We start from the raw sequence: 274001 nt of genomic DNA, 5'->3' as shown, positions 1-274001 counted from the left end.
GCTATCGATTTAATGGATAGCCCATAAAACCTGGTGAAGGAGGGCCCTAGCGGAGCGGGGACAAGAGAGAGGGATCGCAGCTCAACCATGTTTGGGGGAAGAAGAAGAGAGCAAGAAAGAGAAAGTAAAAGCGGATTGGGAGGATCTCTCAAAGTTTTGGTGTGAAGTTTTAGTGATGCACAGACCCTCAAACATGTCTATTCACACACGCAAAAAAAAGAGGGGGGGGGGGGGGGGGGGTCACAACTTCATCCCAGGAAGTTGTAATGAAAACAGTGGCTCACTGCCTCTTGTTCTTGGATGACCCATTTTAAAGTCGGGGGTTATGAAACCTGCTGGTGCGGAGAGTGAGTTTTAACATGGGCTTGGACAGAATAAACAAAGCCCGTCCGCAGGAGCAATAACAACGCAGGATATGGGGAAATACCAGTATGCCGGGACCAAGACAAGTGGAGAGGCTCAGAGAAGAATGACAGAGAGAGAGACACACAGAACAAGAGGGAGGACTCTGAAGGACTGAATCAGATCTGGTATGGTTCAGGACTCCAGGATTCATTCCAGTCAGCTGATGTCAAAAAAAGGAGGGATGGGGAGAGGGGAAAGGTAGAGTGGTAGGCAGAGAGAGAATGGCATAGAGAGATGGATGAAGAGAGCAGGGCTTAACGGGAGGGAGGAGAGGAGGAAATGAGGAACAGGCACAACATGGTGAGACAACAAAGATAGAGAGACACAAAGAGGAGGATGAGAGGAAGATAGAGAAGAGCACGGGGCAGAGGGGACGGGGGGTAGAAGAGCCTGGGGGCAATTCTGTCCTGCTCTGGAGCAGGTTATAAAATGAAGCCAAGTGGCATGACCCTCCACCATACCACACGCCCACTGACGCAGCATGGCAGGACACAAGGTGTGAGAAAGAGTGATTCAGACAGTTTAATGATGGCTGGGCAGAGAGAGAGAGAATGAATGGAGGAGAGGACCCTATGGAAGTGAGTGAGTAACCAAGGGAGTGAGTCAGAGAGAGAGAGAGAGAGAGAGAGAGAGGGGGGGGGCAGATGAAGAGAGTGGGTGGGTAAAAGATTAATATTGCCATTGCAGCATCTTAAGCAGAACTCCAGTTAATACAAGTGTACAGGTTAGTAGGTGGTCAATGTCGATGCTGAGCCACTGTAGATGGTGATGGTATGATCATTTAAAAGGAACAAGTCAACTTGTTATTAGTTATTAACTGTATTCCCCAGAGTTAGCACGGGTTTCTCCAAGTGGCCGATTCCAATTCCAATAGTGACATAAGAACTCCAACATTTTCCTATTTACTTGCTGAATTGTCTCTAGCTATAATGTCTACGAATAATGTAAATTGAAACAAAGCCGTTTTGTAACAGACTTGGTACTATGTTTTGTCCTTTGACTTGTATGAGATCACTTCGCGTCAGACAAGTTTAGGGGGGCGTGCCGTTGCATAATTTTGCGTAACTTCGGACAAATGGATTGTACCACAATGCCCAAGACAAATCAAAGTCAAAGTGTATACTCGGAGTCCAAGGGCTCTTTTGTTTCCAAATGGTAACGTTTTTTTTGTTTTCTTTTGCTTTTTCTTTTTGTGTGGACGTTGCTGAAGACAAGAGCTAGACTCGAGCTCTACAGCCCTGATCCTGTGCAATTTATTATCCAAGTGTTGGCCCTTAGCCTCACTCCTGTGTAGTGTAACAGTAGAAGCAAGGAGGGGACACTGAGGGCTCTGAGCAGAGCTCTACTGCTCCTCAGCTTCCAGCCAGACACACACCACCTCCTTCAACAATAACAGCACACACACCATCAGCAGCCAAACACGCCACAGGTGTCTGGTTCCCGTGCCAACTCATGAGTTTATTGTGCGCATGTGTGTGTGCGCGCCTGTGTGTATGTGAGAGAGAGAATGAGAAAATGGCAGTGCAAAAACTGTATGCACTTTGTTGTACATCAAATACATCATTTTTGCTTGTGATTTTATCTATTTAGGAGTATTTTATTTCTTTAGCTACAGATGTTGTGATAAATCGTGCATGATTTTCTATAAGTTAGTTTACTGAGTATCACAGAATCACTGTATTGTGATACCATCATCGTGGGCCTGGCATTGTTGTGGTATCGATTGGTGAACTACTCTAATTCCATAGCCTTCAACGCACAGTTTAGTGGGAACACAAACCTGTAGCACAGCTCAACAAGAGACTACCATCATGTATTCAAGCCCACTAGCTCCAAGTCTATACTACACCGTGGTTGCCTCCAGATGGACAGTCAAACATACTAGCATGTAGGAATAAAAAACAGCTAGATGACTAGAAGTTTGCCACCATGCGCCTTTGATAACATGATGGCAAGCAGTGTGCATCTGTGCATATGTAGAAGTTATGTACGAGTTAGCTTTCATGGCATGCTAGCAAACAGTGTGCACACAGGACAGTCTGTTGCGTTAGCTGTTAGCTTTGATATCGTGCTAGCAGGCGTACACTTGAGATGTGGATTGTCCTCCATACATGCTTTGTAGCACATTACAAAGCAGAGAGGCCTTTAAAAGTGTTCCATTTGATTTACGGCCACTGAATATCTTAGTGACTGACAGGCCTGGATGACAACTGATGTAATTACAAATGAAGAGTAATGGGGGGAAAAAACACAATAACTCAATAGACTATTCTCAATCAAACCGTATTGAGCTCAATGGCAGAATTCATCATGGCATATTTTGTTGTTGTGGGCAAAGTAAGCGCGTGACCTGCACCAAGGGAAAGGCCACATTGCTAATTCTGATGACAAAACAGAGGGAATTGAAAAAAAGAGGAGGAGAAAAAACCTGACAGCGAGGAAGATGAAAAGACAGACAGACAAAGCATGAAAGGTAGAGAAACATAAACACATCTCGCCGACAGCTCACGTCACATCAGCAGCCATCCGCTTCTGTGCTTCTCGTCAATCATGCTCACCGAACACCACTGACACGCCACAACATGATGGCAGTAAAACGGTCCAGTTATTACAGCCAGCAGATTGTGAATCTGTAGCACACTCTCATGTTTACAGAGGAAACACACTGTAGCAGTTCCGATGGGAGAGAGGCCATTGACTGACAAATCTGTGGATAACGCCTACACCTCCTTCATTCATTCATTCATTCATTCACTCAGCTGCTGTTTTCATCCCAAGTCAGTTACATGTTCACACTGGATCATTATGTGTGTGCTTGAGGCAGTGAATCGAAATCTGCTTTCAGAGCTAGAAATCGCACTGTACCAGGCTATAGCCTAGTCTTTTGATGACCATAGAACCATAACTACCACCAGCCACTATTGTTGACGCACCACAACCCCCCACGCCCACTTCTCAGACCTCTGGCTCACTCACCCATCACACGCATACAGCTGCATCCAATGACGTCACAAAAGCATCCCTCCGCATACAAAGCCTTGGGTGCAGCTCAATGTTATGCGGATGGCAGAGGCTAATTGTGGGTAACTACAAGGATTACCGCATTTTCATCTCAAGGGGGTCTGCTATAGGCTCTTGCTCTGTATGGGGGCAATAAGCTACGACTTGGGAGTGTGAAACTGCTGTGACAAAAGCAGAGGCATTGTTTTCTTACTCCAATCAAGCAGCAGGATACTGTCGAGAGTAGTTTACATATCCATGGAAGCACAACAGACACAACCTCCAAATTAGCCCAGGGCAACAACACTCAGTATGACGTAGGGCAGCTTACATAAGAGGAGGACCCTGAATGCGAAGCGGGACAATTGGCCGTGGCCAAACTGTGTCCACTGTGATTTATTCACGTAAGGGACAAAACGGGAGAAACAGAGGGACCGCATGGCGGATCCAAACCTGCCGGCGACTCAACAGTAGAACCTCAACACTGTGACGGCAGGGGATCCATTGATTAGCCAGCTAAAGACACCCTCCCTGCCACCTGCATATCTTGCAAAGACCACTTCTTCCCCTCCTCCTCCTCCTCCTCCTCCTCCATGTCCTTCACTTCACCAGCCCAAAAAATGACCCTCCGCAAACGCAGGGGCTGTTGACCCCCCCTGACCCCCTGCTGTCCTTATGACCCATCATTCAGGCACCTTGTCCAATCAGATACGTACAGGGGGACAGGGGGAGGGACCTTGGGCTGAAGGTGGTGAGAGGTGGGCGGGGACATGGCCATTTACTACAAAGGAGGGAGGATGGGGATGGGGGGGCTGGTATGCAAAGGGTTAATCCGTTTGGTGCTCTTTGGGCTGGAACAAAGCAGGGGGACGGCAGACAAAGGTTGATTTGGGGGGGGGGGTGTGTTAGGGACGAGGGGGGGTGTTAGGGACGAGGGGGTTGGGGCGGTCCTTTCCCTTGCCATCTGGGCCCCTTTGTTTGGGGCATAGGGGTGGCAAGCAGGGGTGAGAGGCAGGAGGGGGCGGCTTCGTGCCCCAGGCAGTAGCCATGCCCTGGGAGTAGGGGCTGCGACCTCATGATTTGGCGAGCAGCGTGGGTCAAGCTGCTACCATGCAGTTCTGACTTATGACAGCCACTGAGCAAACGGCTTGGCGTGCTTAGCTAACGTCTGAGCACCAAAGCTAACAGCTGCTCTCTTTGGAATACTTTTATACATAGCCCTGGAGAAGTTAACTCTGGGGATATTTAGGTTTAAAAGAAGAAGAGGAACCTACAATTAGCCACGCATATTCAATACATAAAAAAGCTCTCACACACAGGAGAGCCAGGAGAGAGCTCCTTGAATTTGCACAGTTGGCTGATTATCAACGGGATAAAAATGTCTGATTACCCCAATTATGAGCATTGAAATATTGATTGCCTGGTGAACACACACACATACGGCTCATTTACCTCATCTTTTACACATAAAACAAACAAACACATACACATGCATACGTACACACACACACTCTCTGAGAGGTGTGGAAAAACGTGGAGAGACGCAGGCATGTAATCATGAGCGTAAAAAAATAGTGAAATAAAAGCCTTAAGACTTACCACCACCACGAGTGCAGGAATCCTGGGGGTTCCCCCAGCGTGATGTTTTTCTCCCATCGGATCTGCACAGGGACAAAAGGCACAGTCAGATCCCCACAGACACCTGCCATCAGTGCTAGGACTGCACAGCAGCACAGGGCCGACCAGGGAGAGCTGCCTACTCACTCCCATCTGTGGCCGACCAGCACTCTACTGTAGGCAATTAAGATAGAGATGGTATGAAAACAGCACCAATCTCTAGTATTTGGTCTGCCACATCAGTTTACCGTCTTGAGAGCCGTGTAAACACAAAAAGGTAAAACTTAATTGTGACCATCATCAGACGAACTCTTCTTACCAGTTTGAGGTCTGCCTCTGACTATATTTTTAATATCGCTAATTCGCAATATGACAAATCTTCATCATGGGGAAGAGTTATAGCGGTATAGCAGTTTGATACTGATGGCACATCAGTATTCCACAGAAGACTAAATAAACACAGCCATAGACAGATAACTCACATAGTCTGTCTGTATCAATGTCAGTTTAAACTTATTGCGGACACAACAGACTGGATGTTAGATAAGGTTTTCTGACGCGATTCTACCACCACTGTATTAGCAACTATTTTAATACTGTGTTTAAATACTATGCATCACAATCCAAATCCATTCAAATGAATGCGTCGTAGTAGCACCTGTCCCGGTCATAAGGGCGCTGATATGAGACTTCTAAAGCACCACAGAGAATCAGCAGAAAGGGAGCTGAACTAACCGTAGGCCGAGGGTTAGAAACACAAGGGCGAGAAATTAATCTATTAGAAGAATTATACACGGATGGTTACCCAAGAAAATTTACCGCTGACCAAATAAAGAGGACAGCTTTTGTCTTCACACATCTTTTATTTGAAAGTGGATTATTCAAACCGGTCCGGAGGTTAAGAACACTTTATCAACCAGCTCCATCCTGTCACATTTCTAGCTGCCAAGATAAAAATCAGAGAGAAGGCCTTGCTTGTGAGCTAGTGCTTTTAGAGAGGTATGCATGGGACATGAGAGCTAAGGCCACTACAGTTCCAATGCTAGCAATTGGAACTGTAAAAGGAGAGAGAGAGAGAGAGAGAGAGAAAGAGAGAGAGAAAGAAAGAGAGAGAAAGAGAAAGAGAGAGAGAGGAACAGGACTATGCACAACAATAATGCCCTTTGGGTTCCCCCCCATGTGAAACACTATACACACACATAATCTGTGTGCTTTCATACACTGCAACACAATATTGCACTTTTCTTTTCAGACCGGTTAGATGGATACAAGAGGCCAATTGTTGCGCAGGTCAACTGTTAATTAATTTGACATGACTCAACACCCTTTACTTTATTTCTTTCCATTTTTGTAATGAAAGACAAGTGATCTGTTCAACTACATATCAGGTCTGTGCTCTTTACACAGGCACAGGGGGAGGAGGGGAAAAAGCAAAGGAAAAACATGGAGTAGAGGGCTGTCTGAATTACATAAGTGTTCTTGACCTCTGGGCTCGATTAGAATGTGAATTCCATGCCAGTCCACACTACTCTGGGGGGAGTAATCCGATTCACCCACTTATCACCGGGAAGCGCAGGCGTATCAGTGCACTACGTGAGAGGGGGTGTGGAGGGTGGAGGGTGGAGGGGGGGCTGTGTTTGTGTGTGTGTGTGTGTGTGTGTGTGTGTGTGTGTGTGTGTGTGAGGGGGGGAGCAGGTTCTTACCTCAGATAGGAACGTCTGTGCTGATTTCTGGGCTCCAACATGCAGTAGATACTCATACACGTATAAAGCTAATCTGTGGAGAGCAAACAGAGGGAGAGGGAAGACAGTTAATATACATGAGGTGATGGTCTTTAAATGCAGAGCTAACGCTGGTAAATGAGCGTGGTTAGCAGCATCAGCAATCGCAAACATCGTGGGATCGTGGTGAAAGCAGGCCAATCTGAATATTGCCGTCAGTGTAAGAGCAGAGGAAAGGAATAAAGGCCTTACAGTCACATCACAGACTAATGTACCAGCCGCACACACGCACAGCCAATGTGGCCGTAAAGCCTTCATACTCTGCAGAGAGGCTTGTTGTGCCATAGCTCCATTCAGGGCACCTAACAAAGCTTGGTTTATCTGCTTGAAAGTTAGATAGTGAGCCTTTAACACCGCAAGGAAGCCCTCCCAATCAATGCAGAGAAGGTTGTTAGTACCACAGGGTGCAACATCACCACTGATCAGTTCTACTACTGCACACAAAAGCACCTCCGCAGCCTACACAGTGCCCAACCCCCACCAGACTGCCGATGTTCTGTTCTCTCTTGCTCTGTGTGTGTGTGTGTGTGTGTGTGTGTGTGTGTGTGTGTGTGTGTGTGTGTGTGTGTGTGTGTGTGTGTGTGTGTGTGTGTGTGTGTGTGTGTGTGTGTGTGTGTGTGTGTGTGTGTGTGTGTGATTGAGATGGAAGAGAGAAAAAAAATAAAACACTCAGTAATCGATGCAGGCCAGTGTGGCTGGAGTTGCTATCCCAACCCAACAGCACCAGCGAGCTCGTCATATTTTTGTCATTTTCTGGATATCTCCCCCATACTCCCCCCATATCCCAGTGTCTGTTGCTTAGTCGGCCTCGTAATTACCCAACTCGAAGTACACACACAAACACAAACACCAACACCAGAATGACACACTCACACACACACACACAATAAACCCACACTCACAGAAATCATACACACCAACACAGACACACACACATCTTAACCGAGGCTGGTCCATCTCAGCTCCCTGCTTCTATTAGGCGAGAAAATAGCCTCTCTGCCTCTCCTGGCAAAATTACACCCAGAGATGGGAACCATTTCAGAGACCGACACTGTGCAATTTACTATGCTGGACACATGCTGTGTATGTGTCTTTGTGTTGGTTTGTGTGTGAGTGTCTTTATGTTTGTTTGTTTGTTTGTTTGTTTGTTTGCGTACGTGTATTTGTGTGTTTGTATGTGTGTGTGTGTGTGTGTGTGTGTGTGTGTGTGTGCGTGTTTCTCTATGTTTGTTTGTGTGTGTCTTTCTGTGCCTAGTTTGTGTTTAGGTGTACTTGCAGAACATGTGCATCTGTGTGTTGGTGGGTCATCTGAAGGCCTCGGTTTCCATCTGTCTGTCTGTCCACCTGTCTTCCTACCTGTCTGCATTCACTGCAAATCAGACCATGCCCATCATCTGCCCATCCCCTCATCCCACAGCCCTGTCCCCTCAAAGACTTAGCTGACATCTGTTTAACGGGCAAGTTTGTGAGGCTGCAAGGGTTCAAAATGCTAATAACCTGCAAAATGCAGCACCTGTGATCTATCCTTAAATTAACACCAAAAACGTATCGGTTCAATGGAACGCTTGTTGTAATGGAGTTCCCTTAAGTAAAGTCTGCATAGATGCCGACTTACAAAAAGAGCACATAAAGGTTGTGAGCAAGCACTCCTGCACTTCACTATTGTACAGGGAGACAGCCCTAAGGCCTCATGAAGTTAGCCCCTCAAAGTCTGTGTGTCCTTGAAGGGAGATTGGGATTCAACCTTCCGCTCGAGTATGGTGAGGCCAACTAGGCAGGCAGCAGAAGTACAGACTGGATGACCATCCCATTCCTCTCCTCCAGGTCACATCAACACAACGTTAACATCGCAACTCCCTCCCTCCATGTGCGCTGGGGACTTTAATGCTGAGTGCACGCTCATGAGGGTGATGCTGCTTTCTCTCCCTCCATGAATCTGTCCATGCCAACATGAAGCAAGCTCGCTCCCTTCCATTTGTTGGTGTGTAGATCTAACTGAGGCATTCCAAACCGGTGTTGCCCAAAGCATGTTTAACACAAGGGCATCTTCATGGGGAGGCCTTCATGGGAAAAGCCAAAAGTGTGGAGCACTCTCCACTCCAAACACACACCATATCGGTAGCACAGTATCCATGGGCAGCTGAATCCCACAGATGCCCATGAATCTATTCATGGGCTTTCTCTCTCTCCCTCTCTCGCTCTCTGTCATTCTCTCTCTCTCTCTCTCTCCCTCCATTCTTAAAACGGTGTGGCCCTGAACAGATTGAGAAGCAGCATGTGTTAAGTGGGTCTGTGTGTCTGTCTGTCCCTGTGTGTGTGTGTGTGTGTGTGGGCGAGCGTGGGTAAGCAGGCACACACTGAGCTAGCGATGAACAGTGCTGCCCAGAGCGGCGCGGCAATAAAACGGGGGAGGAGAGCTTCTCTGTGATCACTTAGTCAATCACCCCCACACACAGGGCACTGAGGCCAGACCAGCTGGAGGAGGGCACCAAGGCCCTCACACTCGCGCTCTCTCTCACACACACACACACACAGAGAGACACAGACAGACACACACACACAGAGTCGCGGGAGAGTGACCAGAATGACAACACTTCTTTCACCACAGGCAGGGGAAAAGGAACAATCCCACTGAAACAGAGAGGGAGCGAGAGAAAGAGAGGGGGAAAGAGTGATAGGGAAAAAGAGGACAGAGGGGGAAAGAGAGAGAGAAAGAGAGAGAGAAAGAGAGAGAGAGAGAGAGAGAGAGAGAATATGACAGAGTGGGACCAGAGAGACAGAGGGGAAAAAGTGAGAAAGCGCCATTGTAAGCTCCCCAGCCCCACCCCCTCTGGTGCTATGTAAAGCGGCCGTCATATCAGGGCCTCAGCCCCTGTAATTAGCACGTGCTCGTGAGTGGCTAAAGACTACACTGGAGGAGGTGGAGGCCTCTCTTCCACGCGGCTACTCCCCTCTGACCAGCTCAAGAGAGGGGCTACGACCTCTAGAGCCACTGGAGCTTCTGGGCCAGCTCAATGGCTCCCTGCCTGCGTCTGCCTCCTGTGTCTGCAAACGCAAACACACACAGACACACACACATACACACACGCACGGCCCCCGCTCCATCCCAGGACCTGATAAAAATTTAATGGCGGGGGATCCATGTGATCTGAGGGGAGGGAGAGAATGTACGTGTAGATGTAGGGAGAGAGACAAAGAAAGGGAAGAATGAAATGAACAAAAGAGGAGAGATTGTGAAAAGTGAGACAGGGGAGAACGTGGGGGAGAAGGAACGAGGGAAGACTAGAATGAGCGGAGGAGAGTGAGCGATTGGAGAAAAGAGTGGAGTGAAAAACGGGGGAGAGGGGGGTTGGGTGTAGAGGCGCGCTATCCGTGCTCCAGCGCTGGATAACGGCACCTGGCGGGATGCATTATTTAAAAACACTCATTCAATTGCAAGGGCTTCACGAGGGAAGGAAGCCACTGCTCCCGTTAAGCACAGACCAAGGCAACAGTCATAGGGCTAAAAGCAAAGAACGTTGCCGTGCCTGAAGTGATCAGAAATTTGAAGCCATTATATGTAGCCTAATCATCCACGTTTTAAACCTTTAAAACCCCGTCCCACGCCTGAATTCCAGCACAGTGCCTGAGAACTTTAAGCCCTGCCGTCTGATTGAGCCGGGCCAGGCCAGGAGAGTGTGGTTCAAATACGTGAGGTGTGTGTGGGTGCACACTTCACACAACTGTCAACACCGGTGGATCTCCATCAGCTTGTTTGCGGCTGATCATTCAACATGTTGAATCGGCGCCTGAGCCGGCAGGAGAAGGGCTGCTCTGATTGGCTGTTCAGCTTGCCTACCTGTTACTGAGACACCGTAGAGGTGCTACAATAATCACCCACAGACGTCATTGTGGTGAAATTAAGGCATTAACATAAAGCAGTGTGAAAGCAGGTAAGGAGGTGCAATTCCTGTAGTCAATATTTTGCCTCTGAATTACTAATCGAAGGCTAATAATAGCCCAGGTTTCTTCCTTTTCCCCTTCCTCTCACACACATCAAAATCCAGGGCTAACAATGCACTGCCACTTACAACTTATCAGATAGATTCTTGATTTGCACCGCTTTACTTACACTTAGGCGTCTTTACATTTACTAACCACACAGCACTGGCCAAAGACAAGAGAGAGAGAGAGAGCGAAAGATAAAGGGCCGACATTTGAAAGAGAGAGAAGAGAGGGAGAGGGAGAGGGAGATAAAAGAGGAGCGCGCAGGAGAGAGAAAAGAGTGGATAGAGGGGATACAGGTGGCTCATCCAGGATCAGAGACGGATTAATCAGAGGCGGCTGAAGCTCCGCTGACGGCTCAGGCAGCGCAGTGGACAATACGCCGGTCAGCCTGGCCGGGCGCCCAGCAGCAGGAACAGTCACTGACCAGAGCCCAGGAGAGGCCCGTCCAACGGAGTCTGGGAGGAAAGTGCAGGCCGGGCCACTTTCCCAGGGCCGTTACCAGCAATGATATCAAACTTTAACCTTTTACCCTTTTCAGAGTTATAGAACATAAATTTTTCTTGTTTTAAATTCAGTCGTTTACTCAATTCCAAACAAAGTACACACTCAAGTAACGCTGACACCATCAGTGCAGCCATTGGTTGTGTTAGACAGTGCTGCTATTTGTACTCTACGGTCTTATCATATACAGTCTGCCCCATGGCGGATAAGCAGTTGTGACTGGGTGCTGGATTTATTGGTGATTCGGAAATCGGCTTCAATGGGACAGCCACCAGAGCAACTTCAAATTTGCCATTAAAAGGTTCATCTGGCTTCACCCGAGCTAGTTATTGCTGAACGTGACAAGAAACGTCCAGGACAGAAGGAGAGAGACTGTACGTTTAATGTGGAGTAGCCAAGAGAGACACACTGGCCGGTAGTAAAGTGTGGCTCTCTCATGCCTGTGGGGAAACTCTGACAGAAGCTGCTGGCCTCCAGGAAGAAAGAAGGCTGCTTAGCCTCACTGCACCGAGGGGTCTGTCAGGTGCCCGTTAGTTTTCTGTGTGGCTTGTTTTGTTTGGTCATCACAGACAAACAGAGGGCCAATGGGTCCATCACAGACAGAACAGCTCTTAGTCCACCTCTGCTCGAAGCACGCAAGGAGGGAGTCAGTGGCACAGCAACGGCAAGCCTGGCCCTGACACTCATGCTTAAAAACAACAGCAACAACAGCAACTAAAACAACAACAGCAGCAAACAGCAAATTTGGAGGGAGTAGCCTGTGGAGGGTAGTTTGGTTCGAAAGACACAAAGTATTGCAAACACTCCCAGTGTATCAAATTGGCTATGTTTGTCTCTCTTTTCCTCTCTGGCCGCAGGCAAATACCTGCAGCACGTGCCTGCTCTGTAATATGCAAATGTCTTGAGAAGCCTGTTTAGGCTGAGAAGAACAGGCACAAAAGTTGAGGTGCGTGGGGGGGGGGGGGGGGTTGGGATGGAGTTGGGGACATGGGCAGGTGTTACAGTCTGGTGCTCAGGATGGCTGACAGTCTCTCTGGATTCAAAAAGCCCCCACCCTAAACCACCATCACCACCACTCCTTGTCTTAAAAACCTGAATGGCGGCTAGCTCAGGGGGATGCCTGAGGGGACAAGCCCCTTTCTCACACACACACACACACACACAGAGAGAGAAGAGAGGGAAGAGAGGGAAGAGACAGTGCCTCCCTCTCATTCTCCACCAACTCCACCACTGCTTCTGCCCCTCTCCGCTCCAAGCCACAGGAACAGAGAGAAGCATGAGAGAAAGTTGGGTGAGTATTGAGAGCGTGCATGCCTGTGGTGTGCCTTTGTGAGACAGAGAGAGCGTCAGAGAGGGAGGGATGCTTAGTGCAATCAAACAAAAAATGAGAATAGATGTGTTTGTAGCTAACCAATGCAAAGGCAAAAAAGGGGTAGCACACCAAGCCAGATCCGGACCCTCAGGACCCAGGCATGATGCCTCAGATGACATACACCCCGGTGTGTGTGTGTGTGTGTGTGTGTGTGTATGCGTGTGTGTGCGCGTGTGTGTGCGTGTGTGTGCGTGTGTGTGCGTGTGTGTGCGTGTGTGTGCGTGTGCGTATGAGTGTGCGTGTGTGTGTGGGGAGGGGGTCAGCCAATAAGCAAGACCTAGAGTCCAGGGCATCAGAGGCTGGTCAGAACCAGCAAGACCTGCCGAGGGCCTGAGTTAGAGGCTGGAGCACCCCGCTGGCCATCTCCTGCTGGGTCAGTCCTCCGACCTCCTGTGGACCACAAGCCCCAGGGACACGCACATCACCCTAGACAGGCTGGTCTTGGAGTCGGAGGTGGATTCAACCCCTTGTTCTTGTACTACTTTACATTTACCTCCACAGATTCAAACTCTTTTGCCTTCTATGTGCAAGGAGAGAGAGAGAGAATTAGAATGCTAACTTCACCATCAAGCTAAAGAACAAGATGACAGTTTAAATATGAGCACATGGTCTTCCTCATGACAAAAACATGCACCTCTTTTGTCATGCCCATGTAGGATGACACAGAGTGTTCCTGCAGCCCCCAATCCCCTTCCTCTCTCATCTCATCGCACTCACTCTCGCTCGCTCTCTCTGGCCGTCTCTCTCTCCAGCTCCTCTTTTCAAAGGGATCTCCCAGATGTATGCGTGGAGTACACCTGACATCTCGCCTCGGGCTCGCAGACAAAACCCCATCTTTAAACTTGAATGAAGCCGGGCCACATAAGCGCCAATCATGTCCTCACCCCTGCTCTCTATTATTCATGCCTACAGCACAGGCAAGGGCCAGTGGGGGGGCCACACTGCACACAGCACACGGCTGGCACAGAGGAAGGAGAGGAGGAAACAGGGAGAGAAAGAGTCAGAGACAGGCAGAGAGTGTGTGTGGCACACTTGACATCTACAGGCAACCGTTCTCTCCCTGTATGAAAAAACATCGCTGTTCGAATGTTTACACTGGAAGCCCCCTCTGAATGTTTGATCAGCGCTGGTGCTATGCACTTTGTTGTGGCACATCAGTGTGAAGTTAAACAGAGCCTTGACGTTAGTGCAGAGCTGAGGGTCTGTTCAAACTTCATAAACTGGGCCAAAGTAAAGACTGCAGGAGAGAGAGAGGGAGACAGAGAGAGACACCATGCAACAGGAAGAACTGTTGTCCAGTGCACACATGTGTGCCACTCATAGAGTAATACCTACATCCAGAAAGCGTCAGGTCTTAACTTATTATTTTTCAACTCTAAAATCACCATATGTTTGAGTGATTACAAGTTAAGCATCTCAACATGCTAATGAGTAGTTTAGTGTGATGCACTGAACTTCCAATCAATTTGATCAATAAAGCTTCTACCCGAATTTCCTAGACGTCAGTGGGACCTGGTTCGAGCTCACCACAGTAGCCCAAGCAAATACTGACAAACTCTGAAGTTCGTTTTAAACAGATGAGGAGTCTACTCCACACACCAACTTTACGAAGTCGTTCGCAAGCTGGACAGACTAGCAGCTACTGCTGTCGATGTAATGTACACAAATCGAAATGCAAACAACTTGGGGAATAAACTCACTGGCCTCTGATGTCAAGTCGGCGAACCGGTTTGAAGCAAGATATCTGCCTCCGGCCAGTGATGTTTTTACGGTATGTGTACAGAATTGCTCTGACATTCGGGTATCATTGCAGCGTATTAACTTTTGCACTACCAGCCCAAAACCGTTAAAGACAATTACTGTGTTAAACTGATCTAGAATAAACATATAAGTAGGTAACTCTTCTCAATACAGTGCTTACTGGTGAGAAAAGAGTAGGGTATATCGACGGGAGAGCACACCAGCTATCTCTTACAAGGTCTTGTGGAGTTATCGCTAGCTGATTACACTGGCAAACAGCACTGTTTGTAGATGCACCTCGTCGCAGCTAGCCCTTGCTAGTTCCACGGCCACCTCATCCGCGACACAAACACTCTTATCAGGAAACAATGTGTTACATTTGAGTTGGAATGCAGCCATTTTAACTCAAGCCAATTGGTACATAGAGACGATACTGGGCAGTCATTTAATGTACAATACAATAGATGTAAAAATCTGGCGTACGTTCATCTTCCTCATCCAGATTTCCTTTCAACCTGACTGCATGAGTGCATTGTTTCCTTTCAGCTGGCTAGCTACATGGCTAACCTTACTAACTCAAGAGAGCTCCCAAAAACGATAACGTTTCGTAGCGTTATCATCACTTCCATTCAACGTTCATTGTTATTAAAACGGTGTAGTGCACTGCAAAACATGTGAACTAGTTACCCGGTATCTCTGTTGATAACATTACAGGAATTGCTCAACGTTTACAGATTACCAACACTGTATTTTCATTTAAACAATTATTAGCTCAATTAACTCAGCGCATCAAAAGTCCATAAAGAGCTGAGTTAGCAAGCCACACAAGAAGCTAACGTAGGTTAGCAGAGACTGGTAACAAAAGTCAGACAATCAGGACACAACACCTTGAAAAGAACAAACAAAGCAATAGAAAAATTGCACAAACGCAACAGCCCACAAGCAACAGTCCGTACAATCAACGTGCAACAATATTCAACAAAGCAACAAAAAACACAATGCATTGCAAGACACACAAAGTTAACAGTTAGCTGGCAACACGGTTAGCAAGCCAGCTTCACATGTAGCTACTGGAGAAATTGGTGTCAGCCGTGGTCTCCAGGTAATGTTAGCAGGTTAGGTCTCTCTACCAATGCACAAATATACTTAAACTTACTTCTCTCTCGCTTGGCTATCGGAGGGGACGACTGCTCCTTTACCTTTGGCGTACATGTTGGACACTGTTTTAAGACTTTTACCCACTCAACACATGTCAAAGAAAGCAGCCCGCAAAACGTTCTATCTCCATAGCTACCCGGTTAGTGTTTTTTCCTCCTTTTTTTACATCTCCAACATTGGCCACAAATCGGGCACAGTTTCTACTGGGGGGACTTGAAACAGGCCACTGGTAGATTTTTTTTTTTTCAATCGCTGTTCCAGGATTCTAGCCACACTCCCTCTGCTGCGGAGAGAGTGGGGGTTTCTTAAAGGGAACGCAACATTTTAATGGTAACTTTGGTAGATGTTAGGCCTATGTTGTATTGTGCTAAAATGTCACAAATGCCAGTTATTGTATACAAAGAGTTTGTTGATTTGTGAATGGTGGTTAACGTCCATTGGCTTTATTTGCAATTCAATGCTTTGAATTTACCTCAATGATTAGGGTTATATTTTCCTCTTTCAAACCTTGTTTTCACAGAATTCTGACAGAATCACCAAGCATAGTATCGTAGCCTAGGCTACCAACTCATCTTCTCTCTCACAGCGTGGACTTTCAAAGAATCTTGAGATTCTTCACCTCAAATTGGAGGAGACCAAGCATCCAGTAGCCTAATTCCTTTGAACACAGTGTTACTTGGTTGGGTTTGATGATTGTTGACCCACTCAGGACTGAAGCTCTTGCACATAGTAAATATTTCTTAGAACAACAACATCATATAGCCTAACATAATAAATCAAGGGAGTCCTTCTCTTGTCTTCATGCCAAATTATGCATATCAATATACCTAGGCCTACATTAAGCTTTATCTCCAAGTTCGACTCAATTTTGTAAAAAGACCCATAGAGGTATATGGGTCTGGCTCGGACAGTTTCTAGTCCAAACCCATGCTAGCTGCATTCCAGCGGTTACTACCGCCAGGACAGGGAAGATGGCTTGATCTGGTCAGTGGCATCATGATGAACTCAGCTTCATGTCTGTGGTTGTATGTCTAGAGCCTTCATAGTGAGCAGCTGAGCGATCTTACTGCAGGAGAAAAGACTAATCTCCTGTCCTCCGTGCTCAGGGGCCAGGCTACTGCTCCGTGTGCTTCAAAAGCCAGATGCCATTACACTTATGTAAGGCTCACTCTTTTTTATAAATAAAAAACACATGAGCCTGCATTCGGTGCGGTTTGACAAGGATCGCAATAGAGATATCGACATGCATGGTGTGTTGAGATAGGCTGTAGACTTTCCGAATGATTTAATTCATCCCAGTTAATTCATCCCAGTTAATACCACAGTTATGCACAGAATACGAATTGGAGAAAAAACACGTAAAATGCGCAACCTTTATCCTACAACGGATTAAGTAAACCAAAGACCCTGAGAGTGTCTCTGTGGAACCTAACCACATCACAACAGAGGTGGCTGACCAACTTTAAGTCTGCGTTCTTTTTTCGGCCCGCCATCTAAACAAGCCACATCCTCTTCGTTGAAGTTTTTCTTCTACCACACCACACCCCACACTCACTAACACACACTAACACACACATACTCACACACACACACACACACACACACACACACACACACACACACACACACACACATCTGCACAGCTGGCTGATGCACGTCCTGGGCTGCTGATCTCCCCGGTGGTAGCGTTGAGGTGGTGATGCGGGTGCCTGGGTGCCACTGTGTGTGTGTGGTGTGTCCCTTTAAGGGTCCAGGGGGAGGAGGGTGGGGGTGACGGTGTGAGGGTGTGGAGAGGCAGAGGCTATGTTTTCATGCTGTCTTTCTGTGGGAAGGGCACAGCCACAGCTGACGGTGTGTTTGTCAGAGAAAGAGAGAGAGAGAAAGAGAGAGCACACCTTACCCAGTAAGAGAGACAGAATGCGCGCGTGAGAGAGAGAGAGAGAGAGAGAGAGCGAACTGAGAGAAATGCATGTTGATGACTCTATTCCACAGACATCTCTCGATGAGCCAAAGAAAGAAACAGAATGAGATTGAAAGAGGGAGAGAGAATGATCTGGAAAAAAAGAGAGAGGGATTGACAATAAGAGAGAGAATGGGAGAGAATAAGAGCAAGAGTGGGCCGGAGAGAGGGGAAAATAAGAGACAGAGAGAGAGAGAGAGAGACTTGATGAGACACCCTGAGAATAGCAAATACCTGCCTCTCCAAGCCTCTGCAGTACTGCCTGCCGCACAATAAGCTGAGCACTGTCCCTCCACACCGCCTCCACCACGCCAGCTCCCCCACACATACATTATTAGATTAGGGACATTATCAGATTACAGAGTTATCGGCATGATTTGGTGTTCGCATCGCCACAGAGCCGATTGTTTGGCGGATGGGTGGCGGAAGGGTGGCGGATGGGTGCCAAACGATCCCCGATCCCCATCTGAAGGAAAACTCATCTCGGACGGAGACAACGGCCTGACGAGGGATTCGGTTTAAAGAACAGCAACATCTTTACTTTCTCTCTTCACCACAGCCACCTCATTGGGTTCCGGTTTCGATCCATAGCGGATAAACGGCAGGGCTAACAGGCATCGCTGTGGGTATCAGGGTAAACAATGAGTCACTGAATCCCAGACAAAGAAGGTGGGAGAAGCAGATCTGAACATGAGTGCTGTGGACTGGCTCCATGGTATGGACAGAGGCCAAGATATACATGAATGTAAACCACAGGTGCATGTGGGCAGGGGAAATGTTTATGATACTGTGATGCTGTTACTATCTTAGATGTCTCTTTCTTTGTCTCCATTTCATGTGTTTTTGTGATGAAAGACTAAGTTAGGCCTTTATATGTTTGTAGGTTTTTATTATAATTAATACTTCTTGAAATTGAGAAATAGATCTCTTGCACATCAAACCATATTCTGTCTATTCTTTATGCAGTGGTCACTCAAATTCTGTATGTCTTTCCTCTCTCCTTGTCCTCTCTCTTCCTCTCTTCTCTCTCTCTCTCTCTGTCTCTCTGCAGTATCCGTCTCTACACACTCACTCAGTGCTGAAGAGGCAGTTCATACAACTGTAGAACACTCAGAGCGCACTCAGAGGGCATGGAGGTGTCTGCTTGTGCTCAAACACAGATGCAACAAAAGATGTTAAAGAATTGACACATCTCCTTATAGACATAGTTGTGAATTAGAATTGTATTGACGCAGATAGCACGTCATTGATGTGTTATCAGTAATGGTGACGGAAACCAATTATGAACTCATTCTGAATAAATTGTATGCACTGTCATCAAGAGAAGTCTTTTGTGGTGATGCAGCCACCGTGATGACCAACATGTCTGGGATTTAAACATGCTTCAAACACCTACAGCCACAGTCTCAAACAACAATCAACATCAAGGAAAAGGTCAAAGACCATCACAGATCAGTGGTAATCCATTATGTCAAACATGTAAAATCAGTGGAAAGTGTTGGTTTCGGACAGTGCATTACACGGCTTGGTTTACTAAAAGAACAAATCAGTTATACGAGAAGAAATCCTGGTCGAAACCTCAGAGAACAAAAGCTGTTAACTCAATGGGCTCAAACACCAATTGATTACTCTAAGCCTCCACATCAGTTGAAACAAAACAATAGCATTTCCATACACCAGAATCACAGAAATAAGCCAGTGATGTAGACAGACACGTATGTGATTTCATATGCATGTGGTGGTTTTATAGCCGTCAATGCAGTGCGCCCACAGCATACTGGTGCGCTCTCCCCTGGAAACCTTCTCATTAGGAGGTTCCCTGCATACGAGAGATCTGCTCTGCTCTGCTCTGCTCTGCGTTGAGTGCTGCTGCTGCTGCTGCTGCTGGAGGGGAGGGGGTGGGGGAGGGGGTGGGGGTGGGGGACAGGCTAGGAAGAGGTCTGATGTGTTGTTTCTGTGGTGGAGTGCTCTGCCAGTGTGACATGCAAACCTATTGTACTATAGGAAGACTGTACATGTGCTGTGTCCAGGCAGGAGGTGGTGGGCAGAGAGGAGAGGATGTGTGTGGTCGTATGTAAATCTGGCCTTAGTGCCTTGTCTTCTGGTGGAATTAGAAAAGGGATTTTAACAAGCTGGAGGAAGAGTTTGTTTCAGACTGTACATGAAAGGTTCCTATGTCTACTTTTAAACGCATTGTTTAGGGGTACATTTAATGAGTGCATTGAGACTTGAACATGCTATAGGTTTGAATATTCTATGAAATATTCTATTCTATGAATCCTTGGAATTGTTTGATTAGGAATATACAAGAAATGAATGGTGAAGTCAGCTCTAGCACAGGATGTGACGTTTGTTTATGTCTATGAGAGAAGGAGCTCACCTCTCCCTTCAGTGTTGGGGGACAGGCTGCCCGCTCTTTGGTTCCAGTGTTTTGGAGCCCGGGCTGCCTACTGAGACTTGTTGTTGTTGTTGTTTACAGTGTCCATGGAATAGGCAGCTGGCAGTCTTAAGGACATGACTAAATGTGACAAAAATCACTGACTGCACCTTTAAGATGTCTCCGAGTCATATGCCTGCCAAGCAGAGCCCCAGATGATGAAGATGAGAGAAAGGTGGGAATGCAGGCCGAAGATGAAAGGTGTGTGTGCGCGTGTGTGTGCGTGTGCGTGTGTGTGTGCGTGTGTGTGTGTGTGTGCGTGTGTGCGTCTGCGTATCTGAAGGGGGAAGGGAAGGAGGAGGGGTACATGGATGAGGCGGGATGTGAGGTACAGTACTTGTGAGAGGGGGGTTATGGGATGAAGATATATAAGTGTGTGTGTGTGTGTGTGTGTGTGTGTGTGTGTGGTGTATGTTGTGGTGGGAGGAGGGATGAGGGGTGGAATCGCTTCTTGGGATAATGGGGCTAACGTGACCTACATACCCGCCCATCTCCTCATTAGCATAGCTGCTCAGGTCTGTGACGAGCACGGCAGCAGTGGCTTGAGACTGGAAGGGACAGGGGAGCGCTGGAGACGGCCATGTACGTCAGAGCCTTTGTTTTCTTAATCTATCTTCCTCATCCCACTCCCTCTCAGGCCACCTCAGGCTGCTGCGCCGCGCTGCCTCTCACTCCCTCCACTGGCACATCAGCAGATGCCCTTTGCCTGAGTTATTTATTGGCACTCACACTCAGACTTGCTTAAACTGTGTGTGTGTCTGTGCATCTGTGCGTGTGTGCGTGTGTGTGTGTGTGTGTGTGTGTGTGTGGTGGGGGGGGGGGGGGGGTGCTAGATAAAATGCAAATGTTTTGATGTACAGTATTTTCTTGACATAATTTGTTTTCTACTACATCTACCCTGTATCTTTAACTGTGAGATGTCCTTGTAAGAGGGTTCTGTCTCTATCTGAGGTCAACTTAAAGGAACATGCCGACATTTTGTAAATGAGCCAACTTGCCTTGGATTTGCAGAAGGAACAACAAGGATTTTCAGGTGCTGCGTGCAAATCACTCCGCCTATAGGTTTGCCATCCAATATGCATATACTTAGAAAATCAATGTGTCTCCTTTTACATTCGTATTTTGGACATGTTGTATCTATACAAGTCACAACAACAATCGTTGAATGTTGGATTTGTTTGGTCACTTTGGGGCTAGTTGGTTCCAACTGAGCTATGCTAAGCTAGGCTAACGGTGGGTGCATCAGACTGAGTAACTGAACACAGGGATGAGAAGGTATACTGATATGTCTAATCTGATCTAACTCTGGGGGTGACAGGACAAGTATAAGCTAATTTCCTAAAGTGTTGGCGTATTCCTTTAAATCAATAACATCCCCATCAGTTGATGTAATGGTGGTCAAAATGTTTCCCATCTCACCTCAAACTGCATTTTTGTATTTATTCTTTTTCATCTCAAAGTATGAATTCTGATCTGGCTGGATATTTTCAGTTGCAGGTTGATACTGGTGTAACCAGGATAAGCAAAAATAGCATTTGCTATTTATCTTACTTAGTCACAAAAGCATTTTGGCTGTATTATTGGCTTAAATTCAGTTTTGAGGAAATATGGCAGCCTCCGAAGAAACGCTGCCCTAATCAATGGGCACATGTAAATAAACTTATATATTAAAATAGATATTATATTTGAGATCCAAATCATAGTCAAAAACCCACTGTTGACCTGGAGCTCAACATTCATTGATAGAATACTCACACTAATATCCCTTACGAGAATATAGTGTTGAATTTCTTTCTACGATTTTCATCGAATGAGCAGGTTCTCTGTTATTTGCTAGCATTTCAAGGTTATAGGGGCCAATTAAACACATTAGTAGAGTATGTCTTTATTTCCCGTTTCTCTTAGATGGTTCTCAGAGTCATTCGTTGGTATTTTGAGGCTGGAGCCGGAGTGGGTTTTCTGTGTCTCTGTCTGCTGCTGCCACCGCTGCTCATTTCCTCCCTGGTGTGTTCTAGTTAGCGGTAGCCTCGCTCAGGGCGGCCATTCATCACCCAGCTAAAATGATAGATGTTCCTCACACAATAAGCAAATGCACCATGCATACAAAAATAACCTGTGGGGGCTGAAGAAGATACCAGCTCACCCCCCACCACCCTCTTCCTCCTCCTACACCCCACCCTCCCCCCACTTCACTCGTTTGCTCTCTCTCTCTCTCTCCCTCCCTCTCTCTCTCTCTCGCTCGGTGAGGAATGCATTAAGTGTTGGGCTCAAGAATGACTGCTCTTGTATGATTGCACATTGCCAACTCACTGATTAGACTCCGGGAGGCTGCGCTCAAGTATTGGGTTGGCAAATTGCCTAACGATAGGGTTCTGGTTGGTTTACACACCTGAGAATTCACAGATACACACACGACATGCACACACACACACACACACACACACACACACACACACACACACACACACACATTTAAACACACACACAAACACATATGCCTATACACATGCTCACACACTCACACAAACACGTGTCATTACTGAGCAGCTTATTAAAGCAGAAACACAGTATACACCAGCTTAATCCACATTATTTACCAGCTAAGTGGAATCAATACAGTATTGACCCTGCGAAGATCACCGCATTCCTGGGACCCACAGCAGTGTAACGCTTGATGCCCAACAGCAACAGCCATCGGCCTCACCCCAGAGCTTAACACCGAGGCTCATCGATTCATTCCCAGCTCTTCAGAACAAGCCCAGGCTCACCACACCATCACACACACCACACACACACACACACACACACACACACACACACACACACACGTGTGCGCGCGCACACACACACACACACGCACTACAGATCACTTAAGACGCCAATAGCAACAGGTTTATGATGGAAGCATGGACCCAAGCACAGGGGTCAAAGTCTAGCCTGTCCGTCCCTCAATTCCACTGTCCCCTGTGCTTTATTGTGCTGCCCTCGGTGTTGCGGCCATGAGAATAATGGCACCCTTATCTCCAAGGGTGAACACTATTGCATCCAATTGCAGTGTGGAAGAGAGGGAGAAAAAATGGGGGGGGGGGGGGGCTCACGCAGCATCTGGTGAGAGGTGGTGGCAAGATGATCACACAAACAGCGTATTGTAAGCCACGAGCAAGTGGAGAGATGTGGAGAATAAAATGCATCAGACTTATTCTCTCCCCCCACATTGCGGCACCATTAGAGATTGTGTTATGAGTCAACTGAACGCTATGGCATGATGACACAGTATCCCTGTTATCACCCGATATTTAATGGCTGCCATAGGTAACATGTACATGTAGACTATAACAAGTACAGTCCAGATGTATTGATGTACATACCCTGTGTATGTTTTGATCAATAGGACTAACCGGTCTTAAAGGAGAAGACCAAAATAAAATAATGGGACCAAAATCACGTCAATCGGTGAAGTTTTGAGTAAGGCAGAGGAGACAGAAATGTTCCTACTGGTGTACAATTGGGAGCACTAGCAAGCAGTAGCTGGATATTTGGCTGGCTGAGAACAAGCAAGGTTTTTGGTTGAAATAAAAAAGAAGGCAGAGGTATTATCTTCTCTGGGAATGCATGCACGCACACACACACACACACACACACACACACACACACACACACACACACAAACACACAGGGAGATACACTCACACAGACACACACATACCTCGCTTCAGTCTGTTCTAGATCATCAAGCTGCGTAAACATCAGCCACATTCTTCAGTGGAAATAACAACACTCCGTTTCAAGCCATCATGTGATGGAGGAGAATAAGCAGCAACAGCACAGCAAATATCACTCTCAGTATTACTACTTCATGAGGGATGGGATGGTGTGATGGAGTGTCAAAATGCACTTAAAGATGCTGCTGAACAAATGTGGCATTTAGTCAGATGTATACGTATGTTATGATTATGGCCAGGACAGCTGAACCTTGGAGCAAACCTTAACGGCCATTCCTTCAGTCTAGTGGTCAGAGATTTTTAGCTTATTTAAACCTGTTTTGTTCTGACCATGTTGCATCAAGATCTTCATCACTCCCAAGAACAGATTAATTAGCGCTCATAACTCAGGGGGAGGAGCCACAGTAAACAGGAGATTAAATGGAGGTTGATCTGCAGCTATCCACTCGCTGGCTGTATTTACATATTTACAAAGCTTTAATTACTGCACTCACAGACGCTGCTGAAAAGGAAAGAGGAAAGAGAGAGAGAGAGAGAGAGAGCAACCTGGTGCAGGAGTGTAAAGGTCTCTCCCTGCCACCCAAAACCCAGTGCCGGTCAATTACACAGCCTGGCTCCTCTCCTCCTCCTCTCCTCCTCCTCTCCTCCTCCGCCCCGCTTCTCTCTGCATCTCTTCCTTTCAAAGCGCTTTATTCAAATTTCATGCTAATTGAATGGACTTGTTTGCATGGCAATTAGGCTTATTTGTGAATTTCTTTCTCTGTGTCGATGAAGTTCCGACACATCCAATCAGGGGGAAAATACAGGGGTGAGAGGATCGGATTCGACCTTGAAATTGAGCAACTGAAGATGGTAGCTGCCTGGCGCCTAAGAGAGAGAGAAAGAGAGAGAGGGAGAGGGAGAAAGAGAGAGGGAGAGAGAGAAAGAGAGAGAGGGAGAGAGAACGAGAGAGAGAAAAAGGGGGGGGAGAGAGACAACAATACAATTACACTGCTCTGCACCATGAGACCCTGGATTATGGCTAAACAGTCTCTTCAACATCGTTTATTTCATTTTATACTCTATTGTGCTTGAATTTTTGCAAATATATTGCAACCTATATTTTTGCAAATATATTGCAACCTATATTTGTATAGGTTTTACCTTTACTTTCCATATAATTAACCGTAGCTACAGAAAACGCCTTGTTTTTCATGTTCGTGTTCATTCTTTTGTCCTCCCATGATGACTGACGAGTACGGCCCATATGTAAATGTCCTGGCGTCCTTGCCACCTCTCTCTGTTCAATCCCCCTCCTGCCATTCTGTCCTGTCTGATAGGGCGACCAACATGAACACAACCTCACGGGAAACACATGGAACAATGCCTGCAGCCAAGCCTGTGTTGCATAACAACCGCTTATTGCATGACAGTTTATGACATGTACTGTTGGCCCACTACTAAGGGCCAATGAGATCCTATAGTCTTCATGGCTGGGTTGGAGCTAGTGGGGGGATTCCTGCCTGGTATGAATCATTGTGGTAATTCTGTGGCTGTGTGGTATAACGCTTAGGGTATGCATTGTGTGAAGGTATGGGCTTTATCAATCCTCTCATCTTTTCTTTTCCCGTCGACCCATGGCAGATCTGGGCCAGATTGGGGCCAGGTCTCAGCCAGGTGTGCACCAGACTATCTGGGGAGTCAGGGCAAAGGCGAAGGGGGCATGTTGGTGGTGACTCAGGAAACTGATATAATGACCCATAATCAGGTCCATCTGGGCCTTAGCTGCAGTGGGGCAGCGTGAGCAGCGGCTCATTCCATGTTCCACATTCCAGGTTTTGTGATCTACCAAAACCACACTCTACTAATCTTCGGAAAGGCGATGTGATAATGACTGAGTTTGCTATCGTTTATTAAGGACCGACTCAACACATTACTGTACCTTAAACTCCTGGCTGATGAATTGAACAAATGATGGTATATTTACCATACAACCAGGTTTCTGCCATTTAAATAAATACAGGTCAAATAAATCAAGTAGAAAAGGGAACGGAGAAAGAAATACCAGAAAGAGAAAGGACTAGTGTGCTTGAGAGGGCAGCAGAACATTACACAGGCAGCACACAGTACTGAGCAGGGAGAAAGAGAGTGAGACAGAGTGAGAAAGATGAGGTGGAGGGATGGAGAGAGAGAGAGAGAAAATGGGGTGGAGGAATGGAGAGTGAGATAGAGAGAACAGGGAGGAGAGATGGAGAGGGAGAGAGAGAGAGAGTCGAAAGAGGTCAACCAGAGATTATAAAACAAAGCCTGACCCAACCTGGCCTATTTCTGACAGCAGTCTTTACCCTTTTTTTCAAATCAAGAAATGCTGGAATGAAGAGGGACAAACACTGGAAACAAAGAAAGAATGAATGAATGTACGAAAGAATTTCAGAAAGACTGAGACTCCTTATTCTACTTTTACACTCATTCTCCTCTTCTGCAGATGAGATAAGAGATGCAGAGGACCTGTGAAATTAACTCACTAATTAACCATTAAATGGGCAGAACACACTCAATTACAAAATACTGTATGTCAATACGGCAATGAATTGTGCAAATGCTTGACTGTAGCTTTTTCTAGTGTCATAACACAATGTAAAATATAATCCCATTTTTTTAAAAACAGTGTGAGGTCAGTATGTGTGTGTGCGTTTGTTTGTTTGTTCATGAGTGGGTACATTTACACAATAAAATCTCTCTTGTTTTCCATTACCCTAAATGTAGTGACGTATGCGTGTCTTTGACCAAACATTTCTTGCTAAAAGCCTGTAATCGTGCTCCTTATTTTAAGGACGAGAAGACTCTTCCTCAAGGAAGGCGCTCATACCCAGCTCTGAATGCGCACACATTTGTCTTCTAAATGCGCATGGCTGCAGATCTGACTCGGTGCGATTGTGCCATTATAATTGCCCTCCATGCCTCGTCTTGGTCTGCGGGGGCGATACATATATTGTTGACAGTCTTGCCCAGAGCCGATGCTACGGGGCCCCTTTCTCCCCTTCCGGGGCCCCCTGCTCTCCCCGCCCCCACCCTCTCTTGCAGACACAGCGTGTGTACAAACTACAGACACGCAGAGGTACAAAGGGCCCAGGCTGCAGTCTTTAGCCATTACTGCAGGGAGGCTTGCAGCTGCCAATCCCCCCCTTCACAAACCCAGAAAGGGAAGAAAAAAACACAGCCTTGTGTTCCCTTTTTAAGAAATGGCTGTCTGTGGCTTGTATACACATTCAGAGATTGTTTTCTTTTTTAATTTGCAAGGAGAAAAGCTCCTAAATGTGTTTACTCCCTACGTTTCGATATATTTGTGAGGCTTCCATTTCAGCAGGAGCTGGAGATGTTGAGATCTAGGTAGGCTGGTCGTGACTGCCAAGTGCCATTCTTTGTGAGTGACATCAGGGCTTTTGCGGGACTGAAGGCACTCCTCTCAGTCCGTGCTGGAGAACAGCCCTAAACCTCACAGACCACAACTATACCCCTCTCACCCCTAACACTGCTACACTCATACTCTCTCTCTCTTTCTCTCTCTCTCCCTTTCTCCCTCTCTCTCTCCCTCTTTCTCTCTCCCTCCCTCCCTCTCTCTAACACACACACACACACACACACACACACGCACACGCACATACTCCTGCACTAACTGCCCTGCTAGCTCTCTCTGCTCTTCACTCCCTCTTTTGCACCCTCTTTCTCCTTCTTCTTCCTCTCTTCCTATCCCCCTCTCCTGATTCTATCTCACTTCTCTCACCCTTTCTCTCTCTCTCTCTCTCTCCCTCCCTCTCTCCTCTCTCGCGTACCGCTAACTTTGGGAATTTTTCCATCTTTTTGAGTGCAGCTGCGGGTTCTCTCTCTCTCTCTCTCTCTCTTCCTTGCTCTCCCTCTCCTTCTTTCTCTCTCTCTCTGTCTTCGGCAATGTGGAGTGCCAGAGCTCCACACGGAATCATGCAAAATTTAAGCGCACACCGACAGCACAGCACGAGGAGGTCTCTCCCCAGCTCTCGCAATCAGATTCATTTCTATTCACACCTTCACAGAGGCATCTTCCACACACAACAGAGAACTATGCTTCAGGAACGCCTAAAATATGCACACCAAACACACAAACACACACACCGTACATACGAGCACACACGCACACACACCTCAAACACACAAGCACATACACACACACACATTACAGACATATGCAGAACACACCACACACACACACAGGCACACACACACACCGCCCAGCGCCCACCCACACACACACACACACACACACAAACACACGCAAACCCCACACATACACATACACTGAGGAAATGGCAGAGAAAAAAAGTGGAGAGTGTTGTCTGGTGAGTCCTGTGAGAGGAGAGAGTGGGTAACCTATCCCTCTCTGCTTTCAGTGGCTTTCCCTCAGCGTTAACCACAGCACCCGGGCCAGCTCATCGCTTTAAAGAGCCACGGCTCTCATACCCGTGTCAGCCCCACATGTCCGGGGCGTAAATAATGAGATTTGCCTCAATTAGGAATGTCTAGAGCTGTCAAGCTCAGGGAGGGAGGGAAAATACAAGTAACAGTAACACTTGCATATGTTAACAATAAACATGGATATGCACACACACACACACACACACACACACACACACAAAAGAATACACGTGCATGTACACACCAACACACATAGAAGACACACACAAAGGTCACACAGACACATATTGACCTCTCACTCACGCACGCGCACACACACACACACACACACACACACATTTGCGGTCTCTGTCTGAGATAGCATCTGACTGGGGACGCTTTGACAAAGCACAGGGCTCCTTGTCCTACTCCCCCTCCTATCAACCCCTTAACCTCAACGCGGCCAGACAGATCTGGGCCGAAGGCGGCCTTCCCCTGGCCCATGTCTGGACGTCTGCTCTGTAATGCCACACACCTCGAGTCTCCCCAGATTGCAGCACTGTGCGCTGGCTACTGGATCCAAAGCACATGCACTACGGCAAGTTGTGCAGCGGGGAAATACTTGGACTAGTCTGAGCTCCTGCCATATGCTTGTGATGATGAATATGCATTTGTGTAAAACAGATTTATAATCATTACTTCAGACACTGACATCCCATATTAATTATGTAAAGGGCTACCTGTCTCAAGTAAATAATATCCAGAATAGTAGACTGTCGTGGTTCATCCTTCAAAGGAGTTGTTTTTTTTATTTTGATAATTAGAGCAATTACAGTATGATATTAAGAGGATGATCAAATTAAGTGCTTCCCTGCATTTACTTCAAGAGCTTTCTACCTTAATGTTCTGCAAGCTCAACTTCCACACAGTGTTCTTGCCTGATCTATTCTACTCCACATAGTCCAGTGGCCCCAGGACCATATCTTGGAGACTGGCGAAACTGGTCAGCATGAGGAACACCCACACACACTCACGACACTCACACACACACACACACACACACACACACACACACACACAATCCAGTCCAGTCAAGTAGCTCAGTATCCATCACAAGGACCACTTGCATGAAGGCTTCTGGCCATATCATCACCTTTGTTGAAGATGCTTATTGAAAAGTGAGCTGTGGTGGACATCTCTAGGTGCCTTCTAAATTTAAGACAGTTCCAATCCCTGCACCTGTCAGTTAATGGAGCTTCATAGTTATGGAGCCTTCCTTGTGGAACAGAGTTGTGAGTTCAATCCCAACTGCCACCATCGTGCAACTTTGAACAAGGCACTTCACCTCAAGTTGCTCTCGGGGGACTGTCCTTATAGGTCTGAACAAGAGGGTCAGCCAAATGAGAAATAATGTCCTGTTATGTAATGATTCACTCAAGCATGCTGGTTGAGCTGCCTCTGTCCACAAGGTGAACTTCTTCACAACACCAGATGTTGAAAGTTAGACCCCTGTCCAGATTTACTCTGACCAATCTTGAGTTATTCACTTCAAGATGGGCAGGGTCACTGATGCACACACCTACAGATAAAACAACATAATCAACAGCAGAGATGATCTAGTCTTAAGGTCTACACACACGGCTGACAACGTGACGGTGTTTATGGCCGGCGACCAGCAAAATTTGATAGAATCTATTGAAGTGAATTTTTGATACGTCATAATAGAAAACTGTCTGGTCAGTGTATCTCCACTGAATCGATGGGGGGATCGTGTCGCCAGTAGTGTGTGTAGTAAAGCGATTAACAGAATTCCCCTGTCACATCACCGGCTGTGTGCGGTGTGCTTTAAAATTGTGATAGATGGGCAACTTTTTGAGCTTTAAGCTGGTGATCATAACAATCATAAGCCTACATGGGGCAACTATTTGAGCTTTTCTGGAGGACTTTTATCATCACAAGGCCAATCATTATGATCATCCAATCAGAATAAATGGAACTGGTTATGTGGTTGCCCAGCAACATTGCTCAAAAAGTTGCACCATTAGGCAGGGACCACACTGGCCAGCGGCAAGAGAACCTATTGTTCTCATGGTTCGGCAGCGGAACAGTGGCAACGCTAGCGTTGAACTTGGTTTCAAAGAGCAATGCGAGCGTATTCAATTGTCAGCTTAGGCAAACCATTTGTGTCACTTACTGTAGGAACGAGATAGAATTGCATTGCAGTTTTAATCCACTTAAACATACTGTCTATGTCTATGCAGCTGTTTGCAAGGGACATAAAGTATGAAGAGTCTGTTAGACATAGGCCAGATGTATTCCAATGTGCGTTCCAGTTGTACTTGTAAGTCATATTCTCGGTGGTATTGCACTTACAGAAAGTTGTAATTAGAAAACCCTCTTAATTAAAATCATTTTAAAAGTCTTAATTCCTATTTGTCAGCTCATTTGAATTCTCAAGGTGACTGCAGCCTTTAAAGGTATAGTCAGCGATTGATGATATAATGTACGTACATTATATTTTTTTATCAAGGATTAAACAAATCACACCAGGGAGATAGCTCACCCGTCCCTTCAGTACTACCAGAGAAACTCACACATTGTTTTTGTTTGTGTCCAGTGCTGCCCCCGATTTGTTTGTGTCCAGTATTTGGAGCCTAGGCTGCCTACAGAGAGCATGTTTGTTTACAGTGTCCTCACGGGATGGGCAGCTAGCAGATCGAAAATACTGTGTAATGCATTGTTACGGACTAGTATTTATCGTAATTGCTAACAACATATATTTGCTAAATTGTTAGCATCTTGTTCTCATCTATCTAAACACCATTGTACGTTAAGCTCTACTAGGTGGGATAAATCAATGTGTCCACCAAGGGCAACACTTGCCAGAAAATTAATGTCAAGAGCCGGTGTTCTGATCAAAAAACATTTCTATACATTTTTCAACTGATTATAATGTTGTTTTATATTTAGGGTAGATTAATTATTATGTTAAAATGGATAATAATAATATTTACTTATGTGGAGATTTTTTTTCTGAGAATGAATAATTCCATTTAGGTAGGCTACTTGTTGGCTGCCATCTATCTTGGAATCCTCACAAGATGGTGACAGGAGTGATGGTAAGGTAACTGACTATACTTCCAGTCTCTGCCAGTCGCAAGACCAAGATAGCAGCTTCTACAGAACTGACTGCACAAGCAGTCATTTTTTGTACATTTACAAAATAAAAAATACTACAGTTTGTTTACGGGGATCATTTCCATAGCACAGAGTGTAATGACATATTGAGCGAGTCAGTAGCTTAAAGTTGCAATTTACTTTGACATAGCAAGATAGCCCTCAAGGCTATCATTTGATGCTGTTTCCGTAATGCATATACTCAAAACTACTCTGATTAATGTGATCTTGGCTCCCAATGAAAGTTTACACTTATTATCATCCCAAAATAGTTTTTTCTAAAACCAAACTATTCTGTTCATTTAAATTAAAGAGAAACTATGCAGGATTGGCGATTTCATCTCTGTTTACGGTTTCGCTCGTTTTATGCTTGCATATTTCTCTGCAGAGCTTCCCCTACAGCTTTAGCGTGTATATTCATACATATATAGGCTGTATATATAAATTGCAAGCGTGGTTCTTCTTGTTCCTTACGCGTCTCAGACTTCCAGATGTAAACAAGGAGCGATCGCCTCCTGGACATACTGCAAGGCTGCAATAGCGGATAGGGACACTGGGGGCGGGAGGAAATATTACTGTTTTCGATACAACTGGTCAGTCAAGCAAAACAACGATTTCTAAGCGATTTTATGACTATGAAAAAGTTCCATAGGGTCTCTTTAACCTACAGTAACCTACTGTTTAGCCTCCACATTTTAGGCTAATACAACAACAATTTGTTTGGCCATTCTCATGCATCATCTAGCTTCTATTCTGTAATTGACCTCCATTCATTTGACGCTCTGTCTTGCTCCTATAGTAATATGGCGGCGCTGTATGTCTTGTGAGGCCAATGTGGTATCTTACAACTCTTACAACTTCCCATCTGATTTTTTTTTCTTAAATGTGACGTACCTCCCAGTTACTAGAAACCCCGTACAAGACAACTTGAATAGCATAATCAATAAAACCAACAAAAAAGTAAGCGGCAAACTCCTGAAAGAAGAGCACTTTGTCATCTTTTTGCTAGATATAGGATAACAAACCCCAGTTTGTCACTAGGTTATGTACTTAGAATATATACCCCACTAAGATGTCACCCAAAACAACCCTTTCATTTAGCAGTCTAGAATGAGAGACAAGGAGAGTACTTTTCAGTTGGCTATAATTTTTTGGCATAATAAAGAGGCAGCGAGGTTAAACAAACTTTGATTGCTGCCATGCAAACAAAGATAGGCCTACTGCATTTCTCTGAACAAACTCAGATTTCATTGTCCACTGATAAATGACCATAAAAGAACACTATCCAAACAATTTACATACAACAGAACAACAGGCCGCTGGCTGTTTTCTGGGTACACATCCAGCACTAAGACATGCATGTCCCTTAGGACCTCTGGCAGAAGAGCCCTAAAATTAGAATTGACAATAAAAATCCCTCCACGTTTATAAGAGCATTGTGTGAGCACAAAACATAGAGGAGGTGCTGACAGCCACCTTGTTGTAAAGTCGGCAAAGTTTGAATAATTGATGGTTATGAGCATTTGTCTATAGCTATCTTGACAGAAGAATTGACACTAGAGTGGCTCATCTCCATTGTCAATGTGATCCTACATCTCTAGATGTGTTCCTAAATATAGTATCACCATAAGTTTGTTTACCAATAGTGACTTATACCCCAATTAACAGACTATAAAAGATGCTGAAAACAAGTAGCCTTAAATTGGAAGGCCTAAGTCTAATTCCAGTTGGAAGAGGCGCACTGAAGAATGATTCCTAATTATTAGACTGAACTGATATAGGACATGTTATAGCCTATCGTGCATTTTAACATATTTCTAAAAGTAGGCCTAGGTCTAGGCAAAAAATAAAATCTGAATAAAAAACAACGCATTCAGTCAGTAGCGCTTGTTTTGAATAAAGTTAGGCACTTTTCTTTGTACTTGTTCTCAGTAAGCTTACGTTTTAGTTATCTAATTCAAAATGTACTAATTTCTTATTCTATCGGAGGGAGGGTGAGACGCTGACTTGAACAGCTGCTTCATGACCCAAAAAACTGTCAGTCTTTCCCTGGAATAAATTGTGGAATGTTCCATTTTTTAATGCAGGGATTTCGAATTGTCAAAGCTCTCTTAAACTACAAATAACTCTTAAACAATTCAAAAACTAAGATATGTTTTTAGTGTGTAAACGTAGAAATTATACTGTGCGTAATTTGTTCGAGACAGACTACAATAATCAATACGGTAGAATTAAAGAACATACAGTGTCACCCCCACAGTACAGAGCCTTGTTTCGAGTAGACCATAGTAGAATCAATTCACAGAGTGGGGAGCTTGAAACCGTCAAGTCATGCTTGTGAGCTGAGTTGGGAGAAATAAGTGTTGAACAGTTTGGATTTCATTTCAGTATTCTGCGATGTGGTGTGTGTGTGTGTGTGTGTGTGTGTGTGTGTGTGTGTGTGTGTGTGTGTGTGTGTGTGTGTGTGTGTGTGTGTATGTGTGTGTGTGTGTGTGTGTGTGTGTGTGTGTGTGTGTGTGTGTGTGTGTGTGTGTGTGTGTGTGCGTGTGTGCGTGTGTGCGTGTGTATGCACGCGCTTCCACGGCGCGCGTGCGTGCGTGTGTGTGTGTGTGTGTGTGTGTGTGTGTGTGTGTGTGAGTGAGTGAGAGAGAGAGAGACACACAGAGTTGTTGTATTATTAGCTATTATTATTTAAGCTGCAAATAGATATTGCCATACGAACGGATTGACTATAGTTTGCTCACAAAACCGTATGAAAGAGTTGGCTTACTGAGTTTCTAGCCTGTGATCCACTGGGCTAACGAAAGTTTGAATGTGTTGCCATAGACCCACTGTTCTAGGCTACCCAACACAATTACGTGCGTTGCGGCGGGAATAACATTAGGCCTACAAGTTATTTATCCACAGAAAATTACCAGAAGGCGTTGAACACGTAGACTAATGATGTTACATTATTATATTCCCCTGTCAGTAGTAAGTGGTGATATAGGCCTAGGCTACATGTACAATTACTTGAGTGGACTATACTCCCTAGAACTCAAGGACTATGGATGCTTATAGCCTTCCAAAGTTACTCCCACAGCCAGCTACAGCAGTGACAACCTGTCAATGGCCAGAGCAGACACACTTTCTCCCAGGTACCCATGATGCAGAACGTACAGGGGAATCAACACGTCTAACCACGAATACTTCATACAAATGTAGAAAATAAAGGATTAAGGGTTTCCATATTTTCATTTCCTTGTGGAAAATAAAGATTTTGTGTCCAGATAACACTTAACAGCACTCGTGAAATCTTCCACGGTCAAGTCCACTGCAGCTAGTGCATTGCCCTGGGCATGCCACAATTGCCCAGTGACGGGTCCGTTTCATATCTAGCAGCATAGTGCCCCCTGTGTGCCGATACAAGCAATGACGCTCATCTTTGCACACTTGATCAGCTTGATTACAATTTTAATACAATTTTGTCAAATCACTGAATTGATCCTCATAGTCCTCTCTTATAGCTCCTTTCAAAGTTTGCGGTAAAAAAGAAAAGAAAAAAGAAATGCAGTGTTTGCACAGTCTTGGCTCTGTAAATGGAAGACAAATATTATGAGAGGAACAAGCCAAACAAATCCAGCTAATCAACATGTAGGCCCACTTCAGGAGCACAGGGCCTAGCCATGGAACCTAACCGAGAACCCCACGGGGGCTTGAACCAGTATATGGTTGGGATGCTGCTTGCGCCACAGCTTCCCCTGCGAGGTGCATCTCCAGTGGCCCCCGAAACTCTAGAACTCTACACACTGCAGTCTAGCCTTGACTTGAGGTGGGCTTACTGGGCCAGATCGGGCATGGATCTGAGGGCAGAGTCCAGTGCCCTCATTTTATTGACTGATGACTAAGATACAGCTCTGAGCTAAATGATAATGTCGTCCCCTGAAGGATATGAAGTCCAAATGGTAGTATATCCTCTCAGCGGCTAAGTGGCTGTAGAGCAGTATAATGATCTCTCTATTAGAAACAGGACCTCCATCATTACTGAGGTGAGAGAATGTATTGAAGCTGACTGATATTTGGACAAGATTGTATGTATTATGGTTAAGGCGTATATACTTACAAGGCAAAAATAATGGTTTCAGATAAAAAATGAAAAAACCTGCATTAAGCAATAATAATAATAATAATGATAATAATAATAATAATAATAATGAGTTTTTAATCATAAATGTCAGCAATGGTAATTATAATCTTGGATTTGTTGACTCTGTGTAACATACAGTAACTCAAAGCTCACAGGCAATGATATCATAATACAACATGCAGCAAAGAATGTGTACTCTCCACTACAGGACATCACAACAGGCTCGTCATACAGTCAGCCCTTACATCAACAGCACAAGGACATGGATAGTGTCATCTACGCCACACTACAGTGAGTCTCTGTGTGTCTTACCCCTGAGTCTGAGGATCCCTCGCTCCTCTCCCCTCTTGGCTGCTGTGTGAATGGGGAGGGGGACAGTGAGCGCACGACCATGCGAGCGCCGCAGAGCACATCTTGCCCGCTCGCTCGCTCGCTCAGCATGAGTCATCAGGAGACAGTGGCATGCGTTCAGCTCTTGTCACTCGCTACAGCTCTTGCCTGCAAGTAAATAAATAAATAAATAAAAATAAGGGAATGAAACAGAAGATTGAAACACGCATTCATCGTCAGGACGTGGAAATAACATTTCCTTTGGTAGGGCTTGAGGAGGTAGCGGCTCATCCTCCGGCGTAGTCTCACAGGAGGGCTGGAGGGTTGTTCATGGCTGCCATCTTCCCAATCTAACATCAGCAGCAGTTGCAGTTCCACTGGGGCTCTGGACAGTCGTCTTCCCCCAGATAGAGGAGGGAATCCTGCACCGGTTTGGCTCAGATGTGCTTGTGCATTTACCCATTATCAATCAGTCCACTGCACACTGTCAAAGTGGCAAACAGACAATCTCTCTATGTTAAAGTGTTCTCCCCTTCCCTCAACAGACACCTCATATGTACAGACAGTCAGAGTGGCTTCAGGAAACGCTTCCTTGGTTCCTGTAGTCCCCAGCATTTCCCTTTCTCCAGACCACTGACTGCTGCTTTCTAGCCCAACTCAGGCCCAGAGTCAGCCTCCTCCAGCAGCTTGGCCTCACAGAGAAATCACAGAGAAATTTGTTTTCCAGTTCGTCGACATATCGCAGACGTGAGACAATGTGACATCAAAGTTGTCTGTGAGGTTAGAACTACAGTATTACTGTAATCAATTGACCCCAACACACACACACACACACACACACACACACACACACACACACACTCACACAAAGACACACACACACACACACACACACACACACACACACACACACACACACACACATATTTCCTTGCAGTCCCCCATTGATGAACTGTGCTGTGACATGATGAGATGAGATGGAAGAACACACAGTGACCTTTGGGGACGTCAGTAAACCAATTACCACCACAACTTACAACAAACAAACAGTTAGGCCTGAGCCAGTGGAACTCAGGACTGTGTGGTTAGACACTTGTCAGCCCTCTTATTTTAGGCATTGTTTCCCTGGTCGACATCCTGAAGGAAAAAGAAGCATCACTGTTACTGTGTGTGTGAGAGTTTTCCCTGAGCAAGTGTGTCTTTGTGTCAATAGCAGCTGTATGTATTAAGCAAGAGAGTGGTGTGTGTTGGTATGTGTGTGTGCATGTCTTTACTGTAGTAAGAAGAGTAGTGTGTGGTTGTTGTAGTTATGTGAGTGCATGGTATATTTGTAGTGTGTGTGTGTGTGTGTGTGTGTGTGTGTGCGTGCGTGTGTGTGTGTGTGTGTGTGCGTGTGTGTATGTGTGTTCCCACGTGCAGTTGTATGTCAACTGTCTGTCCTGTTGATGTGAAGCTTTTAGCCGTGGGGCTTCTTGTCTTGGCGCCGACAGATTGCAATTACAATTACAGGTAATTACAAAAGTAGGAGAATGCCCTGCACAAACACAAGGAGCCAACCAGCTTCATGCTTAATAAATAATTGGCTTTCATGACCGTTAAAGGAAAATAATGGCTTTTATGTTTCCATGTCTACAGACTGTCATGTGAAAGTTGCTGGAAACAGATGTCATTATCAGAACTGCACGTGGACCATGAGAACAGGATGATGGAAATAAAAATAAAAAGGCAAACCCAGCTGGGCATGTTACAAATAACCTATACGAGTAGAATGAAATATCTCCACTTTACATGAGCACTACAATATTTTGCTCTACTGTGATACTGGCTTATTATATATTGACCACTTACACCCCTCAATTCATGCGCACAGGTTAGTAAATTGACAGTGTATTCAATTGTGACTCTGTCAGGGAAATGAAGCCAGTAGGTATGACAGTGCTTCTATTCCATTCTATTACTATGTATGAAGAATGCAGTCATTGTCAAACAAAGGCTGATTATGACATTTCACCCTTGACATTTTCTGGCGGAACTATAGTGGCTTTCTGCTGCCCCAGTGCAGGTAATGAACGTCATCGTCCAAACGTGTTTCTTTAGAAGAATAGACGACTCCTTTGTTCTTCTCCCCCAGTGCCTCAACTGGATTCCATGACTGTGACGCGCGGTTTGGAGAAGACAACAGCTTCCCCGACAGACAAAGTTGAACGCCTGCCCGTAGTAGGCCTCCAGCTGTGGCAGGTTTTTATCACTGTAAGTAGACGATCTCCATCTAGTGGTGGCATGCAAATATGCCTGATTTACCTCCACAGGGGCTGCTGGAACAACCAACAGCCTGAAGAAAGCAGCAGTCAATCACACTCAGGGTATATCAACATAAAATATATTTTAGGTATCCAGTCTGATGCAAATACCACAGTTATACTGTAATAACAGGGGTTGCTATAGTATACTATATTATATACTATACTATAAGTATTCTATAGGTCCTCTGGAACACTGATGTGATTCAAAGCAAACTCACCACAGACAACGGCCGCATTTGGAACATTATCAAGCTGTTATACTTGTGTCATGTGCACTAAATCACAAAGACAAGTCTGCAATGTATTCTTTCCTGAAACCTACATTTCCACAATGTGTTTGTGTGTATGTATGTGTCAACCAGTGTGTATGTGTGTGTGAGTGTGTTCATCTTTGTGTCCGATTGAGTATGTGCATGTGTGTGCGCCAATATACTGTACGTGTTTGTGTGTCTGTATACAAATCATCGCTTTGTGCATTGCTAGTGTGACGGTGTGTGTGTGTCTATGCATGCACGTGTGTACTAATCTGTGACATGCACACTGCCATTCTGTACACATTTGCAGTATTTGTCTGTGTGCATACCTGTGTGTGTGTGCATTTGTATGCATGTATGTGTTTCTGAGTGTGTGCATTTGTGTGTGTGTGTGTGTGTGTGTGTGTGTGTGTGTGTGTGTGTAAGTGTACAAAGTCTGCACACTAGATGCTGCTCCAAAACTGATTTAATACACATGTCCACATCCAGACACGGTCATCATAGGGGACCAAGCAGCTATTCAAATGTTGTCAGTCGCAGCGTCCCCCATGATCGTAAACTTTGAACCTTTAAATCACAAGATATTGGCACATGTAAGTCTTGAGATAGTGACATAAGGAAGTTGAGGTGCCCTCTATGGACGGGATTTAGCAAAATTTGGTGTATATCTAAAGAATGTAGTAGCTGCTGAATTCTGATTGGCCGTTGACATTTTGCTGGGTAAGCAAAATGAAACTTGTGCAGAAGTGGCCAAGTGTAACCATACAAAATTGCTTCAGTAGTCCCTCAGAAACAGAGAAGCGTCAATTACAGGGCCCCAACCCTATCAGTAGTGCCGGTCATAAATAATGTTTTTTTTTGTTGATTTGAGAGGAACATGTTAAGTACACTTTAGAGACAAAAGTATTGGGACACCTCATCTTTACACCGCCAACTTCTATGAAATCCCACCCAGGTCCCAACATTTTTGATGTTGGACGAGAAGACATGGCACACAATCTCCATGAATTCATCCCATAGGTGCTTGGTGGGGTTGAGGTCAGGGCTCTGTGTGGGCCAGTCAAGTTCTTCCACACCAAACTCACACCAATCATGTGTCTTTGTGGACTTTGCTTTATGCATCCTATGACAGCACCCACTTGAATTCACTGAGCTCTTCAGAACAACCCATTATTTCACAAATGTGACCCTGCAAGGCAAAACCAGTCGCTTTGTGCTCAATGCTATATTGAGAAAATCCTTGGGCTAAATCCAATCCGGGCTAAAATGGTGAAATTCACGTTTTCGCTTAATTCAACAGTACAGTCTACACTTTATCGTGAACACATTTCACGGAAAAACATAACATAACACTTTTGACTATTAAACCCGGTGAAGATTCAACACATTAGCAGTTATTCTTGTTGTCCACACCGCTTAAAAAGGTGATTTTCTCGTCTTCTGGCATGTTGTGACGGGTGAACCATGCCAACTTTGTATGCGGTTATCTTAGCGATAGTTTGTCAAATACCCTCGACATACATATCGTTGGAAAGCTTTAGTTATGTGAGCATAATAACCTATAAGTTTGGTAAATTTTACCAAAGTGACTGGTTTCGCCAAATGTGAATTGTGAATGCAGACTTCAAGTACTGTATGTTTAACTGAACGAATGAACACATTAATTCAGTGATGAAGACATTCTAAGTGTCCCAATACTTTTGTATACCTAGTGTATGTTCAGATAGATGATACAGCACACCACATTAAAACTCTTCTTCAGATCAACATTTCTGCAATTTCCACAAAAGACAGCAAAAGAGCATCACACAGAGATCCCTCTCCGCTTCCACCTGTTTAATCTGCCTGAGGATTCAGCAATGCAAAGTGCATTCACATGTCAGGCTACAAAGCAGGTGGTGAGAATCAGTCCACATGTTTTTGAGGCAAATGATTTGGCAACTTCTCACCTGTAAGTCCAGACAGTCAAAACATTCTCAGGTGTGCCTGCATGCCAGAAGTTGCTACATGACTCTTTAAAATTTCTTTGATTTATGATTTTGTGGCATTTCCAGGACTGACTGGTTGGGAGCTCAAACCAGTATGTCCCACAGCAGCATGAATATACTTCATTATAACCTTTTGTGCTGACTGATCAGCAGCCTTCACACGTCTATAAAAATAAGAAGAATATGGCAAAACACTGATGCAGTTACGTCATGAAAAGATGTGCAAATAACAAAAAACGTCATTACATTACCATTTACAAAACTGTAAAAACAAAAAGAAAAATATCCCCAAAAGGCACAGCATTCTAGACACTCCAGTGATGTGGTCTTCGGCCCTATGGTCAGAACATCAACAAATTCACTAGATAATGCACTATACAGGGAATAACTTTGTGTTTTTGAATCACTATATAGTGCAGTGAATGAGTGGATGATGCAAACACAGGGCAGGAGATTATTTGATTTGGTCTGTGTGAGGTAATATCATTCAATGTAATTCGTCCTCTTCCTCCTCCGGCAGGTTGCCAGGGCAAGGCTCCATGGTGACGGCGATGCCCATTCCACTCCGTCCCACAGGCATGTCTGTTATGTATGTCCATTCATTGCTCTCCGGACAATAGCACTCCACACTGGACAAGAAGCCAGCCTGGTTAAATCCGCCTGATGAGCATTTAAACACTGGTCAGCATATTTCAAGTGCAAGAAGCCATTCATTTCTAACAGATAGAGTTATCTACAATCCGAATTCCGAAAAGGTTTGTTAAATGTGAATAAAAAAAAATGCTATGATTTACAAATCATGTCAACTCCATATTTAATATTGAGAATACAATTCAAGACAACATGTCAACTGTAGAAGGAGAGAAATGTCACTGTGTTTTGGAATATTCATTTTGAATTTACTACCAGCAACATGTCTCAAAAAAGTTGGAACAGGGGCCTTTTACCACTGTTGCTTCACCTCTTCATTTAACAACATGCTGTAAATGCTTAGGAACTGAGAAGACTTTTGAAAATGAAATGTGGTCTCATGTCTGCCCAGTATAGGATTTCAGCACTGTAGCCTCTGACCAACTTTCAGACTAGGATCATTAGTTGCGTTGTTTAGGAACCACCCGAATTAATCGGCAGATGGAGGAGACCTGTACATTCATCAAGATAACAAGTCAAATAAAATGATGATGTGGGCGTTCTCATAAGATATTAGCCTATAAGGATGGTAATATTACATTGACGTGAAACATTTCCATATTAAGCGTCAAATTCAATAGGTTTACAGGAGCTCTATAATCAATTGTTATATTTTCAACAGCACGCGGAGAGCTTCACTATTTCACAACACTTCCAGTTCCCTCATTGGTTCTGAAAAGTGGTTATTACTCTAGGTTTTTGTTGCCCCTGTCCCACCTTTTTTGAGACCTGCTGCTGGTGGCATCAAATTCAAAATGTGTCCTTTCTTTTCCATGACAAAATACAAATTCTCTCCTTCAACAGATATGTTGCCTTCTCAATAAAATAAAGGGTTGACATGATCTGTAAATCATAGCATTCTTTTTTATTCACATTTTACAAAGCGTCCCAACTTTCGGGATTCGTGTTGTATGGTCAGAAGGGTATTGACATCTTTGGTTGATGTGTGGTTACGACAACTGACAAAAAAGGCAAACAAAGTTCATGCCTGTGGTGTACCTACAGTATAGAGAGTTTTGACATAATGAAATGTGATCCGTAGTTCTGTTTCATGCATCTATGACATCTACTGTATATATCCAAAAATGGTATGGTGTAAAACTTTTCTTTCTAAAAATGCAACAGGAAACTAATTCCGCGCAACAGTGCCACATGACGGAATCCCAATGAAGGATATTTAAACCGATCATGGTGTCAATAAAATAAAAAATATTGAACTTTTCTGACAACCATACAATATGGTCAAACCATAAGCAATGAATCAGGTACTTCAATAAACATATTACCAACATTATTATTATTACGATGTTGAACTAATGTCATAGATATGCGAAACTTTCTTGTATTTACTCTAATGTGCAATTTTTGTCCCCCCTACAAAAATCCCTTCTGCTCATTCATTGGAGACTAGAGATCTGTAATATAGCCTGTTTTAAATCAACATAAGATTGGTTACTTTCATCTTGTATGAACACATATTTGTAGGCAATGGCACTGAGAAATGTTTTGGCAATTGCTAATTGTAACTAGAAATGCAATTCCAAGGAATTACCAGTGCATGAAAATGCAAAAATAGATAGATAATGTAGATATGGTTACTAAGGTGTAGCTAGGGTAAACATGGTAGTTGCATAGTTTACAAAGAGTTGATAGTGTGAAGGTAGACAGTTTAAAGCTGAAACATTCCAGTTCTAATTTAACTAATGATTTCTATTCATGTTAAAATGTTAACTATGGTAACAATGATAACCAGGTTGATTGGTTAACTTAGCTACTGATTTCATGCAGTTATGGTAAAAATGTTAACTATGCTAACTATGCTCACAGTTCTAACCAGGTTGATTAGCTAACTTAGCTAATGATTTCTAGCAGTGATGCTAAAAACGCTAACTATGCTAGCAATGCTAACTATGGTAACAATGCTAACTTAAACTAACATTGCTAACCAGGTTGATTAGCTAACTTAACTGATGATTTCTAGCAATAATGCTAAAAATGCTAATTATGCTAACAATGTTAAAAATGCTAACAATGCTAACCAGGTTGATTAGCTAACTTAGTTGATGATTTTTTGCAGTTATGTTAAAAATGCTAACTATGCTAAACATGCTAACCAGGTTGATTAGCTAACTTAGCCAATCATTTCTAGCAGTTATGCTAAAAATGCTAACTATGCTAACCATGCTAACTAGCTAACTTGCTAGTGCGGACTTTTATTTTTAAACATTTGTTGCAAGGGTATTCATTGTGGCCACTATCAGGAAACAAGAAGTTACTGCAGTGTAATCATGTTGGTTGCTATGGAAACGGTCATAAACGCTTAATTTTAATGGTTGCTATGTTGGTTGCTAGGTACATGGAGGTTTCATGTAGTTGACTGGAGGCATAGTTGATGATAACTGACAGTTGGAATGGTTAAATACAGAATGGTTAAACAGTTAAATAGTTGAGTAGTTTCAATGGTTAAATGATTTAATGGTGTATTATTGCAGTGAGGACTTTTATTTTGAAACAGTTGTGGACAGAGGAAGTAGTGAAACAGGATCTGTAGTCTTAATGAGATTGCATGCTTAAAGCCTGAGACAGAAGGTGCCTCTCATATAGTGTTTACGCGTCCTCTCTCGCTCCTCGATCCTCACTGATCTTTCTTTATGTAGATCATTGAGGATCGAGGAGCGAGGGAGGACATATAAACGCTGCTTGAGAGGCACCCACAGTAAATACTTTAAAAGTTGTATGTACTGTAGATAGTCTAATTCATGTTGATAGACAGACTGTTTAATGGATGTTGATAGGCAGATTGTTTAATAGATATTGATCGACAGTTTAATGGGTGGATGAGTGAATGGTCTGAAGAAGATGAATGGATAGAAGGTTGGATGGAATGTGCCTTATATTCTTGTTAAGAGAGACACTGATACAGCTCTCTGAGAGTAGTTGATACAGGTGTAATCAATTTAACTGGATGAGTGAATGGTTTGAAGAAGATGAATGGATAGAAAGTTGGATGGAATTAGGAAGACTTATGTTGATACAGTTGATACAGGGGAACAGAAAATGTAGTCTCAAGAGAGCCAGTGTAGCCTGAGAGAGAGAGAGAGAGAGCTGCTGCACCTGGACTGGCCACCTGGCGTAACATTCTAATTGCTGCCGTGATGTCATAATGAGCAATATTAAGTCTATGGGGAAATGTTTAATAGTTTTTAATTTACAGTTTAAAAAGTATAAAAGTTACAAAGTTGAAAAATATATTGCACAGGTCTCCTTAGTAAGACCTACGTAGCAAAGTTTGAATCAAGTTTCTACGTCAAACGGTTCAAGCTGAATTGCGAGCGTTAGAAGAAGTTGGAACTAGAAATGCAATTCCAAGGAATTACCAGTGCATGAAAATGCAAAAAAATGTAGATATGGCTACTAAGGTGTAGCTAGGGTAAACATGGTGGTTGCATAGTTTAAAGAGAGTTGATAGTGTTAAGGTAGACATTTTAAAGCTTAAACATTCCTGTTCTAACTTAACTAATAATTTCTAACAGGTATTCTAAAATGTTAACCATGCTAACAATGCTAACCAGGTTGATAAGTTAACTTAGCTGATGATTTCTAGCAGTAATGCTAAAAAATGCTAACTATGCTAACATTGCTAACTATGTTAACAATGCTAACCACGTTGATTAGCTAACTTAGCTAATCATTTTAGCAGTTGTGCTAAAAATGCTAACTATGCTAACAATGCTAACTATGCTAACAATGCTAACCAGGTTGATTAGCTAACTTAGCTAATCATTTTTAGCAGTTATGTTAAAAATGCTAACTATGCTAACAATGCTAACTGTGCTAACCATGCTAACAATGCTAACTTGCTAGTGAGGACTTTTATTTTGAAACAGTAGTTGCTAGGGTATCCATGGTGCCCACTATCAAGAATAAAGAAGTTACTGTAGTATAATCATGTTGATTGCTATGGAAACTGTCAAAAATGCTTAATTTTAATGGTTGCTATGTTGGTTGCTAGGTACATGGAGGATTCATTTAGTTGACTGGAGGCATAGTTGATGATAACTGACAGTTGGAATGGTTGAACAGTTAAATAGTTGAGTAGTTTCAGTGGTTAAATGATTTAATAGTGTATTATTGCAGTGAGGACTTTTATTTTGAAACAGTTGTGGACAGAGGAAACAGTTAACAGGATATGTAGTCTTCACAGAGAGATTGTATGCTTAAAGCCTGAGAGAGAGAGGGCTGCTGCAGGTGGGGCTGGCCACCTGGCATAAGATTCTAATTGCTCAACGACCCGATTGTGATGTCATAGAGGCCAATGTTAAGTCTATGGGGAAATTTTAATAGTTTTTATTTAATAGTTCAAAAAGTATAAAAGTTACAAAGTTGAAAAGTCATAGCAACCCAATCCATTAGAATACCTACGTTACAAAGTTTGAATGAAGTTTCTAAGTAAAACGGTTGAAGAGAAATTGCGGTCAGAAAAAGTGGTAAGCGGAATAATAATAATAAGAAGTCTAGGAAGAACAGTACAGTGCATTTTCATGCACTGTAATAATAAGAAGCCTAGGAAGAACAGTACAGTGCATTTTCATGCACTGTAATAATCAGACAACTGATTACAATCCCTTCTGTTGATACAAATGTGCTATATAAATATAGACCTCCGTGCCCATGATGTGCTCTTCTTACCCAGTGCAAATATGCGGCCCTGGTAAAGGGTGACGCCGTGGGCGCTGCGGCAGTGTCTCATGGATGCCACGGGCTCCCACTCGTCCCTCGCTATGCTGTAGCGCTCCACGCTGCTCAGCTGCGTCCGCCCATCGTAGCCCCCAATCGCATACAGGTGGGAGTCCGCACACACCAGACCTAAAACAGGGCCATGTTTAACACCTAGAGGTCCCAGGGCGAAGCACTTTACACAAGCAAAGATTCTGTCTTTCTATTCTATTTATTACAGAGATCAGTGGAGAGGGCTGACAGGGCTCTCTGCTTTGAATTCTTTTTCAATTATTCATTTGATTGAATTTGTTTCAGTTCTTGTTTTTGACTCTCTATAAAACAATTCATGCCATTTAGATGACTAGTTATGAAGAGATTTTTCAACTGACCTGACAAAAATGTAAAACAAAGAGATAGCTCTGGTAACCTCCGTCAGAGTCAAAATGACTTTGTAAGCTACCTGTCAAACCTGTCTTGCCAAATTTCGTTTCCTTATTGTTAAAAAAACAAACAAGCTTTTGATCAAGAAAAAGAAACAGAAACCCATTCAAAAAAACATCTGAACACATCAAACCATTCAAATCCTCTCCAAACTTGAAAGAGAGCTTGAAAGAAGCAAGATAACTCTTTCTTTAAAGGAGCACTTCACCGTTTTTTTCATATTAAACTATGCTATTCGCTTAATTAAGACGAGTTGATACATACCTCTCACGTTTCAATGCGTGCACTCACTGGCTCCAGCGCGTGGCGCAACTGTGATAGCACTAGTTGCCCAGTTTATTCATTAGGATCCAAACAGAGATGAAGTTAGAAGTGACCAAACACCTCCATGTTTTCCCTATTAAAATAGAGTTACACGAGTAGTCACATGACCAAGTATGGTGAGACAAAATAAAACGTGGTGCATTTATAAGCAGGTAAAAGGGATAACTAAATTGTGTGGCGTACAGTAATTTCCCGCATATAAGCCGCATTGTGTATAAGCCGCAGGACAGTGTTTTATGCACACAAAAAAAAAGACACAAAACCATATTAACACCATATTAACTGTTCCCTTGTATTAACCTCATAGCTGAAGACATTTTGCAAAATCAATGTATAAGCCGCGGCTAATAGTCGGGAAATTACGGTAATAACATTGGGAGCACTTAGACTTGTGCAGTAATATCCTAACTCCAAAGTGAAACTGAAAGTGAGGATATTACTGCGCCACACAATATAGTTATCCCTTTTACCTGCTTAGAAATGCACCACGTTTTATTTTGTCTCACCATACTTGGTCGTGTGACTACTCGTGTAACTGTATTTTAATAGGGAAAACATGGAGGTGTTTGGTCGCTTCTAACTTCATCTCTGTTTGGATCCTAATGAATGCATTGGGTTAGCTAAGTGCTATAAAGTTGCGCCGCGCACCAGAGCCAGTGAGTGCACGCATTGAAACGTGAGAGGTATGTATCAACTCGTCTTAGTTAAGGGAATAACGCAGTTTAATATGAAAAAACAGTGAAGTGTTCCTTTAACATGAGACAACCCATTTCTAATACCTGACACTGTTGCAGTTAAATGATTTGAGTCTTCACATGTGTTGTGAACAAGAACAATCCACATAGCACCCTCAAGGTAATGAGATGTTCCCTACAGCCCCGGGCTAGAACCCGTGAAGGTGCAGCGCCCAGGACTGGGAGGCATGCGATGCGTATTGGCACATCTGGGTGGGAGGGCGGACTACTCACTACACAGCCACTGTGCCCACTGGCCACCATCACAGAGACGCCACCGTCACGAGTCACGAGTCACACTCACCCAGCCCGCTCCGCATCGAGTGCATGGGGGACACTTGTTGCCAGGTGTTGGTGTCCGGGTGGTAGCGCTCCACGGTGTTCCAGCGGTTCACTCCGTCAAATCCCCCCACCACGTACAGAGCGACCCCGCAGGAGGTCACGCCAGCGCCCAGCCGCGCCACGGACATGGGGGCCACAAACGTCCAGCGGTTGGTCTCGGGGTCATACCTGTGACAATGAGGCCATGCACACAGTCAACTGCCTGCTATTGTGCAGCTATAGGCACTTTAAGAGCCTCCTGAAAAATATACGGCAAGTCTGAAGTGGTCAATCATCAAAAACAGTCAAGAATTGACATAACATTAGCTAACACTGCATTTGTCATCATGATTACCATCTTCATCATCACCATCATCCTCATTATATCACCATCATCATCATCCCATCACATCGTATCTTGTCAAGCATAAAAAGTTGTTCCACCGTCTAAAATTGTCTTTTTAAGGCGACCCCCACTAGATAATTCCTCCATTCATTTGAATAAAGGCCTCTCTGTTCCTTGGGATAAGCCTCCATTACACAATCTCATTATGGCGCCTTTGGATTTACACAGACTTGTATTTAATGCTGCACTGAACACAGAGCCCCTGAAGTCAAGGCAACTGACCATAATGGAGCTAATGACTCCATTCAGCATGCAGTACCTATAGGAGGAGTCAGGTAAGGACTTCTTCTGAGGCCTAATGCTAAATGCAGGGGGCAGGTCTGCATGCCAAATTGGCAGTGGTAGCCCACTTAGCAGTTTTAAAGTGTTGGCCTGGGTCTATATCTATAGTCAATAGCTTTAATCACTTTGTCAGTCACCATCAGGAAATACAGCTACCTTGTTTCACCTCTGTCGGCCACATGTGTGGTAACCACGGTAATACATAACCTCCCTGCCCACCTCCTTCAGAGATGTGCTAGTGATAGACACTAGTAGCACCAATGGGATTTGGACAAGACAAATGGAAAACATTGTTTCATAATGGATGATTAATTGATTAATTGTACAGCCATACCTGCCAAATGAACACGGTCTTGTCATGTATAGCACCACCTTGGCATGGTTGTTTGTTCTCCTACTAAACATTAAGATGAATGTAGCACATACGTATCTGTGCCATTGCTCTAAAAGCACTCTGGGACTAGATGTAGACTTTTGTAGAATGTTGCTGAATCACTCTCACATCCTGATCTAAAAATCTGCTTTTATCTTTTCATGTTTTTGGAATCTTGTCATAAGTGCTATCCTGAGGCCAAACTAGGAGTAGTCATTCCACTGAGACATGATCTACCTTTACCCTTACGGCTTACCTCCCCCAAACAACCACCAAGACTGGTACATATAGAGCTAAAACTGATCATGACCATACCATATACACAGCCTAAATGACCATACCATACACACAGCCTAAATTCCTATACAGATTACTGTTTCCCTTTGAACTGTCCACTGAGCAGTTAAAGCATTCTTTACAGGATTCACATTCCTAAGTAGTGTCTGACCTTCACTGCTTGTTCAGAGACCCAGGTTGTTTTGAACACATGCCATGAATCTTGCAATTACAAAGGAAGCCTGTCCTGTGTCTACATGTTGTATTCACTGAGCTGCACAAAACACTATCCAGACGCCTTCCTGGTGAAAAGATAGAGGATCTTAAATCTTAAATACACTCCATGAGACACATGTTATGAAAGCACTGAGCCACTAGTGTCACGGTCACTGGCAAAAGAGAGTGTGACCAAGAGAGAAACAATAGCAGCATAACTCACCTTCCAGTGCTCACCCTCCCCGACAGAATTAGGAGTTCAACTGAGGGGAAAAACAGCTTTTCTCTTTTTTTCCCTCACTCTCTCTCTTTTTTTCCAGGAACACCCTGATGATTCTGACAGGGAGGAGAATAATGCCTGCCTGTGGGTTGTGAAACTAGCCTCGGGCATGTGAGTCAAATGTGCCTTGCCGTGCCACGCAACGGCAGGGGAAACCCATCCTATCTTTATTCTGCTCTCTTGGGGAAGTGCCCACGTCAAAACACTCTCCAGAAGTGATGACAGATGTCACGGTCTTTGCCTCACACCTTATCTTTCACTGGCTACGTCATCGCCACAAGGCCCACCAAAGAAAGGGAGAACTTGCGTTCTGCCATATGAAGGACTAAGTGAGATTGATGTTACGACAAGAACTCTATCTCTCTCTGAGAGTCTGGATACTGGATAGCAAGACAACAGATTAATTCTGAATGGTCTATTAAGGAGTCATCAAATCAGCATGCAAATCAAACTAATTAAAGTTATTTTTGTGTTATGATAAGGCAATTGGATAGTCCAAAGAACAGGCTGTTTGTTCACATATCTTTTGTTGCTTTCTAGGAATTAAAAAAATTAAAGTGATTTAGCAGTTTAGTCACTACTAAAAAGTATAGTAAATATGCTGATAGGAAGTACTGTGTAATTACCGGAACATCCATCTGTCTGTAAAATCGGTATATCGGTAAAAGAAGCACACATTGGTAATACCACTCTAGCCGCTGGCCACTCCCCCTCTCACATAGCACAGTGCAGGACCAGAGAGGGTAGAAGTGCCACCACTGGCACCACTGAATCAGTGCACCACAAAACTGGTCCCCAATTTAAGGAAGTTTGACGTTTCAGAATGGCACACATGAAAGAGTGGCAAACAGAGCGTGGTGTCACTTATAGGCTACCAGAGACTGAGAGTTTTTGAGTCACATTGTTTCTAATTTCATAAATTATGATGATGCATCATTCCACAATTGTTTTGTCTTCTATATCATCAAGTTATTCAAGAGGCTAAACATATGGCCTCAACTCATAACAGCTGTTAGGCTTATGTCATTTTGATCTGTAAAAAATGTCACATGCAGCAGCCATGCTTAAACTGCTCATTGCACATTTAGTATAATGCATTATAGCACAATAATATTCTATATTCATTATTAAATACATAGTAGGTCTATCTGTGGGGATGTAATTGGACTACGGGTTTTCTACAAGAATTTACAATGATTGTCGAAAAACGAATTCAAAGGCAATTCAACCATAGCTGCTGACCTCTCTACTGTGTCGAGATGCCTGGACCCATGAGAGCCTCCCACGGCGTAGATGCCCCCATCGAGGACCCCGATGCCGACGCGGTTCCGCGGCGTGTTGAGCGAGGCGTGCTGGCTCCACTGGTTGGTCATGGGGTTGTAGCAGCAGAGGGTGCCTGACTCCTCGTTGTTCTGCAGCGACAGGTTCCTGCCGCCCACGGTGTAGAGGAGGCCAAACAGCATGCAGGTCCCCAGGCCACTGCCCGGCGCTGGCATGTCGGCCAGCCGCAGCCACTTGCTCCGCGCCGGGTCGAACGCCTCCATAGAGGCCAGCGACTGCTGGCGGTAGCCGCCGGCCACGTAGATGAGCTGGGTGCCGCGGTGCGGCGCGGGGGGGAGCGGCTTGCGCAGGGACATGTCCTGGAAGATCTTGGACAGGAAGTCCTTGCAGGAGTTGGCCTTGCTCAGGATGGGGCAGTGCTGCAGCTGGCGCTTGAGGAACTTGGGCGGCAGCGCGTAGATGTGCACGGCCTTGAGCAGCGCGTGGAAGTACTGCGCCCGGTTCTCCACGTCCCAGTGGACCCACTCGATGCAGGCCTCGTACACCTCCACCTCGCACAGCACCTTCAGGCTGTCCTGGCTGATCAGCTCCAGCAGCTGGCAGTGGCTCAGGCTGAAGAACTCCTCCACCTTGGTCACCTGCAGGGGTGGGTGGGGTGGGGGGGTGGGGGGGGGGGGTGTAGGGGTGGCACACACAGCAGAGTGGACGATTGAGGAGAGGGGCTCTCTTCCAGTTATCGCTGAAGATCATTCCAGTTTTTAGAATAGTAACAGAATGGGGATAGCAGTAATTACTGTAATCAATTACAGTAAAACCCATGGACATCTTAGGTTCATTTTAAAAATGAAGGAATTGAAAGGAACAATTAAATGGATTTAACCCTAAATCAGTTCTGAGTGGACCTGTCCAATATTATGTTTAATGCACATACTGTACATACTCCAAAAGGCACTTACTGCTAGCTTGGCTCCAATTTGAACCTAAAGCCCGGCGGCCACCAGAAGCGGCGTTCAGCGGTGTTCGGCGGTCTGGGCTTGACGCGCAGGATTTTAGAATAGTTTTCGGCTGCTGCGCGGCAGACGTTTCCAGTGAGCATTGCTCCATTGAAAACAATGGAGTTCTTAGTATATTGTCTGTAACGGACTGGTATACTCAGAGATCTATGGTATGTTAATTTAAGTTTGTAGGCACTTTGTTCTTTTCTTTTGTTTGTTTGTTTGTTTGTCTTTATTTTGTGTGTGTGTTGTTGTTTCTATACCTTACTCAAAAAAAGAGGAAAAAAAAGACAGTGTGAGCTGACTATATTTGTCATTTTTACTTGATGTCTATGCTCTGTATGATCATCTGTCTGCCAAAAATACTACTAAAAAAAAAAAAAAAAAAAAAAAGAAAACAATGGAGTTCTAATTTTTTTATTGTCGCGGCGCGCTGCGTACGTGTCCGGTGGGCGATGGCCTTAAGGGTTGATTCATAGTCGAAGCAAGCTAGGTGAATGCATCCAGCTATGCAAGGAGGGTTTGGTGCAGTTGCCAAGCAACATGTGTTTTCTGCAGTACACAAGACACGATGCTCTGGTCACTTTGGTCAGTAACTACTTGTTCATGTCTCGTTTCTTCCTTATCAACTGATACACATTGTAAGGAGCTGTGATGTAAATTCAGGAGGTTCGGAAATATATGACACCAAGGACTGCGTCAGGCGCTTATCTACTTTTCAAAGTAGATTTTGAAAGTTGTTTGCTTATCATATTGAATTGATCAAGTGTTTGTGTGTTATCAGCTGCAATTGAATATTCTGAACTTATCAGTGCCTAGTTGTTTGCTCTTTGATTTGTACAAACTTACATGTTCCAAAGAAACGATTATCTTAGATGCAAGAGGGAGGCCTGTCACTCCTCTAAAGATTTCTGTGTATGACTAGGTCTAAAATCTATATTCGGTAAATGAGATGAAAAAGAGTTATGATGTGTATGTCTATCAAATGACAGCCATTTGTCAGGGAACATTCAGTCACAAAAGTGTGTTGAACACACATCAATATCATGTTTTATTGCTTTATGTGTTTTTAGTCGATGAGCATGCTATTTGCCAGTGGTTAGCAACCTACCAGAGCATGGATAGGCACACACACACACACACACACACACACACACACCCCTACCTCGTTGAAGTGAGTGTTGATGTACTCGCGGCAGTGCTTGTGCAGGTCCATGCAGCCGATCTCCTCAGCGAACCGGGCGATGCCGATGACATTGGACGACTCGAGGTTCTTGACCAGGAAGTTGCAGCAGGCCTTGGCCACGTCCTCCATCTGGTAGCGCATGGCAGCCAAGAGCAAGTGCAGCACGCACTTCTCCCCGACGGTGATGCGCGACGTGTAGGCGAAGTCGATGAGCCGCCCCACCACCTGCGGACACACGTCCCTCAGGGTCACCTCGGACGCGTGGCACTCCCTGAAGTTACTGGTGAACATGGCTTTGAAGTACGGGCTGCAGGAGGCCAGGACCAGCTTATGCACCTGGTGAAGAGAAACGCGAGTGGAGAAATGGTCATGATGCTATGGGAAGACACACAGCAGGACATACAAATCTGGATTCACAACAGGTAGTAAATACCAACGGGATGACAATGACATTGGTCTCTGCCAAAGCTATATCCATAAACCTTTCTGGACAAAGGTACTATAGAACCATCATGCACATCATAACTCAATCATTAAACTACACCATCACAACACATTGTATTGCTTTAGTTAGTCTGTGACAGTATGGCTCCAGATAGCAAAAGAACATGTTATATGTTTATCCTATTAATGTTTATATTTTATTCTGATGAGCAGAAAACACAAAAGCATAAAGAATGTGACCTCTGATAAAATCATAAGAGCATATTATCCAATATTATTTCAGAAGTCACTTGGACATTTTACAGCACAGGACACCTACCTTGAAATCCATAACTTTATCCTTGTAGGTCACATGTAGAACCAAGTCACATAGCATGTCATGTCTGCGAAACTCATCCATGATCTGCATGGCTCTAGTGGGGTGACTCTCAATAGTGTAGTCCAGATAGCCATGGCCTTTCATGGAAGGCACAGCAATGGCTGAGAAATCCTCGTCTTTCGTCGGCCTCTTCTTCCTTGGGCATATCATTCTCAGTGCATACGTGTTTTCCGTGTCTTTTCAAAAATACTTTAAATGGTTCGAGGAGGAAAAGTGTTTTGCAGTGAACAGCTTCTACCCCCAGCTGAAGGTTAGAGCCTTAAAACGACGTGCAGATAGAGAGGAAGCCATGCCTCTCATTGCGGCTCACGAGTCCAGCCAGTCGGGAAGACCCACTGAATCCCTGGTCCATCAGGAAGGCATTCATGACAAAGCCCAGCGATTTAAAGAGCACTCATCCTCTGTCTCTGTGGTGGCAGTGGGAGATACTCCTCATCTCTTTGTCCCCTGCGTTAGGTAGAACTGACAACTTGAGAGTAGTTTAAGGTGGTTTAAACACGTGGGCCGACAATGCAGGCACCGACTTCAAACCGCTCCCAACCGTTCAGACGTACCTCTGCTTTTCCTGTAAGCTGCAGAGGAAGAACTGTTCCATTGGCACTTCCACGTTTGCACGTCGGGGCAGCAAGTTATCTACAAAAAGATTGTGAAACATCAGAGGCACTGCCAATAGAATAGCTTATCTCATACTCAATGACTTCACTGTGCAAGTCCATATTTCACTTTGTGTCAATCGGTGCTCTTGGGCAGTCTCTGTCTGTCTGTCGATACCCCAGAGAGAGCATTTGCTTTCCTGTCAGAGAGTCCTCACCCTCCCTCCACCTCTAAACCAGATGGATGTGTGGGCTTCAGAGGAGGAGGAGAAGGTGTGACAGTGGCTGTGTCTGTGGCTGTGAGAGAGCACCCAATACATTCTTGCTCTTTCACTTCCTCGTGGTGACATTAGCAATAATAAGGTGGCATTTTACAGAACACACACACACACACACACACACACACACACACACACACACACACACACACACACACACACACACACACACAGCAGTCCAAGTTATTTATGAACTTCATTACACTATAACTTGTTTGGTCATCTGTTGCATAACCATAGCTGACCAAGACCCTGTACAATATTTGTGTTGCATAATGCTAACTTCACTGCCACCCCACCCCATCCCCCTCCATATGCCACGAGCAATGATCACAAGACAGAAAATGTCCACTTCCTCTATCAGGGACCCTTTCAGTAGGGCCCCTCTGTTCTCATAATGGTGCATTGTTTTGAGCACCCTTCACAAACTTACTTGCTGATCTGGGCTTACATGCTCCCTTACATATGAACCTAACCCTGAGACTTTCACTATGAATCAGAAATGACACTACAGTAGGCCTATGCGTTGCTATTGCTGTAGATAAGCTGCACATTGATATTGAATGGACATTAAACGTTAAACTTCACCCCTGCAGCAAATGTCAGGGAAACTGCTGATGAATCCAAATAAGTTGGCTGCTCAGTTTGCTTACTTTGGCGTGTGACGTCCTTGCGCATGACATGACCATTTCAGTAAACAGAGTAAGCCATTGAATGCTGACAGTAACATTTTCCAAGCGATGAGCAGGGTGGGACAAAGATTGGTTGGCATACAGTCATGAAAAGAGGGCGGCGATGAGCACGAGATGAATCATTCCAAAAATTGTTAGCAGCGCTGTGATACATACCATGCCATTTACGCATAGGCTACTGGGGTGTGTGAAAGAACAAGACACTTTTTAGACAAGACTTTTAAGTAAAAAAATACATAAATAAATAGTCTAGCCTGCGTGGGACACTGATGTGTGTCATGAAGTGACAAGTGTGCATGAAAGTGTCAGTAATGATGATCGTACAAAAAGAAAAACATCCTTATAGCAGAGCAACACAGATACCCATATCAGTTCAAGGAGTTCCTTCTGTAGCCTACCAATTAAAGAATAGGCTACCATACCTATCTGTCAGATTTAAATAACACCTTTCATCACTATGTCTCTTCACCTCACCTGTAGACAATGTTCTTTACAGACCTGTCTTAAAAAGCAGGCAACCTCCCTCGGCGTGAATAGATCGAAGACGAGTAAAATGCTCGAGCTGTAGGATATATGTCCCGGCAGACCAAAATATTCGACTTCCACAAATGTTTTTGTTCTGAACGTCCGTTGCGCAGAAGTTAAGGACCCAGTGTCATACCGCGTCGCCTTCCGTCTGTCATCTGGAAATGAAGTATGCGCGCGCAGCGTTCGTGCGATTTCGACATCAGCATGACTCTGCAAGTTGGCGTTCCGCTGTTCCTGCGCTGAACCTCCATCACCTCGCCACCGAACGAAGCGGGCGCGGGTGCCCGAGGCAATAACAAACAAACTGAAAGTACTAGGCTAAAGGTAAGGGTTTTTGACAGGTTCCTCAGGTAAATATGACTGCAGCTTAGTAACTTGCTCACCCAAACAGACGCCCACGTACAGGAAACTGCGTGTCCAGCTGCTGAAACTGCTGTCTGCCAGAGAAATAAAGTAGCCTAAGCAAACACGAAACTTAGTGATACGGTGGGAGGGATAATAGTAGGGTTAACCCCGAAGGATAGCCCTATGTTAATAATATATATGGTCAATGGTGTAGGCCTAGGGCCTATAGCCTACTTGTTCTGTTAGGTCTAAAAACATGTTGGTTTATAGGTCAATGTATTCAAATAAATATTGACAATGCATTGGATAAAAAGGCAGTCTGAATACAATTGTTTGGGAAATTTTGTTCAAGGTCTTTCATGAGAAGGTGCAGCTTACTTCTACCTGAGTGAGGAGAGGTGGTGAGAGAGCGTTCCTTAACTTTGCCTTGTCATAGTTTTGAGGAAGTAATAATCATTCTTGGACTCAAGTGCACTCACGAAAAGCACAGGAGGGGCAGCTCTGTTATTAGTGCTTGCCTTAGTGACTCTATCAGGAAACGGGTTATCCCCTCCATTATGTCATGCAAATACTGTACATATCCTTTACATCAAGTAGGCTACAAATGGTTGTGCTAATGAGACATAAAAAAACTAATATGCTATAGTAATTGCAATATTGATCATTTATGAGTTATTCTATAGCCTAATTGAAATATATGTTTATAAACAGATACCTTACACTTATATTTATATTTATATTTATTATATTTATATGTTTATTACAAGATTACTCACTGATTATTCACTGATTAGAAAATGACTTATGGTTAGTGTGATGGTGGTGATTGGGGATATTCTGAAGATTGTGCATGACTCAGGCCCTGTAATCCTAAACTGACACATAGTTCACATAGTTGTACTGCAGATGTATTTTTACAATGACATAGCGATAATGGAAATACAAAAGACCCAATTGACCATATTCAAACTAACTCATGCATTATTCTCTGGCAGTAATACTGTATTGGCACTTCGGTGCAAAGTTGTCATCATGACACAGCAGAAGTCCTGACTGCAGCATGTACAGTACATCACACAGCAGCTGAATAGGGAAGACCTGGCCCTGGTGTGACGGTCACAGTGCAAATTATGCAATGACAATACTGTTGTCATTGCATAATTTGCACTGTGACCGTCACACCATATGTATTTTTACAATGACATAGCGATAATGGAAATACAAAAGACAATATTCAAACTAACTCATGCATTATTCTCTGGCAGTAATAATGGTGTGACCGGCCCATATTATATAGGGACGACCTGGGGTGACCGGGCCATATTATATAGGGACGACCTGCCCCTGGGGTGACCGGCCCATATTATATAGGGACGACCTGGCCCTGGTGTGACCGGGCCATATTATATAGGGACGACCTGCCCCTGGTGTGACCGGCCCATATTATATAGGGACGCCCCGGCCCTGGTGTGACCGGCCCCTGTCCTCTCACCGGTATAATTGGTGTCATGAGTTTGCTTTCGGGCCAAATATGGACCTGGTCTATTCAGGTTAAGATCTGCGGGCTGCCTTTCTGTAATAGATTTTGTAAGATATTCAAGATACCCCCCCCCCCCCACACACACACACACACACACCCCAACACCTTTGTGTGCCTTCTTTTTTCAATGATGATGATCAGAGTCAAACACTGTAAGATGATGTGCAGCAATTCTTTTGTGTAATGCGAATAAATGCGAATAAAAAATAAAACCTTCTTCCTCACAGCAGTGCACATATTTCAGAGGATTCACACTGCATATGTTTGCATAAGATTTTTTTAAATGAATACTTAGATAAACACATTTTCATCCAAATAAACTAGTGTTCTTGAATATTAGCTTTGAGTTGACAATTTAGGTCAGAGATTCTAAACAACTGTATACAAAGTGTTTACGACAGTCAAATAAAATGGAGTAATAAAGAAACATAAACAATGCACACTGACAAAGCAATAAACATATTTATATTTTAAAATGAGTGGTTCAGAGAAGGTAAACCTAAGCCACTTAGTTGTCCACAGAAGAAATGTTGAGAACACATGCTAGCACTGCCCTCTGCTGGTTAGCGTAGAGATTGAAACAGCCCATCAACAGAACATGCAGATAATACAAATTCTGACTTGGGACACTTTTACAGAATCATTAATGTAGTAGTGTACTTCCAGTGCAGAGGGTTTGTGGAAAAAATCTCTCAGAAGAAAAACTTGGGCATTATTGTGGAAGATCTGCGTTTTAGACCACCTGCACTTGACCGAAGAAATCTGTTGATTGACATACAAAATCATGAACCAGTTACAGTATTTCTCTGAGAAAATGAAAACATCTACAACAAATGATTTAAAGGTGTAGGTTTTTTTTAAAAAAAACTCTTTTTATTGAGAAATATAGGTTATAAGCAGAGACACATCAGTACAGTTACATGAGTTTTTCTTTTTCTTTCTTACGCACAAAAACACCCCCCTCCCCATCCCACCCCGACTGGACCAAAAAATATATATATATATATTAACAATACAAACAATTATACTGGAAAAACATACTTGGAATTGAAACATGAATACACAAATATGATATCTGTAAAGGATGGCACGCTTTCACAACTATGTCATTATGGATTAATAGTCAGGTGTTTATAGAGTAGTTTGAATATAACGTGGGGGCAGTCATGGAGGCAGCCAACCAGGATGTCCACTCACTACATGGGTAGGGCTTGGAGGTTACTAAAGTACGACATTAGTGATCCCCACACTGAGATGAATTTGCTAGAACCTCTTATTGTGAATTTAATCTTCTCTAGATGTAAAAACAACATTACATCTTTAAGCCACAGTGTTGCAGTGGGTGGGACGCTTGATTTTCAAATCAGTAAAATTTGCCTACGTGCCAATAAAGTTACAAATGCTACGATGTTGAGTTGTTTTCGTGTCAAATTTGTTTCTTCACCTGGTACACCAAATATGGCAATCATAGCACATGATGCTAAAGTCGTCCCAAGAACTTCAGATAATACATCAAATATTGTTGACCAGTATCCTACTAGTGTATGGCATGACCAAACATATGTGTCAAGTCTAAAGGTGTAGTTTTAGATAGTTAAAAACTATGGACATACATTCTAGCAGTTCCCACGCCATACACTCTTTAAAAAAAGGTGCTATATAGAACCAAAAATGGTTCTATTGCATACTTCATATATGGCATTTAAAGCTTGCATGGTTCTAGCAGAACCCATTTTTTAAAAGAGTGTACTGTAAGACTTTCAGAGTGACAGGATGGCTTCCAAAGGCGATTCCAAACTAACACAGGATCCCCTTAAACCCTGGGCAAGCAGACTGTCAAGTCTGGGGAATCCTAATTGACTTTCTTTGATGTCTGTCACAGGATTGTGTATGTTTTGGGAAAGGTCATAGGACACAACAACTGGTTCTGAGTTTTGGTGACATTTCTCTTGAAGTTTTATTTCAAGACAAAGCAATGCTCTTTATCTGTCTCCTCTGTTCAAAGTAGGTGGTCCCTCACCAAGCGATGTTGCCAAAGGTGCGACTTCCTGATCGCCAAAGATCTGGCTTTTGCGCCTACAGTTATGCATGCTCTCTCATGGCCCAGCAGTGTAATAACCACCGTAAATCAGCCAAATAACCTACAGTATGTACACACATAAAAACTTCCACGAGTCATATTAGTATGATGAAATGACACTAAAAACATACCATAGTGAAAAATATTAAGTGAATAATTGTTAGATGAAGATGACTGAAGCGTTGTGTTTTGTCTTGTAATGCATAATACATCGTTCTGTTATAATATCTACGTTTGCTGTACTTCATTATAAAACAGACATTAATTAGCTGTAACCAGTATAGAAACTGTCAGAGACCCATGTGGACAGAGTAACCATGTTGGCTTGTAAGATGAGAGCACCCAGTGCTAGAAAACCCTAACCCCTTTTAGCCATTTCTTGTTTGATTGTTGATGCTCTGCAACAACACATTGGATCCAGATGGAGAGGGATGAGAGGGTGGAGGACGTGGTGGTGGTGGTTGGGGGTGGGGAAAGTTAACTACTGCAGGTCCTGCAGGAATATTGGCTACACATTTGAGAAATCCTGCCATCACTGAGCGCATGGTTGATATACATCTGTCATGCATTATTGGAGAGAAATGCCAAAGGTGCTTCGCTGACTTTAGAAAGTATGTGAGCAGGGAATCCTTCAAATTAGAATCTGATTTCTGCTCCATGTACAACTCTCTTCATTTTAATGCGCTCCCCCCTTTTTTGCCCAGTAGTGCTTTGGTATACACAGAGTTCAACATGCATTAAAAGCCGGAGAGAATTCAAACATGCCATGAAAGGCAATGACCTCTCTTCAAACAAACATTTCCCCCCAATCAGTGGAAAGTGTACCACCGGGGTCTGTGGCCTGTCTCTTCACATAACGAGGAAACATCTTGATTTAGCTTGATTTCACTCTTGATTTTCCCAGAACCGATAGTCATTATGGGTCTCCTTTTCTTTCTATCTTTTTTCTTCTCTTCCTTTCGTTCTTTCTCTCTTTCTTCCTTTTCCCTTTTTTCTCCTTCTTTTTTTGAGTTTTTGGGGAAACACCTCCTGGATCCAGTGTTCAATACAACATGATACATTTAAAGGTTATCAAAGAGGCTCAACACTGGCCAAAGACTTTCACACTCTTCTACAGAGTTGAGAGCAGCCTGTGCAAGGCAGAATTCCCCACTGAAAAAGAAAAAAAAATCTTTATGGTTGTGTAATTTGTTCCACATGCCAGCCATCATCTACTAAATCACTGAGTCCCTGATCATCAATGCCTTCCCATGTCATTATGTCCTGTTTGGCTGTCTTAAGGGAAGATGAAGCTCCTTCAGAACCTTTTTGCCCATTGTCAGCTTTAATTCAGACATATTACGCCCCACTACCTTGTTGTCCGTTCTGGCAGGACATATGTTAACTTATCCTCCTTGGCCATGTTATCCAGACAGGCTCTTTCATTGCCCTTGTCTTGGAGAGCTGCTTTTCCTGACTGATTGCTGTAGACTCAGATTCCAGTTAAGACTGTGAAGTATTGAGTAACATGATTGTGACCCAGAGTGCCTCACTCAGAGGCCTCAGCATTGCAGTGGCCCACTCATCACGACATGATGCAGACTAAGTTTTATGACTTTTAAATAGCTACTGACGATGCATTCTCTCTTGGCTGAAAACAGAGAATAGCGTATGCATTTTAAATACAGCAGATTAATGGAATATAGTTTATGCGTAAAAAGGCGAAAGGAAATGTGAATTATTGGCCTAGACTTTGGCCATATTTATATCTGTAGCCTACAGGCCAATGGTGATGAAAGAACAAAAAAACATCACGAATGAATGATGTTCTAAAAAGCTAACTGTCTGGTTCAATGAAAGATGCATTATGCATCAATGCCAAACCAGTCCTGCGAAGCGTGGTTAGCTTTCATAACCGGAAAGTGACGAGCGGTAGTAAGTGAGTCTAGTCATCCCACTTACGGGACAAACTCGCCACGAGACGGGCGGTAATGCCCACCAGAACAAGAGCTGGTTCATTAGAATTGATAAAGCGTAGCATTGTGGCATTGTGAGCTTCGACGTACTGACCGTCGTGGTTATTGTAAAAACTCTCAATTTCTCTTGGACAAATGTGACTCACTGGCCCATTCCGCACCTCAGACTTGCCCCTAGTGCTGTTCGTCAAACATTAGTCACAGCAATTACAAAGGCACGTCCAGGAAAGAAGGGATGTTTTGTTTTCTGTCCTGTTGGAAAATCACCATATATGGTCTCCCGTCACTTTATTGTTTCATTCTAAAAAGCGATTTCTGATCAACAGTTGCGCTAAAGTAGCCTAGCTGGTAATACCCCAAGGCCACGGCCTATCTAAAGGCTATTGCACTCTTTCTTGGCCTGCTCACTGAATGGTGCCTCAAACAGCCACATGTAGCCGTCCTGACTGAACGAAGTTTCATGTCTGTATATTGTTCACATTCCTCTCTAGAAGTAGCCTATACAGCCTACTTTGAATTGGCCTATGAGGGGATTATCTCATGAACTTGAAAAAAAGAGAAGAAAACACATTTTATAATAGGACACGTATTGTCTATGTAAATGTTCACTGTGTGGATATTTCCACAGTAAAATAATAAGAAATGCATCGTTTGTGAAGATTTCATCTTCTAGACTTTTGTGTGGGCGCAGAGTTTGTTTTAAATGCTGCAGGGCTTGATGTGTACACCTACATTGTTTTGTAATAGCTGTCAGGCACACAGGCACACAGGTGATCTAATCCTTCAGAATCACTAAAGGCCTACATGAGTCAACTAAGAAGAACGCGAGTGCAAATGTCGGAGTGTGCAGCGTGCGCCGCATTGGTAAAATGGAATGAGACAACGAAAAGACGGAAAGGAACGAAAGAGGCTAAAATGACTTGGCGACTGTGTGGGAAGACAGGGGAGGAGCTTACAAAGTATAAACTTGAATGTGTTCTAGCAGTTCACCGTGGTAAACTATGACAAAAGTGGACATAGGGACGTTATCCACCACAAGTTTACCTAGACGTAGACAAGTAGGTTTTCCAACTCTGTCTGAAATTGAGACCGCTTGATAACATCCACAAAGCCGCCTGCTTGGATACGATAGCCAAACCAACTAAGGACAGGCTCCCACATCAAGAGTTCTGGATCTGGTGTCGTCGGACTGCATGCGTGCGTGAAATATTTACGCTAAGAATAAGAAGATATCGTTTTGTTTTACGCAGAGAGAAGAACATTCCTTGAAATATGATCACGTTATTGTTTCTCGTAATGACCGGTCCTGGTGTGCTGTCTTCCTCGACCCGTAAGTACAGCAGTTGCACATGATACGCGTAGGTTATAACCAGCTAATCACTGCATGGCAATATACCCTAATTTTGACGCATCAAGTGATGTTTAACCAATAGGCCTACCGTGACAGAACCAGGTGAGACCAGCCTTCCATGAGACAAATAGCCTAAATGAAAAGCCTGGGTGGGAAATTGTGGATTGATAAATTGACAGTTTCATTAATGGTGTAGCTACAAGAAACATTTAACAAGTAAACATGAGGAAATTCCTTGCCAAGAGAATAAGTATTTATCAGGCCAACGTTGGCGTTATTTAACATTATGCTTTTTTTCATGTAGACTAATATATCATTATTGAGAAATCTCACAGGCGCTAGAATTTCAGCAGGTCAGGCCATAATTCATTTAACACATGGAGTGTGGTACTTTATGAGCCGCAACAAAACAGTTACTTCATTTCCCCCGCGTTTTAGAGTGTTTTCCCATTCCACAGTTTTTACCTTGTCTGACTAATCAGAGTTAATGTAACGCATCGACCACATACAGGCCTACAATCACACGAGTTCAAAGGATGGTCACTTAGGTCTTACTGTGGTCCTTTCACCTATGCTTTACCTTGCTTTGATATTAAGATTTAGTCATTCAATTGAGTACACATTGTCAGCACTGCCTTTTATTTCTGAAGAATAATTCTGCTGCAAAGCCATGAAAAGTCTTAAATAGTTTTGCATTAGTCAAAATTGGACTGTTTAAACTTTTTAATTACTCCAAATATAACAAAAGAGCCATACCACTTTAAAAACAAAACATTAAAAAAAACAGGATGCATTAAATAATACAATACAATAATTGAAAAGAATGAACAAATAACTTAAAAGCCTGCATCAATTAATGACCAAATATAAGCAGTGAATAACAGCATTTCACCACTTTCCCTATAAAATCACGGAAGACAAGCTTAGTGTACTTTAAAAGCATACTCATGCAGCTGGATCCAAGCCCCTGTTGGACCCTGAGTAGAACATAAACACAGAGCACAGGAGAGAGTAACACCAAGACATTAACAGGCTTTCATGTAACCTTGCCGAATGACACCACTGAGAAGAAGCGCCACAAAACAGGCTCCCATTTTTCATCATCACAATGGGAGCGGTCTAATCCTTGGGCTTAACCACGGGGCGCTGTATATTTGCCTTGGTTTAGAGTGTTGCCTCTGTGATCACAGGACTTTGGGCTTACCTCACGAGACCTTCTAAAAACAAATGATATTTTACAGCCCATTTCCTATGCAGACACTTAAAATAAATAGTGGTAATTGCCACTATCATTAAAATGTTTAAAGGAAAAGGCTTGTTTTGTGTCAGGTCCAAATTTTCCTTCCCCCTCTCCTCTGTGCCTTTGGTGTGACACTGTCATGCTTAAACGTGAACTAACTGAAATTCAGTGGCCAAGCATAACCTAGTAATGAAATAGTGTAGCGTGTGTATACGAAACATGCAGCTTAAGTAACAATACCTCTACACGGATCTCTGCGGTTTATAACTTATTTTCATTTTCTACCCTCAAAATGAAAATGCCTGAACCTCAGTCTGATTTAATTTCTGAAATGGATACATTTATCATCATTCTTAGTAATTTGTATGGAATATATTCTTAATGATTTAATCAGTGATTTTAATAGCATCAGCCCTCTCTTAAGATTCATGTGCCATGAGCTCTACTCTGCTTACATCAACTCTTTTTACGACAGCTTTTTTCTGTCACTTGAATCCTGTTCAGCAGCATTCAACTCTTTGGTGTTAGTTGCTTGTTTGATTATTTCTTTGTTTATTTGAATTTCATCCTCTTTTTCATCCTGCCCATTTCCTCTCTCTCTCTTTTTCCTAGAGCTGGCCGCCATACAGCCCCAGGACCCGGCTGTGCGGATCGGCACCAGCCTGACGGCCACCTGCTCGGTCAGCCCAGAGCTCGGCCTGCACGCCAGTTCGCTCTTCTGGACGCTGAACGGCAAGCGCCTCCCCAGCAGCACCTACGCCGTGCTCAGCCCCACCGTGCTCAGCGTCAGCCTGCCCCCACTGCCGGGCTCACGCCAGCGCTCCGGGGACAACCTGGTGTGCCACAACAACGGGGGCCATGTCCTCGCCGGCACCTGTCTCTACGTGGGCAGTAAGTTTGCGAGGAAGAGCGAGAGAAAGAGAGAGAAAGAGAGAGAGAGAGCATCGGAGGGGACAGTGACAGATAAACACAGAGAGAGAATTCTTTAATTTTGTTCTATTGCAAAAGTCATTAATATAGAACCATATATTAATTGATAACGATAATTACTATATATTACTATAGATCAATAACTGTAATATTAATAGTTATTATTAAATAGTAATAAAGAAATATGACAAATAACTGAAACAAACAAAACAAATATTTTAGCAAAAATAGAGGTTAAAGAATCTCAAGATAGATTAGTTTAAACTTTAGTGTGTGTGTGCGTGTGTGTGTGTGTGTGTGTGTGTGTGTGTGTTAGAGTAAGAGCGTAAGGCCGTGTCTGTTGAGTTCAGGGGAGCAGATGGGGAGTAGGGAGTTCCGAGCTCACAGCATTTAAATTTGACCTCCTGGTCTGTCAAGTTGTTGCAGTTGTTGCAGTATTTAATGCTTTTTTTCTGAACAATGAACTCATACTTATATAAGCCCCTTAAGATAGCCGTGTGTTCTGGTGGCTTACTTTTGGCACCTGTGTGGTCCATTCTACTCTACCCTCTCTCTCTAACTCTCTCTCTTTCACACTCGCTCAACTTTCCCTTTCCCTCACACACTTAACATTGTCACTTTCACACATCAACATGCACACACTCGCTGGCACGTAGACTCACACACATACACACAAATGCATACATTTTGTATGTGCACACATATTTAGGCTCTCTTTCTCTAGCCTTTACATGACCTTTCACACTCATTATTGACTGGTATTTTTTCAACAGAAAAATGTATTACACTTTACAAAGTAATGCTTGCATGGACAGTAAACACATATTTGTGTTTACAAACATACAAACGTACACTCTCTCTTCCTCCCACTCCCCCCCTCTCTCTCTCTCGCTCACACACACACACACACACACACACACACACACACACACACAAAGAGTCATGCAAACACACAAAAACAGACCACTGTGTGTGAGTGAAAAGACAGCTCTTTGCAAACATTTTTTTTTTCACCAAAACTTTCATGTGAAGAAGATGAGCCTGTCTAAAACACTGCGTTCATCCGAGCTAAGCCTCAGCTTCCTCTGAAGTCAGGCCTGAGCGTCACAGTCGACCATAATCGCACGCCGACACTTACTCTCCCTGCTGCCTTTTGTTCGTTGGGAGTTGAATGGAATCTTGGCAGGAGTCCTGAAGTTAAACGAGGAGGACAGCTGAAAACGCTCATCCGTTGTTGAAGATGTGAAAGCCCCCGACGCCGCTGTTTATCCTGCTCAATGGGACAGCCAAGGGGTTTCATTGGCACCTTCACCATCATTCTCACATCCGCTCTGTTCACGCACAGGTTTCTCATGATGTGTTAAGCCGCCTCTTGCTGACTTTTAAGACCAGTCAACTGAATGATCTGTTTTATTGTGTGTGTGTGTGTGTGTGTGTGTGTTTTCCTTGGCCTACTCTCTGACTCCTCGGTCTCTTGTCTGTGCGCAGTGCCCCCGGAGAAGCCAGTGAACCTCACCTGTTGGTCCAGGAACACCAAGGACCTGACCTGCCGCTGGGCCCCGGGGGGACAGGGCGAGACCTTCATCAGGACCAAGTACACCCTCAAGTATAAGCTGAGGTGAGCCACTGTTACAGTCGAGGTAAACTGCCTATCAAATTACCCTACCTATTACCCTGCCTCCCGTGCTTGTTTAAAGGTAGACTCTGTGATTCTAATTCAGCACATTTTGTCGACTTGAGCAAAATGCTTACAATGGTCCTCAAGTTATCTGAGGTGGGTTTAGAGAAACATTCAGTGTTTATACTCAGTCCTGGCTCTTTAGTGGGGAAAAAAGTGAAGTGGCTCAGACTGAGCCTTACACTATCCCAGCCAATCCACACTTTGCTTCAGGAGAATGGAAAGGAATGGTGAAATCTGATTGGCTGTTGAGCTCAAACATCAACAGCCAGAATCCCTGACTCGTCCTTCAGCAGCTTCACAGCATATTATCCAGGCTTTGATGAAGTGTTCTCTTGATGTGCTGCCAGTTGACCAAAGCTCTGATTTAGCAAAGTAATTTAGGCATATAAAATGTCTTAAGCTTGTGTAAAGCCATTGAGTAACCTGAGTCTTCATGCTGGGTGAAATCTCTTGGCTGCTGCTTGAGGATTTAGACAATCACGTTTTTAATTCTAAAAGCCTTAGCACATGTTAGGGGTTCTTCATGCTCTCTTCATGCTCAGGCTATGAAATTGTAAATAAAAACACGACATTCAATTAAATTGAATTTTGCTTTACGCGTGTAAACGTATCTTTGTTTCCATTATGCTTAGAAAAATTAATAGAAAAGGGTGTTCGCTGGAAAGCTCTTGGTTCCAGAAACATGCACTCTCTTTCTCCCTCCCCCCTTTTTTCTGCCTTTTCTTTTCCCCTCCTCTTTATCTTTTCCTCTTTCTCCCTCTCTCTGACTCTCACATATCTCTTTGTGTTGGTGGAGCTCAGGTGGTACGGGCGGGAGAAGGAGTGTGAAGACTACAACACAGGCCAGCCGTACACGTGCTACATCCCCCGCGACCTGGCCCTGTTCACGCCCTACGAAATCTGGGTGGAGGCGTCCAATCAGCTCGGGTCGGCTGTCTCGGACATCATCTACCTGGACATCCTAGACGTGGGTGAGTGATTGACCTTTAACCTTCTGACCTATCCCAGTGGCCAGTGCTTTATTGGATGGGTGTCGTGGGTCACATGGTGAGCAGGGAACTCGAGAGCATCCAGGTCTCTCTTTGCCAACATGAGCCGGGTGGAGCTGTGATGAATTGCTGTGGACTCGCCCTTCCCTTTTGACGAGCTCATACCCCTTTTAAGTTTTAGTCATTGCACCCACACAGACACTTTCACTCTGTCTCTCTCTCTCTCTCTCTCTCTCTCTCTCTCTCTCTCACTCACACACACACACACACACACACACACACTCACATTTTATGCCCTTACATGCACCTTGTTGGCTTACGTCTAGGCCTCCTGTGAGAGTGGAATTTTACAGGCTCTGAAGTAATCCTAATTCTATGAATTCCCCCTCTGGCTGCAATAGTTAAGGGGTTTTGACCAGAGAGGTAAGAGCCAGCCCAGTAAAGCCCTTTAGATTCCCCTATTATCTCCCAATGCTTCTGGCCAAGCCAGGACTCAAGAAGATGTCACACACTCATGGGAAACCCACATGGAAAAATCATTCACAGGAACTTCATAAAAATGGAATTACAGGCTCTAACAGAATAACATCAGAAGGAGTAATGAGAAAACACAACCCCCCCCCCCCCACACACACACACACACACACACACACACACAAACAGACACACACACACACACACACACACACACACACACACACACACAAACACACACACACACACACACACACAAACACACAAACACACACCACCCATTTGCCCTATTCTGGTAATTACCAGCGTTTGTCTCTGAGGACCCACCCTGTGTGAGAGACCAAAGGAAGTGAGGTGAAAGGTGTGGGCTGTGATGAGAGGGTGCTGCTGGAGCTGTGACGCACTGATGCGCACATACACGCACACACACACACACACACACACACACACACACACGCCACACCCAAATGCTTCCTGCCTCCCTGCACACACACAACAGGCCAGATTATTGCTCCCTCAGGCATGGTAAAGGCTATTACAGATTACAGGCATGATTTGCTCAGGTGTTTTACAGGTGCGTGCCAAAGCAGTGCATTTGTTTTACTAGATTCATCAGTGATGAAATGCCTCTGACCCTCGTCCTGTGCTCTGGGATCTCTATGGCGCTTACGGGGAAACTGAAACCTTGTGTGTTGTCAAGGCCTTCTGGTTCCTGGTTAGTTCAACACACCTGATTTGAGTAATTGCTGGCTGGATTACTTCCAAATGAGTTTGGGCGGAAGTGCCAGAGCTCAGGGTTAAAGCATGTTCCACTCTCCGGCTACAGAGAAGTGCAGAATTCCTTTGGTAAACCAGCATCAGATGTTATTATAGACCAAAATTCAGAAATCCATTTGTGGTGGATGTTTGTTCATATGTGACCACATAGAGTAATAGATTAAATGAGCATGATCAGAGGCAGAGGTCCTAACTGGAGCAGAGACTCCAACACAACACAACTGTTGATTGAATCCCTGTTCCTGACTGCACCTCCCCCTCTGGTTCCAGTCACCACCGACCCCCCTGCTAACGTGCACGTGAGCCGTGTGGGGGACCTGGAGGACCAGCTGAGCGTCCGCTGGGGCACTCCGCCCGCCCTCAAGGACTTCCTCTTCCAGGCCAAGTACCAGATCCGTTACCGGCTGGAGGACAGCGTTGAGTGGAAGGTACAGTATATACCTGTTCTCTGTAGCATGATATGCGCCACAGCTGCATTCATAAACAAGGGCTGTGCCGCATGGGTTTTAATGGCTTGTAGTTGTCAAGGCATGTTTTATTACATGCTTCTTCTCCTCTTTTCTGTCTCGTTCAAATGCTTTAATCTTCATTTCAGTTTCTGTAGCTTCGTCAGAGCTGTTTCCTTTCATTTGGTTTTCATTCCGCAGCATGTACGATGTTGATCTGATTTGTCATGTGACATTGAGGCAGAGTAATGAATGCTGCTATATGCCCAGCTGATGGCATTAGGAACTCGGCTCTTAATTTGCCTCTCACATGAAGGCATCGTGCTCCGCCATTCCTGAGTCTGTCATATGGACTCAATCATTAGGCAGGTTTCCTCTTGGACCGGGCAGAGGAAAGGCTTTGGTTACACGAAGTGGAACGTTTTCAAACTGCCCTGAGTTGTCACAGGGCTGTCAAACGTATTGTTTTGCCATTTACAAAACAATCCAGAGCAGCCTGGAGTAAGACTGTAAGTTGGAAGAATTTCAAAAACTCGCATACTCACATAATTGTACCTCGTAAATGTTTGCAATTTCTTGAACTGTAAACAAAGAAATACTTGGCATTTTGGTGGCTCTCATGGTCAGCTCAACCTAATGTGTGGAAATCAAATTGATTCAAGCAGTAATCTCATTATCTCCCATATATTAGCCTCCTAACACTGCCAACAAGATGTCTCTTTTAAAATGTAGGCTTAATGTTTTGTTTGGACATTCATTCACATTAAGTGAAATGTGAGCTCTCGGTGTGTTTATCCCAAGAGGACAGCTCTGATAAGATACAGAACTGAGAATGGTTGTGTTGCAGTGGGTATTAGTATGTCCTCTTTTACTGCACTTGTAGTTCTATTCCACATCTCAGTTGTCCTGTCCCCTCAAAAGACTATCTTTGGTAACACCATTCTCTATGGTATGGTATTCCATTCTCTCTTTGGTATTCTCTGGTATTCCATTCTCTATTCAGTGTTCATTGCTAGGCAGCGCGCTGTAGGAGCGGGTATGGGCCGGATGCAGGCCGGCTCCGCTTTATGGCCAGCTGCGCCCTGGGCTGTGGTATTTCGAGGGGAAATTAGCGAAGGCATAAACAGCCAAACAGCCTGGCCTGCGTCTGCACGTCGTTGGGGCTCTCTTCGCCGGGGCCAATTACTCAATCTGTAATAAGTAATAGATAACAGATTTACTCTGAGGGCTGTGTGGCTCACTGTGTAGACATTGACAGGAAAAGTGTGTGTGTGTGTGTGTGTCTGTTCTCTAGGACGAGTATGAGTGTATGCACAGATGTAGTGTGTGTGTGTGTGTGTGTGTGTGTGTGTGTGTGTGTGTGTGTGTGTGTGTGTTTGTGTGAACATTCTATAATGGCTTGCCAGTAGAGATGGGGTTTTGTGAAGGTGTCATTCATATCCCCGCCCTGCAGCAGTGAGAAGTGTGAAGTTTTTTCTCCACTCATTAAAAGAAATCCCTCCTCCAGTCAGGGAGCGTGTGCAGGCCCGTTCTGGAATCACACGGTGATTCCCTCTCTTTGTCTCGAGTGGCTCCAAGTGTTCTGTGGGTGTCACAACATGAAAGGCATTCGTTTTGATTTGGACGTGGCCTGTTCTCCCTCTCTCTCCCCTCTCTTATACTCTCTCTCTCTCTCTCTCTCTCTCTCTCTCTCTCTCTCCCTCTCTCTATCTACATGTTTATGTGTTCTCCCTCTCGTTCCCTCCCAACAGGTGGTGGATGACGTGGGGAATCAGACCTCCTGCAGGCTGGCAGGCTTGAGGCCGGGCACCGTGTACTTTGTCCAGGTTCGCTGCAACCCGGTGGGCATCCTGGGCTCCAGGAAGGCTGGCATCTGGAGCGACTGGAGCCACCCGACGGCAGCCTCCACTCCACTCAGTGGTGAGTATTCGTGTGTGAGAAAACAACCAAAGAAAGAAACAAACAAAAATGTCTGTTGAAACAAGTAAGAGGGACTATGTGTTCCACAATACACACATCCAGACACTAAGTAAAGTTGGTGTTGACATTCCTGTGTCTTCTTTGGTCAATGACATTACGTTGCTCATGTGCCATTTGGCCTTTAGACAATAGCCTGTCATGTCAGTGTACTGCTCAATACCACAATACGACTGGATCATAATACAACATAGTTCTGTCAGTATTATTCTTCACTATTTCTTAAATAACACCATGGTATGACATGTAGTAGAGATCTGACAAAAATGTATTCCTTTGAAACAAAGAAGGAGGTCAAGTCTGACTATATCTGACACATCAGGATTTATCAGCATGGGGGAGCGCTGGTGCCATGTATCAGCTGAGGAAAAAGACTGGACAAAGTCATGACATAATGACAAGTAAAGCTTGTCGGGTCAAGCAGAAGGGAGATTGGTCTCCTCATTTGAGCTAGGTTCTAAGAACTAGTTCCTTTACTGCATGACTGCTGCCCCTGTGCTCACGTGTTTGTTTCTTTGTCAATGAAGATAAACACTTTGTAGACAATAATTATGTCATTCTACAGACCTTTAAAGAGTTTTAAACGGAAGTTAACAACATCCTCCCTCTCTCAAATGTATGTTTACTTTGTTATAACCACAAAGTTGATTGTTAAAAGTCTGTTTCAAAATCTTTCTTTGTGAAGTGCAATGTAAGTAAGCAATTATAGGAACCCTTGTGTGGAAATGATTTTATAAAAAACAGGTCAAGTTTGTTCGTCTAAAACACATTTTATTACTTTCTACATGGAGTGACAGCTCACTTCATGAAACAAGCAAATTGCCCTAGAGTTGGATCCGTGCTGTGCGATGAAAGAGGTCCTCAAATGGAACACACTGTGGATTCTACTGCGTCTACGCTAATCTTGCTGTGTCATCTCGTAATAAAACACATATTGCCAAGACAATGCAATCAAGTCGCTTGCGGAGCGCTGACACATGAAACGAATTAGCCAAGTTATCCCCATCTCCATTTCGTGGTTCACCGAAAAGCTACAGGGGAACATTAGTTTGATATTTTTCCCCTCAAAAGTTCCCACACGCTCAAGATCTGCAGATTACGTGTGCTCTGCCTCTGCCTTTGCTTCAGCGTTGGCCATCTGGAAGCCTGGGGTCGGATATTTATTGAAAGTGGCTAGGATTTATTTTTACCCGGCTTTTTGTTTGGCGTGCAGTGTAAACTGTGGCCGCACATACAAGATAAGCCTAATGTCCAAGGCAACAATCCATTGACAGATTGTTTAAATGTTGACGTTCACATGCCTCGCTCTCCTCAGAGAGGCTGATGGGTGGCTCCTGCGACTCCAAGTCGGGCCAGCAGAACACCACGCTACGGCGGGACCTCAAGCAGTTCTTCGGCTGGGTGCGCAAACACGCCTACGGCTGCAGCAGCATGTCCATCAAACTCTACGACCAGTGGCGGGTCTGGCTGCAGAAATCCCACAAAACGCGGAACCAGGTAGGTAAGGAGCCTTCCACCTCTTTATTTATCTATTTATTTGACCGTGAGTCTGCACTTCCTTTGCTCTGTTTATGCCTTTGTCTCCTTAGGCAACTGCATCCTCAGCTGTCTACACTGTCTCAGTCTTATTGACTCACTTGTTTGTGCAAATCTGTTGCTTCACACGGTTCAGTTAGATGAATTCCCTTGTTAGAGCACATTTTTTACGACAATCACAGGACCTTCCATCAGACACCACAACACAGACTCTCTGGCATACACATGTAAATATAACTAACAGACCATCTAGCTCTCTCAAGCCCCCTGCCTCCGCATGTGTGATGTGGTTTGAGTTTGTTTCGTTTAATGACGTGCCCCAAATAGTGACTAGAGGGACTAAACCAAGTCCAGTGAAGGAGCCTCTGGAATGGATCTGGGACTGATCTGGCCCCAATATGGCGCTGATTGGTGCCATATTAGATTGATTATTTATTCAAGACATTTTGGCCACATTCATGCGTATAATGATTTTCTTCTTTTGTACATTACTGTCTCCCCTTTTTTCCAGGTTCTTCAAGACGATAAATCCTAGCACCTGCTCTTTCATATAGCATGGCCAAGTCTGAAGAGGGCCATTAATACTTGTAGGAGAGGCTTCACTTTCTCCAGACTGGACTATTGTTTGGTTCTTTCCTACAAACAAAAAAAAAGAGCCTGCTGCAGATGGAACTTTGAAGACTCTTCTGACCGTGGAGTCTTGTGTGGTGTGGAGGAGGTGTGTTCCAGCACAGAGCCGGCCTCATGCCCTGTTTTACACGTGTCTTTCAGTACAGACCAAACACAAACTGTTTAAAAACTGTCTCTCCTATCGTGGTGACATTAGCAAGAGCAACTGTTCACATGTGGAGCGTGTGTGTCTTTTGCCCGGGGGCACAAGGTCAGCAACAGAGGACATTTGCACATTGACATCTCGGAATGATGCACAAGCAATTTACATTAGTCTGATGACTCAGCCTCTATATTTGCTTCAGGGTCATTCTGAAACCACTCCAGCAGCTATCGGCCATCCCAGAGCGCATCTCCCGAAAGAAATCTTCTGAAAGAATGCACGAAAGTCACAACACACCATCAGCAACTACCTTATTTTTGTTGTTGCGAGGTCAACCAACTAATTATTTTGTTCTGTGCTCAGACCAGAACACTGTTGCAGTATTAATGTGTGGTCAGGGGAGGGGAAAGGGGAATTTACTGTAATCATACTGAGAAGGTATACCTCATGCAATACCTCGGTTTTAGAAGCCTACGTGTGTTGGTTAGGGTCATTGTGGCCCACAACCAGAAGTCGACTCTTAAACTACATCAGATTTTGGTATATTGGAACTTTGCCACTATTTATGGATATGATTTGTGGATATGTACACTAGTGCCTTGAGTTCATTACGTTGTATAGCTTTTGTCACCAAAGGCCAAGACCACCCAGTCAAGCATCGGAAAGAAATGAGAAGAAGAGAACTGCAGTGTCTTAACTCCGTGGCAAATTGGTACCCCAAAGGTAAACACCCTCAAACCATGGATTAAGAGCGACGGAATGCTGCCATGGAATCTTTTCTTTGGAGTTTTGACTTGGGAAGGGGCACCCTTCGGCTTTCATGGTCTTCAACATCCCACTTTACTTTGGCATCATAACTTCACTGAAGCTGGATTTAGAGGTGTTAAGGAGGTTTGTAGCAATGAACAGTTTGTGAATAGTTGTGTTTATATTTGAATACATTTCACTGCTTTTATTTTTATACGTAATTGTATCAGCATATTTAAAATTGTGCAAAGCTATGTTTGTTGTCTAAATTATGTATAGTTAGTTATTATATTGATGACTGAAATAAAATAAAAAAAACATAATATTGTTATACAAATCACTCTGAGATAAACCAAAGTTTAAAATGAGTGTGTAATCATTGAATCCAGTTGTAACATGCATGCGCAACTCTCCTGAAATGCATATCTCCTCCTTCAAAAACAACAACAAAAGCCCAGCTGCCCAGAGGCAATAAGGAGACAAGGCTACACAGGCGAGATGATTCATGTGTGCGAGAGCAGTCGCTTTGAGAGATTACCTACGTATCAGGGCCCTCTCCACGGTCAGTAACTCACGCCGCAGCCCGGGTCACACCGATGGGGAGCAGGAGATGAGCGCGTTGCGTATCAAGGGAGTTTCCTTCTTCACACTCACATCGCGCGCCAGACGTGACATGACATTGCAGCAAGATATGACACGTTAAGGTTACATTCCGCACAGTCTGCATTGCTCTAATCATTACGCGCTTGTGGTTCACCAAATGAATGCCCATTTGTTACGCTACATGCAATGTTATGTCTGCACTACTGCATTCTAAGGTAATTTTCTTGGGTGAAAGTTGACCTGCCGTCGGTTCTTGGGTCAGCCCCCTGCGCTGGCCCCTGCGCACTGCTCTCAAGGTCCAGAGTTAGAGTGGTTAATATTTAATGCATGTTTGCTGGTCAGTTTCCATTTACACTTGCCCGCTGGCTCTGTTGTCTCTTTGAGGTTGAGTGCTGGCGTACTACGTGAAAGATCTGTCAGATAATAACTGATAGGCATAGACATGAAAAATATGTAGATCGGTTAGAACAGCACATCAGAAATAAACTGTATTATTTATTTTTAAAAGAAAGAAATAATAATTCATGCATACTCAAATGGAAACTCAATAGCGGCGAAGTGCAGTAATGCTACCTCAGGACACAGGAGAGGTCATTGGAGAGATTGGATTTGATAACAGTGATGGACGGGGGAGATGATGCGAGTGGACGACGGAGTTCTTGAGGATTACTTAACAGATAGTGATACTCAACACCTGAGATCTGCTGTGGTTGCACTGTAATTTAGTCTTGAGAAATGGCCTCCTGACAATATCAGCCAGACAGTGTTTCAAGAATGAACACCCCACTCCCATCACCACGGGAGACCAGCTCCAACTTCTAGGGTGGGATTGTGCAGGTGTTCATGAGCCACAATAAAACTCATCAGATCCAGTAGACCTAGGCTATGGTCATCTCCATTGGGCTATTTCACACTTATTTTGTCCATTATTTATGCCTCTCGTCTGTTTTGACAATGGTACGATTTTCTATGACACTGGGGGGAGTTCAGCTATGTCAGCATCTTCCTGAAATCTGAGGCGTTGCTCAACAACAGACTGTTTTTGGAAACAATTGTTTAACATTATCTCATTATCTCAGCGCGTTATTGTGTAAGGTCATAATTCATCGGTGGATGTGTCTGCCAACAAGTTGCACGTTAAGCAGAAAACTTCCCCCTTAGCTCAAACGAGGATAGAGTTTCTGCATCTCGTAAAAGTCATATATTATTCAGACTGGATAGGAGTGCTCCTTGAAAGTCACAGAGGTGTTGAGTTGGAGTGGAGGGGTTGCACAAACGCTTCTCAATCCACTGCTAGGGTTGACGCAGTTAAGAAGATTGGTGGTCCATGGGGGAGGTTTTGAAGAGGAGGCCCATGATCGCTGGCAGAGAGCGGGGTAAGTGTGGCAGTTTTCTGGAGTGAACTTTGACGGACGTCAGATCCTGCATTTCCTAGAAATAAATCTACCGCTCCTTTGTTTGAGAAAAGAAAGAGACAGCTTGTGGATTTTCAGAGTTACAACTCACAAGCTATTAGCTAACTTGGATAACACATTTGACATTTATAGAGTGACAATCCAGAACATAACACGAACGGCCATGAATTATTCGCTGCGAGTACATTCCAAATGTTTCCAGATGAATCCAATTTAATCCAAGTCAGATTGTATTTTTTTTTTAATCTGGGAAATAGCGACAATAATAAGTTAACAAATGCCTTATGCAATGCCCTTGGGACCTTCTTCTATTTTTACTCGAGAGGTAGTCCTACTTCAGAGACCCGTTTGGTGTTGTGAATCTGTCTTTCTTCAGGGCCAGGGCCAGGACGCTATGCTCTGCCTCCCACTATTGGTTACATCGGCCATGACTACACCAAGCCCAGCAGCCCGGCCTACTCGTTCCACAGCCGCATGAGCAGCAATAGTGAGTGACTTCACCTCCAGTGACATAACAGGCCGGCCGGCCCGGGAGCCTCTTGACTAGAGTGCTATTTATATAAGGGCACGTTCCCAGACAAAGATAATGGGACCTGCCTTCAAAAGGGAATTGAGATTTGTTCTCTTGGCGTATCTGCCTGTCTGATTTAGCCCATTATTTCTAAATATAAATGGGATGGATGCTGAGAAATAGGGGTCTCTAATACAATCGGATCCACTAGAGGTCAGCAGATTTTGCCTATTGAAATACAAATGGCGCACTCGAGTTATATAATTTATTAAGGGCAGGTATACTGCAAAAACCTATCAGCAGGAGTGCAAATGGGGAGAATGAGTGGGATGTGACCTTTTACAATGTAGGTGTCCTAGTGCTGGACAATGGCCCTTGGATATGCATAGTTTGGATTTAGAAAAAGTTTATTTTAGTTCATTTTCAGGGGATATTTCTAGCCAGGGCTCTGACTATCAATAATATATAAATAAGCTACTGTTTACAGTTGAATAACAGTGTGATTTGTACTTTGTAGTGGTGTCTGTGGACTCCAGCCCTGGCCCTCAGTATCACATTGATGCGAAGATGACACGCTTTGGTCGAAGTGCCACGCCTTCCTACTCTATGCTGGGCAGGAAGAAGAGATCAGGTTACTACTAAATGGCTTTCACCAACTATGGCCTCATCATGTTTTATCGAGCATCTGAAAGTTATTTTGTGACACTAGATTAATTAAGGTGTCTTGAGTGCTCGAGTTTGTCGCTCTCACTCTAGGTCTGGTTCACTCCTCGCCTTCCAACTTCATGGAATATTTAGACATCAATCCTTGAAAGCTTATTATTCTATTATGAACTATTATTATATTATTATAGGTGCCATTGCACTTTATCCTTTAAGGGACAATATTACCATTTGGCTTTTAATCATGGCACATGTGGTCAAGCACAGCCTCTGACAGTCCATCTCTTTCTCTGCTGAAGCCGACCTGTTCCAGACTCCAGGCCCAGGAGCCTACAGCCCGGAGAAAGCCCCGCCTGTGAACCTCCATCGCAGACCTCCGTCCTACTCCATTGGCTCACGCACACGCTACCGCGCCTCCGACTCCGTGCCCGCCCCCAACTCCTACACCCTGCCCTCTCTCTTGGGCGCCCAGGCTCCCAACACGCCAGCCAGCCCCTGCTACTCTATATCGAGTCGCAGGAAAACGGGCGCCCCGTCAGAGGACCTCGCCATGACGCCGGGCCCCGGGAAGTACAACAGCACAGACCCCAGCATCTACCTGAAGCGCCAGCCCTCCTTCTCCATGCAGAGCCGCACGTCCATCCCTAACGACGCCACCCGCAAGCCCGGTCCGGGCACGCACCACTCGGAGAAGGTGGTGGCGCACCTGCCACGCCCACCCTCCTTCTCCATGGGCATCCGGCACTCAGAGTTCGTCACCCCTCTGGTGGTAGATGTGTTCGATTGAGATGACTGGGAATAGGAAGGTGTTGGCAAATGAGTCTCATTTATTTGTCAAAGGCAACTTCATAGGGACTTGATGTCTGTGTGTTTACAATGTGTACTACAAAGAAATCTCCCAGAGAACAGTGCCTGTGTGTGCAATAAGACAAGTTGCGACCCCTTAGTTACAGTTACAGTTTTGATTCATTAAACACTTTTTGCAAAACATCACACACAACTGTCTACCTAACTCTTCTTAATTACGTTTTTCAAACAACCTATCAAAATGTCATACTTATTTACCACTTATTCACACTCTTCATTGTACAAACACGCATTACTTTCCTGAACATCATCTAATCATTGCCTGAATATAGACCCTTTCAATCTGTTCCTACAGCATCTCCGGGTTGAGATGTTTGGAACCAATGCAGATACTTTGAAATGAAAATGAATCGGACTTTAGCTTAATGCTCTACAAAAAGTTGACTTGTCTTTTTTATTTTTGTTTGTTCCCACCTTACCATTAGCTCAATGTTGCTTCCGGAAATGCCTTAGGAATGCACGTTTGTTTTTGCAGTTGAAATCCAAAATGTCACAAAAGTGTTTATAATGTGAGGCGATACTTGCTTTAGAGATGTGTTTTTGACATTCTGAATGTTGTTTGTCATTTTGCTGGAGATTTGAGGCATTTTGCATATAGAGGGTTTTGTGTGTGGATTTCTGAAAAATAGGCACAGATTTTGTGTAAGAAAATGTGTGTAATCAGTTGTAAAACACTGTATATTCTGTCTAGGAACAACTGAGGTCAAAAGCTTGAAGAAATATTATCAAGTGGAAAAATCAACACTTTCAATGATTCAATCTATGATCCTTTCACGTCATCAGATTTTGAATGTTATGGGCATTAATGTATTATTGCATTACATTTCTGGATATAACTTAAATAAAGAATGATATTTCTATTATCATAGGACTTCATCATGGTCATGGATAGATCATCTAGAATGTCCACAGAACATTCAATTTGCCCATAGGTACATGAGCTCTAACTAATGTGCCTACCAGAAGTAACCACCCCAAATTGAAATGGCGGGCAAAGAGCAAAGTCTATTCACAAGTCAAGTTCTCTTATGAACTAAAGCCATAGAGTGGCATGTGAAAGCATTGAGTGGACTCATACAATTTTGCAGTTAAGATGCTTCATATGCTCTATATTTATATTGTGGGTTTATTTAATGTAACTATAATAATGATTATGAGTTATCATCATCACCTTCTTCCTCATCATTTTTTTATTGTTATAGTTAGTAATAGCGGCCGTATTTGTCGTGGTATTACGTGACTAGCAAGATTCCAAGCAAACAGTGCCCTCCTTTATGAAACACTGAATTCCTTATGTGCAACGCTGCTCCTGGACTAGCGCACAGTAATGCCTACTGGCGGACTCCATTCACTTCCTGTTCCAGAGCCCAGTTCCTCATGGGCAGACACCTGAAAGTGGTAGGTGCGCCCCTCTACAAGCCTGTCCAGACTGACCGATTTAGTGTCATGTACATCCACCTGCAAACAAGATATTCATTCATCACATCCCAGGATAAAAATGAGCACAAACAGGTATATTCCTTTCATTGACCCAGGTTCCTTACAATAATCATAGCAAATGTGTGAATCCAGAAGGAATACATGTAACAACTGAAACAAACTTAACATAAAATGCTCACATATATGCTTGGCTTTCTGCATTCTGCTCCATATTTAGGTCAGTTCATGTATGCACATGATATCAAGTCAAGACATATTAAGCGTCATAGTTCCTGAGGCATTTTGCTCAGATATAGCAGTATGATAGTGATAATACATCATTTACACTTAAGTTTCAATTAAGCTATGCTAAATTAGTCAAGTTAGAGTTCATAGAGTTCATAGAGTTCAAATTTGTTTGTTTCAATTTGTTGGGGGGGGGGTATCCATATGACAATCTCCACCTAAAAGGTTTACCATTTGCTCTGAGTTAACTTAAATTAAATTAATGGTTGTGTTTTGTCACTAAACCACTTATTTGCAATACCCACTGTAGGTATGATGTGTACTCGCTGTAGATATGACATGTGTACTCACTGTAGGTAAGACGTGTACTCACTCACCTCAATAATGTGGCCTCGTTCTTGATTGTTGCCCCAGTAGTACCTGACTTTGTACATGAGAGGGAAATGCTGGGGCTGTGGCCAGGATGGGGGAGGATTCCAGTCCACCACCACCTTCCTCCCTCGCTTCACTGCCCTCACATTCACTGGAGGATCTGGCTTCACTGCAGTAGGCAACACACAAATACTATCACCAAATGGGGAAGATTACTAACACCACAAGATATAGCCTACAGTGTTGACAAATGACTGACAAAGAAGTTTTGTAAACAAATCATTCTGACGCTATTTCTACTCGTGATTAAAAATGAAAGCCTACCTACACGTGACTGACAGGCATTATCAGACATAAAACAAAGATGATGGGCACTGGCCCCAGCCGTAGCACAACTGGCTGGGGCACGCTGGTGACCTGGGTTCGATTCCCGCCCCGTGGTCCTTTCTGGATCCCACCCCAACTCTCTCTCCCACTCACTCTCCTGTCTCTCTCTACTATCTGATTAGAGGCATAAAAGCCCAAAAATGTATACTTAAAAAAAAAAAAAAAAAATGATGGACATGAACAGAAGAATGAAAATGTTACTACAGAAATGAGTAAGGACATCAAATATAATAAGGACATCAAATATAATGCACTGACCACTGCTCTGGAACCTCTCAAGGACTTGAGGAAATGAAGTATAATAAGCAGCATATCAACAATGGTACTAAACAGCTTTATTAGGCTTCATTTTGAGTTTAACTAGTCTCAAGCAATGACTCTACCTAACCAACCCATCAACCTGGTTTAAGTACTAAGACCATAAATGATTGTTCCAGTAATATCACAAACTCACCATTTTCCTCCAGGTCAAATACCATTGATTTAGTGGCATTGCCAAGAGCATTACTGGCTGTGATATAAACAATGTAGGGTCTGCTGGCGAGAACCTGAAGGTTCTTCATTTCACAGAGAGAGTCAGGAGACTGTGGAATAATGTGGCAGGGGTAGATTACTCCATAGTCCCTATCTCTGAGAAAACAAAAATAAGAAATAAATGTTAGACATACAGAATACCATACCCATCATCAGAGTAAGGTCTCATCTCCTGCTCCGCTTCTACACAGCCATTACTGAAAGCATCCTCACTACATCCATTACAGGTTTAGCAGTCTTCACACACTCCTGGAAGAAACAGCGCATCATCAACAGAGCATCCGAAGTCATTGGCTCACCCCTATCATCCCTTGAATCACTCCACCACAAACAGACACTACGCAGGGCACACAAGACAATCTCTGACGCCTTTTAGCTACTGCCCTCTGGGAGGTGTTACAGGACAATCGCCTCCAGAACAACCCGCCTCAAAAACAGTTTCATTCCCAAAGCAATAAACATTCTAAACTCTAAACTCTAAACACTGTTGTCAGTATGACCCTTATCTATGTATCATGTATGAATGTGTCTGTATGTTCTACTATATGTTTAATGTAATGTTGGAATCTGTACCAAGAGCTGTTCTGAAAACAAATTCCACCAGCCTGGATGTGTTCATTAAATCAAATCAATCAATCACTCAATCAATCAATCAATCACACACACACAAATATAAACTCCATATATTTTGTACACATTCATGCAGCCATTGTGTAACATCACCACATAATTTCAGAAACTGGTATTTCATGTAACTGCTTCTTACTCGTAGGTGATGATATGCTGTGTTGGTATATAGGTTTCGGTTATCTGTGACCATGTGCACAAGGCCTTCATAGGATAACTGGGGGCCCAGCATCTGATGTCTGGAGGAGATGGGGGATCTGCAGGAAACAGATGGGTGACTAATGATTTTCATTTAGATACATGAGAATCTCCGTGGCTAAGAATTTGTCAATGAAAAGACAACATCTGACAAATAAACATTTATCAAAGCAAGCACATCATACACACACACACACACACACACACACACACCCACACACACACACACACACACACACACACAAAACATACACACTCATACATCACACATACACATAGAGATCCCCATGCCGAGCCCTAACTCTCCAAACCATTTCAGGCACTCACAACCAGGCTTGAGGTGGACCTGTTGGATGGCAGCTCCTCTGCTGAGACTGTGGCATGTGTAGACGCCTCGGTCTTCCAGCCGGGTGCTGTTGAGATGGAACAGAGCGCTGGACGCCACCTGCGACCCATTTAGTGTCCACTCCACCGGCTCTCCACCCGCAACGCCTTCACACAGCACTTTCACTTCGGAGCCCACCTCCACATACACATCTGGGAGACACAGTCGACAAAATGGAGGAAAAAGAGTGAGAGCAGAACAGCGAACAGTATTTTTTATTGACGGCATACACACACTGCATTTAAAATGACTGTTTGATAATCAAACGGCAATGAGATAACTGGATTCTTTCACTGAAGTAAGACAAATAGGAAGGAATAAAATTGTGAAACAATGGAGATTTCTCACCCTTCATGGGTCGGTCATTGAGTAGTTGAGTTGATAAATCCTGACAGTGCCCTGTACTAAAAGTAATGAAAGCAATACAAGCACCTACGTAGCACCACCTGTACATACTGGGTTAGAAAAGCTGGGTTTACATATATCTTAGAACATAATAAGAGATGTGGCTCACCGTAACAGAAACAAAAAGTACCCTATGATGATTCCCAGGTTAATCATTAGAAAGTAAATCAATTCTGGTGTCAATGCAACTGATGTCAAACAGCCAACTGAGGTGACTGACAATTTCCTTATAAACAGATAGAGTAAATAGACAGCTCCAAAACATATTTTTGTACTTCTTAAACTAAAAGCCTGGCTGAAACTTTTCTTCATTTGGATTCAACTCCTTTCCTTAATCATGATCTGATGGGACCAATTAAAATAATTTGTGAACATAAGGAGGCTTTTAAAGCTTGGGTTACTTTTGACAATGTTCGCTGTAATGTATGGAGGTGGGTGCTGCTACACAAAAATTGGATGGCCTAACCTACTAAACTGCATGACAAACACGTGCCTTCCTAAGGCTTTTCCAGTGGCACAAAACAACATGGAACTAATGTTTATAGTCTAATTATTTTCATTTCAAAATATCTGCGTTGATTTTGAAAGTTTCAACCCAAAATCCTTTAGGAACTGGTTGAAAGCGTCTGGCAGGACTTGATTCACAGCTGCTGACTGTGCCATTTGCTGTTTATTTCAAATTGTAAATATGAATGATTAATTTGTCATTGATTTCGAATGTACCCGTATGAATAGTCAAAAGTATAAAAAGAAAAAAGGATCACCGCACACCATTGGACTACACTTTTAAGCTTTTATTTCTGAGCAACGCGTTTTGCCATGCGCTTCAGGAGCCTGAGGAAGCACATGACGAAACGCGTTGCTCAGAAATAAAAGTTTAAAAGTGTAGTCCAATGATGTGCGGTGATCCTTTTTTCTTTTTTATTAATCGTAAACCTGATATTTTAAGGAAGAATCCGCACACTTCAAGTCTTTGTGCAAATTTTTTTTGAAACTTTACTGAGTGTTGCAAGCTTTCGGTCTAATCGTGTGATTAATCATAAACCTGCAAGTCACCAGCACCCAACGACCCAACTTTGGCTGTGCAAGGGGATTTGGGATTTTTTTGAGTCAAAAGTGTATGTTTGCATTTGAGTTCTACACATTTCTGCAGTAGCCTACATTTTAGAAAAAGACAGGTTAATTGTGATAACAATAAGAATGTCAACAAATTGTGACATCATCCTTGTAATTTGAATTTGGTAAAATCTGGTAAAAACAGGAGACAAGAGACACCTCCTTGCCACACCACAAGGTACAACAGTGTAAACAAACACTGTAGTCACACGCTATAGGTATACATCACCACGCTTGAAAGCCCCTCAACACCAGTGAGTATGTTTCCATGGTAGCCCATGTGCTATGAAAAGGGCTTTGTGAAACAAACCCCAAGGTGCCTTGTAGTGTGGAGAAGTTGGTGTCCCTTGAGAGGTATCATGAGTTTATTCATCAGGTGTATGGGATGTCTCTCCTTTCTCCTGCTTCTTTCCTCGAGCCTATATAACCTGTTCGCTTGGGTGAACCACACAAATGTGCAAAAGGCTCTGCTGGAGATGCTTCAGTACAATAACAGCAAGGCAATTCCACCGCACCCTGGAGATGAAGACGGCAGGGTCTTCTGGGACGCATGGATGCCCTCCTCACGCTCACAGGAACCAGACGAGCAGATGAACAGGGCCTGGTGGGCACCCATCCTGCAAGTCCTGAGGATCCACAACCTTAAAGGCTGGACAGAGAAGGAGAAAGGGCTGATTGATCATGCCAGGGAGAAATTCTGGATCCTGTTCGGACACACATCCCCTGTACAGGAAATGAAACAGATGACTGAGAGAAAGAAGTCTAAAATCTCACCACCCTCAAAGATATCCCCAGGATTCAGCTGGCATTGGTTTCTTGTATTTGTTATAGCTTATATCTGGAAGGTGAGATAACATAAGGTCAACTGAAGTGTATCATACTTCACTGATTGGGACACATACTCCCACACATTGATGTTACACATCTGACTAAGTGACTACTGTTTACAGTGGTAACTCATGCTAGTTTGGCCCATTGTTTTTTTTTTAATGTTTCCAACAGTGGAGAGGCAGAATCACTAGTAGTGAAATAACAATAGAGAGTCTCTCAGAGCAACTCAACACACAGACACATGACCTGGAGAAGATGCTGGAGATGCTACAGCAGATTCAAGAAAGTCTGGACCACCTGGAGAGTCGCTGTGATGCCATTAGCCAACCCAGAAGGAGGAGGAGCAGGGCACAGCAAGTTACAAGGATTGCCTTTTCTGATTCATCGACATCCTCAGGCTGAGACCTTGCTGGAGTGACTGAGTGCTGCTTGTAATGAGGCACACAGCTGAATGTCTTTTCCTCCTGTCATTAGGCTAGCCTACAATTCAGTCCAGATTCTGACCCTCAGTAAACTGTGGTTAATGCTATAAATAATAATAAAATTATGAAAGAGCACTATCCAGACTTAGTTGCCTTTGTCAACGTTTCTCTCTGGTAATCCACGGTTTACCATTACCAGTGATAAATCTGAACTAACCTGGAGGAGGCCTTATCGGTGGTCGAGGTTTTGCACTTTATGGACGTCATTCTACTGTAGCATGCCATTTCGTCAGTTTAATGAACGGCAGGACAATCTTACCCCTGGTTTTAATGTTGTTGGTATTTATCGCCCTCTAGTGTGAAGTAATAGCTATTACCTCAACTTGAATATAATGGGCTACCATCCAAACGTCACGAGGTTGGTAGTGCATAGACATTTTGATGTAGCCTAGACCTAGCTGTTTTTTAAAGTATTTTTACAATATTATCTTTAAATTAACTAATCTTTAAATTAATTTCCGTAGGTGGGTATATATAGGTAGGTGGCCTTAGGTGGCCTAGCCCACTTAAAACAAAAGCACAAATTACAAAATCACAATAAGATAACAACAATAAGAAGTTAAGAAATCTAATCGATATTACTGCTTGGTTTTTTCCCTTCTTTTTTTTTTGACTGACAATATATTATTCCAAGTTTAGTAGGCTACCTAGAATCTTAGGCCGCACAGGAAACGACACCAGATAGTGGCACACGTCACCTGCTCTGCATGCTTGAGTTGTCAGTCACAATTTTTTCGTCGTTTGCCTCTCAAAGATGGATATTCGGTCAGTATCAAATGTAATTAAATTATTATGTCAATAATCGGCGCAAAGTGATAGCACTGAGAGCCTGCAAAACAGTTCAATTCTACCGACTTATTGCAAAGTAGGCCTATGATAGCCCACTCATCCACTGCATTAGCTGATCATCAGGTTAGCTATCTAGCTGAAACCATACTTTTCAAGAGTACACGCACGTTTGTAAATTGCACTTTTACATAGCTTAACTTATCCACCCAACTCTCTTCAATGTTTTGGAATCACTAAATGTGTGTTTTAGTTGATCAGTTTACTTCATAGCTAGACTAGGCTACTGAATGAACTTGACAGCCTACATTTCTTGACTGGAGATGTTCTGTTTTTTTTTTTTGTCAATATAGCAACTACTTCACTGGGGCTCGCGATTCAAACGATGGAGATCTAGCTAAAGATTACCACTCAATCCACAAGCATCTACGGAGAAGTCTCCACAGCATTCCTCCTCCTCCACCCCGAGCCTCAGGACTGGACTTCCTTCCTGATGTAGGGAATCAACAGTTCACCTACTTGATTGGTCTTGAGGTGATTGTGCAGAAAAGATTGACAGAGACACAGAATGTCTCACCTAAGCAAAGGAAACATAAAGCCAAAGGTATGCACCATTGATTGCATAGGAATAGGTGTGGGGCTAATTTGGAAATGGCATTAGAAACTGACACTAAATAGTGTGTGTCCATCTTTTTGCTGTGCACTGTTAAAATAGTGATGTCCTTGTGACAGGTGCTTTGAGGAAGGAGACGGATCCTCCTCGCTATGACCCATATACCTGTGATCAATGTTTGACTGACTTCACCTGTCAGTGGTGGTGTGTGACGATAAGCACAGCCAGAGGTGGCCAGCTGTGTGATCAGTGTAAGACCTCCAAAGACAAGAAGGCCATAGTGGAGGCCCACACGTCTAAGATGGAGGACGCCTTTGAACACGCCAAGCAGATGAAGCTAGAGGCCAAGCAGCGACTCCTGCAGGGCCGGTTACAGGCCATGCAGCTACCTCAGTGCAGTCAGCGGATATAGATTGGTGTGCTTAAACACAGTAAGCATTACTGTGAGCATAAGTACAGTTTCTTACATGTTACAAAGTCACATTAACTTTGTAAGATTATGTTTATACAGAATGCACTCTCTCTTGTTGAGATATTTCTGATGATGTTCTTGTTAAGATGTGTGTGGTGATGTTATGACGCCACTTCATTGTTATACTGTATGTTGCATACATCCTCATAACCTTAAAGCTACCGTGACTGGGTTGGGTTTTTGCACATTGCACCATATTATCCTTGTGACTGTGTGTTATCTTTGAACATAATTTTGTTAGTAGAGGAAATTATAGCCATAACCCTGGCTGCTTTTTGTTTATTAGATATTATGTATTATTTGTATTATGAACTTAATGAAGTAGCATCTGATGCATTTCATGACATAGGATGGAATAATTTTATAAAAGTTATAGGATGGCTGAGTTTTGTCCCTTTCCCATCTTTGTTGATGTTCTGAAGCTATGGAAATATGTTATTAAATATTTTGTGCATTCAGAAATAGCTGTTATTTGTGATGACTTTTACAGGGAATAAATACCAAGCTATAACAGATTTCAGAATCATGCATTAAAGCAAAGCAGAGCCCATTGGTAAACCAAATGTAGGTAAGAAGAGTTTGATATTTGCGTCTTTACACACTGCTCAGGGATGTATCTGACAGTAGCCAAGTCCTATAGCAAATATAGACCTATGAATAATGTTCCTATTAGTCAAATCAATCAATTTGCAGTATGGCCATGCAACATAATCTTCACATATTTGAAAGAAAATAACACAAAACATATAGAAATAGTAAAATAATGCGGAAAAATTAACAATAAAACAATGCCATTTGATGAAGCTCGATATATGCTCCCATCCTTGGCCCTATTTTTTTCAGAAGCAGTTAACAGTTCATCAAATAAATACTGAGTAATAATATCATTGCATTTTAATATTTATCCTCTTGTAAATACGTGTATTTATGTGTCTGGTTTGAAGAAATGCATACTTATACAGTGATTTTAACACTTTCCTATGTTAAGAGCATTTCAAAGAACCCAATTTACCAAGAAACACTTCGATTGTTATCAGGAAGTGGTGCTGTTTCATTCAGGATGTGACGTTCCACTTCACTGTCAACATGCAAGATGGCGTCCCATCACAGGCAAAACGCAGCTGGTCGGAGAAAAGTTCAGGTAAAATTGGATTACTGTTCATTTCAAATTAGTTCCTGTAAATACGCAAGTACAGGACTTCTACCTCTTGGCGTTTATTCTATTTGGCTGAAGTAGTATTACGATTCCGTTAAATGTATTGAGTAGATGCATGGCAAAGGGATGAGAAAGCTAGAGCAGGTTGTCCACGTTAATCAGTGCAGCTTCGTGCGCAAGGGGCTCATCGGTGCTAATAGGCGAGCTAATGAGCTAGCAGACAACAACTTTAAAGGCATACATCTTAAGTTATTCGTTTGTTTGTTTTTCTGTCAAAACCAGTCTGTCAGCACTCAGTTGGACTGGTTGTCATTGAATGTGAAAACACCATAGCATCCCTTGCCCTAGCAACGAAGAGCTACAGTACCTGCCTGTTGCAGTTATCAAATCAGAATTAGGCATGGTTGTATTGAATTTAGGACAGAGCCGAAATGTTCTGTTATTGAAGAGCGTTTGTTTTAGTAGAGTTCTACACAATTTACGATGTATTGTCAAGGGACCACGCTCCGCACCGCTCTGTGAGTAGTAATGGGAAGTAAATGCATGCTTTATGAATTCCTGCATTATCTGTGCTCTTAGGTGTCGTATGTCATACGAGATGAGGTCGAGAAATACAACCGCAATGGGGTGAATGCACTACAGCTAGACCCCACCCTGAACCGACTTTTCACGGCAGGAAGGGACTCTATCATTAGGATTTGGAGTGTCAATCAGCACAAGGTATGCCTTCCTTTCAGACATAATGCACAATGCCATTACACTATTTTACCATAAGCATTCCAGTCTTGTCGAAGGTCTCGGTCAAAATCACTCTCGTTTCAGCAGGATCCCTACATAGCTTCAATGGAGCACCACACAGATTGGGTCAACGATATCGTTCTCTGTTGTAACGGAAAGACTTGTGAGTAAAGGCATCATCGTTATCTGCCATCACATTGTAAACAGTGTGACTACACGTACAGGTGTTCGTGATACACATGAGAATAGCGCTTGAGATTTAGTCAAACAGGTGCTTGCGGTCATTTCCTGCTCTCATATGCGTGAATGTTGTTTTCATGCAGTGATCTCAGCCTCTTCAGACACCACAGTGAAGGTGTGGAACGCACACAAAGGCTTCTGCATGTCAACGTTACGGACCCACAAGGTTGTATTTCAATGGATGTAACTGCACATATACAGAAATATAGCTGTTGCCTCTTGATGTTATTATTTTCCGATATAAGTCGTAAAAATCCTTACTGAATTCATGGAGATGCTTTTAAAACAGAAAGGAAAAGAACCGTACCTGCATGATCACAGTAATTAGCTCACCTCATGTCCAAAAATGTTCTTCTGTGTGATCCATACAGATGTATATGTGCTGCTATATGATGTGTAATGCATGGTGTTTCATGGCACAGGACTATGTCAAAGCCTTAGCATATGCCAAGGATAAGGAACTGGTGGCTTCAGCTGGGCTGGACCGGCAGATCTTCCTGTGGGACGTCAACACCCTCACAGCGCTCACCGCCTCCAACAACACAGTCACCAGTGAGCAGCTCCTTATCCTGGCCTCGCCTCTCTGCCTGTTACACGCACTTGATCCTTGCACCCATTAAGTGCACCTTAAAATAGCCCTTTTGTGACAGTAGACAGTGCAGTCATTACTGAGCGGTGTTTACAGTTTATCTTCAGCCCTCAAACTCTCTGTCTGTTTGCACTCACTTCTGCCCTCAGTGTTGCTCCCCCTGGTCTTGTAGTAGAGGGATGCACAACAAGACCTCCAATTCAGAATTCATTAGTTCACCCCTAGTACTGACCCTTTGGATACAAATACACATGACTTAAAGTTCTCAGCCACTGAACCAAGATTCAGGTATAGGTCAGGCCATTTCAGATTTCAAAATAGGTTTATTTTAATTGTAATTTCTGGTATCTTCAGTCACATACATTTAGCTTATTTTTTGGCTGTGGCTGGTATTAACAATGTAGAATGGCTTTGTGGTGATGCTCATGTTTCTTGACTTTGCTCTTGATTCAGCCTCTTCCCTAAGTGGAAACAAAGACTCCATCTACAGTCTTGCAATGAATCAGATGGGAACGGTCATTGTGTCTGGCTCCACAGAAAAGGTTTGACTGCTGATTTGTTCTGAAAATAACTCCCTTTGAAGTAATTAAATTAATATAAAGATCCATGCACAACTACAGTATCAATGACAGAATAGCTTTCATTAAATCTGGTGTGTTCAGGTGTTAAGGGTGTGGGATCCCCGTACCTGTGCAAAACTCATGAAGCTGAAGGGACACACAGACAATGTGAAGACATTACTGCTGAACAGAGATGGCACTCAGGCAAGTACTTCAGCAGCACTTTGCTATCAGAGCTCATAGATCGAAAAGCCCACTTTGTTGCTGGTAATAGTGTTATTGAAATTAAGATTTTGCTGTCTTATCTCAGCTCAGGTCTATACCGCTGAACCCATCTTGTCTTGTTTCCCCGTGTTGCGCAGTGTCTTTCTGGTAGTTCGGACGGCACCATCAGACTGTGGTCTCTGGGCCAGCAGAGATGCATCGCCACCTACAGGTTTCACGATGAGGGAGTGTGGGCCTTGCAGGCCAACGAGGCCTTCACACATGTCTATTCTGGTGGCCGCGACCGCAAGATCTACTGCACAGACCTGCGCAACCCTGACCTCCGAGTGCTCATCTGTGAGGAGAAGGCCTCTGTGTTGAGGGTACGTGAGGGGGGACCGAGAGATGGTTTGTTGTCTCAGATACTTATTTGTAATTGAATGACTAGTCGCTGGACTAGGCACATACCAGTTATGAGAAAGATAAAGTAATGCCTCAGAATATTTTGAGCAGTATTAAAAAAAACCTTAGCTGTTTTTTCTCATTAAAATAATCTATAATGCCTCTAATTGGCTAACGTATTTCGGTGTCTTTCAGGTGTATGTCTAGACTGTGAATTTCTATGTCAATATAGCAATGCAATTTATATTAGAATCAGTCAGGACTCAAAGGGGGTGTTTGTAGTTCTCAAGGGCAAGATGATATGAGTTCAATGAAAATGAAACCCCTCCCCTCTCTGCATGCTGTCCCTCTCTAGATGGAGCTGGACAGGTCAGCTGACCCTCCTCCTGCCCTCTGGGTCTGCACCACCAAGTCCTCAGTCAACAAATGGGTAAGCATTCTAGAACCATCTTAACTATGTGCAGCATGTCAGGATACTGTGGAGTCCATTTCTAAGGCAAGAGATGGTGGAAGTAAAAGCAGTGATTCTGCCATGTTCAAATGTCCTTGCCGAGCACCAGTATATGATGCAATGAATATATTCACAATCAACCCGACCATTGTAATCATTGAAAGTTAAGTTCAGTACTGTATGCGTAAAGTAATGTGTCTGTGAGTGTTATGTCTACAAACTTACTACGTCTTCCCCCCCCACCCCATATCAGTCACTGAAGGGAATGCACAACTTCCGCGTATCTGGTGACTATGACAACGACTGCAGTGCCCCCCTGACCCCACTATGCGTGCAGTCTGAGCAGGTCATCAAAGGTAAGGCAGTGGAGTGGGAGGGACCGCATGTTATACCATCAGCCATGGTGACCACCACACAATGGACCACTAATCACTAATCACAATTTCAGATAGAAACTTGAATACTAAATGGCATGTTGTACTATCTCTGTATAAGTATACTCTGATTGGTTTTAAAGCTGCATACATTCAAAAAAGTCCACTCAATCTGCCAGACTGGCCAACTGCAGCCTTAATCAGAATGTGATGTATTTGTGTGTGCCAGGTGGTGCCAGCATTGTTCAGTGTCACATACTGAATGACAAGAGGCACATCCTCACCAAAGACACCAATAACAATGTGGCATACTGGGACGTCCTCAAGGTGAGGAGAGGAGGGGAGGAATTCCCTCTACTTGTCAAAGTGACACACAAAATAGTATTGAAACGGCTGACAATTGCTCTATCTGACGTTTGTGCGATATGTTTGCCAGGCTTGTAAAGGGGAAGACCTTGGTAAAGTGGAGTTTGATGAAGAGGTTAAAAAACGATTTAAGATGGTTTATGTCCCAAACTGGTTCTCAGTTGATCTCAAGACCGGGGTAAGAATGTTTTTGTCATTAAGGTATTTTGTTTGAGTTGTTGCCTTGCTGCTGTTGCACTAGCCTTAATGTAAGTATGCAGTGATAATGTGAAGAGATACATTGATTAGAATGAATGAATGTTTGTTACAGTAGGTAGAGCTGTAGTGGACAATAAAGAGTGGATTTGTCATGTGTGCTAGATGCTGACCATAACACTGGATGAGAGTGACTGCTTTGCTGCCTGGGTCTCTGCCAAGGACGCAGGCTTCTCCAGCTCGGACGGCTCTGACCCAAAATGTAGGTTTACATGCCTGTCACCTTTACCTAAACTTTAGTGTCACAGTCGAAAATGTAAAGTAAGCTTTGCCTGCTTCTTCTCCCCCCCCCCCCCCTCTCTCCCTAGTGAACCTGGGCGGACTGCTGCTGCAGGCCCTGCTGGAGTTCTGGCCCAGGACCCACATCAGCTCCATGGATGAAGAGGACAATGACGTGAACCATGGTAACGCCCCGCCCTGCGCCCTGCACCCTGCACCTGCGCCCTGCCCACCCACACCCAGCTGCTCCGCTCACTCAGGTCAAGAGGTTCCCATTTGAAGCCCATGTGATGAAGACAACACAACATGGCCACATTGGCATCCTTATACTGAACCAACAAAACACTCTGACCCAGATTAAAGCACAGTGAATCATAGTCATTAGGCACTACATGCACAGGAATGGAATTATTTTGTTTTGTTTGAAAACTAAATGTAGGTATCTGTCATTGTTCTGTCCATGATGTGACTGCACTGTGCTAGTTATGAGGGTTTACACTGACACTGAAAGACCTCTTGCAATTGGAAAATGATTCTGAACACTCATTCATCACTGGCAGTAGCGGTCATCTGATCATCATCTGTTCTGTTTTCTCTAGTGAATGGGGAGCCGGAGAGTCGCATGCAGAAAGGCAACGGCTACTTCCAGGTTCCTCCCCACACACCGGTCATCTTCGGAGAGGCAGGGGGGAGGACTCTGTTCAGGTGTGTGGTCCACCTCAGGGTCATTACCCTGTGTCCCTCAGTCATCACTGATGTAGTCTCTGCAGCAGTTTAATGCTAACATTATTTTGTTGTCTTTTCAATTCAGAAAGAAGAGTTAGAATAGGTTAGCTAGAGCATATAGCATGATCTTAAACATGCATGGAGCAGTTGAAATGCATTTCAATGATTTGATTTGACTAGACTCAACCCCTTTACTTCTCTGTGGGCATGCAATCTAAAGTAACCTTTTAGAACAAGAACTAAGCAAAGCATAGCATCTACTATAACTGTATGGTTCCCACGTCATTGGCTATGCCAGACAAGCCTAATCACTAATCAGCCATCTTGCCATTCTTCCTCCCTCAGGTTATTGTGTCGAGACTCAGGGGGAGAGACTGAGTCTATGCTGCTCAACGAGACGGTCCCTCAGTGGGTGATTGACATCACTGTAGATGTAGGTGTCCTTTCACTGCCCGATTAAAACAAACATTATAATCCTTTGCCCTACACTGACCTGAAGACACCAAGCAATTTTTCTTAAATGGTTTGATGTAACAAGACTCATGCTGTGATGACACCACTAACAGGAGTCTGTTGCACGGTTCTTCTCTCCTCTTTCCAGAAAAACATGCCAAAATTCAACAAAATCCCCTTCTACCTCCAGCCACATTCATCCTCAGGCGCAAAAACACTGAAGAAGTGGGTAGAATTCAATTCACTTTCACAACCACTGCTCAGTTTAACTTCATTAATAATAATAATAATAATAATAATAATAATGACTATTATTCATTTTTGGGGGGATAAAATCTTTGGAGACACAGGTGTGATGTGCGTGGCCATTTTGACTAGCTCATGGGTTTTGTGCGTTGTGCTGCAGGGACCGTCTGTCGGCCAGCGACATGCTGCAGGTGAGGAAGGTGATGGAGCACGTCTACGAGAAGATCATCAACCTGGACACGGAGTCCCAGACCACCAGCTCCTCCACCAATGACAAGGCGGGAGAGCAGGAGAAGGAGGAGGACGTGGCCATGCTGGCCGAGGAGAAGATCGAGCTCATGTGCCAGGACCAGGTCTGTGGATGGAGCGCCATCTAGTGTTAGAGCAGAGCTAGTGTTAAGGGCCGTTCACACCAAGAACGATTACGATAACTATAAATAAATATCGCTCTCGTTAATATGAATGACAACGTTCACACATAAACTATAACGATAACGACATGAAGAACGATATCGTTGCTGATCACTTTCAGAGCGACATTCTTTATCTTGATAGTCATCACAGTGGAGGTAAACTGTCTAGTTGGCTTTGCTTATGTCAAGCAAACACATGTGAAAGTGTGCAGTAATTTGAGACATTATGAAGGGAACATGTTTGATGGTTGGTGACAGGATTGTCATTGGTGGCATGTTTCTAGAGGTTGAAGATGAATCTTTTCTTCCATGCGTCTCTTCTCAGGTGCTGGATCCCAGTATGGACCTGCGAACAGTTAAGCATTTCATCTGGAAGAGTGGTGGTGACCTGACTCTTCACTACAAACAGAAGCCCACGTGAGGGGCCCCGGGCCCCAGAGGCCTCAGAGGACATTGAAGGGACCTGCATGGCTTTCCACCTGACACACACACACACACACACACACACCAACACACACACACACACACACACACATACATATGAGGGCCCTGGGGTTGCAAGATGTAAGAGACCAATACTTGCCGCCTCCTGACACACACACAACCCCTCTATGCTTTGCCTTCATCCATGCACTGGCCAATGGGAACGCTTCCTAGAGAGCTTCCTCAGTGATGGAGAAGCTTCTGGAAAGGTGGACTCCTACCTGTTGGCAAGGAGACATTCACTGTGGGGGAACTGAGCCATCGCCATGTTCAGCAGAGAGAATTCTCAGACTGAAATACAAACATCTTTTAACCTCTTGATTTGATCAATTTTTAACCCAACCCCCCTTTTTTTTGCCCTCCCTGTGTTGATATTGTAAGTATTTTCAGTTGGATAGCATTGTTGGTTATTTGCAGGACCATTGCTCACTCCATGTCGTGGACCACTGTGTGCATGGAGGGGTCTACATTTCCACCACATTCCTGGGCCTGGCCCTTGTTTGACCAGATCAGGCCACTGTGGCTTCATTTTAGACCAGTGTATAGTTTGATGGTCATTGTTATGTGGGGCTCTTGGCCTTCTTTCCATTATCAGTGGGCATGGAAGACATTCACAAATCTTTTTTCTGATCTCTCTCTTTTTTTTTGTATGATTGTGTACAGCATACCTTTTCTTTTTTTCTTATGAACATTCTCTAAGTTATTCATTTGTTTTCTGGAATTTATTACTTTTATTACTACAGTATAGTATAAGGAATGGACGTAAAACCTACCAAAAGACAAATGAAGGTAGGAAGAAGGCACTGACTAACAGGCACTACATCACACACATACTGTACACACACACACACACACACACACACAGAAAGTATTTAGCATTAGTGCACTCGAAACACTCCAGTTGGATGACGGGAATGTTGTAGACCAGTTAATCAGTAATCATGATCGGTTGATTGATCGGTGCCTACAGAATGACATTACTGTATATTTGTAAATCAAAGTCAGTTTAAGTGGAAGACAAGGTCTTAAAAGGACTATGTTGAGCCAGTTCCTGAGAGGGACTATATGATGAGCATTAAATTTGTAATAAATAAAGGAGTCTTTTAAATGAACTATTGGTTTTGTATGTTATGTTTTTACGTTTGTCTTAGTCCTAATTTGTTTCTGGTACATACTACTGTCTAAATAGGTTTGGTGTCCAAGGAGATTCAGGTTGGAGTTGAACTTGAGGTGATTTCCCCAACAACCAACTCTTCTCTCTCACTCATTTCTTGTTCTCTCTTCACTGTCTAATAAAGCCAGGGGCTTTCTTTTTTTTTTTGAAAGATTTATTTTTGGGCTTTTTATGCCTTTATTTGGACAGGACAATAGAGAGAATGACAGGAAGTGAGTGGGAGAGAGAGTCGGGGTGGGAACTAAAAAGGACCACGGGGCGGGAATCGAACCCGGGTCGCCAGCATACTGTGCAGGTGCCCCAGCCAGTTGCGCCACTGCCGGGGCCTAAAGCCAGGGACTTTCTAATAAGGAGACGGCACTCAACGAATCTCCCATACATGGCATGACATGGCAGTCGTCTACACACACTCTGCCCCTTCCGTTGCCAAACGCTGATGTGAATACAGCGTGCCAATCATGTGGTATGTTGTGAATACATTGGGCCCATCATGTGTTGTGATTTCGCAGCTGGAGTCAGGTTGGTGTCGGTGGTTGGTGAAGCCCTGTGCACATGCAGTTCTACCCGAAAAAGATACCCGGTAAGTGCCCAAAATGCATTGCAATACAGCCACCGGATGGAGAGACTTGCCTTAAACGTCTGATAAAGCGCCCCCAACCCCCCCCAAAAAATACATTCTTTATGTTGATCTTGATCTTAGCACACATATGGGTGAAGTGTTCTTAACTGGTCAGCCCCAAGGAGCTGTTCATGTAATGTAATGAGGCTCAGGCTTCTTCTAAAGAGCCTTTAATCTTTCTGTTGTGCATTGTAGTGTGCTATGTTTTCGGAGGAAAAACACATTTAGTTCAAAAAAGACACCGGAAATCTTTCTTTCCATAGATCGACTGTATAAGAATGCTACTTATAGATCAGTGTGTCAGAGAGTACTGAACTAAAACACCAAGAAACTGAGGCAAAGTAATGCAGGCACTATTTATTGTTTACATAGATAATGCACACCTATCTAAACATGATACAGAACACAGTATGCCTAATTCCAGTATGCACAATGAGGTTACATCCTTAGTAAACAATAACTCACTCAAAGAACTCAAAGTAACTCCCTTTGAAAGTTGTGCAATGTTTTCAAACTTCTCAAAAGAATTATGGATGTGTATTTCATTTTCAATAAACCTGTGTCCCATGCCGCTGCTAAGCGCTGTAAGGACAGTGCAGGACCCATAGCATGAACTAAATGTTTTACGTCAACGTGTACCGTGTCCTAGAACACAAAAAACGATGACCACTGACCACTTCCTGAATTACACAGTGGAAATTCACACAGCTAGTCTGAAGAGCAAAGAGTTGAACCTGGGAGTACACGTTTATATGCTAAGCTTACAGCTTTCTGATAAGGCACAGATTAATTGGAGTCTACAGTCTGCAGTTCAGTTTTGCAGAGGGTTATTTCAGCTCAACAACAGCCAATCAAATTACATCCCTTTAGTCCATGCTCTGGTAGCTGATTGGCTGAAAATATTAATGGCTTGGTCAAGGTCACTGTATTTGTTTCCCAATTCCAGAGCCTGATGGATATACTATGAGGGGACATTAGTTAGTAGTAGTATGTTGAGCTTTATGCCTGAAGGCAAACATTCATCATAGATTAAATGTTTTAAATTTAATAATATTTTAAATCTGAACGTTGTTGTGTAAAAATGGTCAATGGTCTATATACCACGGAGGCTGTTTCAGCCAGCACTTTTATTACTGGTAGAGCATCAGCATCAACTTCAATCTCTCAGTATTTTAACATGCTCATTCACTAGGTGTAATACCCAACCGCTACGCTAAAACAATACAGGTGATGATCAATCGGAAATGTTTGGTCTGGCTGAAAAGCCTTCCAGGAAGTGTGTGGCATATCAGCAACTGTTCAATTTAAACTGTAAACAAAATGGCAAGCTACAAGGCAACGGACATGAACTGTTGCATCTGTTTGCCGAATCTGAACGCATCTCAGGCTTTAGTTTTATAGTATACCCCTGTCTGGCCTGTCTGCAAGTAACAGAGTTGTTTTAGCACAAGCCCTGAAAGGACAGCTAAGGACTGTAAGGAGTCATTTGAATTAAAAAAAAAGTCCTGAAATGAAGACTGATACGCCCATGATTTTTAGGAGTATCTCTTAAATCCGCCTCTCAGTAGCTATTTCTATCCTAAAAAAGAAAAACCAAACACTTGACTTGTATCAGACAAAAGTAACGTTTAAAACAAGTAAACAAGACAAAGTATGACAAAATGGTCTACAATGCACATTGTGTTTACAGCCCATGGGGATCCATACCTCCATGTATTATGTGTAATAGGATGTCTGACCCGAATTAACTTCAAACTGCTAAAAAGTGTGAGTGGCACCTTCATTAACATGGTGGCATCTTCTTCAAACAAATTGAACATCTTGATTTAATGATAGACATATTCATCTGAGTTAGGCCTCAAAACACAGGGAAATTACAAGATTCACACAGAAAAGTCTCATTTTGTGTTTTCTTAAAAAATAAATTAAATTAAAAAATAATCATCCAGTCGCACATTGAATATTAAATATTAAAGCATGACACTTTCAACATATGTACTTGTTAGCATGATGTTAGGAATTATAGTCTTATAGTAAGTCTGACTTTTAAGGTCATGATAGAGTATGTTACCATGACATTAAATAAATCGTCAGTTTTCCCTCTTTCCCCCCTGCACACATTTGAGGCTACATGGAGAGAACGGTTCTTACGCTTTCCTGTAAGAACCGGGGTGAGGCGCTGGTTCAGCCAACATGGAGGTGAGGTCGGTTGGCTCTCCCCAGCCCAGTGCGGTGCGGTGTGGTCTCGCCCTGCACCCCTGTGAGGGGCGGCTCCCTCAGGCCGTGGCCTGGCTGAGCCTCTGGATGGAGTCTGCCAGCTGCAGGCAGTGGAGGACCCGCTTCTGCTCGGCCTGGAGCTGGGCAGGGGGCAGCTGGCCAGAGAGCTTCTGGCCGAAGAGCACCATGTCCTGCATGAAGAGGCCCACAGGCTCCCTGGGGGCGTTTGGGAGCGCCGTCATGGAACACGAGTCAAAGCGGAAGTTGATGGCCTTGGCCCGCGGGAGGTTCGGTCCACGTTCCTCGACCCAGGTGATGGACCTGTGCCAGGAAGAACCATTACACAGCATTAGAATGAGTGAGTGAGTGAGTGAGTGAGTGAGTGAGTGAGTGAGTGAGTGAGGGAATTATATCAAATTATTGAAGTCCTTCAAGTAAGTCAGTTCTGTGACCGATTTCTCCAATGGGATTATCTAGTCTCACACAATCAATCTATTTCTTCCTTTCAACTCATTTAATGAGACGTATGCTAATATTTTTAATTGGAATTTCCAAACAATGTACCGCACAATTATGTCAATAACTGTGCTAATGGACATCTGCACGACACATTTATTTGTACTTATCTCCCTCAACAATGGAATTCTCTTCTCTGATAACCTGCTACCTTTGAAGTAGTTCCCGTATCACACTCGAATATTAATTCGCCAAACTCGTTGCGAAGTTTACAGTTTTGTTCAATCGCTAACAAGCGTTTGTCCATTCAGTTGACACATTTTCAAAACTCTAAACACAGTTAGCACAGCATCGGTCTTTTGTGGCCATACCATTCACACATGTCATGTTGTTTTCACACAGTATGCAGTCAGTGAATACATTTTCACAATGCTTACATTTTCTTAACAGACAAACTATACCTCCCAACAAAATAATGGATCGTTTTTGTATTATTTTCGAATGTTAACACACAACATCCCACAATAGTTAAAACAATATTCCAAACCTTAGATACAGTATAAAAACCTCTGCTTCTGCAATGTTATCAATTCAAAAGCAATATATCTCAGCTGATAATAAACAAACAATCGAATAATTGACACACAGATGATTTATGTTGGGTAAATTGGGCCAACCACTGATTCCAGTCTATCTTAGATTCAGTGGCAGGGGTTATTGCTCTCTATTTACATTGACACTTTACACAGTAAAAAGAGGAGGTGGTGTTTTTGGAAGCAGAAACAGATGTCTGGAATGTCTGGACGAGGAAGAGTAAGAGTAAGAGGCCCAGGGAGAAGACAGGCCCAGTGAGAGATGCAGTGAGAGGTGCAGGAGCACTGAGAGGAGTAGGTGCAGAGATTAGACACAGTAATTAGGGCCCGAGCACCGAGGTGCGGCCACTGAAAGTGGCTGCACCGGAGGTGCAAGGCCCTATTGTTTTTGCTCAGATTATTCTTATTAGGGCCCGAGCACCGAGGTGCGGCCACTGAAAGTGGCTGCACCGTAGGTGCAAGGCCCTATTGTTTTTGCTCAGATTATTAGGGCCCGAGCACCGAGGTGCGGCCACTGAAAGTGGCTGCACCGTAGGTGCAAGGCCCTATTGTTTTTGCTCAGATTATTCTTCTTATTATTATTATTATAGTATAATTATCTTACCAGTAACATTTTTCACCAATTTGGCATGCTCTAAAACTCTTGCAATTTAGCTGGCATATGTAGAATTGCATTTGATACTCAGACACAGAGCTGTGGCCTAGGGTGTGGCTCAGGGACTCTATAGCGCCACCTAGCGCGCCGTCTACTGTGGTTGACACATACATTCACGGAAATGAACCAAATTTGGTGGACATGTGTGTTGTATTATTCTGAACAAGTTTTACATTCAAACTATATAGTGAATCTTAGAAGAATTTGAATTATGTGAGATTTTCTGATTTTTGCACATCATGTATTTTGAAATACTTCTCCTAGACGGTTTATCGAAATTATGTCATTTAAGCACTAAAATGATCTTGAGGGGTTGCCTGAGAGGAATTGCGACCAGATTTTTGAATTTCAAAAGTATATTGAAATGGCGAAGGTTTGAATCTAGGTGTCTTATAAAAGAAACAAAAAGTTGGTGTTATAGGCAGAAAACAGTGACTAATGTGGATGAAATTTGATGGAGTATTAGTTAGTGTGTTTGTAGTGACAGTCATATACAAAGTTTTGAATTTGGTGTTGTTTGTGTTTTTTAAAAGCGCATTAATGATTGTGGTGGACACAGTTTTAGCTAAAATATTTTGAAGCGAGTTGATGAATAATTATAATCATATCAACCTATGCTGCCATTTTGATTTCAACCATGTTAACAGAAAGTGAGATATTTAGGTTTATTAGGTTTTTATAGGTCTGTGTGCCTAGCCGCGCACGGTCTGGCTCCCTCACTGTTTCCCTCCCCCCACAGTTCTTTCCACCCCTCCCCTCTCTCCCAGCTGGATGTCTCTCTAACCTCCCCCGCTTTCCACATAGAGACTCAGACACAGACACAGACACAGACACACACACACACACACACACACACACACACACACACACACACACACACACACACACACACACACACACACACACACACACACAGACACACATACACACACACAGGTTTGAACCTAGGTGTCTTATAAAAGGAACAATAAGTTGGTGTTATAGGCAGAAAGCAGTGACTAATTTGGATGAAATTTAATGGAGTATTAGATAGTGTGGTTGTAGTGACAGTCACATTCAAGTTTTGATGTTGTTTGGTGTGGTTGTGATTTTGTCACTTATAATAGCATATTAATGATTGTTGACACATAGTTTTACCTAAAGTATTATGAGATGAGTTTACAAATACTAATAGTCATATTAACCTATGCTGCAATTTTGACTTTAAACACATTAACAGAAAGTGAGTTATTTAGGGTTATTTGTTTGATGCCCTAGGGAATGAAACTCAATTGTCTGTAAAAGTCTCTCACTCATTTGACATTCTGTGGTCGAGAGCACTGTCCCCGCCCACTACACCATGTGATTCGTTAGTCAGTGCAGATCCAGGCGACCCCATAGAAGTCTCAGTCAATGTAGCTCTATACTGAGTGTTTTCGTGGATTTATATCGTGGAAACAGTGCAATCATTTTGACTTTTTGTCTACGGAGTTATTCTTGAAAGTAAGGTAACCGTTTTGTTGAAACGCAACTTTGCAAGCTATTTGATGCGGTTCAATAAGTTGGCTAAAGCGCTCGTTTCCTCCATCTAGCTAACTCCAAGTGATGCATGTTAGTGATATGGTGTTTACTAGCTAGTTTATCTCAGCTTACAAATAGAGCCTTAATAGCCTAGGTGACAGCCTAACTAGGCCTACTGAAACATAATCCAAACTTTTGACAGTTGTAAAATGTAACGTGAAGTTCAAATGTGTCACTGTTTGGGAGTAGCCTGCCGTTTGGGAGCTAACGTTATAGCAAGGCAGGTTTTTGTCACGTTCGGTAATTAACAAGTCCCAGTGCGATAACGAACGTCAAATAGCCTACTGTAGTTGGTCTTGTTTGAAAAGGTCTAGCGGAAAACACAACAGGCACCTAGGCCTAGGGCCAGCCGTAGTAAATTCGACCTGGTTTTAAATCTTGGCCTAAGCTAGCTCGCTAAGCTAGCTCGCTAACTCCAATTGATGCACGTTAGCGATATGGTGTTTACTAGTTTATTTTAGCTTACAAATAGAGCATTGATAGCCTAGGTGTCAGTTTAACTCCTGAAACATAATCCAAACTTTTGACAGATGTAAAACGTAATGAGAAGTTCAAATGTGTCACATTTTGGGAGTAGCCTACCGTTTGTGAGTGGAAGCTAGCTAATGCCTTTATTAGTGGAGGACGTAAGTTTGAAACCACAACGAACTTACTCTGCCTAACTGAAGGAGGACGTTTCTCCATGGACATCTAGAAAGCAGGAGAGAAGATGACAGAACTAGAACTGGCCGTCTGCTTAGCTTTCAATCAAGGTAAGAACATTTCCCTGCAGTGCAAGGCAGGTTAATGTTATTCAGTTGTGGTGATTAATTGCCTTTAAATTGAGTGAACCATCTATCTATTCAAAATAATCTAAACGTTTCCCCTATCTGGAAATACGTTAGTTTGGTGCCACCGATTCATATGAGCAGTCGTGCAATGTGTGTGTGATCCAAGTGAAACCATACGAGGCTAGAAACAACCATATTTTTCAAACGATTGATTCCTGCAACTAATACATGCAAACAGCATAGGCAGACTGCCTAATCTTAGTTTTTGAAACGATTGAAGATGGTATGAACATAGTTTATCCCTTTGGATGCGTTTGCAAACATGCTCTGGGTAGACTTCAAAACGTTTTTTTTATTATTTGATCTGCCATCACTAAGCCTAGTTAAATTAGGCTATAGGCCTATGCATTAATAACCTTGCCTATGATGGACTGAGAAATTTGCTGTCGACGTTAGGCATGAAACGGTAGGCTCAAATTATTTATTTAAAAGACGTAATTTATGAAGTTGTTGTTGGCTTTGCCACGCGTTCGCATCCAGTTTGACGTGTCCGGATTTTCCGATAATGACAGCAATCTCGTGATGGCAATATTGACTTTTAATTTCTGCGCGTGTAAACTAGTCTAGGCTACAGTGCCTGAAATTAGCTGTGACAGACTAGCCTACTGGTTTTCAGTTTTAGCCACAAAGCCTGTCTACCCTAGGTCAACTCAATTGTTTAGTTATCACCTTGGCATTTCGCGTTTTTCCAGCCTTATCTCCGTGCGCCCCATGTCATTCAAGACGTCATTCAAAACATATTTCGGGATAGCCATCTCACTATGAGAAAACGTATGACGACAGTGCTAAGAGATTAACACATTGGCATGCTTGGTAAACTTGTCTTGCACATAATATTGAGCTGATTTTTTTAGTGAAAATGGCCTGTAGCATTGTGCTGATAGATGAAAAAAGTCGCCTATTTAAAGGCACAGTTTGAATTTTAATCCTAGCTCTCCATTTAGTGTGTGCACTTGAACAAATGATGTAGCTTATAACAGTAGGGCCAGACATTTGTTTTTAGGAGGAAAGGTGATGGACATATTACTTTGGATAGGAAGGATAGGGAGTGGTGCAATTTGATTTTCTTTGGAACTTAAATATCATCAAGCAACCTCTTCAAACAGCATCAATATATCAATAGGCCTATTCACTATTATATTGTACAGGACTAGAGCTAGAGGACTAAGGGGGTAGGCTATATGTTATCAAGTAGGTCTATATTAAAACATGTAGTCAACATTATAACTTTATGTTGGTTTAAGTGAAAACAAAGCATGTCATGAACTAGGAAAATCCATGGTTCTACATCATTGTTGGCAAAATGATCATGATAGCTGCCCTACATATTTCAGCCATATCTGGTTTAGTCTTGAGTAGGCCTAGGCTACTTTGCTATAAATTAGTCAAAGACTTATTACAATATAGTCTATGTATATCTATATATATCGAGGGCTGAGAACCACAGGGGCGTAAGTGACATTTCACCAACTTTACAATAGAGCCAAAACAAATCTAACTGCTTATGTTCACAGTTAAAGACCTTTGGTTTTTGTTTTAGTCAATCATTTAATATTTATAAATATTTTACTTCTATAATTGTGTCAGCTAAAAAGAGCTCATCAAGAGCTTTCAGGTGATGTATATAACTCAATTTTGACCAAAATGTCACTTACGCAACTGCCCCTTTGGTTCTCAGCCCTCGATATATGTTATAATGTTTATATGTATCACAGTTTATAAACAGTTCTCATAAAAGTCATCTGATGTTATCATTTAAGGGGTCATTTTTGAAAACTTTCTCCTGAGGGTGCTGGGTATATTTTCCTCTTTTTTGTCCTTTGCCAATCACACCCCTGAAATATGGTGTGAATCAATCTCATCGAGTGCTGTCATTAAGAAAAAGAACAAGGAAACTTGATATGACAGGGCAGCAAACACTCATTTTCTATGCCCCATTCAGTTAACCTAATGATAGTTGCTGGTTCAGTATTCGGCTAAGGTTGTATCAAATTTCCTGGTTCTTTATCCTACAGTGACCTCAAACAACAGGGCTTTGAATTTGTTCACACACAATTTCAATACTGGAAAACTGGTCTTGAAAGTCCTTAAAAAGTGCTTGAATTTGGCCATGACAATGGTGTACAAAACCTGTGCATGTAAATTTAACGGTCTATCGTAGCAATAACAGCAACATTTTCTTTTATTTGGACTTCGAAAAGACTTTTTATGAGGAACATTTAAAACCCTTGAACTAATAAAGTAAATTAAGTGAGAGGAAGTGTGTGGACCTTTCACTCTTTTTTTGAACATTTAAAACTCTACAATTTATCTTCGTGGCAGAAGGCGTACTTTAGAAATTTCACAGACAAAATTGTTTTTGCTACCCCTAGTCAGAGACAAAGCTCTGGTCTAGGGTGTGGCTTAGGGACTCTATAGTGCCACCTAGCAGATTGTGTTGTGGTTGACGTGTACATTCACGATAATGAAGCAAATTTGGTGGTTTTACGTGTTATTGGTGTCGCTACTGAAAGATAGAGCTCTGGCCTAGGGTGTGGCTTAAGGACTAAGCGCCACCTAGTTTGTTGTCTGTTGTGGTTGACGTGTACATTCATGAAAATGAACCAAATTTATTGGACTTCTTTCGTATTGCTATCGCTAGTCAGAAAAGGAGCTCAGGCCTAGGGTGTGGCTTAGGGACTCTATAGCGCCACCTAGCGTGTTGTCTGTTGTGGTTGACACATATATTCACGAAAATTAGTCACATTTGGTGGGCATGTGTGTTATTGCTACAGCTAGTCAAGGACAGAGCTCTGGCCTAGGGTTTGGCATAGGGACTCTATAGTGCCACCTAGCACGTTGTCTTTTATGGTTGACACATACATTGACACAATTAGGTAGGCTTGTGTGTTATTGCTACCGCTAGTCAGGGACAGAGCTCTGGCCTAGGGTGTCGCTTAGGTACTCTATAGTGCCACCTAGCATGTTGTCTTTTGTGGTTGACACATATATTCACAAAAATGAACCAAATTTAGTGGGCATGTATGTTGCTCATGCACAGGCACACCAACCCACACATGTTGCTTTGTTAGATTCCGAAATGTCACAGGTCTCCGCACCGCAGGTGCTCGGGCCCGCCATCGCCGCTTGCGGCTATATTTATTATTATTATTATACTTCTATTCCTCTTACCCTTAACTTTTTCGCCCTTTTTCACCAACTTGACATGCACTAAAACTCTTGTAATTTGGCATCTAGATGTGGAATTGTTAACTGTACTTAGAGACAAAGGTTTGGCCAAGGGTGTGGCTCAGGGACTGTATAGCGCCACCTAGCGTGCTGTCTACTGTGGTTGACGCATACATTCACGGAAATGAACCAAATTTGGTGGACATGTGTGTTGTATTATTCTGAACAAGTTTTACATTTAAACTATATAGTGAATCTTAGAAGAATTTGAATTATGTGAGATTTTCTGATTTTTGCACATCATGTATTTTGAAATACTTCTCCTAGACGGTTTATCGAAATTATGTCATTTAAACACTAAAATGATCTTGAGGGGTGGCCTGAGAGGAATTGCGACCAGATTTTTGAATTTCAAAAGTATATTGAAATGGCGAAGGTTTGAATCTAGGTGTCTTATAAAAGAATCAAAAAGTTGGTGTTATAGGCAGAAAACAGTGACTAATTTGGATGACATTTGATGGAGTATTAGTTAGTGTGTTTGTAGTGACAGTCATATACAAAGTTTTGAATTTGGTGTTGTTTGTGTTTTTTAAAAGCGCATTAATGATTGTGGTGGACACAGTTTTAGCTAAAATATTTTTAAGCGAGTTGATGAATAATTATAATCATATCAACCTATGCTGCAATTTTGATTTCAACCATGTTAACAGAAAGTGAGATATTTAGGTTTATTAGGTTTTTATAGGTCTGTTTCCCTAGCCGCGCATGGTCTTGCTCCCTCACTGTGGCTCACCCACTCTCCCCCTTCTTGTCTGTTTCCCTCCCCCCACAGTTCTTCCCACCCCTCCCCTCTCTCCCAGCTGGATGTCTCTCTAACCTCCCCCGCTTTCCACACAGAGACTCAGACACAGACACACACACACAGACACACACACACAGACACACACACACAGACACACACACACACACACACACACACAGACACAGACACACACACACACACACACACACACACACACACACACACACACACACACACACAGAGTCAAGAATGACAGTGTGATGCAAAGTAAAAGGTAAAGAAAAGATCATGTGTATAAAGATTTTACTCAGGTCAAGTCATTTTTGTGATAGAATTGGGGACTGACTAAGTCAGACCCAAGTTCTAATCCTCATAAAAATGCTTGGTTGGAATGGCATGTAATAACCAGAATACAGTAAAGTCATGTATTTTGAAACACTAGTCCTAGACGGTTTATCGAATCAAACCAAGGGTTTATCAAATCATATATCAGCAGTAAAATGATCTTGAGGGGTTGCCCAAGAGGAATTGTGAAGTATATTGAAATGGTGAATGTTTGAATTGGGGTGTCTTTTAAGACAGAAAAAGGCCGCAAGGGGCATGGATGGGCCCAAGCACCTGTAGTCTGTGACCCAAATTTGGTGCGCTTGTGTGTTGCTACCTCTAGACTGAGACAGAGCCCTGGCCTAGGGTGTGGCTTAGGGACTCCTGGTCACTCACTCACTCACTCACTCACACACACACACACACACACACACACACACACACACACACACACACACACACACACACACACACACACACACACACACACACACACACTCTCACTCACACACACACACTCTCCCCCCCCCCCCGTTGAGGCAGCCGTGGCCTACTGGTTAGGGCTTGGGGCTTGTAACAGGAGGGTTGCCGGTTCAATCCCCAACCAGTCCACCACTAAAGTGGTTCTTATCCTCACAAAAATGCTTGGTTGGAATAGCATGTAATAACCAGAATACAGAAAAGTCAAACAATCATGACTTAGTTACGTTTTGTTTACATCAAGACACACACACACACATTAAAAACAGCAACAGGTTTTATGAATTCAATGATCTGAAGCAAAGATATTGATGTAAGCCTTACAGATGCATGATTTACAGTACACCATATCAACACACTGGTTATCATCTCAAATTTGAACTACAAATATGGATACAGAGATAGAGCTCTGGCCTAGGGTGTGGCTTAGGGGCTCTATAGTGCCACGTAGCGCGTTGTGTACTGTGGTTGACTCATATATTCATGAAAATGAACCAAATTTAGTGGGCTTGTGTGTTATTGCTACCACTAGTCAGAGACAGAGCTCTGGCTTAGAGTGTGGCTTAGGGACTCTAGAGCGCCACCTAGCGCATTGTCTGTTGTGGTTGACACATACATTCACGAAAATGAACCAAATTTGGTGGGTATGTGTGTTATTGCTATAGCTATTCAGAGACAGCGCTTCTGGCCAAGGGTGTCTTAGGGACTGTATAACGCCACCTAGCGCATTGTCTGTTGTGGTTGACACACACATTCGCGAAAATGAACCAAATTTGGTGGGCTTGTGCGTTATTGCTATCGATAGTCAGAGATAGAGCTCTGGCCTGGGGTGTGGCTTAGGGACTCTATAGCGCCACCTAGCATGTTGTCTGTTGTGGTTGACACATACATTCAGGAAAATTGACCAAATTTGGTGGGCATGTGTGTTGCTCATGCACATGCCCACCAACACGTACATGTTGCTTTGTTAGATTCCGAAATGTCACAGGTCTCCGCACCGCAGGTGCTCGGGCCCGCCATCGCCGCTTGCGGCTATATTTATAGTATAATTATCTTACCAGTAACATTTTTCACCAACTTGGCATGCTCTAAAACTCTTGCAATTTAGCTGGCATATGTAGAATTGCATTTGATACTCAGACACAGAGCTGTGGCCTAGGGTGTGGCTCAGGGACTCTATAGCGCCACCTAGCGCGCCGTCTACTGTGGTTGACACATACATTCACGGAAATGAACCAAATTTGGTGGACATGTGTGTTGTATTATTCTGAACAAGTTTTACATTTAAACTATATAGTGAATCTTAGAGGAATTTTAGTTATGATTATGATTATGATTTTTGCACATCACGTATTTTGAAATACTTCTCCTAGACGGTTTATCGAAATCATGTCATATCAGCACTAAAATGATCTTGAGGGGTTGCCCGAGAGGAATTGCGACCAGATTTTTGAATTTTTGAAGTATATTGAAATGGCGAAGGTTTGAATTATGGCGTTTTATTAAGAAACAGGAAGTTGGTGTTATAGGCAGAAAAAAGGTTAGGAATTGGATGTAATTTGGCAGCTACATGTGGAATTGCTTCTGCTAGTCAGAGACAGAGCTCTGGCCTAAGGTGTGGCTTTGGGACTCTATAGCGCCACCTAGCAGCATGTTATCTGTTGTGGTTGACACAAACATTCACGAAAATGAACCAAATTTGGTGGACTTGTGTGTTATTGCTACTACTAGTCAGAGACAGAGCTTTGGCCTAGGGTGTGGCTTAGGAACTCTATAGCGCCACCTAGCACATAGTCTGTTGTGGTTGACACATACATTGATGAAAATGAACCAAATTTGGTGTGCTTGTGTGTTATTGCTATCGCTAGTCAGAGACAGAGCTCTGGCCTAAGGTGTGGCTTCGGGACTCTATAGCGCCACCTAGCAGCATGTTATCTGTTGTGGTTGACACAAACATTCACGAAAATGAACCAAATTTGGTGGACTTGTGTCTTATTGCTATGGCTAGTCACAGACAGAGCTTTGGCCTAGGGTGTGGCATAGGGACTATATAGCGCCACCTAGTGCGTTGTCTGTTGTGGTTGACACATACATTCACGAAAATGAACCAAATTTGGTGGACTTGTGTGTTATTGCTATCGGTAGTCAGAGACAGAGCTTTGGCCTAGGGTGTGGCTTAAGGACTCTATAGCGCCACCTAGCGCATTGTCTGTTGTGGTTGACACAAACATTCACGAAAATTAACCAAATTTGGTGGGCTCGTGTGTTATTGTTTTTGCTAGTTAGAGACAGAGCTCTGGACTAGGGTGTGGCTTAAGGACTCTATAGCGCCACCTAGCACATTGTCTGTTGTGGTTGACACAAACATTCACAAAAATGAACCAAATTTGGTGGGCATGTGTTTTGTTATAGCTATTCAGAGACAGAGCTCTGGCCGAGGGTGTGGCTTAGGGACTCTATAGCGCCACCTAGTGTGTTACCTGTTGTGGTTGACATACATTCACGAAAATGCATCAAATTTGGTGAGCTTGTTTGTTATTACTGTCGCTAGTCAGAAACAGAGCTCTGGCCTAGAGTGTGGCTTAGGGACTATAGCGCCACCTAGCAGATTGTGTGTTGTTGTTGACGCATACATTCAGGAAAATGAACCAAATTTGGTGGGCATGTGTGATATTGCTATAGCTATTCAGAGACAGCGCTTTGGCCAAGGGTGTCTTAGAGACTGTATAGCGCCACCTAGCGCATTGTCTGTTGTGGTTGACACACTCATTCACGAAAATGAACCAAATTTGGTGGGCTTGTGCGTTATTGCTATCGATAGTCACAGATAGAGCTCTGGCCTAGGGTGTGGCTCAGGGACTCTATAGCGCCACCTAGCGTGTTGTCTGTTGTGGTTGACACATACATTCAGGAAAATTGACCAAATTTGGTGGGCATGTGTGTTGCTCATGCACATGCCCACCACCACGCACATGTTGCTTTGTTAGATTCCGAAATTTCACAGGTCTCCGCACCGCAGGTGCTCGGGCCCGCCATCGCCGCTTGCGGCTATATTATTGTGTTTTTTTTTGTATCTGGGCTTTTTGCTGTTGTTTTTTGTTCAGGATGCTCTTGTGCTTCATGGATATTTTGTTCACTGCAATGCTTTACAACTTTTTCTGTTCTATCATAGTCTACTGTAAACAATATTTATACTGCACCTCCTGTAGGCCTAGTGAACAGTAAAAAAAAAAAAAAAAGATTTGCTTTTTATTGGAATGCATTTGAATGTGAACATTACATCTGGACATACAGTTCCCAACCAATAAATGTAGGGTAAAAATGCTGGATTGCATGTTTTGCATGCAAATACCTGTAAAACTGAAACATAAAAGTCTATGCAGTTTTTGTAATGTCAACAGTGGCCAGTATTTTGAAACCTAGTGTACTCTGATTGACTGCATGTATCTTGTGAAGTGAAAACAAGCTTCATTCTTTGACAAAATAACTTCATTTTGAGTCAGGTTTCCAGTGTTTTGGTAAAGTTAGTGTGTGCAGAGAAATGACGAGTTAGTGTATATGTAACAAAATGTGGTGTAACAACACGCAATGTGCTTTTGAGAGGAAAATGATCCATTTGGCCAATTGTGTTTTGTAGGTGTGAGTCTGTGTTTAGAGTTTTGAAAATGTGTCAAATGAATGGACAAACGCTTGTTAGCGATTGAAAAAAACTGTAAATGAACTGTCACGTTGCATCCAAGCTGAAATACAGACGTGCAGAACCATAGTAACATTGTAGCATGACGGAGGTGGATTGTAGCTAGTTTATGCCATGTAGGCTATAAAAGTAGCGATCTTTCAAAGTTAAAGTTAATCAGAATCCTGGGATATGCCCGCTTGACAACGGGAGAGATAGAACTAACGACTGGCTTTTGGCCGTAGCAACCAGCCATTTAGAACTAACGACTGGCTTTTGGCCATAGCAACCATCCATTTAGAACTAGTAACGGCAGTTTTGTCCTGCAAGTAGAAAGTTGATATGTGGCAGAAAGTAGTCCCACAGTCAAGACAGTTTTAGCGATGTTAACGGACGCAACGGTGTAATAAAACTATGTTCTAAATATACAGGTTATGAATACAAACGGGAGATAAGCGGGATAACGGCCTTCGAGGTCGACCGGTTCGATGGTTTGCTTCGCACGTCGCCGGAGTTCTAGACCTCCACCTAGCCATTATTTCCATCGAATCGGTCACCTCGTCGGCCGTTATCCCTTACTTAATTTGTGGCTAAGCAATGTCCTCCATTTCTCGGCCTATGCGCTTCTAAGGTCCCTCGTTCCCCGTGTGGGCCACCTACTTGTGCTCCATGGTCTGCAGCTGCGCGGTCATCTTCATGTAGCTCTTCTCCTTGTCCTCCACCAGGCTGGCGGAGCTCACGCTCAGCTCGCCAAACAGGTCCACCAGCCAGGTGAGGCGGGCGATGCCGCTGAAGGCGGCGAAGCCGAAGTCGGCCTTCAGAGGACCCCCTGCAGGAGACCACAGAGAAAGGGGGCGCATCAGCCAGGTGTGTGGTCATCCAGTGTGTGGAGAGTCATATGTGCACACATCAACTGTGCTTAGATGATGCGTAGATGAACTACGGTCTTAAAAAAAATACACATCCTCCTTGGATCTTGGCTATTGGATGTTTGTTCAGTCACAGCATAATTTTCTGCCAACTGATTCGAATCGAGTCACACTTGATTTTTGTTTTATTATTATCTATTTCAGAGCATTTTTTTTTCAGCAGGACAGTGTACTTTGGTGTACCTGTGAAGTGTAGGGAGCCCTCCTCCAGTTTCTTCCCAGCCACATCCTTCTTCAGTTGCTTAAAGTCCGGAGTGAACAGCTCAATATGCTCCTCGTGCAGGATCAAACCTGGCAGGTGCAGTAGAGAACACACACACACACACACACACACACACACACACACACACACACACACATACACACAAATCAGTGACAACATTTACTGTTGACACTGACAACCAGCTTCCTGTTCATGGAACTAAAAAGCTTTTCATTTAGTCTAGGGATACACTTAACTCATATATGGGAAACTAGTCCTGAGAGTATTTTTATTTGGCACACACACACAAACACAAACACACACACACACACAGAGCTGTTTCTATAGTGACCCTTGTCTGACTGACCTTTCTGCTGGGCGAGGTCGTGGAGTTCAGCTGCGGCTTTGTAGTTAAGGGTCATGGGATACTCCACAGCCACGTGCTTCCCTGCCTCCAGAAACCTCCTGCAGCAACAGCACAGGACAACACACATCATTACAAACCACACAGGGAGCGAGTCATGACACACTCCCTCACAACTGACACCGTCTACTTCAGTGGTTCTGGCTTGTTGCGAATTGGCCTTTATTCTCATACACATTCACATACACTTTTACACTGAGAAATGATGCCTCCTAATATCATAAACTAGGATTTAAAGGAGAAATCCAGCTGTCGGTATAAAAAACCTTAAACAATCGGTTTTACGTCGCACTCTGTGAGTATGTAAATGGGAGCTCACGGACATGCCCCAAGAGTGTAGTGCTATAATTACCAGGCTGCCTTAGCTACTGGCTGTAGCAACTTGAGCTAGGTAAAACCACATGTTTTCGCTTTTTTGTTTGTACTGACAGTACTCAGTTAACCTGACTTTCGCCAGATCCTGTAGTTCGCTGTCTGCTTCACACAAGGATCTGGGACTTCTCGATAGGAGATGTATTTATGAAGGCGGGTCCTTGTAAAACATCCTCGCATGTGATTTGATAAACCACTTGCCTGTTATCTTGAATGACGTGCTAGGCTTCTTCAAGCTCTTGCCAAACCCGGTCGGAAGAAGAGTAAAAACATCCTTGCACCAATAAATGTCTTCAAAACTATTCTCTGTTAATCTTTTAAAGAATGAATACTCGATAGATTCGACAAAACGGTTGAAATAGCAGAATCAATGTCAGCACAAGACTCCTCGCTGTGTGCCGCCATTGTTTTTTGAATCAAACACTCGCTTCGGCGCTCCTGATTGGTTGATCATTTTTTGATCACTGGAATGAGTTTGGATTGCCCTCGCGTCCAGACCCTTGAGTGGAGCTCAGCGAAACGCCTCTGGTGGAGCATGGCGGAACTACAAGGGTCTGGCGAGAGTCAGGCTAGTACTCAGTGACTTCGAGAAACAGAGGTCTAAATGAAAACTTGCCAGATTTCTCCTTTAACTATTAATTGAAAGGCTGACATACTGTGCATACTTTGATGGCCATTATAGTGTTACACTTAACAGTGGAGTGGAATTCTAACAGGCATTTTTGTGCATTACTCAGATAATATTATATCATGACTAATGTATAAGGAAACCACATAATATTTCAAAAAAACATTTTGATACTATTTAAATACCCTTTCCTTCCTATTACATGGTACAATAACACACCAATAGCTAAACTGTAACAAAAGTCTTCGGGTGGCTAAAATTGTTCTGCTGTTATAGAACATGTTTTTGTTGACATGCATGGTTGTATAAGAGAGCTTGCAGTTGCATCACCATGGGAAACCCATATCCCATACAAACACTGTTCACGGCCATCCACTGAAAATTAGGCCTCTCCCATTACCTCTGTTAAAGGTCATCTGTGATCCAGAATCAAATGGATCTTAACACATCTACAGTACGAGTCACACAATACTATGTGCCACTGCCTACAGGCCAGTGCAATCATGGAACAATATATCCAGCACCTAACCAAATCCTAATACTAAACCTACTTCCACATCTTTGAACTACATATATATGAGGTATACTGCTCAATAATAACAAGAAGAAATATAGCTGCAAGCGGCAATGGCGGGCCCGAGCACCTGCGGTGAGGACCTGAGACATTTTGGAATCTAACAAAGCAACATGTGCGTGTTGGTAGACATGTGCATGAGCAACACACATGCCCACCAAATTTGTTTAATTTTTGTGAATGTATGTGTCAACTATGTCATGTTTTCAATAAACCGTCTAGGAGAAGTGTTTCAAAATATGTGATGTGCAAAAATCATAATCATAACTCAAAATCTTCTAGATTCACTACATAGTTTAAATGTAAAACTTGTTCAGATTCATACAATACATATGCCCACCAAATCTGGGCCATTTCCGTGAATGTATGTGTGTCAACCACAACAGACAACGTGCTAGGTGGTGCTATAGAGTCCCTGAGCCACACCCTTGGCCAGAGCTCTGTCGCTGAGTAGCGTTACCAATTCCACACATAGCTGCCATATTTCAAGAGTTTTAGAGCATGCCAAGTTGGTGAAAAAAGGCAAAACGTGGCCCGGAAGAAATCTAATCTGAGCAAAAACAATAGGGCCTTGCACCTATGGTGCAGGCGCTTCAGCGGCCGCACCTCGGTGCTCAGGCCCTAATTTAAAAAAAAAAAACAGTGAGCCAAAGCAACGGTCTGCTACATTTCGGTACATTGTGCGCTTGGAAGTGATGTGCCGTTCCTAAACCACAGGGCTGGTATTTAAGTGAGCAAGTGGAACAGGAGCCGGAGGGGAGCCCTCACAGCTGAGTCCATGAACACTGGGCCTTTTGTCTAAAGCTCTCCCCTCCATCAGCTCCCCTATCAGGGCCGAGGAGAGGCTGGCCTGTGTGTTAGGGCTGGCACCATCGCAAACACAGATCACATCCCCATGATCTCCCTGATTCCCTCTTCTGTATTTGCCCATTTTAGAATACCACTTTAAAAGGAAGAGACAGACAGAGAGAAAGAGAGAGACTGGGAGAGAGAAAAAGAGAGATAGACGGAGAGAGCCCTTGCCTGATGTGCTCCTCGTGGGAGGAGTTCTCTGTGCACACCATGGCCACCTGGATGTCCTCTCTTTCAGTCGCCTCCTCCAGGGAGATCTGCTTCACGCCCTGTTCCAGCCCCAGCTCTCTCCTACACATAGGCACAGTGGACAACATCAGTGCTGGGAAAGGATGCTAAAAACACAGTCAGCTACGCCCTTAGTTGGCTTGTGTTTTCCATCTCTGGAGACTGAGCATGAATTGTACAGCTTCAGGACTTTGGCACCATTTACCAACAGACAGATAGAATATGTCGGGAGTAGGGGACAGGGTTGGTTCATCCAAATAGAATATGGAGTTTATGTTACACTAAACATACAGTATGTTAATTTATGATGCCTTTGTCCAAAGTCAACAGGTGTATTTATTTGCCAACTAGCTAGCGTAGATGATGAACGTGGAGAAACGTTTGACTCAGACGATGTTGTCAAGACAAAAAACAGATCAAGTTACACGCTTGCCAAAAAACACTGAATCATATCAGTGAATAACCTCGCCACATCTTCACAGAATACAAATGGCATGTGCATGTGGGGCAAGTTTTATGATCATGAGGGGGTCCTTCACATATTTTCTCCCCCACAGGAGGTCCTTAGAACAAACATTTGAGAACCTCTGATGTAGATAACTGTTCCAGCTAAGATACATTGAACAAACATGAAAAGAAGGATGAAGTGGTTAAGCACTAATTACACAACATTCGATATGCATAGTGGCAGTTCCGGTGTTCAGTCTTTCAAAATCTAAGCAGCAGACAAGTGAATGTAGGCAGTGGTTTCAGACAGATGTCATAAGGAAATAGCTTTGTCCCTCTTTGGCCTGGGCAGTATTTGACCGCTACAGTGCATCAGTTGAACATAACATCTGGCCAAAATTGGTCCGATCTGTCAACAATTGTATTTCACAGCTCAGGCTGGAAACCTGCACATTTATCTCTCCTGCTTCCTATCCACGTTTGCTGGAACCAATCACAACCTGGTTTATCCACCAAAACTGAGCTTAGTCTGGTGATAGCCAGAGTAGTCTCTTAATGCAACATTGGTTTCATCATCTCTTCAGTATGGTTAGTATGTCGTGACTGATTATTGTGAACTGACAACCACAGCAGACTTTGACTGTCAAAAGCATGAACAGAAATGCTGACGGCATCATGTCATATTTCCAGAAATTGTGTGTGGGAAGTGACTAATGTGTAATATGTTTAAGGGCTGTGTTTGTAGACTTTGTACATGTATGTGAGACCATGTTTGAGTTCAGAGTATAGACCAAAGAGCTTAAGGACACCATGAGCACGGGAGTTACCTGGAGACAAATCCCTTCACACTCATCTTCTCTGCCGCACTGGAGGGCAGTGGAGCCAGCAGGTCACGGATTCTCACCCGGCCCGCTATCCCAATGCCCACGACCACTACACCAAACATGTCACCTACGGAACACAGCACCACAGTCACAGGTTACATGTAATCTACAGGACACAGCACCAGTCACAAGTTACACATGTCACCTACAGGACACAGCACCAGTCACAGGTTACATGTCACATACAGGACACAGCACCAGTCACAAGTTACACATGTCACCTACAGGACACAGCACCAGTCACAGGTTACATGTCACATACAGGACACAGCACCAGTCACAGGTTACATGTCACCTACAGGACACAGCACCAGTCACAGGTTACATGTCACCTACAGGACACAGCACCAGTCACAGGTTACATGTCACCTACAGGACAGCACCAGTCACAGGTTACACATGTCGCCTACAGGACACAGCACCACAGTCACAGGTTGCAGGAGAACTCTGTTTAATATGTTGCTTAAATCACACAGCCTCTATTACAGTTTTTCTCAGTCACTTTGGTACATTTCTCAGATCAGAATTGAAATTCTCAAAACCACCTGTTCAATCACCACATCATTGTGTCACTTGTGCACATCAAAAAAGCAGCTTCTCATTTATTTGAGCAAGTTGCAAATGTTTTGGTACATCCATGCAAATTATTATGAACAATTCTCTGCTGAATAGTCTCACCCCCACAACATTTAGGCATCAGTTCATAGCCTAAATCTTTAAATGCAAAATGGTTGATGTGTTGTCATATGAAAATTTGTGGCATAAAAGACAGGAACGTCAGGAGGTGTAGGAAGACTGCACTGTAATTCCTACAGCACTGCATGTACAGTTTACCCTAAGGAGTTTGTCCTATGGTCACATTTCTACTTTCTTTTTAATTTTTTTCCCCTTTCGACTTAGCCTGGGTGTTCCCATCCTACCTTGCACGGTGATTTCAATCTCATTGAGATGTGGTCGCGTCAGCCAGGCTACTTTCGACTATGCAGTGCTGTCTTTTCCTATCTGTATCGCAATGACATGGTCTGTTAACAAATTACAGTAAAAAAAATAGTAAATGTGAATCTTGTCCAGTCTCTTGTGATCAAACTCCCACATACACTAAGGTGTAACCTACAATTTACAAACATTGTCATCAAAACTTAAGCCACAACATCCCTTCAGAGTACACTGCTATACTGACAACATGACTAAGCCATTTGACTGTCTTATCCGTACACAGTAACACAAGGACTTGTCATTTCTGATGCACTGACATGTTCATTGATTTTGAGCAAGGATTTCGAGCAAGAAACTGGCTTTTGCTGGTAATCCATGTTTTGCTATTTGTACAAATTGTTTTGAAAAAATGCACTTACTGTTCAGCAAATCTCAAGGATGATTCGAGAGTTGTACCAAAGCGACTGAGAAAAACTGTAAGCAGACACCTTTTCCAAAGCTACAGTAGGTACAATCCAGGTAGAACCATGTTCCAATAGCAGGAGTCGGCAAGTAACTTTGGCCGCATGCCAGTTTTTTTCTTATAGCAAATAGATGGTGGGCCAAAGGACAGGCTAAACGCCACTCCTGTGGATGACCTGTTAGTCAACACGCATCTACACAGAGAATTAATTTTATTTACCATAGATGGTACAATTGATGATCTACTTTAATAATTAAATGCTCTTGATTTGTTTTATCTCCCCTTTCAATATTGTGAATAGTAAATGTAGGCCAGGCAACAATAATTTTGGCGAGGATGGACTGCTTAACACGGAGCCTGGCTTATTATAATTGCCTACTACTTTGGACAGTCTATCCTCCTTTTATTCTTAAATACTTGGTTGACCCACCTCCTGACATGACAATATTACAATGTTTATTATTTGCCTACAATAAATATTAGCACGCATAGTGATGAGCGAACTACAGTTAAGTTAGCTGGGAGAAAATGTCTTAGTCAAAAAGTCTAAAGAAGGAAGTTTTACTGCGAAAGTAGAGCCTAAAAAGGAACGTCCCAGTATATGAGTGACTCCTGGGGGCGTTTCCCTTATCAGTTGACAGTAGCATTAGTTAATGTTATCACGCAAAGCCAAGAAACTGAGGGGCACACTGTCTGTTACAGCAGTGATGGGGAAATTAGTCCAATTTCATGGTCACAAACTATCTAAACATAGGCTATACATTTATATGCAATGTGGACAGAACAGTCAACAGCTAATTTTCATTTGTTTGTAACAATAATTGTCAAGCTGTATGGTTATTCTTGTAAAAAAAAAGTGTGTAATTGTTGTGTTTTGTATCCTATCTGATGATTACAGGGCTCCGCTCCTATAGTCACAGCTGAGATCGCTACTCAGGGTGTGTGCATACATACTGTATATGAATCTTTTAGACTACTGTGAATCCCTCACTCTGCTAACATGGTTGTGTGTGTATACTATCTTTAGACTCTACAAGAGATTCCTGCCTTGCTAAAGACAGCTGGTTTCCCCCTTTTCAACTCTTTGAGGCGACTGCTCAGTGAAAAAGAGGAAGTATTTATCAGTGTCGTGTATGTTGCAAAGGTCCCTTTTCAATGGGTTTAGGATGCACGAAAGGACTGATACAAGGGAGAGGCTCTCTCCCTTTATGAATCAAAATCCTTATTACCTGCAAACGTGCTTAATTATGTGATTTTCTTCTTATAGGGGGACTTGGCAATTTACTGCATAAACTAATCTGTGACAATGATTCTAAAAGTCTTCCTCCTTTTACAAAGGCTGTCGCCCGTCAGTGGAGAGACAAAGGGGACCTATTCCTCGTGGTCACAGAAAGATTCAACCGTATATAACTTTTCTAGTGGCAAACTTCTATGATATAGAAGACAACTGGTCAATCTTATTTGGGATTGGGAATTCCTCCTCGTGACGAGGGTGAATAGCTGGGGTTAAGGGGGTCCTTGGTTCCTAATTGTAAGTTGTGTAACACGGCTGGGGGAAACAGTTTCTCTTATCCCACCGGAAACATACAACAAACTTAATCTAATTCTAATGACAGGGCCAAGTGATTCAATATGGGCTTTTTCAAGGACAAATCTGTATAGCACTCATGGCATAACAGATCTAATTGATAATTTGTACTCCGTTTTTACATACTTTAGTTACTAAAAACAGATTTCCTTATCTTTGCTTGTATGGTGCAGGTTTCGGACCTTGCAAAGGCCCCCGAACATTAATTTTTTTACAGAACCATGCCCGCTAAATGCAGACCAGTGTAATTTTTCTACAGAACCATGTCCGCTAAATACAGTCCAGTGTAATTTTTCTACAGATACATATCCGCTGAATACAATCTGGTGTTATTTAATTACAGAAACATGTCCGCTAAATACAAACTGGTGTCAATTAATTACAGAAACATGTCCGCTAAATACAGTCCGGTTGGTTTTGTGACCGCGTTGGTGTCTAGGACTTTCCTTCCTAAATACACAGCTGAGTTCGCTACTCCAGTGTATGTCAGTATATTGTGCAGTAAGTGTTTGCCCATTAACAGTGTCTAGATAGTAAGCCCTTCAAACGGACAACTCACCCCGTTCCGGCCTCCTTGCAGGCGTGCGCCTCTCGCAAAAAAAAAATATTCTTGCAAGGAGATCAATATTCTCGTTGACACAGGGGAGGGAAAAGAAAACTCGAAGAAGGACTCTGCTGCCTTTTAACAGAATCCCTAACCAAGGGTTAGGATTCTGACTTTATTTAATAATAAAAAAAATCTTCTTGCTCTCAGTCGGCGAAGTACAGAAGAGGTGATGGAGAGCGTGTGCTCTAGCCCCGGTCCCGGGACCTTTTTATATTTGCCCAGCTGAACCTGAATCTATCACTGGTATCACAGTCAGCTGTTTGTCTATTTCTTGTTCCTCTTTCTGGTGGCTTCCCTCAACTCTTCACACTTAGAATACTGACACAGCACACGGATGTTGCCTATACATGGCTCTACGCTGAAACTAATATATAATAGTCTTAATATAACTGCTTGATTCCAGCTTGCTCTAAACCAAATAAAAATGTGCAAATGCAGCAATGATAGATAACTTGCGAGAAAAGAATATTTTAAAACTCTAACACAGCACTCGGATGTGGCCCATATGGCCCTAAGCAGAAACTACCAAACTTAAAACTCTAACACAGCATTACTTTATAAGCCTGACTAAAACACTTTAAGGGCTAAACAATCGTGCTTTTTAAAGGATTAAGCAAAAACACATTCTAAAGCTAAACAAAACCACACTTTAAGCTTTTTAATAAAAACACACTTCTAGTCTAAGTAAATATTCTTTTCACGCAAGTTATCTATCATTGCTGCATTTGCACATTTTTATTTAATCAAGCAGTTATATTAAGATATATTCTAGTGAACTATCTCATGTAATCTTTCGACTTTTCCACGGTTCACATTTTCTGCCACTTTCAACAAATGTTTTATTATTATTATTATTATTATTATTATTATTATTATTCATTTTACAGTTCAGTAGTAATCAGGAGTAGATGTAATACCAGACTAATATGCACCTGCAGTCAACATTTTACCATAGAGGATACCTTCAGAGATAAAGGAGACTGGTAACAGCAAAGTCCTAATCATACTTTAATATACCAATATATTAAATAAATATTATATATGTAGGCCTATTGCCATACCTGCTCAGTTGGCATCATCATGCCCCCAGCCCCCTCCCTCTTTGGCTGCCCCAGCCATAACCGGCGTCTCGCTATCCGGCAAAAGAATCTTTGGTCACCGCCATTTGTCGCTTTACGGTTCCCATTGACTTCCATTGAAAACATGTTCAAAACGTCAATTATGTGCTTAAAGGAATACGCCACCCAAAAATGAAATTAAGCCAGTCTCGGTCACCCCCAGAGTTAGAACAGTGAAAAAAACCCGGTTAAAATCCATTGTCCTGCTTTGGGAGCAGCGTTTTTAGCTTTAGCTTAGCACAGTTGCTGTAAATGAAGGGTGTCAGTTAGCACGTCCTTCAAAAAAGTGACCGAGACATCTAAATTTTTTTCTAAATATATCTTGGGAGCCATGTGTTAAAAACGAGTACACATCATAATGCAAAATCAAACGAGGCTATTAGGCAGATATTTACTTGGAACTATATTCGGCCTCATCACAGGCGAAGCACTGCTAGATAGGCACAAGGTTCTCATGCAGCAGCACTTGAATCCCATTCCGTGAAGTTCCAGTCGAAGTTAGGAGTTTTCAAGTGCAACGTGAGACTAGCGGTGCTTCACCTGTGATGAGGCTGAATATAGTTCCAAGTAAATATCTGCCCAGGTAATAGCCTCGTTCGATTTTGCATTATGATTTGTACTTGTTCTGAACACACGTCTCCCAAGATATATTTAGAAAAAAAATTAGATGTCTCGGTCACTTTTTTGGAGGACGTGCTAACTGACACCCTTCATTTACAGCAACTGTGCTAAGATAAATAAGCTAAAAACGCTGCTCCAAAAGCAGGACAATGCCCGGACGGATTTTAATCGTTTTTTTTTACTGTTCTAACTCTGGTGGTGACCGAGACTGGCTTAATTTCATTTTTGGGTGGCGTATTCCTTTAAACTAATGCCGCTGACTTATGCCAGTGCACCATTTCACTTTGATAATAAACAACATTTTCGCTCGACACATATACAACAAGAATTACACAATTTGACCATTTCACAACGTGGAGAAACTTAAGAGAGAACAAAAAAACATTACCTCCGTGATCCCATGTCCATTGACATGGCAGCATGACATAGCGCACTTTACTTGCTGTGTCATGGCACTAATGCTAGTGCCCACTAATGCTTGCTGTGTCATGCTGCCATCTAGTGGTTAAGTAATATAACACCCATTATTGTAAAAGCTGCGCTATTGAAAATCGGCATTAAAGTCCTTTGAGTGATCCATGTAATAAAATGTTTTTTTTATTTTCACACTTCTTTCCTTTATGAATGCTGGTGTATTATTAATGTGCGCTTTTGAATGTCATTACTCTGACATTTAAGAAATAACGTGCCGTTTTTCGTGACGCCAGGTCAATGGGATCATGGAGGTAATATTTTTGTTCTCTTTTAAATTTCTCCACATTGCGTTAATCAAATTGTGTTATTCTTGCTGTATATGTGTCAGGCGAAAATGTTTTTATTTTTAAAAAAAACGTTTTGTTTACATCTACATGTGTTCAATGGAAGTCAATGGGAACCGTAAAGCGACAAATGGCGGTGACCGAAGATTCTTTTCCTGATAGCGAGACGCTGGTCCAGCCATAGGGGCTACAACATTATGGTAATTAACAACATACAAAGGCACATAGGCTAAGAAACCGTCCCCAGAAAGCACGCATGTTGCACAACCAATATTTGCTACTTTGACCATAATATCTGGACAACTTCTACATCAATGCACAGATATGCTCCAGGTGCTGCTAACAGCAGCAGCAGAGGAAACGTAAATGTACCTTATCTGCTTGCGCTTGCGCCGCTGCACCCTGAATTCCAGTTTTCTTTAAGAATGATGTTCATTTAGTAAATAACGACATGATAACGATGGCATATGTCATGTTGTTTCTGTGTTAGTTACCATTGAAGCACCCCTCTATTATTCTACTGCAAAATTACCACTGAACGCGAAACTACATTAATTTCCCGAGCTGGCATACACATGATTAAACCCGTTTAACGTTGCTTTGTAAATGTTTATTGCCTCACCTACCTCTTTTTATAAAACGTCAAAGATATCACTTGAAGTAAGGCTCTGTACGTACTCCCCGGTCTTCCAGACAGGCTTGTGCGGCAGTTGAATAATCTGTTGGCAACTTTCATAACTCTCACATGGCTCCATGCGTAGTGAAGATACAGTGAGCGTGACGTAACTTTGTTGAACTGGTCACGTGGATATTTTCTACCGAAGGTTATACCACAACAGTCGGTTTCGTTTACTCACAATGTTTGAACTATTTCATGATTTATAGATGTGTTATTTTATCCCCACTGAATTATTCTTAAAAACCTGCCAAAAAAGTCTGTTTCATTCATTTCGAAGAACCAAGATGGCTGCACCCATGCACTGACTGAAGCAGATATGTAATCGTGAATAGTAGGTCAGTAGGTCTGTATTTCACTGCTGTTATGCGAATGATTATGTTAAGTTTTACCAAAAGGCTTAATATTAAATCAATGTTAATTTGATGTAACGTCTGAGGGGTTTATAGCTAACGATAGTTTGCTAAATGTGCTACTTGTAACGTTAAACGCAGTGTGGTTTTGTATCATTATGCTGTTCTATATCAACTATCGTTTCGAATGTCTTCTGTCATTGATAGCTAGATGTTTCTGAGGGATCCTTTACTGGTTGTATAACTAAACTTTCGTTTTGATATGTAATCCTGAAGCCTGCTGCATAATGCTGCATAATGCCTTGCAGAGCTTCTGATCAATTTGTCCTTGGTTGACACAACTTGAACTTGACACAAGTATTCAGTCGAAGGGTTGGGGAGCGTTGACCCTGTCAAGATGGGAAGATCAGTGAATCTCCTCAACCAGATGGCCATATTCATGACCATGCTGACGGGAGGAGGTTGTGGAATGATGTACTATTTAATGCAGAGTAAGTGTTTACAATGAAATAAATTCAAATAGAAAACAAAGGAAAATCATCTTGAATTGGCTGCAGCCTACACATAATTAAATAAGTTAATTATGAAATATCTGGGGGCATTTATAATAATGAAGGGAATTATTTGGGAGCTTCATGTGATGGTCAGATTATTTTGGCTAGCCTACTTCATCACGGAAGTGCAACTCTGTGTTTATCATTTTAACGCTAAATAGATTGTTGTTGTTGTTGATGTATCTGTGCATGTAGAGAATTTTTCCCAGGCAGAGTATTATCGCTTAGCCCTGGAACAACTGAATGGCCACTCAACAGCCATGGCTGGTCTGGGTGCCCCTCCACTCAAGGTCCACAACCTGCACCTAACTGACCGATACAACCGCATGGACCACAACAGGGCACAGGTCAGTACGGAACTGCCTGACTTGGGTCCTCAAGGCATCACTCAAACGGCCACCATGGTATGAGTGTAGTTTCTTATGTGAACACAGGACTCTTGCAGTGCATGTCAGAATTAACTATATAAGGAAAAGTGAGTGAGTGCTCAAAATGATCTGTCATTTAACCGTGTTCTGCAATATTTTTGGAAACACGTACCCCTGAGGAATGGAATGTGGGCTTTCTGATGATAAGATGGACACAGTGGAAAAACCCTCTGGACTTTTTTACTCATTGACATGTCATGATGTTGTTACAGTAATACTTAATTGATGAGCACAGAGTACTTCTGAAAGTGATTAAGGGTATTTGTAATAATGGCATCCTATCTGTAGTAGTGACACACACTGTTTGCTGTTTCAGATCAAAATTCCAGTGACTGGATCCAAAACGGGTGGCTATCTCTTTGCCACATCTGTCAGAGACCCTTTCAAGAAAAGGTTAGAGTGTGTTGTCTCTTCATCCCCCCGATAAATGTCATCATGTGGTTCGTAATCAGTTAGGGTGCTCTTTCCATGGACTCTTAATCAGTGCTAGTGTTTGGAGCAAAGGTGCTATTACGGTAAACAAACTATTAGTATCTACTGCGTCTGCGTGTGATACCAGGTCTCAGCTAGTTGTCACCAGTTAGTCTATTCTGATCTTGGCCCTAGCACAAATCCCAACACCAAATCGTAAGACCTCTTTATGTTTCTCACTATTGGCAGAAAACAAACAAATGGCTTGTTGCTTATTAATAATAGTCCAAAATGAAGTCCGACATTTCCCCAGTCTATCTCTCCAGTCTATCTCTCCTGTCTTTTCCCCACCAGGTGGAACCTTGAGGAGGTGGTGCTGCAGCTCAGGGAGGGTGAGCGCATCGAGGTGTTCACTGAGCCAAAGAAAAGTGAATAGAGCCGGTGGCCACTGCAGAGACAGAACCAGCTTTCAACAAATCCACACTTCGTCTGTGTCAACCCGTGACTTTCCTGTGTAACTGTGCAGAACTGTGCTGTGCACTGTACACTGGCGTGTCTCAGACTCCTCCAATGGTTCCATATGGTACCAGGTTCAGAGCTTACAGTGAGATGGCATGTCAGCCAATGGAAAGGCTATTGATATGTACAGAACTCTAAGGACCTGGCGGAAAATGAAAAAAGACGCCTGAATGTAAAAGATGATGCAGGCATCCCTCAGCTGAAGTGATGTTTAAAACATTTAAATGATTAAAAAAATCGGAGATACAGTTTTCTGTCTCTTAATTTTACCTTAATTAAAAACGGTTTGGATTTGGATGTCGGGAGTTTAGTCAGAGAAAGAAAGAGACATTAAATTATATATTTTTCACCATCAAGACAAGCATAGTATAATTACGTAACTTTTATGTTTATTTTATGCAATATACTGTAACAGTATCAAATGTTTAGAATAGCTAAATTGTTGGTGGACAGTGATTTAAATTTATGCTCTTCATATTGTTAGAAATTTAATTTAACTGACACAAATACAATACAAGTGAAATATATTAATAACAGTATGTTATAGTGATTCATACTTGAGTAACAACATTAAAAACCCAAAAGCAGTATCTTCAGTAAATAGCATTTTGCATGCTGTGAAATGGCTCACTGAGCCTAAGGCAGGTGGCTGTAGGGTTGGGCTCTTGGCTGAAGGCCTCCGAGTTAGACTGCACTGTCCCAGCGTGTATGCTGCCGTTACGATCAGCTCCTCCACTGCTGGGGCTTTCTCAGGGCTGAGCAGCCGCTTGTCTCCCCAGGAACAGGCTTCTGTTCTGGCCTGCGTCTGCTCCTTTGGCCCTCTGAGCCACCCATGTCTGAGACATTCCTCAGCGGAGAGACGAGACCTAAATACACACACACACATGCATGCACACTAACACAATGTTAGAGAAATCACAAACCTTATTTGTAAAAGCACACGTTGTCCTAGATGCACAACATAGGTCCTGGAGCAGTTACAACCTTTCTGCTGTTGCTTCATTGGCCTTCACTTCAGCATCACACAGTTGAAAATGTGAGTGTCCAGTGGGGCTACTGTTGCTGAACTAATCACGCTAGTAATGCCCTGTCCTGAACTGCAACCTATAGGGAGACCACTGAGCAGTAGAGGGCGCTAGAGCCCTAGTCTCACCGTGGGTCTTTGAGCAAGAGAGCCTGAATGAAGAGGATGGCTGCAGGATGCAGAGCCTCCAGCTCCTCCCCAGCATAGGACACGTCCACTTGGGAGATGTTCAGGAATGTCTCCTGCTTGTCCTCACCCAAGAAGGGAGAAAGTCCGGGCAACATGATGTACGTCAACACGCCGATGCTCCTGTTCAGGACGCATGCATACACACATGCAGGCATACACAGTTTGTTGAGAAGGCATTCTCTATTTCTGCATATTCATTTTGTGCCTTTTTTCTTTTTTAACAAATGGTTGAATTTGTCGAATATTAAAGGTTCAGTGATTTTTTTTACCTGCTGATTAAAAACATACTTATTTATAGAAATAATATTACGTTTTGACATGCTGCTTCATACAATGACAGTAGCCTAGTCTAAAAAAATAAGGCGCAAAAATGACCACATGTCAGTAGCGGTGCTTATGGGCTCATAGTTCAGAACCTCAGGAGCTAAAATGGAATAAGGAATTCAACGTGATTCACTGTGCCTGTGGTTCTGCTTTCATATACAATACAAGGAAGTGTGTGGTTCCAACACAGACAGAAAACAAGCAACTCTGGTCTTCCAAGTAAAACCAGGCATAAACACTGGTGTGAGATGGACCACGTCAGTGTAATGTAGTGTTCCTCAGAAAAGACCACGGCTTTGCAGTTCAGCCAGATTTCGGCTGAATAAGAGTGGCCACGCGCTCACACATACTCTGGAGTTCCCATGATCTCTCTCAGCTCCTGGTGCTGCCTCACCACCTGTGACAGCCCAAAGTCCACGATTCTAATGTCACCCAGAGGTTTCGTGCTCAGGAGGTTCTGAGGCTGGGGATCGAGATGGACACAGAGCAGGCAGTGGGCGGACACAGAACTTAGGAAGGTAGAGGAGTGTGGATTCACACACTCAGTAAACGAGAAGAGAAGTCTTATGAAAATTAAAGACCTTTCAAGCAGACTGCAAAACCTACACTCCTCTGCATTCCTGTCTCTATAAGCTCCACACACTTCTGATGTGATCTCATCTGACCACAATACCTCTGACCTCCCCAGTCTGTCTAATTAACATACTGACATGTGGTCTAACAAAGTCCAACATTGCATCACAGAAGAAAAATCCTATTGTTACTCAACATATTGAAATAATTATTGGCATCACTTACTTCTAACATTTCTTCTTCTCCCAGTTTCAATAACCGTTTTGGTTCAGTTCTATCAGCTCCCTAAATTCCCACCTTACTAGACATGCCAATAAACTGTCTTAGTTAAATGAGTCCTGATTTTAACAACTATGCAGCTAGGAGGAACATAAGCACATTCATGTATACGTTCCCTGCTCCTGTACCTTGAGGTCGAGGTGCACAATGTTGTTGCTACCGAGGAAGGCCACACCCTCCAGGATCTGCCTCAGGAGCAGCTCCGCATCCAGCTCAGAGAAGGCCACACACTGCTCAAAAATCTCTCCTCCCGCAGCACTGGGAACACACACACACACACACACACACACACACACACACACCCACACACACACACACACACACACACACACACACACACACACACACACACACACACACACACACACACACACACACACACACACACACACACACACACACACACACACACACACCACCAATAGACATACACAGATCCACATTTAACACACCCATTCACATGCACAGACCCAGACACACACACACAGAGAGAAAGAGAGAGACCAAAGCCCTTTTAAGTCCCTCCACGGCTTCACGAAACCAACCTGGCCCCAGCTGCGAGATCACAACACATGATTGGCACAATGTATTCACAGCATGTCACATGATTGGCACGATGTTTTCACATGCCAACTGTTGGTGGCAGAATGGGTGGAGTATGTATAGATGACTGCTATGTTGGCGGTTACAAACCAACCCCATACATTTCTATGGGAAATACTTTGAGTGCTGTGTCTCCTCATTAGAAAGCCGCTGGAGAGACCAACTCAGTATTTCAGATCTTTGCTTTAACCAGCACTTACATATACTTCAACCAGTAGGTGTCACTAAGGATGCACCGAAAACACCAATCTCTGGCCTACAGTCTCTGGGAAGTGGATCATCGTTTAGAGACCCTTTGATAAATATGTTGTCAGAAGTCCCCTATGACATATTAATATAATCTTAAATTCACTCAATATTTATATCAATTATAGGCAATGTACTGCAATTATGAATGGTGCTTTAAGTGACAGGTTTTTATTAGAATGTATGGTCAGTTCAGTTGTCTATGCTTATAGCACCATCCTGATACACCGCACTGTCCCTATTGATCCTTAGGGATAAATACAGACATTGTGCTGCCTGTGTCAAGAAGACAACAGTCAGCCTCTCAATGGGGGCTGAATTCTCTCTCATCATCATCGACAAAATTAATCTTCTCTTCTGGGCAAGCTGAACATGGCCTGCTGGATGGATACCAATACATTCCTCTTGGCCTAAAATAGATCATTCAGAGTTGTCCAAACACGTGGCCCACTTGTAGACCCATGTGTTGTCTGCAGGTCTAATTTGTTAATGTGGTGGAAGATCGGGAGAGAGAAACAGAAGGAAAACAAAAGATGGACTAATTGGACATGAAAGGCGTGTGTATGGACAGCATTATGTACATGCAGACACACAGCAGGGTCACCAATCAGCCTGGCCATCATTGTTCAGCTCCAGCTGCACAACCTTACCTCAGATGGCAGCCATCCCTCATGCCAGCCTGGAGTCTGATTGTGTTATGTTATATATGCTTGGGTCTTTTAAACAGTAGAGGTTTTTGGTTAGATTTTGGTTAGCTTTTCAGTACAACTTCCATATAGTCTGGTATGACAAGACAAAAGAACATTAAAGAGACCTTATGCAACTTTTTCATAGTCATAAAATCGCTCAGAAATCGTTGTTTTGCTTGACTGACCAGTTTAATCGAAAACAGTAATATTTCCTCCCGCCCCCAGTGTCCCTATCCGCTCTGCAGGAGACGATCGCTCCTTGTTTACATCTGGAAGTCTGAGACGCGTAAGGAACAAGAAGAACCACGATTGCAATTTATATATTTATATATAGCCTATATATGTATAAATATACACGCTAAAGCTGTCGGGGAAGCTCTGCAGAGAAATATGCAAGCATAAAACGAGCGAAAACGAAACCGAAACCAGAGATGAAATCGCCAATCCTGCATAGTTCCTCTTTAAGTTGAAGGACCTTCGGTAGCACCTGTGTGAATCCAGATAAATCTGTGAGCGCATTTTTATTTTCCTCTGTAAGATCCATCAAGCGAACGTTCCATCCAAGCTCGTTTCCAAACAACCAAAACCACAGAAACCATTCACAACCGCTTATAACCGCGGGCTTTATATGATGATAAGCAGAGGAGTACAGTTAGCTGTGTTGTAGCACTCCACCAATGGCTGCACTGACGGGGTTAGGCGTTTTTTTGGAATTGACTACACAGTTTAGTTTACAAGAAAGATGTGTCTGCAGAGTTTAATGTATACCCATTTTTAAAAACTGTAATCTCACTGCTGGTTACACCCCTTGGGTATTATAGGTGAACAAAGCATCCCCAGACCAAGTCTCCTTGTCAACTGAAATGAGAATCGGTCTGGTGCCAGCCAGGCTAGGTAGCACCTTTTTCTAGATAGTGCCTTTGTTCATAATGGCTCTGTACACACCATAACTTGTCCTTGTGTTGTTGTTAAACTTTGGTGCCAGTGGGGTGGAGGCAGTTCATGCAGAGCTATTTATAGAGGTTGATGGCCAAGCGAGTCATCAGCACCCCTCCTGTGACTTTTAATTGAGAAGGTAAGGGGGGGCATGCAACTGTGTTCATCCTGGGCAGCAACACTAGACCGCCACCGGGAGTAACTGCTACAAAACAGATTAACACAGTAGACTAGGCTATATATGGACACCACAATGCCAGAGTATCTCTTTAGATCTACCATGGAAGAGAAAGTTATCGTGGAAAAAATGATTGAGTACAAAGATAGATTAACAGACCTAGTGGGCCCAAGCGATCAGGAGTTTGTGTGTGTGTGTGTGTGTGTGTGTGTGTGTGTGTGTGTGTGTGTGTGGAGGTAAATGTATGCATTAGTATGTTTTTTGGGCTCTGTGTGGTCCATGAGTGAATATGGTATGTGCAGCATCCATACTAGCCTGTCTAAAATAGCTCACCACTCCAGGAGCAGCACCATCTCACTGGCCGTCTCGTAGACCTTGTGTAGGTTGATGACTCTAGGGCAGGCATTGGTCAGCTCCAACACGGCGATCTCATGGATGACCTCCCCGCGGCAGTCCTGACCCTTCCTCCTCTTCTTCACGAACTTGGCAGCGTACTCCATCCCAGTGTGCTTCTCCACACACCTTCTCACAACTCCAAACCTGCCCCTGGACATGGACAGCACACGGGACAGGATGGGGCAATCAGGCAGAATACGGTGGCCATAACTAGTTAATAAATGGTCCTTCAACTGGACACACATATAGGTCAGGAAAATAATATCCTTTCAGTAATTTGTCACATCTAGTGGAGCGGGACAAAACAAACAAACAAACAAACAACAGCAATAGTTATTGATATCTCAAATATGCAATATAAAAATAAATCTATATTAATTCATTATTCTTCATCTCAAGTATTGAGAAGAATTGCTAAAATGTGCAACTTTTGCTGGACATAAAAATCTAGTACGTGTGTGTGGCTAATTTATTTCTATGCTAATTATCAATTGGAATTCCTTACCTGCCCAACTCCTTGCCAGGACTGTACCGCTCAGTCAAGGTATCGTTTCGGATGCTGATTTTGGTATCAGTCAACAGCGCCGGTCGTTGCGCCTTATTTACCTGAGGATTCTCCAAGATGACGTCCATAACTCAAGAATAGTTTCAACAGGTAACAAAACCTGTGACATCTGGTTAATTTGTTCAGCTTCAGAATTCAGATTCAGAACTGTAGCAGAAACCAAAATGCGCGTCCCAACGACAGGTTGAATGCAGCAGCACACTGCGGACAGATACTCAGATTGCCTAGACAGACACCATTTACATAGCAGAGGCGGAGTCAAAAATGCAGGTAATATTGACAAAAATATTAATTCTTCTCCATCTAATTATGTTATGCACAAACACAACGGACACCACAATGCATCTCCAACTAAAAGATGATATGACAATATACTGAAATGCTCTGTAACTTGGACCAGTGCATGCTGGGACAAATTCAGAGGTGAAACTACAGTCCATTACAAAGTGATTGTTTATTGACATTCGTAACAGTGCTAGGCTTGAAATACAGAGCAGAGCCTGAGAGAGAGAGATAGAATAAATATGAGTGCACCCATGATAAAAAAATCAGCATATTTTCAGGGGAGAGGGGACAATTGGGTAAAGCAATGAAGCAGCAATGGTTCAGTATGTATGCATATCTCTCTCCCTGTGTGTGTGTGTGTGTGTGTGTGTGTGTGTGTGTGTGTGTGTGTGTGTGTGTGTGTGAGAGAGAGAGAGAGAGGAGGGGGTGAGAGGCAGAGAGGAAAAAAGAGAAAGAGAACATGAGTGTATGGACAAGTGTAGTAGCTTCTAATTCTAAATGGACATGAGATACAATTGAAGTGTGAGGCAGATTGAGAACTTTCACTTTACAGTGACATTCCATACAGAAAATCAGTATTAAAACATTTCATAAAGGAGAAAGGAAAAGGCCTCGATAACTGATACCATGAGAAATTGCATTGCTCATTAATCTGACAAAATATGCATAGCATGGTACACTTTTTACAATAAATAATTACACTGGAAACAGTCCATCAAACGACGTGACCATACAATTACTCTATTATAGTTTCTCCAGTCCCGTCCTTTTTAGTCTAATTACACACATTACATATAAATATGTACATAGGTATGTTTACAGTCCAATTCATACATCTTTCACTTTGTGATGTAAGATATAAACACAGTTTATTACATTCTTACAGTGGTCAGGCCAATTACAACTATGTCCATAAACTCTTAACTAATCAAACGCTCTTCTGGCCTAGCTCCGATCTCCTCAGCGAATGGAGAAATGCGTCAGGTGCCAGTTCTATAACTTGTGACAGACCGCCAGATGGTAGGAGCCAAGTGAGGGGGAGGGATCCCCCTAAAATAGTCCTCATATACAGCAGAATGTTTCTAGCGTTGTGGTCGACTACCGCACTCCAAATTCAATCACTAATGTATACTGTTGTGTAATGTTTCCTTTCGCTTTGTTCTTACTCTGGCATTCGTCACGTTCTGTGGGTGCTAAAAGTACCTGACCTCTTGGCTGTTGTATGGCTTTGCACTCTACTTGAAATATTCCACATGCAGGCCTGCAACCAGTAATGTCGTCTTTGTCTGATGATTATGAAAATCTTTGGTGATTCGTCTCTGACAATCCTGTTTTCACTCCAACTGGAAGGTTACTTCATTTTAACCTCAACAATAATATTATTAGGAAAATGCAATATTGTAAATCTATGTAACACAGCCTTTGAACTTGTAAAGGGGACACAAGACGTGTTGCCTGCGTAGTTAAGAGTGCGTAGTTAAGAGTGACTTCCTATGTACTTGGCATGAGTGAAAATGTGCTGTATGGCTACACCATCTAGAGATCTGGGGTCTAAAGCAAAATAAAATGCACCTTTTATCATCCACAGACAGAAGGACAGCATTAAAGGAGAAATCTAGCTTCTATCTGTGCTTGAGCAAAGGTAAGAAAGTCAATTTAGATTTGCACTGGTCAATATTCAGTATCGTCATGTGTTTATGCACAATCATTTAAAAGCAGAGTTCAACAATCTTCTCACAAGCAAACATTCATATCATCCTTACAAATATGAGTATGTTCAAAATGATAAACAAATTGTGTAAACATTCAAACAAGAATAAAAACAAGACAGACAAAGCAGTGGTCATTGCGCTTACATTTGATCTGTGATAATGAATATGCTTTAACATTTGGTCTCGGTAATGCCTTCAGACTGTGTGGAAGCATTCCACATTGACACATTTAAAAAAAACCTTCAAATTATTTTATGACAGAAGTGCTGCAGAAAGCTTTATTCTGGAGCATTTCTGGCAATCCCCGAGACTTTCAGTGACTGTGGCCCTTTTATTGTCTTTTATCTCTACCAAAGCGAGGGTTTTAATGTTTTAAAGGGCAGCATACATATAGAAGTGCAATGTCACTATGTAACTAAATGTCATGTATTGTTTTTCTAAATGTGAAACCAGATTACACCTATAAATGTTTTTTTATATTATATGCAGAGATCAGTAATCTGTACCAACTGGAGCGTCCTCCATTTCTCCGTTCTGAACTTCTGATGAACAAACGACAGAGAGCACAAACAGAACACATACAGTACATGTGAAACCCCGTTCTTTACCACATGGTGACTAGCGAACCCTTTCTGTATTTCATGGTGACAAGTTAACTAACAAGTCATGTTCTTTTCTGGGTTACTCTCTCCTGCAGAGGCCATTTTGAACTGTGGTGATGCTGAGGTGATGGGGTATGACGGCCATTTTGAACTGAGGTGATGGGGTGCGATAGCCATTTTGAACTGAGGTGATGCTGAGGTGATGGGGTTTGATGGCCATTTTGAACTGAGGTGATGCTGTTTGGCCCTGGTGATGTCGCACATAAACACTGCTTGCAATACCCATGTCCATCGGTGTGGCATGATGGTGGTGACACAGTAACAACACATCCAGTGATCGTTGAATTAATGTCGGAGCATTCCTCCTGCCCCGAAAGTCATTACTTCCTGTGTCAACTTCAACGACAGCGGCAGCGCGTGTCTCTCATGAGAAGGAGATGCTGCACCAGAAGTGATGATATGGTGGGGCGCAGGGGGGACACGGCTGGAGGCTTCAGCCCACTCTGGCTGTGGTTGCAGGGGGTCGGGTGGGTGGCTGGGGTGCGGTCAGTCGCAGTAAAGGATTGAGGCCCTGAGAGAAGGAGAAGGCTGAAGCCACACGTTCACTATTGCATACCAGCTTGGATTGTGCAAACCCAATAAAGACTGCACATACAGTATTAACAGGTGAGTTACACATGCATTTCATTTTTGTCTTCAATTTGATCTTGTTTTGTTTTTGTCTGTTTTTTAAGTCACAAAAAATGTTTGTTTTTTCTTTAAAAAAAGAGACGACAGTCCACGGCAAAGTACACATTTGTGAAAAACAACAGTTTTGCAGTTTGTGGGGTCCCCTGGTTGGATGGGGCGGGGCGGGGCGGGGCGGAGCGGGTCGAGGGGTGAGGAGCGGTCACTCCAGGCCAAACGTGCTGGTCTCCTCCACAGCGATGAGCAGCTTCTCATACAGCATGGTGTAGGAGGGGTACGGAGGAAGGTCCAGCCGGTTAAAGCACGTGTGAGCCCTGAAAGACACGGTTCAACCGCAGCTGTAATTCTCAGATGTCATTATTATTTCTTTAACTAACTGATAACTGATAACTGTCAGCTCAGGGAGGAATCTTAATGAGCCTAATTGAGCTCCTTGCCTCCCATGGACCATACTTTCAGATAACGACTTCCAAATCCATTATGTGTATCAATACGAATCAAATCAATACGCACAAAACAGCTTCTATCACAAGTGCTGAAAGATCAGTTGGATTAGCAACTGTTCATAAAACATTCACACGTACAGCTCAGAACAGAGGTATCTATTAATAGTTATACACCAGAACAACAGCATCAATAGATTCTACTTTGAAATCGTATAGTCATAGTATGAATGGTCAACTCAAGTCACTCCAATAGCCCCTACATTTGCTCTTGCTCTCATCCTTTTAAGCTCCCATAATGTTCACCAGCTTCAGTAAACACAGGATCAAAACTCCAGTAAAGCACTGGACTGTAAACCCCAGGACCTTACCCCCCATTAAAAATGTTACAGGGAAAAGATACGATATGAACACTAACTCAACTACAGCAAATGGGACATGACAATATCCCATGCTTCAAACAACACTGTTAAACCAACCTTAGTTCTCTGTCTGCTTTAGTCAGGGAGGGGCGGGGGAGGTGTACTAATGGCATTTAAAATAGCATGCATGTAGGTCAGACTACTTCCTCAGGCTTTCTCAGGCATGACAGAACCAGACACAGACATGATAACATACTACTGTGTGTGTGTGTGTGCGTGTGTGTGTATGGGAAAACTGTGTGTGAGGGAGGGTGTGTGTAAGTGTGTGTGTTTTGTTTGTGTGTGTACTTGGGTAACACAGGAAAAGAAGCCTTTTCTTTGTTAGAGAATTGTAACTCATTCATGTTGGGGCTCAAGTGTCACTTGTGTTTATGTGTGTCCAAACACACAGCTGCATGTGGCCAATTCTTCATTGGACACACAAACAACATGCTTGGAGCACATTGAGAGCTATTGAGGCCGAAACCACTGGACCAGAACTGGCTAGTTAGGATCACAGTAACATATGCAAATAAAGGATACTGTAATATTCAACAAAGACTGGTCAGAATATGCAAATCCATTTAGTGACTCATCCCTATGCATGAAGACATTGACCCTGAACTGCAGAAACAAACACATGTGCAGGACAGTACACATTTCAGATCGGTGGGGGTTCTGAACATGTCTGGAAACTGGAAACCCTTAAGGAACAGGCTGAAAGGGTCTATAACACTCCCCAACATGTCTGTGGTGAAGGGACAGAACAGCCTGGCCATCTGGGGCAATAAGCCTGTCTCCTGACCACAAGAGCCACTCTTGTATTGCGCCTCAGTCAGAGTACAAAGTCACCTGTGCTGATGGAGGTCAACCCCAACACCACAGCATGCCAGCGGGTCCCACTAGCCAGGAGGACAGGGACTCTAAGGGGGCACAGGTGTGCACACCAACACCATACCTGGGCAGTGAGGTGATCTTGCCCCACTTCTCGATGCAGAAGCGGCGGAGGCCGTTGCTGCCCCGCAGTGCGGTGAAGCCCTCGTAGGGCACGCTGGACGTGCCCGTCACAAACTGCAGCAGGCGCAGCCGCTGCTCGTTATTGAAGCGCTCCACGGCCCCCCAGAACCACCGGATCACTATGTGCCCGTCATGGTAGCCTGGAGATGGGACATTATACATACACGGGGTTACATATTACATAGATTATCATATCATGTAATGTCATCTCATGCAATGTCTCAGACCACTGTACCATACTATACAATATCATACCACAGCATATTCAAATAAAAATGCTCATGTGCATAGTAATGTCTGTAATTATAATGCCTTTACATTGCTGTGCAATACAATGCTATTTGTCTATGGGAAATGACTGCGTGGTCTGTGTGGTCTGTGTGGTCAGTACAATATGCGCTGGCTGGTTCTGACCTCCTCTGTACTCGGTGTTGTTCCTCCAGTCGTTCAGGTCGATCTCTGCGGTGCCTGCAATGACCAGCTCCAGCTCCCTGGCATCAAACACGGACACCAGCCGAGAGTCCACCACCTGCACACACACACGTTCACAGAGCTCAGGACACATCTGACAACTCACCGCCCAACACATAGCCCATATGGATACTCACAGAGGAGGAGGAGGAGAGAGAGAGAGAGAGAGAGAGAGGAAAGAGGCTGTGTTTGAATGTGCATGTGTGTGTGTGTGTGTGTGTGTGTGTGTGTGTGTGTGTGTGTGTCCGTGGGTGCATGCGTGCATGTGTGTATGTGTGTGTGTGTGTACATGAACGATAAATACAACAGGGTGTGCATTCTGTGCAAATATACAGAAGGTCCAAACGATGTGCCTTGACCCGTCCTGGCGTACCTCGTAGAAGCCTCTGACCATGGCCTGTGTCTGCTGAACAACCCCTCGCTCCACCCTCCACTTCACCATGCGGTCAATGTACTCCTTCTTGTTCTTCTCCGTCACCTGGATGTTTGCTCCGCCCGATTTCAGCTCTCGCTCTGTCACCTGTCACCACAACAGACCACGACAAGTTCATTTCACTGTTGTAGCCTACATTCAGTAAAACCCCCTTGACTGTTCTAAAATCAGTGCAAACGACTAACTTGAGTGGCTAATTGCCTTTCTAAAACTGTTACTAAGTCTATTCCGCAAGATTTCATGAAACGAAGGCACAGCAACTAAAAATGCAATGATGTATTCATAGATAATCATTGCATTATATATTTCCTCTATCTGAGTGGTTGGTTGCCATGTAACATCAACACGAGCTACTCTAACTTTGTATAAGTTGTGTTAGCGCATTACTATAGAACGAAAGGTGAAATCAAGGTGCATGTTTGTGTTGGGTTTTACACTGGTATCGAATATGATTCAGCCAATCATAATCAATGACTGGAACTATCAGTTTTAGAATGTGCAGGATGAGCCCAGGTAATCCATGTCATGGTGTTGGTGTTAGTGGCAATAAAGAGCAACAGCACACTGATATATACAGTATATAATGATACATATTATAATTACATGATTATAACCTTAATTTGTGTTTCCAGTGCTGTACGTAAACAATGTTACCATAAAACACTGGCTATGTATTTGTTACTGTTGAATGTAGGGGTGTCTGTTTGCCCAGGGGTGTCTCTCACCTGACCGAAGACCTCCTCGTTGACGGTGAAGGTGAGGTCCAGAACGTCGGTGATGTCGTTGTCCTTCATCCACTGTAAACTCTGGTGGAACTCCTCATCCAGGTACTCCAGGTCACTGAGATCAGTTGATCTGTCAATGAAAAGCAGTGCTCATGAAACAGAGCCTTCATGTACTGTACGGCTGACCTTATAGGCTATTTCCTGTGCATATGGAATGTGAGTATTTGGATTCATAATCATAAGATCTCAAAACAGCTCTTCTACTAGCAGTAGTCTTTAGACTTTTCATATATCTGTGAATATCAATTGATTATACGCCTTGTCCTTTTGTAGTTTTATTGACATTATTCCCATAAAGTAATCAGTGTACAGGACTAAGTGAATGTAAAGATGCACTCACAGCCTGAGGAGGGCTTTGTAGAATGGCCGTGTGAAGAAGGCATCCAGCAGGTATTGGTGAATCAGGGCCAGACCAAGGATACGCCCGCTAAACCGGAACCTGAATACACACACATACACATGAACAAAACACCACAAAGACAAACCCACACCTGCGCACACATTATGCTTAAGTTGCTACCCTTCTCTTATAAAACTGTCAGAAAATCAAAGCCATTAATTGTAGTAAATAGTTCAAACAGGAGACGATGGACCCATGCAAATAGCCCCCGTCCCCCAAAACAACAGCATAAACTACATTGACTAGTTTTAACAATAGTCTATACTTCCGGGAAGGGCTTTCTCAAGCTCCACTGTCTATTTATGGAGTGTGAGGGTCATATCACTCTAGACTCTTGTGTCCAGAATAGGAACCCATCCAATGACAACAGCAAGCCTTGCCTACTGTATCCTCCTTCAACACACAGGGCACTCTTAGCACTCTTAGCACAACAGTATTCGGAAGCCCATTTATTTCCTGATCTTCTCACCCAGTGCTTAACGCACCACCAGCTAATATATCACTGTGGGAAAAACTGCCTCTCGTTCCTCCAAACAGGAAGTGTACAGTATGTGTTTATGGGAGGCGGGTGTGAGGGACCTCACCATTCCAGATGGTTCTCCACGAAGGCAGACATGGGGCTGATCTGGACGGTGTAGGTGTCGTTGGCGGAGTACTCAAACAGGCCGTAGTACGGGTTGAACAGCTCCTGGGAGAGCAGGAAGAAGAACTCACGAGACGGCCCACTGTAGTCCAAGCTGAGGGAGACACAGACAGCAGCAGGCAGGAACCACACACACGCACGCACGCACACACACACACAGTCGAGATGAGACTTACAACATCAGTGACATACAGTGGGCCCATTTTACAGACAATCTTAGGTAGATATAGTGAATTCTGAGTGGAAATTAAACCCCAGAAAATCTAAGTTATCCATGTCTTGTATACTGTATACCGTATACTGATTTCAGTGAGTCTGATCTACAGTAAGCCTGATAAGATGCCCATAACTGAGACAAGAAGAAAATGGTCAGAGGCGGACATTCCTGGTTCCAGAGGTTCCAGACAGCTAATAAGGATGAGCTGGTTTACTAAATGGTTGGATCAAATACTTGGCAGGACTTTTACTTTCTGAACCCGGGGTGTTCGCCTCTGAAAATGGTGTCCCTCTCAGGGTCAAAAGCAGTGAACTTGAGTAAAGGAGAGGTTGTAGAACACTGAAGAAGAGTGTGTATTTCCTACCCTTCCTCTCCCACAAACGTGATGTAGAGCTTGTTCCTCTGCAGCTCCTTGCGTGAGTAGGCCATCACCTGGTTAAAGGTGCCCTCCAGCAGGTGATCTCGCCGCACTATCAGCCTGGAGCACAACGAGGATGGAGTGAGTCACATACAGCATACACACACACACACACACACACACAATCTCTCTCTCTCTCTCTCTCTCTCTCTCTCTCTCTCTCTCACACACACACACACACACACACACATGTAAGGATCTAAGTTCCCAGGCTGATGACATTCCTTTCAATCATATATGGACTCTTGATTAGCTACTGAGTGTAGGCCTATTGTGGACCTCCTGTCACACGTTTGTCCAAAGTCCTCAGAAGTTAACTTGGACCAGGATGTAACCAAATGTATTGTCATGTCTTGATTGATTTACTCAAGTGGTTTCACTACAACAATGGTCTCAGTTTCACCTACAGTACTCATCATGTGATCTCCATTCATGTAACCCCTGTCACTGTGTGAACCAATCACAAACTTTGTAGCCTATAAAAGCGTAGACAAAACATTATTCATGGAGTCTCTTAGCCATGAGCTCCCACACTTCGGTGTGTAGTCATCTTCCTCTGAGCTGGTAAAGTATGTTTCATTCTCTGTCTGTTTTTGTATCTTAGCCTAAGTATTTCTTGAACCTGTTTAAGTAACTTTCACGCTTTGCATTTAGATGTACTTCTGTAATGTGTTGGATGACTAGCTTGTACCTGTCCAATAAATTTGTTATGCTGATCCGCGTAGCCATTATGTACTTATGCGGCTGTGTCCGGTCCCAGGTAACGTGCTAGCGTTATGGATGGCTAGGGTCTAACTACCGCCGCCGTAGGAGTTAACCATCTGGAAAGGGCAAACTGTCTTCGAAATTGACTAATATTATGAAGCGATGGGCCGTTTTGTTTTACGGGGGCTGCCATAGAAATGTCTATGGTGATCTGTATCGAGTAATCGCGTCCTAGCACAGCCAGAACCCTCTGTGCTAGTATGTGGTTGTGGAGCAGCACGTATCACAGTATTAATAGTCCAGGTCACCGGGGCAGACCCTGAATCCTTTCTGGAAACTAGTAACAATGATAACGTATGGGAACCGCCCGAATTAATCGGCAGTGGAGGAGAATAGGACCCTCAGCATATTCCTGACGATACGGGGTCGGTAAGAATGACTGGTGGCATTGCACAGTAAATAGTTGATCAGACGCTTATGGCTCACATAAGCCTGATCCCGGAGAATTCACAATGTTACTTTCGAAGGCACCACCAGGCTCACCAGCCTGACCCCTGAGAATAATGTTACTTTGAACTAGACCTTCTTATATTTGGCGGAGTCAGCTTTATTAGGATTCAACAGGGGTTATCATTTAATGTCTCAAACAGCGCGCGGCTGCTTCACGGATTTTCCTTCGACCACTTCCTGTTCCCTCATTGGTTCAGAAAAGTGACGTCTTACACACACACACACATACACACACACACACACACCAAGATATTGTATACATTTCTACTGTACACATATCAATACATCTAACTTAAAACAATGCTCATTAGTAAATAAATAAACTGGCAAATAACTTCACTAAGTAGCCTGTACGGTTTTAGGACAAAGTGCTTTCTCAGTGTGTCTGTTATTGTCTATGTGTGTGTGTGTTAGACATAGGTGTCCCTAGCATGGGTGTCTCACTTGATTTTCCCAGGGCCCTGGCCATATCCTTTGGCTTCCAGCTTCCTGTAGAAGTTGCGCAGTTTGGCCTCAAAGTCTCTACGGTAGGGGGCTGGTGCTCGGGCCCGTTGTGTCCCTGAGCAACAAAGACACAAAAACACCACAACATATTCAGAGACTCAGAGGATTGACTATAACTCTGCCCTATGCATTCATCATAACACAAGAGTCAAGCTGACCACACAATCACATGAGGTCGGTATTAGACCAAGGGTCAACAGAGGGATCAGCACTCTGAGATTACAATAGCATTTCCTGTAGAGGAAATTGGGCTTTCCCAGATAACTCCAGGGCAGACCTGCCCCTGATATGATGCAGATCTGTCAAATCCACCTCACATCAGGTCAGCATCCATCTGACTTCAAAATACCGGATGAAAAATACTGGGGGGACAAAAGTGACCATCAGGAGAGGTAAACAACTGACACCACATTGAGGACAACTGACACCACGTTGAGAAATAAACAGTAGGAGAGACAAGGTATTCAACACCATGTTGCCCCAGGCAACAGGGACACACCAGGAGAACGAGAATCTTGTCATAGATCCAAGATTAGGGAACGGGAATAATAGGCTCCAGAGGAGATCAGCACGGCGGACTCATGACGGAAAGGCTGGAGGATCAGGTGGGTTAGTCGGAGGGGTGGATTAGACAGAGCAGATGAAAGTGACCCCTGACCTGGAGAGCTATCGCTAGGCAGACAGCAGGCAGGGAGCAGTGGCAGCCGCTCCTGAATGCCTTGTGCCCCGGGCAACAGCATGGAGTCAGTAAAGACAGTTACACATGCAGGGCAACACCTCTGGATATGTTGTACTATACGCCAAGCCCAAAATAGGGCTATTCAAGTATTACATGTGAAATAAATGTCTCATATTAAATCTCTCAAAAAATGATTTGTCTCTAACAACAACACTGCTACTATTTTCATAGATTGCAAAATGATAAGTCAACAGTGGCATTCCACTGACCTGGGGAGTTCTGGGGCGAGGAGCCTGGGGAGCAGCGGGGGGAGAAGCTGAAGCCGGGGTGGAACGTGCTCACGGGGACGTGCGACATGATCTCCTCCTCAAACAGACTGTGGGGGTGAGTGAGGACACAGAGAGATAAAAACAGGGTTAACATTTTTTGGAATTCCTAAAATGACAGTCAACATGTTTCCCCTGAAGTGATCTACTTCCCAGTCATTCACAAAGCAGTGAAAAGTCTAGGCTGGACCAGCCCTCTGTGCACTGTTCTCTATGGGAGCCTACAGTACCTCAGCAGCATGACCAGATCAGCATCACACGACAGCTTCTCCAGTCTCTGGGTCCCCTCTGTGCGGATGTGGTGGACTTTCTCTCTGAGAATACACACACACACACACACACACACACACACACACACACACACACACACACAAATTTATCAAAATACTTAAAGTTAAAGTTAAACACGTGTAGCTTTTCTGCTTGTTCACAGCAATTGTCTTTAAAATGAATGAACAACACTGCTCAATAAATTGTGATAACGCAGGCAGGAGAACATATTCCATAAGTATTTATGCACTGCTGAAATATTCAACCAAACCAGCATCAACCAAGGCTGTGCATACTTGAGCGAGTGATTCCGGGCAAAACTCGGCTGCCGCTCCTGCAACACCTCAAAGATGTTGGGTTGCCGTAGAAACGCCACAATCTTATCATTGTAGGCTGTAGAGGAAAAGACAAGCACACAGTCAGGTGTGAGTGATACTGTACATGTGACTACAGAGTCAACAGACTGCCTGGAAACAAAGGTCATAGGTCACACAGTTAGATCAATAAAAGTGCCTTCAGTACATATAGGTATCTGTTGTACATTACAGTAGGTTATAAGATAGGAGTATTTGCACCCTCTATACATTCGCCAGGTGTGCACATGCATGCAACCTGTGGGATTTAAAAATGGCTAGATCTCTGTCCGTCATAACTTTACATTTACACTTGGACACAACGTCTGCTCTCTACTAATGTGAGATGCTCCGCGCTCTGACACGCCACAGGCTACGATAATGAGTGTGTTAGCCTGCTAAGTGTGCCCCCAGCATGTGAGAGGAGAGGGTGTGGTGTGATGTGGTGTGCGGTACCTAATGGCACGGGCTCCTGCTGGCCTTGGCTGCGTATGGCGGCCACGAGACTGTTCCCCGGCCGCGTGAGCAGAGACGCCCCTCGACTGCGGGACACATCAGACGCCTGTGGAGAGATGAGGAGACAACGCCGGGACACATTTAGACATGCTGAGATCAAAAATATATTGAGGTCAAAACTTGTAAGCACTAAGAGACAACCAACAATAATGATCTACACACACACATTCTCCCTCTCTCTCTCTCTCTCTCTCTCTCTCTCTCTCTCTCTCTCTCTCTCAAATCAAATCAAATCAAATCAAATCTAATAATGCTTTATTGGTATGAATGGGTAAAGTCATTGTTGCTCTCTCTCTCTCTCTCAGACAATTCCAGACACGGGTGAGCACTGACTGATTGAGTGGCACAGATAGGAGGAGATTGGGGCTGGAGTGGGGCTGGAGCTGGCCCTGGGATGGAGCCCAGATACAGGAGATCTGTGCCAGATCTGCACTAGACTCAGCCCAATCCCCCACTGATTGGGGAGTCAAATAAATACCTGCAGTGGTACAGTACAGTACATGATTCCTTTTCAGTACAAACGTTTTATAAATGGCCTGAGGTTCTCAAAGTAATACTGTATTGTCATCCAGCTCAAATGTATATCTCCTGTATTTTTCAGCTGTGCTGTGATGCTTATTCATATGTGCAGATATTATGCTTCTACTGTCTTCTTAGTTTAAGGGCATGGTCACCCAAGAATACACAAGAACACACACACACACACACACACACACAAACACACACACACACACACCTCTCCTGCGCTGTAGCTGCGTAGTCTCTGCAGATGCTGGCGGTGTGTGAGATGGTTGGGTAGGCGTCCATTCTGCAGTGGGATCCGAGGATCTATGAAGGTGGTGGCACGACTGTTGTGGTCCACAAAGAATGACTGCAGACACAGAAACAACCTTTTACATCTCACATAATCACACCATTCCCAAGAACAACACATTTCTATTCAAAGACCCTTCACTTCGGCATCTTTTTATGCTTTTATTTTGACATGACACTTCCCTATCCAGTACATTCATTACATTAAAAGCAGCTGGCACGGGACACACATCACCCCAGCATAATACTTCCATTTCCGCTTCATCAGACGGGATAGCTATTAAGAATTTAAACTACATGGCATTGCGCAATGTTTAAATATTCATGCTAAGTGATCTCCTCTAGTACAAGTGTGATTATTAATAGGCTCACAGCGGGCTCCTTGTTCCTAAATGAACGCTCTGGGGGAGTTCATCAACCTGCGTCCTGCAGACTTCACACGGTCAGTCTGTGGGTCAGAGCCTCTCTCTGTGGGTGGGACCCTAAGGCCCTGGCATGAGAGAGCTCCGAGTTGGGATGATTCCCTGTGGGCCCATAACGTAACAGGCCTTAAAAGAACACGCCAACTCAAGTTCTTAGCTGCCTACCTCGGAGTGAGAACCCTTTACTGTAGGTGTCTTTAAGACAGCTTGAAGACTGAACGTTTGAACCTCTGCATCAGCACCCTGGCTGTGTGGCAGGAACTGTACTGGAGGTGTCCAAATGAACTCAGAGACTAAAATGATGTGTTGGGTGAGTAGGTTTCCTTGGGTGGACATGTCACTAGGAGCAACCAATTATGTGGGTGGATCCAACTCATGTCCTGCCTTGATGGATTTAGCTTCCCTTTCTCCACCACTCTCTGAGTGTGCATGAGAGAGTAAAATACCGTCCTTCTGACAACAAGACACCACCGCTCAGATGGAGAGGTGCTGGTGTTCTGAGCGAGTCGTACCTTTCCCTGCGGGTCGGTTTTGATCTCCCACCCTCGGGGCAGCTCCAGCTGGGCGTCGGCGAACCTGTTGAGGAAGGTGACCAGGTCGCGGTTGTGCTGGTAGCGCTCAAAGTTGCGCGCGTCTCGTCGAATCTTCAGGATCATGTGTTTGAGGCAGGAGCTGTTGGTGAACATCCGGTAAGCACCCTGACACACACAAGAGAGGGGCACGGACAGAGAAGGAGAGGAAGAGAGAGAGAGAGAGAGAGAGAGAGATCACTTTAACATGATGAACAAAGAAAGGTGAAAGTAAAATAATCAATCACATTAGTCCTATCAATTACACATGACAGTTCATTACATATACCGTATATATACTCTCACGACCAGACAAGCATGCCCACAGCGGGCGAAAGGGCACTCACATAGTTGGCATGGAGGACGGTGAAGAACTCGGGGTGGGTGATGAACTTGACCGCCGGGCTCTGGAGCAGCTGGGTGATCTTCTGACAGTGGCCCGGGGAACAGGGCGTGTCCCTCCTCAACTCCGCTACGGACATCACAGAGACACATGCGTGAGTGTGTGTACATATCTCACATCTCTCTCTTAGCACAAACACGCACACACACACAAACACACACACACACACATGCACACGCACAAACACACAGAGAGAGGAAAGAGCTGGCTTACCATTGGCGAGTGGTGGCGAGTCTGCGGTCTCACTGCTGCCCGCTCTCTCTCCTCTGGAGCTGCCTCCCTCCTCCTCTCTCCTCTCCGTTGCCATGGTTCTCTGTATCGTTTGGTACCTGGCAACATCAGATTTGTCAGCAGAAATAGAACTTGATGCATCCTACTGCATCCATCACACTGGTTCAGAGCAAGACGTGATTTAGTTTGAGGTGCACTAGGCTATTCTTTCTCTTGTGAATTTCCAGCATGAAAGACACACATATTTATTTATCTGCTCATCTTCATCCACGAGGACTCCTGTGACTGTAGACCACTGCGCTTGATAGAGCAAGTGATACTGATGATAAAATCAATGACCTGAGATAGCCACCAAGCACAATTCATCTGAGGGCTGGGATTAGAACTGGCATTTATTGACCATCAAGCAGATGAAATCATATGCTTTATGTTGCAGAACAAAGCGCACGCACACACACACACACACACACACACACACACACACACACACAAACACACAAACACACACACACACACACACACATGCACACACACACACACACACACACACACACACACACACACACACACACACACACACACACACACACACACACACACACGCACACACACACGCACACACACAAACAAACAATTTCAGATAAGCGTGAGTGCTGATTGACGGAGTGCCACAGATAAGATGAGACAGGGCTGGGGCTGAGAGGGATTAAAGCTGGCCCTGGTGTTGCCTGGATACGAGGCTACACCATTCCACTTTCAACACACAAACTCATTCAGAATCTCATACCTCTCTCTAACTGTACACACATGCTATACACACAGTACATAGTAGAGCTGGGACACAGTACAGACACACACACACACACAGAGAAGGAGGGAGAGTGAGGGAGGGAGAGAGAGAGGGAGAGAGAGGGAGGGAGAGGGAGAGAGAGAGGGAGAAAGAGTCATAAGAGAGAGCACCCCGCCCTTGGCTGCCACAGACACAGACCACAGACAGGGCTTTCACAGAGGCCCTTACAGTACGTAGCGTTGCCACCGCCTCATCTTCATCTTCCTCTTCCTCACTGCTCTGTCTAGCCCCCAGCCCCCCCCCCCCCCCCCCCCTTTCCACTGAAGCAGCAATTACACGCCTCTATAAAGCAGAAATGATTCTCTTGTGAATACGTAACCCACAAACCAGCGGTTATAGACCACTTCCTGCAGTCAGGGTGGAGGACAACAACTACTGAGAAACATAAGCCAGCCCTGATTAACCATAAAAGTGCCTATCACCTTGCCTTGCTTTTTCTTTCCTGTTCACACATATATGTCTTGACAAAATACAGTGCAGTATGACCTCAATAGTAGTTGAATGATCCCCCCCCCCCTTTTTTTTTCTAAAATAAATAAATAAAGCATTTTCTCTTCTCTCCAGCAGGGGGTGTGAGAGGGCATGTTTGTGTGTGTGCTGAGTAGGCCCAGCATTAAGCATGAGTAAGTCACACTCACACTTGCGCTCCGGAAACATGTGTGGGCCGTGAGTCATCAGCATATGGCACTTCATCACTCTATTGGGCAGAGAGTGCCCAGCACGTCCAGCTAGCTCGCTTGCCCTCAGGACCTGCCCCCTGCAGTGGCCCACTGCTGCATCTGATGGACATGCATGTGCTGAAGAACAGACCTTCAGCATGAACTGCCATCCTTGCACATAAGCGTTCCCTCACTAAACTAATGACACACAACTTTCCTCATTACAGTAAGTTGTGGACAATTTAGCCTTACTGAAACAATGAATGCAGAACTAGAGTTCTATCCAGATCCAATCCCCTCCCCTATACACATAAGCCCTAATGTTGTAATGAGGGGGGAGAGAAATGGCACCTTCCAGGCCAGAGGCAGGACAGAATGATGGATACATGCACAGACAGGCAGACAGGCAGACAGACGGACAAACAGGCTATTACGTCCATATGTGTTTTCCTTTGTTCTTTTTCTTTTTGCGGTTTCCTGGTTGTTTTCGACGTCCTGTATGCAGATGATGCTTTATTGTTTGCCCCTCTTGCGGATGTCTGGCTCTGCCTAATACATAGTTGGGTCTCCACCAAATACAGGGGCATAGTTCGGCGTTGTAGCGGTGGACGCTACATTTGGGGCTATGCTTCGGTTTACTGGGCTAAGCTGCACTTGGGTAGTCCTAGAGATATGAAGGTCTGCCACAGCAGGGGCCTGGTTTTGGTCTGCCCACCGCTGCCCTTAAATGTACCATACATGGTCTTGTCATGTTTTCCTGGCATTCACCACTTCTAAGCTGTTGATTATGTTCCTGACCCCTACACAGTGATAGAACAAGACAGACAAACAGTTTGCCTCTGCCAGTCCATCCACTCATCTCTAGAGAGCCTTTCCACCTGTTCATCCTACACCTGTCTGCCTCTGCTGGAGATGGCACTACTTCTGCGAAAGCAACCCACACAAGAATGCAAGAACAAGAATGCTAGAACAGACTCATGTTGTTGAGCGAGAGAGACAGAGGGACAGGAAGAGAGAGAGACACAGGGAGGAAGAGACTGATAGAAAACAACGGAAAGAGACCACAGTAGGAAGAGATATGAATAATAGCAATACAGAATGCATGAGAAAGAGTGAGAGGGGAAAGTACACAATTAAATAAAGCATGAGAGAAGTCCCCCTACGCTTCTTCACACCCCACCCCCCCAAAACACACACACACACACACACACACACACACACACACACACAGGCACACACACCTCCTGTTGAGCTGCTCCATCTGCTGGACGGAGCCGGAGCGGCGCAGGCCGTCTGGAGTGGCGGCGGTGGTGGGCCTCTGCCAGGTGGTGGTGCGGTTGATGTGGTCCACATAGAAGACCCGGCCGTGGCTGTCAATACGGGCCTCCCAGTCTACACACACACACACACACACACAGAGCAAACATACACATGCAGTAACAGAATGAGTTAATAACATCTATACACTTGCAATGTACTGTATGTACATATTATATTGTTTCTTTTTCTTTGATCTTTTACAACAAAAGTCTTCCAGTGAGACGACAGGGCATATAAAAACAATAGTGGGTAGGGTGTATTTGGGCCTGTGAGAGAGTGAGTGAGGGAGAGAGAGAGTGAGAGACAGTGAGAGATAGAGAGAGAGAGAGAAAGAGAGGGAGAGGGAGAAGAGAGGACTGAGGTCTTACTGGGAGGAAGAGGCTCATCGATGGTTGGGTAATGGTGAGGGTCGGGCCGCAGAGCTGGAAGCTGACTGACTGGAGGGTGACTACCGGGCAGAGGACAGTCACCTGTGTGTGTGAGAGAGAGAGAGAGAGGATTTTCTGTCTTGTCTATTGAAGTAGTACTCTCAAGATATGATATAATGGATATATATGTTGTCTATGTAAGGAGATCGACAGTATATTTCAGGTTAAGGTCATCTATGTTGAAGATAATCTCATGCATTGCATTTTAAGGATGCAGCCAAAGAGAGGAAGTAATGAGTCATAGATAGGCACATAATTTACTGGAAAACTGGGTTGCAAAACTGAGTTGCAAAATGTGCAAGTGTTGATATGACGTACGTACGTTTTATACTTTTAAAAAAAAAATATTTCCTCAGACAATCCTAGCCCTTTGAATGACCTTACATACATGATCAAATGTATGTCAGATATCAAAACTTGGATGGCTCAAAACAAGTCGATTAGACTACTGTAACGCTCTTTTAGGTGGACTAACAAAGCAAATATTACACAAACTCCAGTTAATTCAAAATGCAGCTTCCAGAGTAAAACAAAGAATTGATCAAGCTGTCATTCGCCAGCAGACAGGGTGTACATTCAGATGAGAACTTCATCACATGATGCAACAGATGTCACTTTGTGTGTATAGCTACAAACATGTAAACGTTAGCCATTGCTGTGAGCACTTATTGTCCGCCAGTAGTCACGTGATCATGCCAAAGTATGAATCAGCCTTCCCAACAGCAACAGAACTACGGTGTGCTATGAGGGTCATCCTGCGGCTACTCACGTCCAGTCCTGCCGCTGGACCCTGCGGCGGGCGCCGGTCCGTTTCCCACGCTGCTCTGGGGGCTCTGCACGTGTGTGGGCGGAGCCTCCTCCCACTGCGGCCGCCCGTCGCCGGGCTCTCTGCGCTGGGACGCCGGGCCGTGGTCCGGCTCGGAGGAGCCCAGCACGCCGTTGACCTGCCGAGCCCCGTCCCTGCCGTCCTCCTCCTCCTCCTCTTCCTCCTCTTCGTCGTCCTCCTGGGAGGAGAAGACGCCGGCGTGGGTGTGGCGGGCGCTGTCCAGCGACAGGGCTCTCCCGTGGGGGCCGGTCAGCGCGGTGCGGCTGCAGCAGGGCACGGGGCTCAGCTCTTCCTCACTCTCCCCTCCTCCTCCTCCTCCTCCTCCTCCTCCTCCCGCCGCCCCGCCACTGCTGCCCTGAGCGTCCAGCGGCCGGCCGTCTCCGTCCAGCTGGTAGATGAGGTCGGACAGGCGCTCCACGGACCGGCTGCGGGGCAGTGCCCGGCGTGGGCACGGCGTGCCGTTGGGCGAGAGCGGGGCGTGGGGCTCCAGCACCACATCTTCGTCCTCCTCCTCCTCCTCGTCCTCCTCCTCCTCCTGGCTGACCGACGGCTTCTGCTGGCCGCAGGCGGGGTGGTCGGCGTGGCGGTCTGCCTCGTGGGCGGAGGGCAGGCTGTGGAGCAGGCGGTGGATGCGGATGTAGTGCGTGCGCGGCGTCTCGGGCTCGCCGCCCGCCGAGGCGATGACCGTCTCCAGCTCGGACACGGGGAGCGAGCAGGGCCGCGCCTTCCGCCGCGGGGTGGTGCGCACGCGCAGCAGAGAGCAGCCCTCCTCCAGCTCGCCCTCCACCTCCTCCACCACCTCCAGCATCTCCTCCTCCTCCTCCTCCTCCTCCTCCTCCTCCACTGCCCCACGCTCCTCCGGCTCTCCCGCGGTCCCAGCGCTGCAGGCCGTGTCCAGCTCTTCGCACTCCTCGGCCACTGGCGTCATGGCACTGGACGTCATGGCACTGGACGTCATGGCACTGGACGCCACCGCTCCGTTCCGGCTGTCCCACTCTGCGCCTCCTCCGAGCTCCATGGGCTCCACGGGACCCGGCTCTCCTCCGCGCTCCTGCTGCCCCGAGGGCCGCCCAGTGGCCTGGCCGTGGGCCTGCGCGTCCTCCTCCCCCCTGGGCTGTCTCCTCTCCTCCTCCACCTCCTCCTCCTCCTCCTCCTGCGCCTCCCTCTCCCCTTGCTGGCTCTGTAGCTCCTCCTGGGGCCCTGTGGATGCGGCCGTGTCCATGGGGAGGTCCAGCGGCAGCTCTGGCGCCCCCTGGTCCAGGCTCATGGCGTCCTCCGCCTGGGTGGGGCGGCACCGCGCGCCCTCATGCCCCTCCCCCTCCTCATGCCCGTCATGCCCGTCCGTCTCCTCCCGCTCCTGCACCGTGGCACACTCCGGCTCCGTGCTCAGAGACATGTCCTCATCATCTGTGGACACACACGCACACACGCACATACGCACGCACGCACACACACACACACACACACACACACGTACACACACACACACACACACACGTACACACACACGCACACACACACGATTATTGCTGAAACTTAGAAAATTACAGGAAGGTTGCTCATGGGGCAAAGTTGCAAAACAGTCAAAATCAGTGCAAATACCAGTGAGCTGGGAGCACATTGTGAAATTAGACAGTTCTGTCTCTTCCTTTGAGAGAAGAGAGGAATAGACAGACAGAGACGGATAAACAGAGAGAAACAGCCACAGACAGAAAGAGAGACGCAAAAGAGGCTTGAAAAAGTTGCTTGAACCTGGATGAATGGAGGAGGTGATCTCAAATCTGAACTGCAGTTGACCGCTGACATACTCTGTGGGTAACCTTCGGCCCAGGGAGTAACTGACCACCCGATCCCTTCACGGTGGGAAGACGGCATAGCGGCAGGAAGAACAGGAGCAGGGTGGAGTAATGTAAGAGAAAAGACAAGAGAGGAGAAGAGAGGAGACGAGAGAGGAGAAGAGAGGAGACGAGACGAGAAAAGAATAGAATAGAAGACAAGAGAAGAGCAGAGAAAATAAGAAAAGAGAGAAGAAAGGAGAAGGGAAAAGCAGAGAAGAGAGGAGAGGAGAAGAGAAGAGCAGAGAAGAGAGAAGAAGAGAAGAGAAGAGGAGAGGAGAAGAGAAGAGCAGAGAAGAGAGGAGAAGAGGAGAAAGGAGAGGAGAAGAGAAGAGAAGAGAGGAGAAGAGGAGAGAAGAGGAGAGAGGAGGAGTTGAGGTGAACAGAAGGCAGATTAGGTGTGACATTAAGCATGGTGAGATCATTGTAGCAGCAAAGCCCTTCTCCCTCTCCTCCCTGTTCAATTAGCATTCAGGCCAGATGTGGGTGACCCCTGGGCTCCAGTGAGTCATTAGTAGGCATTAGCAGGCACAGAGCAGCCCTAATATCCAGCATGGCATTACAGCACCGGGGGAGCTCACATACAACAGATACTATCACATCTCATATTACCCCCTTATAAATCACACCACACTGCTGGGCTCTCTCTCCTCTCTCCTCTCTCCCTACCATGTCTTTTTCTTGAGATACGGTAAGCCTTGTGGATTGATGAATGATATTATCTATGAAAAGTATGTGATATATCGGTGTAATCATGTCAGAAGACGAGAGAGTGGTCCCCCCCGCCTTAAGGTGCTCTTTAAAACTACAATTACTGTTTGGTGGTATTATAATGGATTTTGCAATTATATTATAATATGAGTGTATAAACTGAATAAAGCCTCTGGTTTAAGTCAAATATATAATCTCTCTCTGTATACCCGATCGCATGCTTCTCCAGCAATCTCTGTACAGGCATGGACAGCTTGCCCAGGAAGCGCTTGATGATGGGCCGACTTTTGGCAAATTTGTCCTTCACCTCGATCTCCAGGACATCCGTGGGCAGAGAAACAAAATTAAACCGCTGCAACACAGAGAGAGAGAGAGAGAGATAGAGAGAGAGAGGGAGAGAGAGAGAGAGAGAGGGAGAGAGAGGGGCGGAGGGGGGAGAGAGGGGCGGAGGGGGGATAGAGAAAAAACAAACAAGTCAATATCATTATTAATACAACAGAGATGAGAGAGAGAGGGGGGGGGAGAGAGAGAGAGAGAGGGGGGGGGGGGGAGAGAGGGAAAGAGAGGAATAGTAGTATACAGGGTGAGAGCAAGGGCCTGAGGAGAAAACAGCAAATAGAAAACAATAAAGTTGAGAGTATTAAAGGGATCAGAGAGGCTGGAGAAAATCCTAACACCAGGGTGATATGAGGCTTATTACTATGGAGAGTAGTGTGACTCTGGCCTCATCACGCCCACCCTGCTGTACACAGCTGTAGTGCTGTACACAATCACAGCACAAGACCCTAGGGCCGCTGTCCAGGGTGCTGAGCCTGCATTCTCTACATGTGTGTTTGGGTGTAAGAGGGAGATTTGTAACTGAGGACCCTCATTTCAAAGGCAACATGCAAAGTCTGTCAACAAGCAGAGTTTTCCAGTATGAGCTATAGTTATTGTCTGGCAAACTCTACACTGTGATCTCTGGATGAAAAGACCTTGCTCTGAAAATATGAGTGTGTGTGCATCTGGGTGCTGACTTTCAGCTAGCTGAGTATTCATAAAAGCTTGACAGCCAATATGCAATGACAGGTAGAACACTACATTTGTACGCTACTTGGTCAATACAGGGCTCAAAATAAACATACACTATCTGCTTCTCAAAAGGGGCATGCTTATCAGCCTACATAACTCCATTTGAATAGATCAGTTACACGTGTGAAATCAGTAACACTTATAAAAGTCTTAAATAAGAACTCGAGGGCAGAGAAAGGCCTGAGTCTGGCAGAGATTGTAAACACACACTTGAATCAGTGTGTTTGTGTAATCTGAGGAGCATTAGAATGCTGTGAAGTGCGATATTTGGATGATGAACGCCTGAAATAAGTGGCCAGTATTACCGTGAAGCAGCAGGAAGGCTTACGGCTACAGCCATGAGTCATGCAAAGCCTCTCAGGCAAAAGACTGTATCGGTGGACCCTGCTCACTCTCACTGCCTGCTCAGGGCTCCACTACACTGCCGCGGCAGAGCCTCCAGAAGGGAGTGTGCTGAGGATATGCTGTGGAACTTAAGTCTGCAGCTACTTAAGTCTGCCTCAGCTTCCCTGCAAAGGAGCCATCTAAGTACGGGTCTCTCCAACATGCAAAGAGGAGGGAGAGGAAGAGAGAGAGGGAGAGGAAGAGAGAGAGGGAGAGAGAGAGAGAGGGAGAGACAGAGAGAAAGAGATGAAGTGGGAGTGATCCATTATTGAAATTTCTTTGCCGAGAATAGAACTGTGAGTGTGTGTGTCTGTATCTGTGAGTTGCTGACTGTGTGTGTGCATCTTTGAGTTTGGCTTTGTATAACTGCATGTGTAACTACAGTATGGGCGCAAGTGTGTATACATACTGTATAGTATGTGTATGTGTATGTGTATGTGTAGTCTATGTGTATGTGTACAGTATGTGTATGTTTGTACTTCTGGTTTCATCCCTGACTCCCATGCCTCTGAGAACTGAGAGGAGAAAGGCTGTTGTCCCTGTGTGAAGGGCAAACCTGCTCTGAATTTGAAACAGCACCAGAAAAAAAAGACAAAAAAGAACATCCACCCACCCACCCATGCACCCACCCACCCACCCACCCATGCACCCACCCACCCAGCCACGCTCCACCTCTGAGCCCCAGTCATCCTGCATAGCTGGAGGGGCACAGAGGGGCACTGGACGCCACGCTGCCTCCTGCCTTTGCTGATCTCCCCCCCCCCTACACACACACACACACACCCACACGTACACACTCCCCCCCCCCACACACACACAGGCTCCCACACATTCACACTCCCACACACTCCCACTCTCTCCTGCCCCTCCATTCAGCAGCTCTGTCATATCTGCACCACCAGTCGCCAAGGTTCTGTATCCACAGCAACCCTCTGGGCTCCCCTGCTGTGCAGATAACGCGGGTCATGTGACTCTTCTCTCTCTTTCTCTCTCTCCTTTCCTCCCTCCCTCCCTCCCTCCCTCTCTCTCTCTCTCTCTCTCTCTCTCTCTCTCTCTCTCTTCCTCTCTCTGCTGGTAGTGAGCTTCATAAACATACACATGCACACACACACACACACACACACACACACACACACACACACACTACTTGCCTTGAGTGTCTTTTATGTGTAGCCACATGTACACTACACACTAGCCATAACCAATCTTTACCCATAGACAAAAGCTTTTGTGTTTCTGTGTGTATGTTTGTCTATTTGTGTGTGCTTTGTTTGTGTTTTGAGCAGGAGTGTGTGGCTGCATATGTTACCAGGCAGGCTGTTAACCTTGCTCCCATCACAGGGGATATGGCACTGGGACTGGGACAAGGCTAATGACAGGCAGGCAGTGGAGAGGGAGAGGGAGGGGAGATGGAGGGAGAGAGAGAAAGAGAGGACAGAGAAAGAGATGAAGGAGAGGGAGCTGAAGGAGAGGGAGCTGAAGATGAGGAAGAGATGGAGGGAGAGAGAGAGAACCTGGAGAAGACGAGTGAGGGAGTCACTAACGGCTGCCTGAGTCACTAGGCCAGCTCTTGGTCCTGCTGTAAGAGGCAGATGAAAGGGCCATTCCTCTCAGCTCTCGCTCTCTCTCTTCTCTCTTCTCTACTCCACCACCCTCTCATTCTCGTTCTTTATCTCTGTCACATTCATTCACCTATCCATTTATCTATCAATCCACCCAGAGAGTCATCCACCCACCCACCCATTCATCCATTCATGCACCCATCCATCCATTCATCCATCCACCCATTCATTCATTCACCCACCCATTCATTAATTCATTCATCCAGCTATTCATTCCTTCCTCCCCTCCCTCTGTCTATCATTCCCTCTCTCTCTCTAAAGGCAGCGTGTCAGAAGTGGTGTAAGCCAGACCTATCCGCTTGACTCCCATCAGTAGGAGATGAAAGGAAATGAGCAGCATCTCTCTATCATTCTCACTGTCTTTGTTCATCCTCTCTTCCTTTCCCTGTTCTTTTTAATCTCATTTTCCTATTCAGTCCTTCTCTTTTGCCTTTCTCATTCATCTCTTATTCAGTCTCTCACATGCTCTCTCTCTTTCAGCCATTTTTCTTTTTGTCTTTTTATTTGTCCTGTCTTACAGAATCTCTCTCTCTCGTTCTACTCCCTCCTCCTTCTATCTTCTGTATCTATCTCTTTCTCTCTCTCTGTCTCCGTCTCCATGTCTGTCACTTTCTCCAGGACTTGACCTATATTCAGTGCTCTGCAGCCAGGCCATCTCGCTCTCCTCTCACTCACATGATCCTGATCTGACTGATTCACTCAGCCCCCATCAGCTCAAGTCCCAGGCCAGGAGATACACACAGAGCCACCCTACACCATGTTGAATATACGCGTGCGCACACACACACACACACACACACACACACACACACACACACACACACACACACACACACACACACACACACACACACACACACACACACACACACACACACACACACACACACACACACATACACATATACCCACACATGCATGTACACACACACACACACACACATATATACCCACACATGCATGTACACACACACACACACACACACACACACACACACACAGATATATGTGCTCACCCACACTAAAGCTACATGGGTTGATACATACAGTAAACTGAGTTGCATGGCAACCATGGTGATACGCGTACACTCTCCTCATGCTCACATCCGTACTGCGTATAGAGCAGAGCAGAGAAAACATGTCACAACAACAAGCTCTGTGGAAGTGAGAACACAGGGGCTGAATCAGCTAAATTTAAGGCCCTCTCAACCACATCCTGTACACCGACACACCAAAGTAAAAAAGAAAATTCTGTTTCGCTGAAAACCACAGGTGTGACAACACAATCTCACAAGTACATCTGGACAACCTGACAACCACAAGGAGCTACTCACATACAGTAACTTCCAATTTGATCTCAATGCCTTAATTTAAAACAAATTGTAAATATCCAACCTTTAAGGAAACCAATTGTCTTTGTTAATGAACAATGTATCGTAAATAAATAAATGGTCTTCCTTCAAATACAGGGGGCATACGTATTTGACCCCTATATTAAAATCCCATAGAAGCAGGACGATTTTGTATTTTATTTTTAAAGGCCACTTTCTGGTCACTTAATGGATCCAGGATATTATGCATCCTTATACATTCCCCTTGGCCTTTGGAATTAAAATAGCCCCACATCATTACATATCCTTCACCATATTGGCATGGTGTTTTTTTCCATTAATTGATTAAATGAAATCAAATTAATTACGATACATTCTTCATTCAAAAATAAAATTGGTGTCCTTAAGGGTTGGATTTTTACTCTTTTTGTTATTTTTAAGGCATTAAGATCAATTTCTAAAATACGATTTTATATTCCTCTTTTTAGGCAACATTAGCATGGGTTCAAATACTTATTCTGCCCACTGTATCTCTGCCTCATTGAGAATTGCATCATATCAGAGAAAACTAGAGACACCAAGCAACCACTACAAAACAGCAACTTCAGCTAGTGTTACAACATATTTAAAAGAAATATGTGATGATGACATGTTTCACACTTCAAAGAAACATGTCATGATGTTTCCCACGCTTGTCTCACTGCCTCTTTTGAACCTCCTCACACCCACAACAGGCATCAGTTGATGGGTTTGCAAAGCTGCCTTAGCAATGCAATGCAAAGCTGATGGTGATCACTGACTGAAAGAGATGTCAGAAGTGGCCACTGAATGCATTTTGGAATGCAAAGCACATTCCACACAACGTTTGCTTCACAAGTGGTTTTATTTGTGTGGTGTATTTTGAAAGAGTAAACTGTAAACCAAATGTACAGTATTCTGAGACTGAATGGTTTTGCATTGATATCGGAAAATCTGTTGTATATCTGCATGTACAGTACTTGTGCATTAATCTTGTCTACTGTATATGTGTGTGTGTGTGTGTGTGTGTGTGTGTGTGTGTGTGTGTGTGTGCTCACTTTTATCATGTTGTAAAAGTGCACTGGCATGTAAGAGCACATACTGTACCAGTAACCTAAAGGGATCATGGTACAGTTTAGAGGGCACTGCTCTCGTGGGCTACACTGTGGCCGCTCCTCACCTCTCTCTGCCAGACGGGGTTGACCGTGTTGCAGACGATGCCCGAGCGCTTCTCCTGGCCGTGGTGAGGCAGTGCAGGGAAGATGCTGTGCTTGCCCGGGTGGATGGCGATCTTCAGGTACGGGTCCGGGTTGAAGAACATGCCCTTCTTAAGCCCCGTGGCCTGGAAGTCTGCAACACCCCATGGACAAACAGCACATGGTGTTACACAAAGGATTGTTCTTCCACAATAACACAGGGAGCTACAAAAGAAAGGACTCTCCTTTCGACTGCTTTTACATAACTGCACAGAGCACACCATCAAACAATTTGGGCTTCTTACTTATCTTCACTCCAACTTTACAGAGTGCAACATCACTTCATCGAAAGGAATTTTTCAACAATAAACTGAAATTGAATATGGTTTAAAAAAACACTGGAAATCCTTTACTAGAAATGCTGTACCTCTAGTAAATGGCACTCTGCATTTGCACAACAGAAAGCCACCACACCACACGGTGGTGAAACAGGCCTATCATTACACATGGCACACCATCTTACCACAAGATGTGGCCGTAAGGTTACCGTAAGGTCTTACCTCACTCTACTACAATTCATAGACTCTGAATATAACAATGGCAAATAGCACTTCACTTTATTTCTACATAGCTGTGCGTGATAAAGCATTGGAGAAGACAAAGAGTATACTGTATGGCCTTCTAAAACCCACTCATCCTTTTGTATACACTAGGCCTAGTACTTTTATGCTACAGGTTTGTAATAGTTGCCAAGGGAACTGTGTGAAATTAAGAAAACTAGCACAATAACCCATTGGTGAAGTAAAAAGGTTAAGAAATGATGCCACAATTAAAAACGGCTTCTACACTCACAGTAATGATAGCCGGGGGGTTTATACACTACAATGGACACAATCACTCCAGCACCTCAGGGAAATCAGAAATAGTCTGACAAGGGGTTTACCAAAGCTCCAAAGCCCATCGCCATGGTAACAACACCATGTTCTAAATTCCTCTTCCTGTTCCAGCACAAGTCTCTGGCACACATTCGTTGAGGCGGGTGGCTACAGGTTTGTTTACAAACACAGTGTTAGGGTTCACCTGAGAGTGAGAAGCTGATAAGTCTTCTGCTGCCCTGGCTCTGCGGAACATCCTCTGCAGATGGAGGCTTGAACACCTGCAGAGAGGAAGACAAGAGAGGGCAAGGAGGTTTGAATGAATGCTGAATCTGGTACACAAACACACACACACACACACACACACACACACACACACACACACACACACACACACACACACACACACACAGAGTTCTAAAGACGTACACCATAATGATAAGAATGTGAAACGCTACCATCAGTATTGCATTAGCCACAACAACAGTGACCTGGCTGACTTCACCTACTGAGAGCGTCTCACTGAAGTTGACATCCGTGACCTCGCTAACCCCCAACCTCAGCCCCTCCCCCTCCACAGTCTCCAAATCAGCCCAAACCACGACTCAGCGTCGAAATCACTTAATCCCTTTTCTACATGGAGTCCACTCAGTCCACTCAGACCTAGATAAGCTCCGAGTCTTTTCACTCAAACACACACACACACACACACAAAACACACACACACACACACACACACACACAATGACTGTCATCTCTCTTCCTCTCTCTCTCTTTCTCTCTCTCTCTCTTTCCTCTCTCGCAAGAGAGCAGTTAAAAATAACAGAAAAGTTATACACACACACACACACACACACACACACACACACACACACAAGCATTCATACTACGACTACGCCCACCTCTCCCTCTCTCTCCCTTTCTGTCTCCCTCACACACACTCACTATACTATACCATAAATCTATCCCTCTTTTTAGTTTACATACACACATACTCACAAACACATGCCTACACATCAAAGCACACATACTACTCTCGCTCTCTCTCTCCTCCTTCACACAGACACTCTCTACTGTACTGAATGTATATCTTCTGTCGGTGTCTCTCACCTCTCTCTCTCTCTCTCTATCTCTCTCTCCTTCTCTCTCTCTCTCTCTCTCTCTCCTCCTTCACACAGACACTCTCCACTGTACTGAATGTTTATCTTCTGTCGGTGTCTCTCACCTCTCTCTATCTCTCTCTCCTTCTCTCTCCCTCTCTCTCTCCTCCTTCACACAGACACTCTCCACTGTACTGAATGTTTACCTTCTGTCGGTGTCTCTCACCTCTCTCTCTCTCTCTCTCTTTCTCTCTTTCCTTCACACAGACACTCTCTACTGTATGTATAGCTTCTGTGGGTGTCTCACACCTCTCTCTCACCATTGTAGGCCGACGGCTCCTTGAGTGTGTTGGTCATGTAGAGTCTAACTCTGCCTGCTGCTCAGGCTCCTCCATGGCAGGGAGAGACGGACACCAGCTTTGGTGTGTGCGGTCACCTGACGCGTGCATGTCACACACTGCACTGGCCAACAAACGCCACGGGCACCAGACGCAGAGAGAGATTTGGACCGTAGTGAGGGAGAGAGAGAGAGAGAGAGAGAGAGAGAGAAGTAGAGAGATATAGAGAAAGGAGGAAGAGAGTGAGGGAGAGACTGAAGGAGAGAGAAGGAAAGGTAGTGAGAGAATGAAAGAGAGGGAATATACTAGAGAGAGAGAGAGAGAGAGAGAGAGAGAGAGGGTGGAAGTGGGGGGGTGGTGGTGGTGGAGGTAAGCCAGACTTAAGCCATCAGAAATGATAACCTGCGCTGGCCCTGGGGCCGTGTCTGATATTAATAGACTCAAGATTATCGCCATCTCTGCCAGCGCCCGCTCTCATCAGCGCAGCCACGAAGGAGCCGCACAGATGGCAGTGCCCCGGCCGTACCCTACCCTACCCTACCCTACCCTACCCTACCCTACCCTACCCTACCCTACCCTACCCTACCCTACCCTACCCTACCCTACCCTACCCTACCCTACCCTACCGTACCCTACCCTACCGTACCGTACCACAGCGCAGCGTACCGCAGCGCAGCGTACTGCCTGACCACTCATCAGCGCAGATAAACCTCTGTGCTCTATTCTTATCCCCCGGAGGCCATGTGCTGGCTAATGTGTGTGTGTGTGTGTGTGTGTGTGTGTGTTTTTCTGTTTTATTTGCGTTTGTGTTTTTAATACAGCTTGGTCACATGATATGTGGGGGATTAAAGGAGAAGGGTTGGCAGAGCGGAGAGCACCAGCTCCTGATGGGACTGACCATGTGTGTGTGTCGGCAGGAGGGAGGTGCAGGCGCAGCACACACACACACACACACACACACACACACACACACACACACAGACACAATCACATATCTACACACACACAAACCTACCGGTGCGGAGGGGTTCTTCACGGTCACACTGGGGGTGGTGGCTCTCAGTCCGCCGCTCACTCCGTGGTAATACTTGAAGCAGATCTTAGTCTCCGCTGATTGGTCCACGCCACACCAAGGTAGTAGAGACAGCAGGAGTCAGAGAGAGAGAGGGAGAGAGAGAGGGAGAGAGAGAGGGAGAGCAAAGATTAGGGTCAAATCCATTAGCCCGTGACCTAATGTCTACTACTAACCACTACTATTAAGCATTTCTGACAAGCAGGTAAACAATGTGGCGCCTAACAGGAACAATCTCTTCAGGTGCAAATGAAGGAGGCTGTACGGGCTTGGACTCTTCTAGAATCAGCCAGTACTAGAACTGTTCTAAAAAGAGTGCAAATAAAGAAATTGAATTAGATAGAGCTGTTCTAGAATCAGGGAGAACTGATGAGACAATATCAGGCAAAGCTGTTCTGGAACCAGTGATAAGTACAGACACCGGATACAGATTCAGATACACACACTTGAGATATATGATTTCAGTATCCACCATCATCTTGAGAGGGGAGAGGTGACATAATATTACACATCAGGGTCACATTTCAACAGAGTAACCCTGATAAGAGTTGCATAACAGCCTCAATGGAGCTAGAAACCACCACTTTAGCCAAGCCACAAATGGCCATAAATGCACTTAAATGCATTGGAGCTCCGATGACCCAAATAGTATTAAATGATGAAAAAGCTAACAGAGATACTTGCAACATGGGGCTAGTAGGCCTCCTGAAATAATCCCAAAGCTAATATGATTAAATTCGAATTATGTGTTGACTGACTCTTAAGTTGCTATTTTGGCCTTCAATGCTCAGTGTTCAGTTGAGTTGAATGGGACCATCTTAATGACCATTGCCGCTGACAATGGGCTTTGTAAAGAATGACCCTCAAGCTGGGATTCCCCATGCAGCATCTGACAAGAGGGGGCACCCATGCAGAGTCCCTGCACTTCAGAAACAGTCTCTAGAGTCTAGAGGCTCCTGACTGCAACTTATGCGCCAAACAGCAATCATTTGAAACAGACCTGGCCCTGATCTGGCCTTCAAAGGGACCCGATCTGGCCTAGGATTGGTCAAGCCTGTCCCTGAGTGGACTGCTGTGTGTGTATGTGTGTCAGTGTGTGTGTGAGAGAGAGAGAACCAGAGAGGAACTGCACCATCCAACAGAGCAGAAACCACAGAGCCGATTGGGATGAAATGAAGGAGGAGGAAGGGGAGGACAAAGAGGAGGACAGAAAAGTAGGAAGAGGAGGAGGAGGAGGAGGAGGATACAAAAATAGGAAGAGGAGAAGGAGGAAAAAGAGGAGGAGGTAGGAAGAGGAGGAGGAAGAGAAGGTATGGAGGGGGAGATGAGATGTAAGAGAAGGAGAACGAGGTGTTAAAGGGAGGGATGGGTGCAAGAGGGGAGTAGAAGGGCAAGGAGGAGGTGGAGGAGGGGGAGGAGGTGGAGGAGGGGGAGGAGGGACAGCGGCATTCTCTCACTTCTCCTTTCGCCCCTGACCACCACTGAGACCAGGCTACAGGAACAAGTTTAGATTAACCACACCAACACAAAGGAAGCTTAATACCCTCATACTTCCCTTTTCAACAGAAATGGGCACAGGTTGCCTGGGTGCTGTTCATTTCTAAGGCTACGTCTACCTAGAAATGACCTTCTAATGGGGCTTTCCCATTGCATGGTATCAGCTCAACTCGACAATACTCAATTTTGGTACAGGGTGTTCATTTTCCACTGCAACAAAGTACCCCCAAAAGCTAGCCGATTGCCATAGCAACGCTGAAGAAAACTGTAATGTCATTAACATCACCTTTCAGTACCAGTTCAGCTTACTTGGAACCTCAACGGAGGTGATACCAATAATAGAACCAGGTACCAGTTTTTGCTAATGGAACCCCCCCCCCCCCCCCCAAAAAAAAAAAAACCACTAGAGAGGTGTCAATTCAATTTCACACTATCTACAGCAAATGATAGCTCTAAGCATGAACCCAGCCTACCTGACACAAGGAGGTGTCATACAGTAAGTAGTCTTAATATGGATCTGCGTAAAACCACTTTGCCAGGATGGAGCTATATTTGCTCAGTTTCTGGGTCTTTCTGTGGGTCTTTAAGTTTAAGAGTGGGTGGCGCATCCTGTAGGTAGGTGATGCTTGAAGAGAAGTACTGTACTTACGCTCCACAAAGTAGGAGCTGGCCTCAATCTTCCACACTATTTGGCCTTTGTGGGAGCCATTCACACCACGGTTCTTGTAGTCCAGGAAGTTCTCCGACAGGACTTCATCTGAAACAGGAACAAAATGAAAATGCATAATTTATCATTTACAAAATGATAAATCAAATATATGCATCTTACATACGTAGCCATGAGAGATTGTATCAGAAAATGTTCTGATAGAGAGAGAGAGAGAGAAAGAAAGTGAGAGAGTTACATGTGCATCTACTGTAGTGTTTCTCTTAATGCATATGTAGGCAAGTCTACAGTATGTTGAATATGCCTTATGTCTGTGTGCATAACACACTGCATACTTTTTGTGTGTATATATGTGTGGATGTGTCTCTCAGCGTGTGTGTGTGTGTGTGTGTGTGTGTGTGTGTATGTGTGTGTGTGTGTTTGATGAGCGTGGTGTGCCAGAGAGTGTGTGAGAGAAGGCAGATTTGGAGAGGAAGAGATGATCAAGGAGAACAGACAGAAGCAGACAGCTTCACAGCCCCTTTCCATGTCTACACACACACCCCTCACCTTCCCCTCCTGTCTACACACACTCCACACACTCCCCTCCTGTTGACATGTTCCTCCCCTGTGCTCTCCTGTGTACACACACCCCTCACATCCTCTCTTGCCTTCACACACACACACACACACACACCTCTATGACTGCCTCTCTGCCTCTTTTTCATCTTCATCATCCTCTTGCTCCTCGTCTCTCTCTTTCTCCCTTCCTCATTCTATCCCCTTTTCCCCTGTTACAGCCCATCCTCTTCCTTTGTCTTTCCCTTTCTCGAGCATTTAGTCCCTACTCTCCCCTCTCCTCCTTCTCTCTGTCCTCCTCTCTCTCTCTCTTCCTTGGCTCTCCCGAGACTTCCCGCTCTCATCCACTCTGTCTTCTCCTCTTTGTGCTTTCCTTCACTTCTTCTTTCTCTCTTTTCTCTCTCTCTCTTTAGACAGTCACCCATACTGAGCACTGCCTCTGTCTCTACCCCCCCCACCCAGCTGCACTCTAAATCACTTTATCTGTGTGTGCATGTTCATTTCTGAGGGTTTCTCACTGGATCTTATCTCTCACTCTCACACTCATTCTCTTCACAGCTTCATGCTCATCACCATGGCGATTCGGGGCCATAATCTGGCACGTCAGGACACTGTGCCACAACGAGGCACTCCAGTCTCTCTGATGAGGATGCGCTTACACCGACAACTCTTTCTATGATTACATTTTAGTCTACTCAGTTTCCTTCATTTATACAATGCCCTCAATAGAGTGATATGCTGAGCCCAAGGCCTGAGCCCCTTATAGGAAGCACAAGGAGACAGCGGTGAGGAAAACGCCCTCTTAAAGGTACACTATGCAGATATTCACCTTAACCAAGCCAATGTGATGGTACACAAACTAGTAACAGGCAGTTAGCTCATCTAGCATAGCTACACAGCATAGGTGTAGCGAGTCGTAACAGACATAACCAACCATGCCACTTCAGGAACGGAGGCCTTCAAAAAATCATGCAATTTCAAGAAATCTTGTGAGAATCGTGAAACATTACTTTGCCAGTAGATATAGCTCTTTGGAGATTTTTGCCGTTTGTTAATCCTTCACTGCCACAACAAAAGCATTTTCATAAGATATCAATTTAAGATATAATACATCAACTGCCTGAACACTCAAGCAGACTCAATATGAATGGCTAAACATTGTTAGTGCCACTACATACCGATGAGGTACATCCCGATCCAGTCCCCAGCGTCCACCTCCTCCTTAATGTCCCAGCTGAGGGTGATGTCCTGCGACTGGCCAATGGTGTACTGGGCGGTGCTGACGGCCAGGGTGGAGCGGCTGTGCGAGGTCACCAGGTCCGTGTCGCTGGTGGAGCGCGGCAGGCTGGCCAGGTCCTCGGGAACGCCATTCTGGAAGTCCACGTGGGGGAACTGCTCCGGATTGAAGCTGTGCCGGATCGGGTCCTTGGAACGCCGGCGGTTCTGGGAGACGCGAGACGGGGAGGCCATGATGGCCAGCCCGAGAATCCGGTTCTGGTACAAGTTCTGCCCGTGGAAACAAAGAACAGAGTGTGACTAGACAGCCACTGACCCAACATGGTCCTTCAGCTCGTGAAGCGCCAGATAAACTCTGCAGTGACACTTCACACTTGATACAGGTATACAGCAGGTGCAACTATCTCACAAAGAACAACTTATACGAAAAAACAGCACTTGTAATGAACAGCAACTGGTTTATTCATAGTAAGGGGGGATTAATATAAACACTCCAACTATCTGACATAAAGTAGAAAGACATGGTTTACATAGGTCTACAAGAATGCTTTTTTGTATTGGGTAGCATGCACAGTGAATCTCTCTATAAGATGCAAGTGTCATCTAACTGTGAGATACGTGAGGACAGGCTTCCAGATCCAGACACAAGCAGAGCCAATAGATCTGCAACTCCTTCATTATCATTCACAGTTGGGACACAGTGTGTGAGTGAAACATTATCATTCACAGTTGGGACACACACAGTGTGTGAGTGATAGGCAATGGGGTTTTCAATATCCGATAAAGCAGTGGGTCTACTGTAACAAGTGGTGGAATTAACAGCAAACACATATCATTGTGAAAAAACCACAGACTATTCGGATGCATAGCAGGTTTTCTTTCACTTTTGGGGGAGCAAGCACAGTAGGTCTGCAAAATGAAGATGACATATTCATCTTATTGGGGGAGGGCAGTGTGGACAGAACTCCAGATCTATCACATGATTCCATGTGATGTCATATCTGCCAGTTACAATGATCAGAGCACCATGTTGTGCACCCTATTGTAGAACTTCTGGGTGCACACAAGGGCAATGAAAGAATCAACACACAATAATAGTAGTTCCCTCTTTTCTCTGCTGAATCTGAATCATTACAAAAAGACCATATCATCACAGAGGATAATGCTCTATGACAACGCACACATCTGTGATTCAAGCTACTTCCTCTCAATACCAACATCTGCTTCCTGTGTGCTGAAAGTCGGGAATTCATACTCTCATGCCTAACAGAGACAGAGCGTTCTTCTCAGCCGTCTGTATCAGGAAGTTGATCTCCCTCCCTCGGGGGGGCTCAAGGATGCTGTGCGTCAGTGGTGTCACAATCGACAGAGTCATGGTGCCCAAGTGGCAGGCTCCACTGCTCTGCCTTTTGCTGTGCTGTGCCGTGTCATGTGTCCTATGCTGTGTTGTGGTATGACAGGTGTGCTGTGTTGTATTGTGGTATGTGTGCTTTGTTATGTGCTGTGTTGTGGCATGAGTACTGTGTTGTGTTGTGTTGTGTTGTGTTGTTGTGGTATGCTGTGTTGTGGTATGCGTGCTGTGTTGTGTTGTGCGTGCCTTGTTAGGTGTGTTGTGTTGTGGTATGTGTGCTGTGTTGTGTTTTGCTGTGTTGTGGTATGCATGCTGTGTTGTGCTATGCATGCTGTGTTGTGCTATATGTGCTGTGCTATATTGTGCTGTGTTGTGGTATGCGTGCTGTGTCAGGTGTGCTGTGTGAGGCGTGTGTGTGACGTGGCAGCATGGCACGTGGGGCATTATGGTAATGACATGCCCTCTGGGAGCCATGCTGGAGGGGGGGGGGGGGCAGGAGCAAGAGAGGAAAGTGAGTTGGAAAAGAGGAATAAGAACGTAGAGAATAGAGAAAGAGAAATAATAATAGACTGACAAGAGGAAGAGAAAGAGAGAAATAAACTCCCCTCCCTCTTTTTCCCTTTGCTCTATATCCTCCCAGCTGAATATAGCATGCACGCCACATACACACACAAACCACCTTGTGGTGTCTAGAAATCTCTATGGGCCACAGCACACTAATGTACCTTCCTTATTTCAGCAGCACTGCAGTTTGTGCGTCAGCAAAGACAACAAGAGAAATGCAAATGATCACATGCACCAATCCTTTGTCAGGCACTTGAGGCATAATGGTTTGGTTACACCAATACCTTTCCACCTTTAAATACACTACTGAACACAGCTGTCAGTGCTCCCACACCGTCCAAGGCTACTCTACACACAATGATGCCCTGAGCAAAAGGAGCTGAGCTATAATACACGGATTCTTCAGGGCTGTCCAATGGATCAATGGTATCACTAACCCACTGCACTCTCAGGGGCCAATAGACAGAGTGTGTGTGTGCGTGTGTGTGTGTGTGTGTGTGTGTGCTTGTGTGTGTGTGTGTCCTTGGGTGTCCCTGAGTTTATTCCAGGTCATAACTGCAACAAGGAATCTGAGCCAACATGGAAATGAGAAAAACAAGCATGGATCAGACCAATGCAAGGGAGCGACGTGCAGAGAGGAGAGGAGAGGAGAGGAGAGGAGAGAGGGAGAGTTTGTGTGGCGGGAGGGGAGGGGTGTTTGGGTTTGGTGGACTCTTTCATCTCATTACAGAAAAACAGAGATACTTGCAATAGTACCTACAGCACTGAAGCACCCACTCAGAGCGTAGGCAGGGCTCTACCGGGGCAATGCATCATGGGTAGGCACAGCACGTGGGCCGAGGACTCTGATAAGGTGAAATGGTGTAACGTTAGCCCTCGGGAGACACACACAACACTCTTGACTCGTGAGTAAAACACACACACGCACACACACACACACACACTTACTGCCCTTGACCAGCACTTGTGGAGATCAGAGGAGGGTCAGCCGCAGCTGTGGTCAAAGTTCAAAGTTCAGACGGCTTCAAGCAATTACAGGGGTGCCCCCCCCCACCCCCGTTACATAGACACACAAATGTCACAATACTTCACAATTTCACAATACACAGAATAGACTTCACAATACACAGAATACAATTAAGGATTTAGGACAAAAGGTGCAAGATATCAAACAAATAACATCTTGGTTTGTCACAGACAAATATTTGATTATGTGGTCACATAATCAAATTCTCTTGAATTCACTCCTCACATAAATCATATCACATCAACCATTTATAAAACATTGTTTTAGAAGTGTTACAGTCTAATTCCTCCAACTTTAAGACTAACCTGATTCAGAAAATAAAAAAACATTACGAAATGCCTTGTGCACAAACACAACATCAGTGTTCTTGTAGCCGTTGTAAAAATAATGGGGGTAATCCTTCATCAGTGTGCCCAGCTCTGGAGCTCACCCAGTCTTTGTTTTAATCTAAGGTCATGAGAGTTTGCCTAAAAGTGCTCTGCGATTAGCAGGAGGCGGCACGGGAAGTGAAAATGCAGGCCTTCAGATTAGAGTTGTAGTCAGTTATGAGGCTACCTAAGCGATAATCTGATCTGGAATGGATATAGGCTAGACGATGCCCAGATCTGGCCCTGTCTTAGTCACTATCTGGATGTGTGTATGACAAGGTCCCCCTCGACCCCCACCAGCCCCCAACTGGACTACATAGATGCTGATATAGAACTGTAGAACTGTAGAATGGATCTAGGCTGAAAGTGGATATCATACCTCCTGCATGTCTGCTCGATATGCACATTCTCGTTGCTTTATGGAGCATTACAAAGTGGTATATTACCCCAAACATCCAATGGGTAAGGAACCCTGAGGCCTTTCATTATTTGAGCCAGAGCATGTCAATAAAGAGACTTGGATAAATATAAGACACACAGCCAAAATCCAGGCCACATCCAGGCTAGATCTGGGCCAAATCTGGGGCGGAGCAGTGCCAGACCCAAGCCAGATCAGGGCTAGATCTCTCTCGGTCAGCTGCTTCATGGAGTGGGAGGGCCTGTGGGTTGCAGACGATGCTCCGGCTATCACAGTCTCTGTGCCAATATCATCATCTCCTCTCGCTGACAAAGTGAATTATAACCATATAAAAGCTGTCAGAACATTAGATTAAATAGCAACGCAGCATGGAACGGCAGTCTCCTCTTCTCCCTGTCTCAGCTCAGCTCCCCCCGGGCAATCAATCAGAATGAAATGGCTTGGCTAAGGGCCCTTACTGGCGTCCACTGATATGCATGCAGGGGCAAGAAAGGAGGAAACTTAATGCACTTATGTTACTGAGGAGATAAGCTCCTCCCTGTCCTCCTTCACCGCCTGAGGTTTGAGATGGACTGGACTGACTGCACTGCTGTCCTAAACAAAGAAAAAACAGTTAGCTCAGTATCCAAATTAGCGCATGCTAGCACTTCATCTGACTAGCTCTCTCTATTCTCTCTCTCTTCCCAGAATCAGCCGGAAGAAAGCTATTTCTCTCTTTTTACTCTACTTTGAGTTGTGTGTGTAGGAACTTCCAAGCTATCTGGTGTGAAGGAGACGAGGTGGTGTCCTTTTTTTGGATCAGGTTTTTCCCCCGAAAGGCAGTGGGCAGTCTCTGACAGTCAGTGACCAATTCAAAACAGAATGGGCGATCTCTGAGAGAGAATTGAACATGAAGAAATTGACGCACTGGCTAGTTGGCTGGATTTGTGGGAGGGACTAGACCATTTTCCCCGGAAACCGTTTATTTTTGGTCCAAAATATATAATTCTTTCTATTTTTATATAAAGCTTTTTGGTCAAGCACAGATAGCAGTGTGGTTTTATGGAGAAATTGGATGGAAGGGTCTGAAATAACAGAGGTGTCCTTAATGGCACAGTGAATGTGGTGGATTGAACTAGGTGAATTAAGAGAGTGTTACAGCTACTGTACTATGAATCTGGCTTCTGTTCTGCTTGGCTTTTGATACTTTTTTCTCCAGTTGTTCATTTGTGTTGTTATTGTCTTGTTTAAGTCTGTTCTATTTTACTGGCGATAAAGGAGACCTAAAAATGAAAGCCACTGTCACACACTCACTAGTTTCTTTGTCTTGATCTCCCTCCGCGCTGCATCAACCTGACATCACATGAGGAGGGCTCGCCGCTCGGCCATCCCACGACCGTCTCCCGTGACGGCCCCTGCTCCCTGCTCTCCGCTCCGGCTGGATGACTCATGACTCCATGCATTTTTTACACTGCTGGGAGGCAGCCTCAGCATTTTCAGCCCCACTCCCACTCCCACTCCCGCTCTCCTCAGGCCCAGCCCACTCAGATGATTCCCTGCACCCGCCATGCTGCCAGACCATAACAGCACTGCTCGCCTTCATTAAACTAGCCCAGTTTTATTACATTCAGGTCACTGCAGTGGAGTGAAATGTAATTAAATCAGGTTGAATTCAATGTATAATATTTGGAAAAGCCTGCATAAATTCAACTAAGTTGAATTAAATTCCGTTCCAACATTGAATTCTATTTAAGTAAATTAGGCTTAATTCTATTAAGGCCAATGTATTCAATTCTATTTAAGACTATTTAGATGTTATTTCTTTACAGGCAATGGTGGCTAGCATAAGGTCTGCTGTTCCTGGAGATAGCAGGTGATGAGATGGAATGTGCCCATGATATGAGGTACAGTAGAGAAGACCTGCCAGCTGTGATCTGGGCTGTCTGTGGTGATCAGCCCGTGTGGACTGGAGCTGTGGATGGATTGGATACAAATGTCACATTCCTCTCAGCATAATGTTGTGCTGAATGCAAATATGCTATCTAAAATCGGAACTAAATAGTTAAAAATATACAGTAGTAATAAAATCTGGATAAACAATCGAGTCATGGTAAAAAAGGAAGAAATAGAAAATGGAAAAGCATAGGTCAGTTGCTCTGATGCAGCTCAGCCATTGTAATGGGCCCAGTGCTCTCTTTAGTGTCAGTCAGTATGAGGCTGAGGCGATGACAACAACAACAACAGAATCCCGGGCTAATTTCATTTCCTGTGCTTCCCCCTCTTCTGATGAAGGGCACACAGAGACATGGGAAACCTCAGCCTCCTTGGCCTCAGCCACCCATCCCACTAGCCACAGCAAGCCCATGTAAGTGGTGTAACAGGGATATCTATCCAGGCTTTATCAAATCACCGAGACATTCAGCTGCCAATTGTCATTCTCTGGACTGCTGGGCTGAGATGGATCACGACTCCTATCATCAGAGCGACTAGCGGGACTAGCTGCACCATCCAAACGGGCTCGGTAAGAAAGCTCTCCGCTCTGACACTGACAGCCATGCACGTCAGTGATTCTGGTGAAAAGCTGATGATATCTGAGGTTGACACATTATACCCCACGTGCCTTGTTCCTGAAGCAATGTGTTGAAGGGCTGAAATTGTGCTTATTTTCCATGAGCAGAGCCAGATCAGTGCATGACCAATAGATTCACTGTCCACACACACAGAATGGACAGCTACAGAACAGTTCACTGAATTAAAAAAAAAATAATAATATATATATATATACTGTTTCAAATCTGGGGGGAAACTTTGAGATGGGGGGAGTGAAGAGGAGGAGACATGCTGACTTAAGCAAAATAAACTGCATGGGAATGGCCTTGAGAAATACCCAGTGGTCGAATTCACTTTGTGTGTGGTGTTCCATACAGATGGTCTGCTGGCATCTATTGATTATCCAGCTTTTTACCTCATGTTGGGCTACCTAAGAGTCCACTCCGGGGGAGTGGACGGGAGCTTCGCTCTCCCAGAGCCATTCCTCAGGGTGGTGACGCTAGGGGGGATCAATAGGCAGCTGGGTCCTTCTCCACACAGTAGTGTAGCTTCTCTAAGCCCCAGTGACAGGCAGCTGGATCAATACTAATCTGGACAATCTCTGATACTGGTCAAAATTATTTTGCCTTTGCCTAGCTGTTGCTGAATTCAGCTATCATATCCAGTGTAGTATAATGACTTAAAAGAGTGCTGAGGCTGATCTGTTCAGATAAGAGTATATGAACATTCAAACAGCACACCTGACTAAATTGATCATGTTTAAAGGGACACTTCACTGATTAGCATTAAGCTTTGTACCTTTAGAAAACCAGACATGTTTTTGAATGGTCATGCACCATTCCCTCAGTTTGCCTTGAGATGGAAGAAATATTTCAATGAAGCCCGTGAATAGGACTTCCTGCTTTCAATGATGTAAAATTATGATTTTTACACCATTGAAAGCAGGAAGTCCAACATTGAAATCCATATTTCTCCCATCTCAAGGCAAACTGAGGGAATGATGCACAACCATTCAAAAACATGACTGGTTTTCTAATACAAAGCTTAATGCTAATCGGTGAAGTGTCCCTTTATCTGTTAAGGTGAAGAATTAATCGATTAAATGAAACGATTCTTCATTACCATCCAAGGTTTTATAACAAACAGCGAAAAGATATAATTCATTGACTCAAATTTCTTCGAGATATAGTAAGTATACTGCTTAGTCATCCTTTCTCTTTACCTACTTTTACACGTTGTCTACGTCAAAACCAGCATGGTACAGTCCTGTGTTACTAGCCCAAACAAACATGCTCGAAGAAAGAAACCGGCATAAGCATTCGGTCATTTCACTCTGGGAAAAAATGTGACAGGGCCACGACGACGTTGAGGAGGCCATGTTTTCTATATCGACATCAGACTGCGCGATATGGAGCTAGATACAAGATTACTGCTTGGGCTGGCCACACACGCACACACCTGGCGACCGCGCGCACGCACGGGCACACGAGGGCACGCGCGCCCACACACACACACACACACACACACACACACACAGAGAGAGAGAGAGAGACTCAAAGACACAACATCCCAGCATCCTTTCCCTAGATCGGATGATTGACTTGGCCTAGCCATGCAGCAGCAGCTGTATGCTAATAAAGCAAGAGAGGGCCTACAGCAACACTGCCAAATGCCAGGTTTAACCTACCACTAACACAGCGTAGGCTATCCCGATTTCCCCCATGACTTCACATGCAGCGCGGTATGTCGATAAACAAATATAGGCTACTATCCATCAATCGCTCACCTGGGTCAGTATGACCTGACGGTGAATCATACTCCAAGCGCGATCCCTCAAATCCCTGAGGCTATTTTCCGACGTTGCACTGATACTGGCCAAGTATTCGCCATCACACAATATCCATCCCCCAGCATCATTTACGATCTGTTACTAGCTTGCTGAAGGATGCGAGTCTCCTTCCTCGTTCCTGGGTACCAGCACGGCTGTGACCAATGGGAGAGGGATCTGTGTGATTTCTGCTCCCGGTCCACCCGCCCCTCCGTTGTCTTTCTTTTGCGCATGCACGGTTGTATAGCTTCAGCAAGCGCACGTTGACCTCTAGTCTGTGAGTGAAACTTACAAGCAATACAGCAATAACTGGTTATTGAAATATTTAAGGCTGCGGATGGATAGGCTACGACAATGTACATCAAGTGAGCTAAAAGATGATTATCCGTTGCAATGTTGTGGGCCTGTCATTTTGTGACATGAAAGATATAAGGAGTCCTGTTCCGATGTATATTCAAACAAAAATGATGGCGTATAAATTTCCAAGTTGGATCAGTTAATCAACAGGACTAGCCTACGTTATGGGGGTAATCGAAGCGATAACTCGTTGGGAGCGACATCTACTGGTTGAGTTAACGAACTTATAGTTATAGTGAGGGTTTAAAAAGAAAGTGGGACCAGACCACTTTCGAATCACTGTCTCAGAGCATTCTTTATTTCTTCATGTTGCATGAATGTCAGCAGGGTTTCCTGGGAGTGCTCGTTAAACATCATACATCCATCGGCTTCCACCATTGTGCCTGAGACATGGTTCATGTAGCCTAATATAATTGACATGTTGGCTAAGTCGTGTAGGCCTATAAACGCAGAGAGGGTTAAAGTGGTTAGTAATCAAAGATTTTTGATAAAAGTGTCTGCTAAATTAACAAATGTAGCCTATGTACATGTGCAAGATGTCATGAGTTCTTTGAAGCATGTGTGATGTTTTACAGTCTTACCTTCCTCTCATGGGATGCAATAGCAATGGTTACAGGAATTGACATGCTCTTTTAACTTTACCAACCACCTCCTCCCTATATCAATATGACTCACACAGTGTTTCTGAGAACGGAAGTCTACTTCTGCCACAGATCTTACCACTAACAGGCAGACATTCAAAGATATATTTAGGTTGTGTTGGGGTGTGGAAATAGGTTAGCCTGTATTGTTTTCAATAGGCCATGAGCAGTTGATAATTACATACAAAATTATGAAAGGCTTTATGAGCCATAAGAGCTCATTACTTTTCTCCAATGTCTGTATGGTTGATGGCAGTCAGCTAATATGATTTCACGACAACCAAATCATATAAAGTGTAATCATGATACACTGTAAAAAACAACCTATAGAATTTACTCAATTTATCGCGGGCGAGGATTTGCATCTGCTTTGGTTGGGTAAATGTCATCTATTATTTTGAGTAAAGACTACCTACATTCAACAGTTCTGAAATACTTCAATAAATTAGGTACAATAAATTAGGTACAATTTGCCCAAGATTTTTTCAATAAAGTTACTCAAAATAATAGAGTAATATTAACTCTAGATTGTTAGGCATTATTAACCTACTTAATAATTACTAGTAATAATTATCTAATATGACTAATTAATTATGAGCCTACCTATTCAGGGAAGGTTAAGTTTATTGAGTTATTTTCAGACACAGCAGACTGTATTGAGAAAGTTAACTTGTTTAATCAATCAAATGATGGAGAATATACAAAAAGGATCATAAAACATATTCACAATATATTCAAAGAGTTTGCTCAAACAAAAAGTATACTCATACAACTCTGCTTTGTGCTTTATGTGTCTGTGTGCACCTGATCACTTCACAACTGGTTTTCTGAAACATAGCCTAACATAATAATAGGCTAAATAACAAAACATTCAGAAGAGTGTACAGTTCAGTGCTTCTGCTGTGTGTGTGTATCCAACAGACGTGTCCAACACCTGCAATGGATAGGACAGACAGGCAATGATTGTTATGTTTGCATGATTCACAACAGAATGTGTGGTTTTGTTAAACTGATGATAGAAAGTTAGCTAGTTAGCAACCTAATGAAGCTACCATCGAATATATTAGCTTCCAGTGAAGTTTGTCATCAAAATTGGGAAATTGAGAGTGAATCAAGTTGTTAGCATACACTGGACAGTTAAGTAAACACAAGTCCTTCAAATCCTTGTGTTCAGAAACAAGCAGAACTACATTTGAATGTTAAACGAATAAAGTGTAACAGCTAGCGAGTTCGCCCATTGACTTTCAATGTGTGATGTTAGCATGCTAGCTTTCACCCACAGAGGGGGCGAATTTCTGAACCTTCTAACGAACGACCGGCCAAACTTTCTGGTTCAAGCATGCATGCACGTTACCCCGACTACAACTCTGGTAGATTATAACCATTTAAAACGTTAACGTTAACATTCCCTATGATGATACACAGCAAAGCAACGTGACAAACAGGAATCAGAGCTTACCTTGAATTCAGCAGCTCCACCATAGCAGACAATCAACTGAGCACGTCCCTCTAACCGCCAAGTGTAGAGCAAGAGTCTTTGGGTATATTTTATGATCGTTTTTTAGGTAGAATTTGTTACTGTTAAAAAATAGGTAATGTAGGTAGAATTTACCCTTTATTATACATTTCAGTTGCTGATCAATATACGTAAGTAAATTTTAACTCATTCATGGGAATTATAATTACCACCCTCCCTTAGGTAGAATTTGTGACTGCTAAAAAATAGGTAATGTAGGTAGAATTTACCCTTTATTATAGATTTCAGTTGCTGATCAATATACGTAGGTAAATTTTAACCCATTCGTAGGGATTATAATTACCACCCTCTAAAATCCTTTTTTACAGTGTACAATAACTACAAGTTTAGGTTGGCATATCTGTAATTGATTGATTTTTTTTTTTTTTTCTGAGTGTGGTAGATCTCTAACATACAAAATAACACTAATAAATACTAAATCTAACCTGTTCACCCAAGCATAATTTATCCATATAACTAGTTTTAGACAAGTGGTAGCTCTACCACACTCAGATAACATTCAGACACTGATGAGTACACTTTCTGGTTAAGGTATATGAAATGAATTAGTTAACCTTGAAAAGAGACTAACACACAAATAAATGACCAACAGAATGAAAATAGACCTTGTGCGTATGTCTTTATTGCTAAAAACAATCCAAATTCTTGTATTGCAAACAGATTTTTTTCAGGAGACAGCATATCCAAGAAAGTGCCTCAGTGCTTGTATTTTAATACGATGTGCTAAGCAAAGAATAAAATCTATTAAAAAAAATCTAAAAATCTATACTGTTGTGGTTTTCAAGACACTGACTGAAGCATCTGTACTGAGGTCTTATCAGTCAACATATTAGAGTTCTTACAAGAAGTCGCTCTGCCACTTTGACTTGTGGTTCCTGATGTGGGCACAGTGATCTTCAGGCCTGGGAAGTATCTGGCCAGCATTCTCCTTAAGTGATTCTGAAACTTCTTCCCCACAAAAGTGTACAAGAGAGGACTGATGCAGCAGTAGAGGAAAGCCAGGTTACGTGTGATAAAAAGAGCATAGTCAAGGGAATCTGATGGGCATTCTGTGCTGAAAGACTTCTCCAGAGCCTTCAGGAGGATGACGATGTTGTAGGGGGTCCAGCAGATGAAGAAGGTGAGCACGATGACAAAGATCAGCTTCACCGCTCTGCACTTCTCTCTCATGCGTGTGGAGAGGACCCTCACAGTGATACGCATGTAGCAGTACAGCACAATTGCTGCAGGGATCAAGAAGAAGACAAAGAACTGTTGGTAGTAGCCAAACAGCTTCCACTTGGTCCGTGTCTCATGGTCAAAGCCAAGGTCCTCACACAACTCGCCGTATTGTTCATCGGAGTGTGTGTCGTGCAGGACCAGCTCTTTGACGCTAGATGCCAAACTCACCACCCACACCACGACGGAGGAGCTGATGGCGTAGGCCTTCCGTCTCTGCTTGGCGGCGGTGATGGCGTGCACCACGGCCAGGTAGCGATCAAAGGTCATGAGCGTGAGGAAGAGGATGGAGCTGTAGAATCCAATAGAGAACAGGCTGGCCACCAGCTTGCACATGGCCCGGCCAAAGATCCACTCCGAGGCGTGGTAGACGGCATTGAAGGGGAGGCAGCAGGCAAACAGCAGGTCTGAGATGACCAGATTGAGCAGGAAGATGTTGGTGACGGTGCTGAGCTTCTCATACCTGTAGATGATGTAGAGGACCAGGCCGTTCCCCAGCACGCTGATGATGAAGTTGATGTAGAAGAACGGCGCTTACGACAATCGGTGGAATGTTCACTCCCCAGGAGGATCGTAAACGATTGTCGGCCCCGTTTCCCTAGTCGTGAACGACGTTCTAAGATAGAATTTTACGGGTTCTGAGACTGCCCGATCGCAAATCGTAGATATCAAACATGTTTGATATTTACGACTGGAAATAGAATGTTGAGCAACGACGAGAGTTCTTTTGATAGGCCTACTGAACTCGAAGGAGAAAAAAAATAAAAATTAAGTGGACAAACCAACTAGGATCGAAGCGCTTGAAGAATTGTGAATGTTTGTACAACGCAACGTTGGTTGGGCTCATCAGTAGGCTACACCCACCATCAAACACAAACACAAACAAACACACACACACACGCCTGCATGTGTGCGTCTGTAGGTATGTGTGTGTACACCAAATTGGACTACCATACCTTACCAACTATGCACAGTATCCCATTAGCTGCACGCCATCAGGCAAATCTACAACGTTATCAAAATTAACTTAATGCAGCGCTCTATCCACGCACATACATTTTGTTTGAGCAGGAGAGATTAGCACGAAGGCGCGCAACTAGGATACTTGTTTTGTTTTACCTGCTATCGTTACCAGCACACAATTAATGTGAAGCTAATCACAACTCAATACTCAACTCATCATGGATATTATATCGCAAGTTCTTTTAAACAACGAAAACAGAAAGGATGGAGAATGGAGGCAGCAAAACTAGGCCTATTCCAGATGGACAAAACAGGTAGATAACTGTGTGCTTGTCGGAATTGACTAGCTGTTTAAAGCAAGACGTTAAAGATAACTTAGCTTTATAGGGTTGTCTGTGTAACGTTGTCCAAATGAGTCGGCCACTGTTAGCCTTTATTACAGTGCATGCAAATGCACTGTACTGTTCTTCCTAGGCTTCTTATAGTTATTATTATTCCGCTTACCACTTTTTCTAACCGCAATTTCTCTTCAACCGTTTAACTTAGAAACTTCATTCAAACTTTGTAACGTAGGTATTCTAATGGATCGGGTTGCTATGACTTTTCAACTTTGTAACTTTTATACTTTTTGAACTATTAAATAAAAACTATTAAAAATTTCCCCATAGACTTAACATTGGCCTCTATGACATCACAATCGGGTCGTTGAGCAATTAGAATCTTATGCCAGGTGGCCAGCCCCACCTGCAGCAGCCCTCTCTCTCTCAGGCTTTAAGCATACAATAGCTCTGTGAAGACTACATATCCTGTTAACTGTTTCCTCTTTCCACAACTGTTTCAAAATAAAAGTCCTCACTGCAATAATACACTATTAAATCATTTAACCACTGAAACTACTCAACTATTTAACTGTTCAACCATTCCAACTGTCAGTTATCATCAACTATGCCTCCAGTCAACTAAATGAAACCTCCATCTACCTAGCAACCAACATAGCAACCATTAAAACTAAGCGTTTTTGACAGTTTCCATAGCAACCAACATGATTATACTACAGTAACTTCTTTATTCCTGATAGTGGGCACCATGGATACCCTAGCAACTACTGTTTCAAAATAAAAGTCCTCACTAGCAAGTTAGCATTGTTAGCATGGTTAGCATAGTTAGCATTTTTAGCATAACTGCTGAAAATGATTAGCTAAGTTAGCTAATCAACCTGGTTAGCACTGTTAGCATAGTTAGCATTTTTAGCACATCTGCTAAAATGATTAGCTAAGTTAGCTAATCAACATGGTTAGCATTGTTAACATAGTTAGCAATGTTAGCATAGTTAACATTTTTAGCATTACTGCTAGAAATCATCAGCTAAGTTAACTTATCAACCTGGTTATCATTGTTAGCATAGTCAACATTTTAGAATACCTGTTAGAAATCATTAGTTAAGTTAGGACAGGAATGTTTAAGCTTTAAAATGTCTACCTTAACACCATCAACTCTCTTTAAACTATGCAACCACCATGTTTACCCTAGCTACACCTTAGTAGCCATATCTAATTTTTTTTGCATTTTCATGCACTGGTAATTCCTTGGAATTGCATTTCTAGTTGTTGTATTAATGTATTGATTGCATGTGGATACTGTTATGTAGGCTACTTTTTTGCTGACCAATGCACGAACCTAAAACCGAGAAACGGACTTGTCCAGTAGGCTAATATTTTCCGGTGGGAGAGGTTGTTTGATGGGTGTGACTGTCTCTCTCACACACACACACACACACACACACACACACACACACACACACACACACACACACACCTTTAGCTCTCGCATGTGTGATTCAAGTTATGCTATTTGGGCGGACTGATTATAACTAGGCTAGGCCTCATTTACAGTGTTACCAAATGTAATGCCAACACGCTGTAAAACGGCTAGGCCATAGCATGTAGCCTACATGCACGAAAGTTGAAACCATTTCACACGCATGCATAGAGCTACGTCAAGTTATCTGTTATGAAGCGGAGGGCATAGCCTAACATCTTAGCCTGTAGAGCATGGAATAATGTCGCACTGCTGCTACAAGTAAAATTGAGCATCGTATGGCGATGATCAACACACAGCAAAAACTAGGCAGTCTGGCCATTAGGCTTACCTTTATAAGGTCCACTGAACGTTTCCATTAAGTTCCACATTGGGCTAGCCTGCCTACTTTAACGCACCAGGCAACAGGCAAAAGTACGAGCCTATGTAAAAGTATAGGTTATCTTATCACGAACAGCATCCAATTACTGTTCAGATGCCTATTGGCCTATTCCAAAAACTTAAATTTCCGTGAATTTATATTATATTTTCTCCATGCAAACATGCACTGCGAAGCTCTCTGTTCACTGCTGTAGATTTATTTATTATTTTTGGAGTGTGAAATTATGGGACGGTGGTAAGAAGTGGGGAAAGCTGCATGTGAGGAGTTCGCACTCTTGACTGGGAGATTTGCTGTAAAGTAAACTCTGTAACGTTATGGCCTAGTCATCGCGGCCAGCAAGATCACCCATTCTGTCAGACTTTGCTGCCTGCTCGTCGTCCTTAATGAAACCCTGCGAAATCATATCAGGAGCTCTTTTTCGCATGCGAAATTCCGCATCAAACAAACCGTTCCGAAAGTTTATTTCATTGCAACGAACTTCGGTGAACTAGATTGCAACTCTATCCCATTCAATGTTCCCCGTTTTTGGTGGTCCCAGCTTTGGGTCATGTTATCATTGTAATGCCATGAAGGCTAGTCTACCCGACTGAAGAACGGGTGTGACATGCTTTCAGGAAAATGTACTGAGTTTTCATCTCACACGTCATCACGGAATATAGCCTACGTAACAAGTCAATCGCAGGAAAAATCTTGTAGGCCTAATCGTGCGGAACAGTCGTGTAGTGTGAGCATGTTTACGATTGGAGACACGATAATCGGTTGCGATTCTCTTTATGTGTGCGCTGCAACCCGACGTCAAAATCGCATACGATTTTTAAATCGTGTAGTTTGAGCCCAGCTTAAGGGGGGAATTGACCTTTCGCCAGCGTTTGATTGACAGACAATCTGACCAATCAGAACGCTTCTAATACCGAGCTCATGGATGTCTGACGTTCTGTCTGGAGCAACCCCAAAATCTGGGCTTTTCTTATATCTACAACTCTTGCGCGCATTCTGCCATGGCTGAAGCACTTTTCCAGCTACGCACGCTGGAGGGCTGGAATAAGGTCGAGCGCCACTAAGGTGAAACAGCATATTGTTCATGTCCTAGTAGGCCTAGCTCTAAATACATGTAGGCAACACGGAACGTTACTAATCGACATTGCAGTATCAAATGTGATGCTTATAAGCTGACACGGTCTCATGTTTTCCGCATTACAGTGTCACGACATTACCTCATCCATGAGGCTACATTGTTAAATAGTGAAAACCCCGTTATAATCACCCACTTTGAGTATTGGAGCTTACCGATTGTGCATCTTCAGTTTTAACTTGACGTGAAGTCTTAATCCCATAGCATACTTCGTTAGAATCTGCCCATTTCTTCCCAACTTCACCGAAGTCTTCCATACATGCGCACAGACATCTGCACTATAGTGGAGCAGCATAGTTTATTCTCTCGTCTTTTAATTCGTTTGTAATGGAGATTGAACTCGTTATGCCAGTGGGGTCTACTGTGTTCGAAGCTGCAGATGTCAGTCTACATATTTCTTAGCATATAGATAAATTGATATTATGCGAGGCAGCTGCTAGCGAAACCTTGTAGTCAACTGTGAGTGTTTGAATTATAAATCTACACACATTAGCAGATGCTAATGAAGCAGATTCTAACGAAGTATGCTGTCAAGCATGTCTTGACTCTTTATAAACAAACGTCAAAGCAAAAGTGAAATTTCGTGAAGTAATTTCTTTGTTAAGCTATGTGATGACACATCATTTTACTGTAGGCAGTTCTTTATTCAGTTCACCTTGCATACGTTTTCAAAATCGAAGACTGGTTGGTGTTCTTTCTGGATTTAAATGGCATTCAGAAGGTCATTGAGAAAGCCCACGTTCCACGTTTTCATATCAACCTCAATTAAGGAGGTGGTGGATCAGTCTGGTTCTTTTTTTTAAATAAATCACGCCTCTTTCATAAGCCCACCTTGATGTCGAATTTGCGCGGTGTGGGTGTGACAGAAGCGGAGATGGGAGAATCCGCTTAACAGAGGGCGTATTCACACCAGGAAGGTCCGTTAGTTCACTTATTTGGTCCGGACCAATTTTTTTTTCTTTTTTTCTTTTTTAGTGTGGTTCGCTTTCACACCGTGATTAATTGCAACCGGACCAGAATTTATAAACAAAAGCACATGTGCTAAGGTCGTTCAACCATTGGCTGGTAAACGTGTAGGTGGGGTGAAGAATAGGAAGCCAAAAGGCGCGTTCAAGTTGGCTGCGCAGCACAAAAACTGCGCAGCACAAGATGCACGTGGTTAAAAATCTGTCCACGATGGTCTAGATGGGCGTGTTTTCGACTCGGCAGTCGGTATCACATGGCCTCAACTTATCGCGGGAGCAAGGCGTGGCCAGGCGGCTGCTCCGCAAAAGAGCAGCCGGTCTGGAGGTACTGCGGAGAGCAGCGGAGCCTAGACCCTGCCTTCATGACGTCAGGTCTTTGCCCTAATTGGCTTTTACATCCCTGACGTGTGTGCAGGTGTTTAGATGCCTCCCCATATCCACAAGAGTCCGTGCTGGTCCGTACCTCGTGATTCGTCACATGGTCAAGTCTAGCCAAGTCTACACTACGGGAAGTAGAGAGTGTACAACTTCATAGCAGCGTTTGCATCCCCGCCCCTGCTGCCACCGGCAGCTCTCGTTGCTGCAAAAGGTCATTTGGAGTTGAACTTGAACACGGCTATTGTCAAAGTTGGCCCACGTAAATACTATGTTTGCGTACTGTACTCGTTATTATCCTAGCAATATAGTTTATACAGTTACAGCTTTGCAGAAGTGCTTGAGCGTCAAGACCGTTTGATGCAAGTTTAACAATATCATGCTCGTAATTTTGCAACGACAAAGACGTGCAACAAAACAGCTGAGAAGAGCTCTCATGTGTGTCCAACATGCTAACAGCAGGCCTACGGAAGACGGAACGAGTAGGAGATGCAAAATCAAATTATTGTTGGCAAAAAAGCGTTAGCCCACTGCTGCTTACAGCTGTTGTGCGTCACGGAGCTATCCTACATTTCCCATAATGCGCAAAAACTACGGGAGCTCGTCAAATCCAAAAAAGGTAGATTTCTGTAACTGGGTCGGATCGAGGTCGGTCTGCTTTCACACCATAAACGAACCGCACCAGGGTTCGATAGGAACCGCTCCGAGACCACCTCCTCAGCTGGGTCTCGGTCCGCTTGTTTGGTCCGCACTAGAGTTCGAGTGATTGTATTCACACCAGTCAAAAAGGTCCGAACCAAGCAAGAAACGAACTTGAGTTCGTTTTAATCGAACTAAACAAGGCAGGTGTGAATACCCCCAGAGAGACGCGCAACACAAGCGCGTAAAGAAAAGCTTACACGCTATTTACGCGCAAAGGGGAGAATTCCCCCTGAAGTCATTAGGTCATTTAGTTACTTTTAGCCTATATCAATGGACCTGACTACTGATTGCTGCTTTTTGTTTGTATTGTATGTGTGCTTGATTGTATGATTGTATGTTTGTGTTGACTATTATCAGCTGTGCACCAAATTGCCCCTTGGGGACATTAAAGATAATCTCATCTAATCTAATTGTCATGGAATATGTATGAAGCATATTGTTGCCATCTGGACAAGTATATTTCTCAATGCTGCACTTCAACATGTTTTTACAGTATAATACTTTTTCAGTCAATTGTGTCAACGGCAATTGTGTTTTCTATGACACAATATATGAGGAAATAACCACAGAAGTCCTGGAGCCTTTAGTCATTTAATTCAATTTATGGCACATTTCACATTTAAAGAAATTAAGCAGATGTTCTTTCAAATATCATTTGTCTGATTTGGGATTGCCATATAGCCTACTGTACACAACTCTTAAACATGAAGCTTATTTAAGCCATAATGACAATAGTCACTATTCAAGCTATACTCACACTAAGCCATGGGCCTCAAATTCAAATTGAGCAAAACAAAACAAATGGTTTGAACAAGGAAGAAATAATGCTTGAAAAAGTACAAAACCAGTGAATATATTACATTGCTACTGTACATCCGATAGTAATTTATGCAAAGCAAACTATTACTATTACCTCAAGATGCAGGGCAGGGAGTGCATTACATCTTGCAAATATCGCCCGTCAATGGAGTGACAAAGGGGACCTATTCCTCGTGGTCACAGAAAGATATAACTGTTCTAGTGACAGATTTCTATGACATAGAAGACGACTAGTAAATCTAATTTGGGATTGGGAATTCAGATAATATTCTCCTCCTTGTGACGAGGGTGAATAGTTGGGGTTAATTGTAAGTTGTGTGACACGGCTGGGGGAAACAGTTTCTCTTATCCCACCGGAAACATGCAACAAACTTAGTCTAATTCTATTCACAGGGCCAAGTGATTCAATATGGACCTTTTCTAGGACAAATCTGTATAGCACTCAGGGCATATAACAGATCTAATGGATAATTTGTACTCCGTTTTTACATACATTAGTAGTTACTAAAAACAGATTTCCGTATCTTTGCTTGTGTGATGTGCATTTGGACCTTGTAAGGCCCCCGAACCTTATTCTTTACAGAAACACGCCCGCTAAATAAAGTCCGGTTGGTTTTGTGACTGCATCAGTGCATAGGACTTCCCTTCCTAAATACACAGATGAGTTCGCTACTCCAGTGTACTGTATGCCAGTGTATTGTGCAGTTCGTTTTTGCCCATTAACAGTGTCTTAGAAAGTAAGCCCTCAAATGGACAATCTTACCAGCTTCCCGCCTGGTCTCCTCTGTAGGCGTGCGCCTCTCGCAAGAAGTTCAATATTCTCGTTGACACAGGGGAGGCAAAAAGAAAACTCGAAGAAAGACTCTGCTACCTTTTAACAGAATACCTAACCAAGGGTTAGGGTTCTGACTTTATTCAATAAGAAAAATCTTCTTGCTCTCAGTAGATGAAGTCCAGAAGAGGTGGTGGAGAGCTGTGTCCAGAGCCCCGGTAACGGAACGTTTTTGTATTTCCCCAGCTGAACCTCAATCTATCACCTTTTATCACAGTCAGCTGTTTGTCTATCTTTTGTTTCTTTTTCTGGTGGCTTCCCACAACTCTTCACACTTAAAATTCCGACACAGCACACAGATGTTGCCTATACATGGCTCTACGCAGAAACTATTACACTTAAAACTCTAACACAGCATTACTCTATAAGCTTGACTAAAACACTTTAAAGGCTAAACAATCGTTCTTTAAAGGATTAAGCAAAAACACACTCTAAAGTTAAACAAAACCACACTTAAGCTTTACGTAAAATCACTCTTCTAGTCTAAGTAAATATTCTTTTCACACAAGTTATCTATCATTGCCGCATTTGCACATTTTTATTTGGTTTAGAGCAAGCTGGAATAAAGCAGCTATATTTAGACTTCTTTCTAGCAAACTATCTTGTGTAATCTTTTTACTTTTCCACAGTTCACATTTTCTGCCACTTTCTACAGTCTTTTGAAACCTTCTTTTTCAAATGACTACTGTACATTCTGTCAGTATACCACAAATGGACAATCAGTCTTCCAAAGGCATTACCCGTCACATTTGTGAAGTTGTCCTGCTGCTCCTGCTCTCCCACACGGTGATCTTCAGCCCTGGGAAGTATCTGGCCAGCATTCTCCTTAAGTGATTCTGAAACTTCTTCCCCACAAAAGTGTACAAGAGAGGACTGATGCAGCAGTAGAGGAAAGCCAGGTTACGTGTGATAAAAAGAGCGTAGTCGAGGGAATCTGATGGGCATTCTGTGCTGAAAGACTCCTCCAGAGCCTTCAGGAGGATGACGATGTTGTAGGGGGTCCAGCAGATGAAGAAGGTGAGCACGATGACAAAGATCAGCTTCACCGCTCTGCACTTCTCTCTCATGCGTGTGGAGAGGACCCTCACAGTGATACGCATGTAGCAGTAAAGCACAATTGCTGCAGGGATCAAGAAGAAGACAAAGAACTGTAGGTAGTAGCCAAACAGCTTCCACTTGGTCAGAGTGTCTTGGCTATAACCAACATTCTCACACAACTCGCCATATTGTTCATCGGAGTGTGTGTCGTGCAGGACCAGCTCTTTGACGCTAGATGCCAAACTCACCACCCACACCACGACGGAGGAGCTGATGGCGTAGGCCTTCCGTCTCTGCTTGGCTGCGGTGATGGCGTGCACCACGGCCAGGTAGCGATCAAAGGTCATGAGCGTGAGGAAGAGGATGGAGCTGTAGAATCCAATAGAGAACAGGCTGGCCACCAGCTTGCACATGGCCCGGCCAAAGATCCACTCCGAGGCGTGGTAGACGGCATTGAAGGGGAGGCAGCAGGCAAACAGCAGGTCTGAGATGACCAGATTGAGCAGGAAGATGTTGGTGACGGTGCTGAGCTTCTCATACCTGTAGATGATGTAGAGGACCAGGCCGTTCCCCAGCACGCTGATGATGAAGTTGATGTAGAAGAACGGCGGGAGGTACTTGGCACTAAAGTCTACAACAGCAGTCTTCGGACATAAAGGTACAAAGACCCCTTCTTCGTAAGGTTGGTTAGATCCATCAGAGTTGTTGTTTTCGTTCAGATATTCCAGAAATGTATAATAATCCATAGCAGTGGTATTCATGTTAACCTGAAAAAAAAGTAAAAAGTAGATAAAAAATCAATAGTACTTGGCACCAAAGTCTACAACAGCAGCCTTCAGACAATAACGCACCACTCCATCTGTTACATAGGCCTACGTCTCATTCTCCATACTTGTGTCATTAAGGGTCAAAAAGTACAATTAGTCCTCTTCTTGATTATAATCCATGGTGGTTTCAAAGCTGCAAACCTTTTTTATCTAATTTTATATTGTAAAATAAATAATCTGACAGATTATTTATTTTACAAGATAAAGCATATTGGTTGTACTTACTCAATGACGATGACTGTGTCTGTCAGACTCCAGGGCACGATGGTGAATGCACGATGGTGAACCTTATTCTTTACAGAAACACGCCCGCTAAATAAAGTCTGGTTGGTTTTGTGACTGCATCAGTGCAGGACTTCCCTTCCTAAATACACAGCTGAGTTTGCTACTCCAGTGTATGTCAGTGTATTGTGCAGTAAGTTTTTGCCCATTAACAGTGTCGTAGAAAGTAAGCCCTCAAACGGACAATCTTACCAGCTTCCCGCCTGGTCTCCTCTGTAGGCGTGCGCCTCTTGCAAGAAGTTCAATATTCTCGTTGACACAGGGGAGGCAAAAAGAAAACTCGAAGGAAGACTCTGCTACCTTTTAACAGAATCCCTAACCAAGGATTAGGGTTCTGACTTTATTTAATAAGAAAAAAATAATCTTCTTGCTCTCAGTAGATGAAGTCCAGAAGAGGTGGTGGAGAGCTGTGTCCAGAGCCCCGGTAACGGGACGCTTTTGTATTTCCCCAGCTGAACCTCAATCTATCACCTTTTATCACAGTCAGCTGTTTGTCTATCTTTTGTTTCTTTTTCTGGTGGCTTCCCACAACTCTTCACACTTAAAATTCCGACACAGCACACATGTTGCACATGTTGCCTATATATGGCTCTACGCAGAAACTATTACACTTAAAACTCTAACACAGCATTACTCTATAAGCTTGACTAAAACACTTTAAAGGCTAAACAATCGTTCTTTAAAGGATGAAGCAAAACCACACTCTAAAGTTAAAGAGAAACTATGCAGGATTGGCAATTTCATCTTAAGTTTCGGTTTCGTTTTTCATTTTCGCTCGTTTTATGCTTGCACATTTCTCTGCAGAGCTCCCCGACAGCTTTAGCGTGTAGCCTATATGTATACATATATAGGCTATATATAAATATAGCCTATAAATTGCAAGCGAGGTTCTTCTTGTTCTTTATGCGTCTCAGCCTTCCAGATGTAAACAGGGAACGATTAGGTGCACTCGACATGTCAAGTCGGCTGCAAACGCATGCAGTCGAAACGTAATTTGAGTCATATGCAGTGCATGCTGGTTAGACGTGTTGTTCGACTTGAAGAAAATTTGTGATCATGTCACAAAAATGCGACCATGTCACGTCACTCAAAACTCGCGGGATGAAGACGCGAACAGTCACTTTGCGCAATTCTCCGCATCTAGTTTGAGGTGCTGTTTACACGACAACGTTTTTTTCAAAAACTGTGTTTTTTTTTCATCAGTTAGGCCTTTCGTTTACACGACGACGCCGTTTTGGCGGCTGAAAACGATGGTTTTTGAAAACTGCTTCTAGGGTGGAGGTTTTTGAGAACCCCGTTTTCGTTTTGCCGTGTAAAGGCACATCTGGGGTTATGACGACATAGCCCCACCTCGAACCTCTAGTCCAGCCCCCGCGCTTGACCTCACCTGACTAGACACTTGGCAGAACAACAACAATAGGCGCGTTCAAGTTGACCTTTTGCAGCAGCGAGATTTGCCGGCGGCAGCAGGGGCAGGGATACAAACGCTGCTATGAAGTTGTACACTCTCTACTTCCCGTGGTCTAGACTTGACCATGTGACGAATCACGAGGCACGGACCCGCACGGACTCTTGTGGATATGGGGAGGCATCTAAACACCTGCACACACGTCAGGGATGTAAAAGCCAATTAGGGCAAAGACCTGACATCATGAAGGCAGGGTCTAGGCTCTGCTGCTCTCCGCAGTACCTCCAGACCGGCTGCTCTTTTGCGGAGCAGCCGCTTGGCCACGCCTTGCTCCCGCGATAAGTTGAGGCCATGTGATACCGACTGCCGAGTCGAAAACACGCCCATCTAGACCATCGTGGACAGATTTTTAACCACGTGCATCTTGTGCTGCGCAGTTTTTGTGCTGCGCAGCCAACTTGAACGTGCCTATTGCTGGAGCCGTGTGCTGCTACAATTCTGCATGATTTCGACGACCAGCAACAACGCATTAACAATAACCTGCGCCAAAATAGTCTCTAGGCTACTTTTAAATCCACCACCTTCCCTGCTAGACTGCTAGAGTTGATGAACACGTAGCCGTAATCAACTTAATGCAGAGCCTACGAGCACACATTTTGTTTGCGCAGGAGGTATTTCCCAGATTAGGGGTCAAATTGGGTTGCTGAAATTTTGAAAATCACAATTCTAAATTTGACTAATTGGTATACATCAAATTAATGGTCCTTTAGTCAGGAGTGACGTTATGAGCTTGGTTGAGACCATACAATAAGGGAATTTATTATTTTTTGCCATTTTCTTAACTATGTCAAGTAAATGTGTCATTACCATCACATCATCAAAAAGATATAAAAAATGAAGCTTAAATGATAAATCAATGCTTTTAAAACATTTTCTGGTTTCTATTGAAATCTATTTCATCTTTAGCTCAATGGTATTGTTGTTTTTTACTTGCAAGATGAATTATAGTCATTTTAGTATCTACATTTCTGATTCATCAATCTACCCTAGTTTTGAATATAAGCTTATTTTAAGGAAATGCCATAAATGAAAACTTTTTTAATACAGTGATCATTTAGACTGTCAAACATTGTCAAAATATATAATTGTTGGATAGTTTTGTAATTTATACCTAATTTATTGGCAAAAATATGTATGTGATGGTGATGACACTGCAGCTCTGGTAATGACAGTTTGATGTGATAATGACAAATCACTGATAGTAAACTAATACAGTGATCATCTAGACTGTCCAACATTGTCAAAAATACATAATAGTTTGATATTTTTGTAATTTATACATCATTTATTGCCAAAAATCTGTATTGTGATGGTAATGACACTGCAGTTCTGGTAATGACATTTTGTGGCGGTGATGACAAATCACTGATGGAAATGTGCTGGTAATGACTGTGCTGGTAATGACATTTTTTTCAAAAAACTAGCTTTCCAAAGCAAAGATGATGACTAAGCAAGTGTAGATAGCTTTCTATGTGTAATGTACACAATTTAACTATTAAAGTGACAAAAAAGAATTTAAAAAATATTTAAAATACAGAAATACAACACGTATGGTAATGACGCATAATAAGTGTACATGCCCAACACGAAGAATAAAGAGTGGATTTAGTCACTTTTCTGGACATTAGGGCATCTGTCTTGCAGCTTGAAATCCATGTGCTCCACTATGATATTATGTTACCATGGCTACCAAATACATTTTTGATGAAAAAACAGTAGGAAAGTGCCTCTATGTAGAGTGTGATGGTAATGACGGCAAAACCATGGGACAGGTATAAATAGAGCAAAATAGAGTATAAAATGCATATATATGCTTAATCTGTGGATGTAGTCTATTAGTTCAGGTAACATTTAATTCATATGCATACTTTTTTTTATTAATTTGTGATAAGTAATGTTTGAGATATGACGTGACATCTAAAAACTCTAGTGTGGGACAACACCAAAACATAGTTTTTGTACCATAAAACATCAATAAAATGTGTTAAAATCATTAGTATGAGCAACCATAAAAAAAGTCTATGCTTGATTTTGTTTATACTAATTAGTGGTGCTCAAATTTATTAGATTTAGTTTGTTTTTCATATAATTACACCCAGTGGACATAAATTGACCCGAATTCTGGGAAATGCCCATCAGACATGCCACCACTACGACATGCTTCCATTTAGACATGCCTCTATTTCGACATGCTGCTATTTAGACATGCTGCCAGTCTGACACATTTTAGTACCCCCATTCCGACAGTTTACAAATCCTATTTTTTTCCCAAGTCAATTTAACGGACCCGACGGACGCAAAGTGCGTCAAAAAACACACCCATTCTTCTCTGGTACATTGCTCCACTATTATTAGTCACAGCGAGATGAGACCTATATGGCATGAAAGAGCAGAACTGGGGCTTTCCAACAAGACTAGACATAAAATAAAATCATTAATTTAAATCAAAGTAGGCTATATCATATTTACAGTCTATATTGCTCTGCGTTCACCCACGCAGCCACTCTCACTTGAATTACTCCGGGACCGGGCATCGCACAGACATGACACGCATATTAAATAAAAGAGGAGAAACAAAGCTTTCCATTGATACCAAACACATCGATCCTTTATCGTTATAAAACAGACGAAGTGACAAACAAATAAGAATGTCATAGCTTCGGCTACCGCTACCTTCGTTTGATTTAGGCTACTCGTGAAACCGTGGTCAAAAAATATGGCTTGCATGTCAGATAAAAGAGGAGAGCTAGAGCTATCCACAGATACCAAATACAACCTTCTAGGCCATAAAACAGACGAAGTGACAGCAAAATAATAACTTAATTTAGCTCCACTTAGTCCGCGAATAATGCTGGCCTCCTTCACATTTCAGTAAATAATGTAGGCGAATGTCCGTCGCCTATTATTAACCGTGCATGCGAAATACAGGGTTGCTTCAGGTATTTGGCGGCGGGCAGTTCTGATAGACATTCGATATTATTCTAGGGGGGCATATACAGTAGGTGCGTTTGACTTGACGAAAATCTGCGCAGATCTGACTTGATGTGATGCATGCTGGGTTAAACAGAGTGCATACTGGGACAGACGAAATGCAAACTGGTTAGAAATCATGTCCGACTTCTTGCAGTCGCGGTGGGAGTTACCCCCGTGACATCATGTCACATGTCCATACAAGATCTCGGGAGACTGCGTCTTAGCTCAGCCAGCGCAGTTCAGCGCAGTTCGTTTTTAAGCAACTGCGCTGGCCAAAACCCACCCCAATGACGTCAGTTCAAAGTTGTGATAGGGCAGTTTGGAAGAATCTCCCCATGACGAGTATGACAGGTGTCTCGTTCTGCCTCCTTACCCAAGACACTAGAGCTGACCAAGACGGATCAGTTCAACTGCACTAAAACCAACGTCTGGGATGACGCTGGAGCTTATCCCTGTGATCCATCTTGCTGTTCTAGAATCTTTGCTCCTTACGTTAGAATCTGCTAAAATATGAACAGAAATCGAACGGATACCTTCTTATTTGTGATTTCTGGAACAGCGGTAGGCTACTGAAAACGTGAGGATACTCTGCTATTTTATGCTGTTGGTTAAATATATACACACGGAAAACACTTGATATTTAATTAATGTGCTGCAATGCAGGCCTGTTTAACTGTATGACAACAGTGGTTTATTTAAACACATCATATCAATTTATTTCGTCAGTCACCATGCTCATTGGTCGCATTTTTATTTGGTTTAGAGCAAGCTGGAATAAAGCAGTTATATTTAGACTTCTTTCTAGCAAACTATCTTATGTAATCTTTAGATTTTTCCACGGTTCACATTTTCTGCCACTTTCTACAGTATATTCACAGGTTTTCTCAAGACAAAAATGTGCAGGTCCAATCAACGAACAGAGCTGAGAACGATGACGTTGAGGTTGTGCGCTAGTTTGAGCATGTCACGTCACGACCAAATGAATATACTATTTTGATCCCGTGAGGGAAATTCAGTTCTCTGCATTTAACCCAATTTAACCGAATTAGTGAACACACAGCAGCACACAGTGAACACATAGTGAGGTGAATCACACAACCCAGAGCAGTGAGCTGCCTGCCCAACCAGCGGCGCTCGGGGAGCAGTGAAGGGTTAGGTGCCGCTCAAGGGCACTTCAACCGTGGACTGGTCGGGGATCGAGCCGGCAACCCTCAGGTTACAAGCCCGAAGCCCTAACCAGTAGGTTACGGCTGCCCCAATGGCAGATCTGAGTGGCTCTGGGCAGATCCAATAGTAACATCAATAGAGTATCCGCATTCAAGGAAGTTCACGCTTTGCAATGGAAAGTGGCCAGACTCTCTACACAATATGAATGTTCGAGAGTATGGTAGGACAAGGCTAGTGAGGAGTGGGTTGGGTCTGGGACACACACAAACAAAACAACCATGAAGGAAAGTGCCTGCTTGATCACCCCACAGAAATGCTCTCAGAGAGTTCTCTATTGGTGATGTTTTTTGCATACATAGGGTAGCCTACTTTGTTGATGATTTTCTTTTTGATATGGAAATAGGCTTGTGGGAAATCCCCTACCTATAGCATAAGGAATTTAACACCTCTCTTGTGTACGAAATAACTAACATTATGAAACAGCTAGAGATGGATTTTTGAAACATTATGCTTTTCATCCAGTAGGGCCTGTAGGGGTTGCATGTGTTTGCAGAACATGTATTGCTCAGTGTGTAAAAGCATTTGTTTGTGTGGACAGTATGTCAGGTGGAGCAAACTGTGGGTGAGGTGTTTCAGAGCAAAAACTCTGAAGGATGGTGCAGAAAGGCTGGCTGAGGAGAGACTCGTTGAGGCTCATCATTCTTCTAGCCACTATTGTCTGTTCAAAGTGCCCTTCTGCTTGATTGAAGCTGGAGTACAGCAGTAAAGAGCTGCAACACCATGACAGTTACCTCTTCCTTAGACAGTGTCTTCAGCTGCTGGTTCAGCAGTTAGCTTCAGATCATTGCCAGTAACACATAGCCACTCGTGGCCAATAGATGGCTCCTGTCACCTCTTCTCTGTGTCTACAACAGGACACTGAATGTCTGCATATGAATGGGAAACCCATGAAGAAAAATAATGATGACTACTTTCAAAGAGTCTAAGTTACATTTTTAAGCCTTGAATCAAAGAAGAGACAGAAGAAGAAATTACTAAGGTAGTATTGTCATGGAATATGTATGAAGCATATTGTTGCCATCTGGACAAGTATATTTCTCAATGCTGCACTTCAACATGTTATTACAGTATAATACTTTTTCAGTCAATTGTGTCAACGGCAATTGTGTTTTCTATGACACAATATATGATGAAATAACCACAGAAGTCCTGGAGCCTTTAGTCATTTAATTCAATTTATGGCACATTTCACATTTAAAGAAATTAAACAGATGTTCTTTCAAATATTCAAAAAATTGTCATCATTTGTCTGATTTGGGATTGTCATATAAAGACACAACTCTAAAAACATGAAGCTTATTTAAGCCATAGACAATAGTCACTATTCAAGCCATAGTCACACTAAGCCATGGGCCTCAAGTGTGCAAAACAAAACAAGTTGTTTGAACAAGGAAGAAATAATGATTGAAAAGTACAAAACCAGTGAATATATTACATTGCTACTGTACATCCGATATCTATAGTAATTTATGTAAAGCAAACTGTTACTAGTACCTCAAGAAGATGCAGGGCAGGGAGTGCATTACGTCTTGCATATATTTAAAAAAAAAAAAAAAGTGACACTGAAAAGTCTGACATTTTGAAACCTTCTTTTTCAAATGACTACTGTACATTCTGTCAGTATACCCCAAATGGAGAATCAGTCTTCCAAAGGCATTACCCGTCACATGTGTCTTGTGTATGCTGTTCCCAGGCGAGTGCTGCCCCTTGGCCTTCAGTAATCGGTTGTGTACGGACTCTTGTGTGAAGTTGTCCTGCTGCTCCTGCTCTCCCACACGGTGATCTTCAGCCCTGGGAAGTATCTGGCCAGCATTCTCCTTAAGTGATTCTGAAACTTCTTCCCCACAAAAGTGTACAAGAGAGGACTGATGCAGCAGTAGAGGTAAGCCAGGTTACGTGTGATAAAGTGAGCATAGTCAAGGGAATCTGATGGGCATTCTGTGCTGAAAGACTCCTCCAGAGCCTTCAGGAGGATGACGATGTTGTAGGGGGTCCAGCAGATGAAGAAGGTGAGCACGATGACAAAGATCAGCTTCACCGCTCTGCACTTCTCTCTCATGCGCGTGGAGAGGACCCTCACAGTGATACGCATGTAGCAGTAAAGCACAATTGCTGCAGGGATCAAGAAGAAGACAAAGAACTGTAGGTAGTAGCCAAACAGCTTCCACTTGGTCAGAGTGTCTTGGCTATAACCAACATTCTCACACAACTCGCCATATTGTTCATCGGAGTGTGTGTCGTGCAGGACCAGCTCTTTGACGCTAGATGCCAAACTCACCACCCACACCACGACGGAGGAGCTGATGGCGTAGGCCTTCCGTCTCTGCTTGGCGGCGGTGATGGCGTGCACCACGGCCAGGTAGCGATCAAAGGTCATGAGCGTGAGGAAGAGGATGGAGCTGTAGAATCCAATAGAGAACAGGCTGGCCACCAGCTTGCACATGGCCCGGCCAAAGATCCACTCCGAGGCGTGGTAGACGGCATTGAAGGGGAGGCAGCAGGCAAACAGCAGGTCTGAGATGACCAGATTGAGCAGGAAGATGTTGGTGACGGTGCTGAGCTTCTCATACCTGTAGATGATGTAGAGGACCAGGCCGTTCCCCAGCACGCTGATGATGAAGTTGATGTAGAAGAACGGCGGGAGGTACTTGGCACCAAAGTCTACAAAAGCAGTCTTCAGACATAAATGTACATGGACATCTTCTACGTAAGGTTGGTTAGATCCATCAGAGTTGTTGTTTTCGTTCAGATATTCCAGAAAGTTATAATAATCCATAGCAGTAGTATTCATGTGTCAACCTGAAGAAAAAAAAATAGTAAAAAGTAAATAAAAATCAATAGAAAATTGCCAGAAAATCCCGTTGAAATCTAAAGTTAATAGTGCCTACTTGTCATTACCTGTGGGGGATGCAGCAGTAAGGACGAGGATGATGAGGCCAGACCTGTGTGCAGCTCGTCAGCCCTGCCAGTGCATGTGTCTGCCCTGGCTGTGAGAGATATGACTAGAGCTCAACATCCTGTTCAGGCAGGAGTAGGCAGTCTTCTCAGCCTTCAACGAGAGCAGGAACTGAGAAATGTGAGGGGTTACAATCGTTCCAAGAACATAGATAATACAATCTCTAAGGAAATACGTAGAAATCGGTGCTGAGTTAGTGCTGGCGTAGAATTGTCACAGAAAATGACACAATAATTGAATGCAATTATCCAACACACGCTAGGCAACTTTAAAAAAGAAAACACATTTTTAATAAGTGAAAGAGCACAATAACATATTTTTTCTGTATTAAAACACAACAAAGCCATAGTTTAATTAATTAAAGACAACATAACAATATGGATAGGCCAATACATAAACATCCGGTCCCTTCAATATGCTCCATGGGCCAAAGGTCTTCTGAGTCAGAATATGCATCATCAGGACTTACAACATAGGCCTTGAAGAATGGACAGTCTCACTAAATGAACTTCACTAATTTCAAATAACACAATCAGGGGAAAAAGTTGCACTAGAGGGATTAGACAAAGAATATTTAGTAGTCGCAAAGAAACAGACTGACTTCAATGCATGACCATATCACCATATCACTGAATATTGTTAGGAATAGGAATAGGAACCTTCATGCACGCATCTGAACTTCAAATGAGTCATAACGATCAAACGTACGCATACAAAAGGGCAAGATCATCATTTTCTTTTCACATACATCGTCTTCCCTATCCTTCGGCGAACAGATGTGTTTTTGGTGAAATATGGGTTGCTTCACATCCAGAAAGAGGTAGCAGGACCCAGGCAGAGCAGTGCATTGTTTAGTATATTACAAGAAGAAAACAGAACTGAGATATCAGAGTCTAGAACATGGATAGAGTATTATACGACGAACAAACAAACAAAAACAGTTTGGCATATTAATGATTTATGCTTTCACAGAATCTCATCAATACTGACTAGAGTGCAATTCCTGGAGAAAGATAGCACCCATTTAGTGTTGAGCTACATGTCGTCTTTGCACTCCTTCTCAAGATCTGTCTTGTGAGTGTGTTGAAGATGTTGCTCTGAGGAAGTTGAACGTTGTCCCATCTATTTCTATCTTTGTCAATGTACTTATCTGCCGACTTGACAACAACCATAACCCCGCCATTGGACTCGAAGAGACAGAAACGGCAAAGCAGATGTGATTTCGAAACAGTTTACAATGTCATGGCAATGTGCACAAACTCTGTCTCCCTCAGAAAAGGTTTGACAGGAGAACCACTATGTATACCAGAGTCTCGTGGTGCCAAGGATCTCTGTCTGATGGCACAAGCCAAGGTTCTGACCACTGAGGCTGAGATGGGTGGACGGGTTGGGGGAGTGGACATTAGAAGTTGGGTCCTTTGCTGTAGCTGTCCTGCCTGTAGGCCTGGTAGCAGGAGGATGGGTCACAGACGCCCGTCTCGCCCGGAGGCCCTCGCTTGCCCGGGGTTCCAGGCATTCCTGGCTTCCCTGGTTCTCCTGAAGGTCCTGGATAGCCCTGGCCATCACTGCCCCTGGGCCCCTGCAGACCTGTCCAGAACACCATAGGCAGCATTACAACACTGGTCCTAGTAGCAGTACAGCATTACAACACTGGTCCTAGTAGCAGTACAGCATTACAACACTGGTCCTAGTAGCAGTACAGCATTACAACACTGGTCCTAGTAGCAGTACAGCATTACAACACTGGTCCTAGTAGCAGTACAGCATTACAACACTGGTCATAGTAGCAGTTGCAGAAAAAATACAACAGTAAAAGTAGTAATAGTACTAATATTAAGGAGTAAATGTAGCATCATTAATAGTACTTGTGTGTGTGTGTGTGTGTGTGTGTGTGTGTGTGTGTGTGTGTGTGTGTGTGTGTGTGTGTGTGTGAGCTGCTGTTCTTCTAATTTTATTTCATGCTAGCAGTATCTGTGGGTAGGTGAGTGCTACACAATATAAAGTCCTTTTTGCATGTGCCATTGCTGTCGGAGATAGTGATAAGATCCATGCATGAGGACCAAATAACAATGGATGGAGCTGGGTTGTTTTGTTGCCTTTCTGGATTGAGTGTGCACAGAAATCAAAACCACAAACATCCTGTGGAAACAAGCCCCTCAGCCAGTGTGTGTGTATACTGCATGTGTGTGTGTGTGTGTGTGTGTGTGTGTGTGTGTAAGCACCACTATTTACCTACTGGCCCGGGAGGGCCCGGCATCCCCACCTCCCCGTGGCCTTTGGAGCCCTTCATGCCAGCTGGACCCATGTCACCTGCACAGAGGACAAGGCACAGCTGCAGAGCGAGGCAGGACCAACAGAGGCATACTGTAGTGCTGATGCACCAGTGCAATAGTTCAGTGTCACTTCTAACAGGCAATTGTGGTTGTGAGAGAAAGGAAACAGGCGACTCATGACACATTTCAACATCCATTTCTCAAAAGTCTGAAAGCCACGCAAAAATACATAGAGCTGAAGAAAACTTTGGCTTGTCCTTTTGGATCTAGATTAATTCACTGTTTGAAAAAATGTTTGCATTTACATAATGAACTATTTGAAAGAATTCTGCCAGTAGGGATGTAAAGGTAAACATATTCGTACCAAACCATTTAGGCACAGGGTATTAGGTTCAATACAGATGTGTACAGAATGTACCAAATGCAGTGTTTAACAGTAGGGTTTTTTGCTAGTGTTTTAAATTCAAGTTCCCACATAAACATATTAAGTGGCAGTCCATGTCAGCATGTCAGTGCACCATCAATGTGGCATTGATGGTGTACTCTTACTCCATCGTATATCCTGTAAATGTGGCATTGATGGTGTACTCTTACTCCATCGTATATCCTGTAAATGTGGCATTGATGGTGTACTCTTACTCCATCGTATATCCTGTAAATGTGGCATTGATGGTGTACTCTTACTCCATCGTATATCCTGTAAATGTGGCATTGATGGTGTACTCTTACTCCATCGTATATCCTGTAAATGTGGCATTGGTGGTGGCATCTCTCACCTTTCATCCCCATGTCCCCTCTTCTCCCGGGGGTTCCGGGGTAGCCCTGTGACCCAGGCCGACCGGGGTACCCTGGCGTTCCGCCGGGGCCCTTAGGCCCGGGAGAGCCTGGTTCTCCTGGAGGCCCCTGAGTCGTCTCACAGTGCCTGCAGCTTCGGGTTGCCATCATTTGCATGAACTGTGGTAGCTGGTCTAAGGGGATAACAGATTATTATTATTATTATTATTATTATTATTAGAAGTAGTAGCAGCAGTGCAATAACAGTAGTAGTAGGAGGATGGCAGGATGGGGGGGGGGGGGGAGCTATTGGGGGCCATAGGAGCCAGCTGTAATAGAAGCTGTCATACAACCCCATATCAGAAAAAGTTGGGACATTGTGTGAAGTGCAAATAAAAACAGAATGTGATGTGAAATATACAAGTCTTGCAAACCCAAATTTAGCAGCAAAAAGGACGTAGACGACAAAATATTGAAAACTATAATTTGGACTAAAATGAAAAATATATGCTCATTTTGAGTTTGATGCCAGCTGCACCAATATGTTTTTTTAAAAAAAAAATTGGGACAGAGAATGCTTCACCTGCTGCTTCACCTCTTCATTTAACAACGTTCTGTAAAAGCAGAATCGTAGCACCTGAACTCGTCCTCTATGGAGAAATACTGTTAAAATATGTGCAGAGTTCATTTTGGCATTGTTTCGCTGAAATATTCAAAGTCTTCCCTGGAAAAGACATGGACCTGGATTGCCCAAAACCTGTATACATCATTCATAATTGATTGTGATTTGCCAAATATGCTAGATGCCCATGCTGTAGGCACTAATGCTCCCCCACACCGTCACAGATGTTGGGTTTTGAACTGAGCACTAATACAAGTTGGATAGGTTGAACACTTGTATAGGCCCTCTCCTCTTTAGACCAGATGAGTCCATGATTTCGAAAAAAGAAAGGCACATTTTTATTAGTCTAACCACAGGACCTTTCCCATGTTACCTCAGTTCATTTTAGGCCCAGATACGGTGGTATTTTCAACACAATTTTGGCAGCAGTTTTTGAATGGAGTATCAAACTGTGCACATAGACAATGGTTATCCTGGTTTTCCTGAGCTCACAATGACAGGTCTGGAAACAAGTCTGGTGTTGATGCAGTGCCATCTGAGGTCCAAAAGACCACAGCCATCCAATTTGTTTTTCAGCTCTTCCCCTGGTTTGCAAAGATTTCTCTGGATTCTCAAATTCAAAATTAACATATATTTTCCATGAAATAGTCAAAATTGTCATTTTCAACATTTTGACATGTTGTCTGTGCAACTAAATTTGACAGATTTGCAGATCATTTCATTCAGCTTTTATTCACATTTTACACAACGTCCCAACTTTTTCTGTTTTGGGGTTATAGTATACTAATGATTGTGGTAGAGATAGATGACCGCAGGTTGAGATCAATTTCAACCAAAGCATGATATGCTGAGGAGAAAGGCAGCACAACAAAATGACCCAGTTTCAAATCAACATGAAGCCCTTGAAAGTGCACAAATAGAAGAGGAAGTAGAAGTAGAAGTAGTAGGCATACAGTATCAGTTGTAGTAGTGGCAGTAGCAGTTGTAGCAGTAGTAGTATAAGTTGTAGTAGTAGTGACAGTAGCAGTTGTTGTTGTTGTAGTAATATCGGTTGTAGTAGTAGTGTTAGTAGTAGTGGCAGTAGCAGTTGTACATTTACATTCATTCATTTAGCAGACACTTCTATCCAAAGAGACTTACAGCAAGAAGTGTAGAGGAGACTTTAGTTAGGACTACACCACTATAGCTACTATAGGACAGGAATGCTTACATTAGAAATACTAGTCAAGGTGACGTAGGAGGAGAAAGTGGTTGAAGATGAAGGTGGATGAGGGAAGAGAGGAGAAGAGGGAGTTAGAGGAAGGAGAGAGGAGAAGAGCATGGTAAATGTGAATCAGTAGTAGTAGCACTAGTAGTACTAGTAGTAATATGGTGATAAAGAAGTAGCAGTGTGTTCTTATTGGGGGCCGAGCAGTGAAGCCATTGCACGTTTTCTTTATTGTTCCGCCATGGGAGTCTATGGCAGCCCATAAACTGTTCGGTATAAAGTGAAATTTGGCACACTCATTATGAACAGTCCTATGATTCATTTCACCAAGTTTCATGTTGGCACCTCGAGTGTTCTAGCGCCACCAACAGGTCAAAGTGGGACGTACGTTCACGCACATTTGACCCGTATGCCTGAACTTCAAAAATGAAGTGTCTTTGTTATCCTTGGATCAAGCCAAGTTCAACGCACCCAATGATGTCAATTTCCGCTATGATTTGGCATGTTGGATTTTATCAAAACCAAGACCATCTTCAGTGTATGCCTCACAACAGTCGTGCGTTTTGAAGCCATATATAAAACCATTCACCATTGACCACCAAACAAATCAGTGGTGAAGCCGCCAAACAGGAAGTGAGCTCAGCTACACTTTCATGTATCATTTCATGGTGATATTATATATAACTGGAGAGTATGACTAAGTCCCGCACTCCATTCAAATGAATGGCGGAGGCAATGCTAGTAAATCTGGCCAATTCATAGTCAACGGCATATTGAACACTGGAGCTTGTATCCAGTGCCAGTCGGCTATAACCATGTGCCAAGTTCCTGAGTAACGTTTAGCTGTAGCCGTTGGATAGGTACCTGCCCACCAACATGTACGCGCATGAGAGCTTGTGCCCAACACAGACTCTCGTGCACAGAGCTGGTTCTAAATGCTCCATGCGGCACCATACTTGAAAATGGCGTATGCTAACGTGCCGAAGCATGGTCTTGACCCCCTGGTATCAACACCAAAATTAGTACATGGACTTCTGACCCCATAAGGAGGAGGACGCTCAACACATTTGTTGACCTGTGACCCCATGGGGCCCCAGCAATTGTCCCTGCAATTAGCAAAAATGCATTTTAGCTTGTAACTCTTGATGTGTACGCAATTGCAAAAAACTTACTAGGGATGTCTGTCATATCAATACCATGGGAGCTCCTAAGGCCGACACAAACCAACTTGTGGCATCAACATGTCCGATATTGCCGCCATCTTGGATTTTGTCCAACACACCAAAACATTTTCACAACTCACAGATATTGTCCAATTGTCACAAAACTGGGCACAGATGAACTGCAGACTGAGCTTTAGATATGCCTTGAATTTTGAAGCCATATTCAGGAGCATTCACCCAACACAGCCAATCGAAATCCGTGGTGAGGCCGCCATATAGGAAGTGACTATCTATCTCAGTCAATCTTTGGTAGCAAGAAGGAACTTGCTCTGACAGCAGCCATATGTCAGATGTAACCAAAGGTTCTAGAACAGAGCAAGATGGATCACTGGCCGGAGAATACGTTGGATTTTTTGAAGTACATTCTAACGCTCCATGGGCGCCATTTTGGTAAGCCGAAAAGTAATAAATCGTGCCTTTCACACGGCCAGATCATTACCGAGTAACAAAACAAAACAAAAAACAGCTGGCAACGGCAAAAACAGCTGTTGAGGTGGGTTTATATGATTGGAACTGTGTCTGAAATGTTGCTGAGCTTACCGAAATGGCGCCCTGGCTGTACCGTACTTCATTCTTTTGACGCAACTGATCCATCTTGCTCTGTTCTAGAATCTTTGGATGTAACAGCACTGAGTTGCCATGGCAACTCCAGCCTAACCGCTTAGCCCCCTGATTGCTGCTTGCAGCTAATACTGTATGTATTGTTATGGTCATGTCTCTTTAACACATTTAGATACAGTAAATGCAACCCAACAACATTTAAATTATGTTACATGTAAATGACCTTTGCAAACATATTAAGGACCTATTTCTGTTATTGAGACAACTTCAACAGAGCAACGCTCTTTCTTAAACTGAAATTGAGATACAGCTGTTGCAGTTGCTAAATGGTGAAGGTTTCGTTATGGTCGAAATGGTGCAATCTCCAATGGCCTGGGCTTTAAAATAGGGTGTGGGCAAGTTAGGATTGGGCAATATTGTGTGGGCTACAGAGATTTACGATCTGTTTCTTTTTCAAAATGCAGAAGTGAAAGGAGCATGGTATGGCTCACTACACCAGATGTTTCCCCTTCTCAACTCACTGGGTTGAAAAGATGTGGCTGTGTTTATCCTGCGAGAATACTATGGAGATGAATTGGCTATGCCCAGATGGTCATATAACATCTTTTGGTGGCAAGACAACTTTAAAGTAAACACTCGGTTACAACAGTCAATCCAAAAGAAATTAAGGATACACTGTAGATGCCTTAACCTTCTCTATAATAGAAAAAAACAAACCTCTAATGGCCTGTGCACATTACGCAATTTAAGCCAGATTTTGCTCCCTTTTTTGTTGGAGCAGACAAATTACCAGTGTCGTGCCCGAATATAAAAAGTTGGAAATGACACCAAAGGAGGAATATGCCTTGTAATGTGACATATTCAATGACCAGCAATTTATTGTCTACGATGTTCAACGACTTCACGTTCAAAACTCTAGCATGTTCATTTTCTGGGGGATCCTCAGACGACTCCTGTATTGACACTGACACTATGATGACAGGCAGAAAGTACGATATGCTACATGATCTAATCTCCCGACCAGGATGTGGCAACCATTTATGGTTCTCTGATCGCCTACATTAGTCTGACTTGGTAATCTGCACAGGCCATGAGGTAAGAAGGATAACCTTGTATTGGCCTTCCCCAGGTCCATGCTATCACATCATATATCAGTGCATAAAACATGAGTGACAGAGTGAATATGTGCAAAAAGAACAGCTTGAAGGGTAACTTACTCTGCAGCACAGTAGCGCAGATTTTCATGAGGTGTTCTTCTGAAGGGGGCTTTCCCTGAGATCACAATGGCATGGGTGAGTCACACACACACATGAAAATTCACTGTTTCTGGTGTTTTTGAAATATGGTTTGGCTTTTGTGGTGAATATTTCAAAGAGCATGTGAGTCTTCTCTACCACTTTGAGATGGAATCAATATCTAGTTGAGACTTAATGGATTTAAGATTTGCAGTGTTCATACCATACACACAGACGCACACGCACACACACACACACACACACACACACACACACACACACACACACACACACACACTTTTGAGAGAACTAGCATCACACTCACAGGTTTCCCTGGGTACCCAGGTACACCTGGCAGCCCTGGTGGTCCGTCCTGGCCTGGAAATCCCCGGGCCCCAACAGCTCCTGCGGGGCCCCCGTCCCCATTCCTCCCGTCTGCCCCTCTGCCCCCAGGCTCTCCTGCTTCGCCCCTCTAGTCAGGGAACAATGACAGATGCACAGATGTGCAGACCATACGCTGAGTTACATAAAGAGCATATACTGAGTTACATGGATCATAAGGAAACAGTGTTTTTATGCAAACAGTGTTTTTATGCAAACAGTATTTTTAAACAAACAAACAAACAAATATAACATTAAGTCACAGCTATCAAAAACCTTACTGTCTTATTCTATGCCTTTATGAAAAGCAGCAGTCATAGTCATACATTTGAGCAAAGAATAATTTATGTATTATACTCTCCCACTATACAACTGCAGGCCCCTCAGTACCATGGCCCCTAAGCTCTGGAATTCCCACCCTCAACCCCTCCGTGACTGCTCCTTCCTTCCTTTCTTCAAAGTTCCTCTCAAGACCTTTCTGTTTTATGAACATTTCTCATCATCCACTACCCCATTTTTCTTCCTCAACCTCTTTGTTTTGCTTAGACTTTGTAAAGTGGCCTTGAGTGTAAATAAAAATAAAATTAAAATAAACAGAAAACATTGAGTTACATACAAACACACTGCTGCTACTTGGCCATTACAGGGAAGTATTAAACTGAACTACTGCACCACAGAGAACATGAGTTCCCTCTGAAAAAGTGATGTGGTCTTGCTTTGAAAATTACGCTTATTGCAGAAGAGACAGAGAACTCTTGTTTTGTATTCATTGTATTCATGGTTTAAGATGCCTGACGATTGCTTTCAATAGTCAATAGCTGTCCTGTAGGTCTAAAGCAAAACACTTACCTCTCCCTTGCTTCCACGAGGTCCAGGTCCTCCCTGTAAGACACAGATAACACACACTCAAAGCTGCCCAGAAACAGTAATGATCAAAGACAGGTTAAAGGTCAGTATTAATCCACATAACACACCATTAAGAGGTGAAGACCCTTGATATTTTTTTCCAACAATGACCACTTTCAAAATAACAGAGTTCTTTCCTGGTCACGGTTTGACACTCATAATACAAAAGAAGCTGCCTGATTGAGTGACAGTAGCAAACGGACGACATGGACTCTGTATGAGGCATGCATGCACTGAAGGTCAAAAGGTCAGAGAGGATGGAGGTGCATACCGGTGTGCCAGGGCTCCCAGACTGGCCATCAGTGGCCCTCTCTCCCTGCAACGACAATACCCACAAGGTCACTCAACACGTTTGCGATATACAACGCAGAGAGAGATGGTATCTGTCATAGACTACACTTAAGACTACACAAGTTCTTCAACCTTGCCTGAGTTTATACAAATCTTATTGGAAGAGCTGTAACAAATAATGCATGTAAGCAATGTATTCAGCAATGTATATGTTGACAACAACAGATACTGACTCTGTGAACACCATTCTCAGCTTGAAATCTAGAAAGAAATCATGGCCTCACCATGCAAATAAATGGTCTGAAACCACCCTCTTAAAATATCCTGAATGCTACCTCCCGTTGGCTAGGAGCCTGGGGACTAAGTAGGCTAAGGCTGCAGTTCACTGTGAGAAAAGGAAGGGAGCAGAACAGACTTGTGGTCATGTTACCTGGCTTCCTTTAGGCCCAGGCTCTCCAGGCTCGCCCTGAGGAAGAGGGAGGAGAGGTGATGAGACAGAGTACTGTGACAGGGGCAGAGAGCCATCAGGTCCTGCCGTTACAGGAAGAAGTTGGGTCTAGCAACAACCGTGGGTCTATTTTTAGAGTGAGAAGTTGTCTCTTAATCAAGCAACTGGCCTTACTGAACTGGTTAAATAATGTTATGCTCTATTTTGTTTGACAAGCATTGCTCCATTAAAACCCCAGAACAGTAATCTGTCATTTTCTATCAGGAGCTACTGTGTACAGCGTGCATCTGCCCTTATCAGTAGCCAGGCAGCTACAGTACTCCACTCTGGGGACAAGTAGGCCTACACCGGAGCACACGGCCATACCCCCAGAGTGGGCTGGAGCGCTGGAGCGCTGGAGCTGCATCACTGCGGTAGCTGTTGGCCGTAGCAACACAAGCTAAGTAAATACTGATAGTACTCAGTGACCTTGAGAAACAAAGATATATGTGGAAACTCGCCAGATTTTTCCTTTAAGGCAATTGACAACCTCAAATTTTATGGGCAGGGTAAATTCGGACTGGCTTTCAGGCTAGGTTGCAATCAAATCCAAATGACCAGACTCCAGGCATTCAGGCACTCCAGGCAGACAGTGTGGTCCTCTAAACTCTGTGACATAAAGTCTAGTGTGGTCCAGTTGTGTGTAAACACATCAGGAAATATCCAGAAGTCCATCTCTTCCTGCCACTTATTAGTAAAGCTAACAACAGTGGGATATTAGTGTGGCTACCAAAGAGATACTAACACCATTTTGATCTGGGTTCTGCACAAGATTTCTTGTTGGAGGCTACTGTAGGAAGGGAGTTTGCCACAGTAGCTGATCTAAGGTGTTTGTTCTGTGTTTGACTCTTTAAAGTGCCTTGAGACAATGTCAATTGGTAGAAGTGCCATATGAATGAATTTCAGTCGTCTGGCCGAAAGCTTGGCTATTAAATGTGCAAAAGGATTGAAGTGTGCAGTGTGTGTTTATTTTGGAGATTTTTAGTTTTTGTCTGTCTTGCACCTTCTTTACCGTGAGTAACTCCTCCATAATTGCCATAAAACTGAACTGAATTGAATTCAGTTTATTCATGTCATGATGCAATAATGGGCAGATAATTCTCTTTCCGGGTCAAACAGCTGTCAGGCTCACTTGTTTTTCTCCATAGACAGTGAAATAAACTATTCTTTTCCGCTATTTTTTGTCATCTTACTACTCACTTGTAGCCTAATCCTAATCAAATCCTATTTTTCGCGGAAGCCTGTCCGCTTCCCTTGAACATATCATCTGGCTGCACGGCTATAATTACTCTAAGAACGTTTAGTAATTGTGTTTTGTGCTCACTAAAATGGAGGTGATGACAAAGTTTACAAGTTGCAAAAACCATCTGGCTGCACTAGTAAACGTCTTTTGATGAAAAAAGCTGGTGGGATCGCAACGTCCGATTTAGCAACTGAATTACTGTCTGACTCAGTGCATCTCCAGCCTTACCTTATGCCCTTTGAACCCCGGCATGCCTCTGCTTCCAGGGGGGCCCTCAGTCCCGGGCATCCCGTCTGACCCCTGTGGGAGGTAAACACACACATTTGATTATTTTATTTGGATTGACACCAGATTTAAACACAGCAACTAAACCAAAACAAGTTTCACATTACCATCGAACACTGTGCTAATAGACACATCCACATTGAAAAATAATTATGCATATAATTATTATTGGTGGAGATGACACTGCCTTTTCCAAAGGTGCAGACTACCTATAATTACTGACACAGAACAGTAATTGCCAATTTGCTTAGAGTCATTCTTACTCAGTCCAGAAATGTGTAAGCCTCTGAAACAGAGTTTGGGAAAATGTCCTTGGCTATCGTACATTACAATAATCAGCTTTGTGCTATTACCACATATTGTTAGAACATTTGTTAAGGGGTAGTATTCTAACATTTTCTTAGAGAAACTCAGATCTGTGAAAGAGGCAAAATCTCAATGGCACACACGCATGCACGCACACACGCACGCACACAAACACGCACACAACCACACAACATCCCTTGGGTGATCCACATCCACTGTAAGTGAGGTGCTTGTCAGTCAGCACTCAAGGCATGCATGAGTATAGAAAAAAAAGCTTTTACATTGCTCTGTTATCTTGATTACAGAACAGCACACCAAAATGCCCTTCTCCATTTTAGAGAAGAGGTGATAAATCTGTCATCTAGTGTGGATGTAGGAGTGTATTGAGGTGGAGGGGGACGGAAACACCATTTCTCTCTTTTCTTGGCTGTGCGGTGTGTGTGTGTGTGTGTGTGTGTGTGTGTGTGGGGTGTGTGGGGGTGTAAGTGGAGGTGGTATGCTGTGTGTGGGGCTAAATCAGTACCTCAAAGGTGTGAAAGTGTGTTTCATCACACAGTTGATTAGAAACTTTTCATTTAGACCTTTAATTTAGTAGCACCATATCTAGCCCTGATCATGGGGTAGGTGGCTGAAGGGGAGCAATACATGTGATAAGAGCTAGCAGTTTATCAGAAGCATGCACTTTTATATTCCACACATAGTTCATCTCGAAACTCACACTTCACATTAATACAACCGCACAAAAGAAACAGGAAACATTTATTTTTTTTGTGAAGAGGATGTTTGTGCAGCAAAAACCAGTTCAGTGGAAAAATAGGTGCGCTTGCATGCCTGGGGTTGATATATGTGGTTGATATAGCAGGTCGGTTTCCGCTAGGTGACAAACTTACTTTAGGCCCTGGAAGCCCAGGAGGCCCCTCTGGTCCACGGGCTCCAGCGTTACCCTGGGTGCGCCCAAGTGACAAAATCAAATGTTATTGTGCAACATCTTCAATTAGGCAAAATGACTAGGAGTGTATCTCTCTCTCTCTATCTCTCATACACACACACACACACACACACACACACACACACACACACACACACACACACACACACACACACACACACACACACACACACACACACACACACACACACACACACACACACACACACACACACACACACACACACACACACACACACACGTACCTTTGGGCCTACTTGACCACTAAGCCCAGGTGGTCCAGCTGGCCCTTGCAGCCCCTGTAGATAAAATGGACATGAAAATATGAACTCCTATGATGGCAAAGATGATGCACCATTCTAACTACTGTAGAGCTCAACAGCTAACTGCCTCTGTTTGTTTAGGCCAAACAATGACTATTCTATAAGAACGTTAACATATTAGTATTGTTCATCCCAGAGCTGAGCACAACAAATCTAGGAAGCTTAACTATGATGAAACAAACAATTTCATTAACTCAGGAAGTTTTAATGTTAACTTGCTTAGTGGTAACCTGTCTTGTGTAGCCTTCTTTGTTTTGGTATTACAACAGCTAAGAAACACACACTTTTAGCCATTGGCATTTGCAAGATTCAGATTTGAATGCAGAGGGTCTGATACACAACGCCTCAGCCAAATGGTTCACTCATTTGCGTCCCAGGGTTGGGAACAAGCATAAATGCACTGCATAGAACTTACCGGAGAGCCTACTGGGCCAGCAGCTCCTACAGGCCCAGGAGAACCTTTCTCACCCTGTAAAAGACAGCAATCAGTGGATAACCCAGTCAGTCACTGAATTCTACAGACTGAGATGACAGATACCAGCCACTGACAGCTAAGGTATTCTATGCAATATTTTCACCTTTACAAGGACAATTTGATGGTAAACAAATGTGTAATAGGCGAGTCATTCACCTACAGTAGCATAGCTATACAGCACTGAGGTAGCAAGTCCCTACCGAGAAAACCAGACATGCAACTTCCAAGAGCGGCGCCCCACCAAATCTCGTGAGAATCATGAAACACTACCTTGTCAGTAGATAAATATTGGAAATATGTTTTGCCTGTTGTATACACATCCATAACAAAAGCATTTGCATTGTGCACAGGGGGGGATAAGCGAGACGTTTGCTATTTCCAATCGCAGAGTAACATACAGTACATGTACAGTATAAATACATTGCAAATCTAGAGGGAGCTCTACAGTGCCGAAAATAGCTAAAGCTGCATAGTGTGTACCTACACAGTGCTTACCTAAAACCATTAGTGCTTAGTTTACAGATGGCCACCGTGCACATTGTCTCCTGTTGGTTTGTCACTTGAGTTTCAGTTCTGATTTTTCACAGAGTTTACTCATTCTTTGAACGATCTGACTCAGATACCTACTTCTCCATAGACAGAGCATAGTTACACAGACAAACACAACAAAAGCTTTGGACAAAAAGCGTCTGCTAAACCGCTAAACTACTATGCCCAGAGCTTTACCACGCGAGCCCTTGAGTTAACCCACCTGGGGTCCGACGGGGCCCATGTCTCCTGGAAGGCCTCTGATACCCTGCCAGTAACAAAGAAGCATATTGGTCAATCATGTGGCATGGGACAACAAGCACAGGATTACACATCACAGAGCAGCAATCTCTAATAACCTTTAAGCACTGCTCTTTATCACAATGTGGTGCTAAGATTACGCAAGTGATCTAGAGTCATATTAACCTTATACAAGATGTGATGAGGCAAATTAATGAGAACGGTCTGACTGAAAAGTCAAAGAATCACAAACAAATGGCCGTCCAATTCCCTGCCAGACCACATCTCTTATCTGTGTGTATTCATCCATAAAAATGTAATCCAGGTGTTGGCATGAAAATCAGATGAAGGAGGTTGTTAGGGGCTTTGTGGTATGCCTAACAATGACTAGCATTACTAGCCAACAGGAGTTTCAGTATGAGAAAACCCATATTATGGAAACGGTCTTTCAAATTCATGTTCATCTTTACATAATAGTAGTAGAGCAATATATAAGCTAGTAATTAATGTTATTAATTATGGCCCATCTCACAGCAACATAGAAAAATGGCATATTTCCTGTTGAGGGGTATTATGCCATTTTAGCATGAGATGTATGGTCAAGTTCTTTACTTCAGATGTATCATGCACGTACTGTATGCATTGTGCAAATGTACAGCCATTTTCCATAATGTGAACCAACAAAAATGTCAATGCAATGCAAACCAAACCAAATGGAAACAAACACTTATCATGCTCAGCTTCTAATTCTGAAAGTAAAACCTTTTTCCTAGTTTCCTTTTCCCTAAAATACTATTTTGATTCTCAGAATAGAAAACCCATAAATGATACATCAAATGTAAAGAGACTGCTTTTGAAGGCTCTACTTTAGCCTCTGAATTCTGTCTAAAACATCATACTCATTTTGACATGGAGGAAACCTGATCTGACTTGGACAGACATGAAGTGAACGTGGGAATGGATGGAGGGGCTGGATGTGAATGAACCATTAATGGTTAAATGATCGCTTGTGGAAAAAAATCAGTCACCATCTTGCTTCCACCTGTTGCATATGTGTGTTTAAACTGCTAGGCCACACACACACGCACACACACACACACACACACACACACACACACACACACACACACACACACACACATTTAGAGGGGGAAAGAACATCCTGAGGTTCACCACAAGAGAGGTGGGGTTGAGGAAAGGAGGGGAGGGGGAGAGGAGTGTGGGGAGAGAGAAACCAGAGACCCATCTGACTGTCAGAGACATCAGTCTCAGTCCCTGCCCCACTCTTTCATCCTCTCATCCGACTATTTCATCCATCCCATCATCCACATCAGTACTTTTCCACCAGTAAAATCCCTGCAGTCACCTCCACAAGAAAAGCTCTGCGGGTCTCTAAATGGAAGACTCTCCCATCTCTGCCATACGCACACAGCCATGGGTATTTTAATCTATTTCAATTTATTCTGTAACCACACTGTCTTCCCATTAGCTTGTGGATGCAGTAACACAAACACAGCTGTGAGTCAATTTGGAGCTGAACCAAAGCCTTTTGCAGTGCAGCTAGATCAAGTCAAAGAAGAAAAACATAAACCGACAGTTAACAACAGCTAGGGCCACATTCATGAAAAGGCCCAAATTATAAGACGGTGTTTGTATGACCATGAATGAATTTGACTGAGCAGGATGTTATTTATATGATTTCCTATAAGGAGAACTGGCTTTACGTTTACGTCTCAACAGTGCCTCTCTGTTGTCGCTCCACCGATGGCAAAGGAGCCAGACTTTCTCCAGAGTGCCGCGGCTGGAAAGAAGTAGGTGGTGGGTTTACACCCGGGGCTCCCAGAATAGTGAGTGATAATAATCAGAGGCGTCTGGACGACTACAAAGGTGCATTGTTCACCTCTGGCACGGACTGCACACCTTCACAGGCCTGTCCTCAGAAGCCCCGGTAGGGGACTGTGCAGGTAAGTAAACACAGTGGTCAAACGCCCACTCGATCTGGAGTTCACTCAAACCGCGCGGGGAGGACTATTTTGAGTTAGAAAAAAAACTTCCTCGAGTGTCTTTAAGTGTGGTCACATAAACCATGACTGGGTTCAGTGTATACATTAGCTGCAGCAGGAGAGAACAGACGGCAATGAACTGTGTTCTATTCCACTTATAATATACAGAAAGCAAAGGAGGACATTTTCTAACTTGACTTACCGGAACTCCGCTCTGTCCCTCATAACCAGCAACACTGGCTTCCCCCTTCTCACCCTGAAATATAAACAGAAACAGAGGAGAGATTGTCATGACTTTATCTGCATGTAGATCAGGTCATGACTTTCTGATCATCAGTAATGTGTCCAGATGGAAACAGATAAAGGTGTGTTTTTCTCTCTCTTGCGCACCTGCAGGGACATTTTCATGCTGTTGCAGGTCTTCATGTGAAGACTGTGGCACATGCTTAGCAGTTGTGGTAAAAAGGCACACACACACATACATGATACACACACAGAGACACATACACTATAGGGATGGGTAGAGTAATGCGCGACTCTATGGTCATGATACTTTACCAACTATAGCAATTCAGCGATTCTGCAAAACTTGATTTGTCTACAATATTTTTATGACATCTGTGTTCAGTGAAGATGGAATTGTGTATTTATTTACTTCATTTTACAATTCAAGGCCAGTTTATTAACTATTCCCTACACAGGGGTAATTCAATGTGCTTTCAATAAACACAGGCAAAGAAATGTAAATGAATGTATAGGTTAGGGCAATTGTTTAAGGCATTAGGACAATAGTTACAAAATAATAACACTAACTTGTCATTACAAAAAACTAATGACACTCCATGACAGAAGCAAATGTCATTGACATCATGAACGTTTCTGACTTGTTTATAATGTTTATGACTTTCATGACACTCTGGCATGTTCATGGTACGCTTATGTAACGGTAGTTACCTGCAAGTAAGGTGTAACCAAAGTTAATCATTCAAATACATAAAAAAGATAGAGTTCAACTAATTAACAGGAAATGCATTTGGCCAGGCATTAAAAAGCCACTGAGAACAGCTTGGTCTATTTGACACTGGAATCAGTGTTTTTCTTCATGTCAACCAAAAGTTGGTGCCAAAGGTAAACTGCATAGCAACTAAAAACTGTGTCACCATCAGGGATGGAAATTAGCACCAGCCACCAGCCAAATGCTGGTAAAATGTGAGAGTGGCTGGTAGATTTCAGACACAAAGTCATATTTTAACATTGAGTGGCTGGTTAATTTCACCAGAAATCTGCTGTTGGCTGATAGATTGTCACATTTTCAAATTTTAATTTCCACCCCTGGTCACCATGTTTGTGGGTTTTATCAACAGGCATTTCTCATGGGACATGAGTGCTCAGGAGCATGTAGCCTACTGAAACAGGTAATTAGGTCACATTCCATTTAGTCATTTAAAAACAAGCAATAGGCCTTTAAAGTCAATTCCGTGACCGTTACTGGAGGCCAGTGCAGGGACTTAAATGTTGTAATGAGTAATGTGGTCAGTTCTTTTACTTTTAGTGAGAACCTTGAGAATGGTCATTTTATACAGCATATACAGCTCTGGACAAAGTTAAGAGACCAGTGCACATTTTTCTGATGTCATGCTACGGTTGCTAAGTGACATTCGAATGAGCTGACAGACATATTCAAAATCAAAAGACCACTGCAAATTTGAATATGACCATCAACTCATTCGATTATCACTCAGCAGCTGTAGGATGACAACAGATTTTTTTCCAGAGCTGTATATAAATGAACAAACATGTCTCTTAAGAAATAACAGATTCCTTTCTTAAAATATATATTTCAGTGTTTCTAGAGACACAGTGTTTGCTTGTGCTGTGGTGACTGGGGTAAATGAATCCATTTTAGAAGATGATTAGCACAATTGAACATTTTGGTAAACATTTATATTTGGTGGTAGCGTATTGATAATGTATCACAAAAAGAAACCATATTGTATGCCATATTGATTTTGTCCCAACCCTTGCACGGACACACACACACACACACACACACACACACACACACACACACACACACACCCATACACAAACAGCATAACTTTCTACCAGCATATCACACTCACTAAAGTAGGGCTGGAGGCTGGAGGGAGTGGTGTGTGTGTGTATGTGTGTGTGTGTGTGTGTGTGTGTGGGGGGGGGGGGGGGGTACAGTAGATCCTGAAACAGGAGGCTGCCACATGCCTGTACTCTTTTGAAGTGCTGAGCTTCTCTCAGCTCTGAGAGACACACAGGCAGGCAGCACCCTGTCATTTGCCAAATAAGAAGCCTGTATGATCTTATAAAAGTGCTGGTAAAACTGTAGTAGTTGTAAATATTGACAAAGACTAGTGCTGATTGGCTACAGGAAATGTGTAACCCTGACAAGTGAACATAGCTAACACACTCGTGCTGTTCCACATGGATGGTACCATGTCATGTCACCAGTGCAGGATTACGCTATCATAATAATGCTAATTCAACAGAATAAATCACACAGGTGGAGAAAAAGTGGTGCCATCATTCCTTAAACAAGTTAACACATTTCCTTAATCTTCGACAGATATACAGTCAAGCCCAAAAGTATTCAGAGAGTGACACAATTTTTGCAATTTTGTCTATGTACCACAAGAACAGAAGCTATGAAGATGTGATTTAAGTATTATTTTAAGCTTTAATTCAATGGGCTGAACATACTGTATATAACATTATAAATGATATAACTTTGCATCCATCAACGTGCAGTGCTATGTAAATACAAAAGCTATGTATTAAACTGTCATTCCACCTAAATGGTCCAATTAAGTTGCTAAGAAACTGGTATTCTGCTGTATTGAAAGTGTGTCATTTTTTCCTTAGTGTGCAGTAATTAGGAGAAGCCACAGAGGGGCATGAAGCTATTTCTGGGGCTTAACCTCACGTATTAAAGAGTGATATTTGCATTGTGCCTGTCAGGGTTCTAATTTATGTTTTAATAAAGACAAAATGTGAAACTCTTTCATACTGGAAACTAAGTCTCTTATTTGCACAGTTTCAACATACACTTCAAAATCTTAAAATACTCAAGTGATTAGGTTACATGTGAGGGAATTAGTTGAGAGCCTAGAAATTAAGCACCATTCATCTTCACTCATGAACAGTAATGTTTAAAAACTCAAGACACCAAAAGTAGAGACAGAAAGAGAAATGAAATAGAAAGGGTACAACGAAACAGAAATAGAATTGCCATCCTTAACAACATGACTGTCACGTGTGGGAACTGAATGCTGACTCTTCACACTGAAAGGCCTGTGGTGGCTATGAGGCAAGACCATGTGGCACCCAAGACTGCCTTAATGAAGGTTATCTATGAGATATGCTATATGAAAAGCCATGTGCATTGCCAAATTACAAGCCATCTTCTGCATGTCAAAACTGCCTACTATTTTGGAACTTTCCTAATTTTAGCGCTTCACGTCTTGTGTGTTTAAAGCTAGCAAGTTACCAGTATCTCTGCATGGCATGCGGGATGGGCCAACCACTGGGCAAAGGGCGCCACATTCCCACCTATCTAGATAACCAAGCTGGAATGCTGGCGGGCTGGCGGGCACCGCAGGGCTCCCCATCAGGGAGCCATCGCCCTGGAGAAGTGCTGGAGGGTGCGCCTGCTGGGGCCTGTCTGGCAGGTGTCTGCCCATTAGATCACCCTGATGGTGATGGCCACTCTTTGCAAACACATGTTGCAAACAAACCGCACACACCACACAGAGAAGCAAACAAACATGCAGTCAAGCACACTCACTATAAACACACCTGCAATAGACATGCATGTGTATGTAAACACTGTCCACACATAGAGAGTACAGGCAGTCTACACACACACACACACACACACACACACACACACACACACACACACACACAATCCCTCACTCACTTCAACAAAGAGACACAGAAACAGGCAAGTATTAGATCCCGTCTGCAAAATTCAACAACCTGGAGGACCTCACATACTGACAAGAGGTAGGTTTTGAATTACAACATAAAGTAATTGTACCCTCTGCAGCGTTGTCTACAATTTGCTCTACAAAAGACAACACAAGAATACCAATTAAGAACATCCTTAGATCCCTCCAGGCCGATATCACATCCACCTCATACAGGGGAAATTCAAAATGTGGCTTTGAGAATTCCAAAAGCCTCAACAAATCATTTTTCGATTCTCTCTTTAAAATAATCATCAAGATAGCCAGTCTCATTTGAAAACTTGCCATGAAATCATCTGAGCCCAGTATGGTCTCTCTCTCTCTCTCTCTCTCTCTCTCTCTCTCTCTCTCTCTCTCTCTCTCTCTCTCTCTCTCTCTCTCTCTCTCTCTCTCTCTCTCTCTCTCTCTCTCTCTCTCTCTCTGCCGTTTACGGGCCTGGCTGTGTGTGCGTTTGCCGGTGATTAGAGGGTGCGTAAGCTGCGGCCGCTGCACCGGCTGCTCTGCGGTGGAAAACCCACCCCGGCGACGCAGCTTTCATCTGAAGCACCACATGAAGCCCATCGTCGGTTAGCTAATCATCCAGCGCACTGGACCGGCGGGGGGGACAGGAGGGAGGGAGGGAGGGAGGCAGGGGAGCTTAGGGGATCGGAGGGGAGAGGAGGGGAGCTGGGGTTGCAAACCTCAGGGAAGGGTTCCAGATTTACACAGGTCTGGTATTTACGCTGTCTTGTAATCCAAAAAGGCAGGGCATCAGTGCGAGTGGTTGTGGTGGTGGTATATGCGGGGAAGGTGGGGTGTGCAAATTAATTCCAGATGTCAAATTTCTTGCGAACGAGTAGCATTCATCACACTTATTCATAACATTTACTAAGTGAATTACTACTGAAAACATTATTACAGCTAGTGATACCCTGCAACACACACCTTCCATAAAAGATACCAAAAGTCTATTTGGTCTAATACTGCCAGAGTGCTAAGCATCTTCTGGGCCTCTCACACAGAGCATCACCAGTCACAGACAAACACAGTTTCCTTCCTCTTATGTAGAAATTACATCTTTTCAGCTTCACTGCATTCTCAGAAGGGTCGATGCCCTGGAGGAATGAGAACACTGACACAGTTGTAGTTACTACGACACTTAGAGCTTTTGACCTCCAAGAGCTCTGATAAAATCATCTTACAACCCCAGAGTTTAACTGCCGCTCTTTCACGTTCACTTAAAGCCCAATTCACACCAAAGATTCTCCACACAACCGAGTTGCAGCGGAGTGAATTAGAAGTTGCACGTAGTTGCAAGCCGTCGCAGAGCATTCAACATGTTTAGTCACAGTTGCAAGGTTTTAGAACGTCACGGCTCATCTCGTCTCGTCGGAAATCTTTGGTCTGAACCCTTCTTAACGTAACTGCCAGTGAGGAGGAAGACACTGTTCCTCTTTCGTTGAATGCAGACTCATCACCCACACAAACCCGGGAAGTTCTACTTTTGCAACTCACCAATGTGCATCTAAATGGGCATGACCAAACCAGCAGGCCCTGTTCTCTTTAATGCCATGCCCTGGGTCAGTTATCACTGACACCATCTTATAGTGATACTTTCTAGTGAGTTAGCGGGATCATAATTGAGTCTATGCTGACGAATAAGAGGAGACATCACATCTTGGCACTGCTATTGACACTAATGCATGACCATGAAGTCAGATTGGACTGTGTGTGCTCCTATACCATATGTAGAGGAGCACTGATGAATTGAAATCCAATTAAATTCAGTGATATGTTTAATTTTTAATGACATTTTGTAGTACTCATGAGTAAATAAATAAATAAAAACTGTCTACAGATACAGGCAGCATTGTGCGGCTACTGTGGAGCAATGTTTACACTCATTCATTTTAGGGTTCAGGGAACTCAGAAATGTGTAACCAACAGAACATTTTTGTAGTATGCAATTTTACAATTAGGCATTTTTGGGTATTAAAGATAATCTTTCTGTTAACTTTCATCCAGTCTGTCATGGTCATTATTGTAATCTATTACATGTAAAAGGTCATGCATTGACCATTAGCCACCGTGCTCCCTCAAAGATGCTATGTGGAGAACGTCCATGTAAACGCGGCTAGTGAGTCATTACAGAAGCACTAGAGGCAGATTCTAAATGTCACGTCTGCAGTCTGCAGTGCAGCAGCACCATGCGTGCAATTACCAGCAGCACACAGCGCCTGGGGCCAGGAACCTTATCAAAGACCTGGCGGAGGCAGAACACAAGCAAGTGTGTGTAGTTTAATAGGTCTGTAAATAGCTGGGTGTCACTGGGTTTCTACACACACACACACACACACACACACACACACACACACACACACACACACACACCAAGACCCATACACATACATGCACACACACACACACATACACACACACACACACACACAAGACCCATACACATACATGTACATGCGCACACACACACACACACACACACACACACACACACACACATACACCAAGACCCACACACACATACACACACACACACACACACACACACACACACGCACACACACACACACACACACACACACACACACACACACACACACACACATTGTAGGTGGGGAGCTTTCCCTTTGGGCGACATGCAGATGCAAGAACAGATGCTGCTGTGGTTTGAAAATAGTCCAAAGTTAGAGATGCCCCCCCCCCCCCCCACACACACACACACACACACACCCGCCCCCTGATGTCCACCATAACGGAAAACAAAATCTACAATCAGAATTAAGCTGTCTTGCATTCCCAACAGAATCAAATCGGTTTGACTTTCACTCAATCTTTCCAATGGCAAAATATGATTCAGTCCTGAAAATTTCTTAAACTGTAATTTGCCCCCATTTTTTCTGACCTCAGCCGAACTGGGCTAAGTGGCGTTAGCTGCAGTCACTGGAGAACTTGTAATCAACTTTACAGTTCACAGTACAAAGTAGTTTCTGGGGGAGACGGATGATTTTCTGCTAGGTTTTTTTCATACATTTGGCTCCGAGCACTATTAACTTGGAGATTGTCAGGCCAGAGCATGTCTCAGAGCAAACAAATTCTCACCATGGAACCAAAAAACGGAATGGCAACCCTAACAAAGTTTATCCTGGGTAACAGGCCTCACATAAACAAATATAGGGGTACGAAAAATCATCCTCTCAATGTTTTGCCTATAACGATAATTTCCTACACACACACACACACACACACACACACACACACACACACACACAGTCATACAGAGAAATGCACTCTTCCTCTCTATACGGCTCAGTCTGACTGACTTTATTCAGACGCGTGATAGAGGCCACATACAGTACATGTCGTCTGCCTCCTGTTGGTCAAGCGCTAAAAAAGATGAATCAAATGCACAGCTAACCACAAATATGCATCCTTAGGGCAAAAATATATATCGCTCCACATACACAGCCCTCTGTTAAGGGAGTTTCTTAAAATGACACTCCGTTTAACTATCGGCTAAGATGATGAGTGGTGTAGAATATCATGTTTACCTCCTGGGAGAAGCTGTGGTTAAACGGCTTTCAATTCCACTTTGTGAAATGTAAAGTGCCTTTGCTTGTAAATTATAGGAAATCTGTCTAACAGAAAGTCCACGCAAAAGCTTCACTGGGCTCAGGTTTTTTTTTTAAATGTTTTTAAATATATGTAGTATTGAATAATACCTTATGAAGGTACAATATATAGCTACTTTGGTTGGCAAAGTTATATCAAGTCATTCCATATAACTCTATTCATTCAAATATAACGTCACATATCTGAGTGTCTGATGTTTGAGGTACAGTATGTTTGGCATTGTACTTGGTAGTCACTGCACAGCCTTAGTAATGAATAAACCCTATCTTACCTTTTGGCCAGCTGGGCCAGGTAGACCATCTGTTCCTGGCAGCCCAGGCTCCCCCTGGAGAGAGTTAACACAAATACAAACACTGAGTCACATCGAAAACACGAACTGTTTTTACAGTAAAAGTTAGTCTAGCTAGTAAACGAAATGTTCCTTAGAAAACACGAAGTGGAACTGCACTGAGTATCGACTACATTCTCCTTGAACGGTCCATTTAACTAGCTACTGGCATTGCTCTGAAATGTCTCTAACAGTTCTACGTAGTGACATGGACAGACGCAGACAAGTTGGACGTGTCCAGCACATCTGGGCCATCCGTCCAATATTCTTAGTCAAGTCCACACATTCCTCAACAACCAGCATGCCCTCTAATGTTCCATTTTTTTCAAATAGTTCTGTGAAGAATCAGTCAATTCTGTGCCCCTCGTATTCTTCTCTTTCCTAGTCTTAGGGAACTCGTGACTCCTGGCTATTTGTTTGATCGTGAGCACGTGTTGATGATCAGCCCCTAAATGAATCAGACTATTTCAATAGTTCTCTGTGGCACTAAACAGCACAGCTAAGGGGTGACCTCTGTGTCCCTTGTGTCATTAATCTCTAGGCCTCCACCCAATGCAGTCCGCCACAGAAGAAATGGCCCATGAAACAGGCATTCTCTCAAGGGAAGGGAGCAGCACTCAATGAGCCCTAGACCGACTGATTGTTGTTATTAGGGGTGTGAGGATAACACACAGACATAAATGCAGACACATGCAGACACACACACACACACACACACACACACACACACACACACACACACACACACACACACACACACACACACACACACACACACACACACACACACACACACACACACACACACACACACACGCACGCACACGCACGCACACACAAACACTTACCGGATTTCCTGGTGGGCCTTGTAACCCTGTCTCCCCCTGGTTCCCCTGAGGGGTGAATGAATGGGAGAGGAGGTTCAATCAAGTGTGTCACTCTACTGAGTTTGCCTTAAAGCTTTAAGCCAATACATGCACTTCTAGCGCCATCTGGGCCAAACATGGACATTAGCACACATAAAGCTGAACAATGTGCAGCTGAATGCCACAGGACATCTTCACACTCTCCTTTACCTTGACCGCTGTCAGGTCAATCTCATTCAAGTCCAGGTGTGAATATCCTGGCCCCTAAGAAGAACATCAGCATAAGTGATGGAATCACATAGGCCTACACATTTTTAAAAAGATGCACTGATGTTCAATTAACTCATTAAACTGTCTAACATTGCACCCATGAGATGTGAAGAGTGACTGTGGCTCTTACTGTGGGGCCGGGAAGTCCTGGTCGCCCTGGAGGCCCTTCAGAACCTGTGTCACCCTAGCAACACAAACCAAGCAAGACTGTTTATCAATCTTCTGCTTATCAATTATGTGTACGTTTATACACAAAATTTAGATTGTTTTACACATTTATTTATGTATATATATATTACTATTATTTATATATGTGTGATGAATAATGAAACACTTTATTCAGTGATTCACTGTGATATTTGAAGTAATTACGGAAACGGAAACGGAAACACTAACTGGTGAGGGCATTTCAAAAATAATCATACAAGATTACAATATCATTGATTACAGGTAAGGGCTGTCAAGACAACACAGAGGATGATGTCGGGTGTTTACCTTAGGCCCACCAATCCCTCTCTCCCCCTTCATACCCTGCTGGCCTCCTTCACCCTGCACAAAGACAACAACAGACAGACGGACAGACAGACAGACAGACCAGTCTGTCAGTTACTGTACATTCCATCCCAGAATGTAAAAGACAGATGGATAGATAGATGGATGACTTGTGAGCACAGTTGGGTCACCAAGGCTAGGATGACTGAAAGACCCAAAATATTCTAGTCTAGTTGAGCCAGATTTAGGTCAATCAGTACCATTCAAATTGAGGTTTTAATTCTAGAATTACAAAATATATGATAGCATTGCATTTGGGGTAGCTTTTTGCGTTTTATCAGCCTCTTTATGTTCATTGTATGTCCATGGAAGGATATCTTGCAGGTGAATAGGTTGACAATGCGAACTAATAAACATCCCCACATAACATCCATATAGCTGATTGTTTACATGTGTATAATATGCCATATATCCCCTCATAAGTGTATAATAGACATTATGATAAAACACAAAAAGCTACTACCAATGCAATGCTATCACTTCTTTTCTAACTGGTGGCATACCTTGCCAAAAATAAGAGACTTATCCTAACAATGAGACTTATCCTGGCTCAATGAATATTAGTGTTCTGTAGCTGTGCTTGAGAAGATGGGTCAACACAAACTAGGCAGGGATAGTAAAGTGCTCTCACCTTCTCGCCGTGCTTCCCTGGCTCACCAGGATACCCACGCTCACCCTGCTTTCCCTTCAGAAACACAAACCCAAACAAACCTTTTCAACTACCCAAGATGCCACATAGTAGCGTTTCCTTTTCATTCATCACTCACAATACACAGTGCTCACTCTATTACCACATCTTAAGATATCAGCGAGACCATGAAGTATTTCCTTTAAATATTCACTTCTGATTGCTGATAATATGCAATGCAAACGCTATACATGATAAAAGAAGGGGTGGTGGAGTCATTTAGAGATGTCGGTGTGGAGTACTCACAGGCTTACCGTCAGGCCCAGGGGGACCCTCTCGACCCTTCTCACCCCGAAAGCCCTACGAGGTTATAACAAGTCAGTAGCATACACCATTACATCCATCCATTCATCCATTCATTCATTCATTCATTCATTAATGCCACTAATTCATTAACACCATTCAATTAACCCACACAATAGACCATTTAGCTGTTCATTATCCACGCACCCATTCATTCATCCATCAATCACTAAAATGAACAACATGAGGAGCTATGCAGCTAAATATCTCTGTTGAAGTCTATTATAGGGTGCATTAATCACCATAGGTCCAGGAAGGCCTGGAGGCCCAGGTTTTCCAGAGGGGCAGTCACAGTTTCCCGCCGTGATGGAACGATCAAATGGACACTGTGGAGAATGGACACAGGTAAAGGTATGTAGGGACACACATCACCTGTTTAGCTATTCATTTCACATTGCAGCTCAATACTTCATGAACAAAATAGCAGGGCATCAAAGGGACTCACCCTATCATCCTCCTGACAAGACAAAAAGAAAAAACAATAGACAAATGAATACATCATATTAACAATTCATTTTGATGCATTACAACATTGTGAATGAATAAGCGATTATTGTGATATTGTTATCGTAGTGTCATCTCACCACAGTGTAAATTTCACAGGCAGTCTCTCTGTCACTTTGCCCAGGGTCACAGTACAGTCTCAATTTCTGAATAATAATCTGGGAAAACACAACAGGAACGACATAGAACTTCACTCTGCATTTTCTTCACAATTCAGCAGCATCTCTAAGACCTGAAGAAGACCCACTATTGTTTTTGTCACCGCTGCTCCTCTTAATATTATTACAGCAGACACCCTAGTATAAATAGAAGCGCATGACCAAGCTTTGCCAGATACTGTGGTCACACTTGGGAGCCTGAGTCGTCTCCCTGCCAATTCCTCAAACGCTCCCTTTGCCAAAAGATGACGCTAGCGCGTGACTGCCTGACCACACAATACTGCGCGGTATGGCTCTCCTCTCTTACCGGGACGGTGGTCTCCAGGCCGACTTTCTTGGCCACCTGCGTGCGGCCGTTGATGTAGATGGGCACCACGGGGTCCAGGAGCTGCTCTTCGATCTGCACGTCATCTAGGAAGCATGTGACACGCCTGGGTTTGACCACCAGCTTCAGCTGATGCCAGTCCGTGTTGAAGAGTCTCTGTGGAGGGAAGCACGGATCACTTGGGTTGTTGCTGCTGTTTTTGGCGAGAGCTGAAGTATGCAAGGATTTTTATATTCTTTCCACTGCATATGGCTCCACTCTTACTGACAGTATTTATCCTTCCTTTAAATAGCATGCAATTGCTTGCCGTTAATAAGTACTGTGGTCCTTTAACTGAGTCGCATATTTTTCCATCTGAAAATGAAACTTGGTACTATTTGATGGGCTCGCCACTGATTAGAAATATTTCCACTTGGATACTGTTTTATGGTCAACTCTCAACTGTGTGATAGTGTATCTCAGACTTCACATACATACCTTAATCTCAGTATGTCTTTGTCAGAGATGTAATTTCATTACTTAGTTCCCAAAGGTATAAATATTATGTCATCTCATATACAGTACACCAACCCCAAATATACCATGCCATTTCACCATAATCAGCGGTATATTTTGGTCTCACATCGCCCTAATTCCAATCCAGAGGTACTATACTCCTAGCTGTACCGGTAATTTCACCTCACCCACCTTGATTCCTCCGTGGTTAAAAATGACTGACTGCTCCTTCTGCAGCACGCTGGTGGTGGTGAAGGACACGGACTTCTCAGCACCATTTAGGGTCACGGCCACCTGCCTCAGGCCCCCCTGGGACAGGATCCTCCACAGGTCAATCTTCACCTGGTGGGCGGGGCTTTTCAGGCGCACCGTCGCCACAAACACGTAGGTGGGAGGGAGACCTTCTGGGAAGAGGACTCTAGAGTGGGCAAAGGGGAGGTCAAATTTACAGTAAGTTTTTTTTTTTTTTTTACTTTAATTTTTATTTGATGAACACATATAAGAAAATAACACGCGCACATGCCATACAGAGAGTAGAAGACACACAAAATAACAGATTCGGGGGAAACAAAGTAGACATACATTCATGAAATTTACAATAAGTTAAGTAAGTATGCCAATACAAAGTACTAAGTAAACGTTGACTATCACATTCCACATGTCAACATTACCTATATTCACTTTTCAAAGGACAGTGTGCATTCCCTTAACCTAGACCTTGATGATGTGACCTTATCCTCCAAAAGGACTATGTCAGAGAAAAGGAGGGCGGGGGGACTGGGGGGGGGGGGGGGGGGGGGTCGTCACCTGGTGTTCAGGGTGATGTCCAGTCGAGTGGTGAGCTGATAGGCACCCTCTGTAATGAGCGAGCCCTGGACCTTCTTGGCACTCATGTCTATCTGCATTCCACTGAGCAGGTCAAAGCCCTTCTCGTTGTTATCCGCTATCCTCATTGGACATACAGACTCTGCAGTAGAAGATTTTCATGCTTCATTTTTATGTTGCATTCTCATCAAAGGCGAGTAGTCTACTATTTGTAGTCTGTTGACTGACTCATACAGCGCTGACAATGCTTAATCAATAAGGCCCTGTTTCAGCCATGTTGTATAGGCTGTCTTCAATAACTGAAATGACAACCAGAGGTTGTCCTCCTTGTCCTTCACAGCTTTCTATGAACAACTTTGTTGTTCAATAGCCACAAAACACATTTAATGAGATTTCATCACACACACACACACACACACGCACACGCACACGCACACGCACACACACACACACACACACACACACACACACACACACACACACACACACACCAGTCAATGCATAACTCTCTCTCTAACCATGTAAACCACCACAATCTGACCCAACCTTACTTTCCCCCCTTTTAATAAGAACAGATGTGTTACAGATGATAGCAGTTGATGTGCAGAGATGCAGTGTTTTGGACATGACCAAAAATGCATTGCTACTGCACTGCTACCACACTGTAGGGTAGTGTAGGCCTACTTTAGCCTACTGCTGAAATGCAGAATTTTGGACATGAAACTGTAGGCTACTGCAGCTATTTCTGTAATCGGAGGCGGCGGAGTTAGTGGATAAAGTGAAAGCAAAAGGGGTGGAAACATATCACAACATCATAACTATATGTTGGGGCAACCTAACAGACACTTTACAAGACGCCAAGTAGGCCTACTAAATTTAGACCAAAGGCGATCTTTTAAGTTTAATTATAGGCTACAATGACTTCACCCACCTTCACACAGTTTCTGCTCCATCACATCTTTTATATTTCCAATTGAGGTGTAGTCCTCTGTATATAGCACATAGGTGGAGGGAGGCTCGTTGGCCATTGAGACTAATTCAGAGTTGGTGATTTCGTTCCCTACGCCCACGGCAAACAACACAATATTTTGAGCTTTGGCCTCAACAGCTGCGTCCACCACGTCATCCTGCGAGCGGCCGTCCGTTAGCACGACAGCGATGCGGTTTCTGGCTGGCAGTGTGCGGTTGTGCGAGGAAAAGACGTGATCAGTGGCGAACTTTATGGCGCGGCCTGTTTGAGTCTTGCCGGTAAGATAGCTTATTGAAGATATGGCATTGAGGAGGTCCTCGCTGGTCTGGTGCTGTCCGAGGGAGATCTCCAGACGCGGTGTGTCACTGTACTGCACCACGGCTACCTGTGTGTGAAGAGAGCTCACGTCGAACCCGCTGGTGATATCCATGACCCATCGTTTGGCCTTCTCGAAATCAGGCACCCCCACACTGGACGAGCCATCAATGATGTACACCAGGTCATTTGCGGCTAAGCTGCAACCTGTGAGAGATATCGTGACAGGTGTTCAGTAGGGTGGTTTCGAGAGAAGAGAGCGCTGCTTACAGAGCTTAGCCTGTTGAAAACTTTTTGGGAACATAACTTTACTTTATCTGACAGTAACGCGCATAAATGATTCTCTGATATTAAGACAAATAGAACTTAAGGTCAAAGAGATGTGTTGCCAGACCTGCTTGTATGTCTTCCACTTCTGTTCCCCTCATATAAGGCAGGAGTAGCCAGAGCAGTAACGGTTCTAACGTCCACATCATCACTGTATGCCAATAAGTGATTAAACCTGTCAATAAACTATAGGACAAATATGGTGTCACAAACATCACATGACATATATTTCATACCATCACACAACTGCAGTTTCATAAAAAAGATAAATGGTAGTCAACAATAGAACTGCATGACTTAGATGGAGATCACACCTTTTTTGTTTAAATAGAGAAGTTAGGAAAATATATGAGTTGCAGTATCAATAGGCTATAGGTGACAGTCAGGAAGAGGTACTACTACCACCCAGCATCAACTAAACTCATTGCAAAATCTGTAAACCAAATCGACTTACCTTTCTTAAATAAATTAGTTTCCAGTTCACAGTGCAGAAAGGCCCTACGCAGTGTCACTTACAGCTTGCTGCTTCAAGTATTCTCATTCTTGGGCCCTTGGTAGTGCAGCCTGAATCCTATGCAGCTACTGTGCTGAGAAACATGAACAGGACCGGACGCTGGCAGATCCATTTTTATACTCCGCCCAGGCTGTCACGTGCCTCTTTAGATCCTGGATGAGAGGGTGCATGAGCGACAAGCCTCTGTGCGAGGCGATGGAGGGAGGGAGGGAGGCAGGGGTGTGGGTTAAACAAGGAGTCCACAAACCAGCTTTAAAGCAAATCAAACCCTGTGGTTGCTACCCCCAGGCTCCAGGCTTGCCAAGGCACAGGGGCGGACTCCACACACAGACAGACAGAAATATGAATAGATGAAAAAAAAAAACTAACATACAGTAGCTCTTGAGTTAACTAAAGTTAACTTAGCTTGACTAATATAAGCTTTGTGTCAAGGGGGAAGAATTGAATCACTGAACTGGATCAGTTCTTGTGGTCTTCAGTGTTGCAGAGAGCGTGGATGCCATAGCTCTGTGGAGTGTGTGGACATTTCAAGGCAAAAGTCTGACATAGTTGTGTGTTGATGTCTGTAAAAATGACAAGTTCAGGAGGCAGATGATTTGTTCTTCTTTCCCTGACACTTTCTTGAATGTAGTCATCTGTGAATGAAAAGTAATACCAACAAAGAATGGTGCCCACTACAGCTTAGATATTACAAATTTCATTGACATTCTCTGCTTGGCATACAAACTGTGTTTGTGTGTGTGTGTGTGTGTGTGTGTGTGTGTGTGTGTTACTGTGTGTGTGTGTGCGCGCGCAAAGTTTTCACTAATGGTTCCTGTTATACATACTTGCACCGCAGATGTGTGCTCCAATTCACTGTTTAAACAAACACTCTGTCAAGCTATTTTAGATCAAAGATGCCACAAAGACCACCCCATCCCACCATCCCACCCAGGGACCAGATTAGGTGCTGACTTAGAGAGTGAGAGAGACAGACAGACAGAACCCCTAAACATGGGAGCACAGGAACACATTCTCAGGTATTGTTTAATAAGTTTCAGACCCTCTGCTCGCTCAACACATCCTTCAAATGCACAGTGGTTTTAGTGTGTTTATGTAAATGAGTGATGGTGTTCCATACAACCCCCCTCTTCATTGTCTGTGTTGACTGCACTTCCAAGCAAAAGGCAGCTAGAACATACATTTATTAAATTGTCCACAAGAATCCATCCAAAGAAAACATACATCATGCCGGACAGGAAGGGGACCAAGTCATTTTTCTTTTGTTCCTTGTTGGCCCAAGAAAATAGGCATTTGCTATGTGGCATTGTGACGAGATGGAAAAAGGTTCTGAGATGCCCTCCCACCTTAGATACAGTAGATGTAACCTACATAAATATAGATATGGTTCTTGGTAGGCCTATACATTTTTGTTCAAAGCGACTGACAGTAGAAACAAACTGTATCATGAAGAAGTTAACATAGTCATATACAGTACATAACAAATTACTACTTACATACTATAAGCATACTAGTAATGGTAAAAAGTGAACAATTTAACAGAATAATAAAATTGTCATAATAATAACCATAGTCATAGCACATAATTAATGCGTTTTTGTTGAGGATTGTTTTCCATAATATAGCAGGTCAAAAAGGCTCGAATGGAACTTTATAATCTCTAAACAAGTGGTAACAAGCTTTTTAGGCTACTTTCTAAAATAAACACCTGCCACAATACTTTTAGTAATATTGCTTTACTTACAGAGCGCCGTTACAGCTCTGAGTATGCTACAGTGAGAGCTATAGATAGTCAGAGGTGTATATACACTAGGCCTATAGTTAGGAACCTATGTTTGTTTCTGACTGAAAATGAGGCACAAAAGGTTGTAAAACAATGTGGGAGAAACACAGGAATCAAATCAGGAATCAAAAAAGGAAGCATTTTCTGCCTGATCTTTTCCTCCAAAAAAATCTTACCATTTACTTTGAGGAGGTCACTAGGTCCCATAGTCTGAGAAACACCCAAAATGAATACATTGCTATTGCTTTTCCTCACTGTGTGTATATTTTGGTGGTTGAAATGTTCACCCCATCCCAAAACGGACCACTGGTAATCATGAATACTGATCATGGATCACACTTCTCCAAACATGCACAATTCAGCTTAACCTTTATAAGAGCACACCTGAACAAAGAATTTAGCTTTCACTAGAATTTGACCCAGGGACATGGCCTGAGATTGGAATAAAAAAAAGAAGCATTAAACCCTGATGGCACCGTGTCCATTTCAAATGTGGGGGTGAGAAAATTATTGCTATGGGATGTTTTTCAACCAGCGGTGACCTTCTAAAGGGTCTACATTAAGATTCTGGAGGAAAAGATCAGGCAATCTGCCGAGAGACCTGTCCCAATAGGTGGCATTGGAGCATTAAACCACACAATGATCCAAAACATACAGCCAAACTAGGCAAGACGTGGATAACAGAGAACAACACCATTATTTTAGAGCGGCCCAGCCAGAATCCAGACCTCAATCCACCTCAAGCCTCTGTGAGCACAAGGCCAGAGTGATGGCAAATCGTTCCTGCCTCAAAACTCGGATTGCTGCTTAAAAGGTGTGGTCTAGTTCAGAGACATGGTGAGACTTGGTAGGTATTATAAAAATCATTTTAAGAGCTGTGAGTGCTATAAACATGTTTCCATTGATTATTTTTGTGTAATTTTGGACATGCCATTTCACATAAAAATGTAAATTAAAAAAAAGATGAAAACCATTGCCTTACAACCTTTTGGCATGTGGGTGTGTTATTTTCAGTCAGAAAAAACATTGGTCAAGAGAAAAATCAACATCAAATCAATATTTGCCAGGAGTATAATGTCGCTCTTAACCGTTGCCTATATCTATTGTACGGCTGTGGATAGAGTTAGTGCCCTATATGTGGATACTGCTCTCTAGTGGCAATAGTCGAGAATGATGCAAATAACCTCCTTTTCAGACCACTAGATGGCAAGACTGCCATGACCAAAATCTGGGCTATGGTCAGGCATGGAAAATGTAGCCTACCATTTATTCACCCCTATACTTTCCACTGGAACCTTCGCAGAATACATTTATTCACTTCACACAGTTGATTTAAAAAAAGTCAATTACGCTGAAATGTTGGTTTGATTAGGGCTCTGCTTGAGGTCAGAGATATTCTCATGTTTTTTTTTTTTTTTTTTTTTTTTTTTAAAAGATTCTCGTCCATCTACAGCCAACGCGAGAATTCTGGAAGTTAGGCCTACGAGTTGCCATAAAGAATGCGTGACATAACCGGGAAAGTATTGTGACAAACAATAAACTGCACGCATTTGGATAATAGAACGCTAGCTATATGCTATGTGACATACACTAAGATATTTGCGTTTTCCTCTTTCCGTACAAAAAATGCACTCCTCTGAACACAGTTGGTCGTGAGAGATGCTTAGGACCCTGCAGTTTCGAAGGAGGGAGGGGAGGAGTTAAAAATGATCGACATAATTTTCTAGAGGCTCGGCAAGCTGAGAGCGAGTAAACTGGCTCGCTGACCACAATTAAGCCGCCAAATGACAGTGCTTTTTATCAGAATCCCCAGCAAAACTTACATTCCAGTGTTTGGAGGAAGATTGAGGGAAAACAGCTATGCATTTTCGTCTTTGATATTTGCTTTCCAGCTCATCATTCAGAGTTGATAATGCTCAAGATGAAGCTGCCGATGAGAGCGGCGGAGGAGGGAGACAACTCCGTGGAAGAAGAGCAGGAAAACAACGACTGCAATTTCCACGCTCACCATTTAATTTCAAATTCGGCTCCTTGTAACGGAACGGATGACTCTGGAGCGAGACCGGCTTGCCCGCTTCCACAATTGAACAAGGAGGCGGTGTTCGAGTGGTTCGGGTTGCACCTCAGCCCGGCGAAACGGATAGAGTTCATGTGTGGGCTACTGCATATGTGCCAACCGTTTGAACTCCGCTTTTTGGGTTCCTGTCTCGAGGACCTCGCACGTAAAGATTTTTATGTCCTCCGAGATTATGAAATCAAGGCGAACAGCCAGACCGATTTGGGCCTCCTCATGGATGTTACAGATCCCGTGGTCCACTCTAAACTGCTCATTTGTCTATCTCTTCTGGGATCTGAAAATAGGGAATGCGCAGGAATACTGTTTAGAACACTGAGCCATGTTTATTCCTCTCTTAACTTGAAAAACTGTGGGGTTTCCCCATCCAAGTACGGGGATTCCATGCACGGTCAAGCCCGCTACCCAACTAACGGAGGAGCCGAGTCTGGGAAAACAAAACCTTCACCAACGTTGGACATGGAGTCTGACATTAGTTCTTTAGAGCAGTTGGCTCTGCTCTTCACTATGGCATCCCTCCACCCGGCTTTCCCTTTTCACCAGCGAGAAACCATCAGGCTACAGCTGGACAACGTGGAGACTGCGATCGAGGAATATAGGAGAAACTGTGACAGCAATGAAACCCCTACGGTAATAATTTGAAAAGGACACTTCGAGGGAAACGCATTCAACCGTATTTAGTCATTCACCTGTTTGTTATAGCTTGGCATTATGAAAGTCACGTAGCAGGTAGGCTACATTATGGTGCGGCATTGGACGCGATAACGTGGGCTATATGTCGAAGCTAGGGGATGTAGCTAAATTTGAATTATGGAAGAATACAGGCTGTGTTTCGTGAATAAAATGGTCATCTAGATTTGAGTATCAATTTAGCTGCTGTTTGGCATTAAACTTGTGTTCTGCCATTGCTTTTCTTGCCATTAAAGTAGAGATTCTCGTAAAGATGGACAGCCGGTAAAATTCGTTCACAGCCTTCTTCAACCAATAGTAGTTTCTCCATCCTGAGGAGGCAGTGTTTGTTAAAGCCAGGGTATCCCGCTTAGGGGGGTGTGGTAAATCCATTTCAGGCAAAGATTGTAGATAGGCGGAGCTGGCGTTATTGTGAAATTGGGGGCCAAATATTCGACTTTTCATTTTTCATTTGTCGTTGCCATTTGATGGTAATTTTCTGAAGTGAGTTGAGTCTAAATATCCCCCCTCCTGTTTTTAAGTCCTGTGTGGCCTGGACACGATTTCACAGCACACGCCCCCTCATTATAGTATCCTACGTGATGGAGGGAATTGCCTATTTTAATTCGCTCCAGATTGTTTTCTCTTAAAGACTGAATGAAGCTGTAGCCTACTGGAGAGATTTTTATTGTTGTTTTAATAATACATGGGATGAAATTCCTGCAAGGGCTCTATACACTAATCCAGCGCGAACTTTATGGGCGCTGCCATCTTGAATATCGCCATTCCTGCGTGCCTGCGAGTATGACGAGTGACACTTGCCTGTGCTTTTCAATGAAAGCATCCTGTCAGAGAATGTCTAACAAGGGGTCCCGCTCATGAATGAAAATGTCAGGTGAAAGGGAACATTGGATCAATGATGTCAGACTGTACCAAAACTTACCAGTGAAGGTAATTTATTAACACCATAAAGTATTAAGACGTGTATTAATAACAGCTAACCTCTGCAACAGCCGCCTATGGAACCAACGGGCTAATTTCTTAGCAGCCAGGCACGCAGTAATGGCGGTTTTGTGTTACTTCCGTGTTTCGCTGGATTAGTGTATACACACTCCGGATGTGTGTACCTCACCTGCCTATCACTAAAGAACTTCACTCTGTGTAATCTAGGTTGCACATCATAAAAAGAAATGCCATAGCAAAAATATGCAGTGCTTTGCTGTAGGTGCAGAGCTCTAATATTCAGCACCTGTTAAATAGACAGTTCCCCTCTCATCTCTCCCTCTGTCATTTGGGGAAACCCCATTTCACCCACACGTGGCAGCATCAGCATCAGCATCAGGTCCTGTTCTGCTGGTCGTCCCAGCCAGCGCTGGTTGAGGTGAATCCACCATTAGGCTGCATCTGTGAGGCGGGTGGGCTGCTTATCGGAGCTCCGCAGGCTGTCTGGCCGTGGCGTGCGTGTCTTCAGCTATTCTATCCGCAGCTCTTTGATTGGGAACAACCGCCAGCAGGCCTGAATGGATGTATTGTGGGAATCTGGCATTGTGTCTGTATACCAGCAATCTCTTCGGTCTCTATCTCCCTCTCCCCCTCTCACTCTCTCACACTCCTCCATTCCCTCTCACTCTGTTTTTCCTCTCTCTCTTTCTCTCCCTCTTCCATCCCCTTTTCCCTTTCTCTACCTATCCCTCCCTCCCTCTCTCCCTCTCTCTCTGTTTTGAGCAGGATATTGAGTGAAGGGGTGGAGGGGGGGTGGTCTTGATGAGGCACCTTGTGTTATTAGAATGTGAAAGGCTGGCTGAATAAGTCGTTTGGTCATGCTCTGCCTCGTGTGAATGCCTGTCCCCCACCCGTACGGTCTCTCTGCTGCTGTGTACCACGAGGGGATTTGATTTAAATAATGCCACATGATCGTGGAGCAGCTCTGCCACAGGCAGCTGCAACACCAGTTGATCCACTTGAGGAATATGGATCTGTTAGCCTCCACGACACACTGTTCCACTGAGTCTCAATTCTGTTCTTTTCACTCTTGGCCTGCTCTGCTTACCCCACTGAAGTGGTACTCTTGAAATAGTAGTGGTGCTCTTGATCAGCTAAGCACATCGCATTTAGCTAATCAATCAAAAATGAAGCCATAGTAGCCTTTGTTTTATATGTAGAAATGAGGGCAGAAGAGTTTTAGGGGCAGGATTGACAACCATTCCTAGACTATGCTCAAACAAAGATGATGCAGAGGTTTATCCGAGCATAGGACAAAACTAAAGATGATCACCTTTATCACCTCCGAACATCTCTCTGTTGCCCTGCTCTTTGCTGATGCTACCAATGAGAAAGCCTTCCACTGTGTGTGTCTGCGTCTGTGCGTGTGTGTGTCTATGTGTGTGTGTGTGTTTGGTCTCGGCACTCATCAGTCACTGACCCCTCGCTGGTGAAGCTGTCAGACTGCGTCTGAGACGGTACTCCAGCCCAGACAACAGCTGGTCGCTGGCCTTGGACTGAGCTGGGCCCTGGCCTGGCATTGACCCAAACGGACTGGGCTGCACCCGTTACTCAGTTGGCTTCTGTCTGGGTAGAGCATGCGGCAGGGCCAGAGGCTGGGATCGACTGGGAGCTGTGACGCAGGACTTGTCTGTCATGAGTTAAAATACAAATCTCTATCTCTCAGTACGTTGACTCCACTGGAATAAACCTGGTTAAAGAAGAGCTGCTGCACTGCCATACAAATGAAGGCTAATGTGCTGAATGAGCGGGGGGAACTATATAGCGCCAGTATGAAATGAAATCTATTTGACGGCTCTCCCATAAATGTATGGATTTATTCGTTTCAAGGCAGCACTTTTGTGACCAACTGAGACAAACACATCCATTCATTTAAGCAGTGCTGTCTGACTCATTTTATAGTTGGCTAGGCTCTATTCTGAAAGCAACAGCATTTTTTCAAAGCCAAAATCTTGTCCACTTTTACTATGATAAGTGAAGCTCCTTCCAAAAAGTAGCTTTTTTCTGTTTAGAATTCTGCGACGGCTTATGGTATAAAGTATGGGGTCTTGCAAATGTCTTAACAATTTCTTATTTCTTCTTTTTTTTTTTAACAGTCGAATGAGTTCCGCAAGTCTGACTACCTCTGTCCACACACTGGGAGAGGCAGAGCGCGGCCATCCCACCCAAGCAGAACTGCTAGCGGCAAAGGTAAATGGAAAAAAAAAACACCCCATTCCTCAGTTTGCAGCTGTTTATCTGAATGAAAGGGTATGGCTTCTATCACACAGAGAGGCATCAAACAGACGAGACGGTTCCTTTCAGTGAGCGCTCCAGCAAGTGTTTCATTGACTGCAGAAATGAATGTACTGTAGGGCCAATGTTGACACAGTCATTTCAGTTCTTTACAAATAACTGCACCACCTTGACAACATAGGCTAGCAATGCACAATAGACTGACATGACTGAGTTACAATGCCAGACACTTCTGTGAACAAAGTTTACTGAAGATGAAGGCTATTTTAAAACTGGTTAATGAACAGGATAATATTTGATATTCAGCTCTTGCCTCTTGTGCGCAGCCTAGTCCTTGGAACTTAGACCCTTCTGATTTGGAGATTTGGGACGTGCTTGGACTGAATAATGCACATATGAAACGGATAAAGGAAATGCATTTCATTTTGCTCTTTTATTTTTTTTTCTGCCATTTTCAGCCGTGCACATAGAGAAAATCATCTTGAAGGAAATCTCCGCGAGTTCAAGGGAGTACAGTTTTGAGGTAAGTCCACAGTTTTCTCCTGCACCAGTAATCTTGATTTCATCTCTCTAACAGTATCAAGTAGGGTTTTTGAGGCATATTTAGTTCAGAGTTCTTCGCATGAAAATGACCAAACAGCTTCTTTTTACCGAGTATGATTGCATCAAAGACCCTCTGCATGGTCTGGTATGCCTGCCTCCTCACAAGTGCCAAACATGGTTTAGGCTCGTTATGTGTGTATATTAAGGCATCAGTAAAGCATCGCTTATCCTATGCCATCCTATCCCATAGACGTGTCAAGGGCTGTAACCTGTAAGCGTCAGTATCATGACTTGAGTCCTAGTTCCTCATTCTTGCCCTGATTGGCCCTGATTCCTTACCTGCCAGTAAAGGCAGTTTGGAACTTACTAGAACCTTGCAGCAGAGCCCCTGTGGTGGAGGTGTAGGGCCAGGGGTGGAGGCAGGAGAGAGGAGGAGGTCTGGAGTAAGAGCCCCTGTGGTGGAGGTGTAGGCCCAGGGATGGAGGCAGGAGAGAGGAGGAGGTCTGGAGTAAGAGTAGCAGCCCCTGTGGTGGAGGTGTAGGGCCAGGGATGGAGGCAGGAGAGAGGAGGAGGTCTGGAGTAAGAGCCCCTGTGGTGGAGGTGTAGGGCCAGGGGTGGAGGCAGGAGAGAGGAGGAGGTCTGGAGTAAGAGTAGCAGCCCCTGTGGTGGAGGTGTAGGGCCAGGGGTGGAGGCAGGAGAGAGGAGGAGGTCTGGAGTAAGAGTCAGAGTATGAGACTGTGGCCTGGTGCCAGATGGCTGACGCAGAGCTGGAGCACCAGCGCACGAAGGGAATGTACGGAGCTCCTGCTGTTGACACACACACACACACACACCCAGAGAGAGAGACCTCTTCGAAACACACATACACCCTTGAGACAGAAACCCTCACACACACAATCACACACACACACTCACACACACACACTCACACACACACACACACACACACTCACACACACACTCCGTGCCCTGAGCCTGTGAGTCTCTGCTCTCTGTGTCATGTAACTTGATTTGAAGTCCCAGTGGGTCATTTCATGTTCTGAAGGAGCGACGGCGAGATAAAGAGACAAGTACAGAACCTTGTTCTTTTATTTCCAGTCTGCCCACCCCCTTCCCGGGTTTCAACAGGATCCTGACAAATGTTCCGGAGTGGGGTTGTTGATCTCTAACTGCATCCCTTCTGGGAAAAAGACCATTATACTCTACCATAACAGTGTGGAGACTTTGTCTTGGTGTGTGTGTGTGTGTGTGTGTGTGTGCGTGGGTGGGTGGGTTGCAGGATGCCCAGAGGCGGACTATGTTGCAACTTGGACGAAATATGGACCCTCTTCTCCCTCCGTCCCCCTGACCTAGCCACACATCTGCTGTGGGGGGGGGTGATTTGGATTTGGATATTTCGGCCCCATATTGAAGTGTGAACATGAAGAGCAACAAATGTCTCAGAGCAGAGCAGGACCAAAGTAGCCCGTAGCGCTGTCGAGGATCTCCTCTGAAGCGGCCGGGGTCTTGAGAAAGGTCATGTTTACGGTAAAGCTGGAAGAACCGCTGCTGTTGACAGAACTTAATATCTGTCTCACTTTTCCTAAGCAGACATTTTAAGGCCAAGAAGGGAAAAAAAAGTTGGACCAACATATTCACAGTTTCAACCCCCCCTCCTTCACCACTGTGTAAAGTTAAATCCTAAAATCCTGTGCTAGGGTAGGGGAAATATACTGGAGGATTTTTGTTTAGATGCCTATTATGACTACCATCATGCAGTGTCTAGACTAGTCTGACAGTGAGTTACTCAAGAGTGAATAAGTCCTTGTGTTCCCATGTTCCCTCTCCCCTGGAAGATGTCCTGCCGGCGCTGGCCCTGCAGTGGCCGGGGGGGGGGGGGGGGGGGGTGGCAGTGGTGGACATATTGAGGGCGTGTGTGAAGTGTTTGTGTGGCCGGGCCCATCTCTCCCTCCTCTTGTGCGAAGGCCTCGCCGGCGCTCCCTGTCGTCTGCCCGGGGCTAGCGGAGCGAGGGGTGAGGGTCTCTGGCGAAGCCGAGTGTGACGGAAAGCCGCGTTGACAGAGGGAAGCGGTGACCGCGTCCTTGCTGAAGTGACCGCCTGTGACACAGATCTGAACTGATAGTGCCCACCCACCCACCCGCCCTCTCCTCACAGTAAGGCTGCCGGCGCTTGGATGTCTGTTTCTGGTGCTGGGAAGATGGCAAAGGGCTTCCCATTACGGTCAGCATTGGGGAAAATGACAGAAACAGAAAGAGCACACTAATGAATATTGTGTAAAAGGCTTGATCAAATGAAGGGCTAGTAGGACTAATGGGCTCCCATACTGTATGTATGTACCATGCTAAGGCCAGGGCAGAATAGTATGTACTATATACTAAGGCTAGGGCAGAATAGTATGCACAATTACATACTATTCATTACAAACTGTATTCAGACCAATAGGTTCATCTGTAGTATAAGTTATCTAGATGACGGAACTCAAATAATGGATCCTTTTGGTCAGAAAAAAAAGAAAAAAAGAATCGTGGCAGTGATGAGGGGAATAGTGTAGGGACGGGCGTGTACCGTAGGCTGAAACATCTTGGTGTACCATGGATGAGCCGACAAAAGCTGACACTTGTAATAATCCTCACTTAGTCAGGGAGTAAATTGAGTCAGCCGGAGGGATGACAGGAGCTGGGTGTGGGCTGCTCTACTGCGCCATCGCTCAGCTCCTCCCCATCTGCCCCAATGACCAGTAGCACTGTTCTAGGTCTCATCAGGACAAGGAGAACACCATTGGCAGTGTTACTGTTGAGATAAAAAAAAGATGGTGCCACCAAATTGGCTGCTGGCTCTACCAACAATGAACCAGTGCCACTAGTGGCAAAATGTGTCTTTATGCCTGTGCTGTACTGTACTCGTATTCAGTACCAGTATTCATACCAGTACTGCTCTGTTATCACACAGACATGAGCAATTGAATGATCAATTCAATTCAGAAAATGTTTTAATCCCTTGAGCACCATTCCAAGAAAACAGGTATGGCAAAGGAGCGACTGATCTTTGCTAGAGATGACATGTCTAGCAAAGATCTTAGAGTGGAGCGCTCCTGAACCTTTGATGTCGAGCCCTGTACCTCCTGTGACCGTCATTTAGCGCGACTGGTTTCCAAAGTATGAAAGCAACCTCTCCTTCATGACCTAATTAATGTGTGATCAGTGGGAGGCCGTATAGCTTATGCAATCAGTGCCATTCCCCTGGCATCTAATGTGTCTACTAGCTAGGCTAGCTCTTTCATCATTAACCGTTAGCTTCAACACAAATGCAAAGGAGTTGGCTAAGATCATGTTTGTTTGATGAGGTGCGGGGGCGAGCACATGCTCTGCTGGCCTGATGCCCATACATGCGATGGCAGAGATTTAGTGTAGTGCTCGGGGAATCGGGTAAATCGCAGGGATGAGTGGATGAAATCAGGAAATGAAGTTCAGCGTTGTCAGGCATGCTTTATCCCCTGCACAAATGAGTTTAATCCAGCCTGGGTTAGCATCCTGTCTGCCCGCAGGCCATGATTGGTGAGAAAGGTGTAGTAAGCTGATTTGACAATCAATCAGGCAGATATAAACACACCCACACACACACAAAGCACATACTGACACATACACATGAAGACACACACACACACACACACACACACACACACACACACATTTGCACACAGCTGTTAGCGTGGCGGATGAACAGAGTGGTACGGTAGCTTGTGCCATCTGTTTCCTGGGTGGCTGTTGCCAGAGCATCCATCCTCATTATCATCCGGTGGGCAGCAGCAGCAGTAGCACCACCGCCACATCTGGATGTGTGTCACGTTAGTGTGTGCCAAGCGCAGTCTGACATCACACTCACACACTCACACACTCACACTCACACTCACATGCTTTAACTGTCTGCTCAGCAGCTCTAACCTAAGGGTCCTGTGAAAGCTGCCATCATATGTGCCTGACTGAAATCCACAGCCGTGCGCCATGATCGAGCCCAGCTTGGTTCTGCACGGCTCATGAGGCTTCCGCTCTACAGTTACAAATGGGAATCAGCGAGGAAGAAAGAAGGCCGCTTGTGTGTGTGTGTGTGTGTGTCTCGGCGTGAAAATGCCTGCCAGTGGTATTCATGTGTGGAAAAAGAAAATAAATAAATAAAGCGCTCGGTGTTGATGGAGACATGCATTACACGTTAACTGTCTGTACTTGGTCAGTGTAAACACGGCTCTGATTTCACATAATAGCGGCGAGCTCCATGGCGTGAGCTAAGACGGGCCCACTGATCCCGGGACAGATACACGGTGATGAGTGACGGGGGGCCGTGAGGGGAAGCCAAATGCATTTTTAAAGAGGCTGGGACTCGGCTATTACTGTCAAACCCTGAAGAGTGTGATTTTGCGTGTGGTGTTCATGTGTGTTTGTGTGGGTGTGTGTGCATGCCACAGGTTCTCACCAAGATTGTGTGTGTGTGTGTTTGTGTGTGTGTCATGGCTTTTGTGATGTTTAAATGACCTAGTGGCAAGTGAGAAGGAGATTAGGGGCCAGTTTCTTTCCTCCCCCAGGACAGTCATAAGCTAGACCTTTAAAAAGAAGGATCTCTGTCTCTCTCTCCCTCCCTCCCTCCCTCCTCGCCTTCCCTGTGTGCATTCACAAAAGACAGGAAGAGAACCTTCCCTCTTTCCCTCCCTCGCGTCTCTCTCTCTCTCTCTCTCTCTCTCTCTCGGCTGTGTTCATACGTCATATGTCACAGTAATGCCCATACATCCCACTGCTGCCAACCCTGAATGCCGCCCCATTGGCTCACGGCAGCACCATTTCCTTTTCCCACGTTCAGCGTGTTGTGCAGCTGACGCCGCTCTGTGCGCTGTGTTGGTGGAGCTGGATGCCATGTTAACGCTGAGGCACCAGGTATTCTGGGCCACTGGAGGGAGGCTGAGCCGTCCCTAGAGGCAGATGGAATCTCGCTAGGCAGGCCGCCGACCTGTATTAAGTCCCAAAATGTTTATCCGTTGCTGGAAGCCAGCGCTGGTGTTGAGAGAGGCAGTTTAGAGCAACAGCTAAACATTTCAGCACCCCCCGGTTGGTCTGTCTGGGGAGGGGTGGAGGGGGGAAAGAAAATGGGAGTAATTAAGGAAAGGATCCTCTTATCGACAGTCTCCGTGGCCGTCAGCCAGAGGTCCTTTTAGAGGAAATTCCCACTGCTTTATGAGCGGGTCCGCTCATCAGAGATTTTGGGGTGACTGCAAATGAAACAGCCATTGCCTAGATATCCGTCTGTCTGTCTGGTGTGTCTGTGTGCCATCAGACGCCGACTCTAAGGGTCTCACTCTCCCTCTCTACCTCCTGGTCCGGCACGGAGGCTTGAGAAGATGAGAGCTCAGCATCTTTACTTGTGGCTCACCGCAGGCTCTCATTTTCTCCCCCCCCCCCCCCCCCACCCTACATGAGTCATGGTCTCCACATCAGAGAGAAGCCGCTCCGTAGTCACACAGCACAAGCCACGCTGCCTATTATTCTCAGGCTAGAAATTGTCAGTGGAGCTGACAACTGATGCTAGCAGACAGAGCGTGTTATGTTTGCGCACGGAGATGAAAGGCCCCACTCTCCGATATTGATTTGCCCAGGTCACAGCTGGAACAAGAGAAAAGACTTAATTCATCCTGAATGATTATGACTAGCAAACTTAATACAGTTTGTCTTTTTTTTTTAAAAGCTGCTGGAAATGATTGACTCTGTGGTCTCTTTGCACAGAAAGGCTTCAGTTTCTGTCTGCTCCAAATGCTTGTGATTGACATCAGGGAAATTGTGTGTGTTCAGCTAACATTAATTAAGATTGCCACTGACGAGCTCAGTCAGCTTATTGGTATAGGAGAAGATGAGATGTAATGCGATATAGATTAGCAGCAGGTTGATTGATCTGTGTTTACATTTTTACTGAAATGTTACAATAGCCTAATTTGTGAATTATAGCTGTTTTTAACCTACTTATGGAATAGATTAGCATTTGGTGATGGTCAGGAAGGGTTGTGTGTGTGTGACTAGACTGTTGGCTGATGTGGCTTGTGGTATCATCATCGCAAGAGATATAGTTTGAAGCCTTTTGTATCCCTGAACTTGTAACTTGGACGCACTCGGGTTTGGCACAGATTCCCCCCAGGTGAAGCAGCGGCGCTAGGTTAGCCTGCATCAGCATGCAGTGAATCCTAGCTGGCATGTTTCAGTGTCACTGCTCTCTCACAGGCACCACTGTACTCCACCCTATTTCCTGAAACAATATTTTGACTCAGTGGATGAGCTACAACTCTTCTCCCGGCTCAGTCCCAGACACTAGGTAAATATTTAGATGCCACGGGGCATTTGGTTGCAGAGGGAGAGCCTGCTGGCGCTCGCACTGCCTGATGTGAATCACACTCACCGCTGGTAGCACTAGCTGCCTCTGCTGATGCTGCAGCTCCAGGGGCTTTGTTTCGATATGGTGAAAGTTGCACAATTAATTGATCAATCAACAATAATTTTTTATAATTGGTCAATCGCTTTGTCTTTTTTGTTTTAGTCAGAGGGGTTGATCGATACCTTCTGAGGGGAGTAAGTCTCATAGTGATTTTTTGCAAGGTATACCACCCTAGAATTAGGAAATATGTGATGTGCATTGCTGGTAGTTTTTGGTGTGTTATCACTCCGTTTATTGTACGCTTATGAGGGGATATATTACAGGTGAATAGGCTAAAAATCTTACTATACTGTAGATATCACCACAAAACTTCCATAGCTGATTATTTACATTATGTCAACATTTTTGTTGTACTTGATATTTTCTGAAATATTACATAATGTAAATGAACCATTGTCTAATGACATGTGCAATAATGTGTATGCATTTTAAGTATAGGAATCCTAACATTGGATAAAATCAGGTTCAACATTTTTTTGTTTGAGCATTGTGAGCGAAATGTTATTCCTGAAATTCCTGAAATGCTGTATTTTTTTTTTAATGTCTTCATACATTGCCTGAAAATCCATGTTGTATATTTCATAACTTGTATTTACTTTCTATAGTTCACAAGCTATATGAACAACCTGATGATATACAGTACCTTGTCAAAAATCACTATGAGACTTATTCCCCTTGAATGGTACTGATTGACCAAAATTAGGTAGATGCAAAATTTAGAGATTAGATTTTTTAATTGTCAAACATTTTATCTATCAAACCACTAATGGATAAATACAGAAAATAATCGACTCAGTGACAGGGGTTTTCTCACGAACCATCATAGAAGGTGTTATTTTCCTAGGGTTTTGTTCAAGTTGTAGCACAAAGATGATGAAGGTTCAGCACTGTCGTTAGATTTTTTTTGTATTATTTATATTGTCTTGTGTTGTATGCTTTGTAAAATACTGTCCTATAATCGTCAGCTAAGAAGTTGGCTTGTCATAAACTGTCATACACATCTTTATATTCTTTCAGAAAGTTAAAGAACATAACTGTCCCAGCTGGTGTTTCTCCTTACAGCTCAGTTCCACTGCTCCTGATTTCCTGTAGTAAGCCATATCTACTGGGGTTGTGGTCGGAGTTATAGTGTCATCAAAATCCATGGGGAGTAATGACGACATCCTCTAAGAATTCCTCCCCTTATGTTCACATTACAATTTAGGAATTATTACACTGAAGACTTGGACACTGTTGGACTTGGGGCCTAAGAAAGCAGATTAAAAAAAATGGGATAGTCTGTAAAAATATAGCCCTTGAGGTCTTTTTCCTCCCCTATGAAGACATTGGGTATTATGTCTTGCTTGTAAGGCTCATGCTGTTGCGATTACATGTCAAAGAACATTGTTTCCGATGTGTGTTTGGGCCTTTGGAATGCAGAAATGTTCTGGACAAATATTGTAATGACCTAGTTTGGCCGCGGCCTCGTTGCTGAAACATTCTGGGCATGCATCGTGTGTGTGACGTCAGCGGACGAGTGGGCGTGTGCTCTGAGAGACTTGAACCAATCACAGCTAACCAGCCTGAGACCAGTCTTAGGGCATCACCAGAGAACTAAATCATTTGCACTCTTTAAAACCGCATTAGGTCATAGTCTGTGACTGAAAGGTGGAATTTTGAGGGTTTTTATGGCATGTGGAAAATGCTAAGAAGAAAATGCTCTGGAAAGTTCGAAGGAGAAACAAGGTGCAGTTCTCCCTAGGGTGACTCCCGGGCCACAAATCCTCTCCCATAAGATCTACTGAAGTGAAGCAGCCTGAGGAGGAGGAGGAGGAGGAGGAGGAGGAGGAGGAGGAGGAGGAGGAGGAGGAGGAGGAGGAGGAGGAGGAGGAGGAGGAGGAGGAGGAGGAGGAGGAGGAGGAGGAGGAGGAGGAGGAGGAGGAGGAGGAGGAGGAGGAGGAGGAGGAGGAGGAGGAGGAGGAGTGGTGGCAGGGGGTGTACGGTGTTTCAAGGTGTCTTGTGATGGTTGATCCCAGCCCCTCTTCTCTCTCTTCTCTCCCACACTTTAGGTGCTCTGGTCAGACCAGTCATCCAGCACTGTGACCAAATCCCACCTGGAGCTGGAGAATTTCCTTTTAAAGGTAGACACACGCACACACACACACACACACACACCGCAAGAAATCGCAAAGAATGGCAAGAAATGGAGTCTCTCTCTCTCTCTCTCTCTCTCTCTCTCTCTAACTCTCTCTTCCTGATAGATTATCTCACAGATATGGCTGTTGTGCATTAGGGGCGGAAAAAAGCTTATTTAAAACCAGGTCACAATCCCGCCATCTGGCAACACCGTTGGTGCAATTTTTTTGTGTATTTATTTCCTCCACACTTCAAGAATGCATTACTTGCAGCCGGAGGGGAAAAAATTTCATATTGGAATGTTATTTTGATGCATTACTCGGTGAACTAAGGGCAATAAATGACTAAAGGAATACCTTTGTGAGTCTGTGAGAGCCATAACTGTGATTTTATAATCAGCCAGAGTTTGACCTCTTGCTGTCTTGCTGCTGTGTCACTGCTATTTTTTTTTAAGAGAATAACTAGTGGCGGGTCTCTCTCCTTCTTCTTCTTCTCCCTCTCTTTCTTTCCCCCTCCCTCCCTCTCTTTCTCCCTCTCTTAGCTGCCTAAAGGGCACTGCTCTGAGACCTGTGAGAAGGGGCTTCTGAGGCTACTGAGCCAGAGGGACCAACACGAGCCCAGGGATCTGGAGAGGATACTCAAGTGAGTGGGGACACCTCAAACACTTCTTATTCTCTCTCTCTCTGTTTTCATAACTGCTGTTACCTCTCCTCCTTTTCTCCTTTAGTCTAATTCTGTCACCCATCTCCATCCATCTTTTCTATCCTTACCTTAATTATTTTTCTTTCAGTCCATCTCTCTCTCAGTCTTTTTCTTTACCTGTGGTGTCACTGTCTGTCTTCTGTCCCAGTCTTGATTTCTTTTCTCTTTCTCGTTTCATGATCTGTCTGTCTTTCTCTCTGCTTGTTGTCTCTGTCTCTGTCTGGGTGTCTGTCCATCTCCTGTGCTTCCCCGTGGTGCTCCGTCTCCTGATGTAACCTGTGCCCTCAGGAGCAGGCTGCCCTCCCTCTCCCCTCCGCTGCCCTCTGCTGCCCTTTCCAGGCCTCTTGGCCGTGTTCTGGTCCAGTAGCGGTCACGCTGACATGCGGCCTCAGTGGACGCTGCTGCAGCCATTAGCCATGCTTCCTGCTTATCAGCAGTGTCCTCTGTGCCATAGGAGGCTCATTTAAGTGAGCACAGGCCTGCCTGATTCAGCTAGCCCTGTCGCTAATGGCCACAAATCTATTTAGGATGTGCGGAATGGAAAGTTTCCTTTTAAAGGCCAACTGCGAGCCATGATATTTAGGTCAGGCCCGCTGCTGTCGGGACCAGAGGGGATTGTGCTTCCTGTGTCGGGGGTTTGTAATGTGGCCTCCTCCTCCTGCCAGGCCCTCCCCAGAAACTCAAACACAAAGCAGCCTCTATGTGACTCCCCACTGTCACCGAGCCGCTGAGTGGCCTGATATTCTGCTGCTAACATCTTAATCTTCTCCCTCTTCTCCCCCCCTCTCTCCTAACTCACTCTCTCTCTCACTCTCTCTCTCTCTCCTCTGCCTGTTCTTTTTATGAACTCATTCCCCTTCTATCTTTCCCTATCCCTCTCTCCCTCTTTTGCTCTCTCTTTTTCTCTCTCTGCTTTCCCTCTTCTCTCTCTCTCTCTCTCTCTCTGATGCCTTTTACTTTTTCTTTGAACTTATTTCCCATTTATCTTTTTCTGTATCTCTACCTCTTTATTGCCCCCCCCCCCTCAGAGAGAGTTTTCTCTCCCTGCCCCTGGACTTCCGTCAGATGTGGGCCGTCTGTTCGTTCTTCCTCTCCGACTCGTCTCTTCAGTTCAGCAACCACTGTGAGTGTCAGCTACAATCAATCCAGACACACACACACACACACACACACACACACACACACACACACGCACACACAAAGGCTGTCCACTATAAGCCTAGCCAGAGCAATTGGTTTCCAGGAAATACATTTTTTATTTGAAGAATTTGTCAAGTCAATTCGATTTCACCTTTCATTATTGACTTTGTGAGGGAGTACAAGTGATTTTGAATGGACATTTGAGATGTGACATTGCCTGAAGTTCTATATTCCCATATTGTTGTACTGATGCCCAGATCTAGCCATGTAGTCCTTGCACAAGCGAATACACTTGACCGTGATTACGTAATGCCCTCTAATTCAATATTCAGTATTATACTAACGTTGAAGGCCTTTACTTACTAAAGGGTTGCACGTGTAGACCCTGTATTAACAACATATGTCTAGGTTGGTGTACTGGTGGTGATTTCTCTATCAGTTTATTAGATGATTAATACATTGTATTGTAGGCAGTTTGTAAAGAGACCTTGCTATGTAGCAGCATGCTCTGTTTAGGTAACACTTAATGTTGGGGTGCTGATAGATCAGTATTGGGGTGCTGATTATAGCAATATTTGGGTACTGATTATGGTCTGCATTGGGTACTGTGTCCTGCATTCCTGTGTGTGTGTGTGTGTGTGTGTGTGTGTGTGTGTGTGTGTGTGTGTGTGTGTGTGTGTGTGTGTGTGTGTGTGTGTGTGTGTGTGTGTGTGTGTGTGTGTGTGTGTGTGTGTGTGTGTGTGTGTGTGTGTGTGTGTGTGTGTGTGTGTGTGTGTGTGTGTGTGTGTGTGTGTGTGTGTGTGTGTGTGTGTGTGTGTGTGTGTGTGTGTGTGTGTGTGTGTGTGTGTGTGTGTGTGTGTGTGTGTGTGTGTGTTCGTTCTGGCACAACCTTAATGTCCCACCATCTGCCACCCTCCGCAGGTAACACCTCGCCAGCAGGCAAGCCATGCCAGTCAGCCAGGCACTGCAATGACTGCTCTGAGACCTCCAGTCTGGAGGAAGGTAGGGGTGTGTGTGTGTGTGTGTATGTTAGTGAGCTCCACAGTGTATCTCTTTGTGTGTGTGTGTGTGTGTGTGTGTGTTTGTTTGTTAGTGTGCTCCACAGTGTGTATGTGTGCGTGTGTGTGTTAGTTAGTTAGTCTATTTCTTTGTGTGAGGTGTTTATGAACGTGTGTGTGTGTGTGTGTGTGTGTGTGTGTGTGTGTGTGTGTGTGTGTGTGTGTGTGTGTGTGTGTGTGTGTGTGTGTGTGTGTGTGTGTGTGTGTGTGTGTGTGTGTGTGTGTGTGTGTGTGTGTGTGTGTGTGTGTGTGTGTGTTAGCTCCAGAGTGTCTTTTTTCTTTGTGTGGGGTGTTTGTGAACATGTGTGTGAATGTGTGTGTGCTCGGGGGGTAGGTGAGGGTGTGTAGTGTAGTGATGGTGTCAGACAGCTGTCGCGTGGCCCGTCCTTGTGTCTGGTTCTGAGGGGAGGGAGCCTGCAGGTGTTCCTGGATCCGTGTGGAGGACGAGTCAGCACTCACGCTCACAAAGAACCCTCAGACCCACTTCAGACTACACATCCCTTAGTACTCAGTAGTACAGTGCAAGTGAAGTATACTTTATTAGTGGGCTGCGTATTGTTACATGCTTGCTGGGATTTGGTAATGGATTAGTACCAAAGAATAAGAATTACTATCACGTTATTCAAGTGAGGAGAGTTACAACGGTATACTAGAGCCTGCATAATGAATATGAAGTAAGACTAAAGAATGACTTTGATAGATCTAAGATGTTTGACAATGACAGCGAGTGCAGTAAATGACAGCGACTGCATAGAGTTGTGTAGTTGTGCATTCCTCCGATTGACCTTCCCACTCCCCCCTTCCCTTCCCTCCCCCCCTCCTCCTTGTTTTCTCTCTCCCTCCCTCTCTTCCTGCCTTGGCATTTCCTGGCGGTGTGTCTCAGCGTTCTCAGATCTGGATCTGGAGCCATATGGTGGCGCCGGCGCTTGGATGAAGCGGAGCAGCAAAGGTGCTGGCCGCGGGTAAGGCCCTCCTCTCACTAGCGCACCACGCCTCACAGGACAGGGTAGGAGGAAGAGACCAGTGGGCGCTCAGTAGAACTGACCAAATATAGCACCTTTGTATCTGGTCTTTTACTAATCACATAGCATCTATAGTATTGAAGGTAATGACGTGGTCCTTAGTGACAGCAGAGGACTCAACAGAAGCATGTCTGCTATAAAAATGGTCCTATTAATGTTAGTAATACCATGCAGCAAAGATTATCTATATCTTACTGCTATCAGGACATCCATCCAAAATCCTGTATATGATTTGATTTGGCGTAAACGTAAGGCATACTGTACCTCCTTCACTAACATGATCTACAATCTACATGGTAAAACATGTAGTTGTACAATCATGACAGAAGTGTGACAGTAGTTTGCTGGTAAGCTGATGCATAAATTAAATGCAAATGATCATTGAGACTTTAACTTTAACGTATAGCATATTTCAAAAGCTTACAGTGTGTGGCCAAGAAGAGAGTCTAAGTTCTGTTTTAACGTCCTGTTCCACTGTGTGCTCTCTCCTCTCCTCACCTGTAGGGGGCAGTGCTGCCGGAGTCACCAGCGGGACAGCAGGAGGAGGGGTCGCGCTGAGCACAACGGAGAGGTGGAGTGGGGGCGCCAGAGCCCGTCCCGCACGCAGGGCCACTCAGAGCAGGTGAGGCTGGGCTGGGCAGGGCAGGATGGAGCTGGGCAGGACAGGGGGCAGTCACTGTCTACCCCAGAGACCACTAGACCAAGTGGAGCCACACTCTTGTACAAGAGCAGAGCATATTTCTGTAGCACATGCATGTACAATCATGTGGTGCATATGTTGGTGTAAATATTGGCATGTGTCCATATAGACATATTTGTGTATTCTCTGGTATTCTGTATTGTGCCCTCATTCATCTCTCTCTCTCTCTCTCTCTCTCTCTCTCTCTCTCTCTCTCTCTCACTCACTCAATCGCTCCCTCTCTCCTTCTCTCTGTGCAGTGCTGTGCTGGTGAGAAGTGGAGTTCTATGACTGGGAAGAAGCCCAAAGCGAGAGCCTCAGGTGCTGACAGGTACGCAGAAACTAGCAGGGACAGAAACGGCCGCAGGAAATGGAGCTCTGCCCCTCAGCCCGACGCAGGGAAATGAGCTGACCCCCATAAAGCATGTCAATGTGAAACCCAGAAACACTGCTGCTGGCTGTCTTATTGTGTACAGTAGGACTACGTTAGGTTCAGTTACCCACCACCACCACATCTCTAGAGTTAAACTGAGGTTTACTGATAAACAAACACAAAACAAACGTGCAGAACCCCTTGGTTCATGGCCCTTCACTTCCACACAGAGGTCTAGGGTATTTACAGTACCTTTAGGATTGAGTTTCAAGGTCAGACTGGCTCTCAGACAACAAATGTGTTCCAAGGGATGTATATTTCTCCTCCAAAGGAGAGTATGATGCACAAGATATTTGTATAATGTAGGAATATAATGTAAGCCATCGAAAAGTTTATAAGGTATAAACATTTCATAAACAAAAGTTTAAAAATCTATGTGTGGGACACAGCAACCAGGTAGTTTGAGGGACAAAACAGCTGAACAAAACAATACATCCTGTGTTGTTATGGCCTCAATGACTGATAGAATTTGATATTTACCAATGAAATATCAGCAGAGCACCCTGTTTGGCAAAGTGAAAGGTTAGTCTGTCTGTCAGCCATGTTCTAAACACGCCCATATGCTTAGATTAACATTTTAGGAAGTGGACGACACGCCGAGTTCATGCACAGCATGTGATTTACAGAGAAAGAGACAAGCATAAAATGGCAAATGAAAAATGTCTCCGGTGTCCTAGTCTTGGTATGTCATGCTAATTGGATGTCACAGATACTGATGTCCAAATCGATTCAGTGGCGTCACGTAGCCACCTGTGCTGTCCAGCCTCAGTTCCCCAACACAAGTGAATCTAGGTGGCTTTAACACTGCGGGCAGCTCAAGGTGAAAGCCCTCTGTGTCCTGTGGTCAGGGGGATGTCTGTCCCCTGAGTCTTCACACCGTGATGGCCAAAAATGGCTTTGTGTCAAGTTTGGCCCAGAGCCAGTGCTGACATTTCAGGATAGCTACAGAAAAGACCAAAACATGGCGCTGAATTACGTCCGTAAGTACATACACACAGAGAGACACAAACAGGGTACAGTTCCTTCAGACGTGTGTGTGTGTTGAGGTTAAGAGAGGAGACACACACATAGTTAACAGCATTTCGTTTGCATTTTGGACTAAAAGTAGTAGAAATAGTATGCTAAGAACAGCTTCTCTTTACAAATGAATCTTTGGTCTTTCGTTTGGGTTGAGGAAATGAACCCGAATACACCAATGTCCCCTCGGCCAGGAAACTGTAGCGGCTGTGAGGTTTCAAAGGTCATGCTCTGGCCTCATGTGTCACCAAAGAACATGGTCCCTAACGTGCTTGGGTGACCGTCGATGTGACTCAAGGCTGGGTCATGGGGTTGCTGAATGTCAGACCACCAGAAAATGAGCACAACAGACTTAGACTGACAGTTTAGAGCCTGTTCACAAATGGCATCTTTCATGTGGTAGCTTTAGTACATGGCAAGAGTTGCACGTCATTTATTGCTTCACTGATCTGTTGAGCCTGTTGCCTTTCTGATCAGGCTTGTATATTGGCTGGTAGCATAGTTGCTCTCGTAGCAACCACAAACCACTCAGATCCTTACCACCGTTTACATTTCTTTCCCTGATTTACCCTAGAGCGTTTTAAAACAGCACTCAAAATAGCCTCTTCCATTGTATCTTATGAGATGTTTGTTATGCCAGTGCTATTATTTGACACAGTGGTCCAAGGCCTAAGCCTGGGATGTCGTGCTCGTTTTAGCTGTCTGGGATGACGAGATGTGGTCCCAACAGAGGGAAACATTGTGTCTGTGCTGCTCTTCACAACCTGACAGTTCAAAAGCAGCGTGTGTTGGCGGAGGCATCTGCAGCATCTGCTTTGAAATGGGTAAAATGAGGACTTGGAAGAGAGTGGGGTGAAAGAGGAAGGTCTGTTTTTAGGCCATCGCCACCCACTGCCTGGCGTTGGCCTGAGTGGGTTGTTGTTCTGGCGTCTTCTGTGTGCTCATTTCATTCACAGTGGTGTTTGTGACAGCCTCGTCTCTTAAATCTGCTTCTTCTGTACCCAGCTGCAGAACAGACGCCCAAGTTCTGTTGGAAGAAAATGTCCTAGCTTCCTTTGTCCCTCTGTCCTAGCTTCCTTTGTCCCTCTGTCCTTTTCTATATCAGTCCTGCTCCCTCTCTCTGTCTGTTTGCTTTGTTCTCACTCTCATATTACTGTAGCCCTAAGAGAGAAGAGGACAAATCTCTGCTTTGCAATAAAAAACACATTGAAGATCTCATCCCCCCCCCTCTCCCCCTCTCTCTCTCTCTCTCTCTCTCTCTCTCTCTCTCTCTCTCTCTCTCTCTCTCTCTCTCTCTCTCTCTCTCTCTCTCTCTCTCTCTCTCTCTCTCTCTCTCTCTCTCTCTCTCTCTCTCTCTCTCTCTGTGTTTCAGGGAGAGGGCGAGGCGAGGGGAGGCGGACGAGAGCTTTGTGCCCAACGGGATCCGGAGGCCCTCTGCTGCTCAGAAGATAAGGCAGACTAGGGGTGAGCTGGGCTGGGCTATAGGCTCTCTCTGTATGCTACACTACAGACTCACACCAGTCACACCGCACCCACTCTAATGAGTACTCTACTCTTCTCTCACACACACAAGACAACATATACCCCCCACACCCTAACTGCACACACATACAGTACACACTTTTGTTGGTCTTGGTGCAGGGACATGGGCAAGCTTGTTTTCCCATTCTCACACAGCAGTATAGGCAGTGCATGGTAGGCTATGCGCAGGGATGTGTGATGGGATGTAGGTCACTGTAAAGCTAGCCCACATACTGCAGATCATCCATCTGTCTGTGATGCGTGTAGGGAGGTGGTTATGCTGGAACTATACCCCTGTTCCGTTCCTGTCCTCAAAATCAATGACTGTTTTGTAAATCCTGTCAATTTCAGTATTATTCATTCTATGAAAGTATTTCACCATGTTGGACAAGGCAGAATTGCACAATCCACAATGCTTACAATGAGCACAAGTGACCGTACCATGACTTTGAGTGCAAGTCAGTTTAAGACTGGTGTGCTTGTAGTCAGCATGGGACACGGCAGCAATGGAAGACATCATCCATTTCCATTTTCACCTTTGGGAAATCTTGTTTTGGTGTGCGTCTGTCAAATAGGCCCTGATGCATACGGAGAAACTTCCTCTGAGAGTTCCTACTCCACCACCTCCAGCCCTCAGCACCTTCAGCATGCCAGTTTACAGAGCGAGGATGAGGATGACGAAGATGAAGATGACTACGATGATGATAGAGGTATAGAGAAATAACATTTTAATAGCCTACCTTGGAACACCAGATGATTATAATATGCTATTGTATATCTGTATTCTATCATATCCTGATTTTCTGATATTCATGAGCACTATTCTGTTACAAATCCACCTCTTTAATTAAGCTGTCTGGTTGAAGCCTGGACATATTGTAAACAAAGTAGCATAGTTGGCTAGCTTATCATCGTCGACTGGTTGGACTGTTCAGTTTCCCCATGTGTGTTTTTTCTCTTTGGGACAGGCCCTTTTGAGTCTTGAAAAACATTGGTATTGAGATGATCAGTCAACTTGAATGCAAGAGTTTTAAACATACTGTATGTGTGCAGCATGCTAATGATGCTAACCGGATTGAATAGTAATTTAGCTAGCTGTCTTCTATGCATCATTGCTTTCACGATTGTGAATGTTTTATTTTGAGGTGCACCCTGACAGGGAGAGCGAGAGCTGGGCAAGGAGATACTGTTAGAGGGGGTTTACTTCTATAGGCTACTGTTTGGTAAAGTCCCACGCATAGTAGCTATACAATGAAAGCTACAAGAGCTATGAAATTATGATTTATTCATTTAATTTTGGACAACGTACTGGTAAAACACTAGAAGGGGTGCATCACAATTCTGCCTCCTCACACCGCAACACAGGTTGGTGGATATATGAGTGTTGTGATTTCAGTTTCTATATGCATATTGTTACAGCCCTAGAGTAAGCATAATCACAACAAATGATGTTTCTAGATGATTGTACTATTTGAACTCCTCAAGGGACTACTGCTAGCCAATACATTTCTGACCAACTCTGAACTCTGAACCAACCCTGGTCTAGTGGAATCCACCTCTGGGCCTCCCTGAGTTGAGCAGAGGGCAAGTTGTGTCCTGTCCTAATGAGGAGCCTGTTGTGTTTGTGTGCTGTCCCCAGACACCGGGAGCCAGTCGGACACGGGGACCCTGAGAGCGCGTCCTGCTAAAGGCGGCAGCGGGAAGGCCGTGGCCCTGGTCAACCCCATGCTGCCCGCTGCCCTGGAGAAGGAGCCCTCCCAGCAGGCCAAGAGCGCCGAGGGCCCCCAGTCTCCGTCTCCTGTGGGGGGGCTCCCTGCGGAGTGCCCCCTCTACCCCAAACCCAGCGCCCCCCTGGAGCCCCCCCTGGCCAGTCCTGCTGATGCGCGGAGCTCCGGTGCCCAGTCTCGCCAGCACCCTCCCGTGGCCGCGGTCAGCGCCCTGCCCGTCTCCACCCCGCACCTCAGCGACACCGCGCCCCCCGCCTGCACCCCTCCCCTGCCCCCCCACCCGTCCTCCCTCCCGCTGCGGGTACAGCACCCCTCCGTGCCCACGCACACGCCCAGCACGGGGCCCTCGCCCAGCCCGGCGCTGCCCCCCAGCACGGCGCACAGCGACAGCACCAGCCCCAGCGCCACCCACCTCCTCTGCAGCTCCAGCAGCGCCAGCCTCTCCGCCAACCCCCTGGGCATGACCGCGGCGGGCGCCCCCATGCAGATGCCTCCGGCCGGCCTCCAGCTGGGCTGCAACGCCTGCGGGTGCCGGGGCAGCTGCGGCGTGGGCGGGGGCGGCGGAGTGGTCAGCGGCGGAAGCGGCGGTCACCAGGCGACGACCAGCTTCTTCCTGCCCCCGCAGCAGCTGGCGCCGCGCCAGATGTTCAGCACGGCGCCGCCGCCGCCGCTGCCCTTCCTGCACCTGCCCTCGCACCTGTGCGGCGCCAGCTACCCGCCGGGCGCCCCGGCCCACCAGAGCGCCAGCGCGCCCGCCGGCCAGCAGCTCTCCTTCTACCCGCACGGTCCCGCCGCCCCCCCGCACCACGCCCACTCCCACGGCCCGCACGCGCCCGCCGCCGCCTTCTCCGCCGGCCCGCTCCTGCACGCCCACTCGGAGCACCTGCTGGCCGCCGCCGCCGTGGCCGCCAGCCAGCAACCGGGCTACGGCCTGCCGCAGATGGCCGCCTTCAGCCGCTTCTACGCGCCCGTCTTCCCGTCCGTGGCCATGCACGCCGGCCCAGGAGGAGGAGGAGGAGGAGGAGGGATGAAGAAGGGCAACAACATGTCCTGCTACAACTGCGGCCTGGGCGGCCACTACGCGCACGAGTGCAAGCAGCCCGCGGCGGACGGCGGCCAAGCAGGTAACGGTGGCGGGGTGACGGTGGCGGCGGCAGCAGCGGCGGCGGCGGCGGCGGCGGCTGCGGTGGCCGCCAGCGCTGCCAGCCTTAACGGCAGGGCCAGGAGATGAGATGATGATGATGATGATGATGGTGATGCTGCTCTCTCATGTCAATCTCTAATCTCTGTGTGTGTCTCTCTCAGCACTGACGCCGTACTGACGCTGCCTCCTGTGTGTGTGTCTGTGTCTGTGTCTGTCTGGCGGTCTGTGTGTGTGTGTCTGTGTCTGTCTGTGTGCATGCATGTGTATGTATTTGTGTTGGGGAGTGCTGGTATTTGCGTCTGTGTGTGTGTGTGTGTGTGTGTGTCTGTATGTGTGCATGTGGGTGTGTGTTACAGGTGGATTCCGGCTTAAGTACGTTGCCCCCCACTCCTCTGAAGCACTAGACAAAGCTGACTGACAGACAGCAAGGGGACCACGGAGTAAACGTTTGTTTCTTTCTGGGGCTCCCTTGAGGCTTCGTTGGCGTTTCCACTGCAGTAAACACGTACTGCACCTGGGACCAGGTGGCAGAGGCGCTTATTTCAAAGGTGATCTTTGGTTCATGGAATAGCTTAAGAATGTCTCTCTGATATTGAAAAAAAGGGCAGGTTAAAAGATGTGCCTCGCAAATGCAGCAGCATACTACCTTTTACATGGCAACAATAACATTTAAAAGAAAGGACAAGTGTCCCATTCATAAATGGAGTTCATTTCATTGTATCCGATAGAAATATGTGGTTACATTTGTTTTTCATACGGTCCACTACATTGCAAGACCTTTCATTTATTTTGTAAACATCTATTTGTAAATGGCTGTGAGCCATTGTCATTATTTTTGTTCTTTTATCAAAACTTTAAAAGGGTAATTTAAAGATGTAATTACAGTCTTATGAAACGTGATCCTTAAACTTGAGACTTATATTTGGAAAAGTTTTGAGTTGTTGATACGAGTTGCTTCTGATTTCATGATGCATGAAGATTCCATGCAGTCGTTTGATTTCTGTGGTAAATACATTGCAAGTCTGTATTTATGTTCCCTTGAAGAGCTCTGAATGTAAACGCTGTTTCTGTTGGCTTGATCGGTGTCATTTCATGTAATGTGAATTGTTTCAAGTTCATAATCATGATTCAGACATAGTGTTGTACTGCTGTTTTTTGCTTGTTTCATTTTTTTGTTTGTTCTTCATTTTTACATAATTTGTTTTGTTTGAAAATTGTAAAGCACTATGTTATGATGCTCAGCGTAACTTGATGTTCATGTCAGGTCCTTAAGTGCACTGAGAGTAATCTGTACTGATCTGTCCACTGTGCCGTTTGACTTGGGAGGGCTTGGGAGAGACGTGCTGTTATTTGGTGGTTTGACCACCAGAGAGCGCTCTAGTGAGCCTCTGTGCTCTGGTGCTTGCACACACAGCACTGGTAGGTTTTAAAAGAAGAGAGTACTTAGTGTCCCAAGTATTTTTTTATGTTTATTTTTATGACTTGTTAGCGTTTATTTTCATGTAACACACTTCCATTTCTACCAACTGGATTGTGACGTCCAGGGTAAAAAAAAAAAAAAAAAAAAAAAAAAAAAAATTTTTTTAGAAATTGATTATTGAGGTGGAACTTTATTGGAATGGATACTTTATTTGGAAATGAAGTCATTGTGAAGCACATATGTTTACCTGCATGCTCTTTGGCCAGGATGTGTTGTGTTTGTCAAGCGTACATGATGTGGGATATCTGTTCAATTGCCACTTAAACCAAGCAGTGTAAACACGTTTGTACTGACAAACCTTCAACCTTTTTTTAACAGCTATGTTTTGTTCTCTGGAAATCTTGCTTAAACTGCCAAAGCAGACTTAAGGAAAAAAAATCCCCTTACTTTTTTATAATATATGCAAACAGATAATTTAAAAAAAATATTTTATATTGGTTTTGATGAAGGGATCATGATTTTGACTTTCTTTATGTACAAAATCTTTAAAAGACAAAAAAACGCACAGCCCTCTTTCGCTGATCTCGGGGTGGGACAGAGGGGGAGAGACCCGCCCTGCACTTGTGCAGCTGCCAGAGGTGTTTGTTATATTTCTTTGGAGAGATGCTGTGCCGTACAAATGAGGTAAATTGTTACCCTGGGTTTGTGTTTACTGTTTCTTATCTAAACGTTGATATTTACTGGAAAGTTCGAATATATTTCTAGAGAGAAATTTGCATTTTAAGCAAATTTATCTTAAACCCATTGAGTTATCAGCAATAAATATTGAAAAAAAGACCAGCTCTCTGTTGTTGGTTTTTTGTTTGTTTTGTTTTTTTGGTGTCAGGATATTTTTCAAGAAAACACATCAGACATTTCAGTCCTGCTATTTCAGCATAAGGACACTAGATGGTAGTCAACAACAGCTTCAGCTGAGACTGTCAAGAGAAGAAATACCCACCCTTGGTTGAGTTCTGCATAAAGACTCACTTAGACTGCATGTATTGGTTCATGTGCTGACAATGTGATGTTTGTACACCAAGGCCAGGTGGATCTACTCCTGAGATATTTTATTTGTTCTTATTGTTGTTTCTTAGATACACACCATTTTGTTTTGCAAGGCGCTTTATATCATAATTGGTCCACTGCTGGGTTCCATTATGAAAGAACCATCCATATATACAAACTCCAACAACTACAGACAGTAATTGGCCAAAAATGTTCCTCTCAGTTGTTGTCCCAAGGAGGCCTGAGCAGTGTCTGAGTGGGTGTGTGCTTCAGTGTTGAGCGGCAGAAGAATTCCTAAAGCAAAGCCCCAGCACCAGGCAGCATTTCCCGTGCCTGTTGTCTCCATGGCAGTGATGCTCAGCAGGCCTTAGGCTGGCGTGATGGGGCCGCTGCTCAAGCACGCCTGTGTGCGTGTGAGTGAGTGGGCGTGTCTCTCGTAGAGGGGGGAGGGCCGGCAGGGGCGTGGCCTAGCGCTGGCCACATGTCTGTCATGAGTGTGTTTTTGCCCCGCCCCTTAGCGTGTGTGTAATCCGGTAGTGGGTGCCGCTGCCGTGTGTGTGTGCCATGTCGGAGCACGAGCTTGCGTGCTGGATTCGGCTGCAGCCCTGCATGGCCTGGATCATAGTCACAGCATGGAGCTCGCGAACCCCCTCCACCCCCCTCCTCCTCCACCTCCCTGCACCACCGGGTTGGGGGGGTTGTATAGAGACGATGACGAGCTGCTCTTTCTCTCTTATCGCACTGCTCTCCCATCTTCCTCCATCCTCCCCTTCTCCTCCCTCCATCCCCTCCACAACTCTCTCCTCTCTCTCCCCCGCCATCCTCCTCTCCTCTCTCATCCAGCCACCCCCACTAGAACCACACATGTTCTTTCTTTCCCTTCAAGAGCCGGGTAAAAAAGGCAGCGGGATGTGGAACCGTCGCCCGCGCCACACACAGCCCAGAGGGCAGCAGCGCCGAGACGGAGGCGACTGTTCTGGTGCAGTGATCTGGAAATGCAACATCAGCACACCTGGCCTCACCTGTCCTTGGCAGCTGGGAGACTCCATGCACAGCGGTCCCGCCCTGCGTGTGTCCTGGCCGCTCTGAGGACCGTGAGGGCCGTAGCTTTAGCCGTCGTCATGCTCTGCCCAGGCAGCCGAGATGCGTGTCTGACCTAATGGAACCTCCTGGAGTGTGCTGGAGGTGGCACACAGGTACTAGGCCCACAGCGCAGCTCGGCACACTCCCTGACCTGCACCTTTAAGCCCAGCACTAATTAAACGCTTCCCTCTAAGAGAGAGCGCCAGAGATGCTCTGAATCAGCTCTATGGCAGGCAGGATGGTGAGAGGTGAGTGCAATTATGAATGGTCACGCAACGGACTGCTACGAGCTTACTGTCACCACGGAAATGCCACAGCCCCCTGGCAGCTGTCGCTATGCATCAGCACATACCCCCCCACCCCCCACTCTGGCCTGGCCTCAGCCTGAGGTGAAGCTGCGCAAATGACTGAAAGGCCTGGAATAGTCACAAACCTCAGGACTGCTTTTTTGCCTATTTCAGTGTTGTGATGAAACTCAAGGTGCTTTCTATATGTTGTACCGCTAATGAAGGTTCTGCGGCCATGTCTTTGTCCATAATGACAAACCATTAGAGGAGATGGGCAAACAACTCAACCCTATAAATGTGTGCTTTGGTTTCTTCTTGCCTCACCCCTCTCTTATATCTCTCTTGAGAGGGCACACAATATACACTACACCGTAGAAACTCCATCTGAATGTCTGTGCTAAGCAGAGCTGACCTCCCTCTGTCTCCATACATCATGTCTGTAATACAGGGGAGAGAGGAGGCAGATGGTGCCATCAGGTCCAAGTGAAGCCGCGCAGCATGGGGTCCCCGACAGCAGCTAGCGCACTAACAGGTCCACAGTCAGCAGATGAGGGAGAATGGTATAGAAAATGGGCCACATCGCTAATCCATTAGCACACAGCAATCACTGCACCAGGAGTGGAAAGATGCACAGCTTATGTGGAAGACGCCCAGCATGGGGTCCCAGTGTAGCTCACCCACGACCGACTCTCGTGCTGATCGAGGTCTCGGCCCTCTCCAGGGGGTCTGTTGACCATAGGACAGTTGTGACCCCTTTTCACAGAATGTTACTTACTGTGCTGTTCATGAACCAGTATTCGTTTAGCATACAAAATATTCTAGTTTAATATCTTTATGTACACATTTATAAATATAGCACATATCAGACTAAAGCTTTGTACAACAGCAATTGCAGTCTGCAAACAATGTAAGTCAATGCACATAAAACGAGCATAAAAAATTACTAGACGGAAATATGCCGAAGACAAGAAATTTCAAATAAATGCATAACAATTTTCAAGTTAAACAAATTCCTTTTTCCAGTGATAAGCTGGGTAATGTGTGGATGACCATGTATAGAAGAAATCCAAGAATGGCCATCAGAATAGATTGGATATCAAAGGATTTTTGGAGTGGAAAATCCCATGGGCTTCACTCTGTCCTGGTATGGAGGCACCCAAAACATTTACCCAATCAAGTGAGGCCAGCTGCTCACCACTGGCCAACATTGCCAGACCAAGGGGAGCAGTATATGGCACAGAACTAACACTATAGTATACCGTACATGGATGGAAAACAAATTCACATGAGTGTGTTGACAGAGGGAGAAAAGGCAGAGAGAGTGAATGTGTGTTCAAAAATGTGTGTATTGAGGTCTGAGACATGCACTGGGTGTGTGACGAAATAAAGATTTTTTATGAATTTTATGAAATTTTATGACAAATTAATCCATGTGCACTGTGTGCTCAGGGTTGTTCTAGGGGTAACGCGTGTATGCATGTGTGTGTCTGCGCGTGTCTGTATGCGTGAGTGTGTGTGTGTATGTGTGTGTGTGTGTGTGTGCGTGCGTGTGTGTGCGTGCGTGTGTGTGTGTGTGTGTAAGTGAATGCAGAGCCACGCTCTCTGTGTTTACTTGCAAGCACACAGAGGGCCACTGTGCATTAATCTCTCTCCACAGTCCTGTCTGTGCACGCAATGTGCTGTGCTGTTTCTGCAGTATATGTACAGTACAGGCTGGAGGAGCAGCACACCAGCCCTGCTAGCGTGGCATGCTAACCCCCTCAACACTCCCCTCCCCTCCCCACTCCTCTCCTCTCCTCTCTTATCGTGCCATAGGGAAGCTCCGCTTTAAATATTGAGTTAATTGCTCTTCACTGTTCCTGCAGTCTGCCATCACAGAAAGCAGAGACAATGGAAATGTAGAGGATGTGCCATTCATTGTGGTAATAAGATCAGCACTTAACAGATGCCATATTTTACCATGTCACTTAATACGTAGCCTAGTGGCTTTTACCAGTTTTGTAATGTGAATTTTACAGGCATCTGTCTGATGCATACCGCATCATAATGAGGATGGATCATCAAAAATGGATAAAAGTAAGGACCTAATCTACCCTAACTCCTCTTACTGTTGGTGACACCCTGCAAAGTGTGAAGGAGAAGCATAGAGATCACTCAGCCCACATTTATGAACTTTGTACTGTGGACTGTACATTACAATGGTTCAAATCTTAGCTCAGGAGCATCTTCTGTGTTGTGCAAGACTGACAAGTGTTGAAGCAAAATTCTGATATACCTCAGGAATTAAGTGTTGAAGTGTCAAGCTAGCATGACCACCTGCTGTTCCAACCAGTTACAACAGCAAAGACCAGCAAGGGCTGGAAGAAAACCAGCAAGGACCAGCTAAAGCCAGCATAAGATGGTCTCTAGCACAACTCTAATGTCTTTTACTTTACTGCTGTGAGATTATGGTAAGCAGCATGTCATTACTGTCCAGGGCCGGGTTTCCCAGATTCGTTAAGAAGCTTCTAAGAAGTTCTTAGCACTTAAGAGCTTCTTAAAGAATCTGGGAAACCCAGCCCAGGTGAGTTACAAGTAGGGAACTAAGCACTGCACTGAAGAACTAAAATCATTCAAGGACAATTCTTTTAAGCATTTTAGAACTCGACATCTAGCCATTTCATATTGAGGCTTAATGGGTCTACAGTTACAGTACATCTCTGAGGGTCCTGAGTTCATGCTAATCGTAAGTACTCTTGTGATTTTGACTGTTACTTTCCAGCTGCCACCATTGTGCCCCTAAATAAAACACTTAACCTGGAGTTGCTCCACGGGAATGGTCTCTGTAAGTCACTCCGGATAGGAGCATCAACTAAATGGATAAATAGTAAACAGTAAAACGCAACGCTAACATCAGGTTTTTGGTCTTCCTAGCCCAGAGGCAGACATCCTATGGAAATGCATCAATTTGGACAACCTTGTATGTTCCTTTGCATTCAAATGAAGCTGCAGTATACGGACTACCAATCTAACTGCCTACCTAACTAACTAATAGGAATAATAATACAAAATAGGTGTGTAAAAGCTTTTCTTACACCAAGTGCAGCTGGAATGACGGATGTGTTTATAATATAAAGGCAAGGAGCAGAAGAACAGGGCAAGAGAGATCCCTTTTAATAGACACATATGCACAAAAGCAATGAGTGGGAAACTCACACACACACACGCACACACACACACACACACACACACAAACGCACGCACGCACCCTTCGGTTTATCTTACACATGTGAGAGATCAGAAGAGTGAGCAATGATTGGCAAGATTAAAAAAGCAAGGAAATGAAATGTGTAAGAAACATTTTAGGGCGCACATGTAGTGTTCTCAGTCCACAGGTCACGTAATCATTCATGATCGTTTTGACAAAGAGTTCAAGGCAGCCTCCAGCGCAGGGGGCTTTAGCCTCTAATAACAGACTGCATCTGTGGTAACATCTCTCTTTCCCCCTCAAAGTGCATATGAAAGGAACGGTGGTGTTCCTGCTTCCTGAAGCACCCCAGCCTGGAGCCCTTGGCCTACTTCAGCAGTTTAGGCACAGCCATGGAGGTCATGGAGGTCATGGACATGGTTGGCACGGTGATGTCCTTGAAGATGGGCTGGGTGACCATGCTGCTGGAGGGCCGGGTCTGGTTGAAGGTCTCGATCACCTTCTGCTTGGTGTCCCGACTGGCGTCCCCACGCACCGCCAGCAAGGCCACGATGTGATCCTCCCTGAGGAGCCACAGACACAGAGTGGACACACGGGTCAGCACAACCACAGAGTGGACACACGGGTCAGCACAACCACAGAGTGGACACACGGGTCAGCACAACCACAGAGTGGACACACGGGTCAGCACAACCACAGAGTGGACACACGGGTCAGCACAACCACAGAGTGGACACACGGGTCAGCACAACCACAGAGTGGACACACGGGCCAGCACAATGACAGAATTAAAGACCAAGAGACTATACAGGTACAGAAGAAACAGTAAGTCCATGAAGAGGCTGCAATAGAGCACACAAATCTAAACAGTGCTGAACAGTGCGCGTGCATGACTGACCTGATATCAGGGTATTTGGAGACCAGCGTGGACACTTCCAGAGAGAGCATGGTGGTGTCGCTCAGCTTAAACACCTCCGCTATGGCAGAGATGGCTTCACACAGACGGTCTGCCTCCTCAGTCTGCAACATACAAACAAAACAAACTGTCACTGTGTGTTCATGTAGACTAAAACTCAAACTGTAAAAAGTTCCCTTAGGAGAACAGTTACATGTGACTATTCTAATTCTGAAGAGAAAAAAAACAGACACTAGCCAATGAGAACATTTGGAGGACCCCTAAAACATCTTTTAACTACATGAAATAAATAATACATAAATGTGCATTAACATTTGAAGAGCTGGATGAATGTCTGCTGCAAGGCTTGTAGTTGTTTCCCTCTCCTCTACCTCTATGCCATCTGCCTGAGGGGGCCTCAGCGTTGGCATGTAGCAGTAATGTGTCTGTGGCACTTACTCCAGAGAGCTTCCTGAAGAGCATTTTGAACTGGTCAGCCTCCTTGATCATGCGGTCGGCGCCCTCCTTGCGCTCCTCGGGATTGCGGAAGTTGATGCGCTTCTGCATGACCGCTTTCATGTACTCCACCACCACACGCCGGTGTGCCTCGCTGGTCATCTCCTGAGACGGCAGGGTGGACACACACACACACACACACACACACGTCAGCAGGGGATCAATCATTTGCCGCTCTTCAAGAGAACCATGATTGCCCAGAAAAACAGGTGAGCACCTGATTATAAGGCTTCTTGATCTTGGCAAAGTCGCTGAAGTAGTCCTCCACCGTGACACAGATGGTGTCCACTGCATGGGAACCAGTCAACCATTTCCTGGTAAGCAGCTCGTACAGATGATGCTGTTAAAAACATGAAGGCTGTCTGTTAGCATCAGTCTAGAAAAGCCTATGACAACAGTCATCTTCTGGAACTCCTCTGACATAGTGGCTTAAATATGTGCTTAAAGAATGGCTAATATACAACCACTACACACATCAATCGCCCTTCATTGTTTCAAGGGTTGGTTAAAGTGAAAATGTACTGCAGTCTGTGACAGATCATGCAGCAAAAATGTAAGAAATGCTTTTAAACAGCCAACGGCAACTGTATCTCCAAGGCAGACCAGTTAGCAATTTTTTAATCGGCTGACTGTGATGCCCCTAAAGGTTTGCTAAAGTTTTGCATAACTTTAAGCTTGATAGTTTAAGAAAAAACTGCAACGAACGGTTGTTTTCATGATGAATTAATCTCAATTAGTTTGTTGGAAAATGGTGAATAGTTAAAAAATGTTAACCAGTGTTGCCCAAAGCCCAAGACGACATCCTCAAATGCTTTATCAAACTTCTCAATTACCAAAATAGTTGGTGACTACTCAGACTTCTCAACTGATAAAACTTCTCAATCGATTAACAAAGTAGTTGGTGACTAACAGTTGACAATGAATAATTGAATAGATTAAGTAATACCGCCCTACTCCTTGATGCAGCTCCAAACACTAATGACTAATAACTGATTAAAACAGATGACTCCCACCTCTAAGTCCAGGAAGACCTCATCCAGCAGGAACTGGCAACCCTCTCTGGCCACCTCGTTCAGGATCCTCTCGATGGGCTCGTCGTAGTGGCTGGCCACGGGAGACTTGGAGTACTTATTCTTCAGACTGTTGATGGACTCCCTGAGGAGAGGCAGATCACATTCCCTTTACAACACCATCACTCCATTAGCAGAGGATTAGCAGATATTACTCTGCCCAAACTTACTGACCATACAACTAACTGTGAAGCATGTGTGAAGGGATCTTCCAAACGACTAAATGGAACTGATGCAGAACAGAACATGGGCCCAGGCAGTACACAGATTTCATTGCTGACACTCACTTGAACGTTTGGCAGTTGTTGATGATGGCAATCATGTACTGGACATAGTTCTGTGGAAGCTGGCGATCTTTCAAGTGCTCCTCTTTGTAGTTGATCGCCTCTTCCTTGTACCTATGAAAATAAAAGCATGTGAATCATTTACTATATATTTACCTAAGACAGAGGACTTCACATCTAGTATTATAATTTAGTTTGTTCAATATTAGTATTTGTATGCATTGCCTCGTATTTAGCATGGAGGTCCTTATCTCTGCCTGTATAAAACACTAGGAGGAGCTACAGTATTATGTTGTACTAAAGATCCTTCACTTCAACACTCTGAGTGTACTGTACATTACAGCTGCTCTCCAGACTAACACAATGAGGACCATCAGTGACAAGTTTGATGGCATGCTTTTGAACACTGAGAAGGTGGCAACAGGCTGAGCCCTGGGGGCATGAGGATGAAGGGGTATTACCGGGGGCTTATCTGCGGCATGCCCTCATAGCCGTTTCATTTACAATAAAAACACTTCACATGCCACTCATTACAACCCCAGTGAGAACAACAAAGATATGGAATGTGTTAATGTCACTTAACTGCAAGCAAAAGGTTTGTACAACATTTATACAGTATCTGCTACTTTTGATAAATCATCATTAAGTTCAAATGACTAAAATATCACACATGTAGACTAATGTAAGAGGAGGCAGTGAAATGGACTGTATCTCCCACCTGTTTAGAAAAGAGCACATCTGCTTCAAACACTGTCCCAAAACCTTCTCTTTGAACGTATCATCGACCTGGGCAGCAACCTGCAGATTCTGCTCAAACATCTGGACAGAGAGAGGGAGAAGGCCAGAGGCAAAACCTTCAATTAAATTCAAGCTTCTAAGAATAACTCAATGCTAAATATAGGCTACTACACATATGCAGTATGTGTTTATCTATGTAGCTTGTAGCACTGTTGTTGGTAGGTGTTCCTCAGTCGCACGTTGCTTTAGATAAAAAACATCTGCCAAATTCATAAATGTACAATAAATGCTATCAATTTCTCCTTAATATCAACAACACTATGAGAGTTTGCTCATTCATCACCACTGTCCTTGTGCTCGACTGAAATCAGTGCAGCGGTCCCACCTGGAAGACGATGGCGGGGAGCGTGGTCTGGTAGTAGCCGTCCTGGTCAGCCTCGGGCTCCGACTCCTTCAGCCAGTCCTTCTTATCCGTCTCCAGGGCCTTACGCAGCCAGCCAGTGATGTTGGACTGAGGAGGGTGGAGAGAAAGGGACACCTCAGCTCATATGAATGAATAGCACACCGTAGAGTACTAAAGCTCAGCCCTTTAACAATCGCAATAACAATTCAATTGGGTCCATTTGTATTTGGGTTTTGCTCATCAAAATAGCAGGAGAGAACAATAGGCTACGTTTGGCAGCTGCAGCACTTTTCTTAAGCAAACTGCACTGTACAGTATGTAAATAGAGAACAAGCACATTGGAAAATTAAGTTTCTTATTCCAGTTTCCCTTTTTAAATGTCTTACATTCTTATAACAGGAAGCATTTGTGATGTTTATCAACCTATTTAAAACATTGAAAATCACTGTTGCAAGTAGTGTGTGTTAACAAGTGATTCCATGCAGATCACACTGTAAGATGTCAATACAGTAAGATCCACATCTGCCAGACAGTGAATGTTGCTTATTCTGAAGGCAGTCGTGGGCCCTATGCACTCACGGTGAAGGTCTGGATGTATTTGCTGAGGAGTTCGTCAATCACGTCCTGGGTGAGCAGAGGTTCCAACTGAGTGACATCACACTCCTTCAGCTCAGGGTGGCCCATCATGTCCACACTGCAAGCACACACACATGCACACACACTCAGGGAGTATAATCAGCATGGCTGATTCATATTCATATTCAGGAGTATAAAGTATTCACTTTGCATTGTGAGAGGGGATCCTTCATGTTTACACATTGCAAGACTTGAGAAAGGCCATAAGCTGAAATGTTGTCTCTTATTAAACCATTGTGGCATCTGAGCAGCCAGAGTGTGTGGTCTGGTCCCCCTCTGTTTTTCATACACTGTAAACACCAGGGTGGGAATTTCGTCATTTTAGGGGCAAGGCCATTTGGCCTTCACCTTCTTTTTTTTTAAGGGGCACCAAGGCCACATGATAGGGCACAAAGGCCACTGAGTAAAATTCGATGGTTTTACATTTCAGGGTTATCTCGGCACAAATACATAGACCCGCTAGCCGCTGTAGGCTTTGAGAAACACTAACACAGCCTCAAACTTCTTTAAGTTGAGGCTAAATCATGGCAGACTTCGGGGTCATAGGGCCCATCTACACATACCTCACCCCACCCCCCATCAAATCATCATTATGATTATTATATCACAATTAGTATTATGCCATATTGTTAGACATGCACTTTCACTTCAAAGCAGTCAATGTTTGTGCCAAAATGGTTTACAAAAAGTTTGTGAAAACTATGCACATCAGGGGTGTGCTTTACTAATGTAAGATAGGCTATATAATTACAATAGTTCATTCTTTTGCATGTCTGCATGAGATACTTCTGAAAACAACAGCAAATATGAGTACCATTGTTTTGGGATGTTTCCCTCATGGAAGAATCATAAGCCGTTTTCACACAGGTTTCTGTACATTCTGTGATAATTACCTGCCACAAATCAAATACGGGACGATTCCGTATTATACTGAATGGTTGGCAACCCTAAGTCAGGGGCATAAAGGCCACTGTGGCCTTATGATGGGTTTTTTTTCAGGGGGCATCAAGGCCAAAGTGTAGGGCAACGGCGGCCATGGCCTCATGGCCTTGGTATAATTCCCACCCTGGTAAACACACACAGCAGTAGCCCAGAGCAAACAGTGGGCAAAGTTTGCAACTTGTGAAACGCATAGCTCGTGCCCATGTAACTTGCACCGATTTAGAATGAGATAGGTGAAAACATGAGGCTTACAGGTTTTCATGTATAGTTTTCTTTCCTCGTGTGTGTGTGTGGCACATGTGTTTATATCTGTTCCTCTTTTCTTGTGTTGATCTGTGTGCATCAACTTCTCTGCTCTCTCGATACCTCTCCACAATCCTGGCTGTGCACGCAATGTGCACCAGCCCTACTAGCGTGGCATGCTAACCCCCTGAACACTCCCCTCCCCTCTCCTCTCCTCTCTTCTCATGCCACAGGGCAGCTCTGCTTTAAATATTGAGGTAATTGCTTTTCACTGTGCTTGGAAAGTCTGTTGCCATGAAAGAGGAGACAATGGAAATGCCACTCATGCCAGATCAGAGCAACACTAATGGCCTTTCATCAGGGCTCAGGAGTAGCCAGGAACTTACTGGTGCAGGCATGGAGACCACAGGCACAATACACATGACACATTAGTTCATGCAGAAATGAAGTTGTTCATTGCAGTTGATGTGTAGTTCTAACAGTGCAGTTCTAACAGTGTAGTAAAAATGGTATTCCTCAAAACAGGTGACCCCCTTTTGCAACGTCCTCTCACAGCTGGTACAGGTGGTGAGGATACAGATGTATTGATCATTATACTCATCAAAAGGATAAATACGTCTCCTGCAGTGCAAACTCATGGAAATATACTGTAGGTCTAGTAATAATCCTTTTGACTTTGAAAGAGAATTAAATCGAAACATGACCGTCACTGTCCAACTGGCTAGGACTCTCAACCAGCTTAAATTTACAATAGAGCATCGGCTGTCTTGTAGTGACTGTATTGTTTTAATTAGTCACCTCTCTTTTAGACAATAATGCAGCATAGAGACGTCTCTTCTCCCCGTGAATAGTGTGTGATTTCAATAGAAAAACACCTTTAGTGTAGACCACCTGTTTACACAGACCTGGCTGCACCTAGTCAATGCGCATGTTAATATGCCCTGTTGGTCAAAAACAAGATTTTCAATATCTAAGTGAACACAAAAGGGCAGAATATAAAAGATGCTGTTATAACCCAGCTGACGCGCCACTGGAAATGTGGGAGAGCATTGTGTGGCATTCAGTTAATTACCCAAAGCCCCTGTGCCACCCTGTGTACCCCTCCTCTCACCTGCTGTAGGTGTTGAGGACCCAGGTGAGGAGCGAAACGATCTCGTTGGCCTCCAGGTCGCCGGCAGCCAGCTCGCGCACGTTGGCGGCCACGGCGGCGTGGTAGTTGTGGAAGAAGCTGGTGAAGGTGTTGTAGTGCGGCGGGAAGCACTGCACCATCAGGTTGCTCACCACCATCAGGTCGTCCAGCACGTACTTGCGCGTGAGCTCCAGCTGCCGCACCAGCCACATCTTGTCCGAGTCGCGCGTCTCGGACTGAGTGCCCTCGATGCGTCTGCTCACCGTCTCCTTCAACTCCTATCAGACACACAGGCTGCTTGTGATATCAGCCAAGCAAATAGCCATTGATGCTATAGTGCGCTGGCTAGACATAAGTGCAGGGTGGATGGCAGGAGAGTTGTACTGTAATGTCTTAACTACTAGCTGCAGCTTATACATTGATTTTACTAAATTTCTTCAGCTATGAGCTTAATACATGGGGGCAGTTAATATGGTATTAATATAGTTTTGTTTCTTTTAACTTGCATAAAACACTGGCCTGCGGGTTACACACAATGAGGCTAATACACAGGAAATTACTGTAATACCATGAAATAAAAAATAAAATAAAAAAGGTGGGTTCTGACCTCGAACATGCGCTCCTTCCACCTCTTGGGCCGGCCTGGCGGGATGAAGGTGGTCTGCTTCTGCCGGTCCAGCATGCGGTTGTCGATGATCTTCTCGCGCTCGATGATGCGCACCACCGACACCAGCATGGTGGGGTCGCGGCGCACCGTCACCATGGCGCGCTGCAGCACCATCCACAGCTGCTTGGCCAGCTCGTCGGACAGCGGCTGCACCTGGCCGAAGTAGCGGCGGATCAGCTCCATGTCGTGCGTGTTGCGGCTGTCCATGCGGTACTGCTCGTACATCAGGTCGTCGCGCGAGCGCTCCAGGTCCATCAGCTTGCGGTGGGCCTGCAGCAACTCACCCTGCTCGATCAGATCCTGGGTGTCCTGCACAATCTCTGGAACTGGAGGGATGGGGGGGTGGGGGGGGGGGGGGCACATGCATGAGCACCAATATAACATGCCATCTTCTTAATTGGGCTTTCATCAACAAGTCAATTAGTTGACTATCAAAATCACCTGTAAGAGTTGTAGTTAGCACTCAACTAGTTGTGAATAAAATAGCTAAAGGCTAAACAGGTTATACATCCCTATGTATGGAAGAACTTGACCTGTTCCACAGTGATATGTAAGTTGTATTCAGCTGTACTAAAGTACATAATGCTATGGATAACCATCTAAGATGAACTGTACAGGTGCATCAATTATTTATGAAAAACATGCCAACTAGTACAAATCTGTAGTGAAATCCCTACCTCTGAACAACTCCATGAGGCAATGGTTTTACACACTGATCTTATGCTAGAGCTGCCCTATGCCATCAAAGAGCTGTACGGCTCTAATATTGTCTTGCCTTTCTTGATGAGGTATGCACAATCACAGGAAGTGATGTTTGTGTGTGTTGGCAAAGAGGGGTACACATAAATTACACAGTATGTCAGCATGGACATCCTCTCAGTGACAGGACAGGCTTGTGAGATGAGAAGTGAGTTTTACAACCTAATGAACAAGCTCATGTAGATGTTGATGGTACTGTGCTGTAGCTGCACAACTTGCAATTGCGCTTACCTGAGAAAATATTCTTCAGGTTCTCCACAGCAGAGGCCAGTTGGCTGTGCTGCACCACTGCGTCCTTCACATCCTTGAGGTTCTCTATGGTGTTGATGCTCTGCCTCCAGTCCTTACTCACGTCTCCTAGGGAGTTCTGGATGTCTTTCACGTCGCACAGAGCATTGTGAAGCTGCAGTAGACCAGTACGGACGCCATCCAACTGGGACTGAATGGCAGCCTGGGGAATAGATTAGGTTGTGTTTTGTTGCACGTGTTTAGTACATCCAGAGGAGAACCTACGAGAGCGCACACCACTCCGGTCTGCATGCAGAGCAGGTTGAATCTTTCTGACACTATATTTACCTTCAGCCGGGCCTCTACGGATGCTTTCTTGCGGGCCTCTCTACGTCGGTACTGCTCGACCTTGTCCAGCTGATCTGCCCGCTGCAGCATCCCTGCAACTCTCTGCACGGCCGTGGCCACGGCTTCCCGGTTCGTTTCTTCCATGGCTAGGACGCGCGCTGGTGTGGCAACAACAGTTGATTACCACTGACGGAATTTCACAATCGTGTTAAATGTGCACTGTCTAGCGTCCGAGTTTTTGGCTGTGCTCAACGTAAGTTAGGGTTACCAAGTTAACCAGTCATCGATATATTACGCTGCATTTCAACAATGTCAGGAATAACAATTGGTCTGTAGCATCCCTTGGTAGCAAGCAGATGTGATTAGACTAGCTACTGTACATGTCAACGCAGGGACCCTGGAGGCTAAACAATATTTGCTAGTGTCAACCAAAACACAATCGACAACAGATAGCCGCCCCTTTGCTTAGCCATCACTGCTAAACGTTTGCTGTAAGGTACTGTAGACAGTTAGCATCTTCAGCTAAGTAGCATAACAAGCTAATGTTAACCTTGCGATAACGGTAACGTTACATCCCACAAAACCCCTCTTTTTGAGAACTGAACACTGCAGATGCAAAGCGTCTTTAGAAGCTTGTCTCAAGGTAAATAGACAATTTTCCATGCCCGCCGTGTGGTAATAAGTCCCCAGCGAGCTTAGATAGCATAAGCTAACGTTAAAGCTGTGAGAATACTTGCTAGCGAATGTAACAACGCACAGGCCATAACAAGTGACAACCGATGACAAACTAATAAGTGTAAAGTCGTCGCTATATGCTCACCAACACAGGGTGTATCCTCCTATTCCAAAAACTCAGTAAAATTCATTGATTCAAACTATTTCATAGCTTTTATAAAGCTTCACACTTCGACAATCCTTCTTGTTCCTGGATTCTGCCGCACCGCCCTCACAGAGCAGCTGACAACACTGCTGACAAGCCGACGTCAGAGATGTACAGGACTTGCGCACGAGCGCCTACTGTTCATCTAAAGCCCTTTTCAGTGCAAGTGCAGGAGTGCAAGTGTAGGCCTACAAACTAAGTTGAAATAAAATTAGACACACGTTTGTTAGAGCATCATCATTTATTAATGATCACATTTGAAATTATGTGTGGAAATAGTACACTGAACAAAATGGCTGCTCAGCAGCATAACAGAATACAAAATAGATTCCTTTAATGGTTGAAACCTCTCAGTGTTGAAAAAAGATGAAACAGTATAGTCTCTTGATTTAGTTAAATACACATGATGCCACTACACATGAAAACATCAATAATAAATACACAGAATCACAAAAATATACATACAAAATACAAATCCTACATTTAGGCCTAAGTGAAAGTAAACATGGGGATAAAAAAAAAATCTGCACTGGCATTTAACACAAAACTGACAGAATGACACTAAAATTTAAGCAGGCTTTGCCAAATGCAGCCTGGTCAAAGTCTATAATCAACTCAATTACAACTGAACACATTTTGGTGAAGAAATGTTATGTCATGTTAAGTCATAAAATGTAAAGAAATGTCAAAGTCATGTACATTTTCTATATAGAATGAATTTGAATTTCACAAGATTTAGTCATATTTTTTTCCTTAACAATTAACAAGTCAAAACATGTTGAAGTCTGCACTGAATTAGTTAGTCAGGAACATCATAGACTAATTAAGTCTGACAATTTGAAAATCACTTGTAAATTATTAACCATTATTGAGAAATGAATATTATAAAAAAAGTTATCACTACCATATTATTAAATGATATTTTACTACATTAAATATGAAAGCCATTTTTACAGCCTTTTTCATTTTTTATTCAAAACATAGGCTACCATTTCAAATCAGAGCGCATGAAAACATGATTTTTTTTATTGTTCTTCATATCATTG

At 44.2% G+C, this 274001-nt stretch overlaps 16 protein-coding genes and 1 pseudogene across 20 annotated transcripts in view; 6 read left to right on the top strand and 11 right to left on the bottom strand.

The window, feature by feature from the left end:
* zgc:110158 (uncharacterized protein LOC553590 homolog) overlaps window positions 1-15817 on the bottom strand; it is a 62355-nt gene extending 46538 nt beyond the window's left edge. For both annotated transcript variants that reach the window (XM_062517404.1, XM_062517405.1), the window contains exons 1-3: window positions 15560-15817; window positions 6726-6798; window positions 5005-5066 (exon numbers count right to left, since the gene is read on the bottom strand). In XM_062517404.1, the coding sequence (XP_062373388.1) occupies window positions 5005-5066; window positions 6726-6798; window positions 15560-15615 (191 nt within the window). In that variant the 5' untranslated portion in view covers window positions 15616-15817. The remainder of the gene's footprint in view (window positions 1-5004; window positions 5067-6725; window positions 6799-15559) is intronic.
* A 24275-nt stretch (window positions 15818-40092) lies between these two features.
* keap1a (kelch-like ECH-associated protein 1a) lies at window positions 40093-55867 on the bottom strand. 2 transcript variants are annotated; one of them, XM_062517402.1, is made up of 7 exons: window positions 55650-55867; window positions 53553-54245; window positions 52769-53125; window positions 50570-51246; window positions 47478-47683; window positions 45645-45821; window positions 40093-40925 (listed from the first exon to the last, which is right to left on the bottom strand). In XM_062517402.1, exons 2-7 carry the CDS (start codon window positions 53760-53762, stop codon window positions 40753-40755), a joined length of 1800 nt encoding a protein of 599 aa, XP_062373386.1. In that variant the 5' UTR covers window positions 53763-54245; window positions 55650-55867; the 3' UTR covers window positions 40093-40752. The 2 variants fall into 2 exon arrangements, with proteins under 2 accessions (XP_062373386.1, XP_062373387.1); XM_062517403.1 differs by having other exon boundaries at window positions 55674-55867.
* A 6691-nt stretch (window positions 55868-62558) lies between these two features.
* On the top strand, window positions 62559-74901 carry crlf1a (cytokine receptor-like factor 1a). Of its 2 annotated transcripts, none has more exons than XM_062517398.1 (8): window positions 62559-62953; window positions 64827-65105; window positions 66633-66762; window positions 67627-67796; window positions 69336-69493; window positions 71263-71431; window positions 72804-72985; window positions 73536-74901. In XM_062517398.1, exons 1-8 carry the CDS (start codon window positions 62896-62898, stop codon window positions 73557-73559), a joined length of 1170 nt encoding a protein of 389 aa, XP_062373382.1. In that variant the 5' UTR covers window positions 62559-62895; the 3' UTR covers window positions 73560-74901. The 2 variants fall into 2 exon arrangements, with proteins under 2 accessions (XP_062373382.1, XP_062373383.1); XM_062517399.1 differs by having other exon boundaries at window positions 72804-72989.
* Window positions 74902-76275: 1374 nt separating this feature from the next.
* odf3l2a (outer dense fiber of sperm tails 3-like 2a) lies at window positions 76276-79034 on the top strand. The gene is made up of 4 exons (XM_062517401.1): window positions 76276-76522; window positions 76938-77048; window positions 77590-77703; window positions 78035-79034. Exons 1-4 carry the CDS (start codon window positions 76474-76476, stop codon window positions 78520-78522), a joined length of 762 nt encoding a protein of 253 aa, XP_062373385.1. The 5' UTR covers window positions 76276-76473; the 3' UTR covers window positions 78523-79034.
* A 7-nt stretch (window positions 79035-79041) lies between these two features.
* ebi3 (Epstein-Barr virus induced 3) lies at window positions 79042-83350 on the bottom strand. The gene is made up of 6 exons (XM_062517400.1): window positions 83119-83350; window positions 82713-82922; window positions 82327-82444; window positions 81481-81656; window positions 80645-80808; window positions 79042-80060 (listed from the first exon to the last, which is right to left on the bottom strand). The coding sequence occupies exons 1-6, from the start codon at window positions 83222-83224 to the stop codon at window positions 79917-79919; spliced, it is 918 nt and encodes a 305-aa protein (XP_062373384.1). The 5' UTR covers window positions 83225-83350; the 3' UTR covers window positions 79042-79916.
* Window positions 83351-86273: 2923 nt separating this feature from the next.
* LOC134100388 (transcriptional repressor p66 alpha-like) lies at window positions 86274-87889 on the top strand. The gene is made up of 3 exons (XM_062553567.1): window positions 86274-86369; window positions 86744-86994; window positions 87123-87889. Exons 1-3 carry the CDS (start codon window positions 86359-86361, stop codon window positions 87413-87415), a joined length of 555 nt encoding a protein of 184 aa, XP_062409551.1. The 5' UTR covers window positions 86274-86358; the 3' UTR covers window positions 87416-87889.
* A 665-nt stretch (window positions 87890-88554) lies between these two features.
* On the top strand, window positions 88555-96462 carry wdr48b (WD repeat domain 48b). The gene is made up of 19 exons (XM_062517397.1): window positions 88555-88616; window positions 89211-89351; window positions 89457-89532; window positions 89693-89775; window positions 90032-90161; window positions 90652-90740; window positions 90861-90962; window positions 91121-91345; window positions 91720-91794; window positions 92069-92171; window positions 92419-92516; window positions 92626-92733; window positions 92916-93012; window positions 93119-93214; window positions 93629-93734; window positions 94101-94188; window positions 94357-94433; window positions 94615-94807; window positions 95193-96462. Exons 1-19 carry the CDS (start codon window positions 88569-88571, stop codon window positions 95286-95288), a joined length of 2031 nt encoding a protein of 676 aa, XP_062373381.1. The 5' UTR covers window positions 88555-88568; the 3' UTR covers window positions 95289-96462.
* Window positions 96463-97485: 1023 nt separating this feature from the next.
* Window positions 97486-124316, bottom strand: blvra (biliverdin reductase A). Its single transcript, XM_062517393.1, has 7 exons — window positions 124162-124316; window positions 117388-117511; window positions 116057-116176; window positions 113403-113500; window positions 113017-113124; window positions 112565-112733; window positions 97486-99681 (listed from the first exon to the last, which is right to left on the bottom strand). Exons 2-7 carry the CDS (start codon window positions 117504-117506, stop codon window positions 99420-99422), a joined length of 876 nt encoding a protein of 291 aa, XP_062373377.1. The 5' UTR covers window positions 117507-117511; window positions 124162-124316; the 3' UTR covers window positions 97486-99419.
* Window positions 124300-126724, top strand: LOC134061303 (cytochrome c oxidase assembly factor 1 homolog). 2 transcript variants are annotated; one of them, XM_062517394.1, is made up of 5 exons: window positions 124300-124549; window positions 124873-125055; window positions 125314-125465; window positions 125863-125939; window positions 126312-126724. In XM_062517394.1, the coding sequence occupies exons 2-5, from the start codon at window positions 124962-124964 to the stop codon at window positions 126391-126393; spliced, it is 405 nt and encodes a 134-aa protein (XP_062373378.1). In that variant the 5' UTR covers window positions 124300-124549; window positions 124873-124961; the 3' UTR covers window positions 126394-126724. The 2 variants fall into 2 exon arrangements, with proteins under 2 accessions (XP_062373378.1, XP_062373379.1); XM_062517395.1 differs by having other exon boundaries at window positions 124841-125055.
* Window positions 126725-126964: 240 nt separating this feature from the next.
* On the bottom strand, window positions 126965-132546 carry LOC134062405 (serine/threonine-protein kinase 17A-like; annotated as a pseudogene).
* Window positions 132547-135953: 3407 nt separating this feature from the next.
* On the bottom strand, window positions 135954-175041 carry hecw1b (HECT, C2 and WW domain containing E3 ubiquitin protein ligase 1b). The gene is made up of 31 exons (XM_062517392.1): window positions 174931-175041; window positions 166830-167157; window positions 165076-165183; window positions 162873-162967; window positions 160625-160700; window positions 159529-159698; window positions 154132-154274; window positions 153129-153229; window positions 152740-152783; window positions 152492-152679; window positions 151725-152362; window positions 151320-151685; window positions 150491-150592; window positions 150044-150194; window positions 147268-147391; window positions 147007-147174; window positions 146603-146788; window positions 145592-145726; window positions 144796-144901; window positions 144283-144379; window positions 143947-144030; window positions 143660-143766; window positions 142652-142766; window positions 140939-141052; window positions 140299-140451; window positions 139655-139753; window positions 139255-139384; window positions 138470-138616; window positions 138040-138154; window positions 137567-137765; window positions 135954-136078 (listed from the first exon to the last, which is right to left on the bottom strand). Exons 1-31 carry the CDS (start codon window positions 174958-174960, stop codon window positions 135967-135969), a joined length of 4731 nt encoding a protein of 1576 aa, XP_062373376.1. The 5' UTR covers window positions 174961-175041; the 3' UTR covers window positions 135954-135966.
* A 3070-nt stretch (window positions 175042-178111) lies between these two features.
* LOC134061937 (C-C chemokine receptor type 3-like) lies at window positions 178112-182535 on the bottom strand. The gene is made up of 2 exons (XM_062517779.1): window positions 182529-182535; window positions 178112-179258 (listed from the first exon to the last, which is right to left on the bottom strand). The coding sequence occupies exons 1-2, from the start codon at window positions 182533-182535 to the stop codon at window positions 178288-178290; spliced, it is 978 nt and encodes a 325-aa protein (XP_062373763.1). The 3' UTR covers window positions 178112-178287.
* A 4921-nt stretch (window positions 182536-187456) lies between these two features.
* LOC134061753 (C-C chemokine receptor type 3-like) lies at window positions 187457-188508 on the bottom strand. The gene has a single exon (XM_062517517.1). It carries the CDS (start codon window positions 188495-188497, stop codon window positions 187457-187459), a length of 1041 nt encoding a protein of 346 aa, XP_062373501.1. The 5' UTR covers window positions 188498-188508.
* A 7734-nt stretch (window positions 188509-196242) lies between these two features.
* Window positions 196243-197304, bottom strand: LOC134061610 (C-C chemokine receptor type 3-like). Its single transcript, XM_062517417.1, has one exon. The coding sequence runs from the start codon at window positions 197302-197304 to the stop codon at window positions 196243-196245; it is 1062 nt and encodes a 353-aa protein (XP_062373401.1).
* si:ch211-106n13.3 (vWFA and Collagen domain-containing protein) lies at window positions 197172-228891 on the bottom strand. The gene is given in 29 exon segments (XM_062517414.1): window positions 197172-197327; window positions 197427-199071; window positions 199717-199794; window positions 200534-200725; window positions 205362-205416; window positions 205705-205851; window positions 206610-206642; window positions 206938-206982; window positions 207388-207423; window positions 208916-208987; window positions 210169-210222; window positions 210473-210526; window positions 210966-211019; window positions 211777-211821; window positions 213999-214052; window positions 221696-221749; window positions 222601-222645; window positions 222829-222882; window positions 223019-223072; window positions 223384-223437; window positions 224072-224125; window positions 224375-224428; window positions 224674-224811; window positions 225016-225093; window positions 225401-225574; window positions 226106-226331; window positions 226721-226880; window positions 227670-228230; window positions 228867-228891. Coding segments are annotated over 28 exon segments (2835 nt in total). The 3' UTR covers window positions 197172-197327; window positions 197427-198886.
* Window positions 228892-232243: 3352 nt separating this feature from the next.
* zcchc2 (zinc finger, CCHC domain containing 2) lies at window positions 232244-258452 on the top strand. Its single transcript, XM_062517391.1, has 14 exons — window positions 232244-233351; window positions 236489-236582; window positions 237086-237150; window positions 245684-245755; window positions 246292-246392; window positions 247481-247575; window positions 248514-248594; window positions 249534-249612; window positions 250177-250294; window positions 250612-250682; window positions 253174-253265; window positions 253898-254032; window positions 254962-256173; window positions 256550-258452. Exons 1-14 carry the CDS (start codon window positions 232560-232562, stop codon window positions 256609-256611), a joined length of 3069 nt encoding a protein of 1022 aa, XP_062373375.1. The 5' UTR covers window positions 232244-232559; the 3' UTR covers window positions 256612-258452.
* A 4708-nt stretch (window positions 258453-263160) lies between these two features.
* Window positions 263161-273029, bottom strand: exoc3 (exocyst complex component 3). Its single transcript, XM_062517390.1, has 14 exons — window positions 272896-273029; window positions 272076-272233; window positions 271731-271950; window positions 270681-271066; window positions 270056-270351; window positions 267703-267817; window positions 267106-267231; window positions 266701-266801; window positions 265986-266096; window positions 265642-265783; window positions 264846-264968; window positions 264572-264733; window positions 264116-264237; window positions 263161-263780 (listed from the first exon to the last, which is right to left on the bottom strand). Exons 2-14 carry the CDS (start codon window positions 272217-272219, stop codon window positions 263585-263587), a joined length of 2244 nt encoding a protein of 747 aa, XP_062373374.1. The 5' UTR covers window positions 272220-272233; window positions 272896-273029; the 3' UTR covers window positions 263161-263584.
* Between the last annotated feature and the right edge of the window lie 972 nt (window positions 273030-274001).

The sequence above is a fragment of the Sardina pilchardus genome, chromosome 2, assembly GCF_963854185.1.
Source record: "Sardina pilchardus chromosome 2, fSarPil1.1, whole genome shotgun sequence".
Classification (NCBI taxonomy): domain Eukaryota; kingdom Metazoa; phylum Chordata; class Actinopteri; order Clupeiformes; family Clupeidae; genus Sardina; species Sardina pilchardus.
The sequence above is the reverse complement of the archived record's forward strand: the minus strand, read 5'-3'. Positions and strand labels throughout refer to the sequence as shown.

What these genes read in the sequence shown, in the direction of transcription:
- LOC134061303 (XM_062517394.1), top strand. Translation starts at nt 124,962, where the DNA reads ATGGGAAGATCAGTGAATCTCCTCAACCAGATGGCCATATTCATGACC. An exon ending in GATGTACTATTTAATGCAGA is followed by an intron (nt 125,056 to 125,313) that starts GTAAGTGTTTAC and finishes CTGTGCATGTAG; the next exon opens with AGAATTTTTCCCAGGCAGAG. An exon ending in TGGACCACAACAGGGCACAG is followed by an intron (nt 125,466 to 125,862) that starts GTCAGTACGGAA and finishes TTGCTGTTTCAG; the next exon opens with ATCAAAATTCCAGTGACTGG.
- wdr48b (XM_062517397.1), top strand. Translation starts at nt 88,569, where the DNA reads ATGGCGTCCCATCACAGGCAAAACGCAGCTGGTCGGAGAAAAGTTCAG. An exon ending in CAACGTTACGGACCCACAAG is followed by an intron (nt 89,776 to 90,031) that starts GTTGTATTTCAA and finishes TTCATGGCACAG; the next exon opens with GACTATGTCAAAGCCTTAGC. An exon ending in GGCGCAAAAACACTGAAGAA is followed by an intron (nt 94,434 to 94,614) that starts GTGGGTAGAATT and finishes GTTGTGCTGCAG; the next exon opens with GGACCGTCTGTCGGCCAGCG.
- blvra (XM_062517393.1), bottom strand. Translation starts at nt 117,506, where the DNA reads ATGTTTGGTGTAGTGGTCGTGGGCATTGGGATAGCGGGCCGGGTGAGA. An exon ending in GTGAAGGGATTTGTCTCCAG is followed by an intron (nt 116,177 to 117,387) that starts GTAACTCCCGTG and finishes GCCTATGTGTAG; the next exon opens with GAGAGAGCTGGGGCTGGAAC. An exon ending in CTGCAGACCATGGAGCACAA is followed by an intron (nt 99,682 to 112,564) that starts GTAGGTGGCCCA and finishes TTCCTGGCACAG; the next exon opens with GTCCATCACCTGGGTCGAGG.
- LOC134061753 (XM_062517517.1), bottom strand. Translation starts at nt 188,497, where the DNA reads ATGGATTATTATACATTTCTGGAATATCTGAACGAAAACAACAACTCT.
- zcchc2 (XM_062517391.1), top strand. Translation starts at nt 232,560, where the DNA reads ATGCTCAAGATGAAGCTGCCGATGAGAGCGGCGGAGGAGGGAGACAAC. An exon ending in TGGAGAATTTCCTTTTAAAG is followed by an intron (nt 245,756 to 246,291) that starts GTAGACACACGC and finishes TCCCTCTCTTAG; the next exon opens with CTGCCTAAAGGGCACTGCTC. An exon ending in GACCTCCAGTCTGGAGGAAG is followed by an intron (nt 248,595 to 249,533) that starts GTAGGGGTGTGT and finishes GGTGTGTCTCAG; the next exon opens with CGTTCTCAGATCTGGATCTG.
- ebi3 (XM_062517400.1), bottom strand. Translation starts at nt 83,224, where the DNA reads ATGTACAGGTGGTGCTACGTAGGTGCTTGTATTGCTTTCATTACTTTT. An exon ending in CAATGACCGACCCATGAAGG is followed by an intron (nt 82,923 to 83,118) that starts GTGAGAAATCTC and finishes TGTGTCTCCCAG; the next exon opens with ATGTGTATGTGGAGGTGGGC. An exon ending in ATTTGACCTGGAGGAAAATG is followed by an intron (nt 80,809 to 81,480) that starts GTGAGTTTGTGA and finishes TGCCTACTGCAG; the next exon opens with TGAAGCCAGATCCTCCAGTG.
- hecw1b (XM_062517392.1), bottom strand. Translation starts at nt 174,960, where the DNA reads ATGATTCACCGTCAGGTCATACTGACCCAG. An exon ending in GCTGGACGCTCAGGGCAGCA is followed by an intron (nt 151,686 to 151,724) that starts GTGGCGGGGCGG and finishes GAGGAGGAGGAG; the next exon opens with GAGGAGGGGAGAGTGAGGAA. An exon ending in CCGTCCTCCATGCCAACTAT is followed by an intron (nt 146,789 to 147,006) that starts GTGAGTGCCCTT and finishes TGTGTGTGTCAG; the next exon opens with GGTGCTTACCGGATGTTCAC.
- crlf1a (XM_062517398.1), top strand. Translation starts at nt 62,896, where the DNA reads ATGATCACGTTATTGTTTCTCGTAATGACCGGTCCTGGTGTGCTGTCT. An exon ending in CCTGGACATCCTAGACGTGG is followed by an intron (nt 67,797 to 69,335) that starts GTGAGTGATTGA and finishes CTCTGGTTCCAG; the next exon opens with TCACCACCGACCCCCCTGCT. An exon ending in AGCCTCCACTCCACTCAGTG is followed by an intron (nt 71,432 to 72,803) that starts GTGAGTATTCGT and finishes CGCTCTCCTCAG; the next exon opens with AGAGGCTGATGGGTGGCTCC.
- keap1a (XM_062517402.1), bottom strand. Translation starts at nt 53,762, where the DNA reads ATGATATGCCCAAGGAAGAAGAGGCCGACGAAAGACGAGGATTTCTCA. An exon ending in CTCGATGCGGAGCGGGCTGG is followed by an intron (nt 45,822 to 47,477) that starts GTGAGTGTGACT and finishes GCCCTGTTTTAG; the next exon opens with GTCTGGTGTGTGCGGACTCC. An exon ending in GGGCCGCATATTTGCACTGG is followed by an intron (nt 40,926 to 45,644) that starts GTAAGAAGAGCA and finishes AATGCTCATCAG; the next exon opens with GCGGATTTAACCAGGCTGGC.
- LOC134061610 (XM_062517417.1), bottom strand. Translation starts at nt 197,304, where the DNA reads ATGGATTATTATAACTTTCTGGAATATCTGAACGAAAACAACAACTCT.
- exoc3 (XM_062517390.1), bottom strand. Translation starts at nt 272,219, where the DNA reads ATGGAAGAAACGAACCGGGAAGCCGTGGCCACGGCCGTGCAGAGAGTT. An exon ending in AACAACTGCCAAACGTTCAA is followed by an intron (nt 265,784 to 265,985) that starts GTGAGTGTCAGC and finishes GCCTCTCCTCAG; the next exon opens with GGAGTCCATCAACAGTCTGA. An exon ending in TCTTCAGGAAGCTCTCTGGA is followed by an intron (nt 264,238 to 264,571) that starts GTAAGTGCCACA and finishes TGTATGTTGCAG; the next exon opens with ACTGAGGAGGCAGACCGTCT.
- odf3l2a (XM_062517401.1), top strand. Translation starts at nt 76,474, where the DNA reads ATGGGGGAGGTTTTGAAGAGGAGGCCCATGATCGCTGGCAGAGAGCGG. An exon ending in GATCGCTGGCAGAGAGCGGG is followed by an intron (nt 76,523 to 76,937) that starts GTAAGTGTGGCA and finishes GTCTTTCTTCAG; the next exon opens with GGCCAGGGCCAGGACGCTAT. An exon ending in GGGCAGGAAGAAGAGATCAG is followed by an intron (nt 77,704 to 78,034) that starts GTTACTACTAAA and finishes TCTCTGCTGAAG; the next exon opens with CCGACCTGTTCCAGACTCCA.
- LOC134100388 (XM_062553567.1), top strand. An exon ending in AAGGAAACATAAAGCCAAAG is followed by an intron (nt 86,995 to 87,122) that starts GTATGCACCATT and finishes TCCTTGTGACAG; the next exon opens with GTGCTTTGAGGAAGGAGACG.